Source organism: Trichosurus vulpecula, chromosome 5 (genome assembly GCF_011100635.1).
Source record: "Trichosurus vulpecula isolate mTriVul1 chromosome 5, mTriVul1.pri, whole genome shotgun sequence".
Lineage (NCBI taxonomy): Eukaryota > Metazoa > Chordata > Mammalia > Diprotodontia > Phalangeridae > Trichosurus > Trichosurus vulpecula.
In genome coordinates, this window is record NC_050577.1 from 57,160,795 (window position 1) to 57,369,912 (window position 209,118).

The 209,118-nt window shown below is 37.6% G+C and overlaps 2 protein-coding genes across 2 annotated transcripts; both read left to right on the forward strand.

Moving 5' to 3' along the window:
• Nucleotides 1-3,269: 3,269 nt before the first annotated feature.
• On the forward strand, nt 3,270-46,902 carry TMEM236 (transmembrane protein 236). The gene is made up of 4 exons (XM_036758739.1): nt 3,270-3,526; nt 10,904-10,976; nt 16,430-16,568; nt 46,388-46,902. The coding sequence occupies exons 1-4, from the start codon at nt 3,270-3,272 to the stop codon at nt 46,900-46,902; spliced, it is 984 nt and encodes a 327-aa protein (XP_036614634.1).
• Nucleotides 46,903-65,121: 18,219 nt separating this feature from the next.
• On the forward strand, nt 65,122-192,509 carry MRC1 (mannose receptor C-type 1). Its single transcript, XM_036759851.1, is given in 36 exon segments — nt 65,122-65,301; nt 81,353-81,754; nt 89,855-90,028; nt 102,878-103,042; nt 115,960-116,073; nt 119,949-120,095; nt 123,835-123,869; nt 123,871-123,910; nt 123,913-124,035; nt 129,217-129,374; nt 134,113-134,220; nt 135,614-135,729; nt 137,671-137,711; nt 137,714-137,818; nt 140,823-141,022; nt 142,012-142,136; nt 142,633-142,720; nt 144,354-144,498; nt 145,149-145,190; nt 145,689-145,852; nt 147,283-147,350; nt 153,996-154,096; nt 155,050-155,192; nt 156,188-156,302; nt 160,220-160,386; nt 160,508-160,610; nt 164,839-165,068; nt 171,067-171,232; nt 172,921-173,070; nt 179,381-179,494; nt 190,064-190,111; nt 190,114-190,230; nt 191,085-191,129; nt 191,491-191,514; nt 191,517-191,630; nt 191,633-192,509. Coding segments are annotated over 36 exon segments (4,359 nt in total). The 5' UTR covers nt 65,122-65,240; the 3' UTR covers nt 191,734-192,509.
• The last annotated feature ends 16,609 nt before the right edge of the window (nt 192,510-209,118 follow it).

Genomic DNA, 209,118 nt, shown 5'->3' on the forward strand with positions numbered 1-209,118 from the left:
AACCTAGGAACACAGATGACTTGACTGATCATTTAAGAGACTTTCAATTTTCAAGCTCCTATATACAGGAAGGAAATAGAAGCTGGAAATGAGAAGAAAATTCCCCTTGGACTATACAATGTCTCCACTGGAGGAAAACGGTGATTGCATGATTCGCTTAGTATATAAGTGAATTCTGATCAGATCTGTCAGATTTTTTCACCACAAATTAGATGTGGTTGCTATAAGGAACTGGTGGAACCTAGCATTAAAGGCCATATAGGATTTGGGTGATGAAATCACAATATTTTTCCTCTGATGGAAATGGCTCCCTACTTTTCCTCATAGTCATTAGAACTGTCTACTCAGTTCTACTGTTGTGGGTTTCTCATAAGAGGGATAGCTGCAGGAATAGAACCCTGATATTGAGCCTGGAGTTTGTTGAGGCTCATAGAATCTATTTCCCATTTTTCTGGAAATGTGTTACAAAAATTTGAAAGGGACTCTTATCTCTTCAGTAACGGTATGACAGTGTACTGAAGTTGGCGTCAGCAAGAACTCAGTTTGGATCCTGCCTCAGACACTAGTTGTGGGATCCATGGGCAAATATCCCAGCCTGGAGAAGAGAAGATTTGATGGTTCAGGTGTGATGACAATTTTCAAATTTTTGAAGGATCATCAGGGGGCAGAGGGATTAACAAAAGGAAAAGGAGAAACTATACATACACATACAAATTATAGATAAGATTTACAAACTCTTCCATTTTCAGAGATTTAACTACAGGTATTATTCAAGTGACTCCCAAGTTTACTACTTAAGCCCTGACCCCTCACCTGAATTCCAGATTTATATTTCTATCTGTATGGGGAATATCCCCATGGATGCCCTCTCAACCTGTTCAAATGAGAATTTATCATTTCCTTCCTACCACAACTCTCCTGTACCTATTTCTTCCGATTTCTCTAATGTGTTAATGGTTCCACCATTTCCCAAGTCACTGAAGTTCAAAACTTTAGCATCATCTATGGCTCCTTCTTCTCACCTGTTCTGCACAGCCAGTCAGGTGCTAAACCCTATTAATTCTACCTCCCTGGCACCATTTTTACCCACTTCCTCCATAGGAAGTGCATATTGTCTATTGATTGATATTCATTTCCTTTGCTGCCAAACTATTTTGGGCCATTGTAACAGAAACAGCCTATGTATGTAAAATTCAACAAGTTAACAAAATCCCTTGTGTTCCCTTTGGAACTTTTTATTTCTTTCTGTGAAATTCTTCACCCCTTCTGCTTCAATCAAGTGCCACAGCTCACCATTTACCGAATATACCTTGACTTGTGTCCATTCCATTCATGTGCCCTGCCTGGAATGCCCAATTTCATTCTAACAAAGTCTCACCCATTCTTTAAGGTGCAACTCAAATGCTACTTCTTCTATGAAGATTTCACTGATCACAGTGAGCAAAAATCATTTTTCCCTCTTTGGAACTCCAATAACACTTTATCTGTACTATTCTTGTGGTACTTATCACCTATTGCCTTCTTATGTGGGTCTTTTGTGTATGTCTTATCTTCCCTAGGTCTCTTGGACAGATAACATAGTGTCCAGGACAATAGGTACTCAATACCTTTTAATGAAAAACAAAAAAAAAACCAAAAAGGAAACCTAAGTTATTAATGAAGATTATGGTTTCTCTTTTTAGTTTTATTGATATATTTAGTTTTTATATTACAAACATTTATAGATTATTTTCCCACTCCCACCCCTTCCTGCCTCCACTCTGTGAGAGATCACTTGTAACACAGTACCACTATCAAGATTTGTTTGTCACTGGTCTTCTAGAATCATGAATGGTCATTATATTAGTCATAGTCCTTAGAGCTTTTAAAGGTGTTTGTTTTGACGATGTTATTGTATAAATTGTTCCCCCCTTCTCCTCATTTCATTCTTATCGGTTTATAAAAGTCCTTAAAATGGCTCATTTTCATAATATTGACACATAGTATAATTTATTCTTCTGGTTCTTCTGTTTATTTCATTCTGCATCGGTTCATATGAGTCTTTTCATATCTTTTGGAAATAATCTTTTTTTCTCATTTCTTACGGCACAATAGCACTCCATCACCTTCAGATGCCACTGCTTATTCTGCCCTTCCTCAATTCATGGGCATTTCCTTAGTTTCCAGGAAGAGACAAAAAGAGAAATTGTATTTAAAATTATTGGAAAATGTATAAAATATTTAGGAGCTTACTCTCCAAGGTGCACGAAAGGACTTTATAAATACAACCACAAACAACTGTTCACAGAAATAAAGACAAGATATTTTTTAAAAAGACAAGACTACTTAAATCCATAAACTCATTTAATGTCATATCAATCAAAGTAGCACAGGATTACTTTATGGAATAGAAAAACAATAAGAAATTCATATAGAGGGGGAAAAATTCAAAAAATCTTAAGAGAAATACTGAAATGAAAAGGATGTGAGCCTAGCTGTGCTACATCTCAAGCAATACTACAAAGCAGTAATTATTAAAAACAATTTAATACTCATTTTAAAAATAGTAAGATTAATCAGTGGAACAGGTGAGGTACACAAAATACAGAAGGAAATGTATTTCATAACTTAGTATTCGATAGACAAAAAGACCCCAGTTGTTGGGATAAGGACTCTTGACAAAAACTGCTGGGAAAATTGGACAGCGGTAAGGAAGAAATTAGCTTTAGACCAACATCTCACAACTTAGAGATATTGGCTTCTTTAAAATGCTGGATTTGTTTGTTTATTTTTTGCCCTAGACATAGCGTGTTTATATCAATGGAGTTGACTGTTGAACCGTTGTTAATATGTCTCAGCTTCCTAATGAGTGAAATGGAAATAACAGAATTTACTTGTGTCGAGAGGAATTTGTATGTGGGACAGGTAGTTAGTGCCCTAACAACTTTGTAAATCTAAGGTGGTATGTAAATATTATAGGCACCACGGTGTTTAACAGTAATAACAAATACTTTTGACCAATAAAAAGAAGTATGGTGCAAAAGTCATGACTCAGGTGATCCATATGTAACTAATCTAGGAAATTGCTTTCACAGATACCTTGTACTTATTAGTTAATGAGATTATTGAACCCTTTAATGGTCAATAAAAGAATAAAAAATCAGTGGTTAATGTGTGCGCATGTGTATGCCCATGCAAAGAACTTGAACATAGTTCAGCACAGTATCTTTGCATTTATTACTGATTATGTAGAAGGAAAGCTTTTTCTCCTAAGAGGTGGCTATTTCAGAATGGTCTCTGGAAAATTAATCAAATTCCTGGTTTATGAGATCCTAGAATTTGCTGCTTTTTCTATCCCAACTATTGTGGTGGCAGAACAGTTTGCCTCAGCCTTCCAAGGGACAAAGAACTCCGCCGAGAAGACATTTTATTGGCTCATTGTGTCCATTTCCGTTGCTTATGTAGCATTGGTGACATTGATAGTTTGGATTCCTGTAAAAGTTCTGTTGTACAAAAAGCATCATCTCTGCTCCAAAGTAAGACAATGGTAAGTGTATCCAGGTAAGACATCCAGCCACGGAACTGGAGTGTAGGTTGGGTGGAAAACTGTGGTGCTTCCATCAAGTTGTGAGCCGAGACTTATTATAGGTCTGGTGTTGCCTGGTTCTTTTGCCTTTCCTTGTATCCTCTGGGCTTAGCTCAATGCCTGACACTTAGTAAGTACTTCGTGTTGACTTGATTACTAATCTAAAAGTAAAAAATTAATTCTACTGAAATTTTAGAAAAGGTTTGCTATGTTGGAAAAATAACAAGCTATTTCTTTTACTTTTTTATTATTAACTTAAACATCAACAAATACAGACATTTTGATAAACAAAGAACAGAAAAACTGATATATGAAACTGAATTTTTCTTATGTATGTTTTAAAGGTACATATTAGAAGTTAAAATGATAGCAGTAAAACTACCCCTTTTGTCAGTCTCTTATGAACTTCCTTTTACTCTTTCTGTAAGTTTTTAAATGTTTCAGTGTTCTTTTCTTTGTTTTGTTTTAAAATTTTGCATCACTCTCCTTACCCAATTACATCAATGTTTAGGAAATGGCATATACTACGAGAGTACAGCTTTTCCTAAGGAAGGGCACATTACAGATTGTTGTTGTTGAGGTGTTTCAGTTGTGTCTGACTCTCCATGACCCCGTTTGAGGTTTTCTTGGCAGAGATCCTAGAGTGGTTTTCCATTTCTTTCTCCAGGTCATTTTACAGATGAGGAAACTGAGGCAAACAGGGTCAAGTGCCTTGCCCAGGGTCACACAGCTAGTAAGTGTCTGAGACTGGATCTGAATTCATGAGGATGAGTCTTACTGAAATGAATAAAATTTTTTTCCACTTAATAGTATTTTATTTTTTCCAATTATATGTAAAGATAGTTTTCAACATTCACTTTGACAAGATTCTGAGTTTCAAATTTTCTTCCTCCCTCCCTTCTTTCCTCCCTCCCTTTTCTGTTCCCCAAGACAGCAAGCAAGCTGACATAGATTATACATGTACAGTCATATTAAACATATTTCCACATTAGTGATATTATTGAAAGAAGAATCAGAACAGAAGGGGAAACCCATGAAAAAGAAAAAACAAAAAAAGGTGAAAATGGTATGCTTCAATCTGTATTCAGACTCCATAGTTCTTTCTCTGGATGGATGGCATTTTCCGTCATGAGTCTTTTGGAATTGTCTTTCATTATCATTATAGTGTTGAGAAGAGCTCAGTCAATCATAATTAACCATCACACAATGTTACAGTTACTATGTACAATGTTCTCCTGGTTCTGCTCATTTCACTCAGCATCAGTTCATGTAGGTCTTTTCATGTTTTTCTGAAATCCACCTGCTCATCATTTCTTATAGCACAATACATTACGTTCATATTCCACAACTTGTTCAGCCATCCCCCAATTGATGGGCATCCCTTCACTTTCCAATATTTTGGCACTATGAAAAGGGCTGCTATAAATTTTTGTACATGTGGGTCCTCTTCCCTTTTTCGTGATCTCTTTGGGATATAGACCTACTAGTGGTGTTGCTGGATCAAAGGGTATGTACAATTTTAGCCCTTTAGGCATACTTCCAAATTGCTTTCCAGAATGGTTGGATCAGTTCACAACTCCACCAACAATGTATTATTGTTCCAATTTCTCCATATCTTCTCCGACATTTGTCATTTTTCTTTTCTGCCATATTAGCTGATAGGTGTGAGATAATACCTCATAGATGTTTTAATTTGCATTTCTCTAGTGATTTAGAGCATTTTTTCATATGACTATAGGTAGTTTTAATTTCTTCATCTAAAAACTGCCTGTTCATATCATTTGTCCATTTATCAATTGGAGAATGATGTTCTTATAAATTTGACTCAATTCTCTATATGTTTTAGAAATGAGGCCTTTATCAGAGACATTAGTTGTAAAAATTGTTTCCTGGCTTTCTTATTTCCTTCTAATCTTGGTTGCATTGGCTTTGTTTGTGTAAAACCTTTCTAATTTAATATAATCAAAATCACCCATTTTGTATTTCATAACGTCCTCTATCTCTTGTTTGGTCATAAATCCTTCCCTTCTCCACAGATCTGACAGGTAAACTATTCCTTGCTCTCCTAATTTACTTATGGTATCACCCTTTATGCCTAAATCATGTACCTATTTTGATCTGATTTTGGTATATGGTGTGAGATGTTGGTCTATGCCTAGTTTCTGTCATACTATTTTCCAGTTATCCCAGCAGTTTTTGTCAAATAGTGAGCTCTTATCCCAGAAGCTGGAACCTTTGGGTTTATCAAGTAGTAGATTACTATAGTTATTTACAATTATGTCTTGTTTACCTAACCTATTCCACTGATCTAACACTCTGTTTCTTAGACAGCACTAGATGGTTTTGATGATTGCCACTTTACAATATAGTCTTAAATCTGGTATGGCTAGGCCACTTTCCTTTACATTTTTTTCCCCATTAATTTCCTCGATATTCTTCTTGACCTTTTGTTCTCCCAGAGGAATTTGTTATATCATTTTTCTAGCTCTATGAAATAATTTTTTGGTAGTTTGATTGGCATGGCACTGAATAAACAAATTAATTTAGGTAGAATTGTCATTTTTATTATATTAGCTCACCCTACCCATGAGCAATTGATATTTATTTGTGTGAAAAGTGTTTTGTAATTGTGTTCATATAGTTCCTGGGTTTGTCTTGGTAGGTAAACTCCCAAATATTTTATATTGTCTGCAGTTATTTTAAATGGAATTTCTCTATCTCTTGCTGCTGGGCTTTGTTGGTAATATATAGAAGTGCTACTGATTTATGTGGGTTTATTTTATATCCTACAGCTTTGCTAAAGTTGTTAATTATTTCAAGTAGTGTTTTTAGTTGGTTTTCTAGGATTCTCTAAGTATACCATCGATATGAATAAAATTAACATGAATTCACAATACTCTCAATTGTTATTGGAGTTGAGAATTAATTGAGTAGATTATACTAAACAATAGTATTTAAACGCTGAGAGGCAGCCTTGTACAATGGATAGAAGACTGACTTTGGATTCAGGAAGATCTAGCTTCAAGCCCTCCCTCTCATATTTTGGCTTTGGGATCAAAGACAAAGCACTTTACCTCTGCCCCAGCTGACTCTCTGAGACTAGTAATTGCTGATGAGGTGTCAATCTACACTGGGGAAGGAGTTTCCTCACCAAGCTTTCTCTAAATTGATGACACCACACGTCTAGCCAATAACAAAATTTAAATGCTGCATTAAGAGAGTTGAACATTAGACCTATTTCTCGTACACAAAAAACACTTGTAGGCTTAGATACAGGAAGCTAGAAGTTGAATTTTACTCCTATACAACAGTAAAGTAAAGCCAACTTTGTTATATGACTTTATATTTTAAAGTCTCTTTTGCATTCTGAGAGTCTATCAGTATGTGATTTTTTTAATTGGCCAGTTCTCATAAATTTTGACTCATAACCACTTTGATATATTGATAAAGTCTGTATCACTTGAAAATGATTGCTTTGAATAGCCACATCCTGGATAATACTTTTACCCTTTCATTAAATTTTATAATTTTTAATGAACAAACATTCATTTTCTTTCCATCCCATCTCTCCCCACCAGCCTTTATTATAGAAAAATAACAAATAAGCATAATCAAGCAAAACATTCATGCATTGACTATGCCCCAAAATATGCCTCATTCTTGGATAACATTTTTAAAATAAAAAGGCAAGACTTAATGTAATTAAACACAAATTATGGTTAGTTATACTTATAGAGGTCACATTTATATATCTGTAAGCACACCTGACGCATCAGGGGGCAAAAGCATACAGGAACAAATTTCCCTGTTCTAAATAATTTTGTGCTTTAATGAATGATCCATTCTTTTCTAATGCATTATTTATGTCCTCTGGGAAAAATATATATATTTTCCATTATGATTATCATTTTAATTTTGAAGTTGAGCTATACAGAATGTGTATGAGATCATATATTCAGAAGTTTAATATACATGTGGGTTTGAATGTAAAATAAGAATGATTAGAAATAACAAAAAAAAAGTCCTTCCTAGTGGAGGGAAGGGGATACCAGAACTGAAGTAGAAGGTGAAGTGCTCTATGAACACCACTAGATACTGAATATAATCTCACCACCCACACTTGGCTCCCAATATATTGTTGTGATTGCTGTCATTTTTCCGGAAGCAAAAGCCACAAACTAACCATCTTGTAGTTATCAAATCACTGGACATTTGGGCTTTTGGGTAGTTTGGCTTATTAGATTCTCAAGGATACCTTTCTGTTATTTAGGCACCCACCATTTTCATTACCCTAAGAATTTTCCTCTGAGCAGAAGGGGATGCAGATAACCAGGGTCATTTTGTTACTGCCATATTAAATTTAATATAAACTTTAAAAAGCGTATGTGATAAGAGTTCACAATTTCACATGCAATCTTCTCTGTTCTTTGTAAATTGAAATATTTGTTAAGTTCATAAGGAAAAAAATGAAAAAGTCTTCTCTGAACTCAAGTAGGTAGGCCCCCAAAATCCAGAGAGGCCCTGTTTCAATAAGGAAGTTTTGAAGTCCCTTCTACAGCAATGGTTCCCAATTTAAAGTCCTCCTGGCCTAGGAAGGACCTGATGGGGGAACTCTGAGTTCCCTAGGATTTCCCTGAGCTTGACTCAAATTCTTGGAAAAGACTCAGAATCATGGTGGTTATTAGGCCAACAATGCCCTTTTAGCCAGGAATCAGGTTGGATGCTTCCAGAAGAGTGAGTAAGAAAGAAGGTAATTTATTAAAACATCCCTCTTTTATTTTCCTCTTTTCTGGGCTACAGATCCTATAACCCTTGCTTTTCTCTCATTCCTGGTCAAAGGGCCTCTTCTGGATGAGGTGTGTACCAAAGTTATATAAAAAGCTCTCGTTTCTTCAGACCATCCCAGGAATTGCACTTGGTGCTTTCATGTTTCAGATTGCTCTCTCCAGGTGTGACTGTTGGGCACATTATGCCTGGAAAGATAGTTTCACATTTATAGGCTCAAAAAAGTACCAAATAGTTTCTTTTGACTTCCTGACCACCACTGTCATTCTGTAACCTCCTGGACTCTCTCCTGCTGTGATTAGGAAAGCCAGATATATATCAAGAAAAGGGCCACTGGAAGCATTTGAGTCCTTTTGTACATGATCATGAACCTGGAGCAATAAACAGGAAGGCAGATATCTGAGTCTTGACGTCCTGTTGTATAAATGAGGGTGATGCAGAAATTACAGCTGCCGAAGGACACAACCCATGCTGAAAACAAGAATCACTTTAACAATGCTTTAACTATCCTCATCCCACTGAGAACTATGACTCCCATTCGTAGACTAAAGTCGTAGTTCACAACTAGGTAGTGCCAGTGGAGGGAGCACCTGAATTTGGGGTCAGGAAGACTCAAGTTTAATCTTACCTCAGACACTTACTGTTTGGGTGACCCTAGGCAAGTCACTAAATTTCTCTTGGACTGAGTTCCTCTAACTGAAAAATGGATTGATAATAAAATCCGCCTGCCATGGTTGTTGTGAGGATCAAATTAGATACTAATAAAGAGAGCTTTGCAAAAAAAGCACTAGAAAATATTATTATTAAATTATTACTATTATTAAATTATTACTATATTCAGTTCAACAAGCATTTATTCAGCACCCACTGTAAGCAAGGCAAGGAGTTTATATTCTCCTGGAAAGTGAGGTACGGTATTTACACAAATAAGTAAGAATGAAATCATTTGATGAGATACTAACAATTAGGGACATGGAGAAAGGGGGTGATTCCTATGTTAAATCTTGAAGGAAGTTAGGAATATTTGAGGTGGGGTGAGGAGGGAATGTGTTCCAGATATATGGAACAGCTTGTGCAAACACGTGGAGATCAGAGATAGATTGCCAAGTGTGGGGAACTGAAAATCATAATCAAAACTAAAGGACTTGATACTCTAGTAGTAATAAATATTTGTTGATTTTTGTGCCCTATCAGGGAAAATGTTCTTGTCTAAAATCCAAACAAAGCTGTGTTGCAAAAACAACCAAGAACATTAATAAGAACTCGCACTTACATAGTGTTTTACAGGTTGAGACTTTGTGAGGAAGCATGGTTAGAGGTGCAAAGCACAATTGATTTAGAATCAGAGGAATAAGTTTCCAGTTCTACACTGCTTTGGACCTCCAGTCTCTCCCATAGTAGGTGCTTAATAGATGGTAATAATTGACTTGACTTGGTGACTGTCTATTGCCTGTCTGACCTTGGATCACTTCCTTTCTCTTTAGTGTCTGATCTATAAAACATGGGGAGTTAGATTAGATGGCCTTTCTAACTGTAAATCTCTTGTCTTCATATCCTCAGCACATGCCTGGCACAGTGGCTGGTACAGAGTAGGTTCTTTAATAAATATTTGTTAACAAATGCTTGTTGATTTACAGTTTCCGAAAGTTTTTCCCTCAACAGCCCCATGAGATAGGCAGTATAATTATCATTAAGGGATGCTTATGGGATTATCATGAGGGAGCTAGGCTTAGAGGAATGAAATGACTTTCTCAAGGTAATCTAGCAAAGTAAATAACACAAACCTGGGTCTGAGACTTGAATCCAGATCTTCTGCCACTAAATCCAATGCTCTTTTTTCCCATACCATTAAAAAAATAGTTCCTAAAGGTCTTCTAGTGGCAGCTAGGTGGCACAGAGAATGAGTGCCAGGCCTCATCTTCCTGAGTTCAAATCTGGCCTCAGATACTCACTAGCTGTGTGACCATGGGCAAATCACTTAACCCTGTTGACCTCAGTTTCCTCATCTGTCAAATGAGCTGGAGAAGGAAATGGCAAACCACTCCAGTATCTTTGCCAAGAAAACCCCAAATGGAGTCACAAAGAGTCAGATGACCGAAAGAGACTGAATGATAACAATAAAAGCCTGCTATTTTATTACTGATACGTATTTTCCCCAAAGATCAGTTTGTGAGCCAGAAGCAAATCCTGTGAGCTTATCAGAATCTTCCTTATTTGCGTTGGTCTCACATCCTGAAGTCTTCACCAAGATTCTGGTTAATTAAATATGATGACAGTGAATGTCACTTTACATGCTTTCGTGAGCTAGAAGTTCCAGTGATTGATGTGCATGTATTTTCTTTTGCTCATTATTTCTAAAACTTTCCTTTTTTCTAGAAGAATAATTTGGGGTGCGTGTGTATATGTGTCCCCACTTTGAAACATTTCGGAAATGGGAATAAGGAAGCAGGAACTTCTTAGAAAAAGCTGTCCTTGAATTAGCAAAATATAACAGGAAGTGGTAATCTTGTACATTATTACTTTTGCTTACTTGCTTATTTTCTTCTTTGCTAGGAGACCTCCTCTGATGATGTGTATAGTGTTCACAACACTTCCATGCTTTGGATTTTCTATAGCAGTCACAGAGGTGTGTAAGTATGGTTTTCTGGTCCAGATTAACTTTGGAATTTGAGAATATGGACTTTACTGAGGGGTGCTCCAAGGCTCTGACTGCCCTCCCCCCCATATCTCTCTCACCATATTACCTTTCCTTATCTGACCTAAAATCCACTGAATTATGGTTAGAGATGGAAGAGACCTTACAAATCATCTAGTCCAGTGGTGTCAAACTCAAATAGAAACAAAAGGGCCAGATATTGACTTAGGAATTCCCATCATTTAGTTGTATTTTTATTTATTTTGTTAAACATTTCCTAATTACATTTTAATCTTGTCCCCTTGCATTGGGGACTTTTGTAGCTGTTTGTTACAAAACCATTGGTTTTTTATCAAAGAGAGCTGTGGCCGTAGAGGTTGGGTGATTTGCCAGCAACACCCAGGTAGCACATAGCAGAACTCATATTTGAACCCAGATCCTTTGACTCCAAATTCAGTGCTCTTTCTCACTGTGCCACCTTACTTCTAAATCCCTCTCATAATTCCTACCAATAGAATCATTCTTATGGGACAAGATGATAGAATCATAGAATCTGGGTTTGAAAGCGATGTTAGAGATCATCTTATCCAGGAAATCTTAACTTTTATCGGTCATGAACCTAGATGGCTGTTTGGCGAAGCCTCTGGGTCCCTTCTCAGAATAATGTTTTTTACACAAGGTGTCCCAAAAGTCTTAATATAGTTTTAAGCTGTTAAAGCTTATACATATAGGTATGCATAAAATAAAAAAACTTAGAATTACAAAGCAGCCACTAGGTGGTGCAGTGGATAGAGCACCAGAGCTGGAGTCAGTAAAACCAGAGTTCAGATCCAGCCTTAGATACTTCCTAGCTGTGTGACCTTGGGCAAGCCACTTAACCCTGTTTACCTCAGTTTCCTCTTCTGTAAAATGAACCAGAGAAGGAAATATCAAGTCACTTCAGTATCTTTTCCAAGAAAATCAAAAAAGGAGTCACGAAGAGTTGGACACAACTGAAGTGACATGAACCCCAGATTAAGAACCTCTTGTTTCTAAGATGAATGTCAGAGGGGTTAAGTATCATACTGAAAGCTACACAGAAAATAGTATAGCCAACATTCAAAAGGAGATCCTGATTTTGAATCCAGGCCTCCTCATGCTGCAAGATAAGTGGAATGTTACCAGCAGAGTCAGGGTTATGTTACCACAAACCGTATGTTACTGAGGAAAGGGAAGAAGGGCCTTGGGGATCTCTTCTAATCTGCACCCTCTCTTTATTGACTTTGGGTAAAAATCAGACCCTGAGGGGTTAAAATAAAGGCTTGTGTGCCTTGTTACAGTCAATTTGGGGATAGGGGTGAGAACATGAGAATAATAAGCTCTGAGTGGCAGAGCAGTGGGGATTGGGGCACCCAGTTGCAAAAGGAAAGACCTCTGTGGAATATTTCAATGTGGGACTCAGAGAAATAGAAAATTGAGGAAGACATGTGAGGTGCTCCTCAAAGGGGAACACCAAAAAAGAAGAAAGAGAGAAACCAAAAGGGAAAAATATTCTTCATCAGCCATTGTCCACTTGAATAATTATCTGAAGACCAATCCTCCCGATGGGCACTGCAATTTTCTGATATTTAGACTTATAGGAATAATTTACTGCATAAATTTTAATTCTGAGCTGGAAGGATATGTGATATAAAGGAATATGTGACCTTTACCCATTGGTATTTATTTCTAGAAATTTTTAATATTCAAGGTAAATTCAGGATGAAAAACAACAAACATTCTAAGGCAGAGATCATAACATTTTTTGTGTCATGAACCCCTTTCAAAGTCTTGGGAGACCTATGGGCCCCTTTTCATAATTATGTTTTGAAATTCTAGATATAAGATTACAAAGGTAACCAATAATAATAAAATGCAATTATCAAAAAAAAATTCTAAGTTCAAAAAAGCCCCTGCCCCAAGAGTTCTGTCCATAGTTTTGGGGAGTCTGTGAACTTGGATCAGAAAAAAATTAAATCTTTATTTTCACTGATGTCTAACTGAAATTTACCATTTCCTACAATTATTTACAAACATGATTCTGAGAACACATCCATCCACTTCACTACTGCCAAAGGAGTCCATGCTGCCACAAGTTAAGAACTCTTGCTTTAGGAGCTGTTTCCATCTTTCCTCTGCCAAATCATTCATGTTTGTTAATTCTGATTGACAAATAGGACAGTTATTTTTCATTCTTGTTCCACTTTAATTATGTGCTCCAAATAATAAGACATGAGGCATAGAGCATTGTATGCGGAGTGTTAAGTGGTTTCAATCCAAAGTTATGTTACTTGTCCAGGCTCATGCATTTAGCAAGAGGGTCTGGGGCAGGATTTGAACTTTGCTCTTCCGGGGCCCAAGTCTAATCCTCTCTCCATTCTGCTTGGTGACTTTGCTCAAGTTACCTAACCACTATGTGCTTTAGGAAACTTCCTGGATTTGTCTACTAAGTTAGACGGGTTGCATTCTGCATTGGTGGTTTCTTACATTGATGAAATAATAGAACCTTCTAGTATTCTCTATGTGGACACATCTGAACAAAGAAACAACCAAGTCAACAGCAGACAATGGGAAAGTCACCTCCCTCTCCAAAAAGTAGGCTAGGCAAATTCACAAGATTACTGGAAAGATGTTCTGTGGAAACTAAGCACATTTTCTTTGAACCATGTACAAAAACCAATAAACGTTATTTTATTGAGTGTCTACCATGGGAGTCCTATCGTTTTATCAGAATTCATCATCCCTGAAACTGGAAATCATATCTGGACAGTCACTAAGTAATGTGTGAATTTTCAGAATTCACATAGCATTCACTCAATATATGCTTATTAAGCACCTGCTGAGCATTGAAGATATAAAGATGAGAAATAATACTGCCCTATCCCTCAAGGAACTTGAAATCTAAAAGTGATGAGAAGCTATGGAGATGATATAGAGTAGAATATGATTAGAACTAATGACATATCATCACAAAATGCCATAGGAAATGGGAGGCAAAGAGATTGGTTTTGGTTATGAAAGAAGGCAGATCACAGAAGGCTTTTGGGAAAAGTTGGCATCTGATTTGGGCCTTGAAGGAAGAAAAGTATTTCAATGGGCGGTGATGTGGAGGGTTCATGTTAAAGTTATGGAAGGTGGACTCATATCCATCACTTTCTTTATATTCTCATTGTCACTATATGAAAACTTAGGGCTGGAGAGGGAGTATATAGTAAGGTTGATGGAAATTGTTTCCTATGAGCAGGGAACTATAGAGCCATTGGTCTAAAGCTGGAAGGGAGCTACTGTAAGAAGTTCTGTAGTTGAATTCCTCTCTGACTCCAGTTATTGCTGGTTCCATTGTACCACCACTATCACCACCACCACCACCACTGTTGCTGTTGCCGCCACCACCACCACCGCCACTGCCACCACCATCACCATCACCATCATTGTAGCTAGCATTTCTAAAGTACCTACTATGTGCCAGACACTGTGCTAAGTGCTTTGCAAATATTATCTCATTTAATCCTTGCAACAACTCTGTAAGGGAGGTGCTGTTGTTATCCCCACATCACATTTGAGGAGATTGAGGTGGGAAATAGAGGTTAAGTGACTTGCCCAATTTCACACAACTGGGTAGTATCTGGTGCCAATTTTGAACTTAGCTCTCCCCGTCTTCACGCCTAGTGATTTATCCACTGCACCACCTGTCTGCCCCTAAAAACAAACTAATCATTTCTTTATATTGAATTTGTTCTGGGTATTAAAATGATCAGTATCTAGAACTTTTAGAAGGGCTATCTAGTTCAAGCCCCATACTTTACAGATGAAGAACTAAGACCCAGAGAGATTGTCACTGGCACACAGCTAAATGATGGCAGGGCGGGACTAACATCCAGGCCTCTTACGTCACAGTCCTGTGTGGTCTCCACTATTTGTTGGTATCACCAAGCATGAATTAGTATTTAGATCTGCTTTATAACCTTTGTCACTTGCCTTAGATAGAGATACTTTCATTGGGTGACATTGGGTGGAGAGAGAGTCTTTAGCTTCTCCTCATATTTATTTTTTCCTTCATTTCCTTTTACTTTGAGGCTTTTTCTTTGAAAAAGTTCTCGATGCCTTTTTCGTCTTTCAACCTACAGTTAACATTAGCCTTCCCATTGAAACATCCCTTCTACGAAAGAGAGAACAAGAGGTAAATAAGCTCTTATTAAGTACCTGTTACGTGCCAAGTTGCTAGGTAGCACCATAGTGTATATAGAATGCTGGGCCTACAGTATGGGAGACTCATTTTCCTGAATTCAAATCTGACCTCAGATACTTGCTAGCTATGTGACCCTGAGCAAGTCACTTAACATTGTTTGCCTTGGTTTCCTCATCTGTAAAATGAGCTGGAGGATATGGCAAACCACTCCAGTATGTTTGCCAAGAAAAACCCAAATGGGGTCACAAAGAGTCAGAAATGACTGAGGAAACAATTGAATGACAACCAAAAAATGTGTCAAACACTGTGCTAAAGACTTTACTGATATCTCATTTGATCCTCCCAACAGCCCTGTGAGGAAGGTACTATTATTATCTTTATTTTACAGTTGAGGAAACTGAGGCAGAAATCAAGTGACTTGCCAAGGGTCACACAAGTGGTAGGTCTAAGGCCAGATTCCTTCTCCTAGTATTACTACTTCTCCTATCATGACTCCTCTTTATCCTCCTCTTCCTTTTTTCTTCCTTCTCCTCCTAGTCTTCCTCAGTATTGCTACTTCTCCTCTTCTTCATAACGAGCGAGCCCCCACTGGTGTGTTGTACATTAATAGTCAACTAGTAGATAAAATCTTTGCTTATTGGAGTCCATTTACTCAGATGGCACAGTAAAGACAGTAGCTACAAAACATTCCCTCATGGAAACCTGTGGTGCACTCTCTTAGAAATACATATGGCACTTGTGAGAAGAGTGGATATAAATTTAGTCTATATTGTAAGAGTTATACAAACAAGGAACATGTATAGCCAAAGTAACTTATATATCTGGAACTGCAGGGCTTCAAAGACTTTCTGCTTCTCATGATGTCTTCATACTGCTTGCCACTTGGCATGATATTTCTTAGCCTTCCTGTTAGAACTGCCTTTCAACTGACTGAAATTATCCTTTAAGGATTATTTATGAGTGTAACTATCTTCCATCAGCTAATGGGGTTACTCCCTTCCAATTCACTTAGAGAAAGGTCTTCATACTTTATGGAAGGATCACTGGATATAAACACCTCGTTAATCAATTAATAATTCATCATCTGTGATTAGTTGAGCTGGGGGGGAGGGTGGTGGGAATTAAATCTTCTTTTATGTCAGTAAAACTATTTAGATACACAGCTCCACAGTGGGGAAAGGTATTTTATGAAGAATGACAGTTCTGTAAATGTTTTTCATTGGTTGTCTTAAAACAGGTCCAAAAGAATGCCTCCAACACAGCTACACTACCTGACACCTTACCTGACTTACCAGTATCAGTGGTTCTGGCTTCCTTAATTATTGTTGATATAATTGAAAAACTGCGGAAATATCCTCTTAGAGGAAGACCAATAAGTAAGTAATACTTAAAAAAATGAGTTATTTTTAAGTCTGCAGCATATGATACCATCATACTATTTCAACTTTTCAAAGGTCTGATGATGTATTTTTTAAAATAATAAGGTTTACAGTTATATTTCTGAGAGAAATTATCTAAGTGCTTTTTATTATAATCAGTCAGAAGAAAGAATGGCTTAAGTAGGTCCTTCTAGGTTGCTCCAGATACATCATTTAAATTTACTTCATGCCATGGGTCACAGATTTCTCACTTAGTCAAGACTTCCTGGAAATTTCTTCATTTTCTACCCTGGGATTCTCATCACAAACCATAGTGACTCCTATTTATCTGGAATAGGAGGGAAATGACAAGTTCTGGTTAAGAGGATATTACAAATTATTCTTGAACTTTAATTGTTGATAGGATATTTCTTGGATTTCCCACTAGCTCCAAAATAAAATACATGCAGGAATGAGCTTATAATCTTTTCCCCAAAACATATTCCTCTTGATTTCACTGTTCCTCTATAACACCTTGATTCATTCAACTTCTTGTGTTCAGAGGATTTGTTCTGTGCCAGCACAATGACTGGCACATAGTAGGTGTATAAGAAATGTTCTTGATTATCTTTCAGATATCTTGTTTCTCAAGTCCTGTGATTTAAACTTTGCAACGTTTCTTGCATCCATTTCCTATCTTTCCATTGCTAGCATCTTGGTAGAAGCCTTCATCACAATTCCCTTGCCTACTGCAACAGACTCCTTTTTTCTTATTTAAAAAAATTCAATTTTATTTTATTTTGAGCTCTGAATTCTCTCCCTTTCACCTCCTCCTCACCCCTTAGTTGAGAAAGCAAGAAAAACAAAAGCAAAACCAACAAAAATATGTATAGTCAAGCAAAACAAATTCCCCACATTGACCATGTCCCCCCAAGATTCATGCCTGAATCTACCCCATAAATCCATCATCTCTCTGTTAGGAGGTGGGTAACATGTTTCATCATGAGTCCTCTGGAATTGTGGTTGCTCCTTTCTTTGAGTTCCTAAGCCTTTCAGAGTTGTTCATCTTTTATAATACTGCCACAGACCCATAACAGACCTTTCTGTCCCCATTCTTTTCCCCACTCAAGTCTGTCCTTCTCATACTACTAGACTTATTTTCCTTAAGGTTTGAATGTGATCATGTGACTTCTCTATTCCAAACCATTTAATAGCTCCCCATTTCTACTGAATAAAATTCCTACTCTTTAACCAGGAATTGAAGGCTCCTCACCATCTGCCACCACTCCATCTTTACTTTCTTATCTCGTATCACTCCCCACAACTCAGACTAAATCACAACTAAAATGAACTACTTGCTAATTCCCTGTAGACATACTTTCCTACCTCCACATCTTTGATGAAACTGTTCACTGTGTCTAGAATATCCTCTACCCACTGCCCAAGCTTTGTGTCTTTTACATATTCATTATATATTTTTCTGTATTTCAGTTATTTGTATATGTGTCACATCTCCTATTAGGCTATTGGATTTTTGAATGGGGAAACCATCTAATAAAAAATTTATAAATCTCTCAGTGTCTAGTATAGTGCTTAAATGTCTGCTAAGTAGAAGTGAACAGAGTTCTATACAATATCATGCATCTATTTTATTTTTATTGAAACCTTTTATTTTAAAGTCATATTTATTTCCAAATATGCCTCTCCTGTCCATCCAGAAAGCCATCCCTTATAATGGATTTTAAAAGAAACAGAAAAAAAGCAGTTTCACAAAACCCACCAAATTATTGATGTATCTAATAGTATTTGCATTATATCACACCCACATACCCTTATCTTTCATCCAATGAGAGAGATACATTTTCTTAATTCTTTTATTCAGGCCCAAACTTGATCATAATGTTTACAACCACTTTATTTTGTCTTATTATCTTTCTTATTTTTCTGTTTACATGGTTTAAGTCATTGTTTATGTTGTTTTCCTGATCTAATTGTGCATCAGTTCTTACAAATCTTCCCATGCTTTTTTTGAATTCTCCATATTTGTCATGTCTTATGGTTCAGTAATATTCCATTAACTCATGTATCATAATTTGTTGGACATTACCCAATTGATGTCATGCATAGTCTTCCAGACTTTTTCTTCGGGATCCTCACTTTAGCCACTAGGCCAAAGAGGAGGGATTTTTGACATGGGAAGACCATTTAGGAGGCAGAATCAATAAGACTTGGAGACTAATTGAGTGTGTGGGATGTGGCAAGGTAGAGTGGAGTGACTTCAAGGTTTTGAACTTGGTGATGTAACTTTGCATCTTCCTTAGAGCCTACCACAGCTCTGTGCAAACAGAAGGCACTCAATACATGTTTTTGAATCAAATTGAACTGAATTAACTGCAAACATAGCTTAACTGTCTTTTATGATTCAGAAGCCACCTTGCCTTTGTTCAGTGCCTTAATGCCATTGATCTGAGCATATAGGACTGCAAAAACAGAAGACTTCTTAAAAAGGCGATTTTGAGGAGACTTTTGAAAGAGGGATTCTGTGATTCAGAGATGAGGGGGCAGAGCACTGCAGGCATGGGAGACAGCTGGTGCAAACACGTGGAAACTGAAGACAGTCTGTCAGTCTGGGTGGAACAGCAAAGAGACGCAGAAGGGAGCGGATGACCTAAATTTTGGTGCCCTTGGACAAAGTTCTGATCATCCTACCCTGGAAACTGCATTGTGGGTAGATAACAGACTCTCTTCAGTCCATCAAGTCCTGTAGCATGTACTGGTACAATATTCACGAAGATGAGCTCTGCCTACCTGTTTGGTCTTTCTCAAGTCCTTTGTATCTTTAGGTTGCTTCTAATTCTCTCCTTTCCTCATGGGAGGCCCCTGTACTTCAGCCTTTTTATTTTTGCTGCAAAGGGAGCATGCACACTGTATTCTCTCTCTTCTCCTCACTCTTAAAGCATTCTAGTACTTCACGAGGAAGAGCAGGTTGCGCTCACTTAATGGAAGATGATTCCATCTTGGATTCCCATCTGCTTTCCCCTCCAGTGCCCGACCACTCAGATCTATGGTGTAGCTTGCTTGTAGACAGATTAGGATCCCCTAGTCCCAGGCTCCAGGAATTGTCGCACTTTGATGTTTATTCTAATAGCACAATGGCAGAAGTAGATATGATTTTGAGATGACTTCTGAATCATCTGCCCAAAAATATTGAGGACTAGACATTTTTTCTGATCTTCATAATCTTTCACAACTCCCTGAAATAAGAGTTATGCATAAAAGGCAAAGTAATTGTAGCCTTCTCCACAGATACCAAGGAATTTAAAGAGGTAATAATCTGATGAATTGATAGCATAGAAAGCTACCAATTAATACTTAATGTCAGCACTCACTCCTCCAACAATCCCTATGATCTGGCAGGGCAGCACAGGCTCAGGGACCCACTTAGTTTTCTTTTTGCTGTTGTAGTCTCTGTGAGTGGTTATTCCCTGACCTGACTTCACCCCACTATCCATAAGCAGCAGAGCTCAACTCTGCCTGCTGCTTCCCTCACTTCCTCTCCTTCAACCCCTGCCCTATGAAGGAGAAGGTATTGGAAAGCAGAAGTGTGTTCTGTCTATGGCTTATTATGTTATATTATGTTGTCATGTCAATATCCTGCTATAGCAGAACCCAGCCAGAAGACTAAAGAACAAAGAAAACTAGGGCAAGCACTGGTATGTGTATGGGGCTCCTTTAGGCTTGAAGGAGAAGGGACTGGCATCCAGCTATGGCCAGTTTTACCCTTCCAGAATCACTTGGGTCAGGAACTGAAGTCAGGAAAAAGTGAATTCCCCAGTGTGAGAGAAAGCTTAGACAGCTTTGAGGTCTAACCCCTGAGAGATCAAAGGGGAAAGAGAAAGTTAGTGATAGGTAATTATAAGGATATGACCTTGAGGTATAGGGTACTTACAAAATCGGAAGTTCTTTGAAAAGCAGAGACTCTTTAATTCTATATGTTTATATCCCTAGTGCCTGACACAGCAGACACTTAAATGCTTGTTAATTGATTGCTAGATTACTTTTTTATATCTTTATCATTTTAATAAATATGGTTTTATGTGATGTTGCTGCACTTACAGTTAACAAAGAAAATTTGTTGTGACCAGTCATTTGGTTTTTGAATTATTTCTGTTTTGATGTTTATATCAAAGCATCATTTCTGAACTATTTAGCAATTTTATGTTTGATTAACCACATGTATCCAGTTGTCAGTAATCACCTACTAATGAGTAGTGTATGTCAGAAAGATTGTTCAAAATGTCTTGAATTTTAAAGGTGACCCAAGGGACCATTTTTCATCAGGTCTGACAATTTAATTGAAATGATCTCAAACCTTAGCTAAGTATGATATAAGGAATGTCAGAGGATATAAAGAATTTTGAAAATAGATACTGTATTTCTCTGAGTAGGTATGAATTGCAATTAATATAGAGTTGCTCTTTTCTTTCTCTTTAAGAAAAAAACTTGTTGAACAATTGAAATGAGCATGCAGTATGTGATTTCTGACTTAGGTCTTATGTAACATGTCCCAAAATGCACAGAGGAGCATGAAGAACACTATGTTCAGTAAGCACCCCACTAAGAAGGAGGATGTTTCCTTTCATGTCCTCCCCTTTTAGAAGAAGGAAGTTTGGAGGGAAAGCTCATCACTTCTAGGATTTCTGTCCCAACCCCTGCCCATCCCCACTCTGTATCCCAAGAAATATGCAACGATTTGCAGTAAGTCTAGATTGCTGGGCTGCAGGGAAGCTTTCGTCACTGCTTCTTATGAATCACCCAGCATCAGGATGTATCCAGCTAAGTTTTGACTAGATTTAGTAAGAACAAACAAACAAACAAACTCCAGATTAGATTTTTAATTTAATTAGTTACTTTTCAAATAGACCCCTAAATTCACCAAATCCAGAGTAAGAAATGAACACACAGGCATCTCGTCTAAATTACATCTGGAAAATAATTTCTATATAAATAGTCCAACAAGTGGTCATGAAACCTTTGTTTGAAGTTGCCCATTGATGGGCATCCACTAATTCCTGAAGTAGCTCATTCCATTTTTGGATGTCTCTCACTGTTAGAAAGTTTTTCCTTATATCAAGACTTAATTTTCTTCTTTACAATTCCCAACCACTACCTCTGATTGAGCCTTTGGGAGGCAAGAAAACAAATCTAATTCTTGCAACATACAAGAGCCCTTCACATAATCACTATAATGTCCATTCCTCTCTCTCCTCTCCCTCAGTCTTCTCCAAAATTTCTTACATTTAACTCTCTCCTGCTTCCTTTAGGATCCTACATATCTTGCTGTTCATATGATATGACATTCCATCTCCTGATTGTAACTTTTCACTGACTGTCCCCCATGCCTGGAATGCTCTTCTTTCTTACCTCTACCTTCTGGCTCCCCTGGCTTCTTTTAAGACTCAGTTCAAATCCTATCTATTGTAAGAGACCTTTCTTGTCACCCTCCATGTCCGCTCTCTATGAGATTACTTCCCATTTACACAGTATGTATTTTGTATTTGCATAATTGTTTGCACTTGTCTCCTCTATTAGAACGTACCTTTCTTTGTATCGCTAGCACATAGCACAATGCCTAGAACATAGGTTGTTGTATTTGACCTTCGTTCTCGAAGAGGACCATGCCATCAGGAAAATGATGACATGATTTGAAGTTGACTTTAATTTGACTGAGGGAGGGCTGTGCAAGGTCACCAGCCTCAGTTTCTCTTCCAGAGCCACGGGGGTCCAGTGGCCTGATATTCACCAGGACAACTGGAGATGGCCCAGGATGCACCAGGAGACCTTGGCCGTTTCAGGCTAAGGTTCTCACTTTGAGTGAGGTAATACTCATTTAATGAATAGTCCTCTTTAAGAAGTTAATCAAGGGATGGCCTCTTTAATCAAAACTCAAAAAAAAAAATCAAATTGTAAGGGGAACACCCTCAGGGTTCCTGGCCAAAAGAGAAACAGTTACTATTTGGTATTTACATTCACTCTGTTCTAGGAGGGCAGGGACCTATTGTCCAATCTATGAGCTCCAGAGTGAATTGGTTTTAAAGCTTTGTTTTTGAGAAAGAAATCTAGCCAGTAAACCCGAAGTTAAGGAGGCAGGCTTCAGCCATCAAGTAAGAAGCTGGAGAGGAGAGGACAGAGAAGGAGAGGCAGAGGGAGGAGGGAACATAGGAGACAACTGATGAATGCCAGTGAATGATGCTAATGATGGTGATGGTAGGATTGGTGGGCTTTGGTGTCAGGAATAATGAATGAGAGCTTTAGATAATCGGGTCCAACCCCTTTATTTTACAGATTAAAACAACAACAAAGGCTTAGAAAAGCCAAGTGCCATGCCCAAAGTCATAGAGGTAGTAACATCAGAAGAAGGATTTGAACTTATTTCCTCAGCTCTAAGTCTAACACTCCTTGCATGGCATCAGCATGCTTTTCTCCCTATAAAGGTTAAAACTGATTTTTCATGATCATTGACTTTTTACTACTCAAGTTTCTCCAAAGTCCCCTCTGCTTCCAATAGTCTTTGTCTTTTCTCTTTTCTCGATGGAATTGGGGTTAAGTGACTTGCCCGTGGTCACACAGCTAGTAAATATCTGAGGTCGGATTTGAATTCAGGTTCTCTTGACTCTAGGACCAGTGCTCTATCCACTGTGCCACTTAGCTGCCCCTTTCTTTGCCTTTTCATTGGAAAAACTGGGGTACGTTGTAATGGTCTTATTTTATTAGAGCCAATATCCTTTTTCAATTTGCTTTTTGTCCTTTTGTGTTTATGGTATTCTTTAAAATGAGCTATATTTTGTTAGAAGTTTATTTATATTACTGATTCTGTTCATTAATCTTTTAGCTGAACTTCTGAGATCTTATCCCCCTATTAAGGGGTCAGGAGAGTTCCTGAGGGCAAGAGCATTTGGAGCAACTACACACTACTGATGTTTAAAATCTTGCTTCCTTGACACTTGAAGACAATTCCTTCTCTAACATCCTTAAACCTTTACTCTTCTGAAGTCAACATTACCTGTTTATTTTACTCTTTCTCCTTATTTTTGCTAATTGCATATGTCCCAGATCACTTTCCCAACTTGCTCAATAATAAGAATTTCATCTCTGAAGATCTTTAAGCAAGAAAACATAACAAAAGAACTCTGATTTCTTGATTCTTATAGCTATAAAGTCATGGGTAAGGGCTGAGCCCTTGGTTCTGCTTGACACTGGTTTTGCTCTTCCGTTATCACCTTTTTATTAAGGGAAAATCGGCCATGTTTTGTTATTTTTCCCTAGAATCTACATATATTTCATTTAGATCTGATTATGTTGCCAGTTTCCTATCTAAAAACACATATAGAGTGAATAACAATGGGAGGAAATGCAAATGAATTGCAAATATAAAATTTTATCTTTTATATTTATTTATTTTTTGACAATCAGTAATTATTTATTAAGTACCTACTGTGTGTTAGTCACCATGCTAAGTGCGGGGATATACAAAAGGAGTCAAAAGTCATTCCCTATAGGGGAGTGTGGGAGAGAGGTATTCCAGTGCACTTAGGATTTTCTTAGAGGCAACAGCATGAAGCAGTAGACCTATTGCAGTCAGGAAGGCCTGAGTTTGAGTCCAGCCTCAGACACTTACTAGCTTTGTGACCTTGAGCACATTCAATCCCTCTCAGCCTCAGTTTCTTTATTTGTAAAATAGTTAATAATAGCACCTCCCTCTTGGGGTTGTATCAGCTGAGAGAACACATGTAAAGCACTTTGCAAACCTTAAAGCATTATTGAAGTACTAGCTATAATTATTACAGTACTCATTCTCTTCTTTATTGGCTCTGTAAGACCCACTTAATTTGGAAGATGAAGTTTGATGTAAAATAGCTACTTCCTGAAGGCAGGGCTTCTCTGAATACACATTTATGGTTCCCTCCCCTGCCCCTAGGGGGAAAAACCTTTTTAAAATCTCCTAGTAAGAAGGAGGGACATATTTCCTTTTTCCTTCCTTTACAGCTTGCTTTCCCACGATAGTTAGTTTGTTTGTCAACAGTCTTCCCTGAGATCCATTCAGAAGACCGGGCCAGAGAAGGAGCTCGGAGATTGATGCTTTTCTCTCACCTTTGCCTGCCCCAAGAGGTTTTCATCATTGAACAAAAGGGAGGCCACAGAAAAGAAAAAAAAAATCAGGTCCTGTTCTTGACCAAGAAATGAAGACACTGGGTTCTAGATCCAACTTGGCCACTAATCTTAAACAAGTCAATTCATTATTCAGGATCTTGGTTTCTTTTCAGAAAAGTGAGGTGATTACTATGACATAGCATGGGCACTCTGATCATTTCACCTTTTCAATGGTCAATATCAATTTCTGCAGGGGGCCTTAGTATAGGGCAATCTGCATTGATTGAAGAGCAGACTAAATAACTGAATTCACTGTTTTATTATATATAAAAGCAAGGCCCTTGCTAATATAATACTGCATGGAAGTTAATACATAATGCTTGGATAAGGGGTTTTTGTAAATATTAAGTAGTATTCAGCCTCATGGTCTAGACTGAATTCCACGAAATACTATTTTTAACAGGCTTAATATTATTTTAAAAATACAGGCCCTGGCCTTTGGGTTTTTAAAGAATGAAACTGTTGTGGATGTTAACTTAGTTATCTTAGCTTTAAGCAATGCTCAAAACACCCCAGAGATGTTAGAAAGAGGGTTATTATTAAATGTGTAGCATGAGGCAATAGTTTTATATTTATTTTAAACTAAATTGATCCTATAACTTTATTTCTTTAAGAATCAAGAAATCAGAGCTCTTCCATCATATTTCATTTTTTAAAAAAATTCTTTTTTTATAAAACTATTTATTTATTTTTAGTTTTCAACATTCACTTCCACAAGATTTTAAGTTCCAAATTTTCTCTCCATCTCTCCCCTCCCCCTACCCCATGACAGCAAGCAATCTGCTATAGATTATATCTGTACAATCATATTAAACCTATTTTCACATTAGTCATATTATAAAGAAGAATTAGAACCAATGAGAGAAACCACAAGAAAGGACAAACGAGAGAGAGAGAGAGAGAGAGAGAGAGAGCAAATAATATGCTTTGATCTGCATTCAAACTCCATAGTTCTTTTTCTGGATGTGGACAGTACTTTCCATTATGAGTCTTTTGGAGTTGTCTTAGATCCTTACATTACTAAGAAGAAATAAGTCTATCAAAGTTAGTCATCACACAATATGGCTATTACTGTGTACAGTGTTCTCCTGGTTCTGCTCACTTCACTCAGCATCAGTTCATATAAGTATCTCCAGGTTTTTCTGAAGTCTATCTGCTCATCATTTCTTATAGCACAAGAGTATTCCATTACATTCATGTATCATAACTTGTTTAGCCATTCCCTAACTGATGGGCATCCACTGGATTTCCAATTCTTTGCCACCACAAAAAGAGCTGCTGTAAATATTTTGGTACATGTGGGTCCTTTTCCCATTTTAATGATCTCTTTGGGATACAGACCTAGAAGTGGTGTTGCTGGGTGAAAGGGTTTGCACATTTTTTATAGCCCTTTGGGTATAGTTCCAAATTGTTCTCCATAATGGTTAGATCAGTTCACAACTCCGTCAACAATGGATAGCTTTAATTTCTTCCTCTGAAAACTGCCTATTCATATCCTTTGACCATTTCTCAATTGGGGAATGACTTGTATTCTTATCAATTTGATTCAATTCTCCATATATTTTAGAAATGAGGCCTTTATCAGGAAGTTGTAAGAATTGTAAGAATTCTTTCCCCATTTTTTGCTTCCCTCTTAATCTTGCTTGCATCGGCTTGGTTTATGCAAAAACTTTTCAGTTTAATGTGATCAAAATAATCCATTTTGCATTTTATAGTGTTCTCTATCCCTTTTTTGGTCATAAACTCTTCCACTCTCCATAAATCTGACAGGTAAACCTGAACAGGTAAACCTTGCTCTCCCAGTATGCTGATAGTATCAGCCTTTATATCTAAATTGTGCATCCATTTTGACTTTATTTTTGGTATATAGTGTAAGATGTTGGTCTCATTTCTGCTATTCTATTTTCCAATTTTCCCAGCAGTTTTTGTCAAATACTGAGTTCTTATGCCAGAAGCTGGAGTCCTTGGGTTTATCAAACAGTAGATTACTATAGTCATTTATTACTGTGTCTTGTATACCTAACCTATTTCACTCTATTTCTTAGCCAGTACCAAGTATTTTGATGATTGCTGCTTTATAATACAATTTAAGATTTGGTATGGCTAGGCCACCTTTACTTGCATTTGTTTTCATTAATTCCCTTGATATTCTGGACCTTTTGTTCTTCCAGATGAATTTTGCTATTATTTTTTTCTAGCTCTATAAAATAATTTTTTGGTAGTTTGATTGGTATAGCACTGAATAAGTAAATTAATATAATAGCTCAGTCTACCTGTGAGCAGCTAGTGTTTTTCCAATTATTTAGATCTGATTTTGTTTGTGTGAAGGGTGTTTTGTAGTTGTGTTCACATAGCTTCTGGGTTTGTTTTGGCAGGTAGACCCCCCCAAATGTTTTATAATGTCTACAGTAACTTTAAATGGAATTTCTCTTTCTATCCCTTGCTGTTGGGCTTTGTTAGTAATAGATAAAAATGCCAATGATTTATGTGGGTTTATTTTATATCCTACAACTTTGCTAAAGTTGTTTATTATTTCAAGTAGTTTTCTACTTGATTCTCGAGGCTTCTCTAAGTATATCGTCATGTCATCCATCATATTTTCTTGTTTAAAGGTCTTCAGAAATGAAAGTAAAGTTCTTAGCCTGGGTGTTAGAAAACCTGGATTCCAATATTCTGCCCCTTTGGACAAGTCAATTTTTCTCCCTGGATTTATGGGTAAATCAAGGTTTTGGACTAGATGATATCAGTGTCCCAGTGGAAAGAGTGATGGCATTAGAGTTGGTGGATCTTGGTTCAAGTCCTGCTTATGAGACCTTGAATAGGTCGTTGAGTCACTCAGCCTTGGTTTCCTCATCTGTAAAATAGGGGGCTTGATTTAACGGCATATGATCCTTCCATTTCTAAAATTTTGTAATCAAGTAATTTATGAGATTTATGTAGTACCAGAAAAGGATCTGAAACTGAATTTAGGGCTTTTAGAATGAATGCTAACACCAATTCAGGCAAATATGCCCTTTCTGTAACCTACTTTTGGTAAACATGCATTTGAATTTTTTTCCAGTAATAATGACAGGTTTTGTGGAATCTTCTACCCTCTATTCCCCATCTGATGAATAATAGCATACATTTTCAACATTAGATGTTAGATTAGAGCTACAGTCTATAACTATGGATTGGAATTTTTATTTGTGTGACATGAATTGGAAAATATAGGAATTGGACCCATTTAAAAAAAAACACTTTTGCCTAACCTAGAGGTTCTTAACCTTTTTAGTGTTATGGCATTCTTTGGCAGTCCTATGAAACCTGTGGACCTCTTCTCAGAATAATGTTTTTAAATGCATAATAAAATATGTTGCATTATAAAGGAAGCCAGATATATCTAAATAAAGATGTAATTTTTTTCCCTACCCAAGTTCATGAACCTCCTGAAATCTATCCATGGACTCCAGTTTAGGAACTTCTGATCTAATCTATAGCATCACAAGCATGGCCTTATTATAGGAATTGACAGGATTTCCATTTTTCACTTGGAAGTATATTTTGATTTGTTATTAAATTTTTTATTCTTTGAATTTTGTAAATATATGAATTCTTATCTGGATTGTAAATTTCATTTGAATGGGATTTAATAATCCACCATTAGTATAACTTTTGGGCTATGAGTTATTCCAGACTTCTCTCTATAAAAAATCTCACCAATATTACAATTTTTTAAACATCTTTAGATTCTTTTTCCTTATGTGTAAGTGATATGTTCTATGTGCCTGGAAGTATCCAGTAAATTAAATAAATACTTAACAATTGATATTGCAAACTTAACTCTTACCCAGGCACTATAAAACTTAAATTCTCTTGATTATGTAGTTTGAACTCTATAATCCAATTATTTTGCACCAGAGGTATCCATACTAGTGCAACCGTAGATGTATTGAAACACATAGATTGAGGTGAGAAAACAAAATTGTTTTGGAAACCCATACCAGGAGTAGCAAACCACACAAAATGACTATTTTTGTACTTTACTCAACAGTGTGAATTCTACATAAGTTATTGGACTTTGATGCTTATTTCCTTTTTAGGTCTTAGACAAATGATTATATATTACAGAATCAAAGAATTTCAATTTGGAGAGCTCTCAGAGATTAAAATGGAGTTCTATCCAAAACAGATCTTTTCTCTACTTTTCAAAAAGACTTAGATAGATGAAATTATAGGTAGAAAGAGAAAAACTATAAAAATTTTCAGAGATGAAGGAAGCAAAGTGAAGAAGAGAACTTGAAAATTTACTCTTCCCAGGAATGTAATTAGAATAGTTTTGTATTCTATCTGTAAAATTACAGCATCTCCATGAGGGCCAAGGAATTAGAATAGTTTTGTATTCTATCTTTAAAATTATAGTGTTTCCATTAGGGCTGAAGACCTCTGCTACACCATAGTCTTTCAGAAGAGGACAGAAGTCATGGAATTATGGAATCACAGATGGAAGAAGAGAATGTAAGATTATTGAGGACAGGGAATTTCTTAATTTTATCTTTTTATCACCAACACATAGTAGGTATTTTACAAATGCTTGTTGATTGACTGATCAAAACATGTCCCCTCTCCAACAGCATCCATGGATCCCCTGACCCATTTACATGTTGTGATCTAGTTTCTGTTTGAATACTTCCAGGGAATTCATTGTATCATGAGGCAGAAAGTACTAAATGCTAAATTCTTTCTTATGCTGTGTTCAAATTTGCCTCTGTGTAGTTGTCACCCATTGGTCTTAGCTTTGCCCTCCAGAAGCACAGAGAATAAATCAAAACATTCTTCACCAAGATAACACTTCAACCATCTGAAAGTAGCTAGTCCTTCCCTACTAAGAATTCTGTTCTCCAGGGTATTCATTCCAAAGGCAATAACTTTTCTCAACATGCCAGGATTCTGAATCCTCTCATTATTGTGGTGAGTTCCTCTGGACACTTTCTAGCTTTGTTTGTTATTTAGCCATTCATTGGCATTTATGAAGTGCTACTTTTTGCAAGGCACTATGTGATGTACAAGGAATAGTTAAAATTTTTTTCGATTAAATTTGACAGGTGTTTATAAAGCACCTACTGTTTGCAAAGAGTTTTGCTAAGTACTGAGAACGATACCAAATACAGAGAAGACACAGTCTCCATCCCCCAGGAATTTATTAGTAGTGGTAAAAGACCCATGTACAGATACCACGGAATCTTGGGTATCATATTTAAGTATGTTAGGGATAAAACAAAGTGCTATGTGAAAGTAGCATTCTTTTGTTTAATCTTCCAACCAGTTACTATCCATGTAACCATATCATTATAGAGCCCACTCGACGCTCACAGGACAGACTCTCAAGTACTGTACTTAACTCTATACACACTGTATTTACAGTGTCCCCCAAACTACCAGGTTAGTCACGCCATTAAGAAAGGAATTAATATTCTATTCTATAGGCAATGAGGAGATATAACAGGTTTTATGGGCTGTGGGGAGAAGGGTGATAAGGTCCCAGATGTGCATTAAGATTATTTTGAAAAACTATATAAAAGATGGATAGGGATTGGGGGAGTACATTAGAGGCAGAGAGAAATAGTTCAAGTGAGACGTGATGATGGGCCTGAACTAAATTGATGTCCGTGTCAGTAGGGAGGGGTTTGTATGCAAGAGACAATGAGGAAGTAGAATCAACAGGATCCGGTAACTGACTGTGAAGTATTTGATTTTGGTAGACTGGGAAATGGTGGCATCATTAACAGAAATATGGAAGTTGGGAGGAGGGGCTGGTTTAGTGGGAGAAGGTCATGAATTTAACTTTGGACAGGTTGAGTTTGAGGTGCCAGTGGATCAGTGGCAACGTCCAGCAGGTAGTTAGAAGGTGGGACTAGAGTTTAGGGGAGACACTGAGGATGGATACATTGACATGGCAGTCCTCTGAGTAGAGATGATATTTCTGCCACTGTAAACTATGAGATCACTAAAGGAGAGAATATAGGGACCAAAGGAGGTGACTGAGGACACTACACTGAGGGGCCAAGAGGAGAGAGATGAACCTCTTGGTGAGGCAGTGTGATATAGTGGAAAGAACACTGGCTCTGAAATCAGAGGATCTGGATTCAAATCCTGTCTCTGATACTTCACTTGTCCTCCATGGCCCTCCATTTTCTCCATAATGGAGTAAACTGAAATCTGAAAAGTAAAGGAGTTTGCCTAGATGTCTTCTGAAGCTCCTCATTCTCTAAATCAATAATCCTGTGATCGCCCAGTGGTAGAATCTGTGAAAGAACAGTCAGAGAGGTAGAAGGAAAATGAGAAGACAGCCCAGAGGTGATTATAGGAAGGTCTCCACAGCTTCTGGAAGGACGATGGGTGTGAGAGTAACAGTGGATGATGGAGCTAAACCTAAAGGATACCAAAGGCAGAATTCAAAAAGACGTCCAGAGTCTTAGAAGGTGAAATTAAATGGAGAGAAATATAAAATCCTGTGATAGGTTTAAAAAAAATCAGTGTCACAAGGATGAGATGGCAAGACAGCAGATCACATGAAAAAGACTTGAAGGTTTCACTGTTCTGCAAACTTGATGTGATTCAACACTGTGACTCAGCTGTCTAAAAGTTGGCATAGTCATAGCCTGCACTAAGAGACACGGTGTCCAGAATGACGGAAGTGATAGTTCTTTTGAGTTCTTTTCTGTTCATCTCAGATCTCAAGTATGGAAGGAACAGCATAGGGCAGTTGGAGGAAATCATAAAACTGCACTTCTGGATTATTCCAAATTCATGCTATTTAACCTCTACTAGACACTGCTTTTTGCTAATCTATATGTGTTCATTTCTCAATGATTCTACTTCATAGTTTCCACAGTGGAGATTGCTAATTTTGGCTCTCTCTGAGCCCTCAATTCCTCCTTCACCCCCATGCACCCAACACTCTTTTACAAAATTATATTCTTTCCTTTTTTTAATATCTCACTGTCCATTCCCATCGTTCCTCTCCCCCCTGCCATTTTTACCTTCTTCCTCTTTTTAGTAAGTGTGGTCAAGCAAAACAAATGACTGCTTTGGCCATGTCTCATGGTTTCATTTTTGACTTTGCATCTCTTGTGTCTGAACACATGTCTGGCACACAGCGGGTGCTTGATAAATGCGTGTTAATTGATTCCATACCTCCAGTCCATTGCCTTTCCATTTGGGGGTAGGAGGTGCTTCACCATAGCTTTCTGAAATTATGCATTTATCAGAGTTCCAAAGGTTGAAGTGGACTGTCCCCAGCTGAGGCTGAACCCTCCCTTGTATTTCTAATATCACCCTATCCTCTGTCTTCTAAGACCTTGCTTTATCAATCATGTTCATGTCCTTTCCTTCTTCCTCTCATTTTCAATCTCTCTAGTAACTCCTTTCTTTCAGCCTACAAATATGCTCAGGTCTGATTTACTCTAAAAACACCTCCTTTACATCCCTTAAACTATTTATGCTATATGGGTATTTCTTTTTCCCTTCATTGCTAGACATTAAGAAAGTCTAGTCTACACTTCCACCTACCATTTCTTCACCACCCACACAAACCTCCAACTCCTTGTAGTATGGCTTCTAGTCCCTAATTTACAGAAACTACATTCCCGCAGGTCACAAGACAGTTTAGATTTCCAAATTCAGTAAACTTTTCTAAACTCTTCTCTTTCTTGGATTTCCTTCAGCCTTTGGCATGGTTAACCAGCTTTTCTTCTTCAGACTCTCTCCTACTTTGGTTTATATTTGCAGCCATACAGGCTGGATGGCCCCCATACCTGGAATGCACTTCTTCCCTGATTGTCTCTTTAGTTCTCAGCTTCCTTTAAAGGCCCACCCAGCTAAAGCTGAGTAGGTGGCTTTTATGTGAAGCCTTTCTTGATTCCCTCAGCTTCTATAGCCCCAAGTTATCTTGGCACTACAAGGCCCTGGGGATGAAACAGTAAGAAATGGTCAACAGAGTGATTTATTTTGCTTGACTGTACTTATTACAAGGAAAGATTCTATGGGGGCAGGGAGGGAAGGGAGAAGGTGGGAATGATCAGTGATACACTTTTTTAAAAAAGAAAACATCAATAAATTGTTTTTTAAGGAGAATGTATTTGAGAGGATAGAGGGGGATTGAGAATGGCATTAGGGGCCCAGGGAGACTAGAAATTATCAACATCTACTGTGGAGAGTATGATACAGAATCATTGAGAGATGAACACAGGGATTTGTATGTGTTTTGTATACATTACATTTGTATGTGTTGTCTCTCCTCACTAGACTGTAAGCTCTTTGAGGGAGGAGATGGTTTGAATTTTATCTCTGTTTCTCAGCATTTAGGACATGCTTGCTGGTTGATTGATTTAAGTGGCACTGAATTACAGCATCTCAACATTGGAAAGCACCCAGAGGCAATCTAATTCAACCCATACCAGAATAGGTGGTTGCTTACCTTCTGCTTATAAACTCTTAGGGAGAGGAAACCTGCTAATTCCTAAGGCTCCACCTTCAACTTTTGAAAAGCTCCAAACAGTAGGAAATTTTTACTTATGTTAAGCCTAAATCTGCTTCTCTGAAATTTAGTCTCATATCTCTTCATTTTGACACTAGGGCCCAGAAGAAACAAAATCTAACATCTCTTCCACAAGAAAACCCTTCAAGTGCTTGGAAATACTTATCATGTGCTCCCTAAAGGCTTCTTTTCCTCATTCCCATCCCCACTTCAGTCAGTCAAGAAACATTTATTTATTAAGCCCTTTGCATTTTTCAGGTTCTGTGCTAAAGGCTGGGGATACAAAGAAAGGCAAAAATTTTAGGAAATTCTCATGCCTTTGAGGCATTTTGTTAGGGGTGCATGTCTTTTGATTAGAAGATAGTGGTGGATGGATGAGAAAACAGCAGCAGCTTCAAGAGTTCTCAGCCCAGAGACAATAAGGGGGTCACAGACAATTGATCAGAAAGAGATTGCAGAGGACCCTTTGCGGGCACTGGGTGTAGCTGATTGCCAACTCTATTGCTCATATTCAGGGTCATGGTTCTGGGTATCAGTTCCCAGGAGAAGAGGGGTGCTTCTGGTTGGTCACAAGGATGCAGAGGCCCTGGTCATAGTTCTAAGGCAGAGAGGAGCATTGGCACTTGTGTCATACCTCCAGGGCCAAGGGGAGCACTAGTACTCATCACTTCAGGGGAAGAGGGGCCCTTCCTGGATGCAGACCAGGAGAACAGTGACCACACCTCTCACCAAATCACACCACCTTGGAAGCACCAAAAATGTGTAAACTCCCAGAACTAGCCCGGGAAAAACAGCAGCACAAAAATGCCTGAAACTTGAGAGGGCCTCTCAATCCCAAGTGAGTAGAGCCCAAGTTTAATATAAAGTTCAAAATCAAGAAATAGGCTGGAAAAATAACCAAACAGAACTCGACCATAAAAAGCTGCTTCAGTGGCAGGGAAGAGCAAGACATAAATTCAGAAGATAATGTAAAAATAGCTACAAGCAAAGCCTCGAAGAAAAATGCCAATAAGAATTCCTAGAAGAGTTAAAGAAAGAGATAAGAGTGGTAGAGTAAAAACTGGGAAAAGAAATGAGAATGATGCAAGAAAATTATGGAAAGAAAATTAATAGTTTGGTAAAAGAGGCAGAATAAATATTGAAGAAAATAACACCTTAAAAACAGAATTGGCCTAATGGTTAAAAAAAAGGTGTGAAAATTCACTGAAGAAAAATACTTCAACTGAACAACAACAACAACAAGACAGATCTCAAACAAAGCAAAAATTAACCAAATTAAAGGGATAATCAGAGAAACTATATTTTGCTAAAGAGGCACTATAGATAATGAAGTAATATCAAAACTTTTTACAGGAAGTTTCTCTAATAATGCCCTAATTTCTCAAACATATAGTGAATTGAGTCAAAGTTACAAAAATAAGAGCCATTTCCCAATTGATAAATGGTCAAAGTATATGAAAAGGCAGTTTTCAGAAGAAGAAATCAAAGCTATCTATAGTCATAGGAAAAAAAATGCTCTAAATCATTATTGATTAGAGAAATGTCAATTAAAACAACTCTAAAGTATCACCTCATGCCTGTCAGAAATGATAAATGCTGGAGTGATGGAGGAAAATAGGTACACTAATGCACTGTTGGTACAGTTGTTAACTGGTTATTATGAAGAACAATTTGGAACCTTGTCCAAAGGGCTATCAAACTGTGCAGACCCTTTGATTCAGTAATGCCACTGCTAGATCTATACCCCAAAGAGATCAAAGAAAAAAGAAAAGGACCTATAGGTAAAAAAATATTTGTAGTAACTCTTTTTGAGGTTGCAAAGAATTAGACATCAAGGGGATGCTCATCAAATGGGGAATGGCCGAACAAACTGTAGTATATAGTTGTGATGGAATACTCTTGTGCTATGTGAAATGATGAGGGGGGTGGTTTCGGAAAAACAAGGCAAGACCTATATGAATTGACAAAAAGTAAAGTGAGAAGATCTGGGAGATCATTGCACACAGTAATAGCAATGTTAAAATGACAGTCAACTGTGAAAGACTTGATTACTCTGATCCATACAATGATCCAAGACACTTCCAAAGGGCTCACGAAGAAAAAATTCTATCCACTTCCAAAGAGAGAAATGTTGAATGCTAAGTGCAAATTGAAGTATAATTTTTTCACTTTCCTTATTTTTCTTGCTTTTTTCTTTTTTGCAATACAGCTAATATAGAAATATGATTTCACATGTATAATTGATATTATATTGCTTGCTTTTTCAGAGGAAGGGAATTTGGAACTCAATGTAAAAAGAAAAGAATATTTAAAATGAACATCTTTAAAAAGTAAAAAAAAAAAGAAGATAGTGAACAAATCTTCATTAAAAGAATTTATTGAGGGGACTTTGTCATAAGATATTTAAAATGAAGCACTTATAACTTTAATTATTCAGCCAGCTTCTAGCTGGCCAACGGCCAAAATGGATTTTTGCTTTTCTTCCTTTTGACAAAAATCAGTTGACCACTTCCTGGATTATAAACAAAACTGACTTTTAAGCCAACTTCAAAAGTGTAGGCAAAGAGCTACACTCTTAAAATTGGCTCAAGGTTTCAGATTATCAGCCAAAAACATTATCTACTGGGAGAAATGTAGTCTGTGGAGAAGCTCCTTTAGAAGGAAAAATGATATAAATAAGTCCCCTTACATGTGTATCTTTAAACAGACATAGATTTGTATGTACTGGATCTATATCTAGCTAAATAAATATGTATACTTTCTTTTCTTCTTTCTTTCTTTCTTTCTTTCTTTCTTTCTTTCTTTCTTTCTTTCTTCCCTTCTTCCTTCCTTTCTTTCTTTCTTTCTTTCTTTCTTTCTTTCTTTCTCTCTCTCTCCCTTCCTTCCTTCCTTATTTCTTTTTCTCTTTTTGTTTCTTTGTTTCTTCTTTCTTCCTTTCTTTCTTCCTTCCTTCCTTCTTCCCTCCCTCCCTCCCTCTTTCCTTCCTTCCTTCCTTCCTTCCTTCCTTCCTTTCTTTCTTTCTTTCTTTCTTTCTTTCTTTCTTTGTTTCTTTCTTCCTTGCTTCCTTCCTTCCTTCCTTCCTTCCTTTCTTCCTTCCTTCCTTCCTTCCTTCCTTTTTTCTTTCATTTTCTCTCTCTCTCTCTCTTTCTTCCTTCCTTCCTTTTTTTCTTTCTTTTTCTCTTTCTTCCTTCCTTCCTCCCTTACTTTCTTTGTCTTTTTTCTTCCTTCCTTCCTTCTTTCCTTCCTTCCTTCCTTTCTTCCTTCCTTCCTTCCTTCCTTCCTTCCTTCCTTCCTTCCTTCCTTCCTTCCTTCCTTCCTTCCTTCCTTCCTTCTTTCCTTCCTTCCTTCCTTCCTTCCTTCCTTCCTTCCTTCCATTGGTGATTTTTCCTTAATTTTACTTCTCTTAGTAGACAAGGTCTGTGGCATCTAGAAAGATAGATTTATATAGCTATTTACTATCTCTCTGTATATATTTATGGTGAGGCAGTGTGGTGTGGTGGAGGGAGAGCTGAACTTTGAGCAAGGGAGACCTGGTTTCAAGTGCAAATGTCACTGACATTTACTAGCTGTGTGACTTGGGGCAGTCTTTTAACCTCTCTAGTCCTCAATCGACTCTCAGACTACAGTTACAGAAGGGTTAAGGGGGGAGTTCCCACACTTATATCATCACAAGCCCTTGATATATGTGTATACTTTATGTCCCATAGAGAGACGACTTGCCTTAGTGATTGGAGAGCTGGCTTTAAAGATAGGATGAAGTATTACTTCTGACATACTGGCTATGTGATCCTAAGCATGTCGCTTAATCACTCAGTTTTCTAGCTCGGAGGTGGCAAACTCGAAAGGGCTGCATGGGGTCCACAAACTCCCTAGAGTGGACCCAAACCAGATTAAAACACAATTGGGACATGTTTAACACAATAAAAATACAATAAATCATAGATAATGTTAATTTGTGGTTTTCTAAGTCAATATGTATCTTGAAGGGATCCATTTCTATTTGAGTTTGATACCACTGACCTAAGAAGTAACTCTACATTGCAGGGAAGTTGTCAGCTTACCCTGGTAGAGGTTCCTCATCTGGAAGTTCCTGATATCAGTGAAATTACAGGGCCAAGTTATTACTTATATCATATAAAACCTATACATGTATCTATAATTGTGCATAGCATGTGTATTATGTAGGAATCAAAATTGCCTTCTACTGTTATCATTATTATTGACTTTCTCATCAAAGTATGAGTGATTTGAAGGCAGGTAGTTGGACAAGATGACCTCTTGTGGTCCCTTCTAGCACTATGAGCATTGATTAAATGGAATTTAAATAACAATTAACAGACAATTCTTTATCTTTCTCTCAAATTATAGAATGGAGCCCCCAGTACTATAGTTAAGTTACAAAGTCTTTGGAAGGCCATTGCTACTTAGAAATGCAGAGTCTCTCATTTAAGAAGCAAGTAATGACTTGAGGATTTAGAAGTTAGAAAGGACCTTCATGGTCCATCAGACAATAATCCTTATTTAAAGATGAAAAAGCTGAGCCCTAGAGAAAAACAGAACTGGAATTCCAGCCCAGGTAGTCTGATTCTAAATCTCCAAATTTACTGTAGTTTGGTTCTAATAAGTGCAAGTAATGAATCCCTTCAAGTGGTCACTATATTTGAGTTCATATTCTCCAAAGTTATAATTGTATAAAATAAAGTAATTGGTTCCAGTTCAATGGAAATATATAGTATGAATTCAAGTAACACTCCCATTTCAAAGTGATTCATTATTTTTTATTAATTGAGACCTAGCTGTATATTAAAATGTACAATAATCCATTTTCTTTTATTTTGATTTTTTATTCTGAATTTTAAATACACCAAAAGGGCAACATTTTAATTTATAAAAAAGAATTATATATGAAAATATAAATTTTAATTACAAACAACTTGCTTTTTTAAAAGTATATAATGAACTCAATGTTACTTTAAAAACTGTCCTTGTTGGTGGCATCTGCTTCTGAACTTCTCTGTTTTCTTCTGTACGTTGAAAAAATTTCCATGATTCTCTTTTCTTTCTTTTCCTGTTTTTATTACATTAAGCTGAAAAGTTCTTTTGTAAACATAACCAATGTAGTTAAAATGAGAAGGGAAACAGGTTAACAGGGGAAAGTAATTGCACCAAGCTTCCCTGATAAAGGTCTGCTAGTGCATATGTATGTGTGTGTGTGTGTGTGTGTGTGTGTGTGTGTGTGTGTATTAGGAATTCATTCAATTATATAAGAATGAGAGTCATTCTCTAAAATTGGAGCATATGAGTAGGAAGTTATCAAAGAAAGAAATCTAAGCTATCAAAAGGTATATACAATGCTTCAAATCACTAATGATTATAGAAATGCTAAATAAGGTAACTCTGAGGTCCTGTCTCATACTGGGCGAACATGACATCTAGATCTATTCTCTCATCAGATTGAAGAAAGAAGAAATGGACCCATTTGTACAAAATTATTTTTGGAGCAGCCCTTTTTTTTCTTTGTTACAAAGAACAAGGAACAGAGGATCACCATCAGTTGAGGGGAGACAACCCTATTGCTAGCTCCTCTCTTCCCTCTAAATCCCCTCCCCTCCAAAAAGAAAAGAAAAACATAATCCTTGTAACAAAATGGCAGTCATGTCCAAAAATTCTGTACTTTGAGTCCATCATCCCTCTGTCAAGAGGTGGGTGGCCTGTTTCTTTATCAGTCCTTCTTGAATTGTGGCTACTCATTGAATTGACCAGAGTCAAAAGACCATAAGTCCTTAAAGTTGTTTTTCTTTACATTGTTGTTCCATAAATTGTTCTTCTGGCTCTGCCTACTTCATTTTGCACAGGTTTCTCTGAAACAGTCCCTTTTGTCATATCTTATGGCACAATAATATTTCATTGCATTCATATCCTGTATTTATTCAGCCATTCCTCTGTTGATGGACATCCCTCTTCCCCCCCCCCCCCCAGTTCTTTGCTGCAACTAAAAGAGCTTGTATCAGTACTTTTGAACATATGGGTCCTTTTCCTCTTTCTTTGACCTGATAAGGGCATAAGTGTAATCACAGCATCACTAGGTCACACCACAGTTTGGTGGCCTTTTGCTCAGAGTTCTAGTTGGTTTCTGGAACAGCTTGACTGATTCATTCACTAATTCAGCTCCACCAACAGTGTACCTGTGTGCCTATCTTCCTCTAGTTCTTCCATTTTCCCTTTTTGTCATTTTTTCCAATATGATGGATATAAGGTGGAACCTCAGAGTTGTTTTAATTTGGGTTTCTATAATTATTAGTGATTTGAAACATTTTTATATAGCTCTTTTTAAGTTCAGATTTCTTCCTCTGAGAACTACCTATCCATGTCCTTTAAGCATTTTTTTTGAGAATGGCCATCATTATTATTTAATTGAATCAGTTCCTTATGCATATTAGATTTTAGGTCTTTATCAGAGGATCTTGCTGTGAATTCCCCCCCCCCCCAAATTAAATTGTTTCCCTTCTCTTTTTAAGTGTATGGGTTTTATTTATGAAAGAATTTTTTAAATTTTATGTAATTAACATTTCCCAGTTTATCTTCTATGATCTTCTCTGCCCATGAATTCTTCCTTGATTTCTCCTTTTGGCAACATATTTGCCAATATAGATTATACTTGCCAATATAAGTTTTCTTTGGAAATCAAACATATGAAGAAAAAAATTAAGGTAATGGTTAATATAGGGCTTCTTAACCTGGATACTCCAAGAAGTCTCTGGATGGATTTTAGGGGTTTTATAAAATTGAATGGAAAACAATTTGCATCTTTATTTTCACTAATCTCTGATTGGATTTTGGGGTTTCCTTCAATTTCCAACAATATGAATTTAAAAAAACCCAACAACATTCCTATGAGTCCAGAGTCTTCATTAGATTGCCAAAGGGGTTAACCTGTTTGTCTCTTTCTCTCTGTGTCTGCATCTCTGTCTCTTACACACACACACACACACACACACACACACACACACACACACCAGAAAGGTTAAGAACCCATGGTTAAATTTTTTTTAGAACTAAATTTGTAGTAATAAGTATTTTGTTAGTCATTAGTCATGGAAACAGCTTACTTACAAATAATTGTGTTTGAAATCATTGAGTTTGTCACTGGAGAATTGTGAGGGCTAATGGTACAATCTCAGTTGTATCTCATCACTTAAATACAGCAGCTTGGAATGTGAACTGAATCTGCTTCATTGTGCGCTGATAATTTTATTTTTTTTGCCAAGAGTATTGATGAAACTGAATGCTTACCTGAGTAAATGTTTGAAAACTAAAGTGTTATTCTTTCTATGCACAGATCTCTGCCCTCACCCAATACCTCCAACAGTGCCCTGTGAGAGCACAAGAATTTAGAGGCATCCTTTCCCTTCCCTTCCCATCCATATACCTCATAGCACCATGGATCACACTGGGACCAGCTATCCATATATTCTTCAATTTTTCTGAGATTGTTGGCTTGAATTTGGTTTGTTCTGTGACTTTGGAACAGAGATTTTTTCTGGATGAAGTTAATGGGTACACAAGAATCAAGTTTGTATTTTGGACCTCCTTAAAAAACCATGCTCTAACAAATTGAGCTAATTAAGCTCAGAGGAAAAATCCCTTCCAGCTATCTACAAGGGTATTAGGGCACAAAGGACCTAGCCAGCATAAGAATCTTGCTATCTGTACCTCTTTTCATTCTCCCTTTCCTCTTCCTCTCCCCTTCCAACTCACTCAGAGGACAGTGATCAAATCACTCCAACTGTTGTTATTGGACAGGACGTGACTATCTACTGTCTCTTGGGGCCGCTCACCGTCCTTCTGGATGCCTAGACAAACTCCCTTCCCTGATTCGTCTTAGTAAGATGTAAGGTTCTTAAGAATAGAGATTTTTTCACTTTTGTTTTCATAGTTTCAGTACCAAGCACAACATTTGTCAAATACAGGACTGGGGCTGTGATTTCACTGGTATAGGAAACTCTCAGATAAGAAACGTCCATGATTTATGCAAGCCAGGACCTTCTCAAAATGTAGCCATTTGGCAAAGGACTTTCCCAGGGAGTATGTATCAGATGTTGGTCTTTCTGGCTCCAAATATAAGGTAACAAGGAGAGATAAACAAAGTATGCAAGTATCAGATGTGGGTTTAGAATATTTTATTGCCTAGTCTGTCACTGTGAGAAGAAGGATGCTGGTGGAGTCATGTTATCAAATTCTTAGCTCTGTGGTTTGGATTTGTGGAGGTGGGGGTTGGGTCAGTATATACTTTATTCAAATTATAATGATAACCTTTAGCCTTCGCAAGCAGAGTGGATGGTGAGGTGGTAAATCCTAATGTGAGGAAGTGATTTGATCCACTTAATGTATACTGAGATAGAGGCTGGTTCTAAAATGTTGCTATTTCTGTTAAGAAGAAAAATGAAGGGTCCTTTGCCCTCCAATCCCACAATTAATAGAGAAAGAACAACTTTGGAGTCTTTTTCCTCAAGGTGTTCATCTCCAATACTAACACATGTATATGGTTGCCAAATTCATCTTAATTTAATATTCACTCCCATCCTAGGTCTTTTAAAAAACATTCTAGTGACCCTTTCTTATTTTTACTTCAACTACTTGACTATACTCAAGGTTTTCACCCAAACAACTTCCTTTTAGACTGAAAATGTTCCTTGGCTTTTAATAGTAGTGCAGCAAGACCTCATTCTGGCAATTCCCATTCCTATTCCCTACTAGATCTGGGGTCTACATAAAGAACCATGAAATGGGAATTAGGCAAAGTGGTTCCAGTACAAACTGGTTAGGTAATATTGGGTAAGTGACTTAACTTCTCTCAGTATTAGTTTTCTATATATATTATCTATCTACATAATATGTAATATTATATCATATATGTAATATATTATACACATATGCATATGTGTATTGTGTGTGTGTTTGTGTGTGCATGTATAACAAAATGAGAAAACTGGTCCAAATGAATCCTAGATGAGAACCATCACTAAAACTGTGTGGGGCATATCAATGTTAAGGACTGGCAACATGGTATCTAGAGTTCAAATCTGTTCCAGCAACAATAACCAAAAGGCTTTATTTTGGACCTCATTCCATTCAATTCATCAAGTATTTATTAATTTACTGCATGAAGTTGCTGGAGACACACAGAGAGAAATGAAAATACTGTCTGACCTCAAGCAGCTTATATTCTTCTATCACCTCTCCTCAAATGGAGGGGTTTGACTATATGATTTCTCAGCTTTAAATTCCAGCTCTAAATCATATGATCCATGCACTTTCTGCAAATATCTTTGACCAGTCCCACCCCCCGTAGAGACTTTTCCTTTCTTGGCTTCAGAGATAACAATTCTCATGAATAATTGATTGAATGAATGAAGGAAAGAAAAAAATATTAAATTTTGATTTGGTGATCTTGCTGATTCCCTCTTGATGTGAAATCTCTGACTCCTCTTTCCAGCACTAATTGCATTAGTGTGGGGGTATGAACTCATACCCTTGACTCACGAATGGTGGTGGGAATATTGGAATACTCCTTGTTCCCCATTGCTATGTTTAGGCTCTACTTCCTTGTCCATCACTTAGTAACCTCTTCTCCTTTGAGATTTCCATGTTTATCACCAAATCAAAATTCTGGTAGCTACAGACCTTCAGGACACTCTCCTTCCTTCCTCAATGAATTTGGTACCTGGTTTACAGTCTTTCTCTCCTTTCCAACCCCTGCCCTCATATCAAAGGACTTCAATGTACATGTTGATATTCCCTTAAATGTCCTGGCACCCCAGCTTTTCAACTTAATCATTTCCTATTATCTACTCCTCTTTCCCACTCCAATTACACACAGAAATATCCTTGAATTTCTCATTACCCACAAGTTTTCCACTTACATGTTGATGAATTCTGTAATTCATTTTTTCCTGATCATAATCTTTTGTCATCCTACCTTTCCCTCTTCCATGTGACCCATAATCCTATTCTTTATCTCTACCGTGACTTCTAATCCCTCAACCCTTCAGTTCCCCACACCATCACCACTGCTTTGACTTTGACTGCTTTTGACTTCTCCTGTCTCCATCTTAACCCCTTGTCCCTTCCCTTCTCCATCTTAACCCCTGGATAAACCGGTTCAACTATATGATATCAAGTCCCTTGTCCTATTATCCTATTAAAGATCTTTTTCTGCCTAGACCCAGGCTTTGTTTACTCTCACCATTTGGTACCTTTGTTCCTATTCACACACTGAAAATCATGAAACGATGCCAATTGGGTCCGCTACAAATTTATCTCCAAATCTCCCCTGGATCCTCACTGTAGGAAGGGAATTTTTTATGCTCCCTCAGTAGAGTCAATCTTTCATTCTCCTCAGTGGCTCTTCTAAATCTTTTCATTTTCTCCTCAAACCTTCCATGGTCTCCCTCCTCCTCACCCATTCAGCTGACAACTTTGCCTCACATTTTACTGAAAAATTGATACAATTCACCTTCTCTCTTCCTCCTTGTTTCACCTCACTCATATGCCTTCCCCCTACTTACTCCTTCTTTGCCTCATGTATCACATGAAGAGGTGGCCTTTCCACTTGCCAAGGCAAATCCCTTTACATGCAAAAGTAATCCCATTCCATCCTGTTGTCTCCAGTTGTTTACCCCTTCTTCCACCCCTATGTTCTCACTAATTTTCAGTCTCTCCCTATATACTACCTGCTTCCCTGCTGCCTACAACAATATCTATACCTTCTCCATCCTCAATCCTACCTCACTATTGTCCTATATCTCTCCTCTCTTTCATGACTAACCTCCTTGAGAAGGCTGTCTCCAATTGGTACCTCCATTTTCTTGCCCATCTCTATCTTTTAAACTCTATTCCAACCTCATCATTCAACTGAAACTATTCTCTCCAAAGTTACCAACAATTGTAGAATTTAATGGCTTTTTTCTCAATCCTCATCCTTCTTGACCTCTCTGCAGTCTTTAATACTGTCAATAATCCTCTTTTCCTTGATGCTTTCTTCACTCTAGGTTTTTAAGACATTGTTCTCTCCTGGTTCTCTTCCTACCTGTCTGACTACCCCTTCTGACATAAGTTATATGGATATGGGTATCTTCATTTTCTGAAATAAATATTTACTCCTCAGTTTTCTTTGCTGGATCTTCATCCAGGTCATGGTCGCTGACAGTGGATATTCCCTAAAGCTCTGCATGGGCCCTCATAAAAATGTGAGGTGCTTGAAGACAGGGACAGTGTTTTTGTATTTCTTTGTGTTTAACACTAAGTTCTTGGAAGAAAGTAAACACTTAATTGCTTGTTGACTAGTAACTAGTAAATAGCATTAGTAAATGCTAAGTGATTAGTCAGTTGGCTGTTTCTAGTTTTTTCCAGGTATGTTTTCTACTGGGCATGGTGCACAGCTTCTCTCTGCTCTCTGCCTTTGGATTCAGCGAGAGTCACTAGCTGAGGCACTAACCTCTCCCCCCAAAAAGGGAGAATGTGCTTTTTCATCATTCTTTCAAGTTAGATCCCAAAGATGTAAGCTTCTGTTATTGTAGGGGAAACACGCCCTTCAAATGACCAGTATCTGGATAAGGAAAAGCTCTTAGCTGCTTTTTCTCCCCTTGCTGAGAATCTGTCAGTTCAAAACTTTGACTATTATAGGCTTTTCGTCTTCAAAAGAAGAATGTTGTCTCCATGGAATCAGCTCTTTTGAAACACAGAACAGACAACCAGCTAAGTAGTACCTACAGACCTGAAGTCTGTCTTTTTAATCTCTTCTTTATCACTTAGAACAAAATCTCTGGTCTAAGCCTTTATCTGACTCGGGGTTAGAAAATCCTTGTAATCTTGTGTAATTTCCAATTTCCAAACTAAACCACTTTGGAATTATTTTTAGGGGCTTCCTTTTCAACAAACTGCTAAAGATTTTGGGTCTGAAGTACCCCAGTTTTTTATTAGCCCAAAATTCTTTTTGGTTTCCTATACAAATGAATGGGAAGAGGAAAGCAAAGTATCTTTGAGTAGAGCTGTTGGGGCCTCATATTCCATTTCAATCCTCTGTCCCTAAATACTGTCTTTATATGTTCTGGCAACAAACTTTAAGGCTCTTCATACTCATGCCTACATATGACGTTACTTTTCTGTTCAACCATCTTCAATAGTTCCTACAAAACTTCTTTGCCTGTCCTTCAAAGCCTTCTTCTAGTCTATCTCTAACTAGCTAGACTTTTTATTCTCTTCCATGCACAATAAACATTAAGCTAACTATGCTCTTTCTATTAATTCATCTTTCCTGCTTCTGTGTCTTTGCTCATGGTATCCCCTATATCTAGAATATTTTCCTTCCAGCTCTTTGCCTTTGGGATTCCTAATCCTTCTTTGTATCTCAACCTAAATGCTACCTCTTTCATAAAACCTTCTCTTTCTTCCCCTCCCTTAACTCTCTCCCTTTACCTTGTCAATAACAACTTTTCCCCTTGGTCCCTCCATGACACTTCAATGATGCAATTATTGTATAATCTTGTACATCAGTGGTGCCAAACAAATAAAAATGGTGACCACTGGACTGTACATAAGGATACTTGCAGGCTGCATATTGATTTAGAAAGCCACATATTAACATTATCTATTATATTTTTATTTATTTTGTGAAATATTTCCTACTTGCATTTTAATCTGATTTGAGTAGCGCTCAGGAGTATTGCAGGCCACATGTTGCTCATCAGCCGCATGTCTGTCACCTTTACTGTATGTTATAGCTGTTCTTATTTGAGTTTTAACACCTTGTTGGACTATCTACAGCATCCCCGTTTTAGTAACCTGAGAGTCAAAGTCTATGTCTTATCTTTGTGTCTTATCTGTGTCTTATCTAACTTTTTAATTTCCCCAAGTGCTCTGCACACATTAAGTCCTTAAGAAATGTTTGTTTTATTATTTTGATATTATATTGAAATCATATCATTGATAAGTTAGTAGTCATCTCTAGATCTGTGTCCTACTAGGTCTATAGAGAATATATTAAACTTCCACCTTAAAGTATTATAACTTTTTAATTTACTGTTAAATATTTGACTTTTTTCCCCAGAAAATGAAGATTCGCATATCCATACAACTGATCTACAGCAGGTGAAAACTGTGACTGAGCCGGTGAAGCCAAGTGAGAAAAAGAATGCAGTCCCCCAGCCAGCAAAGAGGTCGCCCATTGGCACTGGAGTCTTGAGAGCCATGTCCCAGCAAGATGAGCGGGCAGAGCTTTTTCTGAATAGTTTCATCATATGGTCTGACACCACTGAGATGCTGCGAGTATCTGGGCACTCTGCAGTGTTTAAGTCAGGGTGGTTATATCCTGTTTACATATTTAGCTATATCTCTCTGCTTCGAATCATAGTCACACCACAAAATAGTCTTGTGAGATCCTTAGGTGTCTTTTTGCAGGATTTCCCTTTTATGTTTGTTCGAATTAGTTTGATTGCTGATTTAGGGACAATCACTCCCGTCCTAGGTCTTTTAAAAAACATTCTGGTGACCCTTTCTTATTTTTACTTCAACTACTTGACTACATTCAGGGTTTTCACCACCAATGAAACAACTTCCTTTTAGACTGAAAATGTTCCTTGGCTTTTAATAGTAGTGCAGCAAGACCTCATTCTGGCAATTCCCATTCCTATTCCCTACTAGATCTGGGGTCTACATAAAGAACCATGAAATAAGAATTTGCTAAGCAAAGTAATAGTAAACAAGGATTTAGATGAAATGTTTAGCCTTCTTGGGGGGGACATTTTTTAAACATGGGAACCTTTCAATTATTTGCAATCTAATGGATGCTATTTATAGAGGGAGCTTTATTTATTCTTTAAAACAATTACCCATAGGACCCCCTGGAAAAGTCTTATTAGCAGTTTAGGGTTAGAGAAATAGAGTTTTATTATTTCCAAACATTCGCTCATTATATTACAGATGTTCATGAGACTTTTCATTAATGTGGACTTATCTTCCCAATAGCTAGTTCTACAATGAAGTTGCATTATATGTAACAAAAAATGACAATCAACTGGAAATTATCTTCGATGAAAAGTAATAGAAGTATTGAGATAATGTGTAGATTACATTTTTATAACCTTGGAAATCTCCATGTTTTATTCACATATCATGCAAGCCAGGTAACCTATGTGGTCATCTCCAATGGCAATTGGCCATTCTTTTATTAAGCTAATGTCAATGTGAAAAGGAAATTTAATTGCACAAGTGTGTTCAAAGCTTAGCTATTTAGAAAATAATTTCTCAATTACTGCTTAAACATCATCAGTTTTAAAAAATATCTTTATACATGTTGTGTTGTCACATAGATCATAAGGTGCTTGAGGGCAGAGACTTTTAAAATTTTGTCTCTGTATCCCCAATATCCAGCATAGTGCCTTTCTGATTAGCATATACTCTGTAGCCTGCAGTCTTAGAAAATTGCCTGGTACCTTGAGAATTTAAGTGACTTACCCAGGGTCACATTAGCCAGGATGTGTCTGAGGTAAGACTTGAACTTGAGTCTTCCTAACTTCTAGGTCAGCTCTTTATCCATGAAACCAGCTGCCTCTCTGCTTTGTACATGGTAAGCACTTAATAAATGTCCTTTGAATGTTGTATAAATGTTGTAGTGATAAGCAAGAATGTGGCTTGTTATCATGAAGGCAAGGCAGAGTTCAATAGCAAGATGCTGAAGAAATTTTTATAACATAGAATTCTGAGAGGCCATGAGAAAGTATGTTGGATTTGGACTCAGAGCCCTGGGACTCAGTGGCCCAGCATTGCCACTTACTATCTGTATGACATCAGGTAACTCCCTTACCATCTTTGGGTCTCAGTTTCCTCCACCAGTAAATGAATGATTATACTAGATGACTTTGAAGGTCCCTTTCATCTCCAAATCTAGGACCTTAAATTCAAGTAGATTTCAAATTAATTAAAGTAATTGTTTTCAAGTTTGTTAACAATCTACCAATTATTTGTGTGTCTATAGAAGGCTTTAAGTCCAGCTCATGAAAATAATACAAATTCCTTATTGTCATATGTGTTGATGTGTGATATGTTTACACCATTACATGATTAGAGGTGTATAGTTAATGCCCGTATTACTGTATATAGGTTGGGATGTTTTCCTGGATTGATTGCTTCTCCTTTTACATGCATTGTGGGAGCAATAGGGACAGCCCTTGTGTATCTTGAACCGTGAATGCACACAGAGCTGCTTCTCAGTCATTTGCAATAACGGATGGCAATGGCATTAAGCAAGATGGTATGTTTCAGTGGAAAGTGTGCTGGATTTAGAGTCAAAAGACCTGGATTTGAATCTCCCCTCTTCCACTTAGTAGCTATATGACATTAAATGTCACCTAACCTCTCTGGGCTTCACTTTCCTAATCTGATGGCCTCTTTAAGCTCTAGATTTATGATCCTAGGTAAAGTTCCAAACCTTATTTTAGTCATAAAATGTAGTACTTTCCCCATGCCTCATTCCAGAAGGAGGAACAAGTCTCCAAATGGCCCAATATTGCTTTCAGTGCTTGGCCTCTTCCTGTCTCAATCTTCCATCTGGTGTTGATTTTAATGGCAACCCAGAGATGGCCAAAACACAAGAAGTAGCCAAAGAGACAAGAGAAAAGTGTTAAGGGGCCTGAACTAGCCCTTTGGTCCAAGAACAAGTGTACACATTATACACACACATATAATTTTATAAAATACATCATATGACATTAAATTATATATGTATATACATATATGTGTGTGTATGTGTGTTATAGGTATAAATATATGTATATATACATATACATACATATGTGTATATACACATACGTACACACACATATATTTTGCTACTTTTCTAAAACCCATTTTCACAAACCATTTCCAACCATGTTCTTCCACTCATCCTTATTCCATTTAATCCAACCTATATTTGCTAAGTGCCTACTGTAGACCAAAGCACTGTGGTAGATCATGCTGATAAAAAGATAAAAAGACCTCGAGGAGCTTACACTCTCTATATAAATAGATACACAAATGCATAAATTAAAACAGATTTAGATGCACTAATCATGGCCATAGTCAATTGGGTATAAAGACACAAAAGTGACACGATATCCAGACATATACTGGTATTTATGGAGATATGCTGAGCAGAAGAAACCAAATAAAAACACAATGACATTGAGACTATCCTTGAAACCTAGACATGTAAATGCAGACACTATACCTGACAGAGTCCCTTTAGAATTCATTTAGTTGTTATTGGGGTTTGAACAAAGGTGGGTCTAATCTAGTCCCTGAAATACCACCTTAGGTGATAATAGCCCATGGGGCAATATTCACATTCTTTCTCTCCTCCCTTCTTATTCACCAGATCTATAAAGGATTCCACTGGATGACAAGAGCCATCTTTTTTTTTTTAACCTTTGTATTCCCAGTACCTGGAGCATAGGAAAAACTTAATAAATGTATGTTGAATTCGAATCAATTTTAAACAGAATTCTATTCTACACAAAGTCAGCTCTAGATCATTTGAACTAATAAGTAGAACAGTAGTTCAGATATAAAAGTATTTTACATTTGCCTTTTGGAATTAATTTTGTTTTATGTTTCAATGTGGGTGTGCTTGATGTTTTGGGAACTTACAACATTTCAAACAAAATAATGAAACCACTCAAGAGGATATGTGAAACTGTTCACTTTCCTCATTTAATTAATAATGGAGTGCTGTATTTAATTTAAACAATAAGACCCTGGAACATAGAAAGAACTTAATAAATTTATGTTGAATTGGAATCAATTTTTAACAAAATCCTATTCTACATAAAGTTAACTGGATCATTTGAGCTAAAACAGAGCAGTAGTTTTTTTTTTAACTCTACAATATTTTACAAATATACAATATTTTACTCTACGGTATTGAAATAATGAAAGAAAGTATAGTAGTGAAGTATTGGGATTTAAACTCAATGAGATTAGAGGAAAAGCTGTGTTATTCTGTTTATATTGCACTTATAGCTTCTGAGTAGATTTTGGTGCCAGTTCCCAAACCAAAGTTAATGTGATAAGGGAGAATGTGAGAATTAGAATGCATGGACATAATTTCAGTACATTTATTATTAGCAATGATCTACTTGGTATGTTTTGGACCCAGTTAAAAGATATATGTCTTGATTAAAGGTCAAACAGCCAATGCTACCATCAAGAAGGATCAATTTACAAATTCATCATCACTTAGATTCCTGCTTATATTTTTAGGGTCAAGTTTAACTAATTGGTTAAATGAAATAGCCTTGATCATCTTCATTAGACATATTAGTGATTGTCAATTAAGAATAATGAGCCTGGATTTCAAGAACAGGTATAAACTTCACTAGTTTTATGTCAGTAGGAATCCAAACTGTTCAATCTTTTCATGGAGTCAAAGTTCCCAAGGTTGAAATTGTTTGCTATGGAAGGAAAGACAGGATTATCTTTCACAATAGAACTAGAAATAAGACCTTACTTCAGGAAAATGTATCAGTTCTTCCTTGTTTGAAGACTTCTTTTCCCCTTGTGTATTATATTTATATGTGACTACAAAACCTAGAAGCACTACTTCAATAATGAGAAATTATTAAGGAAAAATGCGTGTAAACCATGTACTAATAAAGGTGTATCTTAAAATACTTTGCATATTAATTATATATGCATTTTAAGTAAGCATTTGGTGTTGTGTTCTCTTCATGTTTCACTTATTTCATCTTGGATTGATGCTTTTATTATGGTTTCTCTGTCAAGTTGGTTTGTATTAATCATGTAGGAGTTCTGAAGAGAATGGGAGGCCATAGATGTAGTTGGAGTCAGAGAATGGGAAAATGAACAGATATGAAGAGAGAGGTAAAGATCACACATGTACACACATATGTATACACATACATACATACATATATACACCTAAGCTGTGGATAGCTGGTGCAGTAGAGAGAGCTGGGCCTGGAGTCAAGAGGACTTGAATTTGTATCTGGCCTCAGATACTTACTAGCTACATGGCCCTGGAAAAGTCACTTAACCTTGTTGCCTCAGTTTCCTTATTTGTAAAATGAACTCAAAAACCATTCCAATTTCTTTGCCAAGAAAATGATGATAGGGGTCCTGAAGATTCAGACACAACTCAAAACCACTAAACCACAAGACACCTGAGCTGTAACTAACTGTAATTGTACCTGGGAAAAACTCAGTTGAGGTGGGGGGCAGCAATAACAATATCACAGAGGAAAGTACCATCATGGGTGCATTCTTGCCACTAGAAGAGGGTAGCCCATTCCACAGAAAATGAGATCCTGGTCCCCTCAGAGTTTTTGAGGGAGAGAGAACATGGCTTACTGGAAAGGAACACCATGACACCAAGATCCTGGAGATGTAGAACAAGACCAGTTATGCCATTTGTTACCCTAGGGCCACAAGCCAAGGCATAGGGAATGTTCACTGTGGGGAATGAGTGTACCCCTCTTGGTGAGGAAACATTCCCCACTTTAATTTCAGTACTCTGGGGGCAAAGCCCTGTTTACTTCATTTTAGTTATGGATCTGATTCACATAGAAACACATACACACAACCATATACATGTATACTGACAATCATTCCTACTAAAACTGGAAAGGGGTTTAGACCTATACTTAGTCATCTTAGTATGTCTTGGATATCGGGCCCTAAGAGATATATGATGCAAAGGTATTTTTTCCCCAATCCGCACCTATCCTTTTTATCCTTACTGCATTGTTTTTGTTGCTGCTAGAACTTTTCAATTTCATGTAATTGAACTGACCTATTTTATCTTTTGTGACTACTTCTATGTAGCATGCTCAGTGCCTATATCCCTCTAAAACCATCTTAGTAGATGGGCTAAACCAGGTTGAGGGTAACTGACAGGCCTAAAACCTGTTAATGAGTTAAGATGATATCTACCCCAAGCATGTGAAGACATTCCCAGCGGAATGGGCAGATGAGAACAATTTGTTCCAATGGCAATGAAAGCAGCTGAAGCAGATGCTGTGGAATGTTACAGCTTGGTCAGACATTGAAGATACCAAAGTCATCCATTGCATCCCAGACCATCATCAGTCATCTTGACTTTTGTCTTGCCCCTGGACTTTGATGACTCTGGAAGAGAAGGTGAGGCCGATGACTTTGTGCAATTCTGTTTCACTTAAATCCAATTCATGCACAAGTCAAGATAGCACCCATAATGTCACCGATCCTCTTCAAAAATAAAAGATGAACAACAATGCCTAACTAAGAATTCCATCAAGCTCTGCTGTGAAAGGTACATATTCTGATTCCCTTAATTTTTAAAAGTGGTATGATTTTTAGTATTCATGTTACCTATCCATTGTTCAATTTGTTGCATGATGTTGGTCTAAAGCTAATTTCTGCTAAGCTACTTTTCTAGTTTTCCCAGAAGCTGTCAAATAGAGCATTCTTCCATAAGCAATCCATGTTCTCAGATCAATCAATCAATAAACATTTATTAAGTGCCTACTATGTGCCACACACTGTGCTAAGGATTTGTTAAATGTTGTTTGCCTATTCTCCTAGTCTTCTTTTCTACTTTTTTGTTTTCTTTTTGGTAGGTTTTGTTTTGCTGTTTTGGACTGTTCTTGTAGTTTTGATCTTGTAGCTTCTAGGGAGCAGCTTTTCCTTTCAATGCAGATTGGCACCTGCTTTGTACTCTACAGTCTTAGGGAGTTGTTTGGATCACTGAGAGGTTAGGTCACTTCCTCAGGATTGCATAGCCAATATGTGTCAGAGGTGGGATGTGAACCCAACTGTTTATCCATTACCCCATACCTCCTCTCTTTGGTATTTTTTTAAAAACCATTTCCAAATAATTTTTATGGTTGCTTTTTTTTGGAACATAATTTGAAGTCTGTAGGTCTGAGTAAGACTTTCCCCTTCATTTCTACTTTTTTCATCATTCTGAATTCTTTCTCAGACACTAACTAGTCGTGTGCTCCTCAGCAAGTCATTTGCAGCTTCAGTTTCCTTATCTTCCTTCCTTCCTTTCTTTCTCTTTTTCTTTCTTTCTTCCTTTCTTTCTTTCTTTCTTTCTTTCTTTCTTTCTTTCTTTCTTTCTTTCTTTCTTTCTTTCTTTCTTTCTTTCTTTCTTTCTTTCTTTCTCTTTCTTTCTTTCTTTCTTTCTTTCTCTTTCTTTCTTTCTTTCTTTCTTTCTTTCTCTTTCTTTCTTTCTTTCTTTCTTTTTCTTTCTTTCTTTCTTTCTTCCTTTCTTCCTTTCTTTCTTCCTTTCTTCCTTTCTTTCTCTCTTTCCCCAATGCTATAGCTCAGTGCCTGGCCTATAGGAGGTGCTTAGTAAATGTTTGTTGACTGTGAACTATGAACTTCTGTTCTAATAATTTGTTTTTGCAAAGTGTCCTTTAAATTTAAGAAGTTAGTAACAATATTGCCCTGTTTTTGTCCACTTTGAACAAAGAATATTTTAAGCCCAGGGAAGATTTATTATGCCTTTCCAATGACAGAGAAGTGAGATGGATCATCATGCATGGGGAATGGGAAATAGGTGAGTTTGACTGGAATGTGAAGGAGAACCATCTAGAATCATCCTGGAAGAAGAGATTAGAGTCAGATTGGGAAGGGCTTTAGATGCCTAACAGAAAAGTTTGCATTCAATACTAGAGTCAATAGGTAGCCATTGAATGTTCTTGATTGGGGGAATGATGGGGTCAGACCCATGTTTTAGTATTGCTATCAAGGGCTAAGGGTAACTTTCATTCCCAATTTTTCTCCCTTACAGGAGATGCTAATTTTTTTTGGCTTTTGTGCTATGTGCATATGATAGTTACTTAGCTTCTGTTAAGCTGTGATCTCACTACCACCATCAAAACAGGACCACATTGGATGGTCCTAAAATCATATCAATATTTCAAGGAATAACTGTGGAGTACTTTTGATTTTTAAATGATAGGACATTGGAGATTGATTTTTGAAACTAGTTTTCCCTTTCAGTAAATAGCATGTTAACCACAAATATTTGTTCTATATTTCAGTAATTTCTCTTATTATTCTTTAATAATCACCCTATCTAGGTTTAGTATTTCAGTTTCTCAAACAATTCTCACTTGAGGTAGTTTTTTAAAAAATTGCTCCCCCCCAAAAGCTACAAAAATAATCTGGAGTAAAGGTTGTCATCCAGAAAATGCACAATTCCAAAACAGAAAAAGGCTGACAAGTGAGGGGGTAACTGAATAGACAGCATACATACTCCGCTGGTCCCCTCATGATGTCAAGGGAAAATGACAAAGGCATAGTGGATGGATTCTTAGTGGCAAATCTCTGGGAGGATATAAACAAGAATTTCACAGAGTAGAGAGGCATAGGATGGGTTGCATGATCTGTATAAAGGGGTACATTCACATATATGAGATTACAGATCCATTTGAGTATTTATTTGTTAAACTTAAATTCCTATTTAATATTCACTTAAATGACTGGCAATAGTAAGTTGAGCTAATATCTATGATTTTTTTTAGATTTGCTGTTATCATCAGTAGAAAAGCTAAGAGACTAAGACCCTAAGATCAGTTTGGGGAGTACAGTTATGATTTCTCTTAGATGTTTTTTCTAAGTTGAGGAAGATAGGTATAGTTTACTAAAAGAAGCAATGAGGATGTGATAAGAGCTTTCATCATCTGTTAATTTTCCGTTTCCAGGTATTAGAACTGTGGTCACAATGTCTACAGCCATGTATATACACCAGGATTGGCCTGGTTGGGGACATCTGTTAGAAACAGGATGTTGTTGGGTGAGCAGCTGGAGGTTGTCACAGTTCTCTTGTAATTCTGTTTCACATCCAAATCTCAGCATCAGAATGACCACTGGCAAGCTCAAGAACTTTCCTTTTGGAGATGACCAGAGTAGATTCTATATGTACCTTTATTCCTGTTTGCCTATGTTTCAGCATCTCTGGACCATGTTAGCCAAAGAAACTGCATTTTTTTCCTTCACATTTTTGCAAAATAAGGTCAGGTTTTTGTAGATCAGCGGCATAGGATGCCTTAAGGTATAGAATATTATTATTTTTGTTGGTGTGGTTGTTGCCAGTCAGTTAACTAGCATTTATTACACACCTACTGTGTGCCAGGCAGTGTACAAAGCACTGGAATTACAAAGAAAGGCAAAACCAAGACAAAATAAAACAAAAAACCAACTGTCTCTGCCCCAAGGAGACATATATGATAGATATGATAGAGGAGACAGCATGCCAACAATTACATGTAAAAGAGTTATATATGGAAAATTTGGGGATGGTCTCAGAGGGAAGGGACTAAGACTAGAGAGAGGTGGGAAGGGCTCCTTACAGAAGGTAGGGCTTTACCTGAGACTTGAGGGAAGCCACAAGGGAGACATGTGGAGGGAGAGCATGCCAGAGATGGGGTACAGCCCTTGAAAATGCTCAGACTTGGACTTCTGATGCTAAGATGGTGGAGTGAGGAAGGAACCCTCTGAAGCCCTCCCAAATTCCCTTCCAAACAACTAGAAAACCACCTCAGAATTGATCTAGGAGCAGGGAAGTAGCTTACCAGTCCTGCAGGAAAGGTCTGTCTCACTGGGGTGGGAGGGGAGTGAGGTCCAAGAACAGCAGCAGAAGCAGCAGCAGCAGCAGCAGTAGCAGCAGGCCTCACAGCAGGGGGCTATCAACAAGTCTCCAAGCCTGGGGCAATCTACCAGTGAGGCCCTACCCTCCTGCACACCAGCAGCCCCCTAGGCAAGTGAGCAGTCTGTGCAGCACAGCGAGGCCTCAGCCCAGTGACCCCCTCCCCCAGCACAAGCCACCAGGGAGGTCCTGACCTCATTGCTGTCCAGTAGTGAAAGCCCACCTTAGGGCCTGCCCACAGAGACACCCTGTTTCCATAGAAACCCAACAGCTGGGCCCCACCCCTGGGGCAGACCAACAGCTAAACCCCAAACCCGAGGGATGCCAACAGAGAATCCCTCCCCTCCTCCCCAGTACAAGCCAGAAGGGTAACCTACCCTCCAGTGAAAGCAATCAGCTAAACCCTGAAGCTCAGTGAAAGCTGCCAGTAAGATGATGAGCCATAGCACAAAAAGCTTGGAATACTGCAGGACCAGAGCTCAACTCTCATATAAAAACACTCAATCACAAAAGAGGCCAAAAACTGAGCAAAAAACAAAAAAAGAACTTGACTATAGAAAGCTTCTACAGTGACAGGGAAGATCAAGGCATAAATTTAGAAGAGGACAGTAGTGTCAAAATGGCTCCAGATGAAGCCTCAAAGAAAAAGATAATTTGGTCTCAGACCCAAAAAAGAATTCTTGGAAGAGCTTTTAAAAAGGATTTGAAAAAGCAAATTAGAGAAGTAGAAGAGATATTGGGAAAATAAATGAGAATAATACAAGAGAATCATGAAAAAAAGAGTCATAGTATGGGAAAAAATATAAAAAAATTTACCAAAGAAAATGACTTCCTAAAAAATAGAATTGGCCAGATGTAAAAGGAAGTACAAAAACTTAATGAAGAAAATAATTCCTTAAAAATTAGAATTGAGCAAGTAAAGCTAATGACTCTGAGACATCAAGATACGGTAAAATAAAAAAAAAGTAAAAGAAAATTGGAAAAACAACTGACCTAGAAAATAGATCCAGATGAGATAGTATTAGAATTATTGGACTACCTGAACATCATGACAAAAAAAGCCTGGACAACATCTTTCAAGAAATTATCAAAGACAACTGCCCTGATATATTAGAACCAGAGGACAAAATAGAAATTGAAAGAATCTACCCATTACCATCTGAAAGGGATTCCAAAATGAAAACTCCTAGAAACATCATAGCCAAATTTCAGATTTGGCTGGATCAAGGAGAAAGTATTGTAAAAGAAACAATCCAAATATTGTAGAGCTGCAGTCAGGATTACACAGGATTTGGTAGCTAGAGGGCTTGAAATATGATATTAAAGAACTGGAGGGCTAGGGATATGATATACTTCTGGAAGGCAACAAGTTAGGGTTGCAATCAAGAATCACATACCAAGCAAAATTGAATATAATCTTTCAGGGGGGAAAATAGACATTTAATGAACTTTCAAGAATTCCTAATTAAAAGACCAGACCTGAATAAAAATTTTGACCTCCAAATAGGAGATTCAAAGGAAACATAAAAAGGTAAAAAAGAAACAAGAAAGAGAAGATATAAGAAATTCAATAAAGTTAGATTGTTTATACTTCTATATGGCAAGATGATATTTGTAACTCTTAAGAACCTTATTACTATAAGAACAATTACAAGGAGTATATACAGACAGAAGGTGTGGATATAAGGTGACTCTGATGGGATGATACCCCAAAAACAAAATAAGGGGGCAAGAAAGAAAATTATGCTGGAAGAAGGAGGTGGGAGATTGAATGGGGTAACTTATCTCACATGAAAGAGGCAAAGAGATATTATAATGGAGGGGAAGATGAGGGGGTTGGAGGGCAAAGCTTAAACCTCACTCTCATCAAAATTGGCTCAAAGAGGGAATAACATAGGTACTCAGTTGTATATAGAAATCTATTTTACCCTTTAAGGAAGTAAAAAGGGATGGGGATAACAGAAGGGGGAGGGTGGATTGATAAAAGGGAGGGTAGATTGGGGAAGGTGGTGATCAGAAGTAAAACACTTGTGAGAAAGGAAAGGGTGGGAGGTAAGAGAGGGGGAGGATAAATGTGAAAAATAGCATGGAGGGAAATACAATTAGTTATCATAACTATACATGTGAGTGGATGAACTCATCCATAAAACAGAAGCAGATATCAGAATGGATTAAAAACCAGGATCCTACAATATGTTGTTTACAAGAAACACATTTGAAACAGAGAGAGACACACAGGGTAAAGGTAAGAGGCTGGAACAGAATCTATTATACTTCAGCTGAAGCAAAGAAAGCAGGGGTAGCAATCTTGATCTCAGACAAAGCAAAAGCAAAAAATATATCTAATTAAAAGAGATAAAGAAGCTGGTCTAGCTATACCACATCTCAAACTGTATTTTAAAGTGGTAATTATCAAAACAATCTGATACTGGCTAAGAAATAGAGTGATGGATCACTGGAATATATTAGGTACAATTTATATTATAATAAATGACCACAGTAATCTAGTATAAACCAGAAGATCCAAGCTTTTGAAACAAAAACTCATTATTTGAAAAAATGCGCTGGGGAAACTGGACTAGGTATAGTCCAACATCTCACACTGTATTCCAAGATATGGTCAAAATAGGTATATGATTATGGGTGATACCATAAGCAAATTAAGAGAACATGGAATAGTTTATCCATCAGATTTATGGATAAAGAAAGAATTTAGGACCAAAGGGGAGATATGGATAGCATTACAAAGTGTGAAAAAGATAATTTTGATTATATAAATTAAAAAAATTACACAAAACAAATGGAACCAAAATTATAAGGAAAATTCTGAAACTGGGAAAAAAATTTTTTCAATGAGTATCTATATGAATGCCTCATTTCTCAAACATATAGAGAATTGAGTCAAATCGATAAAAATACATGTCATCCCCCAATTGATAAATGATCAAAGGATATGAACAGGCAGTTTTCAGACAGAAATCAAAGCTATCTATAGTCATATGAAAAATATTCTAAATCACTATTGATTAGAGAAATGCAAATGAAAACAACTCTGAGGTTTTACCCCACACCTATCAGATTGGTTAATATGCCAAAAAGGAAAATGTGGAATGTTGAAGGGGATGTGGGAAAACTGGGACACTAATGCACTGTTGGTGGAGTTGTGAACTGATCCAACCATTCTGGAGTACAATTTGGGACTATGTCCAAAGTGCTACAAAAGTATGTCATATTCTTTGATCCAACAGTGCCACTGCTAGGTCTATATCCCAAAGACATCCAAAAAGAAGAGAAAGGACTGATTCGTACCAAAATATTTATAGCATCTCTTTTTGTGGTGGCGAAGAATTGGAAATCAAAGGGATTCCCATCAATTGGGGAATGGCTAAACAAACTGTGGTGTATGATTGTAATGGAATGTCATTGTGCTGCAAGAAATAACAAGCAGGATGATTTCAGAAAAAACCTGGAAAGACTCAGATGAATTGATGCATAGTGAAGAGAATAGAACCAGGAGAACGTTGTACACAATAACAACAATATGGTTCCATGAAGAACCATGAATGACTTAGCTGTTCTCAGCAATAAATACAATGATCCAAGACAGTTCCAAAGGACTAATGATGAAGCTTACTATCTGCCTCCAGAGAAAGAACTGAAACTGTTTGAATACAGACTGAAACATGCTATTTTTCATTTTCTCTTTCATTTGAGTCTTTTTGTACAAAATGACTAATATGGAAATGTTTTAAATAATTACACATGTATAACCTATATCTGATTCCATGCCATCTCAGGGAGGAGGGAGGGGAGGGAGGAAAGGATGGAATTGGGAACTCAAAACTTTAAATAAAAACATTTTAAAAAATAAAAGAATGGGAGAACACAAAAAAATCCCAGAGTTGGGAGATGGATTATCATGTGCGTGCTCAAGGAATATTAAGGATGCCATTGTCAGTGGATTGCACAATTCATGGAGAGGAGTAAGATGCAAAAAGACTGTCTAGGTAGGAGGGTAACAGGGGCTAGGTTATGAAAGGCTTTTGTTTTGGATGCTCCTTGTCTTTAGATCATCATCATGACTTGGGGTGGAGTGTGGAATCATCTCCTAAACAGATTGAAGCCTCCTTTAAGATAAAGACAATTGGGCAGATCAGATACAGTGTCCTCATCTGATACAACATTCTGCACTAGTAGTGTGCCCTGCTTCTCCTGCCCCGAGGAATGAGGTCTATTTCATTCTTTATTTTTTGGCATTTTCATTGGCAAATGACTGGTTTTTTCAGAAGATTAACATCCTAATGGCTCCCTTCTCTCCTGTGGATCTGGATGTATTATCTTGTGTTCCCTTGGATGTAGGAAAAGAAAATATCCTTCATGAAAGTGATTGAGGTGTTGGTACCTTTGATAACTAGCAGGGTGTAGCAGTGGATTCTGCCTGCCTTGAGAACAGGATCATCCCTCTCCTTGATGCAGCTTATCAGTTTGTAGGGCTAGTGACTGGTGGGTAGTTGCAGCTGTATCACCAAAAGCAATCAGTGAACTTCAGACAGCTGAGCAAGAAACCTGAAGAGGAGATTGAATTTAGCTGTATACAAGAGGGATCCTCCCAGGATATACCAGATGATAAGGGGCATATCAATCTAAATTTAACAAATTAGCAAGGGACTAGTGCCTACATTTGTTATCTCTAAACCATGAGTTCTTAATCTGACACCTTTGAATTTCAGTACTCTATACATTATATCCTCTCCAATATAGTCTGAATTAGGGTTAAACTGTGGAGCTCTTCTATGGAATTACATCATATTGGGTGAATTTCAAAAAATGTGAATGTTATGAGGTGTGTCTAGTTAATAAAAAGGGGCAGCTAGGTGGTACAGTGGAGTCAGGAAGAATCATCTCCCTGAGTTCAAATCTGGCCTCAGATACTTACTTAGCTGCGTGACACTGGACAAGCCACTTAACCCCATTTGCCTCAGTTTCTTCATCTGTAAAATGAGCTAGAGAAGGAAATGGGAAATCACTCCAGTATTTTTTGTCAACAAAACCTCAAATGGGTCACAAAGAGTCAGACACAATTGAAATGACTGAACAACAACAAAAGTTAATGTAAAATATTAATCACATTTGAATTCTTAAAGGGATTGGATTTTAAGAAATTGTGTGCTAAACAAAACAACCAGCCCTTCAAATGGGTTGAGAGCTATTGAGAAAAGCATTGACCTGATTTGTCCTCAATTTCTTGGATGTAGGGTGAAGTTGGAAATGTAGTAGTTATAACTGCTCTCAGGTTTTAATTATACTTTCAAAATTATTCTTAAAGTTTATTGAAAATCCTAAGTTTATAAAAAACCATTTTATAAAATTGGCTTGTAATATATGTAGCATATGCTCAAAGATAAAAAGGAAATGCTTTTTATATGGGACTGGAGTTCAGGTTGGAGATGAGAACTGGGGATATAGATCTGGGCATCATCTGCATAAAGATGGTGATTGAATACAGGGAAATTGATGAGGTCACTATGAGAGAGAAGAAAGCTCAGATCAGAACCTCAGATCAGATCCTGATTCAGTCAAAGGACCATCAGACAGGTAGGAGAAAAATCAACCAGGTCACAGAAAGCCAGAGAGGAGAGGAAGAGGGGTCAACAACATCTAATGCTGTGGGTTGAAGCACAGAGTTCTAAATATACTCTGTGTTTCTCATTGGAAGCTGGGCCAAGATCCACTTGAACTGGCTTCACTGGGCGGCTACAGTCTCCACCACTTCCAGCTTCACGTTTAGCTACAATCCTTGGTTAGGAGTCCTGTTATACTCTTTCAGAAAGACCAAGGACCCTTCCCCTAGGCCTCCCTAGATCTGCTTCAGATCTTTGCTTTTCACCTTTCACCTTTGTTCAGGCTTCCCATCTTCTAGGAAGGAGATAGGAGAAAAGGACCAGCCTCATACGATAACTTTTTTCTTAGTCTTGCCTTTCAATAACTTCCTGGTACAGAACTAGGTGAAAACCTCACCTTCACTTATGACAAATATCTAATGTATTTTCCAAATCTTTATCTTTGCAAGTTAGGCCATAAGTAAGCAGTGTTGCTCATTATTTTAAACTTCCTGTTGATACATGCACATAGGGAAACCTTACAGAGGCAGACCTTAAGAGGCAAGTTCTTACATGCTTCCTCCATTTGCCTATTCAGTTGTTTTCTTGGGCTTGTCTTATACAAGCCAACTACTCAAAGCTTCAAATCCTTTACAAGGTAAAGAATGATCCATTTAAATATAAAAGGAGCTCACCCTTTACTTGGTAGAAATTCTCTATGGATGGGATACATCCTTACATCTCATTGTTTTGTTATTTGCTTTTTATATTTGGAAAATTTGATGAAGTCTGAACAGGGTATATTGGTTACAAGAGAATGGGGAGAGAGCTAGGCTTGTTTAGCTGCCATTTTCCCAGAATAGAATGCAAACCCCCACAAACATTTATTAAGCTCCTACTGCGTGTCAGATACTGCGTTAAATGCCGGAGTTACAAAAAAGAGGCAAAAGACAGTCCCTGCCCCAAGGAGCTTACAATCTAATGGCAGAGACAATATTTAAACAAATATGTGCAAACTGGATAAGTACAAAACAACTAACATTGGGAAGGTACTAAAATTAAGAGGGGCTTCCTGTATGTAGGAGTTGGGATTTTAGTTGGATGCTTTATAAATGCTGCTTGGATTAGACTGTTGAATTGTTAGGTCAACATTTTCAACTTAGCATAGGAAAGACAGAGTCTATATTGTTATTTTTAAGAATTTAGGTATATTTATTATTTGAAAATCCATTCTACCATTTAATAAAAAAAGGAAATAGAGGTTCTTGAGTACAGATGGAGAGTAATTCATCTAAAAGTTCTTTGTTTCTTCAAAGGTTAAAAGTACCCAGAAAGTTGCATATTGCAGAGAACTATTACTGGAACAGATCATGTAATCCAATCCCTTAATTTTGCAGAAAAGGAAACTGAGGCCCATAGAGGTCAAATAACCCAGCCATGCTCACCCAGTGACAGAGCTGATTCCTAAAGTCAGGTCTCCTGACAAACCAGCCCATCAATTTTCCCACTGTATAATAGGCGAAATTTTTTCAACATCCATTTTTTAAAGAGAATAATTTTGCTAATATGTCTAAAAATCTTAAAATGCCTAATTAGAACTTGATAAATGTGAAGTTAGTGAAACAGTGGTCTCTATAGGAAGGAACATTTTTGTTCTGCCCTAGTTCATCCCAGACTTTTTCTTCAGTCAAGCCTTGACTCTCTAAGAGAGAAACATATAGTTCTGGTCTATCTTTTAAGCCATTTCTTTTTGATGTTTAGTACAAACTTCATTTCATAATGTTCAAAAATCTACAAACAAGTCAGTTTGTAGAAGTAGCTTTTATTTTGGGGAAGCAGGAAAGTTTCAAACCATTACAGCAAAGAAAAGAGTGGAGCTGATAATCCCACATGCACCACAGCTAAAATATTCATCCCCGAAAGTGGACAAGATGGCACCAGATCTGATCAGCTTTTTCTTCTTAACTCTATTTCTAACATTTGTAGTGTCAGCCGATTTTCATTATCTGCTTTGGAAAAAATTGGATAATTCAGTTTTTACTTTTATTTTTAGAGATGGTACAACAAAGTTTTGGGATTCTTATTGTGTTTTATGAAATAATTTTTTTAAAACAAAAATATTCTGGCCTCCCATCAGTAGGAGCAGGATGGAATGAATACACTTTTCGTTATCAGAGAGGGTTTTTTCTCTCCCCCACGACAGAGAGTGCCTACTTATTTTAAAAGTGAAAGGGATTCCTATGGTCCTACGTGAATCATCTTTTTTCATTTTTGGTTTTTCATCTCAGCCTGTTTCCTTGTACTTAAGCTTCCTCTTCTCCCTCTTACCCCTTCTCAAGCCCTATCATATTCAAACCCACTCATTGTACTGCCAGAGAAAAGCACAAATGCTTCCCAGTCCTTCCAACAGAAAAAAGACAGTAATAGAAGACAGGGAAGAAGAAAAGAGAGGGAAAAGAGGGAAGAGGGCAGAATGGGTTACTTTGTTTCATACACTTAGAAAATTGTGAGACAAGCATGGAACATGGAAAACATTCAGAACACTTTTGGGTTGAATCCCAAGGTATTTCATAGTTGAAGTTCCTCATTGCCCCCAACTCTCTACCTCCTTTTGAATAAATGTTATTTCTAACATTTCTAATACAGCAGGAGTACTTTAGTCAGACTTGATGGCTTGACCCTAGTTTCTCTCCAGAGCACACCTGAGCTTGACACCTCAAGAAACAGTCTCTTTCCTATGCCAACACTTCAGCTACACAAGAATGGGGGTTTTGAAACTATGATGCCTCTGTCTGCCTATCTATGTCTCTTGATTTTTCCCCTTCTTCATTTTACTTTTTTCCCTGCCTTATCTCTTTCTTCCCAATTTCTTTTTTGCTGTTGATCTCTCTTACATTCTTTCTTTTTCACTTTTTCACCACTCTTCTCTTTCTTGAAACTGTCCCATTAGCTTCTCTCTTTGTCTCTGTCTGTCTCTCTGTCTCTGTCTGTCTCTCTGTCTCTGTCTCTCTGTCTCTCTGTCTCTCTCCCTCCTTCTCCCTTCCTCATGCTGGTCACATCTTTTCCCTTCTCCTGTTCTCTCCTCTCCTGTCCGCCCCACCTCCTCTCCCTAATCTCTTCTTATTCGATTCTTTCCCCCTCTCTCCTTTCCTTCTTTCTTCTCCTCTTTTACCTCTACTTACCTTTTCTCTTTCTATTTCTACCTCATCATCTCTCTTATCTTTTCCACCTTCCTCTTATTCTCTTTTCTCTCTATAACTTTTCTTTCTCAAACCTTCATGTTCTTCTACCAACTCTCTCTTTATCTCTCCCCTTATCTTTTCCCCTATGCCTTCCTAATCCTCCTTCTGCATCTTTCTCTCAGTTTCTCCCTTCTCTTCCTTTGTATCTGTGTTTCTCAGAAGTTAGCTTACAAAGCAAAGTTGTAACTGAATTCCTGTTTTTCCAAACACCCTCATGTGACAGGATATCTCCTTATTGGAGGTTTCCCCTCAATTCACTAGCTCTTTAAAAGTCAGAGCTAACCCCGCAGTTTTTTCTCTGACAGGCTGTTCTGAGAAGGGAAGAAGGTGGGGGAAGCGTTTGTCACCATCCATCCCATTTAGGTGACTTTTTGTATCTTTTTCTTTCTTTTCCCTACTTCCTCAGAAGAAAAGAATGAACTATTGACCATGGAGATCTCACTGTTCTTGGTCTTCCTCTCTCTCACTTATGGTGCTTCTCAGCTTCTAGGTAAGTATTAAACGGGGAGAGGGGGTCATCAGAGTGCGTGTGTCCCAAGGACATCTGTTCTTAGGACATCTTTGAGGGATGAGCTCACAGACTTTTACAATGTCACAGTCACAAAGGGCTCATTGCTGACTGGCAGCCAGGTGGAGCAGGAAGACGCCCATTGAGAGAGAAGGACTGGATTCCAGTCTTGACCCTGACACTGGCTGGGGGGCCCGAGGCGAATCATTTAACCTTTTGGAGCTCAGTTTTCTCATCTATAAAATGTGATGGTTCTAGATGAATTCTAAGATCTTTTCTATTTCTAAACCGGACATTCATACTATTTTACAACATTGTTTTAAAGAAAATGGTTTATAGACTTATAAAGTCTATAAACCATTTTCTTTAAAACAATGTTGTAACCATGTAACTAAGGACCATGTAAATGCAGGATATTATTATTTAATTATAAGATTTCAAAATAAGGAAGGCAAGGATAAGTAATAGATAATGAAACTGATACACAGAGAAGTGAATTAACTCTCCACAGTTCACACTACTATTGAGTAGCAGAATCAAGATTAGATCCCACATCCTCTGTTTTTCTCGTTTTACACATGCGGAAACTGAGACTTAGAGAGATTATGACTTACCCAAGATCACAAAGCTCACACATCTCCCTCTCCCCCACCATCTGACTGTTTCTTTTGATTAGAACTAGGAGAAAGGGGGAGGGGGAGGGGGAAACAGAACTCCAAAGGGTTCAAAGAGCTGGTGGAGCTGAGAAGTGAGCTGGGAGAGAGGAACGATCAGTGGTGAAAGGAGACAGCAGAGCCTGTGTTTTGCCTCACATGGGTGGTGCCCCTGAAATGAAGTTTCCCAAAGCAGCCTGGCAGTTGAAGGGCATGACAGTATCAGTGATCCTTGGCTAAGAGGAACAGCCAGGCAAAGGGATGGATTGGGCATTGGGTCTGGAGTCAGGAAGACCTGATGGGAAAAGTAGGACTTCTGGACCAAAATAAAAAGAAGTAGAGGGAGGAGAAGAGCTATTGCCATCAGGGATGTAGTCCAATCCCCTTCTTTTATATGAAGTAATAATGACAGTGATGATGGAAGACATTTCTCAAGCACTTTCACATTTTATATAGCTCTACAGCACATTATACACATCTCTTTGGTGCCTCACCACAAACCAGGGAGGGAGCCATTAGCATCCCCACTGAAGTAGAGAGGTTCAATGACTTACTGAACCTGGCCATACAGATAGTAAGTGCCAATGGTAGTATCTGAACCCAGATCTTCCTGTCTCTTAGTTAGTACCCTAACCACCGATGAAGAAACAGACCTAGAGAGGGAAAGCTACTTTCATCAAAGCCACATTGAAAGTCAACAGAGAAAGGATTCAAAACCACATCCTCAGTCGTTCAATAGTCCAATCAGTCAACAAGCTTTGATCAAGCACTTACTATATGCTAGACTGGGGCAGCTTAGTAGCACAGTGGTTAGAGTGACAGGCCTGGATTCAAGAAGATGCATCTTCCTCAGTTCAAAGCCACCTTTGGACACTTACTAGCTGTTTGACCCTGGGCAAGCATATACAAAAAGGTTAAAAAAAACACCAGCAACCCCAAACCAGTCTCTGCCCTCAAGGAGTTTAAAATCCAAGGTGGGAGATAAAGGAAACAACTAGGTACATGCAAGATATGTACAGTGTATATTGGATATAAAACGAAAGGTACTAGCAGGGGGCGGATGATGAAAGGTGGTTTTTAGAAAGTGGGTTTTGAGCTGTCTTGAGAAGATAGAAGTAAAGAGACAGCACATTGAGGGCAGGAGGTACAGTCAGTGTAAAAGAACAGGGAGATGAGTGTAGTAGGTGAGGAAGAACAAGGCCAGTGTTGCTGGATTGTAGAGTATGGAGAAGGTTAAGCTGGAAGAGGACAGGAAGGGGAGGTGGAGGCTTAATGGGGTTTTCATCTTTGATCCTGGAGGTAATAGGGAGCCAAAGGGGCTTATTAAGGGGAGAGAGATGGTCAGACCTGCCCTGGAGGACGATCATTTTGGCAGCAGAGTGAAGGATGGACTGGAATGGGGAGACTCCAAATCCAGTGCTCTTTCCGTACTGGAACTTTTCTAGAAAGAATATTAAAGACCAACTTAACCTTCTAAAAGCATATTAAGTGGTTCTTAAGGAACCTTTCTACAAGGTTTCCTTTCTACAAGGAAAATGCTGACTAACTGTTTTCCATTTCCCAGAAGGACATAAATAGAGGAAATGAGCTAAAATTTCATGAGAGAGGTGTGTGTTTCATGGAAACTTCACTTCTCAATGAAAGGAGTAGTGAAAAAAAGGGACTACCAATTCAGTATTGCAGTTTAGAAGAGAAGTCACAGCAGGCTCATTCTTCTTACTTTCCTGAAGTCAAATGCATGGAGTTGATTTTGGGAAGGGCAGGGAGATCGTGACTGGTCCTGGGGTTGGGTTGTCCTCGGCCAGCGACTTCCTTGTTCTCCAAAATTTGTGCGGATGTGGCTTCAGAAACAGCAACTTTTCTTAAGGGAAGAAAGAGGCATGGCTGACTTTCTCTTCTGACCAAAACATGGGACCAGTTTTCTCCTTGCCATCAACCGCACCCCCTCTGGCATGGTATCTGCCACCTTACCAAGCATATTCCCTGTTTGATTATCCGAGCTGTCTGCTCCAATATTAAGTACCTAACAAGTTAAATTCCTATCGGACTTCATTTGCTATCATTTGTGGGAGGCTTTCCTAGAAGTGCTTGAGTTTGGGTGGGTGAATGACTGGCCACAAGAGAATTTAATTCAACATTTGTTTCCAAGTACAGTTTGAAGGCAATTCAGTGCAATGTTATCATTCTATGATTCAGGGTTGCCTAGTGCAAAAACTACCCGCTGGACAGGGATTCAGGAGACTCATATCCCACCTAGGCTATTTACAGCATGATACCATCGAAAAGGGGACTAGACTTGGAGGTAAAGGATTTGGGTTCAAATTCTGACTTTGCCACTTAATAGCTATGTGACCTTTGGTAGCAGTTTGCAATCTCTCTAGGCTTCAGTTCCTCTTCTGTAAAGGGAAGAGGTTACCCATAGCCTATAAAGTGCCTTTGAGCTCTAAATCTCTGATCTTATGATCATACCTAGTGACCTTGGCAAAATATTTTAACCTGTTTGGGCTGTGTCCCTGATTTATCAAAGGAGATCAGTTTCAACTAGATGACCTCTAGCTTAGACCTTCCAGCTCTAAATTCTATAGTCCTAGTTTTCAAGATGACAAATCACCAGGTCTCCCTGCTTTGAAAGATGAACTGCTTCCACGCCACTTAAAAAATAGTATTAATTTGTGATAAGGAAGGGCACAGAGACCTGAGAGCAAATCCTGCCTAAGACACTTAGTAGCTGTGTGACTGTGGTCAAGTCACTTAATCTCTGTCTACCTCAGTTTTCTCATCTATAAAATAAGGATGATAATAGCACCCACCTCCTAGGGTTGTTGTGAGGATCAAATGAGATATTTAGAAAGTGCTTTGCAAATCTTAAAGTGCTTTTATAAATGCTTTTACTACTCCTACCACCTCTACCACCATCACCACCACTATCGCCATTACTCTTACTACTACTACTACTACTACTACTACTACTACTACTACTACTACTACTACTACTACTACTACTATAGAAGCATGATGTGATGTGGTGTGCTGTGGTGAAAAGAGATCTGGCCTTGGAGTTAGAAGATCTGAGTCTGAATCCTGACAATAACATTAGTTCTATGGGCTGTCATGGGCTAGTCATTTATATCCTCTGAGTTTTAGTTTTCTCACCTGGAAAATAGAGATTATAACCCTTGTCTTTCACAAGGGAAGTGTTGTGAAAAAATTGCTTTTTAAACCTTTAAGTGGTATATGAATGAGTTGTCATTAGTTATTTTTTAGTAGGAATCTGTATCCTTTTATACCCATATTCCTCTCCTTGTTAGTGATCTTCTAGAAGGCAGGGACTATTGTGTTTTAACATGCTTTGTATTTTTTTTAAAACTGCACCTGTGATTTCATCAGTGTCAGGAGCTCCCCAGTCAGAAACTTCCTCTACCTAAGCAGATGGGCCTCCCCTTTTTCAAATTATAGTCTGAGACACTTGCCTGGGGAGCCTGAGAATTTAAATGGTATTTATCAGAGTCAGGTCTTGAGCTGGAGCCTTTCTGACTCTGAGGCCAGCTTTTTATCTACTACTCCATGATGTTCCCCCTTCCATTCTCTATATACTTATTATTAATACCCTGCTGATAAAATGATGCAAATTTTCATAATTTAAAAACCAAGACACTAAGAATAGCTGACATTTTTATAGCATTTTTATGACCTCATTTGACCATCATAGTAAGCCTTGGTAGTTGGTGTTGTAGTTGAGGCTCAGAGAGGTTAGTTCACATGACTGTATAGATAGAAAGGATCAAATCCAGGTCCCTTCAGAGTCCACTCTTTTCTCAATTATGCCATGTCACTTGTTTCCTTATTTTTTTCCAAGAAATTCAGACCATTGTTAACAACTGGAAATGGAAGGGGTGACCACAAAGAGTCAATAGGGCTTCATCAAGAACGGGTCATGCCAGACTAAGCTGATATCCTTTATTGACAAAGTTATTACACTAATAGTTTGTGTTCTCACTAAGCCACTTATCTGCTTATCTGTGTAGGACAAAAACCAAAACAAAATAAAAAACCTAAGCACATTTCATACACGCATGAACAGGACTGACCTTAGTATAATTGTGAAGTTGGCAGTATTTTTCTTGGTATCCCCATTCTCTTCCTTCCATGTAGTTTTCCCTCCTCCATGATGACCCTCTTCACCCACCCACCCCCTACTTTCATGTATCCCTGTCATCCTACTCTCAACCCCTCAGCAAAACATCTGTGCATGCTGATTGACTGAAAGATGCTTAGTATGAATGAACTTCAGGCAATGTATTAATCACTTCATCTAGGCTTCTGCATTTTAAGCCTTTTCTGTCTTTCCTGTCTAATTTGGGTTCTCCTAACCTTAGTCATTTCCTTTGCTTCAAGACTTCCAGATACTTATTTTTTTGCTTCGTAATTATTTTAGCTAGTAGTTAATCATACTTACATTCTGTAGCCTCCCCCTTTTGGATATGCTAAGACAATGGTTCTCAAACTTTTTTCTCTGAACCCCTTTATATACTTAAAATCAGTGATCATCTTCCTCCAAAGGATTTTTGTTTATAGGGGTTATGTCTATAAATATTTGTGGTACTATATTAATAGTTAAAACATCTTAGTATTATGATGAAAATAGTTTTGCCATTATGGACCTCCTGAAAGAATCTCGTGGACCCCTATGTGGCTCTAGACCACATTGACAACTTGTGTTTTAGAACATATTTCTTGTACCTCCTATGTTATTTCTGTCTCTATAGGTAACTCAAACTTCTAGCAATAAAACATGTTTTGTAATGGAGCTTCTCCATGAATAGAAGTATTGACATAGTATATACAATAAATTATACAAGTCCCCCTCCTCATAAACGTTCCATGGCTTACCATTGAGTAAAAAACCAAATTGCATAGCCTAGCAGTCAAAACCCTTTATAATTTGACCTTTATGTTTCCAAGATAAATCACTTCTTTATATGTGAGAGGTACTCCCTCACCTTAACTCATAGATTTTATAGTTTTGTATAATTAGGGCACTGTGTGATGTAGTGAAAAGAATATAGGACTTGGAGTTAGTTGGTTTAAAGCCCACCTTCAATGCTCAAATTCAGCTATATGAATGTAGACAAATCATTTAACTTCCCTTGGCCTTGGTTTCTTTGTCTGCAAAATGAAATTAGCAATACTTCTAAACTACAGCTTTCTGTTCATTCATCTTCATGCTTCTAAAGCTTTCCCTGATGCCATTCAGCTTTTCTTCTCTCTTCTAGTCCATAAATTCCTCCCAAAATTCTATTGCAAAGCATCCCTCTTCTTTATACTCCCTTTCTTGGACAGCTGACTCTTGCAAGGGTCTGTGGCTCCTATTTAGCCTAAGCCACCCCATTCCAGTATTTTTATGTCTTTCTAATTACGTGCCACAAATGAGTCAGCTTTTTTCATTTCTTGAAGCTTCCTCTGATTTTTTTTTCCTTCTTAAGTGGCAGAGGATTCTTCATGAAGTAGATTCCAGGAAAGCTCTCATAATTAAAAAGCAGAGGGTGGCTGCCTGTTGCATTTCATAACATTGCCATGGTCTATACCCTTAGAGGAGTCCCATGAGACCCTGCATATAGATTTCTATATCCTAGGCAAGGTTTGAAAATTGCCATTTTTCTTGGATAACTAGGCATAAGAAGTCTTGAACCCATAATGATGCAAATACTTCCATAATGTGGAAAGCAGATTTTTCTGGCATTTGCGGAATTACCATATGTTACAATTGGATCATAGATTAAGAGCTAGGGGAGTCTTCAGAGGGCATCTTGTCTGACATGCTCATTTAACAGATGGGAAAACAGCCTTAGAGAAGGGAAATGCCTTGTCTAAGGTCACAGTGAGTTAGTGGCAGTCAGACTCAGAATCAGGTCTTCTGGGCTCCAAGTCTAATATTCTTCCTCCTACTCTATGCTTTCATGTTTAAAATAGCCACATATTCAGAGGGAAACTTGCTGTGATCTCCCAGTCTACATCCACTCTGCACAGATTATACTATATGGACCTTACTTTCTTCTCCCAGCAATGGATTACACAGTCATTGTATGAATTCTAAAGAGACAGTATTAATTAAGCCCCACGATTTCCCAAATACTATGCTTGAGATGGTGATACAAATGCAGAAGAAAGAGAGGTCCTGGCTTTAAGGAGTTTGTACCAATTATGTTATTATACCAGTGTTAAACATTTGCTTCTTGACTTCCAAAGTGGACCAAGAGATCCTATGATGCCCTTTTTCATCAAATTCCTGGGCCATCTCCAGTCATCCTGATGAATGTTTGGCCACTGGACCCAGATGGCTCTGGAGGAGAAAGTGAGGCTGGTGACCTTGCACAGCCCTCCCTCGCTCAAATCAAAGTCAACTACAAGTCATGTCATCATTTCCCTGATGTCATGCTCCTCTTTGAAAATGAAGGACAAACACAATCTATGAGATTATCCTCCAAAGTCCCCACCCCCAAGTTGCATAGGTTCAAACAGGAACCAACCTGAGGGATGTGATCTGGAGGGAATCAATGGAAACTGGTGGGCAGGCAGAACAGTGCTGGGATTGCTATGATTGTCTGGTTCAGGGTTTTATTATCTGGTGATAATGGGGAAAAATAGGGAATGAGTTGGTGCAGTGGATAGAATGTTGGGCCCAAAGTCAGGAAGACTCATCTTCCTGAGTTCAAATATGACCTCAGACTAGCTGTCTGACCCTGGGCAAGTCACTTATCCCTGTTTGCCTCAGTTTCCTCATCTGTAAAATGAGCTGTAGAAGGAAATGGTGAACCACTCCAGTATTTTTACCAAGAAAATACCAAATGGGGTCACAAAGAGTCAGACAAGACTGAACAATAGCAAGAAAGGGAACATGTTAATTAGACAATTGTGGGTCATATCCCTTAAGTGTTCTAACTCATGACTTTATATTCTTCTCTTCAGCTATTTAAGAAAATGTTATCTGCTTAATACTAGGACAGTAAACAGATGGCTGATCTCAAAGTCTTGAAGGCCTGTGTTCAAGTCTTCCCTCTGACACATACTGGCTATGTATCCTTGGGCAAGTCATTCACCCCTTTCAGTGCCTTAGACAACTCTAAGACTTTAAATTAAAGGGAACATGAAGATTTGCACTGATAGAAGAAATTCTTCACCAGACATTCCTTAGGCTGATGAAATCATAGATCTGGGACGAGAGAGAGAGAGAGAGAGAGAGAGAGAGAGAGAGAGAGAGAGAGAGAGAGAGAATTAATTATTAGGTTCTTAAAATTCTGCTTAAGAGACTCCTCAGGAGGCAGCTAGGTGGTACAGTGAGTAGAGCACTGGCCCTGGAGTCAGGAGGACCTGAGTTCAAATTCGGCTTCAGACACTTGGCACATTTACTAGCTGCGTGACCTTAGGCAAATCACTTAACCCCAGTTGCCTTGCCTTCCCCCCTCCAAAAAAAAGGAGACTCCTCGGTTACATCTCTAACCCCTGAAAAATTAAATGCATCTCTTTGATTTTCTCTTTTGCACATAGCAAAGAGTTATTAATGTCATGATTACTTTGCAATTAGTACAGGTGGTGTCTTAGAAGCAGCTATGGTGTCTTAGAAAGATTTTGGAGCCAAAGGACCTGGGTTCAAATCTTGGTCATGCAACTTACTGGCTCTGTCATCTTGAATCTGTGACCTTGACTTTTCTTCTCTTGGCCTCAGATTTCTCCTCAGTAAAATGAAGGGGCTTGGTGACCCCTCCATCATACCAGCTCTGAATCTGTGATCCAAACACAAATATGGACTGTTATTTTCAAAGAACAATTAGGTCAAGCCTGTGTTCCTTAATAGTTGTAACAACAGCAAATATTGTCTTTTTTTTTAACGCCTAAGAAAGTTAAATCCATTTTTCAGGAAAAAGAGATGTTAAATTGTAAGCATTACTTGTTGAAATTTACAAAAGTAGAGCTGCTTTGATTGACAGTAGGAGTACACTATGTGAATTTCCCACCATTTGTGATAACTACACATTTATTATGAATAAGAATTTAATGGGCTGGCAAAGGATTACAGATCGCGTCTTCCATAAATATGGGATTTGCCATGCTAGAAGCCCAAAAGGTGAATGAACGATATAAATATAGATGAGGTAAGTGTGGAACCAAATTTGCATTCAAAGTAATCATTTCCAGATCATCCTTTTATAGGGATAGGGACTGATCCTGTGATTGCCTTGGTATAGGGGACTTCCAGGTTAGAAAATCCCCTCCACCAATGTCAGTTGTCACCTATAGTTACTTATAAATTGTTATTCTACGTGTTTTAAATTAGAAAAAAATTTGTTTGTAAAGTGCTATGTCTGTAATGACTAAATTGCGTAATAACTGTGTGTCCTTAAGTTAGTTCTCTGGGTGTCAGCTTCCTCATGGAGAAGGTAAGGGGGTTGTACCAAATTATATTCAAAATCCCACCTGCCTGGCACATAATAGACACTTAACCTTCACTTTAGCCTTCCTGATAATGTTCATGTCACCATCTGATTTTCTAGCTCCATTTTATGACCCTGCCCCCCCACTCACTTTATATTACTTTATATACTCGACCTTTTTCAAATCTAAGGCACCAGAGAACCACTTGCTTATCCCATTGGCCTTTTAAGACACTTTCCCCTTTTCTTCCCTATTGGGACCATTCACAATTATGCCTCTCTTCTTTTCTGAGCTGTCTTTATTTTAGAGTTTTTGATTTTTCTTTAGAATAGCTAAAATTTTGTTTTTCTAAATTTTAGGGAATGTGCCTGGCATTCACAAGCCTATTTTGTTTTTTTGTATTTTTTTGTCTGGCCCAGGGAGAACTTGTCTTTCTCCTTGTCCCAAGGAGATTCCCTTGGAGTGCCCCTGTAGGGCACCCATTCATCTGTATCTATATGAGGCTTAAGAGATATAGAGGCAAGTCCTGAGCTGGTCAGACTAATGGAGGAGGTGGTGGTCACTAATAAGAGCTGACCTTGGGCTCACCTGATATTGAGGCAGATAAGTGGCATAAAGGATAGAGCCCTAGACTTGGAGTTGAGTTCAAATCTGGCCTCAGTTGCTTACTAGCTGTGTGATTCTCTCTCTGCCTTAGTTTCCACATCTGTAAAATATGGATACTAATGACACCTACCTCCTGAGGTTGTTGTAAAGATAAAATGAAATAATATTTGTGAAATTCTTTGTAAATCTTAAACTACGGAAATAATAACTATGATTATTTTGTTTTGGAGTGTGCTTTTGAAGCCCCACATTTATCTAGCAATAAAATTCAAATCTAGATAACAGACAGAAAACTTACACACACCTCCAAAGTAGCCATGACTGGCCAGCTCTTTCTCTCAGCAGGGAGTCATTTGTCACCACAATGATTATTTCATTCAAAGTGCCAATAGCATGTTCCCTCTCCCCTGCTGGTGCTTGTGAAATTGTTGTATTCTTCTATGAAGACCTACTTCCTCCTCCTCATACCCTGATAAGTCAAGGTATGACCCAAACTGCCTTTCATTTAGTTACTTTGTGTTTATTCTCCTTATATTTATTGTGTATACATGCACTTCCATACGTTTTTGTCTCTCTCATTAGGATGCGCATGGCTGGAGAGGAGCTTTGCTTCACTCTTTGCATTTTTATCATTGGGGAGAATTCCTTCTGTTGCCTTAATAACAGTAATAACACTTTATGTTTCATTTGAGCTTCACAGCAATGGGGCGTAGGCTTTAGAGAAATGCTAGTTGCTTCTCCTCGATGGAAAGAACCTCATACCTGCTGAATAACACTAATGGTTCCAAGCTCCTCCTTGTCCCTTCTCTTCTATGTGTTAAATTTTTCTGCTTGCTAACCTCCTAAACCAGATTTTAATTCCCTTCTCTAGGAAATTTTTATTTCCTTTTTTCCCCCTGAAATAATTTCTTCCATCCTACATAAGATCTTTTGATCTCTCCTAATGAACTGGAACACGGAAAGACATCCCTCAAAAGCTCCTCATCCAGTGAGGCCAGCTTGCTTTTAACCCAAACATGGTGGCCTATTTCTTGCAGTAAGAATACAAGTGGCACAATCCCTTCTGGCCACTGGGGAGAATTCCTTCTATTTACCTAATAACAATAACACTTTAATATTTGCAAAGGAATTGACATATATTATCCCATTTGTGCCTTCCAACAACTCCGAGAAGTAGATACAACTGGTATCCGTGTTTGTACAGTTAGCAAGTATTAGATCTGAATCTGTTATCTTCCAAACTCTGGTCCAACCCTATCAATGCTGCCATTGCTTGGACCCCCTGATAAAGTTCTTAGTGTTATCACCTGATAACTTCTGCTGCTAATTCCTTTGTTACACTACCTGGTCACCGTGTGTGTTCACTGTTATTATAAAGGCCCCAGTCCATTCCCTTTACACATGGTCTGATTTTACTGTGGTGTGGACAAACAATAATTCACAGCTATCTGTTCAGGCTGCCCCAAACCTCTGACTCTTAAGTAAACAGCAGACAGGTGCAAGTGTGAATTGAGCAATCACGTCCTGTTCTCTGGGCCAGCTCTAATCAAAATTGTGAAGAGGACAAAGTGTCCTTAACTTCCTCTTTTTTCTCTCTTTCTGCCCTTCCTGAGGAGCTCACTCCTCCCATTTTAGGCACTAGGTAATCCTTCCTGTGTCTTTCCATCCCTTTGTCTGTTGAGCTGGTCTTGGGGGCTGAGCCAGGTAAGGTGCAAGCGAGGGAGAGGGCACTCATGTGAGGAAGTCCAGAATTCAATCTGGAAAACCAGGGAGGAGCAGGAAATTACTGTGGGTTTAAGCTGGCAAGAGGTTCAGAGTCCATCGAGCACTGTAGGAATCTATTGAGCAAGTAAGTAGGAATCTGACTGAGGGTCAGGCATCCATGCTACCAAGTAGGGCAAGAAGTCAGGGTCTGTAAAAGAGCATAGGGCAGTAGCAGCAAGGATGGAATTTGACATGGGAAAAAAATTTCCTTCTGTGGCCAAAGCTCTTTATGTATTTTCTGTCTAAGGCCAGAGCTAGTGTCAGAATGTGTAAAGCAGATGTGTCTAGTTGGATTAAAGGAGCAAAGGGCAAACAGCCAAGTTTCTCATAATTTTTCCTTTAAAGTGTGCTTTGGAAAGAGTTGCTGCCCTTCTTGGTGTGATTTTAATATATTAATGGATCAAAACGTTTTTTTAGTAGATGGAGTTTCTAGTTTTGGAAGAGAAAAAAAATAGGAGAAAATAGAATTTCACAGCAGAAATACATAATATGGTTAACTTAGCTACAATTCTTCTGTTCTGCTAAACGAAGGATGCCTATTTCTGTGTGATCATTTCTCCCTTAAATGAGTTACCCTACAAGTGTTTACTTTTATCTGTTTTTATTTATTCAATTGTCCAAGGTCATTTGGGGTCACTTAAACCCTGCCTCAATTTCCCTGTTTATAAAATGGGAATAATAATGATATCACTTACCTTTCAAGGTAGTTATGAGGATAAAACAAGATAATTTTTGTAAAGCATTTTGTAAGCCTCAAAGCGCTATATAAAATGCTAGCTATTATTATAAGCACTGTATTAAGCACTTAGGCCATAAAGGGAGGGCAGCTAGGTAAAGAACACTGGCCCTGGAGCCAGGAAGTCTCATCTTACTAAAGTTCAAATCTGACACATCCTAGCTGTGTGACCCTGGGCAAGTCACTTAACCCTGTTTTGCCTCGGTTTCTTTATCTGTAAAATGAACGGCAGAAGGAAATGGCAAACCGCTCCAGTATCTTTGCCAAGAAATCCCCATATGGGAGCATGAAGAGATGGACATGATTGAAAGGACTGAACAAAAGCAACAAAAACCTAACGCGGTGCTTTACGCCCAGTAGATGTTTAATCGATGTGTGCTGTCAAAGTGATCTTCCTTAAGTGTCAATCTAACTATGTGACTCTCCTACTCAATTAACTCCCTGATAAAATATATACTTTTCCATTCGGCTTGAAAGTCCTTCACAGCTGGCCTTCTCATTGTTTCTCACACGCGGGACTTTCTCTCCTGTGTCTGCGCATTTGGATTGGCCGTCAGTCATGCCTGGAAAGCCGGTCCTCCGACCTGCAGCCCCAACAATCCCTCACTTCCTTCAAGACACGGCTCAAAACCTACATCCTTTCCTGATCCCCACAGCTGCTAGTGCCCTATGTCCCAAATTACTTCGGATTTGTTTCGTGTTATTTTCTACACGCTTGTATCCAGAGGCGGCCAGGTAGTGTAGTGCAAAGAATGTTAGACCCGAGTCCAAAATCCACCTCAGACACTTACTAGTTCTATGATACTGAACAAATTCTCTCAGTCTCCGTTTCCTCCTCTGCAAAATGGGTATAGTGTCCACCTCCCAAGGTGGAGGTAGTATTTAAAATCTGAAAGGGGCTCACACTTTATAAGGTACAAATTCAGTCTAAATAGGACACACCGTAAGATCTCATTGTTTCTGTTACTTTCTCCTTACATCTGGAAAACTTGAAAGGGGCACACCCCAAAGATGGAGGAGACCTAGGTATGGGAGTTATTATTATTATTAGTGCTATAGTGGTACTACTACTACTGTTACTACTGCTACCACCACTACCACTTATAATAATAAATATTATTAAATCATTAATATTTAATGTAATAAGTCATTACTATATAAGTGTACCAACTATATATAACCTACTATTAGTAACATAGGAGCAATGATTATATTATCAGTAACTCAAAAAATAGATGATGTTAAAATAATAATTAATATTAATTATATAATAATATAATTGATTTCTCCTCCTCCTCCTCCTTTTCCTCCTTCTTCTTGGTGGTGGTGGTGGCGATAGTAGTAGTTGTGGTTGTAACCTCTTACCTCCCTGATAGAATGTAAGCTCCTAGGGAGTGGGGACTTTTTTGTCTTTATATCTCAAGCATTTAGCACAGTATCTGGCACGTGGGAGATGCTTGAATGCATTCTTATTAATAATAATAGCTCCCAACTACCTCTATGATATTATTAATTTTATAAATATGTATAGTGCTTCAAGGTTTGCAAAACTCTTTATAAATGTTAGCTAACTTCATCCTCACAGTCCTGGGAAGTAGTTACTGTTATCACCCCCAGTTTACAGATGAGGAAACTGAGTCAGGTAACTTAAGTGACTCGGTGAGGATTCCCTAATTAGTATCTGAGGCCAGACTTGAACTTAGGTCTTCCTGACTCCAGGCCCAGCACTCTGTGCACTGTGGTGCTACCTAGCTGCAGTTGATTGATTGATTAATTAATCACCTCTGCCAATGCCCTACTTTACTACCCTCTCTGGGCATGAATAAGAGTGTGACCCTGGGTTTTCAAAAGCCAGGCCAGTAGCTCTGGCAGGCTCTACTAAGCTGCAAAGTTTCTATTTCCTGATGACCGGCTTAGCTAGGTTGGGAGATGATCATGGCCAGGCAGGCTGCTGGGTGATGAATTGTGGGGCTCTACCTGACTTTTGAAGACATAAGTTACAAAGGAGTTATGAGCTGATTTAGTGAGGAAAGTTGATACTCCAGTGGAATCACAGTTTGTGGGGATGTGAGGGTAAGGGTTGAAGTCATCACCTGACTGAGAGTTGAGTCTGGGAGAGAGGAAGAGCAGAAAAGAGAAGAAGCGTAAAATTATATTCTGCCAGTCCATAAGTATTTGTTATGTATCAGGCACAGTGCCAAGCACCAAGGATACAAAGAAAGGCAAAAACACAAACAATGGAGTGAAATACAACCAGAAATCTTAAAAAAATAAAACAACCAAATTAAGATCTGTGATCACATGAATCAAAATTAAAATATGGATGACTCAATCGACAGCTTTTCCGGGAACACATCTATTATATCTGAGAAGGGTTAGCATCTTCTCAAAGTTTTCTCAAGGCTTTTAAATGAAGGAAAGGCAACAGTTTAATAAATGATTAATTATTTAACAGAGATACTTCATTTATATCCTTTTGATAAAAGATGAAAAAAGGGCTTCCTTACAGTTCTCTTGGACTTTGATGAAACAAAGCAATAATTTACTATTCAACTAGCATTTGTTAGGTGATTAATATTTGCAAGGCCCTTTACTCAGTGGCAAAGCATTTTATTACATCTATTATTTCATTTGAGCTATGCACAACAACTCTGTGGGCTAAGTATTATAGGGATAACTATCTCTAATTTGTAGATGAGGAATCTAGGCTCAGAGAAGGTAACTGATTTTTCCCAGGGTCACACAGAAAGAAGAACCGCAGTTAACACCAAGTCCAGTACTTTTTCCACTAATGATAACAGTACCTAGCATTTACATAGCACATTAAGGTTTGCAAAGCACTTTACAAATATTCCTCAAAACAACCCCGGGAAATAGATTTTGTTGTTACTGTGCCCATTTTACAGTTGAGGAAACTCAGGCAGACAGATTAAATGACTTATCTTGAATCATGCAGCTGATAAGATTCGAGATGGGATTTGACCTTGGGTCTTTCTAAGTCCAATCTGATGCTCTATTCACTGTGGTGCCTAGCTACTTATGCTATACTGTGTCTTAATGACTTAAAAGAATGCAACTGCCCAACAGGCCTGACCAACTCTTGTACAATCCTTTATTTCTCGGTGACTTAGTTCAAACAACAACATATCTGTTGCTAAGGATTTCAGAAACATTCTGCTGTCCCAATAGCTGGTATTGTAACAACTTTGTCAATCTAGGTGGCTTGACCAATTCTTGATAAGTGTCTGATCTGTGATCACCCATCTTTGAGAGTGGGCAGAACTATTTTGTTCTGAGAACTTGTCCAACGTGGGGAGGGTTCTGTGCTTTATTAGGCCATTTAAGACCACACAGCCAAGAGGACGAACTGATAGAGTGCTGGTCCTAAGTTTAAATCCTGACTCAGATACTTGATAGTTGTGTGACTCTGGGAGAGTCACTGACTGTGTCAGTTTCAACTGTAAAATGGTATAATGATCGCACTTTCCTCCTAGGGTTGTTGTGGGGATAAAATGAGATGATATTTGTAAGGTGTTTTGCAAATCTTCAGGCACTACATAAATGTGATGATGACAATGATGATTATTATCTGAATTGGTCCCTTCCAATTCTGAATTTGTTGGTGGGAGACCAGCAGACAAACTGCCTTCTCTACTCCACTCAGTGATTTCATTGTCAACTCATTAGTACCTTCCTTCCTTTCTTTTTCCCTAATGATGATAAGACTTCCAGAAAATTGAAAGAGATCACTTCTTCTGGGAAGGGTTGAGAACCTCCAGCTTAACATATTTTTCTTGTCAACTTTACCAAACTAAGTGCAAGTTTTGATTGTTTTGTTTTCCAGACACCAAACAATTTTTAATCTACAATGACGATCACAAGCGTTGTGTGAATGTAGTGAGTGCCAGTGCTGTTCAAACAGCCCCGTGCAACCAGGAGAGTGAGTCACAAAAATTTCGATGGGTGTCCAAAACCCAGGTGATGAGCGTTGCACTTAAATTATGCTTGGGAGTGTCCTCCAAGAACGATTGGGTTCCAGTCACTCTTTTCCCCTGTGACTCGAAAAATGACCTTCAGAAATGGGAATGCAAAAATGACACCCTTTTTGGAATCATGGGAGAAGATTTATATTTTAACTATGGAAATAAGCAAGAAAAGAATATTATGCTTTACAAGGGATCGGGGCTGTGGAGCAGATGGAAAGTCCATGGAACTGGTGATGACTTATGCTCTCGAGGGTATGAAGGTAAGGTGCTGAATTTATTTCAATTTGCCTGCTTACTTATAGAGCAGAAAAAGTGCTGTCCCTGGAATCACAAGTCCTGGGTTCAAATTCTTGCTCTGCAACTTACTACCTATGGGCATCGAACTTGGCTGTCCTGGGCATCAGCTCCTTTGTCTATAAAATAAGGGGCTGAACTAGAAAGTCTATGAGGCCCCTCCCAATTCTAGAGTTGTGATACAGTATGAACCTGTGATTTTTTTTAATTTGTTCAATCAAAAGCTAGTTTCTCATCATTAATTGAAACAAAAAACATTTGGCTTTCTTGGAGCATGTGTTCATTCTTTTAAATACAGTACTACATTATAAGGACATCATGGAGTAATTGAGAGAAATCCAGCCTCAGAGTCTGGAAGACTTGAAATTGAGTCCTGTCTCTCATACAACTTTACTGGGAGACCCTGGACAGGTGACTTACTCTGTCAATGTCCTGCCCTCCCAGTAATTCTCAACATGCATAAGTTGCAAAACAGTTGTTCACCTTCATCGATAGAGTGAGTTTGCACATTGGGAGTTCCCTATATTAATGAAATTACAGATCTAGACAAAAAAATTTATAGGATGAATTATTAAGATTTGTACTTACTTAATCAATCATTACTACTATACAAAGCAACACTAATGAGGCTGTGGAACTCTAATTGCCCCACACAGGAAAGAAGAATACTCTGTCTATCAGTCACCAATAGAGATTTGAGAGTCTATACTTCCTCATCCAGACAATGATGGAATTGGAGAGAGTCTTTTGACTGCTGAACTGAAAGTCTCAGTGGCTTATTTTGAAATCCCCCTCACTGTTTTTTTAAGAAAATTTGTTCTGTTTCTGAAAGTAGAAGTTATTTATAAAATTACCTGACCTTAACAAGTTTTGGGGAGTCTTCAATTGACTTCCATTTACAGCATTGTCTTGGGTATCTTTGTTCATTTTTGTTTGATTGACTTTTGGCCTTTTGGTGGTGGTATACACAGATAGGATTTGGTCCTTGCCCACAAGGAGATTGCAATCAAGTGGAAGAGGTGAGGCAAGTAACTCTAGCACAAGAGAGGTTAAGCTTAAGTGTTATAAGGATTCAGGAGAGAGGGAGAGGGAGATGGAAAAAAGAGAGATATAGGCATAGAAAGAGAGGTGGGGATAATCTCTTGTTATGAAGATAAATGAAGTTTTCGTTTGAGTTGGGTTCTGAAGGAAATAGGATTTTTGATAGATGGAAATAGAACAAATTAATAAGACAATAAGAAAATTCCCTATATCAATGCAGATCAGCACCTTTATAGACTTGGAGAATTGCCTAGATTCCTAAGAGTTTAAGTGACTTGCCTAGGGTCACATGGGCAGTTTATATCACAGGCAACGCTTCAAACCAGGTTTTTCTGGCTCCCTAAAGAGTTCTCTATCCATTAGGCAATGTCTGGCTCATATTATTCTTCCTCCTCCTCCTCCTTCTGCTCCTCCTCCTCCTCCTACCACCACTACTACTCCTGCTGCTGCTGCTGCTCCTACATTCTAATACGACTACTGCTACTGCTGCTACTTTCCACCACCACAACTGCTGCTGCTGCTATTTTCTACTACTACTACTACTACTACTACTACTACTACTGCTGCTGCTGCTGCTGCTGCTGCTACTTTCTACTACTACTACTGCTGCTGCTGCTGCTGCTGCTACTTTCTACTACTACTACTACTACTGCTGCTGCTGCTACTTTCTACTACTACTACTACTACTACTACTGCTGCTGCTGCTGCTGCTACTTTCTACTACTACTACTGCTGCTGCTGCTGCTGCTACTTTCTACTACTACTACTACTACTACTACTGCTGCTGCTGCTGCTGCTTCTACTTTCTGCTACTACTACTGCTACTTTCCACTACTACTACTGCTATTTTATACTGCTGCTGCTACTTTCTACTACTGCTGTTGCTGTTAATTTCCACTACTGCTTCCACTACCGCTGCTGCTTTCTACTACTACTACTGCTGCTGTTTTCTACTACTGTTACTACCCTCTATTACCATTGCTGCTACTGCTGCTGCTACTGATTCTATTCTCTACTGCTACTGCTGCTGCTACTTTCTACAGCTGCTACTCATCTTCCTCTCTACTTCTACTACTTCTACTGCTACTGCTGCTGCTGTTGCTGCTGCTACTTCTACTACTACGCCTTCTACTACTAGTATTACTTCTACTGCTACTCTGTATTACTACTCCTACTGCTACTACTACTCTCTACTATTGCTGCTGCCACTGCTACTACTACCACTATGATAATAACTTACATTTATACAGAACTTTAAGATTTGCAAAGCACTGCATATATGTTATCTGATTTGATCCTCATAATAACCCTGTGAGTTAGAGAAGGGAACTAAGACTGGCAGAATAACTTACTCTCACAAGCTATTATGTGTCCAAAGCAAGCTTCAAATATAGATCTTCCTGATTCCAAGTCCATTGCTTTATTCCCTATGCCCAAATATAGATCTTCCTGATTCCAAGTCCATTGCTTTATTCCCTATGCCCAAATATAGATCTTCCTGATTCCAAGTCCATTGCTTTATTCCCTATGCCATGTAGGTGCTTCATTATAAGCAGAGGAAATAGTTTGAACAAAAGCATTGAGATGGGAAAATGGTTCATTCAGGTATACTTAAAAGCTACTGAATAGTCCAGTTTGGCTAGCACATAGAGTACATGAAGAAAATAGTGAGAAGTAAGACTGGAAGGAAGGAATGAGAGGAATGTGCTCTTATTGTATGGATAATGTAGCCCAGAGATTAGCCTTGGGTTCACCTTAGCCAAAGTTATTTTGTTGGGTGGCTGGATGGAAATGGCAGGACCTGAAACAATGAATGTAGAAAAGTTAATTTTCTAGCATTTCTGTCTCTTCTAGGCAGACAATATTAAATTCCCACAGGAAAGTTAGGAGATCATGATCTTTGTCTTTGCTTTCTTATCCCATTATACATTTCAATACAGGATATTTATCCATTGCAGGGTGTGCTTGAGAACAACTTTAGGGTCAGAGAAGTTAGACTCATTTATCTTTGGCAGTTTGATATTTCATGACTCTTTGGTACAAAGAATGACTGATTAAAAATTTTGGGTGGTGTGAATATAAATTCCTTGAAGGCAGGGGCTGGTTTTCATTTTGACCATCCTAAACTGAATGCTTAATTGGATAGAGGTGAACAACTAGGTGAGATTTCATGAGAGGAGAATCAGAGTTAGGACTGAAACATTGAAGAGTTTGTTTTCTCCTACTTATTTTCAGTGAAGGATACGCAAAGGATCGCATAAGATACAAAACTGGAAACTACCTCACTAGTAATTGTAACAGTTCTTGTGTTTTATATATGTAGGAACTAAGGCCCTGACAGGTTGAGTGAATTGCCTAAAATCACACACATAAAGTGAGTGGTAAAGTTGAGTTTGGAATCTGGGTTCTCGAATTCCAAAGGAGAAAGTATTTATTTTGCTAAAAGGATCATAAACAATGAAGTAATTTCAATACCAAATGTATATGCAAAAAATTCCATATCATCCAAATTCATAAAGGAAAAATTAAATGAGTTACAGGGGGAAGTAGACTATAAAACTATACTAATGGGGCACCTCAATTTATTCTTCTCAGAACTAGATAAACACAATGACAAAATAAATAAGAAAGAAATTAAGTAGATAAATAGAATTTTAGAAACGTTAGATATACTAAGCCTCTGAAGATAAACAAGTGGGAATAGAAATGGTTAAAGGAAGTATACAATTTTTTAGCTGCTCATAGCACCATCACAAAATTGTCTATGTCTTAGGGCACAAACACCTCACAAACAGATGCAGAAAAACAGAAATATAACATGTACCCGTTTCAGACCATAATGCAATAAAAGTTGCATTCAGTAAAGGGCCTTGAAAGCATAGATTAAAAATTAATTGGAAATGAAATAATCTAATCCTAAAGACTGAATGGGTCAAAGAACACACCATATAAACAATAACTAATTTCATTAAAGATAATGACAATTATGAGCTAACGTACCAAACTTTGTGGGATGCAGTCAAAGCAGCACTTAGGTGAAAATGTATATCTCTAAATACTTGCATCAGTAAAAGAGGAAAGAAGCAGATTAATTCATTGGGTGTGCAACTTAAAAAAACCCAACAAGTTAAAAATCCCTGATTACTCACTAAAAAAGAAATCCTAAAAATCAAGAGAGACACTAATCAAATTGAATTTAAAAAACAAAAAAAACATTGAACCAAGAAAACCAGGAGCTGCTTTTATGAAAAAAACATATTAAATAGATAAACTATTGGTTAGTTAGATTTTAAAAAAGAAAGAAGAAAACCAAATTAACAGTATCAATGAAATGAATGAAGATGAAATTAAACCAATTATTAGGAAATAATAATAAAACTGAAATGGATGAATACTTATAAAATATGAATTACTCAGGTTAGCAGAAAAGGAAATAGAATACTTAGATAATCCTATCTTTGAAAAAGAAATTGGACAAGCCATAAATAATCTCTCCAAGAAAAAATCCCCAAGATCAGATAGATTTACAAGTGAATTCTACCAAATATTTAAAGAACAATTAATTCTAATACTATGTGTTATTTTTAAAAATAGGCAAAGGAGTGCTACCAAATTTCTTCTATGATACAAATATAGTTTTGACACCTAAATCAGAGAGAGAAAAAACAGAAAAAGAAAACTATAGACCAATTTCCCTAATGCATATTGATGCAAAAATTTTAAATAAAATACTATTAAGGAGACTACCACAATATATCACGAATATCATCTATCACCAAATAAGATTTACACCAGGAATGCAGGATTGTTTCAATTTTAGGAAAATGATAAGCCTACTTGACTATCAATAACAAAAACAACAAAAATCATATGATTATATCAATAGAAGAAGAAAAAGCTTTGGACAAAATAGAATACTCATTCCTATTAAAAATCCTGGAAAGCATAGGAATAAATGAAGCTTTTCTTAAAATACATAGTGTCTATCTAAAACCAAGAGCAAACATTATCTGTAATGGAGGTAAACTGATAGCCTTCATGAAAGATCAGAGGTAAAGCAAGAATGTCCATGATCATGTTAACTGGACCAAACCAGCGTCTAATCTGTAGGTGGCCGGAGCTGAACAGAGTAGGCTAGAGACAGGAGAGTCAGGAATCAAACAGAAGTTGAATTTCAAAGTGAAGGAAACAGCTTGCAAGCAAGCAGACTGATCAGACACATGTGCCAGGGACCCACCCCTAGTGGGGAAACCCACTTTACTGGGGCTGAACATTGATTTATATATTTGTGGCTAGACAAAGAGTCAAATAGTGTAGTGTAGCAACGGTGGTGACACACAACAGCACCAGTGAGGCAAGGTTGTCTAGTGACAAGCAGTCTTTTCACAGCCAGACTTCCTGTCTGGGCCTGTTGGTGCTTGCCTGAGCTCAGGGACCATCAGTTCTGTGATCTATTTGCAGCAATGTTCATGCAGAGGACAGGACTGTTGTTATGCCAAGCTCAGGACACAGCTTGCTTGTTGGGCCTTAGCTCAGAAAAACTATATCTCCCAGTATCTTGGCAATCACCATTATTATTCAGTATTGTGCTAGAAATGTTACCTATGAGACAAGAAAGGATAAGTGTAATAGGGAAGTTAGGAAGAGGGGAGGGTTTAGAGGAAAAAATAGTGAATTCTGATTTGGACGTGTTGAATTTAACATGTCTTCAGCACATCCAGTTAGAGACTTCCAAAAGACAATTGGAGGTGTGAGTCTGGAGCTCTGCAGAGAAGATAAGTAGATTTGAGAATCATCAGCATAGAGGTACTAATTGAGTCCACAGGAGCTGAGGAGATAACCAAGAAAAATAACTACTAAACCCTGGGTTTGCAATGTGAAAAATGAAAACTTTCCCTGATCTCAAGGAGCTCACCTCTGGGAGAATGCAACTTCTTTTCTTTTGTGGCAAATAAAAGGAATAGGGAGAGCTAATCAGAAAAAGACTACCCTTAAAACCCTGCCTACTGACAAAAATATTACACAATGATCTGACCAGTTCTACTCAGTTATAAGTGAGAAGTTAGAAGAGAGATATTAGTGCAAACTGCCCCAGACTAGGTTGTTTCAACAATTACCAAACCCTTGTAGTTCCTTTTGCCTCAAACACTTGCTAGCTTGTGTGACTCTGGGCAAGTCATTTGCCCTCTCCAGGCCTCAGTTTCCATGTCTCTAAAATGATGGGATTTGAATCAACGGCCTCAGTCTATGATCCTATGATTCTTTTCATTGAAATATATGGCCATTTTATGTAAGGGACAGGTATATGGCTATAAAATTCTGCATTAAAAATCAGCCTGATCAATTAGTTAATTAATCAATCCATAAGCAACTATTAAAGACCTTTTATGTGCAAGGGAATGGGGAAGAAGATGGAAAAAATGAACCTTCCTGTCTTTAATGAGCTTACACTGTTTCAGGCTCTGTCTAGGGTCTTTGTTCTTCCTTTTACTAGCAAACTGAAAGAAAACAGTATAAATCCATTCTTAGGCTTATTCACTTTGCTCAGGTGATGTCACATTCAATTCTTAGTGTTGAAGTCATGGTGATAGGGACAACATGGATATTTAAAAGCCACAGATAATTTTCAGATATTGTGTTAGCCATTAGTTTAACATTGTGACAATTCTTTTTTAAATTTTTAATTTTTTTTTACCTAAAGCCTTTAAAGTTTAAACCAAAGCCTAATTTATAAGTTTTTGGTGAACCATGAAACGGCAAACTTGATTATCAGACCCTGAATAATTCAGTTGGTTCTATAAAAAACATTTTGTGGTCTAATTAAAAATGATTTTTTCATACTACTATATATATCCTTCAGTTCTAAGATATAGAAAGAAGTGCAAAGGAGTTGAGAGATAAAGTTAAGGTAAAAGATTGAGAGGGAATTCAGCTCCTCCTTCTGAGTATTATTGATATTACACACAAGTACATAATATATATGTAATATGCATACATACATGCAGATGCCTATCTACATAAACCTTTTTTTAGAGACAAGTTATTTGTAAAAAAAAGAACTGTATTGGGGCAGCTAGGTGGCGCAGTCAGTAGAGCACCGGCCCTGGAGTCAGGAGGACCTGGGTTCAAATCCGGCCTCAGACACTTGACACATGTACTAGCTGTGTGACCTTGGGCAAGTCACTTAACCCCAATTGCCCTGCCAAAAAGAAAAAAAAAAAAAAAAAAAAAAAAAAAAAAAGAACTGTACTTAAATGTCTTAAATGATGTACTTAAATGATGATGTTGTCTAGATAGCTTTGTAGTATAGTAGAATAAGCATTAGCTTTGGAGTCAGGGGAACTGAATTCAAATCTCTTCACTGACATTTACTACTACAATCTTAGGCAATTTACTTAACCTCCTTGAGCCTCAGTTTCTTCATCTGCAAAATGAGGTGGTTGAACATAATACCTGGGAATACTCTTTTTCCTCATCTGTACCTTCTGGTTTCTTTTTATTCCTTCTAGTCTGAGCTAATGTCCCACTTTCTGCATGAAACCTTTCCCACCCTCCCTAACCTTAGTGCCTTTTCTCTCCCCTCTCCTTCCCCCCTCCCTCTCCCTCTCCCTCCACCTCTCCCTTTCCCTCTCTCTCTCTCTCTTTCTCTCTCTCTCTCTCTCTCTCTCTCTCTCTCTCTCTCTCTCTCTCTCTCTCTCTCTCTCCCTGTTTTTGTATTCCAATGCTTAGAGCAATGTTGGCACATATTAGGGACTTACTTTAGTACTTGTAACTTAATATCCCTTGAGGTACCTTTCAGCACTATGTTGATGATCCTGGACAAAAGTCACAATAGAAAAGATACACATTTTGGAGGGGTGGAGGGGGAAGGGGAGGTTCATCAGAATGAACAAGGATTCTAAGAGCTTTCTTCATGAGAATCAAGAATGTTTATTGCATGAATGTTTGTTTTAAAGTAAGAATTCTCTCACATTCTCGTTATAAGAACTCTATATCTATATATCCTTCTTAATCTGTTTCCTTAGAAATGTATACGTTGCTGGGGAATTCCAATGGAGCACCATGTGTATTCCCTTTCAAATTTGAAGACAAGTGGTATGCCGACTGTACTTCTGCTGGCAGATCCGACGGCTGGCTCTGGTGTGCGACTACAGATGATTATCAGACAAACAGACTCTATGGGTTCTGTCCACTGAAATGTGAGTATCTGGGTGTGATTATTGAGTCATAATATTTTGAGACATGAGGAAAACAACAATACCTTACATCTGTCTAGTGCTTTTTTGCTTTTCCAAAGTGCATAAATAGCTCTTGTCTCCCCTTATTCCCATAACAACCTTGTGGAAGCATCATTGTTCTCTTTATACAAATGGGAAAACCAAGGCAGCCAGAGGTTAAATGTCTTGCCCAAGGCTATATGAATTGGGTAGAGAAGGAAATGGTAAACCACTCCAGTATCTTTGCCAAGGAAACCCCAAATGGGGTTATGACTGAAATGACCAAACAACATGTGAGTCAGGGGCAAAATTTGCAGTGGAAGCTAGGCTTTCTGATTTCTAGTTCAGCCTTCTTTCTGGAAGATCATGGTGGTATCACCATTATTACAGTATTTTTTCCCCTAAGAGTAGGGGATTCATACATATTCATATATACATACAGCGATGTGTTTGTGTGCGTATATATTTTTCACTCTCCCATTAATTAGAGCCCCTTCTTTAAATGACACTTATTTTGTTTATATTTTGCATTTATTTATTTCTATACATGTTGTATCCTACTAGTGGAAAATAATTTCCTTGAGGACAAGAACCATCTCTCTCTTTGTCTCTCTGTCTCTTTTTGGTCTTTAGATTCCCGCAGCCTAGCACAGTGCCTGTAACATAGAAGGCATTTAATAAATGCTTTTTAACTGATTGAAATTTTTGATATGTGGAGTGGCTTGGTGGGACATTGTGCCACAGTCTCTGTGCAACATCTACGCATAGCTCCTACACATTTCTGCCTTCTGGGGCCAAGTAGAACATTTTTAATTCAACGATGGCTCTTCAGATATCTTAATATTATATATGCCTCCCATGTCTTCCCTTCTCTAGGGTGAACATCGACAATTCCTTCATTTGATTTTCTGGTAGCACAATCTTTAGTCAGCTCACTGTCCCTATTATCCTCTTCTGGGCATGCTCCATTTTGTCTATTTCTCTTATAAAATGTCATGGCTATATTTCGAACATAGCTTAAGTAGATCAGGGTGTGATGACATTATTATGATAGGATTATAGTGATTAGCAAAGAGGACATTAGCCCTCACATGGAACAAAGCACAATGGGGATTTTTCCATACCTAACCTTCGTATATTCCCTGTCAGTCTACGATTTAACTCACTCTCCTGATTTATTTTTATTCTCAAGCATTTTAGAGTAGGGGTGTCAAACACCTGCTGTAACTCCAGAGTTGGGCCAGAGCCAGAATAAAACACAACTGAAAAAATTTAACAAAATAAACAAAAATACACTAGAAGATAAATAATATTAATAGGTGCTTTTTAATAATAATAAACCTGTAGTTTCTATTTGAATTTGACAACACTGATCTTGAGTGATCCAGGGATATATTTGGATAAATTAGATCTCATTAATAAACTTACAATCACTTTCTCATTAATTATCTTGAGCTGTCATTCTAGCTCACCAAATATTAGTTATTTTAATAAAGTGGAGAAAATTCCTTTGCCATTCAGTAATTATTCTTGTTTCTCTATAGTTTAATCAGCATTAAAGTGACTAAATATAGAATTTATTATCAAATGAAGGCAATAATAAAACAAATACATATGCAACTATTTGCAATATTCTGATCGTGCTAAAGTTTATAGCTAGAGTTACATCAAAGTCTCAATATGAACAGTAGGTAATTGTTTTTCATCTGTCTGCAAACTCAGTCTCACACCATTTAATTCATTTAAGATACTGATTATAGTGTCTCAGGAACCTTATTCATGTTTGTTTTCTAGCTATGAGTCAAATTCAATCTCTTTGGAAATTAGCTAGATTCATCCTCTCTCTTTGTCCTCTCTTCAGAAACCATAAGAAGCCATCTTTCCAAAATACATTGTACTTACCAATTACTCAGAAATTCTTCATTTATTATTCAAACTCTCTTTATAATTCTCTTCAATGTATAAATATATTGTTTATGACAGTTCTGATGAAGAAGACATTTCCCATCATCTTCCTCCTCTCTGTATTCTTCAGAGACTCCTCACAGATCCTCAGAAGTTACAGATAAAACCCATACCTTCTCCCTGACTCCATAGGGAGAAACGCTTTATCATAGATATTTTTCTCAGCTGACCTGAAAATTGCCAGCACAAACTGCTTTTCTCAACATTACATTTGGTTTCGGTGCTCTTAAAGAGACAATTGCATTCTCCAAAGTCTCTGTGAGAAAAACGTTAGAAGATGTAAAGCTAGTCTCTACAGACCTTAAGAGATCACAGAGTCTTCATTTACTGTTTAAAAAAATTAAGAGAAATGCAAGTGACTAGTTCAGAGTCACATAGATAGCAAACATCCAAGTCAGAATTTGAATCACTAGACTTCTTATTCTAAAACTTGCTTTTTTCTATTCAACCTATTACTACTGTCACCACTTTTTTTTCTGAACACTGGGCCTCTCTTCATGTAGCCTGGAGACTGCATTAGCTTTTATGGCCACTATTGACATGCTGCATTTTCATTCAAATAGCATGCATAACTCTGGTTTTTTTTTTTACAAGAACTGTCATGCTATCTCTTCTCCAGCTCTTCTGATCTTGTGAAAGTGATTTTTGAACCCAAGTATATAACATTACATCCATCCCTGTCGAATTTCATCTTCTTCAATTCATCCCACTTCTCTCCTTTTTTATTAATCTCATCAGAATCTTTTTGGATCTTGATTCAGTTATTCATCATATTAATTACACTTCACAGTTTTATGTCATCTGTAATAAATCAAGTTTGCCTTCTATAGCTTTGTTTAAGTCATTGGGCTTTACAGCCTCAAAGTCCCTCCCAACTCTTAATCTATGATCCAATATGATTCAAGATGATACAAATGTTCAACAAAACAGGGTCAAGGTCAAGGCGCCTTAGAAGATCCACAAAAGACCTCATCCTATTCCACTAACTTTTCCAGATCATGAATTCTGTAAGTCTACTAAAAAGTTGTCATTGAGAAAGGATTCAGGAAACATTAAAACTGGAGAATGAGAAAAAGGAACTATGATGGTTCCCTTTTTACTCTGTCCCTGTCCTCCAAGCCACCCTTCTTTTGCCACCAAATGTCATCTTCCCCTTCTGTCATCCAAAGTTCTTCTCTCACTTCATACTAACCTGCTGCCTGGACTTTTTATGAGTGGGACAGTTGGTTTCCCACTTTTTGTCCACCCTTCCCAACTTAACCACTTGACTAATTTTCATTTTCCATTTCTTATATTTAATTTCCAATCCTGGAGAATCATTCCTCCATGCTCCCCTACACCTCAAACATTGAGTCAGTTCGTTATCTTTAATTTCATTTTCTATATGACTAAAACCAAACTTTAATAAAAGACTGTGTCTCCCATGCCTGAAATGCATACCTTTCTCATAAAGATCTTTCTTCTTCTAGGCTAAGCATGGAAGACACATTCCCAGAGAAGTCTTCTCTGTCCGACCCCCAAGTTGTGCCCAACCATTAATCTTCCTAGAGAAGACTTTTCTCTGAATCTCTGCTTTCCTTCCACCACACTGTAACTCCAATTTTATTTCTTTATTTCTTTTTATCTCCCACCTCTAACTTGCTTAGAGATCAATTAGTAAATTGCCCTTAGAAAGTATGGTCCAGTACAGTGTAGAAGCAAGAAGTCAAATCAACAAACATTTATTAAGTGCCTACTATATGCATAGGTCATAGTAATGAGAATATACTCAGTATCAGGGCCAAACAAGAAGCATGAAACTGGCTGCATTTGTAGATGCATAATGTGGTGACTTTATGCTTGGATATTTTGTATGATTGCATGTGTATAAAGAAGAATAAATGTGAGAAGCACTTTTATATGAACCAGTTGTTAGAAATGTGCAACAGCTATGTGGCATAGTGGAAAAAAGGAATTTATATGGAGTCAAGGGGCCTAGATTTGAATACTGGTTTTGAATCTTGATATTGCCTTGGGGAAGTCACTAGATCTCTCTCTGGGCCTCATATTTCTCATCTTCAAAATCAAGGGGTTAGATTTTGATTTCTACGGTCCTTTATGGTTCTAAATTATTACCTATGTACATGTTACTTGCTTCTGACTGACAAAGTTCCTGGAAGGCAGGAACTATGTAATATTTCATCTTTGTCTCACAAGTGCCTTACACACAGTAGGCACTTAATCACTATTTGTTGATTCTATTGATTAAACTATCTCTTTTTTTAAATGCATAATTTTTATTACATCAAATTTTAAAAGGTTTTTTTTATACACGCACACAACAAACAAACAAAAAAGAAAAGCAATAAACTGGGGAAACATTACAGCAAACTTCCCTTATTCCTTAAATATGTAGGGAACTGAGCCTCATTTATAAAAATAAGAGCTACTTCCCAATTGAAATTAGAGAAAAAGGAAAAGAACCCTATAATGGTAATCAGGGCAGGATTTTTTTTGCTGTTCTTCTCTTTTGGGATGCTAAGACTATGAAATGCCTTCGATGAGTCTGGCCTTTGTTTGAATAGGGCAGGTAAAGTGGAATCTTTTGTCTTGGAGTGCTTCTCACCACTGGGGCAGTGGAGAGTCATTGATTTATATATGATGTGCTACTGGTGGTTGAGGAGCTTTCCTATACCATGGTTTCCCATACTCTAAATGCTAAGTTGGCCCCAGCCCTCAGGGTCCTGAACAGGGTATATGTGTTGGAAGGTAAGCATTTCACTTTTGAGGGTACACTCATTGAAAGGGTGACAAGACTCTGGGAAAACCATTGAAATAGCTCCCCCAAGCTTTGATAACCCAGATGCTGGTGCTTCTCTGGTAAGTATGTGTTGCTATGGTTAGACTGGTTTATATTATTTGATCTGTTTATAATGTATATTTGTAATTTCTGTTTGTATTTGCCTTGAAGTTCAGGAGGTTGATCTTTTCCCTCTGAACTAAGTGAATGATATATGTATGTTTGATTAAACTGGGATTGTTAACCCCTTAAAGTTACTTTCCTTAGAAAAGCAGATCAAAGAATCTGTGCTGGCAGCCCTTCCTGTGTCCTGTTGTTGTTGGTCTTTCACCCCCAAGACAGCTGCTAGAAACATTGTTGTTACAAACCCATATGCAAAAATATATTTTAGTAGCTTTTGGGGGTGGTGAGGAAATGAAAATTCAGTTGATATCCATCAGTTGGGGGATGGATGAATAAATTGTAGTATATGCTTGGGATGGAATATAATTGTGCTATAAGAAATCATGAAAGATGTGGTTTTAGAAAAAAACCTGGGAAGACATACATGAGAAATGGGGAGAAAATTTATAACTCAAAATCTTGTGGAAATCAATGTTGAAAACTAAAATTGTGCTTTAAAAAAAAAGAATTGTGGGCAAAGAATAAGTTATTTTTTCAACCAGAGGCAAGAAGTTGATGGAAATTCATTTATCCATTAACTCTAGTTAGCTATTAGTGCCTGAGAAACTACCATACGCCATACAGTAAATTGTAATCTACAACAGGCTTTGATTATAAATAACCTGGAAGAGTCAAAAAAGAACCCCATGCTGTAAACCTACTTGAAAAAAGCCTTGACTTCCCCTCCACCAGTTTTTATCACTTTGTATAAAATCTTACCCACAATTAGCTTATCTAGTAAAATTCTGAGTTGAAACTTCAAAAAAATGTTGCTGCTACTATATCCAATGATCTCCTAATTTGACTTTGTTCACTTTGATTAAAATATCTCAAAGGTCTTTTGCCCTGGGCATTTTTTCTGGCAGTTCCTCATGCCTGGAATGTTCACCCTCTTCATCTCAGTCTACTGCCTTCCCTGACATCATTTAAGTCCCAACTAAAATCTAATCTTTTATAGGAAGCATTTCCTAACCACTCTTAATTGCGGTGCCTTCCTTCTCTTAATTATTCCCGATTTCTCTTATACATATTTGCTTGTTTATTGTCTCTCCCATTAGATTCTGAGCTCCTTGTGGGCAGGTGGGCAGGGACTATCTTTTTGCCTCTCTCTCTCTCCATATATATATATATGTATGTATGTATGTATATATATATATATATGTATATATATATATATGTATATATATCCCCGGTGCCTAGTACATAGTAGGTACTTTAAAAATGTTTTTTGACTGACTAAAATTTCTCCAGTGCTACATCTTTGTTTCTCCATATGTAGAATTTCTACTGTCCCTTTTGGTCAGACCAACTTTCTGTGCACCCAGATGTCTGTGATCTACAGAGATGGCCTATGATGGTTCTCTTATGCCAGGTGTATATGGATACTCATTGTAGTCTTTCATTCATTCAGGGAACAATTATGTAGTTCCTTCTATGGGCCAGGGACCATGCTAGGTGCTGGAGTTATAAATACAGAAATAAATCAGATCTTGTCCTCAAAGAGCTTATATTCTAAAGAGGAATTTAGAAAATACATTTTACCAACTGATACAAATTTCCAACATATGTAGATACTCCATATCTGCAGATACTTTCCCTCTATTATTCCTATGTATTCTGTGTGTACCTTGATTTGTATATATTTGTTTGTATGTTGTCTCTACCATTAGATTGTAATAAACTCCTTAAGGGCAGGGATTGTCTTTTTCCTCTTTTAGAATCTCCAGCACTTAGCACTGTGCATAGCACGTAGTGGGTACTTAATAAATGTTTATTGATTGATTGATTATGGATATATTTCTTGTCAAAATTCAACATACCCCCCCCCATCTTGTGCTATATGTCACTTTAATTGATTTTTGAACTTTGCAAAAATTTCATCAGCTCAATGATAGAAAGGATTGCATTTATAATCCTAACCTTAAAATTGTCCAAAGAATAAAATTTTGATGCATGTGTGACAATTTTTTGTGACCCCACAAGAAGTCTAATAGAGACAGATCAGGTGGCCAAGCAAGATCTCTTCCACCTGTCTGAGAAACTGTTATCTAGAAAATCAAATTAAAATAAAAATGTATTATCCAAAATTTACAAAATTGAGCTTTAAAAACATTTAAATAATTAAGCTTTCAAGTGACTTTTTGGGGTAAGTTTGTAGCTTTTCTGCTTCTGAAGTTATTAATGCTCAAAAATGCACTAAGATTTTTGGGTAAGTCTGTATATAAACACACATACACACCTATATATGTGTGTATATATACACACACACACACAGAGACAGAGAGACAGAGACAGAGAGAGAGACAGAGACAGAGAGACAGACAGAGAGAGAATCTTCCTCATTTGTGTAAATCTCTAGAAAACCTTGCTCTGAAGATTTATTTCAACCTAATTTCTAAAGGCACCATAAATCTTTTTGTCCAAATAAATAAGACTCTTTCCCTTTTCCCTAGGATGAAGGAATTTCCATTTTTATGTTAAATTTCAGCATACTGAGAAGTCCTGCATAAATGATGTATTAGTTTTAACTAGTGGCATCTTGAGTATATTTGACATAAGAGTAATTTTGTTGCCTAGATCTATATCATGCATCCTCAACAAACCACATATTTTCCCTTCTCTATAACATCTAACTGTGACAACTAACTGAAGGGGAAATAAAAATATTAATTACTTTTATCATGCATCAAGGTCTTCAAATGCATTTTACTAACTGATACCTCTGCTACTGTTATTTTTAAAGAAAAGACCTTGCTGTTTTAAAATTCTATGAAGTGTGAATCTATTTGCACAAGCTGAAATCAAGAGACCATATTATCTTACCTTAAACCATAAATCATCAGGCAGGTTCAATACAGGAAAAAGAGGAACTGGTAATTGACCTGATGACATCTAATGTATATGTTTCTTTGTTTTCAGTATTGTTTATTGTAATGTTTTCCTCCTATTTAAACAATTATTTTTCTCTCTAACTAGATCATGAAAACAGGAAAAGGAAAAGACCCCTTTCTCCCAAATTCTCTTTAGCTTGCAACTTCTGGGCATCTGGTTTAGAGAAGGCTGAGTTGCACATCTGTGGGCCACTTTCCCTTTTGCTCTAGTCAGCAAATGCATGACTTGTCTCTTTCTTTTATTTAATTCCTCTCTCTAGAATGCAAGGTCAGGATTCCCATTTTTTAAATTAAATCAGGAGAAGGGACATACCCTCAGTTGTTATTTTGGTCAGATGACCACTGTGGGGTTTTTGGATTGCTGAGCTTTCCTTGTCTAACTGCAGGAGGAACAAGGAGCTCCTTGTTTGGTGGGTGAAATTATGTACAGCACCATTTAGTGACTTCCTTTTTAGCACCTCAGACCCTCATTGTGGTCTATTTCTTTCTCTATAATCCAATCAAAGCTGCTATACTTTCACTGGAATGATGCCACTTTAATAGAGAGTGGAATCCTTTCAGAATTCTCACTAAATCTGGCTCATCCCATAGTTTACCATATTTCAGTTTATGCTCTCTGTATCTTGAATACACTTTATGAGGAATACATTCCTGAGATTTTGTAACCACTAGGACTCTTCACTCCCTGTAATTATCTTATATTTATTTGTATGTTTACATTTTGGAAGAGGCAGTTAGATGGCTCAGTAGACAGAGCACTGGGCCCAGAATCAGGAGAACTGAGTTCAAATCTGACCTTAGACACTTACTAGCTATGTGACCCTGGGCAAGTCACTTAACCCTGTTTGCTTCAGTTTCTCATCTGTAAAATGAACTGGAGAAGGAAATAGCAAACCACTCTAGTATCTTGTCAAGAAAACTGAAAATGGGGTCACAAAGAGTCTGAAAAGACTAAACAACAACAATCCTTCTCTATTCCCACCCCTCCCCCAATACTCCCCTCCCCCTAATCCCCATCAAAGTTCTTAGAGAGAGGAAATGATTTTTATTTTGTACTTTCGTATCCTCCAGCACCTAGCTAATACCTTGGACACTTAATGGATACTTAGTAAATGCTTGTTGTATCTAATTGAACAACTTTTCTAGGTGTAATGCTTTTATATTTCAAGCGTCTTGCAGACATGTTATATTCTTTCTAGGCCCTGTACTTAGCTTCATATTTTCTGCTAGTTCCTTGCCCATAGTAAGCACTCAATAAGAACTCTTTTGTTAAATGGAGTCCTGGGCATTCACATTGCATTTTCTTCCCTTTGGTGTGCCATGGGACTTTTCTCTAAATTTCAGGTCACTGAATGTGGTATATGCATTTGATAGAGAGGCCCATGGTCACTTCCCTATTAGAGGTACACAACAAACTTAGGGACAGAATGTAGGTCGGGTCAGGGAGAGCCATGTGACCAAGAGACACTGGCTAATTTCTCTGAAATTTTCAGGATATGAATCAACATTTGGAAAGAGATGCAAAATGATATGTTTTAAATGTGAACATTACAGATACTGACAAAGATTGAACATTCTTATAAAGAATTAAAAATGAATGACAACAATAATTTGAGAGAGTCCAAAACAAAACTGAGTGAAAAGGCTTACTTTTAAGTAAAGAAAATAAGTTTCATAGGTAAGATGTATCATCATTAAGCAATGATTAAAATATAACTTTTTGCATCCAAAGAACATATTAAAAACATATTTAGCATATTCACAGTTAAAAATCATTGAAGGAAGCCATGTGGAAATGTACATGGTGAAAAATGGAATGAGAAGTGGAATTTTATTTAAATTGTGGGGAAAATGGCCCTAGGAATATTGTGACCATTGTGGGAAACATCTCTTGGTTGAGGAAAGAATAGTTTAAATTATCATTGAAATCATCAAACACTTCATATATTTTATATATTACTATATTTTCCTTCTTTAGGTAAGGATCTTTGGGGCATACACACACATGTATATTTTTAAAGTCTATACTATGGTAATTTGATAACTGTGCATCAATTTGTTGGGGGATTAATGGAATAATGAGTAATTGTATGTAGGTCATATTCAGATATATCTCCATATGGTGCTATTCTGATATCACTATGATGTTCATGGAATTTTTAGGGCAATGCTAGCAGGGTAAAAAGCTCTGGCAAATTTCACCAAGCTGGAAAGACTTCTATTTGCAGCCCACAGGAGTGGCCTGCTGTGTGAGGACCAGCTTTGCTAAGTGCAGAGAGACTCATCATCAGAAGGCTGGTCACCATAAATACCTACCTATGTATTTTAACCATAACATTGACTTTCTCTTAAGGCAAGGAGAGTTTGCAATCTGCTTCTGTGGTGGGGAGTAATAACTTGGGCAAAATCAAACAAGTTTTAAATTAATAAATAAACATTTATTAAATACCTACTATGTACTAGACAGGGCAGCTAGGTGGTGCAGTGGATAGAGCACCAAACCTGGAGTCAGGAAGATGCCTGACTTGAAAACTGGCCTCATACACTTACTAGCTGTGTGACCCTGGGCAAGTCACTTAATTCTGTTTGCTTCAGTTTCCTCATTTGTAAAATGAGCTGGAGAAGAAAATGGCAAACTACTCCAGTATCTTCGTCAAGAAAACATCATGGACAAGTCAAGTCCATGAGGTCAGGAAGAGTCAGGCATGACTGAACAACAGCAATATGTTCTTAGGCACTGCGCTAAGCATTGGGAAAACAAAATGAGGCCCAAAACAGTCTCTGCCCTTAAGGAGCTTACAATCTAATGGTGCTGAAGGTCTGAATGAAGTTATTATTCAGCCAGCTACTCTTAGCTTATGTGTGAGAAACTCTGAGGGTCTTCCCTTCCCAGACTGATTTATTTTTGACTGAGTAAAAGAGGCCATTCTTTGCCTCATTTCTTGCTTAGTCTTAATCATTGCATCCAGGGCCATCTCCATTCTCCCTGGTGTATATCTGGTAACTGGACCCAGATGGTTCTGGAGGAGAAAGTGAGGCTGGTGACTTTGCACAGTTCTCTATCACTTAAACCCAATTCACTTGCATGTCATGGCATCACCTCCCTGATGTCATGGTCCTCTAGTTGAGAATGAAGGACAACAACTTAGCATGTGTCCTACGAAGTATTACTACTGAGTATGATAAATGTATCCTGTCAGTTAGTAAACCAACACTTCACTAACTTAAGTAATTCCCTGTTCATCTCAAAAGAGTACTTTCACTTTCAGAGATACCTAATAAATAATTGGCAAATAATTTCTGCATTGACTTAATATGAAGTAGGTAAAATTTACATTTGACTTATTCATTTTCAAGTTTACAAATCGAAATCTAGGAAATAGATATTTAAGTGATACACCATGGCACTAAATAGCACTTTGTTAATCAAGCTTCTGGGCAGCTAGGTGGCTCAACGGATAGAGCATCAGGCCACAAAGTCAGGAAGACCCATCTTCATGAGTTCAAATTTGGCCTTGGACACTTACTGGCTTTGCAACCCTGGGCAAGTCACTTAACCCTGTTTGCCTCAGTTTCCTCATCTGTAAAATGAGCTGGAGAAGGAACTGACAAACCAGTCAAGTATCTCTTCCGAGAAAACCCCAAATGGGGTCACGAAAAATTGGAACTGCCTGAACAATACAAAACCAATATCAAGCTTCTAGAATTAATGTAGTTTTCAAAGCCATTTGCTTAAAATCTTAGAGATTCTGGCTTCAAGTATACAAGTTAACTGTGTTTAATAACTACCCATTGAATTGATTTGAAGCACTGTTCCAAGACTAATGCTTTGATATTTAAATCAGTAGACACTAAAACCAATTCTAGAGATTCCTCCAGAGTTGGTTTTGTGATTGCTCATCAATAGGAGTCTTGTAAACCACTATGGGTCTACACATGTGTAAGTTTTGGTGTTGGTGATGGAGTGGTGGATAATTAAATGTAAGAAACCATATGGGATTGGTAAGGTACAACTGTTTTCCATTCCCATCCTACAGTTCGGTATGTTTATAGTTTCCTTACTTTCCATCCCACGTGATCATAAGTGTCCAGTGGATAAAGGAGAGAAAATTGGTTACTTTTTTATTCATTCCTGATGGGTCCCAGGGAGAGTTGAGTGGTAGATGATGCCTTGTCTACCTCCTTTATCTTTTTGATATTAAGTTCAATTTAATTCAGCAATCATTTGTTAGCACCTACTGTGTGCCAGGCACTATGAAATCAGTCCCTGCCCTTGCATAGGAAAAAATTATAAGAGCTCTGTCCATTTTCACAGATTGTCCCTCATGCCTGGAACATCCTATCTTCTCTGGGTTCTTTCAATTCTCAGCTAAAGTCCCACTTTGTACAAAAAGCCTTTCTCTGTCCTACTTAATCTTAGTATCTTCTGTCAGAGATGATCTCAAATGTACCCTGTATATTTTTTATTTGTACATAATTTTTCACATGTTGTCTCCCTCATTAAATCCTAAGGTCCTTCAGAGCAAAGACTGTTAATTTTGCCTTTCTTTGTTATCCCCACTGCTTAGCACAGTGACTGGAACTTAACAAAAGTTTATTGGCTTGACTCTTAAAATTTACATAATGCTTTCTTCACAAAAACCATGTGAGATTGGTATTACAAGTTTTATTATCACTCTTATTTTACTCATGAGAAGAGTGAGACTCTGAAATGTTATGTGATTTGTATGTGATCATTCAGTTAATAAGTGTGTGAGATAATTTAAACCTCGGTTTCCTGACCACAAGTCAAGAACTCTATCCACTAAGGGAGAAAATCCGTCAAATGCTTTAAAAATAATAAGAAAAAACATCCTTAACTGCCTCAGGCAATATTCCTTGTAAATGGATATGTCCTTCCATGTTAAATTTAAATTTTAAAATCTAGTTATGTTATTTTAAAAATTTCATTTACAAGTTGGTTTAATTTGTTATGCATCAATTATATGTACATTCTAGTTATAATTCACAATTTTATTTGTTTTCTTTTTGTAGTTGCTGGCAGTGAAAATTTATGGACCAAAGATCCATTAACTGGTGTCTCCTACCAGATAAACTCTAAATCGGCTTTGACTTGGCATCAAGCAAGAAAGAGCTGCCAACAGCAGCAATCAGAGCTAGTGAGCATCACAGAAATACATGAGCAAACATACCTGACAGGTAAGTAATAAAAAGTCAATGATGACTGGAAGCAGGCTATTTGATTTTTTTCTTCATTTTTTAAACTTGTAAAGTAAGCCAGGAAAGAGATTATTACAAAGTCAGCCTAGAGCCATGGAGCAGAGAAGATTGAGCAATCATGTCCAATGTGTCCTGGGAAGACTTCTTATGAAATGTACTATTTTTGATTAACAACATAGAGCTAAAAGCTATCAGAATGAGTTCTGCTACAGTAGCAGATGTAGTTTACAGAAACATTGATATACAAAAGAAAATCAATTCAGAAAGTCAGCATAATCTTTAAGCAGTATGGCAGACAGCATGGCTCTGGGTTGGATTAATCTTTGGACCAACTTAAAAAAATCATTTCAGGCCTTTTTTTTTAAGTTTGTGAGAAATTTCTTTCACAAGCGTCGATTGGTGGAATATCTTCATCAGCATTATCTACTAACCTTATTTAACATTAATTGGTAAGACAAAGTTACCAGAAATGAGTTCCTAGCACAGAGCTATTCAATCAACAGTGAATTGGTGCCTACTTCCCCAAGAATGGACCTGATAAATCACAGTCATTGTCAATAAATATAATAAATGTTTTGAGAACCTGCCATGCAGAAAACACTGCTCTTAAACAATAGAGATAGTTATAGGGATTGGACCTATGACTTCAATGGGAATTTCCAGATTGAAAAACTCTATCAATGCAGGTTGGCACTTTCTATGCAACTTACAATCTCAGAGAATCATCTAGTGTACCCAGAGGTTAAATGACTTGTTCTAGGCCATATGACCAGTATATGTGAGAGGTGGGACTTAAATCTAGGCCTTCCTGGCTTTGAGGCTAGCTGACTAGCCACTATGCTTTTCTGTCTCTCTAAATAATGGAGATATATTAAAGTGCATATCAAAACATACCCTCCAGGGCCTCTCAATCTAGTTGTAGAGACAGGACATATTTCTGAGAAGATACAGAGCAATGCAAGGGTGTATACACTGTACTGATGTGGTCAGTAAAGGGAATAAGATTTCTGGAGGAGTAATCACACAGGACCTGCATCGGCTAGGGAAAGCATCATGAAAAGTTGGATCTTAACCTAGATCTTCAGTAGACAGGAACTGGGAGGGCTGTTGAGTCACAGGAGATACCATGAGTGAATAAATGTCCTTTAGTAGAACTGCCCGAGGTACAGCTAGGTGGCACCATGGATAGAGCGGAAGACCTAAGTTCAAATCCAGCCTCTGACACTAACTATGTGCTCTGGGCAAGTCACTTAACCCTATTAGCCTCAGTTTCCTCATCTGTAAAATGAGCTGGAGAAGGAAATGGCAAACCACTCTAGTATCTTTGCCAAGAAAACTCCAAATGGGGTCATGAAGAAAAAGAAACAACTGAATGACAACAAGAAATACCCAGAACTTATTCAAGCGATAGCAAATAGATGTTTGTTGTTATAAGGGATCTATCAGGAAGTAAATTTGAAAAGTAAGGTAATAATGATAATTAGTATTTATGTAGTGCTTTATGACTTACGAAGTGCTTCCATGACCTCCTAGAATATCAGTAAACCTGAAAATATTAAGAAATAATATTTTTCTCTAAAACCCTTTCCAGCCTCCTGGGTGTCTCACCCTTTGGGAAGGCGGGTGAGAGTTCAAAGAAAAAATTTGTCTTTTTTAGGGAACCAAATTAAAGGTGAAAAACCACCTTTTAACAGAGTAATTCTTGTCTTGTTTATGTCATTGCTTTCCCCAACTCTGAAGCGATTGACCCATTTAAGGGGTCAATCTCTTTGCTCATCCATAGCAATTGACTATGACTCACCCTTCTCCATTGAGAAAAGAAGGAAGGAGGTCCCTCTGTTTAACTCTAGAAGTCTCACTGATTTGAGAAGTGATTTTCAAGGGAGTGGGATGGTGACGTGGTTACTCAAGCATTTTGAAACATTAATATCAAACTATATTTTAACCCATCTTTTTCTTGTTCAAGATTCTGATAAATATTATCTCAAATTTCCTTGGATAAAGTAGAGTCAAGTCCATGGCTTAGCCATTAGATTACCATTAACTTAAATAAATACTGTTTCTGGTAGATTTGTGGGTGAAACACAGAGTACAATATTAACATTTTTTCTTGAACATTCATATTTCCTTATTTGATACTCACAGCAGCCTTGTAAATTGTGTTAGCTCCACTTCACAGATGAGAAAAGTGATAGTGACATGTTAAGTGATTTGCTGAAACAGCTGGGAAGTATCTGACAAAAGATTCAAACTTAGATCTTCCAGGTCTTAGTAGGAACCTTCCCAGCTTGTTGCTTTCGCTAAAAATATTCACCAACGATGGGCAACCTTCTGTTGGCAAATAGTTGGTCCTATCCTCTGGCAGTAGGCCCCAGTTTGGAATATTTCCAGTCCAGGAAGAGCCGCTTTACAACCGTTAGTAACCCAAGGTCACTTCTACCTAGCAAGGCCAAGGAGCAGGACTGTAGTGGAGGGCAAACAGTTGTTGTCCCTGAAAAGGAAAGTTATTTTTGTAAACCAAAGTTTATTTTTCATATCTGCACTGCAGGAAAAAAAAAAACAAAACAGAGTTCACTTCAGACTTATTTATTTATATAAATAACATTATTTTTTTTCTTTTATTTTTTTAAACTTCTGTATATATTTTATTTAATATTTTGGTTTTCAACATTGATTTCCACAAGAATTTCTTACAAATTTTCTCCCCATTTCTACCCTCTCCCCCATTCCAAGATGGCATATATTGCCTCGTTCCCCAGTCAGCCCTCCCCTCTTTCACCCCATCCCCGCCCCACACCATCCTCTTTCCGCTTACTTTCTTGTAGGGCAGGATAGATTTCTATGTCCCATTCCCTACATATCTTTTTGCCAGCTGCATGAAAAAAAATTTTTTTAAGCATCTGCTTTTAAAACTTTGAGTTCAAAATTCTCTCCTCTCTTTCCTTCCCACCCACTCTCCCTGGGAAGGCAAGCAATTCAACATAGATCACACATGTACCATTATACAAAACACTTCCACAATGCTCATGTTGTGAAAAGTGAACTATATTTCCTTCCATTTTATCCTGTCCCCCTTTATTGAATTTTCTCCCTTGACCTTGTCCCTTTTCAAAAGTGTTTGCTTTTGATTACCTTCTCCCCCTATCTGCCCTCCCTTCTCCCAATCCCACTTTTTTATCTCCTTCCCCTTACTTTCCTGTGGAGTAAGATGCCCAATTGAGTATGTATGTTATTCCCTCCTCAAGTTGAATCTGATGAGAGTAAGATTCACTCATTCCCCGTCACCTGCCCCCTCTTCACTTCCAATGAACTGCTTTTTCTTGCCACTTTTCTGTGAGATGTTACCACATTCTATCTCTCCCTGTCTCCCCCTCTCAATATATTCTTCTCTCACCCCTTAAATTTATTTCATTTTTTTAAAGATATCATCCCTTCATATTCAACTCATCCTGTGCCCTCTGTCTATATTCCCTTCAACTCTCCTAATACTGAGAAGGTGTCCTGAATTACACACATCATCTTTCCATGTAGGAATGTAAACAAAACACTTCAACTTTAGTAAGTCCCATATGAATTCTCTTTCTTGTTTACCTTTTCATGCTTCTATTGATTCTTGTGTTTGAAAGTCAAATTTTCTCTTCAGCTCTGGTCTTTTCTTGAAAGTCCTCTATTCTGCTGAAAGTTTATATTTTGCCTTGAAGCATTATACTCAGTTTTGCTGGGTAGGTGATTCTTGGTTTTAATCCTAGCTCCTTTGACCTCTGTAACACCATATTCTAAGCCCTTTGATCCCTTAATGTAGAAGCTGTTAGATCTTGTGTTATTCTGCTTGTGTTTCCACAATATTCAAATTGTTTCTTTCTGGCTGCTTGCAGTATTTTCTCCTTGACCTGGAAACTCTGGAATTTGGTGACAATATTCCTAGGAGTTTTCTTTTTGGGATCTTTTTTCAAGAGGTGATCAGTGGATTCTTTTAATTTCTATTTTACCCTCTGGCTCTAGAATATCAGGGCAGTTTTCCTTGATAGTTTCTTGAAAGATGATGTCTAGGCTCTTCTTTTGATCATGGCTTTCAGGTAGTCCAATAATTTTTAAATTATCTCTCCTGGATCTATTTTCCAGGTCAGTGGTTTTTCCAATGAGATAGTTCACATTGTCTTCCACTTTTTCATTCCTTTGGTTCTGTTTTATAATATCTTGATTTCTCATAAAGTCACTAGCTTCCACTTGCTCCAATCTAATTTTTAAGGTGGTATTTTCTTCAGTGGCCTTTTGGACCTCCTTTTCCTTTTGGCTAATTCTGCCTTTCAAGGCATTCTTCTCCTCATTGGCTTTTTGGAGCTCTTTTGCCATTTGGGTTAGTCTATTCTTTAAGGTGTTATTTTCTTCAGTATTTTTTGGGTCTCCTTTAGCAAGTTATTGACTTCTTTTTCATGGTTTTTTTGCATCACTCTCATTTCTCTTCCCAATTTTTCCTCTACTTCTCTTACTTGCTTTTCCAAATCCTTTTCAAGCTCTTCCATGGCCTGAGCTCAATTCGTATCTTTCTTAGAGGCTTTTGATGTAGGCTCTTTGACTTTGTTGACTTCTTCTGGCTGTATGATTTGATCTTTGTCACCAAAAAAGGAATCTAGAGGTTGAGTTTGAATCTGAGTTTGAGTCTGAGTTCGTTTTTGCTGCCTGTTCATGTTCCCAGCCAACCAATTGACCCTTGAACTTTTTGTCAGGATATGACTGCTTGTAGAGTAGAGAGTACTTTGTCTCAAGCTTTAGGGTCCAAGCACTGCTGTTTTCGGACACCGTCACCCCAGGCTCTGTCACAGCAGTGCTCCTCCTCCCCAAAGAGCCGCCAACCAGGACCGCAATTCAGATCCAAGCAGGGCACAGTAAGAGAATCTGCCTTTGTGCCCCCCAAAGTGCTCCTTGCATTCCTGCTCTAATCTGCTGCTAGATTCCTCCCACAGTGTGAGCCAGGGACTTGGGAAGCTGCTGACACTGGCACTTTGGAGGCAGCCTCAGGAGCTTCCTGCTGCTGCTACTGCCACTGCTGCATGACCTCCTCCACCCCCAGAGCTGTGATTGAACCACTCTGAACTCGATCCCGCAGTTTCCCCCAACCTGCTCTTTGGTGTTTGTGGGTTGAGAAGTCTGGCAACTGCCACAACTCACTATTTCATGGCCCCAAGGCCTCTTCTGGCTGGCTGACTCTGGGTCTGGTCTGTCCCCGTGTGGCCCATGCTGGGCTGCCCTCCGCTCTCGGCACTGTGTGATAGACCCTTCCCAGTGACCATCCAGGCTCTCTGGGGTTGGAGATCTGTTTTCCTCTGCTATTTCATGGGTTCTGCAGCTCTAGAATTTGTTCAGAGCCATTTTTACAGGTGTTTGGAGGGATTTGGGGGGGGAGCTTAAGCAAGTTCCTGCTTTCCTGCTGCCATCTTGGCTCTGTCCCCTACTTTTTTTTTTTCAAATAAAAATAATAATAACATTATTATAAAGAGTTGGTGTTGCATAAGGGATAGAGAGATCACTTCTGAGCCAGTAGATCTAGGTTCCCATCCTACCTCTCATATGTACCAGGCAAGTCACCAAGCCTCTCCGGCCTGATTGGCAACTCTCTTATACTAGAAGGTACAGAGTAGATCCCTGTTTGCACTGCTCAAAGGAGTTTATTTACTGAGAGTTCCCCTCAGGATGACATCCCGTCCATTGGCCAAAAGCAGTTCACGTTAATACCTTGTCTTAAGATTTGCAAGGCATTTTTCTCACAACCATTCCTGAGGGAGCCATTGGTTGGAGATCACTCATCACCTTTTGAGGCCTTAACAGCAGGTTAGAGGTTTAGAAATTGGGAGAAAAAGTAGATTTAGAATTTTTATTTTATTAATATTAAATTTTACTTGCAAAAGAAGAAATAATAAATCTTGAAAATTGCTTTACTAGTGAATATGAAATGTAAAAACGTTGAACTGCAGATTCAAAGTGAAGGGATAAAAGCCCCAGTGGTGTCTTTTATGTAACTCTATTAGTTGGGAAGGGAGGGGTAAGGAGACTGTGTCCTACTTTAAAAAGCATGACCCATCATTATAATTGGGTTGAAATGGAGGTTTTACTTTTGCCTTCAGATGGAAACATGAGCAAATGTTGCATATTTATGACTTCTCTCTAGAAATTTAAGAGTGGAGGCAGTGTTTGAACATCCACCCTTCAGTATGTTTTTTGTCAGTGTGTCAATTTTTAATAATTTAATAATAACAATTCATAGAATCATAGATGTAGAAAGGGTCCTCTAGTGCATCCCCCTCATTTTACTGATGAGGAAACCAAGTTTCAGAGAGGTTAAATGACTTCCCTCAGGTTACAGTTGCAGGGAATGAATTGCCGAACCACAATTCAAGGGTAGCCCTCTTTGCTTTGGGTCTGGTAGTCTGTCCACTATACAGCCCCACTCTGCCTCTCCTGTATAGACTGCTTTCTGCTTTCATTTGTATTCCTAGTACTTAGTACAGTACATGGCTCATAGTGAGCTCTTAATGGATGCTTGTTGACTGACTAGTAGCTGTCCTATCAACCTCAAATAATAACCCACTTCATAGTACGGTTTGCTGCCTATTCATTGATGGTACCAAGTCCCTGGATTAGTAGAACACTGACAACACATTGAAGAGGCAGTGGAATGGAGCCCAATGTTGCAGATTTCCTTTGAAGTGAAATGAATCTAGAGTTACTTTTACTTATCTCAATAAAGCTTAGATGACTTTTATTTTGTGCAATATTTTTCTTCTTTCCCTTGCAGACATTTACATTGCTTTTATAGAACCTTGTACTATAGTTAACACGCTATCAGGGACAAGGATTTTTAAGACCAAATAGGAGGAAGAATGGGAAATACAGAGAACAGTCATAAATCATGTACACAGAGAGATGAAAATGGGGAAAATGGCTTGAGACACTCTCAGTGCTAGGGTTATTTAGAGCTGGGTAAGAAATACATAGACATATTTCTGTGCATGTGTATATACACATATAGTTTTGTGGTTATTCAGTTGTTTCAGTTGTGTCTGACTCTTTGTGACTCCATTTAGAATTTTCTTGGCAAAGATACTGAAGTGGTTGCCATTTCCTTCTCTAGCTCATTTTACAGATGAGGAAACTGAGGCAAACAGGATTAAGTGACTTGCCCAAAGTCACACAGCTAGTGAGTGTCTGAGGCCAGATTTGAACTCAGGCCTTCCTGAATCTAGGCCTGCTCTCTACCCACTGAGTCATCTAGATGCCCATATATATACATACATACATACATACATATATACATGCACATACATACGTATGTATATATAAAGAATGTTACAATATCTCTACATACATATATACCCATATGTGCATGTATATATCTTATTGAAATATACACAAAGTTGAAATTGATTTCTTGGCATTTTTTTTTAGCAAACTGTTTACTGTACTGACTTATCTTTTCTGTTCTTTCTTTTTCCTTTCTTATTGGCTCATTGAAGGAAAAAGAGGCATAGACTAGAGATTACTTTTCCTCTCTTCACAGAGTATGTGGGAGAAGAGATAGATATTGCAAGGAACGTGAATTGTTCCCACACTAAGAATGGATTCATTTCCTCCATTACTTGCTAGGCTAACTTGGATATCAGTTGAGCTAGCAGGAAATGCTCCCTAATCAGGAAAAAAAGGAATTGTTCTAGCAGCAAGTAGCTAACAAGGCATAATCCAGCTTGCAACTGAGTTCACCTCAGCTGTTTCTTTGAATCTTATCCAAACCTTCCAGAATTTGAGTCTGCAAAATCTAACTGGAATTTGAACAAGAATGGATTCTTTTGCAGAACTTATGGCACTTCCTGTTACAGGTCAGGCCAAATATAGCATGCCAGTTATCTTTCTTCTACTTATTTTCAAAAAAAGTTTTGCCATTAACAGGAATATGAAAAATGATATGAGACAAATTGCAGTAGGGAGAAATCTTGCAGGATTCTTTAGGGTAATTATCTTTTAAAAATATGATTATCGCCATTTCTGTAAATATCCTACTTCCCAATTCCTACACCTCCCACCTTAAAACTCAGTCGTTCCTTCATTCTCATTTTAGTGAACATAGGAAAAAAAACTCTGGAGAATATTCACTTAAGTTTGGAATAGAAATCCATACTTTTCATTATTGTTCTCCTCAAAGGTCCTTTTTTTAAAGCTTTGTTGTGGGTTATTGGGATCGAGGCCAACAGAACACAAGCCTAGCAAGTTCTATTAGAACGAAATTTAACTTTAGCCTGGCCCAAATGGAAGAGGCTCATCTCCAGAAGGGTGACCACTAATGGCAAAAACAAATGTTCTTTCCAACAAAGAACTCATGAAATAATTTACTGAGGCAAGGAGAGGTTGCGATCTCTATTAGCTGAAGGAGTACTCTTATTCAGCCATCAAAATAACAGGTGCAAATTCAGAACTTAGAAAAAAGATGTCATGAGTCATTGTACTTTTTTTTTTTTGGAATTTGAGAAGGGGGAAAATATCAGGAAGTTGATTTTATGCTTCTAGGGCCAAAAATTAGAAAGATCCCTATAACTTCACAAGCTCTAATATGGGATTAGAACTCTTTAAAAATAGGATGACCACAGATAGGATCATGGATTTAGAACTGGGAGGGACCTTAGATGCTATTGAATCTAACCCTTCCTTTTACAGATGAGGAATTTGTAGATGACAGAACTTAAGTGACTTACCTAGGGTCACATAGCTAGTAAGAGTCTGACCAGAATTTTGTCTCAAGTTCTTCCTGACTTCATATTTGACACTCTATACCCACGACCATCTAACCATTTCCAGTAAGCTGGCATACATTTCTCCTAGATTAGGAGGTGATGTGGTATAGTTAAAAAATATATTATTTGGAACTGAAGGGTCAGAATTCAAATCACAGCTGTGGTACTGGGTAATTCATAAAACTTCTCTCAGACTTGGTTCCTCATCTGTGAAATGAGGGGGTTGGACTAGCTGGCCTAAACAACAACTTTATTTTGAAATCTATGATCCAATTCAATTGATTTCATCTTGGTCAATGATTAAATGTTCATTAAGGTCTGTTCTATCCTTCAGTCCATTCCAAACTATCCATGATTTGGGAGTGGAGTGGAGGGGCTTTACAGTGAATCTTCAGTTCCTCAGCGAGAATCCTCACTAGAGAGTCCTGTGGCATAAAATGATGCAAGATGTGGAATTGCAGAACTGAAATTCAATATGGGAAGTGAAATTTGGTGTGTCTCCTGATTGCTTTTTGCTAGTTCCTTTAGACATTTTTTTCAGTAGAGGAAAAAAAACCAAAGAGAACTCAATGCAGAAAAAAATGCCAATGTAATACTGCCCACAAGTTAATCATATATAAGTATGAATATTATTCATATTTTACATACATACATGTAATATTTTCAAAGAGAATTATTTTTGATTTGATGTACCAACGAAGTGAAGGGTACATTTCATTTTTTAAAACAAATATAATCAATTTTTTTAGCTTTCCATACCCAAAGTGAATAAAACAATTTACTTATTTAAAGACCAGTCACAGCAAACCGTGGTATGGAAGGATTTGGTTGAAGTTCTTCATCTGTTTCAGTTGGTCCGACATGAAAAGTGGGTCTGATCACTAATGGCCACCATGGTGTAACGATCACTGTCACACTTGAAAAAGAATTAACAGCTGCAGCAGCATATGAAGAATGCCGAGGATCTCCCCTCCCCACACACACCTTTTAATGAACTGTCCTGCCCTACATTGCCAAACTGTATTTTGTCTGGGGCAGATTGAATCCAAAGGAGTATTGTAGGACAACCACTTTAAGCTTCCATGTTCATTTTTAAGTTTCCCCTAGGTGGCATAGTGAACAGTGTTGAATTTTAATCAGGGCAGTTCTAAATTCAAATCCAGGACAGCTAGGTACACAGTTGATATAGCATTGGGCTTGGAATCAGGAAGACTCATCATCTTGAGTTCAAATCTGGCCTCAGACACTTACTAGCTACATGACCCTGCACAAGTCACTTAACCCTATTTGCCTCAGTTTCCTCATCTATAAAATGAGCCAAGAAAACATCAAATCTGGCCTCAGATACTTACTAGCTGTGTGACTCTGGGCAAGTCGTCTAACCCTGTTTGCCTCAGTTTCCCTCATCTGTGAAATAAGCTGGAGAAAGAAATGGCAAATCACTCCAGTATCTCTGCCATGAAAAGCCCAAATGGAGTCACGAAGGGTCGGACACGGCTGAACAACAATGTAGTTCATACATGCCAATTGCTATGATGAAACTACTTGATCAAAAGGTGACCAATGAACCACTTTGGACAAATACAATGGACTTCTTGATTCTCATTCTCTTTGACTTTGTGCAACACAAAACACTGTTAGTCTACTACTACCCTAATTCTCTGTTTATTGATCACTGTCATTTTGGTTCTTTCTTCTCTCTCACCGATTCTTTTCAGTCTTCTTCATTCATTCATTTTTGACTTTCCATCTTATTATCCCGTATTTCCCAAATCTGAAATTATCCAAGGTCCTGCCCTCCACCATCTCTTTTCCTTTCTTTTACCCTCTCCTTTGCAGAATACTTTTGAAGCTTTAACTCACACTTACATGTGAATGTCTTTTGACTGTATTTTCCTCAACCTGAGGAATATTTTCGCCAATTCTCACCAGTTTTCAATGCCCAGTTTCCAATTACCTGTTGGACTAAGCTGTACCACTGGCAACACAAAGGAAAAACAGATAAGGAAAACTGAGGCTTATGACTCACACAGTTCTAGAAACTATTTGATGCTAAGAGTAGTAGCAGGTATTCTGGACTGTGACTATCAGTTGATCAATGAATAAGCAAACTATGTGCCAGGCACTGTGCTGAGCCCTGAGAATACAAAGAAAGGGACAATACAATAGTTTCTGTCCTTAAGGAGCTCGCATTCTAATGGGCCAAGTCAAGAAAACAGCTTAATCAAGTAAAATGGGAAACATACTGAACTCAATATAGGTATCAGAATGGGAGAATGTCCTTAACAGATATATTTATTGATAAATATCAGCAATGAATAGTTAATGATCCATCTACATGGGAAGGTGAAGGAAGGAAAGGGAATAAGCATTTATACAGTGCTTACTGCATACTGAGCACTGTGCTAATTTTTTTTGTTTTTACAAATATTATCTCATTAGATCCTATGAGATACATGCTATTATTATCCCCATTCCACACATGAGGTAACTGAAGCTAAAGAGGTTAAGTGACTTTCCCGGGTCATACAGTTTGTAAATGCTTCAGGCTGGATCCAAGCTCATTTCTTCCTGATTCTAGGTTCAGTATTCTTTCTACTAAGTCATCAGCCATGTCATGAAGTTTGAGCTGCTTTACTAGTTATCACTTTTTGCCTATTTTAAAATAATTCACAAATAACAATGTTGAAAGCAATCGTGTAGTCCTCTAGAATTATTAATAAACAAGGGGAAATTTTTCCATGACTTGAGTAGCTTTAAGGTTGGTCTACAGCAGGAATCAATTTTGATCAATTTATTGGAACCCATAAAATCAAAGTGGGAAGTCACACTCAATGACACTTATTCTAAATACATAAAAGTAAGAAAAAGCATAGTTAGAGATTGTGAAGATTTCCCTTTTCTAATGTTATTTCCTTGTCATAACTGTAAAATAAGCATTTTTATTTTAGTCATTTCTAAGCTGGGTAGAAACCAGATGCTGAGCCTTCTGAAGTCATGGAAACAAGATCTAGGTCTATGGAGGATTTAGAATATGCTGAATCTCTTGGGTAGGGGGGAAAGTGGTATTTTTATTTGAAGTTCATTTCTCTTCACTCTAGAAAATCTGTCCCATCTTCTTACACTACTACTTTATAATATTGTAGTGGGGGCCTACAGGGCAAAATGAATTCAAGGACGGATCAAATACTTCTTGGTTGAGGCATCTAGGTGATAGGCAGATAGATGCCTCTAGATAAACTAAAATAAAATTTCAAGAAAATTAAAAAAAAAGTTTTAGATTGTGCTGTCTTTCAGGTATATCTGTGGTTATTCTATCTCTTTGATTTCTTAAAAAAATCACAATTAGTATGAAAACATGCCCAAGCAAGTTTTTTGGGTCATTATGTTAAGTTTCTATTGTTTTACAGAAGGGATTCCCAGTTTCTTGGAAAAGGAGACTTTATTTTTGTGTTTTTGGTTTTATAATATCAATTGACTATTCCACAAAATGTTATGTGGTATATGCAGGTGCTGGTCTTGTGGTTTCAATGATGCGGGGAATTCCCAGAGAAAAGGCTTCTTCTAGCAAAGTCACAACAGCACCTGTTCTCCAACTATATATTCTTAGAGAGTCTCTTAGGGTGCTGAGAGTTTAATGATAATTATAGCTAATGATAGCTACCATTTATAGAGCGCTTATTATGTGCCAGGCAAAGCGCTAACTGCTTTATAATAATTATCCCATTTTGTGCTCAAAATAGCCCTGGGAAGTAGATACTATTATTATCTCTATTTTACAAATGAGGAAACTGAGGTAAACAGAGGTTAAGTAACTTAAGTGCAAATGAGGAAATTGAGTCTCAGAGGGAAAATGTAGTAAGTAGCCAAGACAAGATTTGAACTCAGATCCTCTGATTCTAAATCCAGTACTTTGTCTGCTATACCATAACAGAGGCTCTGGTGAGCTAAAAATAAATAACATTTTAATATATCAAAATGATAATTTTCTGTTCTCATATTAAAAAAGAAATACCTATAAAATAATCCCAATTAACTATGTAATTCAAGAAATTAACATTTGAACATGAGTACATTGGTTTCCTCTTCTGAATGCCAGTTATTTTTGTTTTATAGGTTTGACGAATTCATTTACCACAGGACTCTGGATCGGACTTAACAGTTTGAATTTCAACAGTGGGTGGCAATGGGCTGGCTTCAGTCCTTTCAGATACCTAAACTGGCTTCCAGGTAGGTGGCATTCCATTGGTGATTGATGGGGTTAAAAATCTGCAATCATAAAACCCAAAAGATTAAGGTCTTCTAGACTCATACTTAATTTTCTCAGGGGAAATAAACAAAAATGGAAGAAAAAGTCTTATTTCCCTTAAGGAGTGTGGCTACTGGTCTAAGTTTATAACATAGTAGGAACTTTAACTTTGTTCAGTTCCCTGGGGTCAATAAGTAAAAAATACGATAATGAACTTGATCGAATAGATTTTCAGTCAAATTGCTCTGTGATTGAATGTTTTCTATCCTATTTAGGATGCAGATTTCTCAGGGACATAGATTTTTGCTTTTCTAACATCTATATGACTTGATATGTCCTATAATGTCATATGTAACGAGTACATTTAAATAATAGTTCTTATTATTTGTACTCGATGTACACCACCTACCAACCACTATACCGTAATCATACTCAAAGCATTGATCCAGAGGTGGCATTCTACCGAGTCTTGTATGAAGTACTTTTAGAAAAGAGAATTAGAGGATTTTTGAGTTAGAAGGGATTTTAGAAATGTCTATTATTTTACCAGTAAGGAAACTGGGGCTCAACAGTGTTAGATGTCTTTTCTCTACTGTATTGTCCAAAATCGCCTTGTTAATGCATGGCAGCACTGGAGTCAGTGTCCCCTACTTCCAGATTCAGGCTTCTATATCTCAAGATATAGCATCTCAAGACCAGAATGCTTTTGTAGTTGCAACCATTTGTCATTGTTGAAGTTTATGATATTTTGCCATAGGAAAATGCTTTATGACATATGTATATACAGATAGTCTGTGAGAACCAACCAACCAATCGACAAGCATTTACTAAGCGCCTCCTGTTTACCAGGCATTGGGCTAGGTAATGAGAACACACAAAAAAATAATTGAATAAAAAAACCTATTTCCAAGGAATTTAGTTACCTGATAATTTATGGGAGATACTGAATTTGGGAAAGGGGCAGGTATTTCATGTACACAAATTGTTTTAAAAAATATTATATTCTCCCCCCCATTACATGTTAAAATAATTTTTAAAAAAGTTTTGAATTCCAAATTCTACTCTTCCCTCTCTCCCCTCCCCCTTCCAGGAGACAGTAAGCATTTTGATATAGATTATACATGTGCAATCATGTAAAACATTTCCATATTAGTCATTTTGTATAAGAAGACTTGAACAAAAAAGAAAGAAAAAGAGAAAAAAAAGAAGAGAATAGTAGTATACTTTACTCTGCATTTAGATAGTATCAGTTCTTTCTCTGGAGCCAGATAGCATGTTTCATCACAGGTACTTTAGGATCGTCTTGGATCATTGTATTGCTGAGAATAGCTAAGTCATTCACAATTCTTCATTATACAATATTGCTGTTACTGTGGACAATGTTCTCTTAGTTCTGCTTACTTCACGGATTGCTTTTTGAAGTCAGAGGATCCTCTAGCATGTCTGTCTTTAAAAGTTCTAAAGCAGCTCACGTAGATTTCTTTTGATTCTTGGCTAAAAAAAGATAAATATCACAAATTCCCTCCTTTAGGAAGAAGCATTTCAAATAGGAGAAGAAATGTGACAGGACATTCTTTCTAAATGTGTTTTGCTAAATTCTATTAAATTTTATTAAGAAATTCCATTTTCTAATTTTCTGTCTTCTAATTAAATTGGTTTTCTTTGGCATGAGATATACCATTTTCTCTCATTTCCACAAGTTAATTATAAACCTAATGCCTCTCTTACTAATTCCCTTACAATTGTTTCTCTAATCTATAACCTATTTTAAACTTGTATACAAAGAATAAGCAGCTACATGTCTGTGTATGCAGATAGGCCCTATAGGTAAATATTAATGTTGACTATGGGAAGGAAACAACCTTAATGTGAAAGGACATCGGTTTTCATTTTAAACAGCATCATTTATTTAAGATTTTCAGTTCTATTTTTGATGCCTAAGAATTCACTTCACAATATACATCATGTGGCTTTTCATTGGGTATCAGCAACAAGGTAGAAAACTATATGGAACATAATTAGTTCTTCAACACTATTAATTTTAATTGTTGAAATATGAAAATTAATGTCAGCTTAGTAACAGTAGTCAGGAGAATAGAACAGAAGAAAACAGAAGGGTTTGGAAAGTATATAGAATGCCTTTATAATTGGAGAAGGTTGTTCTTCTGCCCCCGCCATCCACAAGTGATCCAATATCAGCTACATTTAACTAGAATTTTAAAAATTAGTTGAGGCCCAGTTTTGCATCTAAGGACAATTTGTGTTGTTTTGCTCTTTATTAAATCAGAGGTTCTAGAATCTCATCTATTTTATTTGCTTCTACTATCACACAAATTAGCTAATTACTTTGTCCTGGGCCTCCATTTTATTATAAATAATAAAATGAATACAGTGCCTCCTACTTGCCTTTCAAGGGTTATTGAAAAAAAATGAGAGTAACATCTTCAGTGAACAGTGACAGGAATCCTTAGTATTTTAAAAAGAAATTATGCCCTCTGTTGGACCAAGTTTTTTACGGGATGCTGGAAAACTAATTCAATTTATGCTTGGGGAAGTAATCATTGTTGCAAGGTTATGATTGGGTAACCTAATTTAGGGAGTTTTCTTTCCCAGATTTTTATTCTATCAATTGCTAAATTGGGGTTTCCATAATTTCATTTGCATGAAGCCTAATTCAGTCTAACAGGCATTTACTAATGTTCTACTATGTGTAAGGCATTGTGGCAGGACACTGTGGATACAAAAAATTTTTTCCTGCCTTCAAGGTGCTTATATTCTAGGCTTACCTTACACAATTACCAACTCTAGATATTCAAATACTATTATGACAATGGTAAGCATTTAAAAGGGGCCCTAAGTGCTATCTCTACAAGAGGTTGTGAATACATATTGATAACTAAGCATATGGAATGATTTTTACTTTCTAGAGTATAATTAATAAACCATGACTAATAGATTATTGTACTATACTCCTCAGTATTGCTTGTAAGTTCTTACCACTTCTCTCCATTATCTCTTAGTCCAGTATATCCTGTTATGTTTAACCAGACAGTGGGGTCCCACATTTTTACATATCCTTATACTTATCTTGAAGTAGCTCTGTGAGATTTCTATGTATTAATCAAATAACCTTCCCAAATCTCTGGAAAATTTTTATATAGCAGGCATTTTTGTTGCAGTATAGAAGGGAAAGAGAGCCTAGTCACAACAGAATTGTCTTTAAGTATCAGTGACACAAAAATAAAAGAATGTACTGCTTTACAGAATGGATGCCTTCCAGCAGATTGTAAGTGAATCCATTTCCCACTAAAATCCAGAATGAGAGAGAAGATATGTTCTAATGGGGAGCAGAGGGATATACAGTTAATAGAGTGAGTTGAAAATTTGTTTAGGAAAGGACAATATTCAAAAAAGATTTTGCAGTACTTAAAAAAAATCAAGTTCCTGACTCCTGTGCAACTTCCATCATCCTTTTTCTTGCCTCTCCTTTTCCCCTCCTTTTCTTCCACAGTCTTCCAGACAAAGAGACTTTTTCTCTTGCTTGAAGATGTCACCTAACTTCATCCTCATGGCTGCTCTTGGTGTTAAGATAATTAAGCCCATAGCCCTCCCTCACTCAAATCAAAGTCTACTGCAAGTCATATCATTCCCTGTCATGGTCCTCTTCAAGAACAAAGGACAAAACACAATTAAAGCCCACCTCAACAGCCCTCCTCCATGTTTCCTACTCCCTTTTAACTGTTCCCGCTTGGTACCAATCTTCTCTCTGGACTTCATATACACTTCATTTTGGAACTCTGGTTTGGAATTCTCACCAATTTTCTCATACCTAAATTCTCTTTTTATCTCCTTAAAGGAAGTCCAGCACTTGAACCTGGAAAAAGCTGTGTGTTCTTGAATCCTGCAAAAAATGCCAAATGGGAAAATGTGGAATGCCTAACGAAACTTGGATATATTTGTAAAAAGGGGAACAGCTCATTAAATCAATTCCGCATTCCCCCAGGTAGGCAATTATTTAACCTAAAGTGACTGAGAAAGGCCTACGTTTCATTTGTGATTAAATTAAAACACTGTACATTCTGTGCTAATAACTTGGAATACAGAACTAGAAAGTTTGTAATTGACCTAAAGGTATCTTTGCCATTATCCACAAGTTTTCTACTTAATTAATTAATTAAATTATTTATATATTTATATTTATTTTAAATATATTTAATATATTTTAATTTAAATATATTTGTGCATTATTGATATATTTTATCATATTATTTATTGATTTTATTATTCTAATTTAGATTAATTCTATTAGATTAATACATATAAAGCTTCTACTTCAGAATTCCTCCATCTGATCAATTTTTCTTGTCAATTGTCATTATGTCTTATAACCCCTAACCTTACTTTTCATCTTCACTATGATCTATATTCCCTACAATTCCTTCCCAGGCCATCACCCTGTACTATTAATGCTCTCCCCACTTTCTTATTTCCACTCAATGGTGAACCAAATTCAACTCTATACTAGCCTCTGTTCTTGAATCCCTGAACCCTTGAGCTATTGCCAACCACACCTTGCTAAATCTCAACCTTTGTTGTTATTGTTCAGTTGTTTAGTTATCCTACTCTTCATGACTCCATTGACCATAGCACACCAAGTTCTTCTATTCTCCACTGTCTCTCAAAGTCTGTCCAAATTCATGTTCTTTGTTTCCATGACACTATCTCATCCTCTGCCATCCCTTTTTTGTTTTGCCTTCAGTCTGTCCCACATCAGGGTCTTTTCTAATGAGTTTCATCTTCTTATTACGTGGCCAAAGTATTTAAGCTTCAGCTTCAGTATTTGACCTTCCTGTGAAGTCTGAATTAATTTCTTTTAAGTATTGTTGATTTGATCTCTTTGCTGTCCAAGGAACACTCAAAAGTCTCCTCTAGCATCACAGTTTGAAAGCACCAACTCTCAACCTTGAATTACTTCTGTTCCGTGCTTCCAAAGCTCCTATTCACATGCTACTGAACAGAATTGGAGGAAGTGACAAAACTGTGCTGATTGAGTCCATTACACATGTGCATTATTTAATCTCAGTTGCACCTTCAATGCAGCAAGGCGATGATTCTATTCCTCTGTAAGCAATTTGCTACCCACCTCTCCTCAGTAGCTTTTTCAAATTCCCATTTCCCTTGACATCTCCTTTTCCACCTTTTCAACTGATGACCTCCTTGCTTAATTCACTAAAAAACTGAGGCCATTCAACAAGAGCTCCATCATCTCTCTTTCTTTTCAGCTTGTATCACTCAGACATATTCACCCACCATCTCCCTCACTGTAGCCTCAGAAGAAGAGATAGCCTTTGCCAAGCCCATCTATGAGCACTGCTGATCCAGTCCCATCTTTTTTGTGCATATCACCCCCATTATCATAGCCCATTCTCTCATTAATTCAAAACCTTTAGCTCTCTTGGTTGTTTCCATGATGCCTAAAAACATGCCCCCTCCCCATCCAAACATTCTCCTTCACCATTCTAAAAGAGCTCTCCCTTGATCTAGCCTTCTCTACCAGCTCTTGACCTATATCTCTCTTTTCCTTCTTGGCTAAACTCCTTGAGAAAGCTCTCAATAATTGGTTCTTCTGCTTCTGCTCCTCTTCTAAGCATCTGCAATTTGGCTTCTTATCTCATTCAACTGAAACTTTTCTTTGTAAAAACACCAATCTTGACAACTGGCTTTGATGACTCATCTGCTTCCTGAGAATATTTTTCTTTGTGGAATCACTTCCTCTTTCTTTCCTTTAATACTGATCTTGAAGACAGGAAGAACTGAGTTCAAATCCTGACTCGGACACATACTAGATTTCTGACCAAGACAAGTTACTTAACCTCTCTGCATCTTAGTTTACTCATGTATAAAATATGTGAACTAGATTCAGCCTCTAAGATGCCTTTGAAATCTCTATCTATAATCCAAGGATATTCAACAGTGTGTTCTATGCATAGTGAACAAACAGTTTGGACTTAGAATCAGGAAGACCTGAGTTGAATCCTGCTTCAAGTCACTGTTAGCTATGTGACTGAACAAGCATCTTAACTTTCTGAGCAACGCTTTCTCATTTGTAAGAGATATCATAATTACAGAACTGTGGTGATGATGGAATGAAATAACATATTTAAAGTATATAAGCTGGGGCACGGAGAGGCAGGTGTTCCACAGGACTGTCAAAGAGCCACTAGCTTGCATTTGTAGCATACAGAATTGTGGACCAAATCAGCTAGGAAGAGAAAAACACAAGTCATATTGTCACTGTAAACATCCCAGGTCCACACTTCATGGGTGTAAGATGAACTCGCAGTCAGTTTTGACTCCCTCTAAAAACCCTCAATAGTATAAAATCAGGGCTTTCTTTCAATCTTTTTTTCACCCTGAAGATGTGGATTCCTTTTCTTTCTCAATGATACTTTTAAGGTTTCTGACAGACATGTCCTTTTCCATTTGAGTTTTAAGCAACAAAGTTAACGTTTTTCCACAAGAGGGCTCAAAGTGCATTAAATTTCTTTCAAATATAGCTATGAGAAGTGTTTGATAAGAAGAAAACGTTGTGTTTTAGTAGTGACTATGTTACCTACTCCATCATACCATTATCAACATTTAATCTGGACCTGCTGTATGCAGAGGACACTGCCAGGTGTTGGGAATACAGAGAATCTTAAGCAAGCTCCCTGGGCTGGATATTCTGGTTGGAGAAAACAGGACCAAATAAATTAAAGATGAATGTAATACAAGGTAGCATTTTATTCTTTCATTCATTCACTCATCACTCATCAATTCTACAAACTTGTCTACGTGTGAAGAAAAGGCCAGGGGCTCATGGAGATACAAACTTTAGTGAGATTGGGTCTTTGCATTGCTTTCCTCCCCATCCTCTTCTCCTTATGCTTTTCCTACTCCCTCCCACATTTCCACCCACCCCCATTCCTTTTTTCTTGTTAAAAACCTAACATGTGTTCACCACCTTAGCTCAAACCCCACTTAAAGTTAGGGTAATCCCTTTGTTGAACTCAAGTCCTATAACATTTAATTTGTTGTCTTCAAATAGTTAGCACTTAGAATGAGATATGTTGTATTGTTATTTATTTCTTTTCTTTGTCCTAGATTTTCAGCTAGTGATAATCAACTTGAGAACAAGTAAAGTGTCTCTGGTTCCCAGTGGGCATTACTGAATAAGAGCTCTGAAAATGGTTTATTGTCCTCTGTTTAGCAAAAGGGCAGCTAGGTAGCAATTAGATAGAGGGCTGGGCCTGGAGTCAAGAAGACCAAATTCAAATCTGGTTTCAGACACTTTCCAGCTGTATGACCCTAGACAAGTCGCTTTACTCCCATTTGCCTCAGTTTCCGTATCCTGTAAAATAAACTGGAGAAGGAAATGGCAACCACTCCGTATCTTTGCCAAGGAAAAACCCCAAGAGTGGATTCTATTCAACTCTAACAACAACACCAATTTAGTAAACAGATTTTTATGATTTCAAATTAAACGTTGTTGAATGTAAAGGATAGAGTTGCTTTTTTTACTCCAAAAACCCCACCTGTTTTGCATACAAGCCACAAAATCTAAAGGATTTTTATTTCTGATAATCATTTTGATTTGCTTCCACAAAGCTAGGTGAAAATGCACAAATATCTCAAATGTACTTGTGGTTTCACTTAAATCTTTCTCTTGTTTGCTCTCAAACCGATTTTTTTTAATTTTCTAGAAAGTGATGTTCCTGTCTCCTGCCCAAGCCAGTGGGTGGCCATACAGTTCACTGTTACAAATCAATAGAGAACTCAAATACAAAGAGATGCTACGGTCTGCCTGCAAAAGGAAGGAGGAGATCTGGCGAGGATCCATACTATAGAGAATTTGACTTCATTTTTTTCCCAGTTTGGGATACGGTAGAATTCCGACAAGTACAGTACACTCTGCTCTTCTACTTCCTGCTCCTTGAGGATGCAATTATAGAAATTGTATACAATTATGAAATACTAAGACATTTAGTATAAGTAGAGGTAGGTAGTGTGCATAATAAATAGGGTTGGGTTCAGAATCAGGGAATATGTGGGGTCAAATCTCCTTTTTGGCTTTTTAATAGCTGGGTGACCATCTGTAAGTTACAGAACTTAAATGGGCCTGAAGCAAGTCCTTAGGGTTTAGGTGGCTCAGTAGATAGAGCGCTGGGCCTGGAGTTACCTGCCTGAGTTTCGAATCTGGCATCAGACACTTACTAGTTGTGTGACTCTGGGCAAGTCACTTAACCCTGTTAGCCTCAGTTTCCCTCCATCTGTCAATGCAAGGACCAGTTAAAGGAACTGGGAATGTTTAGTCTGAAGGCAGAAGACTCAGTAGGAAACACAATCGCTTTCTTTAAGTATTTGAAAGGCTTCCATGTGTAAGAAGGGTTTAGACTAGTTTTTGTTTGGTGCCAGACAGTAAAAGTAGGAGCAGTGGATGGCATGTTTGCTGAGAGGTAAATTTAGACTTGATTACATGACGAACTTTCAAAAATTGAGCCAATGTTAAGTGAATAGGGGCTATCTTTGGCAGGTTGTAGGTTATCCTCATTGGAGATGTTCAAGCAAATGATTGGAGGGCCATATTGAAATAGGAATTCCTTAGGGGGTATGGATTGGTATAAATGGTTTCTGAGGTCCCTTCCAACTCTAGTGTCCTATGATCCTGAATATAAATGAGTCCAGAAACTCATTAAGTACCTACTACTCATAGCCCCCAAACTATGAATGATGAGTCTTCTGAACCATTAGCTGGTTAGGCCATCTGTTTCCATCAAGCAGAAGAAGAGGAAATGAGTCATGATCATGGTGGAGGCCAGCCCCTTCCCGATGCATAACTATGGAACAAGTTAGGAGATTAGAAAAAGTAACAGGAGTTAATGAGATGGCAGTTAAAGTTGAGATAGGTGGAGAGAGACATAAAAGGAGGAAAAGGAGAAATAGGGGGTGCAACTGTCAGTTATTTCAAAATTCATCTTAAGAATTAGCTGATCTTCTCTAGAAGATGCTCCACACTTTTTACTTCATTGATGCGCATTTATTTAAAGTGATTAATTAGAGTTTTAAGAGATATCTGAGAGAAATAGTTATAGCAGATAAAACAATATATCTTTTACATTTCAAATTCTTAGAATTTTTTAGACTGTTGATTTAATCATTTTTACATTAACCACAGAATATGTGATTAAAGTGCATAATTAGAGAGGGAAATACAGAGATATTAATGATAACGATGCTCTAATCATTCTATAGATATTCATTGTCTACTTTTGATAAAATTAAGAAAGGTAAGTATCAGTGACATGGGAAAGGACACTTTTGTGAGGACATTTTATAACAAAGTCCTCAGTTCCATTACTGCTGAGGGACCAAGGCTCGTGATCAATTATAATAGGCAGCCCTTCTAAAGATATTTAAAACACTTTGTGTGTTATTTCATTTTTACCTCATCTCAACCTTGTGAGATACGTGCTATTGACCGCTTTAACATATGAGGCTAAGAGAAATATTTTTTTACCCTTTTCTTAGAGGGGGGAAGGCAGGGCAATTGGGGTTAAGTGGCTTGCCCAAGGTCACATAGCTAGTAAGTATGTCAAGTGTCTGAGGTCAGATTTGAACTCAGGGCTTCCTGACTCCAGGGCCGGTGCTCTACTCACTGTGCCATCTAGCTGCCCCCAATAGAAACCTATCCTAATTTGCCCAGTGTCATCCAGCTTGTAAGCAACTGAAGGAGGATTTGACCTTAGATCTTCCTGCCTCCAAATCCAGGGTTCTATCCACTGCACAGCCGAGCTGTCAGTGGCAGCATCTACTGGAAAAATCTGGCACCCAAAATGCTTAGCAGCGGGCTTGGAGTCTTATAGTTTACAATCCTTTTCAGATGAACTATGCACCCCTCTTGCAAATGACATTCTCTCATTCATGATTCAGAACACTGGAAACACCTGCTGCTATTGGCCTTGGGCCAATAAATGGGCTTCTCCAAAAATGAATTTCAGCGGCATTTAGCGGAAGGGCCAAAACCACTGAAGGAAAGCCTGAAATGGAGAAGTCTTTCAAAATTTTCAGAATCTAACCAATTTTTTCTCACTCTCCATAACAATATTTTTGCATTCTTCTGGCAGGTACTTTCATTGCCAAGACGAAAATGATCAAATTAAATCGACACATGGCTATTTTGACATAAGCGTAGCTCACGACAGACGCTCTAGAAAATTAAACATACTTTTCAGGGTCTACTGTTATTTTCCTTTTGGGAAATGCCTAAACTGAATGTAGAGTTAGATAACATTGTCATAGGACTTAGAGGGACCTAGATCCCTACAAACACCCTAGACAAACTCTAAAAATACACCTGAAGAAACATTGACAAAGAAATCCAAAGAAAAATAGCTATGAGCTCTTTCAGCTCATCCAGGGCATCATCAGAATGAGATGTGCTTAAATTTTGAGTCATTCATTTTTGCTGCTTTTAAAAATTGTCTCCTTTATTTCTAAATACTAACTACCTTTCCCCTTCCCCATATGTATATATGTATGTATGTGTCTGGATTCGTTTCTACCCTTAGTATTATTTCATACGTGTCTTCCCAAGCTTTAGGCTATACTTTATATAGGTGTAGAAATTTTTCAAGATGTAGAAATATTCATATATCACAACTTGTTTAGCTAGTCCTCCATGAGTGAGATGCATCTTTTTTTTCTAGTTCTTTGCTCCCACAAAAAAGTACTGCTATAAATATTTTGGTGTATATTGGACCTTTCTGGCTTGGACCTCCTTAGGGTATGTGCTTAGTAGTAGGAAGTCTGGGTCAAAGGGTGTGGATGCTATAATAATATCCTTAGCATAATTCCACATGACTTTCTGGGTGTTTGGACACATTTTCAGCTTCATTTTTTGTTAATTTAAGGGAAACTATTTCACTTTCTTGAAATAATATATTGTTCTTGTGATCTAAAAACAAAACCGAAAACTTTCCACCAAATGCCCTGCAGGACTACTTGCAGGTAGGAAATCAGCAATCAGACTTTCTGTTGATTTCACTAACAGTTCAATGACAATAGTCAAGGTATAACCTACCTCTTCACATTATATGTCTCATACGTTAATCAATTTTATTATAAAGATTAAAGTGTCTTGAATACAACACTATTAATGAAATAATAAAGTTTTTTTTGATCATTTAAACTCTACATCTATTTGATGACATTGGTGTTACCACTCCATGTCATAAATGCTACTCTTCTGGAGGGAAAGGTGAAGGGATGTGGCCAAAATAATAATCCAGTTAAGTGGATTGGAAACAGGTTGAATGTTGAGACCCAAAGGGTCGTCATTAATGGTTCAATGTCCTCTTGGCAAGAAGTCTACAGTGGTATGCCTCAGGGAATCTGGGCTTGGTCCTGAGCTGTTAAACATTTTGATCAAGGACTTGGAATGAGGCATGATTGGCCCACTTCTCAAATATGCACATGAGTCAAAGCTGGAAGGGATATTTAATGAACTGGGTGATGGATTTAGAATTCTGAAAGATTTTGATAAGCAGGAATATTGAGTCAAATCTAATACTCCATAGGGATAAGTATAAAGTCTTCAATAGGCGAAATCCTTTTCACAAATAGAATTATAGGGAGATATTTTTGTGAAAAAGATCTGGTGATTTTAGTGAACTGCTAGTATAGTATGAGTAATATAGGGATTGTTGTTATTCAGCTGTTTGGTTGTGTCTGATTCTTTGTGACCTCATGGACCATAGCATGCCAGGCTTGTCTATCCTCCACTTCCACATCTCCCAAAGGGGGATATAGGTGGAATTAAGGATATGTTAGCCAAAAAAATCTAGTAGAGTCATATTGGATTGAGTGTCCATGACTGAGGAAATCATAGTCTGTCTGTACTCCACAATGACAAAACCATATCTGGCACGTGTTATGAGCATTCATTTTAGAAAGTGCATTGGTAAATTACAAGGAAAGGACATTGACAAACTGGCTAGAAGAGGGCAACCAAGATGGCGGATGACCTCAAGTTCTTGCCATATTAGGATCAGTTGAAGGAAATGGAAACCCATAGCCCAAAGAAGAGAAGACATGGGGGTGGAAGGTTGGAGATGGGACTCTTCAAGTATGGGCAGGGCTATTTGGCCCCAGAAGGCAAGAACCAGTAGCAATGGAAGTTGCAAAGGAGCAAATTTGGACTTCATGTAAGGAAAAACTTCTGAGCAATTATAGCTATCCAAAAATGGAATGAGCTTCCTTGTGAGGTAATGGGAATATAATACAATATAACATCATATATAATATATCATAGCATATGTCATAGCATAGCATAGCACATAGCATAGTGTATATACATATATGTATGTGTGTATATGTCTATATATACATACACGTGTATGTGTATATGTGTGTGTTTGTGTGTGTATACACACAAGCCAGAAAAATATGAGACCTTCACTTGAAGTCTCCAAGCAAAGCCTGGATGACCATTTAGAGGATACTTTTTAAAGGAGATCCTCTTTTAGGTATAGGCTAGACTAAATAGACCCTGGGGACCCTTCCAACTCTGAGATTTGGTGACTTTGTAGAAATGGTTGGTCATGTAGAGTATAGCTAACAGTCCTGAGAGTGGGGAACTGATCGTGTTTCATAAATAGAAAGGTTTCCATAAATTATTTGTACCCCAAAATAATGACCTAAGGTGGAAGGATGACTTAATTCAACTTATTTACCAAGAACATGTTTGTTTAGTTATTTCTATCCATATAAAAAAGGATTTGTAATTGCTTGACTAAACCTGACTGGTAAGTCTCACCATTGTAATTCAATGTGGATAGATTGACAACACGAATTGTAGAGGAAGTTTGAGTCCTCTCTATAGCATCTATACTAGATTAATTCTAACACTCAGGTCAATGATCCTTTATGATATCAGTAGGGCCCATGAAAAGGGTAAGCCTGATGCCAATAGAGCAGAAAGTCACAATTGCCTAATGCCCTTCTTACCTTACAGGAAGCATTTTTTCTCCTCTCACTTAAGCTTGTATGAAAATGTGTCTCTGTGTATTTTTTTCCTCTCTGTTTAGTGGACACAGATACGCTGTGGATTGGGTTAAATGATCTCAGGATTCAAATGTATTTTGAATGGAGCGATGAGACCCCTGTAACCTTCACCAAATGGCTGCCTGGAGAGCCAAGCCATGCAAACAACAGGCAGGAAGATTGCGTTGTGATGAAGGGAAAAGTAAGAGGACACTCATTAATCTCTGTCTTGTAGTAGCCAGAGCTTGCCTCAAACCAAGCCATGCAAAATGTTCTCTCCTCTTTCTGCTTAGTCCCTTGTGAATGGTTATTTAGGTTGGGTGGGCATGGGTCAAATTTTCACTCCGGTCAAATGTCAGCCCCCCACCCTAGCTAGCTCTTAAAGAGTAATGTGCAGCAGCTTATGAAAGGATACTAACAGAAATAGGAGATTTACATCGAAAATAACAAGAAATAGCTGGTCACATTGTCCATCTCTGACTGGATCCTATCCATGAGGACTCTGCACACAAGGAGAATTTGGTTCTCATTCTAGCTAGTTCTCCATGTAGCAGATACAGCCTTTCTTGTTATGATCAATTCTCTGGGACAGGCCACATAATATTTTGTGAGTTACTTGGAGTGACTGCCACTTAACAAATCATGGCACATGTAGTTTAAAGAGTACCTGAATGAATCAAAATAATCAAATGATTATCATTAAAAAAAATCTAATAGTAGACAGTAAAGAAACAAATTTAGTACTTCAAAGTACTCATACTCATAGGTTGGATGCTTTCAGCTTGCCCAGAATCCTAGGTCCTCACCCGCTACAAATCATCAGTGTGAATCTGGGCATAAGATGGTGTGGTACAGTGGAAGGAGTGCTGGATCCACTGTTACAAGACCTGAATTCTCACCAGGGGAGTGCTGGTAAACATAATGACCAACTCTCTGGAAAAATTGTGACAATCAGCTCTCTGGGGGAAAGAAAGTACCAACAACACAATTTTAACCCCAACCTGTATTAACATTTTCTCTATCACTTTCTTAATCTAGACAGTCAATAAAACAAACAAACAAACAAGCAAACCAACCCCTGATTTGTCCTATTTGCTGATTTTGGGGGAGCAAATGCTAACACTGAAATTTTAACAATGGACTCTGGGAGCTGGTATGAGCTGGCTCCAGCACACCTCTGGTTCACATCCTAATTCAGCTACTTACTACCCTGGACAAGTCACCTAGCCTCTCTGTGTCCCTAGGATAACTCTAAAGTGGAGCGACTAGACTAGATTACTACTGGGATCTCTTCTAGCTATAAATTGATAAACCTGTGAGTCTGTGACCTAGTTCTGAGGTTCTTATATTTTGTTGCATAATTTGAAGAGAATCACTTCAGCTCCCTGAATCTCTGTTTCCTCATCTGTAAAAGGGGATCTCCCTCACAGGATTATGATGCTCTTGCTACATACTTAGGTGTCCCAAAAGTCTCTGTCTGGTTTTAAGACAGCCTAATACAGACAAAGACTTTTGGTACATACTATATAGGAGCACTGTTTAGCCCTAAATTTTTTAAGTCTTACTGAGATTTAGCCACGTAATTGTTTTCTGGACTTCCTACCTAACAATCATATCTGACACTTTATATAGCACTTTAATTTTAAGATTTATAAAGTGCTTCATATAAAGTTTATTATTTAAATCACGCATAAACCCTGAGAGACAGGCACTACAGGAAATAATTTCTTCATTTTACTGATGAAGAAATCAAGGCTCAAGTTAGTGACTTGTCAGGGGTCATGCAGCTAGTTAAGTCAATAAGCATTTTTTACGTAAGTACTTAGCATATGCCAGGCACTGTGCTATGTGCTGGGCATAAAAATAAAAGCAGAAAGTCAGTCTGTCCTCAAGGATCTTATATTCTGTAGGGAGAAGATAATTCATAAAAAAATTTGATAAACAGGTGGTGGGGAGTATCTGTGTGTTTGTATCATCCCACTTCAAATATAATGATGGGCACTGTACCATAAATAATGAAGGTACCCTATGAGGGACTATGGGAGAGAAAGTCCTGAGAGTCAAGGTGGCAGCCTGGAGAGAAAGGAAGACATGACTGGTCTGAGGGTCCTCTTTAACATAAAGGTTCTGGGAGGAATCAGCCAATCGGAGGGAGAGGCCAAAAGTGTGATGGGTACTTCTAGTGTGTGAAATCCAGTGATAGAAGGAGCTTCAAGGGTGGAGAAAGTCCAGTCAGGAATGTAGCTAGTAAGGCTTAGAGAAGGGATCTGCATCCAGGTCTTCTCGTCGCCTGAATATACAGCTAGTCCATTTTCACAATTAAAAGTATTTTTGTCTTTATTTTAGATTTTTTTTTCTGTCATTTGGTTGACTTAAATATGTCTAATATTTTTAGTTTCTATTAAAAATGTTGAACACAAGGTAGGTATTCAGTATTCCTTTAAACAATTTCTCTGGACATTAAAAGCAAATAAAAATGTCCTTTCGATTTTCCCAATCTGTATGTGGTGATTTCCACCAGGTGTTGTGATTCTAGTAACTTTCAGGTATAGGATTTGGGACAATGAAAACATAGATAATAGAACCCCTTAAAGTTAAAGATGTTTCAACTGTGGTTGCCAGTGAGCGTAGGGTGGTCAAACGTGAAACAGACATGTTCAGTCTCTGACTCCAATGTTGACCTGCCAGGCAATGTTTGAAACCTGTTCCTTCCTTTGGATAAGTTTGCCTTCCCTGGTGCACCTTGCAGAAAATACCCAGGGCGTTCAAGAGATCACATTTAGGATTGATTTAGATCTGGAAGGTAACTTAGAAGATCTAGAAGATCCCACATCTATCTAATCTCATTTTATAGATGAAGAAAGTGAAGCTTACAGCATGGCCCAAAACACTCTGGTAGTGAGAGGCAGAGATGAGATTTGAACCTATCATCGCACTTCAAATATAGTATGGTGGGCACTATATCATGAATAATTGAAGATAAAGACAAAGAATTTTCTTTAAGAGGGATTCTCTAATTTTCTAGATATTTCTTCTTTTCTAATGCCTGATTCCCTTCCCTTCAGTTTTGTTCTGGTTTTGTATTGTTGTTTTTATAGTCTTTCACTGCATTACAGCAGGGGAACTCTGTCTCTCTCTGTCTCTCTCTTTGTCTCTGTCTCTGTCTCTCTGTCTCTGTCTGTCTCTCTGTCTCTCTCTCTGTCTCTGTCTGTCTCTCTGTCTCTCTCTCTGTCTCTCTCTCTCTCTCTCTCTCTCTCTGAATCTCTCTGTCTTCCTCTGTTTCTGTCTCTTTCTTTAGGCAGACATCTTGTCAGCTTCTAGACTCTTTACACTTGCAGGCCTATTGTGCATCATCACAGCCCTTCATACCCTGTTTGATCTAGTCAAACTGAACCACTCTCTTTCCCATAAACAACATTTTATCTCCCACCTCCTTGCTTTTGCACAGATTGATCCTATACCAGGAATGCCTTCTCTTTTCATTTCTGCCTCTTAGTCTCTAAAAGCTCATCAAATGCTACCCTTTATATAAAGCCTATCTCAGTCTTCAAATTAGCTAGTGGTCTCCCAGATTACTTTGTGTATATTTTGCATTTATTATTCTGTATACATGTTTTCATTCTGCATAAAAATGAATACCTCGAGGGCATGGGTTGTTTATTTTTTGTCTTTATATCCCCCAATACTCAGAGCTGGGATAGGCACATAGTAGGTACTTAACAAATGTTTGTTGAATGAATGAAACAATGAATGAACAGAGACCATAGCTTTGGGGTTGTATTCATGAATAGTGTGTGTACGGCACCAGACTAATAGCCTCTGGATAGAATACTGGGTCTGGAGTCAGGAAAATCTGAGTTCAAATTCGTCTTCAGATGTTCTCTAGCTGTGTGATTTGGGTATATAACCTCTTAACCTCAGTCTGCCTTAGTTTCCTGAACTGTAAAGTGGAGATAATAACAGGTTGTTGTGAGGGTCAAATGAGATATTTGTAAAGCACTTAGCGCAGTGCCTGGCACATAGTAGGCACTATGTAAATGCTTATTCCCTTCCTCTTCCCATTTTATTAATGAGGAATTAACTGATGTTTTGACTGGGAAGAGTGGTGTGTCAGGGTTTAATTAGGGGAGGTAGGGTGATGCAGTGATATATATTTGGGGGCAGCCAGGGGCAGCATTAAAGCACCAGCTGTTGGGTGGGGATACCATGAAGCCTAGAAGAAGTCATTTTGCCTAGTACCCTAGTTTCTTTACCAGAGAAGGGTCTCATGCCTGGAATGGTACTGTGAGAAGAATGGTCCCAGAGTGACACCTAGTGGCCTTGTCAAGTATATACTTGAAGTTAGTCAACAGACAAGGCAGAACAAAGCAACAAGCATTTATTGAGTGCCAAAGCCTTTACAAATGTTAGCTCGCTTGTGAGGTAGGTGCTGTGATCATCCTTATTTACAGTTCAGGAAACTGAGGCAGATAGCAGCTGGTGACTTGCCCAGGGTCACACAGGTAATACATGTCTGAGGTCACATTTGAACTCAAGTTTTCCTGACTCCAGGCCCAGCTCTCTATCCATCTAGCTCTGGCCATCTCACTTCCTCAGGCAAACAGCACTCTTAAGCAGTTTATATTCTAGTTGGGGAAGACTACACACAAAAGTGAGCTGAAAAACCGGGGATGTGTGTGAAGGTACACATCATACTGCAGTTTGGAAAGTCAGGGGCTCATTCAGAAGGTGACTGAAAATTGGCCATCCTGGACCCCACGTCAAAAATGGAGGAATTAACAAGTCTGCTGCATGCTTTGTGCCAACCGCTATGCCAGGCACTAGAAATAAGAATTCTTTACTCTCAAGGAACCTTCCTTAGATCTTGCTTTTCCCTCTCCTAGGCATAGTTGCAAAAAGATGGAGGAGCCTGCTCAGCATTCTTTTCTTTGTTTCTGCAGGATGCGTACTGGGCTGATCACCCCTGTGAGAATCATTTTGGTTACGTCTGCAAGTCAAAACCACTCTCCAAACCACCTGTAGTGGAAGTAGAACAAGGCTGCCAGAAGGTGCGTGTCAAGTGTGTTAACACGTGCCAGGATTACATGCTTCATTGGTTTTCACGATCCATCCAACTGGTCCATGTTCCACAACAAAGTCTATAACACTCAGATATAGCTGTCTTTCCCAGTGACCCTCCATGGCTGCTACAGGGTCAGAAGATGTGTCCGGAAGGGAATTAGAAGAGGAACAGAGTTAAGGAAAATGAGTGGGGCAGGTTGGACGATGGCAGCAGCCAGATAATAGGAGAGTAGTGTACCCAGTCAAGTCTAATGTGAATAAAAGGAAAAGAATAAACATTTATTAAGCACCTAATTGTGCCAGGAACTGTGCTAAGGGCTTTATAAATATTATCTTATTTGATTAAGGAGCAAGGGCTACTTTTAATTTCTTGGGGGCATCAGAGATGAAGATATTGTGAAAATATTCTACCCTCAGGATTCAAAAGGGAGGTGAGGTGAGTAGTTGGAGTATAGATTGGAGCCAATTGCTCACTTGTGTAGGGCTGGACTTGGAGCTAGGAAAGCATGAGCTCACATACCCTCTCAGTCACTTTCTAGCTGTCTGATCACAGACAAATTACTTAAAATTGCCCAACCTCAGTTCCTTCATTTGTAAGATGGGAAGTCCCATCCTTCGAAAAAGTATAAAGTTTAATTGAGATGGGGGAGAAAATGACTCTTTGGAGATGATTGTGTTCCATGTCCATCCTATGATGCAACACTGTAAAATGTTATTATAAAAAAGTTGTGCCTTTGTTTCATGGGAGACTTGGGATCATTAACAGAGCTTTACAATTTCTCAAAGGCCAACTAATCTGCTCTCCGCCCCCTGTTTAATTCAGGGCTTAACTCATTGTCCATCTGTATGGTCTGATCCAGATTATATATATACACATACACACATATGCATATATACATCTATCTATCTATCTATCTATCTATCTATCTATCTATCTATCTATCCATCCATCCATCCACACACATATATTCTAAGCCATCAAAACATTATTTAGGTTTGGATGGCTTAGATCTCTGGTAGAATTTATTGAGTATATACTTTTAAGTTTAATCTGCATTGCTAATCTTTATCACTTTAAGTCTAGACAATCAATAAAATAATAAATCAAGTCCTGATTTATAGCATTTGCTGATTGCCAAGATGTAAATGATTGCACTGAAATGTTAGCAATCCCTTCTTGCCAACAGGTCAAACTGGTTCTAATATACACCTATGCGTATTTTCAGTTCTATCTCACATTGTTCATGTTCTTTAAAAAATTTTAGAAATTTCTCCCCCATTTAAATATGTTGGTCTTCAAAGCTTTTCTTTTAAAAGTACATAATAAAGGAATTTGAAAGTCTGCAAATATTTTATACCATTGTATGATTGTATTAACAGGGATGGAAAAGACATGGCCTTTACTGTTATTTGATTGGGCAAACACTTTCAACATTTGCAGTAGCAAACCAGACCTGCATAAACCAGAAGGCTTATCTTGCTACTGTGGAAGACAGGTATGTAATGGTTTTTATTTTTTTTTGTTAAATTTGTGAAGGAAGGAATGGATAGCAGAAAGTTTTAGGCTCTAAAGTGTTTTACATATTTCCCTATTTAAAAAAGCCTAGAGAGGAAGTTATAAATCATCTAAATTTGGTTCATACATCCAACTCCATTCTTCATTTTGGTAACATAAAACAATACTCAGAAGTAACCTGGGTATTTTTTGCTTTGTTTTGTTTTAAACTGACCCTTGATTTCACTGGTAGGCTGCACAGAGTGCTAGAATTGAAACAGGAAGACATAAGTCCAAATCTAGCCATAGATGCGTTAGCTGTGTGATCCTGGGCAAGTCACTTAACCTCTGTATCTCAATTTACTCATTTGTAAAATGAGGATAATAATAGCACCTACCTTCTAGAGTGGTTACAGCAATAAAATATCTGTAAAGCTTCTCACAAACCTTAAATGCACAATAATAATCATTAATAATAATAAGAAAAACTCCTGCTACCAATGCGGGTCAGTACCTGCTCTCCAATTTATAATCTTAGAGATCTGCATAGGGCGTAGGGAGGTTAAGTGATCTGCCAAGGGACACATAGCCAACACGTGTCAGAGGTGAGAGAGCTTTCAATCCTTGGTCTTGCCCTGCCACTCTTTGTAATATAGTTTTGTATATACTTACTCAAATAACTTTGTAGATAGATCAGCTCTTTTATTAAACATTGTGACTTTGGACTCATCAATGCAGCTCTGCAAGAAAAAAGAATCTTAAGGGAAGCTTTGTCAATTCAGAACCCAAGGAGTGGCTTGGTTGGGTGATCATGGTTGTAACTCAAATTCATATAGTACTTTCAGATCTAAGAAGTGCTTCCCGCAAAACAACCCATGAGCTAGGGAACACATTTCCTCCTTGTATATATGAGGAAACTAAAGGTCAGAGAGATTATCTCCATTGCTCTTCCACATTCATTCCCCCAAAGATTTTATTGTTTGTTCTTCAGTCATTTCTGACTCTGTGATCTCATTTGGATTTTTTTGGCAAAGATATTGGAGGAGTGGTTTGTTATTTCCTTCTCCAGCTCATTTTACAGATGAGGAAACTGAGGCAAACAGGGTTAAGTGACTTGCCTAGGGTCACACAGTGAGTAAGTATCTGAGGCCAGATTTGAACTCAGGAAGATGAATCTTCTTGACTTGCACTCTGTCCACTGTGGCGCTGGGATTCATTAAATTTTCATAGCTTTTCATCCCTGGTTCTTCCCGGAAATTGCCTTTCAAAGTTTCTGTATCAGTTAATATTTGGTACCTTGTCTTACAGATTCAAATGCAGCTAAGGTTGTATGGTCCCAAATGATTTTTAATATTTTGCCATTGTTCATCCTGTGTTTATAAAATTCTGCTTAGATGGAAAAGTAGCTTTCTCTGTTCTTTATAAATTTTCGTCTTCCCATGTATTGAACTCAGCACATTGGCTCAATGAATATTTAGTCAGTGAGTTCTATCTATAATATTTCCCCCCAAGATTTATAGATTTCCTTAAAGGACATATTGTATACATAAAATCCATATACAGAATATTATCTAGTAGCTGGGTGGCACAGTGCATATAGCACTAGATCTGGGATCAGGAAAACCTGAGTTCAAATCCTACCTCAGATACTTATCAGCTATGTGACTCTGAGCAAACTTAACCATTGTCTGTCTCAGTTTCCTCATCTGTAAAATAAGGATAATAATAGCACCTACTTGCCAGGGGTTTTGTGAGGATAGAAGGAGATATTATATTTATCCTTAAAGTGCTATATAAATGGTAAGTGTTCTTTTCTTTTTTTTTTATTAGGCAGTACTCAAATGTACAAAAACATAATTGATACATCTTTTCCAACTTCTTTCTTAACAATAATTTCTGAGAAATTCCATAATATAATTGTTGTTTCTGATTCTCTTTTTAGATATGAACAAGCCTTTTTGACCAGTCTTATCGGATTGAGGCCTGAAAATATTTTTGGATTGGACTTTCAGATGTAGAAAACAAAGGGACATTTAAGTGGACCATCAATGAAAATGTTGAATTTACCCACTGGAATTCATTTATGCCCGGTAATTGTATTGCTTTAAATTCATGCCCTACTTCACATTCTAGTCCTTCTGGTCTGCAGTTTCTCAATTAACATAGTCCGGGGCAAAATATAAATTCATTCAATTTTTTCAGCAATGATATTTGTCATTTTGTTTATATCTTTTTTGGGTAACATTTTCAGTCCTGAAACAATTAAAAAATAAAGGATTTTATTTGCCAAGTTGGCAGATACTTTTACATTTATAAAACACTTTTTTTGCATTTTGTGGCAATGTACATTTCCAGCAGGCTCCCAAAAAGAGTTTTTAAGCTTGAAAACTTAAAAAGTCAAATAAGAAGTTTGAGATATTTCAATGGTTTTTTTTTTTTGAGGGGTGAGGGAGAAATGTGCACAGTATTGGAAAGAGGAGAGAGAGATGACACTGAGATGAAGAATCCTATTGGCACCTTTTATGCTGTGATTTGGATTCCAGATTTAAAGCTGTAATTAACCTTTAAAATCATCTATTTCAAATCCCTTCTTTTACAGACTAGTTAACTGGAGGCTATAGGGCTTAAATATCGTGCCTTAGGGCATATAGGTAGTAAATTCAGCATCCTCTCTGCCATGCCATTCCTGGTAAAATACTGAATGAAACACATTCTGGAGAACATGTTGCTTCCTTTCTACACCAATGTGGTAATATGGGCTTGAGCTGTGTGTTAAAAGAAATGAAGATTTCTGTAAGGGGGATAGACTGTGGAAACATATTCCATGCATGGGGGGACCACCAGGTGTAAAGGCAAGGGGGAAAGGAGATGGAGAATAGTGTGTGAAGAAGTCAGTAGACCATTATGGTTGGATTGTAGAGACCATGGTGTAATGAAATGGAATGGAAATAGAAGGATCCAGATTAGGAAGGATGTTAAATACCAACAAGTTTATATTTCATGCCTGTGCTTATAGGATTCCTTGACCATATCATTTCATTCCCTTTCCTCTTTGTGGATTTGTAACTATAAGTATTTTGATTCTTCTTTTTCACTCTGCATTATTTCATATCCCCAGGTCTTTATGTCATTCATATGTTGTCAGCCTAACTAGCATTATTAGTATGTCATTACAATAATGTATCATTATTCAGATACTCTCCTCTTGTTAGACTTTGGTTGTTTTCAGGTTAAAAAAATGTATGATGAAATAATTGGGTAAAAAAGGGCGATCATTTTCACAGCTTTTACATTGTACTGCCAGATCACTACTCCCCCAGAAGTGGATGAAAGTCCCCCATTTCTCCACAACTTAGCCAGCATCGATTTTAATGATTTTATTATTTTGGTCATTTGATGTGTGAGATGGTATTTCAAGTTGTTTTGATTTTCAATCTCTTTGATTATTAGGCAAGCTGAGAATTTTCACGGGATTAGTACAAGTTCCTTTCCTCTTTTGAAAACTTTAATGTCCTTTCACAATTTGTCCATTGTAGACTAGAAATGACCACTGTGACTTTAAAACAATTTCGTATGTGTTCCAGAAACCAAAATTTTTCTGTCATATTTGCTTCAACATTTTTCCAAATGTTTCTCTTTCAGCTCTACTGGTTTTCATTGTATAGGGTTTTAAAAAAAACAATCATGTAGTCAAACATGAGAAATAACATGACATGTTAGTTGGAGTACCAACCTTAGAGTCAGCATTCCTGATCTCTGTTGTGTGACCATAGGCATGTTACCTACACTCTCAGTGTCCCAGTCAATCTTCTGAGTAAGAGTTACAGATAAAATGAGATCAGACTCGATAAAGGGGGTTTCCATAGTGAAGAATTCCCACCACAGATGAAACCAGTGGTCTAGACACATATATTCCAATACATTAACAAAATATCAGTTACTATACAATATAATCTATTTGAATATATTTCAGAATGCCAAATATTAATCTTTAAATTGTTTGACATTTAGGGGTTTCAAATTCTTTCCTATTACAAATAGAGTAGCTATGTTTTTTGGGGGTCAAAATGGCTCTTTTTTTCCTCAATTTACTAGATCAAAGGTTTTGATCAGAATAATTTTTTAAATGAGAAAAAAGAATGTAAATTTTAAAAAACTGAGACAAAGTAATGTCCTTGGAGCCTGCCCTAAAATACAAGGACAGAGACATAACTGCTTGTTAATTACTAAACTGAAATATTAATTAACCTCCATTTACATTAGAAAACTGGTGTTTTACTATTGTGTTATTATTTAGGATTCTAAGACGAACTTTGAAATATATTTTAATATTTTGACCCTCTTATGTGTCCATGTAAGTTTCATTGTGATTTTTTTTCTAGTTCTATAAAGAAGCTGTTGGTGTATTGTTATTGCTTAAATGGATATATTAATACAGGGGTCTAAGCTTTTTTCTCCACCATTCCCCAAAATACATCTCATGATTCCTCAAACATGCCATCTATTTCTAACTCTGTCCCTCCTTCAAGTTTCTCCTTTGCTTAGAGTGACTTTCCAGTGGTTTCTAAATCCTATTCCTTTCTCAAGGACCAACTCCACTTCCACCCCCTCCATGGTTCCTGCCTGGATACTTCATCCCACAGAATATCCTCTGAATGTCTGGAGCACTTAGAGTTTGTCCTTTACAGTTTAGTACTTCATTAAGTCCTTTCTTCATGGTCTATATTATTTAATGTTTACTTGTTTTGTTTCTTAAACTAAGCAATAAGCTCTGCCAGGACAGGGACCATGGTCTATACTTCCATATCCCTCTTCAAGAATTATGTATCATCCATCAACCAAAGTACAAGTATTCGCAGAATTCCTGTGTATCGACCTGAGCATGCAATAGGAACCCCACAATTCTTGTACCTCGACTTACCATTTATGCACATTCCATAGAATTTTAGGACTGAATAATGTGAATTTAGAATTTAGAAATGCTAAGAAAGTATGATCAGTTATATGCTTTTTAACCTATGTATATGAAAATAATTTCCATCATGATAGAACTCATAGAAGAGTTGTGATTACCTCACTCTATTTTGTGTCTAGGACGAAAGACAGGGTGTGTTGCCATGAAAACTGGGATTGCAGGTGGCTTATGGGATGTTCTGAAATGTGAAGAGAAAGCAAAATTTGTCTGTAAACACTGGGCAGAGGGAGCAACTCCTCCACCAGTACCCACAACCACCCCTGCTCCAAAATGTCCAGATGGATGGATTTCCAGTAATAGAAAAAATTTGTGTTTCAAGGTAAAGATTAATCATCAAGCTGAAAAAGAATTTAGAATAGTTAAGAATGAAAAATATCCTGGGAGTTCCTTTCATAGTCCTGCGCTTCATCACCTCTTTATTTTTCTCTCTCTCTTTCTTTTTTCCTGAAATCTTCTTGTCACACTCCTTAACTTGCTCATCCTTTTCCTATATGAGAATTTCCCATTCTTTGTTATACTACTGTATTTTCTCCTACCCCTATCTGCCTGCTCTCAAGGTCCAACATGTCAACCAGCTAAATGATAAACTAATCAATATTAGTGGAATTTTAAGTAAGGTCTCCAGAGATAACTTCCCAATTTTTGTTGTCTAACTCATTGGTAACTATGACAATAATGGCAGGTCAGTAGGGGAGATACTTGGGAAATGGCCCATTGCTTACCTTCAAATCATAACCTATAAATAATTATTTATTCTCTATATAGAGAAGGATGACTTTGAATTTGCATGTTGTGTCATCATAATTGTATTAGATTTTCTGGTTGGGATTTAAGCATTCCTTGTGGAAGGCAAATTATACTTTCTGATGAAATAAATGTATTGGTGGATACCTGTATATTCATGCTACATACACAATATGTATGTGTGAATATATGTATATGCATGAATATATATATGCCTATATACACACATATACATATATGTATATATTACAGGGGGCCATATAGAGACTATGGAAAATCTGCACCCATATCTGCAGATGGTGGAAAACCTAAACAACTTCTCCTACCCTGCACATTGGAAAGTATTTCTCGGGTTTGTGCTATGGGCATCTTTTAGGGATCTATCTGCAGTGCCAATAGTTGTGGGCAGTTAAGCTAAAACCCTCAACATGGCATTAGTTTACTTAGTTATACTTCCTTGCTGTCCCATGTCAAATGAAATCCCACCAAATGAAAGAAATTCGTTTTCTTAATTTGATGAGGTGTATTGTAAAAATAATTTTTGGAAACATATTTTACTTCTAGGTTTTTGACAAAAGCAAATACAGTAAGAAAACATGGTTTGACGCTCGTGACTTTTGTAGAGCAATAGGTGGGGATCTTGCCAGCATCACCAGTAAAGAAGACCAAGTTACAATATGGCAGAACATGTAGGTGTTATTTCCTCTACACAGCCCTTCTTCTTTTAATTGGTTGCTGATAGTCACATCAATAATACACTTGGATTATTTCTGAAGTTATTGGAACATGCTAATCCTGAAGAAATATCTATATAAGTTACAATTCTCTATATCAGTCTCTAACTTATGTCCCATAGTTATACCTTCTCCCTCCCATATATGCACCCAAGGACAGATTTAAATGATAGATTCTTTCCAGATATGTGCTTAAATGAGTTGTGAATAGTATTACAGTCTATAAATTCTGAGTATACTATACATTTTCTGCTGTTTTGAGTATGTCTCTGTATACTAACACAACTGTAATTTATGAAGGCCTGAGCACAGGCCTTGGTGTTGTGTCAATTTATTTTGTATGCTCACCACTTTAATTTTTAGAACCAACTTTTAACTTTGGTTCTTGCAGATTGTCAGAATTATTTCATATAACATCATGTGTTGTTTTTATGTTTAATATCTTTTTTAGAGGTACTTCAAATTACCATGATGTCTTCTGGCTGGGGTTGACAATCGCAAATACCGATGAGGGATTTACTTGGTCTGATGGTTCCCCAGTGAGTAATTCCCTTAGTCATTCTGATACATGAGGGGCTTGTCTGATTTTATTATTTATTTTATGATGCTAATCATTTGGTTTGTACTAGCTTGGGAATGTATGGTTTTCATGACTACTTGGATCAATTTTGTCCATTATTCAGGACTTAACTCCTTAGGCACCCAGTTAGTTCTCTCTTCTCAGATAATTGTAACATGTTTTCTGAGAATGGTTGGAGTAAAGTGGAGGGAGCTTTGGCATTGTCAAGAAATTGATGATTGTGAGATGAAATAGTTTTCTGCAATTTTTTCTGCTTCTTTGACTCATCCTTCCAGTGACTTTTTTCTTTTGCATTTATTTTCTTTTTATTAATTTTATATATACCTTTTGTTTTTACAACACCTTCATTCACAAATCTATCTCTCCTCCTTCTCCTCCCCAGCAAGCTATTACTTGTAACAAAAAATACGAAGAAAGATGAAAAAGCAATTCAGCAAACTGACAAATAAATCAGTTGTGTTCGCATACCCATAAGGCAGAATTCAAAGCAAATCTTGATTCCAGATCCACACTCTACCTACTGTTCCATCTAGCTATCTTTGAGAGACTTAGAGTAAATGGTTTTCTTGGAACTCAAGGTCATGAAAATAGGGAGTATTTTGGTACTACAAGTCTGGCTATGTTTTTTTTTTAATCCTCTTATGTAGGATTAAAATTCAGCTGATTTTTACTGAAAGGAGGTAGGGCAAACCCTAGAATCAATATCAGCATACTTGATTAAAGTAAAAAATTTGGGGACAGGATGAAACATCCAGAAACTTTTTCTTTCCTACTAATTTGAGACTTGCTTCTTCTGAACCAAGGCCATTTTTAAAAATAATACGTTATTTTTTCCCCATTGCATGTAAAAACAATTTTTAACATTCTTTTTGTTTTAAATTTTGGATCCCTAATTCTCTCCCTCCCTTTCTACCCTGCTCCCTTAGACAGTAAGCAACTTCATATAGGTTATACCTGTGCAGCCATCCAAAACACTTTTCCATATTAGTCATGTTGCAAAAGAAGAAACAGACCAAAAGAAAAAAAAACACACACAAAATAAAGTGAAAAAATAGTAGGCTTTGATCTGCCTTCAGGCTCCATTAGTTCCTTCTTTGGAAGAAGACAGCATTTTTATCATGTCCTTCAGAATTGTCTTATTGTATTGCTGAGAATACCAAGTCATTCACAGTTGATCATTGCATAATATTACTATTACTATGGACAATGTTCTTCTGTGAATCAAGGCCGTTCTGAGAAAGAATAGACACAAAAATAATTTAAACTTGTGTCTTCCCTTTTCTAGTTGGACAAAACATATAGGAACTGGACCTATAGTATAGAAAATACAGAACATTCCTGGCGGAGGAAACTTCCTCTGCTAATGCAGATCAGTCCCTTCTTTGAAAACTTAAAGTTTTGGAAAGTTGTTTAGAGTCTTGAGTGGTTCTTGACTTTCTCACGAGATTTGGTCAGTATTTGTCAGGGGCAGGATTTGAACTCTAGTCTCCCAGGCTCTCAGACTAGCTTTCAATCGACTCTGCCACCCTGCCTCTAAAGCACATGTACCAGGTGCAAATTATAACTAACTAGAGTTGGTGCATTCAATCTAGGTGACATATGAAAACTGGTCCTATGGAGAACCAAATAATTATGGCAACATTGAATTTTGTGGTGAGCTGAAGGCTGATCCTAGCATGCGCTGGAATGACATTAACTGTGAACTTCTCCGCAACTGGATTTGCCATATCAAAAAAGGTAGGATTGCATTCTCTCTGTAGGGGATGTATGCTTTACTCCCGTCCATAGTTTGGACAACTGAACAAACAAAATTCCCCTTTTAAAAGTTTTAAGATGGAATAACAAGAAGGATGCAGGATAGAAGGGAAAGGTCATTCTTTTGTTAGATAAGAAAGAAGTGGTAGAATGAAGTTGAGATGAGGCAGGTACTATTATTATCCCTATTTTACAGATGGGGAAATTGAGGCTTATCAAGGTTAAGTGACTTGTCCAGGCTAATATACTTAGTAAATATTTGAGGCAGGACAAGCCTAGAGGCTTGTCAATTTTTTAAAATTTAATTTATTATGAATGGTTGAGAAAATAACATAATGCAAGGAATTGCACCTGATGTTTCATAAATAAATAAACCATCCCTACTTTTCAGAGTACTGGGTATCAGGAAAAAATATAGATAATTTCATGAGAAATTCTCAAGTATTAGAGCTCTATTTACTTATTGCAAATGTTGTCTTCCCCTCTTTGTGGATTGCTGGGTGCTCTGTTTAACTCATAAAAGTGTACAAAAAGTCAAGAGAGGAAAAGAAAAATGCTTAATTATTCATCAATGTTGCTCTAGCCAATGAAGCTTAAGTTAATCTTCTATTTTAATTTTCTTTGTCTTCTAGGAGATGATCTGAAACCAGAGCCAACACCTTCCCCTGAAAGCAGTATGTGTTCACTTATTGTTCAAATATTCAGTTCAGTTATGCTTCTTTTCTTCTGTTTGTTCTTCAATTTTTAAAAAGGCACAGAGGTACAGATGAGTTCCCAGCCCCCTCTTCCCTTTGCCTTGACTCAGCATGAATGTAACCACTGATCACACTTAGCAGGAGAAGGCCTAGGTTCATCCCAATAGGGCCCAAACCAATAAGGCCCTAATATGCTAGCATTACGTTCTTGGTATTGTGGAGAGCAAGGAGGCAGCAAAGTTTCTGGAGGCTTGGAAGAAGTGGATTCTTGGTGCTGAATGATCCTGTCCATTTAACCAAATCCCTCCCTCATCCTCCTCTACATGTCCATACTCCTGTTCTGGGGTCTTAGCGTAGAAATGGAGCTATTCCCAGTTTAGTTATGCTGCTACTCTTTCTTTGTGACTTTTGAGCCCAGTGGCTGCTCCCTGAGGTCCTGTGGATCACATCCCTGACATTTGCTACTTTATCTTTCAGACCCCACAGTCACTGAAGATGGATGGGTGGTCTATAAAGATTACCAGTACTATTTTAGCAAAGAGAAAACCACTATGGAAAATGCACGTGCATTCTGCAAGAGGAGTTTTGGAGACATCGTTACCATAACGGGTGAAAGTGAAAAAAAGTTTCTGTGGAGATATGTAAGAAAGACATTTATCAATTCCAGAATGAGGGAAATAGGCTGAGCAACAATATGACCTTAATTTCATTCAGAAGGCACAGGAGCCAGTGGCATTATCTTCAAGTAATATGCCAACCTTTAAGGGTGGGTCCATACCTGCCACTTTCTAAGATGGCAAGAGAAGGAAGTTGGGTGGGGCAAGATTGGTGGTGCTGAAAGGGACCTACTGGGTACTGTTGGCATGGGGATGACTATGTACAGACTCCGGAAGCAGGTTCCATATCTGCCTATATAAATGCATGCACACTCAGAGCCCATTAATGTGTTCTGTGCCAACTCTGTACTGATCCTTCAGAACCTTATGTGATGATAGTGTCACCACTTAGATGACCCTCCATTACCATCTCACCTCTATGTCCACTTGCAGGTTGTTGGATAATAGTTAACAGTACAGAACCACACCTAGAACCGAGCCACTGGGGCTCTGCATCTGGGCCTAGGGGGAACATTTCCTAATGGGGCATACTTTCTCCTCGTTGTGTGCTTATCCCAGATCCTCACTGGCCCCTGTAGACCTTTGTCATATAGCACAGTTCTGCTTCCTTATCTGGCCCCATTCCCAGGTTCTTGTCCCCATGGGGCCCCTCTTCACACTGTGTCCTCTGCACACCGACTCTAGCCCCTTTCCTTATCTTCCATACACACACCATCTTCCCTGCCCTTCTTCCTCTCAGGGTAAGAGTCTCTAGTTATAACTCTAGGTGGGAACAGAGTTCTTCACAAAAAACATTTGGTCATTTCCTTTTCCCTCTACACATCATCATGGACTGCTTAATCTTTATGCACCTTCTCTGCAATGAGCCCCCCAAAGTTTAACATGAAAAATTGATGCTTTTGTGAAAGTTAAGTAATAGCAGAACTTCCGGAAGAGAGTTGTTTCCTCTCCAAGAAGAAGACTGAGTGAAGTCTAACATCTTATATTTTGACTTTTTACCTCCTCCATTTCTATGGAGACTCGAATTCAAGAGCAGATTTCTGGTATAAGATGGTGGAAGGAGAATTTGGTTCCTGATGGTTAATGATGGGAGAATGCCTTCATTAAAATGATAGTAAAGATGTTTTGTTGATACGGGCAGTGGAGAGGGTAGAAAGTAGATCACATAGGATATTTAGAATGGGTTATTTGCTTTGATTGAAAAGGTATTAGAAGTGTTATGTAGTATTTTTATTCCTCTTTCTTATAAAGCATTATTTACATATATATAATATATAAAGGTATAAAGAAAGATTACTTAACTTTGTTTCTGACCAGATCTTGAAATAAGCAGAAAACTACCCTATAGTGGTCAAGTGTGATGTCTGATTAATCAAAGAGAACAGAAATGTTGGTTAAATTCACTTGATTCTTACATAATTAAATTAAACCAAATACTCATTTCTATATTTTAGGTTTCCACGCTTGACTTGGAGCCCACATATTTCATTGGCTTACTCATCAGCCTGGATAAGAAGTTTTCGTAAGTGAAGCTAATATTAATGATAGCTGAAGTTACATGGTGACTTATGGTCACAAAGAACTTTTTTTGTCTTTTTGTTTTTCAAAACAATTATTTTATTTAATATTTTTAGTTTTCAGCATTGATTTCCACAAGATTTTGAATTGCACGTTTTCTCCGCATTTCTACCCTTCCCCCCACTCCCAGATGGCATATATTCTGATTGCCCCATTCCCCAGTCAGACCTCCCTTCTGTCACCCAACTCCCCTCCATCCCCTTTTCCCTTACTTTCTTGTAGGGCAAGATAGATTTCTATGCCCTATTGCATGTATATCTTATTTCCCAGTTGCATGCAAAAACACCTTTTTTTTTTTGAATATCTGCTTTTAAAACTTTGAGTTCCAAATCCTCTCCCCTCTTCCCTCCCCACCCACCCTCCCTAAGAAGGCAAGCAATTCAACATAGGACACATGTGTATCATTATGCAAAATCCTCCCACAATTCTCATGTTGTGAAAGACTAACTATATTTTGCTCCCTCTTATTCTGTCCCCCTTTATTAAATTTTCTCTCTTGACCCTGTCCCTTTTCGAAAGTGTTTGTTTTTGATTACCTCATCCCCCTATCTGCCCTCCCTTCTATCATCCCCTCTTTTGTATCTCCTTCCTCCTTCTTTCCTGTGGGGTAAGATACCCATTTCAGTGTGTATGTTATTCCCTCCTCAAGTCAAATCTGATGAGAGCAAGATTCACTCATTCCCCCTCACCTGCCCCCTCTTCCCTTCCTACAGAACTGTTTTTTCTTGCCACTTTCATGCGCAATAATTTACCCCATTCTATCTCTCCCTTTCTCTCTCTCTCCATATATTCCTCTCTCATCCCTTAATTTGATTTTTTTTTAGATATCATTCCTTCATATTCAACTCACCCTGTGCCCTCTGTCTACATATGTATATTCCCTTCGGCTACCCTAGTACTGAAGTCTCATGAATTATACACATCATCTTTCCATGTAGGAATGTAAACAAAACAGTTCAACTTTAGTAAGTCCCTTATGATTTCTCTTTCTTGTTTACTTTTTCATGCTTCTCTTGATTCTTGTGTTTGAAAGTCAAATTTTCTATTCAGCTCGGTCTTTTCACTGAGAAAGCTTGAAAGTCCTCTATTTTATTGACAATCCATATTTTGCCTTGGAGCATGATACTCAGTTTTGCTGGGTTTTAATCCTAGCTTCATTGACCTCTGGAATATCATATTCCAAGCCCTTCGATCCCTTAATGTAGAAGCTGCTAGATCTTGTATTATTCTGATTGTGTTTCCACAGTACCAAATTGTTTCCTTCTGGCTGCTTGCAGTATTTTCTCCTTGATCTGGGAGCTCTGGAATTTGGCAACAATATTCCTAGGTGTTTTCTTTTTGGGATCTTTTTCAGGAGGTGATCAGTGGATTCTTTCAATTTTTATTTTACCATCTGGCTCTAGAATATCAGGGCAGTTTTCCTTGATAATTTCTTGAAAGATGATATCTAGGCTCTTTTTTGATCATGGCTTTCAGGTAGTCCAATAATTTTTAAATTATCTCTCCTGGATCTATTTTCCAGGTCAGTGGTTTTTCCAATTGAAATTTCCAATTTCCATTGCCTTCCATTTTTCCATTCCTTTGGTTCTGTTTTATAATATCTTGATTTCTCATCAAGTCACTAGCTTCCACTTGCTCCAATCTAATTTTTAAGGTAGTATTTTCTTCAGTGGTCTTTTGGACCTCCTTTTCCATTAGACTAATTCTGCCTTTCAAGGCATCCTTCTCCTCATTGGCTTTCTGGAGCTCTTTTGCCATTTGAGTTAGTCTATTTTTTAAGGTGTTGTTTTCTTCAGTATTTTTTGGGTCTCCTTTAGCCAGTCATTGACTTGTTTTTCATGGTTTTATTGTATCACTCTCATTTCTCTTCCCAATTTTTCCTCTGCTTCTCTAACTTGCTTTTCCAAATCCTTTTTGAGCTCTTCCATGGCCTGAGACCAATTCATGTTTTTCTTGGAGGCTTTTGATGTAGGCTCTTTGACTTTGTTGACCTCTTCTGGCTGTATGTTTTGGTTTTCTTTGTCACCAAAGAAAGATTCCAAAGTCTGAGTCTGAATCTGAGTTCATTTTTGCTGCCTGTTCATGTTCCCAGTCAACTACCATACCATTGGTATGACTGTTTGTAGAGTAGAGAATACTTTGTCCCAAGCTTGAGGGGCTGTGCTGTTGTTTTCAGAGCTATTTCTACACAGCAAGCTCTGCCACACCAGTGCTCCTCCTCCCCCAAGAGCCACCAACCCAGACTGGACTCAAATCTAAGCAGGTTCTGCACTCCTGCTCTGATCCACCACTTTATTCCTTCCACCAGGCAGGCTTGGGGCCAGAAGCAAATACAGCTGTAGCTCTGTAAGCAGTCTCAGAGCTATACCACCTCCACTGCCCCCGACCGTGAACTCCTTTCACTCTATCCCCTGCAGCTTTTCCCACTAACCTTCTCTGTTGTCTTTGGCATTTGTGGGTTGAGAAGTCTGGTAACTGCCACAGCTCAATGATTCAGGGACCTATGGTCTGTTCCACCTGGCTCCAGGTCTGGTTGGTCCTGGTGTGGCTCACGCTGGGCTCTGCTCTGCTCCTCTCCCAGCTCTGTGCGATAGACCCTTCCCACTGACCATCCAGGCTGTCCTGGACTGAAGCCCTGCTTCCCTCTGCTATTTCATGGGTTCTGCAGTTCTAGAATTTGTTCAGAGCCATTTTTATAGGTGTTTGGAGGGATCTGGGGGAGAGCTTTAGGCAAGTCCCTGCTTTCCAGCCACCATCTTGACTCCCCACAAAGCACTTTTGTATCATTTTCTTGCTTGGCTTTTGCAGTGACTCTGTGAAGCAAGCAAGAAAAGTATTATTATGACTTTTTCTAGATAACTGGAGGCTGAAAAGGGTTAAGTGATTTGCCTAGAGCAGACAGCTAGCAAGTGACAGAGCCAGGATTTGATTCAGATCTTTCTAGTTTTGAGTTCAATATCCTCTCTTCTAGCATGATGGTTCCTTTGATTAGATCCAATGAACATTGGTTGCTCTGGGCAGAGTTAGGCTAAATCAGCTGTTTAAAGCAATGTGTCTCAAAAACAAATGAATGAAATTATAATTTTTTATTTTTTTTCCTCCAGCTTGATAAATCTTCCATAAGTAGGGAAGAATGTTTCTTTCTGTAGTACTATGTTTCTTTACATTTTTTCAGTTGTGTCCAACTCTTTGTGACTCCATTTTGGAGTTCTCTTGGCAAAGACACTGCAGTGCTTTGCCATTTTCTTCTCCAGTCCATTTTACAGATGAGGACACTGAGGCAAACATGGTTAAGTAACTTGCCAAGTGTCACATAGCTAGTAAGTGTCTGAGGCCGTATTTGAACTCAAGAAGATGAGTCTTCCAGACTCCGGGCCCAGCGCTAGTGAATACTATGCCACCTATCTGCCTTATAACAAAAAACAGCAAAATTTTATTTTTTTCCTCCAGCTTGATATATCTTCCTTAGGGCATAGAGAAGAATATTGTTTCTTTCTGTGGTACTACATTTCCTTCTTTATTCTAAGATAGTAGTGCCCATCTCTGAAGGATGCACTATAGCAGACATAGCAAATTTCTTAGAAATCTCACATCATTTTTATTTGTATTTTCCTGGGCAAATAAAACAAAACATCTCTTGTGTTTTCCTACTAGTCACTGGAGCAGCATAATTTTGAAGTTAAATCTCCACAAATGAAATCCTCATCTTTAAGAGGCTTATCTGAGATGCTTTCCATTTAGCCATCATAGAAGAAAGGAAGGAAATAAATGTTTGTTAAGTGCCTAATACATGCCAGGCACTGTGCTAAGCATTTTACAAATATTTTCTCATTTGATCCTTACAACACCTCTGAGATGTAGGTGCTGTTATTGGCCTCATTTTACAGCTGAGAAAACTGAGGCAAACAGAGGTGAAATGAATTGTCCAATATCACACAGTTAGTAATTGTCTGAGACTCGACTTGAAGTCAGATTGAGCTATCTTTTATCTCTTCTTTGTTGATCTGTCTTTTTATATCTTCTTCTTTGATAAGCTATCATTCATCCCTTATTTCTTCAAGTGTGAGCATCCTCCAATGTTCTGTCCTGGGCTCTTCCTTTGCTATATTATCTTTCTTAGTGATTTAATCTGCTCCCATGGGTCTAGTTATCCCCTCTAGATAAATGACCACAAATCTTTTTTTCCAGCCCTAATCTTTTTATTCACTCTGTTCCTGCATCAACAGTTGCTTGCCAGATATCTTCATCTAAAGGTCCTATTGTTATTTCATATGCAACATATCCAGAATTTCATTCATCATCTTTCCTCCCAAACCTGTTCTTCCTCCATACTTCTCGGTTCTTATTGATGACATCACCTCTCTCCTATTCACCAAGCTTTGAGGCATTGGAGGCACCTTGGGTTCTTTTTTCCCCCCTCCCAAATCTAGTCAGTTTCTAAGTCCCATTGATTCTATTTTCACAACATATCTTTCATTAATATCTCGATTTTCTTCCCAATATCTCCTCTTCACTCATAATGCTACCCCTCCAGGTCAAGCTCCCATCCCTTCTCCCCTGGACCATTTTAAGAGCCTTCCAAGTCATCTCCTCACTTTCAATCTCCTGCTTTTCTAACCTGTCCTTCATTTAAATGTCAGGATAACCTTCCTGAGGCACAGCTAAGACCATGTCCCTCCCCTGCCTGCTCAAAAACCTTTAGTGATCCTTAATATAAAATTCAAACTCATTAGCCTGCCATTGAAGACCTCCCAAAGCTGGCTTCTATATATCTTTTCACAAATTCTCTGTTCCCACCAAACCTGCCTACTCAACACCCATCTCCTGTCTCCATCCATGCCTTGGAACTGCTCCTTCCTCATCCCGTCCTCTCAAAATCCTTATCATCTTTCAAGGCTCTGATAAAGTACCAACTCATATAAAGCCTTTTTTGATCCCCTTACCGTTGCTTTTTCCTTCCTAAAATTACCTTCCATTTAACATATGTCTGTGTGTATGTGTGTGTGTGTGTGTGTGTGTGTGTGTGTGTATTAGTGTGTGTATGTCTTATTACCTCTAGTAAAATGTAAGCTCTCAACAGGAGAAATTATTTTATTTTAATCTTTATATCCTAAGCATTGAGCACAGTGACTTAGTACCATGTCTGGCACATAGTAGGTGATAAATTTTTTATAAATAATAAAATAAATAAATAAATTAAATAAAAACAATAAACAAATCAGTTTATTGACTGGTACAAAATCTACAATTAACAAATGTTTGATGAATTACTGCATATAGGTAGGTTTAATGTAATGATGTTTTTTTTTTACCATTAATGGTGTTAGCCTTCCTTTATACTTATTACTTTTCTCTTTTAAAAATATATATAGCCTGTATGTAATTGCTTATCTGTTTTAACATGTAATTGGGGGCAAAATAAAATATATTAAAATACATTTTATTGATGCCCTGCCTCTTTACATCTCAGTCATTTCACACTACCCTTCTACTTTGAACTCTTCCTTGGGACAAAGAAAAACAATTAAGCCAAAATATCCTACACCATGACCATATGATAATTTATACTATATTCTGCTCTAGTATTCACCCAGCTCTTTGCCATAATGCTTATTACTTTTCAAATAATAAATGATTGATGTTCCTTTTCACAAGCTATGAATATTATTAGCCTTAGTCAGGCTGAGAAGAGATTAGAACAAACTTATGTAGATCAGCCCATGACATATTCTGACTCCTGGTTAGTTTTGATTGTGGGAAAATGTGTCAGTGGGGAGGATTTTAATTTGTTTTTGCTGTTTTCCATTTGTATTTGTAGAAGACTGGAGTTTTTTCCCACCACCAGCCCCCTCCCTCATTGTTTCAGTAGAATATAAGTCTCTCAAGAAGGAAGTTAAATGATGTAGTGGATAGAGCACTAGGCTTGGAATCAGGAAGACTCATCTTCCTGAGTCAAAATCTGGCCTCAGACACTTATTAGCTGACCCTGGGCTAGTCCCTTAGCCCTGTTTGTCTTGATTTTCTTATGTATAAAATGAGCTAGAGAAGGAAAAGGCAAACTACTCTAATATCTTTGCCAAGAAAACCCCAAATGGGGTCACAAAGTGTCAGACATGACTGAACAACAACAACAAGAAGCATCTTAATGATGGAAGCAACGTCTTGTTTTCATCTTTGGATCCCTAATGTCTAGCACAGTGTCTTACACATAACAGTAATTTTATAAAAGTTTATGAAATTAAATGGAAATTAATTGAATAGAACTGAATGTTATCTCACTAAATGACATTGCTCCTCAAAAAAATGCCAAAATTCCCACACCTGTTAGCAAGACAACATGGTTGTGTAAGGCAAAAGATGCTGGCAAACGGTAAATGTGGATGAGATCAAAGCACATTTTGTAGTATAAATCAAATTTTTTCATCTAATGATATTTGATAATTTTCATAGATATCACAGGGTTTTAAAAATCATCTTTCAAACTTCCTACTATAGAGTTTTTATAATATTAAAATAAACTGGTCCCTCATACATATATTTGTGATAGAGACAGTTTTCTAATTATCCCCTCGTGTGTTTACTTTTGCAGATGGATGGATGGCACTAAAGTGAACTATGTGTCTTGGGCTCCAGGTGAACCCAACTTTGCCAATGATGATGAAAACTGTGTGGTCTTATATACCTCTTCTGGTGAGCTAAATTAGAACATTATGGAATTTATATGTTACTATAATAGGGTCTAGAATTATTATTAATGTCCATAACTTCTTCTTCCCCTTTTCTTTCTTTTTAATTTGCCCTTACCGCTTAAGTCTAACCAACTTCGAACACCATACAGTCTGTTTTGATCATGTAAGAAACAAAATAATCATCCCCACAACTGCCAAAGTGATAATCCTAAAGAACAGATCTATGTCTTTTCCATTCTCAAGAAACTTCAGAGTTAAAATAAAATACAAACTCCGTATTGGAGCATCTAAAACCCTCCACTACTTGGCTCCAACCTGTCTTTCTGGATGGATTTCCCATGACTCCCCATCATGAGACCTACATTCCATTCCTTACTCTTGACATTTCCACTCCAGCCTCCTTCATGCCCACTGTCTCCCATGCTTGCCATCAACTCTCTCTTCACCTTTGCCTCTTTGAATCCCTTGTTTCTCTCAAGGATCAGCTTAAGTGACACCACCTAGAACCACCAGGTCATTCCTCCTCATCCCTCAAGTCACAGGCCGTGCCCTCCTCCCCTGATTTCTTAGAATGTATTTTCTGTGACTTCTCTGTTTGAATGTTGTCTCTCACTGCATCCCTACCCTCCAGTAGATTATATGCTCCCTGAGGATCAGGACTGCTTTGTTTTTGTGTTGCTGTCTCTAGCACCTAACAATGTTGGGTACCTGGAAGAAGCTAAAAATATATTTATTAAATTAATACCATAGGTATTTCAGAGAAGGAAAAGAGAAGTGTCTTTAATACATTTTTCCTAGGAACTTAAGTAAAATTGAATTTTATTAGTAGTCTTCTACTTTTAAATATCCCTATGGGATCAAAAAAGCACTTAAAAGCATAAAATAGTGTTTTTCTCTATTATGAATGCCTGTTTAACATGGCAAATTTACCTTTTACAATTATTTTCTTGACAGGGCTTTGGAATGACATAAACTGTGGTTATCCCAATGCCTTTATCTGCCAGCGACATAACAGTAGCATCAATACCACTGCCTCTCCCACACCAGCTCCACTCCCTGGAGGATGTCGGGGCGGTTGGAAGTTATTCCAAAACAAGGTATTACCAGCAGTCTTCGTATCAATCAGCGTGGACAGGCTCAATGAAACTTGGGTAGAACAAAGAAAATGTTTACAGAAGTAATGAATATAGAAAAGTTCTTGTGGGGTTTGAGTGGAACTGCCTATGAAAAATTCTCATTGGTGAATGAGAGATCACTAGGTGTGGTGGGCAGACCTTTGATCTCATCCACCACGAAGGCTGAGGCCATTGAATCTCCTGAGCTCAGGAGCTCTGAGGTATGATGGATTACATTTCTTGGGTGTCTTCAGTAAGTTTGATATTAATAGGGTGAGCTCCCCCAGGCCCCTGCCCTGAGCAGAAGGCCATGGGGTTGCCTAAGGAGGGGAAAATCAGCCCAGGTGAGAAACAGAGACGATCGAAGCTCTTGGGGATGATCAGCAGTGGAACTGGGCCTGTGAGTAATCTTTGCTCTTCTGGTTTGGTGAGTCGAGGAGACTTAAAGAGTCTTAAGGAAAGAAAAGGAGAGGAGAAGGGAGGAGAGGAAGAAGAAGGAAGGAAGGGAGGGAGAAAAGAAGCGCGGAAGGAAAGAAGGAAGGGAGGGAGGAAGGAAGGAAGGAAGAAAGGAAATAGATATTTAAAGAGTGTATGCATTATTTGTCCTAAGAAAGAATACAGCCATGAAGTTTTATAAGAATAGCTTGAGCTTTAGGGGTGAAAACAACCTCAGAGAGCAGCTTATCCGGCCCTCTTATTTTACAAATGTGGAAACTAAGTTGCAGCAAAAGGACCTAAATCACACATGTAATAAATAACAGCGGCAGGATTCAAATTCAGGCCTTTTTATTCCCAAACAAGGATTATTTCAAGAGTACTATTGCCTCTGGAATAGAGCTAACTCTATTATATTATTATTGAATTATAATTCAATTCAGTCATGAGAAAATATACCTTTTGTAACATTCCTATAATTAGATTATTTTTTTTTACCATTGGCTAACCTGAATAAATATTGTTCTCCCCTTCCATTTCAGTGCTACAGATTCTTTGGATTTAAAGTAGAAGAGAGGAAAAGTTGGCAAAATGCACGTAAAGATTGTCAGAGTTCTGGAGGAAATCTGGTTTCCATACACAGTGCAAAAGAACAAGGTACTAGTACAAGGGTTGATGACACTTAATAATTAATGATAGCAATTCTTTCCAAACAACTGTGGTACTTGTCTAGCATGTTGCAGGTGATAAATATTGGATAATAATAATCCAGTTCTTACAGATTAATGAGTTCCATCTTGAGTATAAGGAATTTAATTTTTTAGGCTACTAGGGTCTTTGGCAAAGTAATAATTTATAATGTAATAAGCTTATCTAACAGGATCTAGTCCAATATTGACAAAATCTTTCTCCTAGGACCTTAGAGTATTTTGCCAGCACATAATTCATAGAAGCATCTGTATCATCATAAATTGATACTTCTCGATCACATCTGGATACAGGAGATCATCCAAGATTCCATGATAAATACTGTTGTGATTTTTATCCTGTTGTGAATTGTTGACCCAGGAGCGGGTCACAGAGTTCCTACTTTAAAGCTGCAAATATTGCAGACTAGAAATAGTAAATAAACTAGTCAAAGTAACCTAATTTATTTATTGATGGGCCATCTAAAGCATATTTGTAGGCATTTTGGAAATGTTCAGATTCTATCAATAAACTAGTTAATTAACAAACCTTTATTAAGCATCAACTACATGCCAGACATTGTGTTGGGTGCTGGGGGTACAAAGGCAAAACCAAACAATTTCTTCCCTCAAGGAGCTTATGTTTTATATGGAGAGAAAAAATATACATAAATAAGTACATATATAGAAAATAAATCAAAATTTTGGGAGAGAGGGCCTAGGAACTGAATCACAAAAGTCTTCCTGTAGAAGGTGATACTTAAACTGAGTTGGGGAGGGAAGAAACAAGGGATTTATAAAGGAAGGAGTGCATTTCAGCCATGGTATGAAGATGGGAGAGGGGATGTCATGTGTGTGGAACAGCAAAAAGATCAGCTTGGGGAAGGAATTAATGTATAGGAAAGTGATATAAAGGGAAGTGAATAAAGACTGAAGAACTTAACAGGCCAAATAGGGCAATTTATGTTTGGTTCTAGTGGCAATACGGAATCACTAGAGTTTATTGAGTGGGTGAGTGAGATGGTCAGATCAAAGCTTTAGGAAAATCCATTTAGCTACTCTGTGGAATTGGAAAAAGAAGAGGCTCAAGAGAAGGAGGACAAACAGGAGGCCATTGTGGTAGTGCAGGTGATAGATGATAAGGGCCAGAAGTAGAGTGGTGGCCATGTGAGTAGAGAGATGTGCAGGTAAAAATGAAAACATCTAGCAACTGAATGACTATGTGGAATGAGGAGGAGTGAGGTGTCAGAGATAACATTAGATAACATGGAGGCTGTGAACCTAGCAGACTAGAAGCATGATGGGGTCCATAATGAAAATATTGAAATTCAGGGGTAGATTTTTGGGGAAAAGATGAATTCTATTTGGGGGATGCTGAATTTGAGATGCATATGAAACATTCACCTTAAAATATCCAATGTGCATTTATACCAATCATGGTAGACTAGATTTTAATCATGACAGTGTAGCTTCTATGTAAAACCTACACTACTTTAGAGAGTTTTGTTTATTTGCTTGTTTCATTGCAAGTAATGTAGTTGAATTTGTTAGTGTGGGAAAAGCAAAACAAAAACAAAAAAAATGCTTTGAGGAATTTTCCTGGGGTAAGGAAGGCATCCCTCAGAAAGGCTAGCAGGTGACCCCATAGCATTTAGGAGTGTGGCACACTCCAAATCTTTGATCCTATGAAGTTAATTGCTGGGTTACTTAAGAATGGGTATCAAACAGCAGCCTCTTCCATAGTGAATTCAGTTCCCTACAGACCTTGAACTAACAGTTCAAATACCCATACGTTGCTTAAGACCCAAGATTCCTGGTTCTTGGGAGCATGGCAAGCTCTCTCAAAATATAATTGGGAATGTGTAGGGGTGGTTAGGACAACAGTACCATGAACTGAACAACTCAACCCTTTCTTCCTCACACAATTCTCACAAAATTTAAATAAAAATCTTGCCGGGACTAGAAAAGTAATGGCACAGCTGAGTTTGTCCATAGGGTAAACGGGTACAACAAAATGAAATTCTTCCCAGGTTGATCTTGCACTGGGGAATCTACACAAGGTGGGAGGGAAGAAACAGCTTTGGGAAGTTGATTTTTAGGAAACAGAAACATAAGCAGGAAATGAAATTCTAAGATAAGTTATCACTTGGAGGAGGCAAGGGAGAGAAGCTAGTGAAATAGGTGCCTAGGATGAATGAACCTGCTGCAATGATGTCAGCTTGTGGCCTCTCCAACCCATTTATGGTCTAGTAATTCTACTATTGGCCTCCACAGCAGCCCAATAGATAAGCCAAATCATTGATTTCTTATTTTGGCTAGAAATTAGTGTTTCTGGGTAGAACAAAGTTTGAATCAAGGTAATAGAGATTTTCACAAGGAAGCCCTTTAAGATTAAATAATATTTACTAACTAGGCAGGAAGAAACGTTTTTATTTGGGGCATTGGCAGAAGAGATTTAAGGCTGAAATGTTTGCAAGTAATTTCAGGTTTTGTTCCTATTTCTGGAACAGATTATGTTCTTACTTAAGGAATAAATCCAAGACCAACAATTAAAAAAAAACCAAATTGTTGAATACACTCAAAAGCAAAGTAAATATTGTTTCCCTGGGTGGGAGTGGGGGTGGGGAATAACTTAAAGATGACCATACCCTTTCTGAATTTCTTAATGGGAAGGGAAGAGAAGATGAATTTTTGTTGACTGAAAAAAATAATTAAAAATAAGTCAATATCTGCCTGCATGAGTACTTATTTCTGCCTAGGACTCAAAGACAAGTTTCCCTCTTTCATTGGAAAGAAGAGTCGGAAGAAGCTCTAAGATGTAAAAGTAGTCACTATCCATGAACACTTGTGATCTCAGTTCAGTGGTTCCCTCTAGAGGGTCAACCATGCCTGCCCAGCATGTGCTGCTCTTGTCCTCTTCCAAGTTGGTCATAGCAGACCTTCCCATGAAGCAAAGATGTGATAATAACCCTGACTCATCTTTATAAACTATTTAAAGTTTACAAAGGAACTTATCTACAACAACTCTAAGGCACATGGCAAAAATATTGTTACCCTCATTTTACAAATGAGGAAACTGAGGTTAAAATACCTTGCCCACAATCAGCCAGAGCCAGATCATGTCCCATGGAGTCTAAGTCTCCTTCCATAATTGCCCCTCTATTTTCATAGTGCATTTCATCGCTTATCCTTGAATCAACAGAAAACACAGATGCTTGAAACTCTTGATTTTCCCCTTGTCCCAATCCCTCCCAATTACTAGCATCCTTTTCCTCTTGAAATTACTTTCTGTGATTGTTTACTTTATTGTGTACATGCTCATATCCCCTCAGTGGAACTTCAGTATAGGGTTTGCTTTATTTTTTATCATTGTAATCCCAAGTGCCCAGCAGATAGTAGGCACTTGACAAATGTTGAATTCAGGGGAATTGGGCTTTGTCTCTTGGAGTTCCTTTCAACCCTAAATCCTCAAGTCCCCTTATGGTGTCTTCCTGGTGTTGCCCCACTTCAGTCATCTGATTCTAATGGTTTCCAGGGTTTGATTCCAGTGGGTTTTTCACTATTGAACAACTCTGGGTTTCAGGGACCCCTAATTGGACCTGTACCATTGCCAAATCCTCCTATTACCAGTTTCTTTGTCTATTGTAACCACTCTGAGGATCTTACCAACAATACCCAAAAAGTACATTTTGAGAAAGTTCCCTTAAAAGGCTTGAGTAGGTTTATATTGCCTGGGTGGTAGGAATACTCTACTAGTTTATTTTTGTGATAGAATAAACATCTCCAAATGATCCTTGAAGATAACAATATGAGCTAAGCATTTTGATATTATTTGGAGTTATTTTTCATAATGAGACAATGACTAAAGTCATCACATGAAACTTCCAGCATTCCTCACCACTCAGCTGAAGGCTTCTAAGCATGACAGCTGGATTGGAATGAACGACATCAATGCAGAGAACAGATTCCTTTGGACAGATGGCCGAGGAGTCCAGTATACAAATTGGGCAAAAGGTTTTCCTGCTGGACGAAGAAGCCTCCTTTCCTATGAAGATGTAAGTGTTCCTTGCAGTTTCTCTTGCCTTGTTCTGCCTTGGCTCCTCTCTCCTCCCCTTGAATCAGCTGTGATGGGTGTTTATCTCCTTTTTCCTCCGTCTCCTACCTGCCCATATTCAGGTTGATTGTGTGGTTATTGTTGGAGGTGCATCGCTGGAGGCAGGAAAATGGATTGATGAAATCTGTGAAAATGAAAAGGGCTACATATGCCAGACCGATTCTGGTGAGTCAAACCATAATTTCCTTTGCATTTCTCATTTTTCTGTTGACTCCATATATTTTTCTCTCCATTGTTCATCATCTCCAACCTAGAGGGAAATGTGTACTCATAATAAACATTTAAACAAACAGATTTTAAAAAGCCTCATCAGCGGGATTAGTTTTCTATAAACAGAAATTGGCAATGAGTTATAACTCCTTACCGAACTAATTGAATGATGTTTCCAGGTCTTTGTCACCAAGAAGCTTTATGCTTATTTAACTTGAAGTTAATGACTTTTCCATTTTTAATGGCTTCTATTTGATGCTTTCTTTTCAGAGAATTTTTATGATGTGAGGAAATTAGTTTATCAATTTCCCTATTTCTATTACCTTTCATTGTTGTTAAGTCATTTTCAGCCTTGTCCGACTCTTCATGACCTCATTTGGTATTTTCTTGGCAAAGATACTGTTGTGGTTTGCCATTTCTTTCTCCAGCATACTTTACAAATGAGGAAACTGAGGCAAACAGGGTTAAGTGACTTGCCCAGGGTCACACAGCTAGTAAGTGTCTGAGGCCAGAGTTGAACTCAGAAGATGAGCCTTCCTGATTCCAAGCCCTCTGCTCTGTGTACTATGGCATCACCCAGCTGCCCTCTTGAATAAAGAGGGGGTGGGCTAGTTCACTTAGCAATTTTTTCTCAAGTTGCAGACCCAGAGTAGCATGGTGAATTAAGTGTTAGGCTTGGAATCAGGAAGAGCTGAGTTCAAGTCTCACAGCTGACCCATATTCTGAACACATTGGGTAATTCACTTAACCCCTCAATATCCCAGGCACCTCTTTAAAACTACAAGTTGTAAAGCAATTGTTTATCTGCCCAAGTACAATCCCTTCATCTCTTCCCTACTCTAATGAAATCAGAGATCTGACAAAAAAAGCAAAATGCTGTTAATATTTTTGTAGCCCAATGGAGTTTTGATGTAATGGACATGACATTACTCTTTACATCAGTGCTCCCATGCCTAGTATCATAGAAACTTGATCCATTGCTATCATGATGGTCCAAGTGCTTGATAATCATAGGCATGACTCAGTGTGGGCCACGTGTGCCCAAGATGTGCTCTAGGCATATCTATGTTGACAATCCTTAGTTCTCTGGCATTTAGATGCGTAACACTGGTAGTATAGGTATCTAGTTACCCCGTCTAGAGAGAATTCCTTTATAACAAAGGTATCTACAAGAATAATACTAGAGAATGTAACTAGAACATTGGCTATCACTTTGGAGCAGCCCTTATGATGGGAGGTACATGGAAGAAGCTCTTCCACCTCTCACATACCTCCAGAACACTCTCTGGGAAACCAGGAAATGTTAACATTGATATCAAGTTAAGGACATAAAGGATTTTGCCACATGATTTCATAAATATGTTAGTGCTTCTTACTCCTTCTCCGTTGTGAGGGTTCAGACTAGAGACCATTCTGTAGCTATCTCTACATTAGGTGCAAGATTCTCAAGAGCACAAAAAGGCACCACATGTGCCTCTGCTGTTTGCCCTTGGGTGGACCTCTCTTAGTAACCTGTCATGTCTCTTCAGATTTTGTATCTAATTGCAAAATTCAAAATGGAGCAGACTAAGTTTCCTTTCATAATAATAGCCATCCATGGGTATTTTCCTCTGGCTGTTTCTCAAATTATTAGCAATGGTAATTTTTGCCTATCCTCATATTTTTGAATGGTCTGCCAATTTTCCGACTGTATTAAGATAACCATTTGTTATTCAGTCATTCGGTCATGTCTGATTTTTCATGACCCCATTGTTGTGTTTTCTTGATAAAGGGGTTTGCCATTTCCTTTTCTGAAGATAACCATAGAGCTCCCCAAAATAAGAAATCCTTGGACAACTCCATGCTATATTGACTGTGGCCTTAGCATTTATAAACAACAGCAAAAAGAAACAAACAAAAAGGAGATAGCCCAAGTTACTTCTCTCCATAATATCCCATTGACACAAGGTGGCAGCAACAGCAGAGAAAAGGAAAACATGGATTTTAATTCACTCAGTGATTTCATTGGATATCAGTTAACCCTGAATCACTCTCCTTGTTATCTTTCACATTCCTGTTTTGTAACTTGGGCTTACAAAACAGGTCTTGGTTGATTATAGTTGAGAGTGGGCCAGAGGAAGGCCAGAAAGTAATTTCAGCTAGGCAGAAAGGGAATAAGCAGCTGGTAGTTGTAGAGAAGCACATTTCAACTAATTAAAGGAAAAGCTTCCAACAATTAGAGAAATCCCATAGTTTGCCTTGGAATATAGTGGCTCCTTCTCATTAGGGGGCTTCAAATAAAAGCAGAGTGATTACTTTCTAAGTATGTTATAGGAAGGATTCTTGTTCAGAGAGGAGAAGAATTTAATCTTTAAGATTCATTTCAATGATAATGAAAATCTACGGTTCTATGCTGGAAATCTGCCAGGCTAGAAGCTTTCTGAGATAGAGGCTATAAAAGCTAGGAAGAAGTAAACAGATGTATTTGATCTAAAAAGTGAGGAGGTCCAGAATTCAGGGAAAATAGGCCAAACAAACACCTCCTGAAGTCTAAATCAGAAGAACAGAAAATGGTATTTAGGGAAAACCATTCAGCTGTCTCCATGCTGCTTTACCTGCATCATTCTCTTGTCTTTATCTAACCATTGTGTTTTGCTTGTGTTTAGCTCTAGGCGAAGCCTGACTTCTCAATGGGCAAAATAGGGTGCCCAAATTCTCACATTCTTTGGCTCATCATAATAATAGAGCTCAAAGCCTAGGAGATTGCAAAATAAGAAAAGGAAGAGAACCCAATGTAGAAACATGTATCAGGTGTGGGGTAGGTCATTTATCCCTACACAGCAAAAGGAATCTTAAGCAAAAAAGAATCATAGTATGTATTACAGAGTAATTAGACCAGAATTTAGTAACTTATAATTACTGTTGCAATTTGCTAAGAGGCCATTAGTTAAGTCTAATTAAGGCATAATGTAGTTTTGCAGCTCTGCTAATTAGACAATTCACATTTCACTTTTACGCTGGGCACAGTCCAATCAGAGTTAAACTTCAGCTCTTGGTGGTGGTCAAATTGCCTGATGCAAATGCTTCCCTTTGCTGTCAATCACTACTACTCCAAAGGACACTATTGCTTCCACATTTCCGGTGAGGGACCCCACCAGTGTGACCATGGACCAATAGACCTTTGGAGTTATAATAATAATGGAGTTATAATAATAAAGAGTTATTTATATAGCGCCATGTGCCAGGCACACAAGGCCCTATAACAAAGAAGACACCAAAGGGAGGGGACCCCATGGTTTACAGCAGGGTAGGAGATATGTAGTAAGCTACTATATAGATGTAGATAAATAAAGACACAGATATAGATCCACAAAACTCCAAATTAGCAATCAAACATGATGCATTCTATATATGCCAAAGAGGCATACACGGCCAGGAACCAGTTTCCTAAACTCCCTCGTAGTCAATTGTAATGGAAGATGTGCATACTCTTGGGAAGTGGAAGCAAGGAAAAGGGCACTGCGGCAATCAGATTAGACAGCCAGGTAGTGTTTATTGATCTGGGGTTGGGTGCCAAGACAATGGACAACAAGAGATCAGAATCAAAGCCAGGGGCGTAAGCAATGGATAATGGGCACCAGTGAGAAGAAGGGACTGTCTCATTGAGCCTATATGCATCTAGTACCCGGATCATGCTAATTCCTAACACAGGAACTCAACTAAAATGGGGAAAGAAAACTGAAAGGGAAAGGTTCAAAATTACAACTAGATAGTAGATTCCTCCTTTCTAGTGAGATTAATCCATCCCCTGCCATTGTATATTTCATATTCTTAGTTCTCTGACTGCTTTAAAATTTGCAAGAAGTCTTTCTATTTGTCACTTGGGAAAATATATTTCTCCATCAGATAAACCTGGTCTTAACACATAGTTGTTTTTTAACCAATTTGGAAATGACTCCCTTTGAAGAACCAGTAATGAAGATCAAAATATCTCTATTTATTGTAGGAAAGTGGTCATAGAATACATTGTACATTTCAATGCTGTGCATTGAATAGATATGTACTGTTCTGTATCTGTTGGGGTGCATCTTTAGCTCTAATAATTCCATGCCAATTCTATGCCAAGAGCCTTGTACCCTGTCAGGCCTCAGTTCAATCAATTTTATTCACCAAGATAATTAAAACATCTTTAAAAAAATTTTAGACCCTGCCCTGCCTCATTCTGTGACGCCAGCAACTGAGGACTTCATCAAGTTTGGTGACAGTAGCTATTCAGTCATGGCGATGAAAATGAAATGGAAAGATGCAGCAGATTACTGTGAAAGTATCTCCTCTCAAATTGCCAGCATCCTAGATCCCTATATCAATGCATTCGTATGGCTGGAAATGCAGAAGCACAATGAACCTATCTGGATTGGTCTGAATAGCAACTTGGTAAGATATAAGGATTACTTTCATAGTGTCTAAGAACCTGCAGTATTTCTCTAAAGTCTTACCTGAAAATTTCTTATATTGTATCCTGTTTGAGAACTTCTCAGATCATATCCTGATTCTAATTAGCTTTAATTATTTACCTTTTTTTGAGTAGCACCATTACATTTTTTCTTCTGGTTATTGTCATATATATTTTATTGTTTATTGTCAATGTTCAGTCTTAAATACCCTTGGGGAGATTTGCTTAAGGTTGGGTCTCTTGCTGAGCTTTCTTTAAACTGGGTTTACTGTCCAATCCTTCCTTTTTTTGTGAGGTAATATGGTCCATAATCTTCAATCACTCTTTTCCACTCAATTTTATCAACAAATATATTCTAAGACAGTATTTTTCTTGGTGGCCATATATCTTTGATCAATAACTTAAATGAAGCATTGGCTAATTAAGGTGGTTTTTAGGCTTTTGTTTTTGTCATTGTTTCTTCATTAATGTCAATTGATTTACCTCAGTGAAACTTATCCGTGTAAAATTGTTAAAATCTCATTCCTTTCTTCTTTCCATCTACCATTGCTTATCCTCAATAAGTGCTTTCCTTAGGTCAGATGGAGTTGCTTTAATAAGCAGCATCCATTTTCTCATTTTTACTTTTCTAGCTTTGTGTTGATTTTGGCCTTTGTTCTAGGACAGGGCTGTCCAACCTTAGGTTTTTATTGAAACAATAGACAATATATTTTGATTTGCCATTTTAGTGAGAGCTCTGTGGTAGCTGGACTTCGTTTACTAAAGCATTTATGTAAATTTCTATGCTTGTAGGCTGGTTACATAAATCACACTGCAGGCTGCATTTTGGACAGCCCTGTTCTAGGGAATCAGTAGTCTGGCCGCACACAGACACCTGAATCAATGGTGACTCCCGTAACAAATATGGATCTCTTTTCTGTCTGCTAAAATACAGCAGTTCTTTTACTTTGTGATGTTATTTGATGTTCTCCATGTCCAGGACTTAATGATTCCTTTCTTCGAGAAAGTATTCATGGTATGTAACCATGAGGTTTCTGAGTAGTCTACGAATCTTTGACCTTTCTCATTCTTTATCCCTGATGATGATTTTCCAATACATCTTGTCTTCCTTACAGATTCTATCTTTGTGTTAAAGTAAGTGTCAGAGTTATTTTTCTTTTAATCCAAAATTATAATATTATAAGGGTACAGAACTCCTCATGAAGTAATTCTCTCTCTTGATGCAAAGTGGCCACCTGTTCTGCAACTTTTTTTTTGTAGAGAGTTTCCTGCAATGTGAAGAGATTCAATTATTTGCCCTAGATCACATATATGGCAGGATGTATCAGAGACAGGGCTTGAACATAGGTCTTCCTCATTTTGAGGCTGGTTCTCCATACAATTCCATAATGACCCTCAGAGTGTCCGTTGATATAATTTGGGAACTCACATCAAGTTTTGTTTTGTTTTGTTTTGTTTTGTTTTGTTGTTTGTTGACTTTCCCTACCTCTCCCTACTGATAACAGAGGGTGGTGTGTTATGCTGCAATATTTTTTTCATAGCAGTTCTTTTGCAAATGCTTATCATGAGCCCTGTAATAAGGGAAGACCAAATGCCACATGAAATGTTCTTTTTTGTCTTTAGTTATGCGATAAAACTACGTATCAAATCTTTTATTTTCCTTTTCAAAGAAAAATTGTGAGCCAGCCTTCCATTTGGCTGCAACTTTCTTCTGGTTTTATTTATATTGAGAAGGTCAAGACTTATATGATTCATTTTCTCCAGTAATATAGTCTTACTTTGGTCACTAAACAAGTGCTAAGTTCTTAAAATTTTCTTGTAAAATATCTCTTTATATCTAAGTCATGTATCCATTTTGATCTTATTGTGGTAAATGATGTAAGAGATTGGTCTGGGCCAAATTTCTGCCAGACTGTTTTCCAGTTTTCTCAACAATTTTTTTTATCAGATAATGGATTCTTATACCAAAAACTTAAGTCTTTATACTTGTTGAATTTTTGGTAATTTAATTGGGATGGCATTAAATATATCAATTTAGGTAAAATTGTCATTTTTGTCATATTGGTCCTGCCTACTCATGAACAATTAATATTTCTCCAATTATTTAAATCTGATTTTATTTGTATAAATGGTTTTAAAAAATTTTGTTCATGTAGTTCCTGGGTTTGTTTTGGTAGGTGTACTCCCAGATATTTTATACTGTCTAGAGTTATTTTAAGTAGGATATCTCTTACTCTTTCTTCTTGCAGGGTTTTTTTGTGATATATAATAACGCTGATGATTTATGTGGATTTACATTGTATCCTGCTACTTTGCTAAAATTATTGATTGTTTCAACTAACTTTTTTAGTTGAGCCTTTGGGATTTTCCAAGTACATCATCATATCATCTGCAAAAAAGATCATTTTCTTACCTCTTATTCCAATTTCTTCTTTTTTTTCTTTTCTTATTGCTATTTTCTTATTGCTAGGATTTCCAATACAATATTTAATAATTTTGGTGACAGTGGGCATCCTTGTTTCACACCTGATCTTACTGGGAAAGCTTCTAGCTTATCCCCAATACAAATAATGTTTGCTGATGATTTTAGTTAAATACTTTCTATCGTTAAGGAAAAAATCCATTTGTATTATACTTTAAAGTATTTTTAATAGAAATTAATGTTGTACTTCATCAAAAGTTTTTTTTCTGTATTTATTGATATGATCGTATGATTATTTGGCTCTCATTATTGATTTAACCAATTATGTTCACAGTTTTCCTTATGTTAAAACCTCCCTGCTTTCCTGGTATAAATCCTGATTGGTCATAATGTATAATCTATGTAATATATTTTTGTAATCGTTTAGCTAGCATTTTATTTAGGATTTTTGCATTCATATTCAATAATGAAAGTGGTCTATAATTTTCTTTCTCTGTTTTGACTCTTCCTGGTTTAGGTGTCAGTATGTTTCATAAAAAGAGTTTGGTAGGATCCCTTCTTTGCTTATTATTCCAAATAATTTATTTAATATTGGAATTAGTTGATCTTTAAATGTTTGACAAAATTCACTTGTAAATAGTAGGTGCTTAATAAATGCTTCTTGACTAGACAAGGATCATGCATTTAGAGTACCAATAGCTAGATTAAATTTTCTAAATAAAAGAAAAATGGAGCAGGTTTGCAAAGATTTTTGCAACAGATTTTTTTTTCACTATCCAGGACAATAGAGCCACCATTTTTGGACTCCCAGGCACTACATTTAGACCATACAGTCCTGGAATGTGATTACTCAAAAAGTAGAAATGCCATTAAAGAGAACAATGATAGGATTAGACCAGGTGTGCATAGAGATCTGATCTGGAGGTGACAGAGTTGTGAGGGTGTTGAGGGATTGAGTGACAAGATATGTGAAGGAAGTCAAGCTCTCAAAGGCATGGCAAAAATCTTGAAACATATTAATAGCAAAAATAAGCAACTAATAGGTTATCTATAACTACCTATCTATATGGCTATTTTCCCATCTATATAAAATTTATATGAAAATAATATACTATGTATCATGTATCGAGCATATTCTCCAAGAGGATATTCTTGGCTATACGTAGACTTTTGAAAGTAATATGCTTGCTATTAGGAGTTGGCCACTGTCATGATAGGGATCCAGCATAGACTCCAAATTGAAGTAACATTCTCTGTGGATGATGTGGTTTTTTACATGCCCTTGCTTTGTGTTACGTAGTGCCTGGCACACATTTTGTTGTTGTTGAGTCCTTTCAGTCCTGTCTGACTTTTCATGACCTCATTTGAGGTTTTCTTGGCAAAGATACTGGAGTGGTTTGCCACTTCCTTCTCTAGCTCATTTAACAGATGAGGAAACTGAGGCAAACAGGACTAAGTGACCTGTCTAAGATTACACAGCTAGTATGTATCAGAGGCTGGATTTGAATTCATCAAGTTGAGTCTTCCTGGTTCCATGCCCAGCGCTCTACCCACTATACCACTTACCTACCCTTAATAGGCCCTTAATAAATGTTGTCAATTGATTGCTGGTTGTATCAAGCATTGAAACATTGCACAAAATCCTGGAAGAAATCCATAGCCATTCAAAAGAGTTCACACGAGAAAAGAAGTGGGAAAAGCATAGATGGATAAGTTATTGATCAGTATATACATCTTGGACAAATAGAACAAATAGACAATAAGTGGGACCCAGGATAAAACATGGGGAAGAAGACAGACTAGATTGCCTTGGAAAGTTGCATAGCTTCTTTCTTAAGGAGAAGCAATGTGACATAATACATAGGGAACTGAGCTTGGAGGCAGGAAGATCTGCTTTCACATCCTACTTCAGACACTAGCTGTGTGACCCTGGGGAAGTCACTTAGACTCTTTGTGTCTATTTCTTCATCTGTAAAATGAGAGGATTTGATTGATGGTCTCTTAGCTCCCTTCAGGCTATAAATCTCTGATCCTATCAAACTTCTCTTGGGGAAAAAGGCTCATTTTTAAAAACCAATATTCTACGCAAGTTTTTCTATGCCTGCAGGTAAAAAAAAACTATAGTTATAAAAGAATTAAAAATAAGTACTATCCAGAGGCCCAAAGGGCAAGTGGGTGGTGTCATTGAATAGAATGCAACATAAAACAAATAAAGAACTTTGAAGAAAAACCAAAGCACAGGGGGATGTATGATAGAAGAAGAGATGAGAGATGACCCTATGCAGCTTGTGTGCTGTGCTAGGCATGGCAGGAGAAAGTTAGGAAAGCCTATAGCTCATTGGATAAATTCCCTGTGGTGAACTTGAGGGAAGATATAGGCAGGAGTCCCACAAGCTGGTCAAAGGATGGCCATCTGCATTATTGCCATGGATATTTCCAGCCTTGAGATCATAGATCCATTTGAGCACTGAGTGCAATTAAAACTGCCTGCAGAATTTTGGGTGGGGGAAAGGTTAAGGCAGCGTGGTAGGTGCATTTTCAGTGAGCACTCTACCAGTCAGTTATTATAGGTTTCTAAAGCTATAGTGCTTCCATATGAGTATAGACTATTCCCTGAATGAGTCCATCTCTCACATGCCCCTGGAGGAGGAGGGGAGGAGCTGTTGTTATCTGTCTGGGGAGTCAGTGGTGAGCAGTGACCCTGCCAGATGACAAAAGAACCTTGAACTAGAGGCTTCTCTTGTAAACAAGACCATAACTAAGTCTTCTCATTACTATTGCATAAAAAGGAATTGGCTGTGAATTAATTTTATACAGACATTTTATCCTGTGGTTTTAAAAAAATTTTTGTCTTAAACTTTTAAATTAATTTTTGCCAAGCATGGATACGTTTCTTAATAAATATTGTCATAATTCTTTCATGAGCTTAAACATATTTTTCTTTTACTCTTAATTATCCATAATAAATAATGTACATTTATATAAGATTATTTTACTTTATCCTACGCCATTATTTTCAACCAAATTAGTATGATTACTATTTAATTATATAATTATTTCTATGGAATCAATGAGAACTAAAACATTGATTGATTTATATGCTGTAACCTTACAAAATATTTCCTTCAAGAATGGAATAGCTCTGCCTCTGTTGGAATTAGCCTGCTAATGAACATTGCCTGCTACAGATATCCTTTCAATGGAAAAAATCACAATAATTCAATTAGTAAATTATGACAGAAAAAACTGAGTAAAACAATGAAAATATATCCTGAAACATCATGTGCCGGTGCTAGATTAGGAATCAGGAAACCTGGGATCTTGATCCTATTCTGCTTATTAATTATGTGAATTTGGAATAGTCACTAACTTCCTTGTGCCTCACTTTCCCTCTCCATAAAATTAGAGAACTTAGATGACTGTAATGTGACCTCCAACTCAAACTATTCATGGATCTGTGGGGAAAAAAGTTTTGACTTAATTAAAATGGTTTTTTTTTCAGCTGGTTAACTTGGCGTTATATATAGAGTAACATAAGTCCATATTTTCCCTTATAGACTCAAGGTGAATATGCATGGGTTGATAGATGGAGAATGAGATACACAAAATGGGCTGCTGGGGAGCCTCAAATGAAATCAGGTTGTGTCTATATGGATCTGGAAGGATTCTGGAAGACAGCACCTTGTAATGAAACTTATCAATTTCTCTGCAAAAAATCAGATGGTAATTACACATTACAATACTATTTGGGGGGATTTTGATTTTCAATGCAAGCAAGTACCTACCCTGATCATCGTGCTACTGGAAGCAGTAATCATTGTCTCAGAACTTGCGAGCCTGCAAAAATCTGTATCTAACAGGAAGATGTCAGACCAACCATTCTTTATCCACTTACCTGTTCTTTCCTCCAGCCACAAACAGTACTGAAATTGGGGTGAAGCATTGCCTATTCCAACATAGCAAGTAGAGAACCAACCCTGGAGCCAGGGAAACCTGTTTAAATCCTACCTCTAATACCACAACCGTGGGCAAGGCACTTAAGCTGCCCAGGCAACTCTCTGAGAATATGAGTTGCAGAGAAGGTCCCATGTCAACCTGCATTGCTAGCAGTAATTCTTCTATCTGGGAGTTCCCTATACCAATGAAATCACAGGCCCATTTCTACTTCTCATATTGCCAATGTTTATTTGTCACTGTTATATTCCAAGTGCTACTTAGTGAATTCTTCTGACTTTACGTCACCTTATTCCCAAAGCACGTCTCCTTATTTTTTTCAGGGATAGATAGCAATTCTAACATAAAATAATGGAACACACCCCATTCTTAGATTTCTTAGAATTATGGAAACTACACTCAAACTTAAAATGAAATCTTTGGTTTTTGTCTGTAACATCAGAGGTGCAATTGGATAGTAAGCATAATAAATGCTAACTTTGTACTAACCAGGTAGGACTTAAGCATTAGGGGCCCACAAGTCCCGAGGGCTCATGGGGTATATGGTGAGCATATAACTTAGAACAGTGGCTGAGAGCAGTAATACCTTTGCAAAATTTCACCTGGGAACTCAAGAATTATATATATATATATCGCTGTGCACGTGTGTGATTATGTTATTTCTGAATTATGAACAACTACCATAGACTATAGTAGAAATATTACTGGATTAAGAGATAGCATTGTCAAAAGGACCACTGGATTGGAGTTAGGGTTCGAGAAAGCCTTTAAGACCATTGATTGTACTAGTGCTAAACTCAGAGAGAAACTGAGGCCATTAAACTGTACAAAAGGATCCCTGTGGGCCACATGTTGACTTAGTTTTAAAATGTAACACGATCTATCTTTAACCATATTTTTATTTTGTTAAATATTTACATTTTAATCTGGCTGGCACTTTACAAGGGAGCATTGTGGGTCTTACGTGCCTCATTTCTACATAGGGAAAGTGAGACCCAGAGTGAGAAAGTAATCCACCCAGCTTCACACAATTAGTATTTTCCAGAGCTGGAATTCAGACCCAGATCCCCTGACTCCCCATTTAAGTGTTCTTTCTGCTAAACCACGCTAGAGGCCTGCTTCAGGAACTAAGGAACAGTATGATCTTGGCCAAGTTGCAGATACCAGGTTTCTCATCTGGAAAATGAGGAGATTGGGTTAAAAGGTCCTTTTCAGCTATAAGGTTCTGGGATCCTCCTGATGTCATGGCTATATTTTTGTGGTTATGTAAAATCAATAGAACTGATAAAATCATAAAAATTCAAAACATAATAATGATTAATTCAAATGATGGATGATTGGTGGTTTCTTCACATGACCAGCAATAGATTTTCCTTCTCCTTAAGCTGATCCTGGAATGTCTTTTGTTTCATGCATTTGAGATTTTTTTTGTGTTTAATTGTCTTCTTAACTTGCAGTAAAGCCCTCCACGGAGCCTCCACAATTGCCTGGCAGATGTCCAGATTCAGAACAAACCTCTTGGATCCCTTTCCATGGTCATTGCTACTATATCGAATCTTCCACTACAAGAAGCTGGGGCCAAGCTTTGCTGGAATGTAGCCGAATGGGTAAGTATGAGTTTTACTGAGAGCTGGCTCACAGATGGTACATATTGGAGCAAGAGGCTGCAAGTGTCCCTTAAATTCTTCAAACAATGAATGCCAAGTTTTAAATTTTCTACTTTTTCTCTATTTGCTTCCTTATAATGAATTTCTTTTAGCATAGAAAGCCATATTACCTCCTCCAAAGTATGTTTGCCAGTTTTTGTACAAACTCTAGATCTGTGAGAAAGAATTGGGCTTCCCATAGCTGCAGAGCCACTTTTTAACATGATCCCCACAGTTGCAGAGATGAACTCAGCAGATATACCAAAGAATGCTTGGCCTCTTCTCCCATTTTATCTGTCTTAAGGTTCCCAACGAGGGCTACTCAATGGATTACCGTACTTCAGCCAAATTAAGAGATATTTTTTCTTCTCACTGGTCACAGTATTTTCAAATCCAGTGGCTTTTATATCCTGAGATGACCCTTGTCAGTGACTTTGTCCTTAAGAGTCATCTCACCGATACCAGAAAACCATTTGCATCAGATCCCCATGAGTAGGGGTAGATGTTGTAGAGAAGAGAGTGAGAAAATTTAAAGGAGCAAAACAGAGCTGAATTGCTTCTCAAATACTTTAAAATAGAGTTTTGACTCTTCTTCAGCTGAGCTCAACATTCAGTCTAGGTCTTTCCCTTTTTTAAAATTCCTCCCTTCTTTCTTCTTTTACTCTTCCTTTTCCAGAAGACCTGCTGCAGAATTATTTTAAAATATAAACCACCACCTAGAACTTAATCTCTGAAATATTTTTCATGCTGCTTCCAAGTCACAGTTTCTCTGTGGGGCCTCATCTGTAAAATGAGGCAGTTGGATTAGATGACCTCTACAATCTGTTTAAACTCCAAATCTGTAATCTTATTAATGTGTATTCAGCATTTAACATATTAGTTTAGTCATCAACTGACCCAACAACTACTGGCCTTCTATTCAGATTTCTGTCCAGACCATCATTGGATCCTCTGACTTTGAATTAGAGGGAAACTTGGAGACTGTCAAATCCAAACATGTCATTTCATTTTATAGATGAGGAAATTGTGGCCCAGAGAGGAAAAATGACTTGCCGAAGGCCTAGAGATAGGTAGTATGTGTCAGAGACAGGTTTTAAAAGTTGTCCGTTTTTGTTAAAAATTCGAATTCAGGTAAAGTTGAATTACCTTATTTAGATTTTATGAAATAAAAAAAGTTTATTTCTCACTGCTAAGGCATTTAATCCACTTATTAGTGTTGTGCTGTGTTGAGTCTCGATGGATTTTCTTTGCTTTGTTTAGTTTTTTTTTCAAAAGTGGAGTAGTTGGTTAATTAAAGGGAAAAAAGTTTTTCTTTTCAATAATAGTGGCTATTCATCAGAACAGTAATACATTTTCAGAGTTGGATCTGATCTTAGAGGTACCAGCCAAAAATGGGTTAGCAGAACATTAACAAAAACTTGTCACCAGGAGAAACAGGATAAAATCTATTTTTATCTAAATATGTAAAGCCACTCAAATCTGGCTTGAGTGACCATTTTTATTGTCGAACTAAAGCATTAATAACAAGGGATACTTTTCTTTTGACTTCTATTTAGTTTTACGTAATGCCTTATTTGCTCTTTAATTGCTTAAAGTCTATATTTCACCCTAAGTGACCGATTGACTGGTGATGAGCCTCTCCATGTGTACCTAAGCAGGTGGTAATCAGGAAACAGACTGATTATGGTGCTGCGACTATAGTAAAAGCCTTTCCAATAGGGTGGAAAGATATCATTAGAGAAATGTATGTCCTGGAAAAAATTAGGGCCAGTTCTGTAGCAAGAGCCGAAGATAACTAGTGTACAGCTCGCATTCTCCATTGATCACCCAATTTCAAAAGAAATGCTCTTACCTTCAACCCCAGAATAGTGTATGTCCAGAAAGTCTTTGAGGAACCCTTTCTGGTGGATTCATGGTAGGATATGAACAAGAGTCACACAGAATGGATCGTCATGAATGGATGCTGAATGGCATTTTTAGTGGGAATGTGGGAATTGATGAGATTATAGCTCCTTTCAAATATATAGGGTGGTACCAATGGAGACTGATTCTAGTGTCAAGTGCTGGCAGGAGGATATAAGCTAGGCAAGGGTGTATGGGAAGAGGATAGCAGCAGTATTTTACTGATTTCTGACTTCAGTTGATCAGAGTTGGAAAGAGAAGTGGAGACATCGCCTCTGTCATTTTAACATATCTCTTCCCCCACCCCGTCCCTTTTTTTTCCTCGGAATGAGTGCTTCATACAAGTTCTATAAATTTCTCTCTGTCTCTCACTCTCTCTCTCTCTCTCTCTCTCTCTCTCTCTCTCTCTCTCTCTCCCTCTCCCTCTCTCTCCCTTCCTCCTCCTCCTCCTCCTCTTCCTCCTCCTCCTCCTCTTCCTCCTCCTCCTCCTCCTTCTTCTTCTTCTTCTTCTTCTTCTTCTTCTTCTTCTTCTTCTTCTTCTTCTTCTTCTTCTTCTTCTTCTTCTTCTTCTTCTTCTTCTTCTTCTTCTTCTTCTTCTTCTTCTTCTTCTTCTTCTCCTCCTCCTCCTCCTCCTCCTCCTCCTTCTTCTTCTCCTTCTTCTCCTCTTCCTCCTCCTTCTTCTCCTTCTTCTCCTCTTCCTCCTCCTCCTCCTTCTCTCTCTCTCTCTGTCTCTCTCTGTCTCTCTCTGTCTCTCTCTCTGTCTCTCTCTCTCTGTGTCTCTCTGTCTCTCTCTCTCTCTCTGTCTCTCTCTCTCTCTCTCTCTCTCTCCTTCCCTCTCTTTCTTTTCTTTATCTGTCTCTGTTTCTCTTACTTTCCTCTCTTCCCCCACTCACCATGGGACTGAAAGGGAAATTAATTTGGAGAAATGGAAAGGGAGTCCTTGGCCTTGGGCCCTAGAGTTTGTGTTGATTAAATAAATAGGTCTTTTTCAGGAGAAGATGACAGGTAAAAGTAGTGTGGCATGAATTTCCAGTGCCTGATTAACTTCAGTTGAGCAAAAATAGAGCAAAGCAAAGGGCCAAGAAGGGATGGGGGTAGGCAGTGGACATTAACACCTAGCTTTGTACTTAATAGACGCTTAAGAAATGTTTGGTTAAATCACTACAGATAAATGCATGTAAACACACACATACATGTATGGGCATATATGTACAAACACATGTGTGTATGTATATATATCACATAGGTCTCTGCATCTCTGAACTCATAGAAAATTCACATTTATTTTTAAATTGTAGAACTATTTCATTTGCTGAATGTTCACCTTTAATAGGTTCTCTGGCTAGTAATATCAAACATCCAAAAATTTATTATATACCTGCTTTGGGCAAAGCTCTGCATTATGCATTGTAAATACAAAGAGAAGTAAGACATATTCTTAAACTTTAATTACAGAGTCAGGCTGTATAGAGATATACATATATATGATATAGACATAGACATAGATATAGATACAGATATAGGTATAGGTATATGTAGTCAGGACATGTGGCTTCACGGGTGTGGGGAACTCCCAGTGTGCAAATTCTAGTGATGAAGTTCAGCAACTCATCTGTAACTCAAAGTCTTAGAGAGTTGCTTGGGGTACCCAGAGATTATGTAACTTGCCCATGATCATTCAGATAGTATATATTAGAGGTGGGACCTAGATATCCCTATTCCCAAGGTCTATCCTCTAGCCATTATGCTCAGGGGCCTCATCCATCCGTTCGTGCATCTATCTCTAATAAATAAATAAAATTTAGTACATGCTAATTGATAGATTAGTACAGTCAGTAAGAGTTAGAGACATTCAGAGGAGGAGATGTTTGCTGAGGGCTGGCCAAGGCAATGAGGGAAGGACAGGATACAATTTGAGATGGATGTTGGAGGAAGGATAAGATTTAGCTAAGTGGTAGAGAGGAAAGAAGGCTGCTATATCACAATGACCTCTCTGGGTCACCAGTTTTCTTCACTATAAAATGAAGGTATTAGCCTGTGTATGGTTTGATCTCTCTCTCATTAATTAAAGTGTTCACTTCTTGAGAGTAGGGATTGTGTCGTTCTTTGTATTTATATCCTAGGGCCTACCATGATGCCCAGCACACAGTATATATTTAATAAGTAATAAATATTTGTTGACTGATTAATTGATTTTAAGTTTGTATATATACTCTATGGAAGTCGGAATGCAATTCTTACATGTTTGAGTCACAGTGAGTATTAGAACAATTTGGCTGGAACTGAAGACTCACACGGTGGTTTGTTAAGAGATTAGTTTTAGGGGGCATTAATAGAGGTTAGACTGAGGAGGGTTTTGAACACTAATCTAAGGAGTTTGGGAGGGGTGTGTGGAGTATTCAGGGAGGATTAGCACCTCTGGTGTGAGGGCTTGCTGAGCCCTTTTCTGGGCTGCTCACCCACCTTTGGTGTCCACCTTTCACCCACTTCTCACCTGTGACTCCAAGAAGCTGTAGCATGTACAATGGCCAAACCCTTGTAAAACTGTCTTGGCAGATAGACTAAACAAGGTTGAGGGTAACCAACAGGCCGCAGACCTGTCAGTGAACCCAACCATGTGAATACTCCCTCTCCTCTGCCTCCCAATCCCACTGTCAGAATGGGTGGATGAGAACAATTTGTTCCAATGGTCATAAAGGCAACTGAAGCAGGCATCGTGGAACACTTAGAGCTTTGTCAGGCATCGAAGATGCCATCCACTGCATCCTGAGCCATTGCCAGTCATCCTGACTGTCTTGCCACTTGATTTTGATGACTCTGGAAGAGTGAGTGAGGTTGATCTTTGTGCAACTCTGCCTTACGTAAGTCTAATTCATGCACAAATCAAGTCATCACCCTGTGGTGTTATTCGTCCTCTTCGAAAGGAAGGAGTAACAGTAATAAGTTTGGATTTTATCTTATTGATGGGAGAATCATTGAAGGCTTTTGATCTACAGGTCAATACAATACAAATTGTATATTGGGAAGATTCCTTAATTCATAGTGTGCAGGATAGATTGGAGAGAGGAAAGACTGGAAATAGGCAACATTCTATGTTTTCTTTTAGCTCTTTCAAACTAGATTTTCTTTTCATATCACCACCACCACATAGCCTCCTTCATCAAATTTTGGCTTCTCAATTCTTAATGCAATGTTATTTAATTTCAGTTACTCCATCACAACATTCTATACTATCGGGCAGAATGTAAATCTTCATTTTACAGTTATTCATGAAATAGTTCTGGCACTCATAGCAACAACTTTCTGTGACTCTTGTGTAAAGTTGTTTGTGGTTGATGATGAGCCCTAGAAATTAGAAATAACATCTTATAGGATCATAGAGGTAGATGGAAGAGGCCTTGGAAGTCATCAAGTCTAATCCTCTCCATTTACAGATGAGGAAACTGAGACCTAGGAGATAAAGGGACTTTGCCCAAGGTCACATAGCTAGTAAATGTCTAGGATAGGATATGGACTTATGTCTTCTTCTGGCTACAAACTCATGACTTTTTCCACAGTACCATGTAGCTTCCAATTACTTTTGTGCCAGTGTGTGAATATAAAATACATCAGTTTAATAATAATTATGGAGCACTTCACCTCCTCCCCCCACCCCATACCACATTTTGCAATAAATGAATGCTGGTGTTCACCTTAGAAATGAGCTAATATCATTATGGAGATCAAACCTAAAAATCTGAATTTATCTAGAGCATTTCTTGAATTGAGTCTCTGACTTACTTTTTCTAAATATTTTGAAAACTATTTCAATATACTTTATTTCCCTTGTAATCCTATGTATTTCATTTTATGCATTTTGAGAAAGGTCCCTGGAGGACCAACTTTCATTCCCTTCCTGACTTTGCTTTTGACTTCTAGATGTTGATACCATGTCCCCCTTTTTCAGCTTCCTTTTGTGTAATGTATTCTGTCATTAGAATGTTAGCTCTTTGAGGGCAGGGACTGTCATTCTTTCTGCTTGTATCTCCAGAGCTTAGGAAATTATAAATATTTAAGATAAGCTTGTCTTGCCTAAAAATATTATACTGAGAAAGGTTCCATAGGCTTCACTGGACTGCCAAATAGGTCCAGGACAAAAGAAAGATAAAGAGCCCCTGATTTAGATGGATCTAATGAATAGCCACCGAGTGGCTAGGAAGGAGGTACCCAGTCATTAGGTACTGTGGCATTCAAGGGAATAGTCAGTCCCTTATTGAAGAGCAGGTCAAGATGTAGGACCACTTTTTAATCACCTTGGCCATTAGGTAGTTGGCACAAAGAATAAGCCATTCCTATCAATATCATATTTGTTCCTTTGTCCATTTTGCAGGTGCAAGTTTGGTTTCCATTGAGTCAACTGTGGAATCGACCTTTCTGACAGACAGGGTTGAGCCACTTAAAAGCAAAACCAATTTTTGGATAGGAATGTTTAGAAATGTAGAAGGTAAGTAGTGTTATACCTTTATTTAACGTAAGCATTTTTCTGCCCCCTTCCTCCTCATTTATACTTATTAAAATCCATCTCTTCTTTCAAGGCCAATCTCCACTGTCACCTCCTCCACTGTGTCTCCATGGAAATGTCCTGTTACTTCTCCAATTTTCCTTGAACACTTTGAATTTCCTCTTTTCCCCTTTCACATATTTCACATTATATTCTCTTATCAGTATTTGTGTATCTACTTGTCCCCTATCACATTCTACTCTTTTTTGTACCCACTATTCTCTCTGTTGCCCCCAGGAGATGATGGAGTCCTTCAGGGTAAGGATTTTCTCATCTTTCTTTCTGTGTAGTGACTTTGATGTCAAAAGCACTTAATGTTTTTTTAAACTGAAGTTGAATTGAATGGAACATCTGGAACCTTCTGTTCCAAGGGAAAACAACAATTTCAGTGGTTTTGTGATTGATTCATGGTTTTCTCATCATATTTTCATTGTAAAAGATGAAGAGTGGATAAACTTAGTGCACAGAATGTTGTGGTCTTTTAAAAATATTTATTTTTATTCTGAACTGAACCACCAAATAAAATGGGTATTCATACATACATACATATGTCATAAATGTTTGTATATATGTATATTTATGTGTGTATCATACCTAACATTAGGTATCATATTTATTTATCTACCAATCTGAGCAGAAAAAGGATTGTGACATGGTGATTTCTATTACATGCTGATTACTTTTCATTTTAAATAGATAATAAATTCAAACTTTGGCTTTCAGTTCTGTCCTGCTGATGTGATTTTTTTGGCCCCTCTGTTCTCTTTTGTGAGTTTTAAAAACATATTTCAATGACCTCTTTTTTTCTTTTCTGTTTTTTTTGGACAACCTTATTGTTAGCCACCTTCACCCCCATCTCACTGTGCTCCCTACCTGACCAACTGAAAAAAGTAAAAGAAAGAAAGAAAAACAAAACTCTTGTGACAAAGAGCATATTGTGGTCAATAAGAATAGTTAGAGGCTATCCTTTCCTCCCATACTTATTTAATGTTCTTGATGGAATATTTTTATACAGTAAAAGATTAAAAGTGAATAGGAAAAGAGTAAAAAGGAGAGATTCCTCACATTTCACTTATTTGCACAAACATGATGAGCTGTGATTAGTTCAACACTAGTATTCCTATGTGCCTTTGAAACTCTGAGTCCCCTTTTATAGTTGCCTAGTCAGTCAACTTGCATTTATTAAGTTCCTACCATGTGCCAAGCACTATGCTAAGCACTGGGGATACAAACAAAGGCAAAAAAACCATCCCTCTCCTCAAGGAGTTCACAGTCTAATTGGGGAGATAATGGGCAAACAACTATGTACAAACAAAATATAGACAAGAGGTAGTGCCAGTGGAAAGGCACTAAGTTTAAGGAAAATTGGGAAAGGCATCTTGTTGAAGGTGGGTCTTTAATTGAGATTGGAAGGAAGCCAGAGAAGCCAGGCAATAGAGATGAGGAAGGAGAATTTTCCAAGCATGGGGGTTAGCAATCTTTTCCGGTGCCAAAATCTCTACATTGCCATGATCAAATTAATTTTCTTTGATCCAAAACATATTCTTTCTCCTCCTGGTTACTAACCTGAATAGTAACACAAATTACTATTTGTCTTTATTGTTTCACCATATTCCTTGTCATTCACTTTATAATCTTGGACTCACCATGGATTCCCTTCACTATATATGTAATTACTTTCCAAGTCCTATCCTTTTATTTCCATAATAGCTCCTGAATTTTTCTCTTCCTTTCCATTACTACAATTAAGAACTCTTGATTTCTTTCCTGGCCAGTTTGCTAGTCTCATAAATACACTTTTAATCTTTCTCTAACTCCTTCCTCAAATTCATTCTTTGAATTTGCCAGATACATCTTTCTAATGTGCCATTGTGATTGTGCTGATCAAAAATCCTAAAGTTTCTCATTTCCTACCAAACATAGTCCAAACTCCTTAGTTTGTTGGTCAAAACCCTTAAAAGTCATTCAGACTTCAAGTCATCATTCCCTACATTAATCCATTCACCTTTGGAACTCTCAGTCTGGATTGAATTGTCCTTCTTGCGAATAAGTGCAAACTCAGGAACTCCATTAGGCATTCTCAGACTCAGACCAACCAACTCTTGCTTCACATCCTATCTAGCCATTTATCCTGGCTGTCATTTTGCTATCCTCTCTAGTATGGCAGGAATGCCTACCCCTTCTCTATCTTTGGTATCTGTATTTTGCTCCAGAAACAATAATCGAGTCAATACTTCAAACACAATTACTAATGGAAAGTTGTATCATGGGAGCCAAGATGGTAGAGTAAGCAGTAAATCACCATAGCCCTCCCATATTCACCTCAAAACAATGATAAAATAGCACCCTATAACAAATCCTGGAACAGCAGAACCTGTAAAAAGATGGGGTTAAACACTTTTTTAGCCCAAGAAACTTGGAAGATCAGCAAGAAAGCTCTGTCTCACTTGGGTTAAAGGCAAATGCAGTCTAGGACAGGAAGTATTCCAGCAAGCCAGAAGCAAGCCCCACCTCAGCAAACCAGTGGGAGATCCTGAGCCCCATCGTGGTGGAACAAGTAAATGCCAACACCAGCCCCACCCCCTCCCCAAGTATGCCTCAGCATAACCAGGGGAATGGACAGATTCCAGGTCCAGGAAGTACCACATGCTTCAGCATAGCCCTGGGCAAAGAGGCAGCTGCCAGCAGCCAGACTGATGTGTGCTCCAGTGTAGTCCCCGAGAAATGCAGAAACACCCCACTGGCCTCAGAAGCTGCCTACAGCTCCTACAGCCTCCAGCAGCACCTGCCATCCCTACTCCACCCCCTCAGCACAGCACCAGACACAAAGGTGTTGCCCTATGGCCCTCAGGGCAACACCAGTGTAGCACCAGGTAAACAGCCAGGGCCTGCAGCCCCTGGCAAAAGAAGCCTGAGAGAGTGCCCTTTCCACCCTGGGAGCAGAGATCAAATTTTTTAAAAAAAGGAAAAATGCCAAAAAAGATGAGCAAAAAACAACAAAAAAATCTGACAATGGAACGTTATTGTGATGACAGGGAAGATCAAGACGCAAACTCAGAAAAGGACAACAATGTCAAAACATCTATGGGAAAAACCCCAAAGAAAAATGGGAAGTGGTCTCAAGCTCAGAAAGTATTCATGAAACAGCTCATATGAGAGAGGTAGAAGAAAAATTGGGAAAAGAAATGAGAGTGATGCAAAAGAATTATGTAAAAAAAGAGTCGACAGCTTGGAAAAAGAGACAACTGCTTAAAAAGTAGACTTGGCCAAGTGGAAAAAGTGATATAAAAATCCACTGAAGAAAACAACTCCTTAAAAATTACAATTGGCTAAATGGAAAAGGAGGCACAATAGCTAACTGAGGAAAACAACTCCTTAAAAGCTAGAATCAGGCAAGTGGAAGCTAGAGACTCTATGAGACATCAAGAATCAATCAAACAAATTAAAAAGAATGAAAAAATAGAAGCAAATGTAAAATATCTCATTGGGATAAAAAATAACTGACATGGAAAATAGATCCAGGAGAGACAATGTCAGAATCACTGGACTACTTGAAAGCCATAATCAAAAAGAGGACCTGGACAACATCTTTCAAGAAATTATCAGGGAAAACTGCCTTGAAATCCTGGAACCAGAGGGCAAAATAGGCATTGACAGAATCTACTGATAACCTCAGAAAAGAATTCTAAAATAAAACCTCTGAGGAATACTGTAGCCAAATTATAGAACTATCAGGTCAAGGAAAAAAGTACTGCCAGTGGCCAGAAACAAACAATTCAAATATCAGGGAGCCACAATCAAGATTACACAAGACTTAGCAGCTGCCACATTAAAGAGGCAGAGGTCATGCAACATGATATTTCAGAAGGCAAAGGAGCTAGGACTATAAGTAAGAATCACCTACCTGGCAAAATTAAGCATAAAACTTCAAGGGAAAAAATGGTCATTCAACAAAATAGAAGGATTTCAAGCTTTCATAAGCAGAAGATCAAATTTGAACAAAAAATTTATCTCCAATATCAAGACCCAAGAGAAGCCCCAAAAAGTAAAAAGGGAAAAGAAACCATAAGGGATTCAATGGAGCTGAACTGTTTGCATCCCTACATGAGAAGATGATACTTGTAATTCTTAAAAATTGTACCACTAACAGTACAGCTAGAAGGAAAATACATAGACAGAGGGTATGGGTATAAGGTTAATTGGAGGGGATGACATAAAAAATAATTAAGGGATGAGAAAGAGGAGTACACTGGGTGCAGAAGGAAAAGAGAGACAGAATGTGGTAATTCATGTGGTATTTCACATGAAGAGGCATGAAAGACCTATTACAATGCAGAGAAAGATGGGAGGGTGGGTGATGGGCATTGCTTGAATCTTATTTTCATCAGCATTGATTCAAAGAGGGAATAACATACACAATCAGTTGAATCTAGAAATCTATCCTACCCAATAGGAAAATAGGAGGAAAGGAGATTAAGTAAAGGGTAGGGGGGACTGAGAGAAGAGAGGGCAGACAGGGAGAGTCTGTAGACAGGAGCAAAACACTAGTGAGAATAGACAGGGTGAAAGGAGAGAGAGGGAGGGAGAAGTATAAATGGGGGGAAATAAGATGAAGGGAAATACACAATTGGTAATCATGAATCTAAATGGGATGAACTCTCCCATAAAACAGAAGCAGATAGCAGAGTGGATCAAAACCCAGAATCCTGCAATATGTTGTTTATAAGAAACATATTTGAAGTAGAGAGACACACACAGAGTAAAGGTAAGGGACTGGAGCAGAATCTATTATATTTCAGCTGAAGTGAAAAAGCAGGGGTAGCAATCTTGATCTCAGACAAAGCAAAAATAGACCAAATTAAAAGAGGTAAGGAAGGAAACTATATCTTGCTAAAAAGTATCATAGGCAATGAGGTAATATCAATACTAAATATATATGCACCATGGTATAGCATCCTAATTCTTAAAGAAATTAAATGAGTTACAGGTTTATAACCAAGAAAGAGATAGCATTACAAAATATAAAATATATAATTTTGATTTTATTAAGTTAAAAAGCTTTAGCACAAACAAAATCAATGCAACCAAAATTAGAAGGAAAGCAGAAAGCTAGGAAACAATATTTACAGCAAGTGACTCTGATAAAGTCTCATTTCTCAAATATATAGAGTCAAATTTATAAGACTACAAGCCATTCCCCAATTGATCAATGATGAAAAGATATGACAAAGCAGTTTTCAGATGAAGAAATCAAAGCTATCTATAGGCATATGAAGAAGTACTCTAAATCACTTTTGATTAGAGAAATGCAAATTAAAACTATTCTGAGGTACTACCACACACCTATCAGATTGATTAATATGACAAAAATGAAAATGATAAATAATGGAGAGCATGAGACTAACACACTGCTGGCAGAGCTGTGAACTCATCCAACCACTCTGGAGAGCAATTTGGAACTATCCCCAAAGGACTATCAAACTGTGCATACCCTTTGATCCAGCAATACCACTACCTGTTCTGTATCCCAAAGAGATCATAAAAAGGAAAAAGGTCTTTCATGTGCAAAAATATTTATAGCAGCCCTTTTCATAGTGGCAAAATATTGGAAATTGAGGGGATTCCTATCAATTGGGGAATGGCTGAACAAGGTGTGGTAAATGAATGTAATGGAATACTATTTTGCAATAAGAAATGATGAACAGGAAGATTTCAGAAAACTTGGAAAGACTTGTACAAACTGATGAAAAGTAAAATGAGCAGAACCAGGAAAACCATACCAACAACATTGAGTGATGATCAACTATGAATGACTCAGCTCTTCTCAGGGACACAATTATCCAAGACAAGTACAAAGAACCTATGAGGGAAAATATTAGCCACATCCAGAAAAAGAACTATGGAGTCTGAATGCAGATCGAAGCATGCTTTTTCACTTTATTCTTTTCATGTTTTTTTTCTTTTGATCTGTTTCTTCTTTCACAATTGTGACTAATATGGAAATATGTTTTACATGACAGCACATGTAAAACCTATATCAAATTGCCTACCATTTTAGTAAGAGGGGAGGAGAGGGAAGAAGGAAGAGAGGGAGAAAAATTGGGAACTCAAAATCTTGTGAAAATGAATGCTAAAAATTGTCTTGACATGTAATTGGGGAAAAATAAAATTCTATTTAAGAAAAAGAAAGTTATATCACTGGATAACTCCATGGCTAAATTCATTAATTCCTATTAACTATCTGGACCAAAACATATTTTCTTTTTTTTTTAGTCTTCTAGCATTTTTTAATTTAGTTTTCAGCATTGATTTTCACAAGAGTTTGAATTACAAATTTTCTCCCCATTTCTACCCTCCCCCCCACTCCAAGATGGCATATATTCTGGTTGCCCTGTTCCCCAGTCAGCCCTCCCTTCTGTCACCCCACTCCTCTCCCATCCCCTTTTTCCTTCCTTTCTTGCAGGGCAAGATAAATTTCTATGCCCCATTGCCTGTGTATCTTATTTTCTAGTTGCATGCAAAAACTTTTTTTTGTTTTTGAACATCTGTTTTTAAAACTTTGAGTTCCAAATTCTCTCCCCTCTTCCCTTCCCACCCACCCTCCCTAAGAAGTCAAGCAATTCAATATAGGCCACATGTGTATCATTATGTATAACCCTTCCACAATACTCGTGTTGTGAAAGACTAACTATATTTTGCTCCTTCCTAACCTATCCCCCTTTATTGAATTTTCTCCCTTGGCCCTGTCCCCTTTTGAAAGTTTTTGTTTTTGATTACCTCCACCCCCATCTGCCCTCCCTTCTATCACCCCCCTTTTTTATCTTCTTCCTCCTTTTTTCCTGTGGGGTAAGATACCCAAATGAGTATGTATGGTATTCCCTCCTCAGGTCAAATTTGATGAGAGCCAGATTCACTCATTCCCCTCACCTGCCTTCTCTTCTCTTCCTACAGAACTGCTTTTTCTTGCCACTTTTATGCAAGATAATTTGACCCATTCTATCTCTCCCTATCTCCCTCTGTCAATATATACCTCTCTCATCCCTTAATTTTATTTTATTTCTTTCAGATATCTTCCCTTCATCTTCAACTCACCCTGTGTCCGCTCTCTCTCTCTCTCCCTCTCTCTCTCTATATATATATACACATACATATATACATACATACACATGCACTTATATATATACATAAACGCACATATATATACACACATACACACATACACATATATACATATATACATATATATATATATACACACACACACTCACACACATATATGCATATTCCCTTCAGCTACCCTAATACTGAGGTCTCATGAATCATACACATCGTCTTTTCCATGTAGAATGTAAACAAAACAGTTCAATTTTAGTAAGTCCCTTGCAATTTCTTTTTCTTGTTCTTTTTCTTGATTTTCTTTTCATGCTTCTCTTGATTCTTGTGTTTGAAAGTCAAATTTTCTATTCATCTCTGGTCTTTTCACTGAGAAAGCTTGAAAGTCCTCTATTTTATTAAAAGTCTGTATTTTGCCTTGGAGCATGATACTCAGTTTTGCTGGGTAGGTGATTCTTGGTTTTAATCCTAGCTCCATTGACCTAAGCTGCTAGATCTGGGGTTATTCTGATTGTGTTTCCACAATACTCAAATTGTTTCTTTCTGGCTGCTTGCAGTATTTTCTCCTTGATCTGGGAGCTCTGGAATTTGGCGACAATATTCCTGGGAGATTTCTTTTTGGGATCTATTTGAGGAGGCGATCGGTGGATTCTTTCAATTTCTATTTTGCCCTGTGGCTCTAGAATATCAGGGCAGTTCTCCTTGATAATTTCTTGAAAGATGATATCTAGGCTCTTTTTTTGATCATGGCTTTCAGGTAGTCCAAGAATTTTTAAATTATCTCTCCTGGATCTGTTTTCCAGGTCAGTGGTTTTTCCAATGAGATATTTCACATTGTCCTTCCATTTTTTCATTCCTTTGGTTCTGTTTTATAATATCTTGATTTCTCATCAAGTCACTAGCTTCCACTTGCTCCAGTCTAATTTTTAAGGTAGTATTTTCTTCAGTGGTCTTCTGGACCTGCTTTTTCCTTTTGGCTAATTCTGCCTTTCAAGGCATTCTTCTCCTCATTGGCTTTTTGGAGCTCTTTTGCCATTGAGTTAGTCTATTTTTTAAGGTGTTGTTTTCTTCAGTATATTTTTCAGTATTTTTTGGGTCTCCTTTAGCAAGTCATTGACTTGTTTTTCATGGTTTTCTCGCATCCTTCTCATTTCTCTTCCCAATTTTTCCTCTACTTCTCTAACTTGCTTTTCTAATCCTTTTGAGCTATTTCATGGCCTGAGACCAGTTCATGTTTTCTTGGAGGCTTTTGTTGTAGGCTCTTTGACTTTGTTGACTTCTTCTGGCTGTACGTTTGGTCTTCTTTGTCACCAAAGAAAGATTCCAGAGTCTGAGACTGAATCTGGGCGTGTTTTCGCTGCTGGCCATATTCCCCACCAACTTACTTGACCCTTGAGTTTTTCAGTGGGGTTTGACTGCTTGTAGAGTTAAGAGAACTATGTTCCACACCTGGGAGGATGCGCCAGCTCTGACACACCAGCACTTCCTCCTTCCCAAGAACCCCCAACCTGGACTGGACTTAGATCTTCAGCAGGCTCTTCACTCCTGCTCTGATCCGCCACTTAAATTCCTCCCACCAGGTGGGCCTGGGGCTGGAAGTAACTACAGCTGTAGTTCTGTAGCTGCCCCACTTCCGCTGCCCTGGGGCAGTGGCCGAACCGCGAACATCCTTCTACTCCTGCAGCTTTTCCCACTAACCTTCTCTGTTGTCTTGGTGTTTGTGGGTTAGAAGTCTGGTCACTGCTGCAGATCACTGATTCAGGGTGCTAGGGCACGCTCTGCCCGCTCCTGGTCTGGTTGGTCCCGCAGAGCCCACGCTGGGCTCTGTCTGCTCTGCTCTGCTCCCCTCCGCTCCAGCTCCATGCAGGATAGACCTCACTCAGAGACCATCCAGGCTGTCCTGGGCTGGATCCCTGCTTCCCTCTGCTATTTTCTGGGTTCTGCAGTTCTAGAATTGGTTCAGAGTCATTTTTTATAGGTTTTGGAGGTCTCGGTGGGGAGCTCATGCTAGTCCCTGCGTTCCAGCCGCCAGCTTGGCTCCGCCCCCTACTTTCCAAAACATGTTTTTCTGGTCATTACTTAGAGTTAGAGTCAATAGAGTCAATAGGCATTTTAAAAGTACCTTCTATGTGCCAGGCACAGTTCTAATTTCTGGGGATACAAAAGAAGGCATAAGATATCTAAGCCCTCAAGGAATTCACTATCTAAAATCTAAAAAGAAGCTAAAAAGTGGGGATAGAGGGGAAAGGTTAGCTGGTACAAGGGCACAATGGAGTCACACAGCCAAGAAGGGAAATGGTCTGAGAAAGTATGTGTTTCCAAGTTGACATCATTCTTGCAGAGTGATGAGTTTCTGGAGATGATAAGTTCAAGAGAGTGTCTGGGGTGAGGAATGAAAGAATTCCCTGAGTGCCATGCTTAAGTGAAAGAGTGTCAGACAGGAGTTCTCCTCTCTCTAACCCTTTCCATTAGAGGGAAGAGAGGGCTCCAGAGGCCCGAGTATTGAGGAGGGGTGAGTTTCTGAGTTGAATTCATCTTGAAGAATATCAAGAAATTCTGGAAATGGTGAAGTTTACCTATCCAGAGATAAATGAAGTCCCTTTGTGTGCTGTCTCTCCTATTAAAATATAAAAGCTCCTTGAGGGCAGGGACTATTTCACTTTTGGTTTTGTGTGCCCCATCACGTAGCACAGTGCATGGAATGTGGTAAATATCTCATCTTTTTTTGTCATTCATTCGACAATCTGATTCTAACCTACTCTTCCAAAGCTTACCAAATACACCGCTTCTTTCCAATTTCTATTAACCCACAAAACTTTACTCCTTATGAATTCTAAAGCATAACTCCTTGTCCCTATATATTTGCTGATGTTATTTCTTATGCATGGAATAAAACTTTTTTAATACATCTGTCTGTTAAAATTCTATCTGTTCTTCTAAGTCCAGTTTCAAATACTACATCTTCTATGAAGCCTTCCTGGAAGCTGGAAGTAAGCTTTCCTTTTCTGAGCTTAAATACATCCATTATGCAACTATCAAATTTAATTTGTATTGTAGCTATCTGTGGTGGATTTCTTAGCTCTCCTTCTTGATTCTAAGATTTGTGATGGCAGGATAGATGTCATGTACATTTAACTTCCCTCAGCACCAGCTATGGTGCCTTGTGAGTGGAAGATGCTTGTTAAAACTCTTTAAAATTTATTGTTGTTGGATTAGTTTCTGCTTATCTTTAATAATTAGACACTGTAGCCTTTTGGTGAAAAATCTAGTTTGGAATCTATTATGAATTATTTTTCAAATGCATGTATATAAGGTCAATGTATCTGCCTACTTAAAAGAGTTGAGGTTTTTCCGAGTGATTATTACTGAGTGACTTTTGGCTCTCCCCCTAACAATCAGGCAACTGGCTTTGGATAAAAACACATCCAGTATCTTTTGTGAACTGGAAAACGGAGAGCCCTCTAGTGATCGTAATGAAGACTGCGTGGAACTCTATTCTTCAAGTGGACTATGGAACAACCTTTACTGCTCTTCCTACAAAGGGTATATTTGTAAAAGAGAAAAAAGTAAGTAATTTTTTTCCTGTAATTTTGAAATGTTCGTCACACCATTTCCACTACTCACATAGTCAGACATAAATGAGGGTCCAGTAGGAAGAAGCAAAGAGCAATTGTTAGGTATCCCATAGAGTTTGAGCCACATTGGAGCTGCATTGGGACATTATAAATGGAGAATGGCCTTGGGAGTTTAAGGATAAGTTGAACATAACCGTGATTAAAGAGTCTGTTGCTCTCCTGGAACAAACAAAGCCCTTTATCTTTATGTTCATATAATTTAGGCTTATTCTTTTATTTTAAAGATATATTCTTATATTGCAAAAATCACGAATGGTTGGAAAGACCCATTCTGGGGATATTTATAGCCCATGCAAGCTCATCAATACCTCGTATATCTAGGATCTGATGCTGATAATAGCTTGGAACATGATGTAATGGACAGGGAATCAGGAGACTTTTGTGTCTGATCTTTGCCACTTAATGGCAATAGCATGACCATGGACAAGCTTTTAACCTCCCCTTCCTCCTTTATAGAATAGGAATAATGATGCTTCCAATATCTATCACATAGGACTCCTGTTAGAAAAGCACTTTGTAAACTGCAAAGCGCTAAAAAATGTGAACTATTATCGTTATTATAGAAGAGTTCCATCAATAGATGGATGCTACATTCAGTGAGTACAGATATAGGATGGGCAGGGGATAAAATGAAGCCATGGAAAAGGCTGAGTAAATACAGGCAGAGCAAAGTATAGTAGAGCATGAATCATTAGCACATATTTGAGAATTAAATAACATAAATTACACAAGTGCCATTTAATTATGAGCTCATGTAAACTTCAAACAAATGTCTTTTTTTTAAGTTGTTGATCCTAAACCTACTACTCAGCCATCGCTAAAACCAAACGGTAAGGACACCACAGAAATTTCCGTGCTAAAATGATTAATTTGCTGTATAAGTTTTTAAATTTTTTATATTTTCAAGTTCTAACCTTATATTAGTTTAAAAATGATAATGAAATAGCTAATCTGTGCCTATGGAGTTAAATAACCCTACAACGAGATAACATTATTAACATTTGCATGTTACTTTGTGTCCTGTGGACTGTTACTTACTCACCTTTCGTTTCTGTTTGACAAATGTGGGGTGGGACAATAGCCAAAATTCCCCTGCTCTGATAAAATCATATTGTCCTCTTCTCCTTAAGTCAGATTCTTTGCTGCTTTGCTTGTGTCCTTTTTCTAATGGTGACTCTTGGTTCTTTATAGATGGACCAGAGACTAGAAAAGCCCCTCTCATAATTCAGCTGGGATCATCGTCGTGGTGGTACTCCTAATTCTGACAGGAGCTGGTGGTGCTGCATATTTCTTTTACAGGAAAAGACAAGTCCGAGTACCACAAGAAGCGAACTTGACAACACCCTTTATTTTAACACGGGATCCACTCCAGGAACTAGTGACACAAGGATCTCATGGGCCAATATTGAACAGAATGAACACGCTCTCATTTAGTGAAATAACATGAGGACATTGATCATTATTGTGTTTGATAAATTACCCTTTGGGATAAAACTTCCCCCCAGCCTTGAGCGCAAGTGATTGTTTCCATGTGAAATTTTATTATTCAGTTGTGTGCCTGTCTGTTCCCAGCCCTTTGCACCACTGGTGGAATGGTTGTTCCTTTTCTAGGTCGGGCAAGATTTTTTCTCAAGAGAGTAAGTATAAAATACTTAGAAATTAGGCTTAATACATCGGCCCTGTTTAATTGTTGTTGGTCTCTATCTAAAATATGACTGTAAGAGAGTCCGTCAGATTCATGTAAATCTCACAAACACACACATACACATACACACACAAAAGCCTCATAATCTTAAGGAACTCTTAGAAAAAGCACATGCCTAATTCTGCCGAAATTCTGCAAACAATCTTCCAGGAGAAAAGGGTGATTGGGTCATATTTCATGTCCATGTTCCATAATGATAAGACTTGAAGGAATTGAGATTCAGACAATTTCAGGTGATGTAAAAAATTCAGGCATGCTCCTTTGGGGCAGTTTTCATTATTAACAGTCATTTCATTTGTATTATATAATTTTGAATTGTAGTTTCATCTGAGAAAACATGGTTTTACAATGTGAGTGTTGCAAATTTTATAACTTTTGTCCTGAGTAATTTTAAAAACATTTCCCTCAGGGAACAGTGGGGTATGAAACAAACATTTAAAGTTTGCTTCATCCATCTCTTTAAGTGATGTGAAATAAAGAGCTCAAATAAGGTCTATTTTTAAAACTGTGCTATTGGTGTTAATTTCTGTGATTGCAACTTCGTGCGTGTGCGTGTGCATGCGTGTGTGTGTGTGTGGTGTATTTTTTGCTCATCCAACTAACACTACTGATAACAGTAGTTATTTTCCATTGAAAGGGATGTATTGATCTGGGAACTTGTTAAATGAAAAGAGATATGTTCATTACTTTAGGCAATAGATATGTCCTTGAAAAATTGCACAAAAGCAAAAATTTATGCCTTATTTATTTGCATTTGTCTTCTGTTTTCCCTGGATCAGAGTAATTGTTGCAGAATTATATAAACAGAGGCAAAGCTCATTAGACAATAGATTATCATAAGATCATAGACTTAAGAGTTATATAAGATCTTAGAGACTATCTAGTCTTCATTCGAGAGATTAAGGACCAGAGAGGGTTGTTGACTTACCCAAGTCAAAAAGGGTCTAAGGAACATACCTGGGATCAGACTCAGAAACTTTCTGACTCAAATATCCCATGCTCCGGCTACTTCGTCTTGCTGCCTTAGAGTTGAACAGAGTCTTAGAAGTCACTTACTGGACCGTCCTCATTTTCCACACGAGGAAACTGAAATGTTAAGTAATGAGGAGGCACTACTAGCTAGTGACAAAAACAGACTGCCTGGATCAGATATTAAGATCTGCCCCTCAGATCCTATTACTGCTTTAAAATGTAGCTAAATGCCTGTACTCTTGACTTATTTTAGAAAAGAATTGACCAAACTATTTCATATGGAGTCTATATGTATTCCAAAGTTGAACAACTTTTGACTTCCAGCCAGGAAATGAGCAAATAGGTGTTGTTGATTATTTAGTTCAAATCTAAAAAGGACTTTAGAAATTATCTAATGGAACCCAATCATTTTACAGCAGAAGGAAGTAAGACCCAGATAGGTGAAGCAACCTGACCAAGATCAATGAGTAGGAGAGCTGGCATTTGATCCAAGTGGTCCAATGCACTTCCAACTATCCCATGATGGATACTCAGTCCCATATTATTGGATTGGGCCTATTTTTGATGGTAGGGCAGGGATGTTGATCCTGAAAATTGCAATACTGACTTCCGGGTCTTCAACTTCAGCCTACTGAAATTTATATGAAATTCCTAGATCAGAGTTTTAGCTCACTACTAATACTCCTTGTAACAGTAAGGAAATCACTTGACCCCCTTGAGTCTAGAAATCTATATTTCATCTTTTTCACAGCTTACAAATGCCATAAATTCAAAGTGTGCTAAATGTTTGGTGAGGAAAGCTGTTCTAAATTGTGAAATGAAACCTAAAGATGGTGATGGGGACATGTTAATATTTATGTTTAAGAGCCATTCAAATAAAAAGGCCATTAAAACATTAGGGTAAGATTGTTTAGGTGTTTGGGTTTTTTGGGGGACCACATCTACAATTTCATCAGTGTATGGGACTTCTTGCGTGAAAATGTTCTTTACTGATGAAATCAGTAACTGTTTGTAATTTGTAGTCCTTAAAGAGCTGGATAAGAATTTAGAGGTTAATTCAACTGAACAGAGTCAAATAAGCAGCATGGCAGAGACAGGATCTGCAACTAGGTCCACCTAACTCTAGGTCAGCTCTTAATTTGCTATGCCTTTGGTGGTCTGATATTACTTGTCAATAGTTTCACTAAATTAAAAATAGACACTACTGTATTTCATAAGAATAGAAGCTCACAAATCCCTACAAAGTAGACCTCATTACTACCTACATAATTTACTGATTATTCCATTCCATGATTTCATATTCACTTAAAAAATGATGCCACTTGGTTAAAGCTACAGACCAAGCTGCCCCAGTAACATGACCCATATCCATTTCTTTCATAGGATATAAATATGTTCTAAAGAAGGCATGAATGTCAGCCATAAAACCACAATAATAACAATTCACATATTGTACTTGAAAGTTTTCAAGGCACTTTATGAAAGGGCTTGCTTTTATGATTACTTTAGCAAGGGGAAGAATTCTAAGAAGAAAAAGCTTTAGTGAGCATATTCTCCCTGTTTTAAAATCTCATTCGATATTAAAAATCAGAAGATCATCAAACACAGTTATTTCTTCCGTAATTGCTTCTATTTGAATTCTAATAAATTTAAAAAATTTAATTATATTTAAATTTTTATATTTATGCCTTTTGTTTTTACAGCATATTTATTTCCAATTAATTTTTTCTCCCTTCAGTTTTACCCAGAGAGCCCATTCCTTGTGACAAATGTTAAAAAGAAAGGGAAAAATGTTTGGCAAAATCAATGAACAAATCTACTTTCTATGTCAGTGTAGGCAATATCCCACACTTACAATTGGCCATCTCTTTGATGAAGAAGGAGATATCCATTTTCTCTACTTTTTCCAAGTTTGATTTGGATAGTCCATAATTTTAAATTTTACTGCATTGTTCTTTCCTTTTAAATATTGTAGTCCTGTAAATTGTTTTCCAGCTTCTATTTACTTCACTGAATATGCATATATATTTCTCCAAATTCTTCATTTTTTATGTTTTCAGATGACACAGCAATATTCCATATATTCATGTTCCACAATTGGTTTAGTCATTCACCAATCAATGAGCACCTACTTTGCTTCCATTTCTTGTTACCACAAAAAAGTGCTGCTATAAATATTTTGTTGTATATGAGATATTTCTGTCTTTGATCTACTTGAGGTATATTCCTAGCAGTGAGATCTGGGTCACTGATCAATGTGTTAAAGTTTTTAAAATTTGGGTCACTTTTTTTTAGCATTCATATGATCTTAACATATCATTGAAAGGGGACTTTCAAGATTGCATTTTACCCAGATGCATTTTATACACACAAAAAAGGACAGTGCGAAGTCCGTACCTTTCAGTCAGTTGGATGTTAAAGAAGTCATAGCAGAATGTAATTTGGCAAAAGTCTGGCTATTCCTTCTCTTAGATTCATCAAAGATGCACTCTGGACAGTACAGTATAAATTGTGCTTATTTAACCCTTGTCCCCAAGCTCATTGGTACAGGATTCTCCTTATTGGTGGAGGGTACAAGCTCTCCCCAACATGAAATTAGGATAGAATTCGAGAGAGAGGCAAGAGGCCAAGTTTTCACCAGACCCCTGTGAACCCCCTTTTGGGGACTTGCCAAGTGACAGTCTTCTTTGAGCATAACACTGAGAGAGAAGAGGAAGACAGCAACCCTACTTAAGGTTGCTGAAGGAAAAGCTTCTGGGAAGAGTCTTCAAGAGGAATGGGTAGTCTCCATCATGTCTCTATTCCAAGCTTATTACTGCAGAGACTTTGAAGAGTTTCCCCTTGTGTAAAATCTGAGAGCCTCTCTCGTGGTTGAAAAGGAGTTATCTCACTCCTAATGGAGAGCTCCTTCTCTCTGCATTGTCTGATGTATCTTCTATGCATACCTTCTCTGATTTCTGCTTTGCTATGATTTGGACAAATGGGTTTTGTGTTCAATGGGTAGCTAGGGGGTACAATGGATAGGCACTGGTTTGGAATCAGGAAAACTCATCTTTATGATTTCAAATCTGGTTTCAGATTGTTACTAGCTGTGTGACCCTGGGCAAGTCACTTAACTCTTGCCTCAATTTCCTTCATCTGCAAAATGAGCTGGAGAAGGAAATGGTAAACCACTCAGTATCTTTGCCTAGAAACCCCAAATGGAGTCACAAAGAGTTGGACACAACTGAAAAATGACTGAACTAAATGTTGTTCGTTGTGAACTGGCATTAGGTCAGGAAGCATCAAGCCTTGGATATAGAGCTTTGGGTCCTCTTCTCCCCAAAGTAATCAAAAGTTAACTTGAACCTGACCATATGCTCTAGACTAGTAATATTTTAAGGAGGAGATAAATATAATCCTAGCCTGGTTATTCCCAAGCCTCCCACCAGAGTAGTAGGCTTCTGGCCCCAACCTCCTGCTTCCCCTCCTAGCAGTAATGGAAAGTCTCCTTTAGAGAAAGGTAAGGGGAGAAGATGCTAGAGATGTCTATTCTGCCTTCCTTGAACCACATAAGGATAGCTCCCTTGCCATATGTGGAGCCCTCACTACACATGTGGGGATTCTTCTGCCTTACACAAAAATATTTTGTGAAAATGAAAAGTAGGCATATAGGTCAATAGTTATTGATTTCTACCACTGCAATTTTCTGTATTAGTGATAGCTCTACTTCTTTAAAAATTATTTAGTATCTTTCCTTCTTTCAGATATCTTGAGAACTGATCCTCATTGCTTTAACACAGATCTCTCCATATATGCTTGGTATAGTTTGATCCTTTTTCCATCTTTTTTTCTTCCCTTAGTGCACTTCAACTTCCTTATAGTTTGTTAGGTGTAAGAGTACAAGTGGGGTGGCTTCGAGTGCCATTAATGGAAAAAATAGCTTTTGATAGAAACCATGTCTTTGGTCTTACCCTTAAATGTTGTCAGGATGATGTGACTTAAATTGGATCTTATGCCAAGCTTTCCATAAAAATTGATTTTTCCTCTACAATTTACTAATTTTTTTTAATGAATCAGTTGATCTGGCCTTGTGGTTTTGTGAGTGTGGGGACCTACTGATGGGGAAAGTCCCCTCCACCAGTGCGTAAACAAGTAACCTGTTGTGAGACTTATATAAAGTATTATGAGCATATATTGCTCATCCTCTTCCATGCTCCGAGTGCCTACAATTTTACAACTGAGATTTTATTCTAAATCAATGTTGTTGACTGTCATAACACTTCATTTGGCAAAGAAATCAAGTGTTTGCTGACCGATGCAGTTTCTGGGCTCTTTTGTTCTCTTTATTGTAATGGTTGCTTTACCCTCATTAAAGTCTTATAGGATGTCTGTTCTTTTATCCATTAGTGATTTTTTACACCCACAGATTGCTTAAATAGGTTAAATTGGAATTCTTTGATTAAGTAATATATCTGCTGAAGTTTTTCTTTCTTCTGATTTTGGTATTAATTTTGATCTTTTCTTTAATAAGCTCATTGTCCATTTGGATCTACTACATAGACAGCTGAGTTTGAAATGACTCTCACTTTGGTAATCAATCCTTTCTTGTCTATAAAGGCATAATCAGGTTTTTTGTGTGATATTATTTGGTGTTTGCCATATTCATCACAACTCCTTAAACAAATGGTGATTATGATTTAAAAAAAAACCTTTCTGAAATGACTTATAATTTATAAAGTGATTACAAGGTTCAATAATAGAATATGAGCAGAGTTGGAGAATTGCATCATGACTTCAAGCTTTGTATGCCTTACTTCCCAGAGTACTAATCAGCTATGAATAGTGAATAAGAAAATTTACAAAAATCCATCATTTCTCAGAATTCCTAACCTTATCATTTTAATTTTGTCAAGTTTTTTAGTTCCAAAGTATTTTATTTTAAAGAAATTTAAAAAGAATTAAAATCGATTTTATTGGCTGAAGATCAGAAAGATATATAAGTGAAGATTCTGCCTCTGACAGATAGAAGGAAATATAAGACTTGGGGATCCATGGTACTTCACTTGAAGATATGGGAAATGATATTTTTTTCTATGGGATATTTAAATTCTATTTTGGACAAAATTGTGGGCAAAATTGGATTACTGACTTCTAGTAAAGGGAAGGTTGGTTAGAAGTTCAGAAACATTTAATTTTCTTAATTTAAGATGTTTTTTTTAATTTTTTAAAATATTAAAATGTATTTTTATGTAGATATCTTATTCAGAAATTTAAGAAATGATGACATCTATGGCTTGGAACTATCTCTGCCACCCAATTGGAAGGCTAGCCCCATGAGCTCCAAAGTTTTGCTGGAGACAAGCAGATTGATTCATTACTGCCTAATTTCTAGCATTTTCTTTAAAAGATGTGATTTATTCTATACAGCTCCTGAAAGTAGCCCTTAAAACAAAGGAGTAATGACATTGGTAAGACTCCCTGACTGGGTTAATGATTCAAGATGTCTTACAGAGATTTTTAAGCATCAACCTCGTTCTTCACAACTTCCTGGGACTAGATTTTTTGTCAAAAGTTCAATTTTATTGAACTACCAACTTACTCTGTGTGACGAGTGAAAACCTTTCTTAGTACTTTGCATTCTCCTTATGGGTTAATTATAGCATTTGGCCTCACAGTTCTCTAGTAGCATTGAGAAATCTCATATGGCCACAAGGTCCTCTTTTTTCCTTTCTTTATTTTACTTTAGTGCCAAGTGGGGTCCAGAGTTCCCTCTGAAATCACAGGCCATGTTTTATACAGTCACACTGCATTGAAATGGCGTTTTCCCAACAAAACCCAAAGTCTAACTTGTTTTATACACTGGAAGGAACAATAGCCAAATACTGACCAAGAAAACAAATGTCAGGGCCTCTTTGGTCTTGTGCCTCAGCCTCCATTCCCTCCTCTCTCCAACAGCAGCCAAGAACAGATCTGACCATGTCACTCCCACCTCAAGAAGTTTTGGGGGCTCCATCTTTCCTCTCAGATAAAATCTGAACTCTTCTGTTTGGTTTTAAAAGCCCTTTACAATCTTGCTTCAGCTTGCCTTTCCAGATTTATTTTATGCCACTCCCCTTCCTGTACTCTAAACTCCAGCCAAGCTGGCTTATTGGCTGTCTACTACACAACATTCTATTTCTCATCTCTATGCCTTTGCAGTTCATCCCCCATGGCTGGAATGCTTTCCTTTTCCACTTCTGCCTCTTGGAATCCCTTTGTTGTTGTTCAGTTGTATCTGACTTCTCATGACCCCATTTGGGGTTTTCTTGGCAAAGATAGTGTAGTGGTTTGCCATTTCCTTCTTCAGCTCATTTGGCAGATGAGGAAACTGAGGCAAACAGGTTAAGTGACTTGCCGAGCATCATGTAGCTAGTAAGTGTCTAAGGCCAGATTTGAACTCAGGAAGATGAGTTTAAGGAATTTGAGCTGAGTCTTGAACAAGGATTCTGGTGAGTCATTATGGAAGGTGTACAACCAGATGACTTCTTTGCTAACCTCAAGATATCAGGAGAAAGTGAGGATGGCCTCCAGCACGTTGGGTGGACTCTTTGTGATGAATTTGTAGGAAGTCATGTACAAGGGTTGCATGGCCATGGCTAGCCTATAATCCATCTCATTGGAGAAAAGCTTCAAAATCAATGATATCATATATAGATCCATCTGAATATTTGAGTAAGCCTAAATATGCTTCTCTGAAGCTTCCACTTTTGCTCCTGATTTTTGCTCCCCAAGCAGAACAAGGGTCATATTCCTTTCATATGTTAGTCCTTAAAGACAATTATTCCCAGCTTTCTGACCCCTCCCCCCTCCCCAGTCTTCCTTCATCAGGCCAAATGTGGTCAGTTCCTTCATCAGTTTTCACACCACATGACCTTTAGGTTGCTTCCCAGCTTGTTGCCCTCCTCTGGAAGTAAAGGAGCTTGTCAATATCCTTTCTAAAATATGGTGCCTATAGCTGAGCACAATACTCCATATGTGGTCTGACCTACTCTAGGGACCAGTGACTCTAGTCACAGAGTCTAAGCCTCCATTCTCTGCTTGGTATCCAACGTTTCTTAAAGCAGGCAGCTAGGCTAAATAAGGATTTTGATGGGTTTTATAAATCTTTTAGAAGATGGTAAAGTATTTCTTATTGCAATTAAAAAAAAAATGAATACCATTGTTTTGAAATTTGGCTATTTGGAATTAAAAGCTTGATTGTTGTGTACTTTATATAATCCCCTTTAGCCCCAAATTGTGATGGCATAAAGGATTAGTTCTTAACTTCAGGATCAAGCAAAATTGAAACGAAATTGAGTAGGAAAAAAATTCTCAGTATTTCCTAAACTAATAAATTATCTTCAAAGCAGCACCCCCATCCCTCAAACATTTGACTAAATAATTTTTTGATGTATGTAGCTAAATATTAAGGTCTAGTTCTGAAATCTTTCTATTTTAATTCAATTACTATTACTATATTACTTACTATTTAATTCAATTAAACTAAACAGGAATCTATTAAGTGCCCAGTATTTTCCAGGCACTGTGCCCTAGCACATCTGGAGGGAAAAAACTCAACAAAGTAGTCTCTACCCTCAAGGGTCTTACATTTTATAGCAAAATATCTCAGGGGTTGGAAGATATTGCACATCTCTAATGTGAAGGACAGTTTGTTGACAATAGACCGGAGATTCCAGAGGATACCATAGGTGAGTAGGATGCGGGCGATGGGAGAGGTAGCACCAACACAGGTGGGTATGAGGGAGTGGGAAGTGTTGGTTAGGGGAGGGAGCTTTGGCCTACTTAGCCAATAGCTTAAAACCAAAGGGAAAATGAGTGAAACCTTAGAGAGGAAGATTTTTCAGCCTTATAAAGCAGTCAAGATAAAAATGTTATAATTAGTCCTTGAGGAAAAAGGTATTTCTGAGCCAGATTGGTTATAGAGTAGTAAAGCAAATTGGAGGTAACTATCCTTATCAGGAACCATTACTACTTTGAGTAGATAATATTCCTGATAGTGTGAGAGGGTATAGGAGTGTCTTTGTTCTTAGAATTGTGGCCAGTCTAAATTGGAAAGGACGGTGGAATAAACAGCCAGTCTCTATTCCTTCCTCATGGATAAGGCGATTGTTCATGGAGTCCTTGGGTCAGACTGAAAATAGTCAGTCAACAAGCATTTATTAAGCACCTACTATGTTCTAGGCATTGCGCTAAAAGTGAGGCACTTACCCTCATCCAGGATAGTGTTAGCCATACAGCAAGGAGTTGGACTCTAGTAGTTTGAGAGTGAACTCAGTGCTCAAGGCACAGGTTCAATCAAACATTTATTAGGGACTTTCTTTGTGCCAGGCACTGATTTGGAGTCATCTGTAAAGAAGTGAGTTATAGGACTGATAAATACCAAAGAAACTGTAGAGAGATGATAGGGCTAAGGACAAAGCCTTAGGGAATGGTTGCATTTAAGTACAAGGAACTCTGGGTGGCATATTGAGCAGAGGGTTAGAGTCAAGAAGACCTGAGTTCAAATCTTGCCCCAGTCATTTCCTGGTTATAATTTTTTTTTCTGGGCAAGTCACTTAACCTCTCAGCCTCAGTTTCCTCATCAATAAAATGAAAGTGTTGCGTTCAATGCCTCCAAAGTCTGTTTCAGCTTTAAATCTGTGATCCTGTGATCTCACAAAAGAAGAATCAGTAAGCAAGGCAGAAGAATGGTAAACAAAGGTTACTTCTCTCTGAGTAAAATACAAATGAGGTCAGAGACTCTTTTGTTTTTATCTTTTTATTCCTTGCACCTGGCTCAGTGCCTAGAACAGTGGTAGGCACTTCATAAATGCTTGTGATTTGAATTGAGTTGAATTGAAATGAAATGGGAAGAAAACCAGGAAATGGCAGGCATACAAGCCAGGGGAAAAGAGAGTTTCAAGTTATATCAAAGGCATCCAAAGCAACAAAGAAATGAAAGAGGCAGAGGGCTAATTAGGAAAGCCAGCCATTTAACTAGCATTTAATAATACTACTATGTGCCTACTATGTGCCAGGCTCCATGCTAAGTGATAGGAATACAAAGAAAGGAAGAAAAAGCAAACAGTTCCTTCTCCCAGGGAGCTACAGACTAATGGGAGAGACAACAGGCAAACAGCTATGTGAAAAGAAGAAGACATATACAAGCTAAATTGGGAAGTATCACAGAAGAAGACATAACATAAAGAGGCCTAGAAAAGACTTCTTGTAGAAGATGGACTTTCAGCTGAGACTTGAAGAAAGCAAGGCATTACCATTACTAGTTAAATACTGTGGTAATAGTAGAGATGAGGAGGGACAGCATGACCCTGAGCATGGGGTCATCAGTGGAACATCTTGCAGTCATCAGACGCAATGGGTCATACTAGGAAGCCTGTGTTAACTAGATGATAGAGTATGAGGAGGGTACTAAAGTGTAAGAAGACTGGAAAGGTAGGAAAGGGTGAGGTTATGAGGGACTCTGAACACATATAGAGGATTTTGAATTTCATTTCGTAGGTAATATAATGGAGTTAATGCATAGGGGAGTGATATGGTCAGACATCCATTTAAAAGAAAAATAAAGCATTTTTAAATTGCCTACTGTGTCACAGGCTTGGAAAAACCAAAGCCAAAACATGAAATCTCCCCGATGTCCAGGACTTTACTTCTACCAAGGGTAAGTAGAATTATTCATCATGCAAACAGATAAGTAAATGCAAAATAATTTAGGAAGGAAGAAAGACCTAACACTGAGCAGGTCAGGAAAGGCTTCCCAGCAGAAGAGGTGGTGCTTGCACTGAGGTTTGAAGGTTGCATTAACAATGTAGTAGTCTGTTATGTAGTGATTAAGCACCAGTGTCACACGTACATACATGCATGGCACTTGGCTGTCTCTCAGTGCCACAGCCAAGTGTTTAAGATGATGTTACTGGTTTGCATCTATTGGAAAAGCTCCACATATACTAATTAAATCACTGGTCTGAAACAGTAATTTAATTAGTAATGGTAAACTGAGTTAGTAAAATACCCATCGTTCTCCTTGAAGAGGCTTAAATATATGCTATACTTATAACAGCGGACTAGGGAGTTGTAGATTCTTTCTTTTTTACACAGCAAATCACAAACATCCATAATTCATCAAATCTGACTTTGTTAAATCTGACTTTGTTAAATCTGAAGATAAAAATAAGCTCAGGAAGGGTTTGTTTCAGAAACAGGTAGTTAGAACTAACTGATGTCAAGCAGGTTAGGTCATCCTTAACCCTCTTAGCCATATGTCGCCCTTTTCACCATTTCTTGTTCCAATCTATAAACCCAAACCTGGTGATTCACTTATGCATCCTGACTTTGACCTATCTGTGATATTGGACTGAAAGCACAGTGCTGCCCTCCTTTGTCCTTGACCTTGCCTTAACCTTGCCTAGTTCTCTCCAGATCCAGACCACTGCTTTCTAATTACTGGCTGCTCACCTAACCCCAATGCCTGATTGGTCCTTTTCCCTTTGTTCAGTGAGTCTTAGCCCAAGATTGTATCCAGTATTTGACCCTCCTGTAGTGGCTCACCAGAACCCATCCCTTTAAAGATTCAGCTCATGTGCTACCTTCTGAAACATGAGGTCTTGATTCCCTAAGCTGCTAGTGCCTCCCTCATAAAATTACTTTGCCTGTATCTAGCATATACAGCTAGGTCCCAATTAGTGTAAACAATGAATCTCCTGAAACGGTCAGATGTATTCAGATAGCACTATTTGAAGTTATAACTATACAAAATATAGTAAATGGTTGTGGTCCATTTGTAAATATACAGCACAAAATGGAATAATGCAGCCATTTCAGGGGAATTTATTATTCATATTAAGATCTAGACATTCATATATATACATATACATATGCATGTATATAATTATGCATATGATTATATTTGTTCATATACATAAACATACACAACTATAAATATGTACATTATGTACAATTAGGTACTAAATATAAATATATATCCTATCTATAATTATATGATTATATTTATATATATGCATAAATATATACTTACATGTATAAACATAACCACATGCACATATACACACATACATTGCCTCAAATAGAATATTAACTCTTTGAGGGCAGGATCATTTTGCTTTTGTCATTGTCTTTATTTTTTAAACACATTTTTATTGATTCATTTTTACATCATTGGAATTGTTCCACATATACTTCCTTCCCCTTTCTGACCCAAAGAGCCATCTTCATGTAACAAATAATTTTTTAAGAGAAAAAAAATTTTAAAAGAGGGAAGAAGAGAAGTCTTCCTCTTTGGATCCTTCGAATCTAACACAGTAACTGACACATGGTAGCATAGTTGGCATAGTAGGGCACTTAATCAAGTTAGAAATATTTAGACATGATTTCATACCCAATTACCCTCTGGCTTCTCCTGTGAGGTTAAATTTGTGCTTGTGGCTATATAGAGGAATATTTCTTGTTCATTTTTGTAATTGTACTTTATTTTAATATATATTTTTTTAATCTTGAAGTCTCAATTTTCTTCCTCCCTCCGGGCACTCCCATATCCATTGAGGAAGCAAGCAATATGATATAAATTATACATGTAAAATCATTGAAGTTATGTAAAACATATTTCTGTATTAGTCCTGTTGCCAAAACACAAAAAAACAAAAACAAGAAAAATAAAGTGAAAAAAATCTATGCTTCAATCTGTACTCAGAATTCCAGTTTTCTCTCTGGAGGTAGATAGCATTTTCATCATGACTCTTTTGGAATTGTCCTTTGACTATTGCATTGATACAAGTAGCTAAGTCTTTCATTGTTATAATATTGTTATAATCATTGTTATAATATTGCTGTAATTGTGTACAATGTTCTCCTGGTTCTGTTCACTTCACTTGCACATATAGATCTTCCCAGGTTTTTTCCTGAAAGCATCCTGCTCATCATTTCTTATAGCACAATTGTATTCTATCACAATCACATACTATAACTTGTTTAGTCATTCCTCAAATGGTGGGCATCTCCTCAATTTCTAATTCTTTGCCACCACAAAAGAGCTGCTATAAATATTTTTGTACATGTAGATCCTTTTCCATTTCCAAAAATAATCTCTTGATATACATACCTAGTAGTGGTATTGCTGGGCCAATGGGCATGCCCAGTTTGATAGCCCTTTGGGCATAGTTCCAAATTGCTCTCCAGAATGGTTGATCAGTCACAACTCCACTAACAATGCATTAGTGTCCCAATTTTCCACATCCCTTCCAATATTTGTCATTTCCCTTTCTTCTGCCATATCAGCCAATCTGATCGGTATGAAGGGTATCTCAGAGTTGTTTTAATCTGCATTCCTCTAACAGTGATTCGGAACATTTTTCAAAATGACTATAGTTGGCTTTGAATTTCTTGTTCTGAAACTACCTGTTCATATCTTTTAAACCATTTATTAATTGAGGAATGGCTCTATTTTAAAGTTTTGACCCAGTGCTCTATGTATTTGTGGAGAATGAAGCTTTTATCAGAAAAACTTGCTGTAAAAATTTCACCCCCAATTTTCTACTTTCCTTGTAATTTTGGCTCCATTGGTTTTGTTTGTGCAATTGAGGTAATCAAAATTATCCATTATGTTTCCCATGATCCTCTCCATCTATTGTTTGATTATAAACTCTTCCCTTTTCCATAAACCTGATAAGTAAAATTTCCCATGCTCCCCTAATTTGCTTATATCACCCTTTATGCCTAAATCATGTACCCATTTTGACCTTATCTTAGTATATGGCATGAGATGTTGGTCTATGCCTACTTCTTGCTAAACTTCTTTCCAGTTTTCCCAGAAATTTTTGTGAAATAGTGAATTCTTGTCCCCAAATCTTGGATCTTTGGATTTATCAAACACTAGATTACTATTATCATTTACTACAGTATATTGTCTACCTAATCTATTCCCCTGATCCACCATTCTATTTCTTAGCCAGAACCAGATTAGTTTAAGAATTACGATTTTGTAAAATAATTTGAAATTTGGTGTTGCTAGATTGCCTTCTTGTACATTTTTTCATTGATTCCCTGATATTCTTGACCTTTTGCTCTAGCAGATAAATTTGTTATTATTTTTCTAAATCCATAAGATGATTCTTTGGTAGTTTGATAAATATGACACTAAATAAGTCAATTAATTTAGGTAGAAATGTCATTTTTGTTATATTGGCTTAGGCCACCCATGAGTAATTAACATCTCTCCAGTCATTTAGATCCGTCTTTACTTGTATGAAAAATGTTCTATAATTTTGTTCATATAGTTTCTGGTTTTGTGTTGTCAAGTAGACGGTAGACTCCCAAGTATTTTATATTGTCTGCTATTACTTTCAATGGAATTTCTTTTTCTATCTCTTTCTGCTATATCTTATTCATAATATATAGAAATGTTGATAATTTATGTGGATTATTATTATATTCTGTGACTGCTAAAGTTATTGTTTCAACCAGTTTTTAGTTGATTCTCTAAGTATACCATCATATCGTCTGCAACAAGTGATAGTGTTGTTCGCTCATTACTTATTCTTATTCCTTTAATTCCTTTTCTTGGTCTCATTGCTATAGGTGTCATTCTAGTACAATATTGAACAATAGTGATGATAATGGACATCTTTGCATCACCCTCCTGATCTTATTGGGAAGGCTTCTAGTTTATCCCCTTTACAGATAATGTTTGTTCCTGAGTTTAGATAGATATCACTTATCATTTTAAGAAAAGTTCCATTTATTCTGATGGTTTCAGATTTTTTTAAAAATAGGAATAGGTATTATATTTACCAAAGCTATTTCTGCATCTATTGAGGTAATCAATGATTTTTTTTGTTTTTGTTATTGATATGGTCAATTATACTGATAAAATTCCTAATAATCCAGTCTTTCATTCCTAGTATAAATTCCACATCATAATGTATGATTTTTGTGATACAATACTGTGATCTTCTTGCTAGTATTTCATTTAAATTTTTTGCATCAATCCTCAGGAAGATTGCTCTATATTTTTCTTTCTCTGTTTTTCCTCTCCCTGGTTTAGGTCTCAAAATCATATTTGTGTCATAAGAGCATTTGGTAGGATTCCTTCTTTACCTATTTTTTCGAATAGATTTTACAATATTGGAATTATTGTTCTTTAAAACATTTGGTTTACTTCACTTGTGAATCTATTGCATCCTGGGATTTTTTTTTCTTAGGGAGCTCATTGATGGCTTGTACAATTTCTTTTTCTTAAAGTTATTTATATATAATATTTCATCTTTGTTCAATTTGGCAATTTATATGCTTATAAAGATTAATCAATTTGATTTAGTGTCAATTTTATTAGCATATAATTTGGCAACATAGCTTTAATAATTGCTTTAGTTTAATCTTCATTGTTAATGAACTCACCCTTTTTATTTTTGATACTAGTAATTTGTTTTTTTTAATCAAATTAACCAAAAGTTATCTATTTTATTGTTTTCCCCCATAAAACCAGCTCCCACTTTCATTTATTGGTTTAATGTTTTTTTCTACTTTGCATTTTATTAAGGTCACCTTTGATTTTTAGGATGTCTGTTTTTGTGTTGAATTGGAGACTTTTAATTTATTCTTTTTCTAGCGTTTTAAATTAAATGGTCATTATTTGATCTACTTTTAACTTTTTTAAGTGTTTAGAAATATAAAATTTCCCCCTAAGTCTAGCTTTGGCTGCATCCCACAAAATTTAGTATGTTGTCTCATTGTTGTCATTAATCTTTAATGAAATTATTGATTGTTTCTGTGATTTGTTCTTTGACCCATTCATTCTTTACGATTAGATTATTTTAAAATACATTTTAAATCTATATTTCCATGGCTTTTTATTGAATGTAATTTTTATTGTATTATGGTCTGGAAAAGGTGCATTAACATTTCTCCTTTTCTGCATTTTGTGGTGAGGTTTTTATGCCCTAATACATAGTCAATTTTTTTGAAAGTGCCCTGTACAGCTGAGAAAAAAAGGTATACTTTCTATTCTCTTTAATTTTTCTCCAGAGGTTCATCATATCTAACTTTTCTAAAATTCTATTCATCTCCTTAATTTCTTTCTTACATATTCTATGGTTACATTTATCTAGTTCTGAGAGGAGGAAGTTGAGGTCCTCCACCAGTATGGCTTTACTGTCTATTTCTTCCTGTAACTCATTTGACTCTTCCCTTAAGAAACTGAATCCTCTGACATTTGGAGCATATATATTTAGTATTGATATTACTTCATTGTCTATAGTACCTTTTAGAAAAATGTAGTTTTCCTATTTATCTTTAATTAGGTCTATTTTTGCTTTTGCTTTTTCTCAAATTATGATTGCTACCCCTGCCTTTAAAAAAAACCCAGCTAAAGGATAATAGATTCTGCTCCAGTCTTATTTTAACTCAGTATGTATCTTTCTGTTTCAAGTACGTTTCTTATAAACAACATATTGTTAGATTCTGGTTTCTAATCCATTCTGCTATCTGCTTCTGTTTTATAGGTGAATTCTTCCCATTCACATTGACAGTTATGATTATTGTGTATTTTCCTCTGTCCTATTTTCTTCTGTTTATCCTTCTCTCTAACCCCCTTCTCACTCCTTCCCTTCTTTCCCACCTCTCTCTCCCTCTCCCAGGTCCCTCCTCAAAGGCCTGTATTGCTTCTAACCACTTTCTCTTTTAATCTGTCTTCCCTCTTATCACCCCTCTTCTGTCTCTTATCACCTTCCCTTCTCTCTCTCTCTCTCTCTCTCTCTCTCTCTCTCTCTTTCTCTCTCTCTCTCTCTTCCTCCCTCTCTACCTCCCTCCATCCCTCCTTCTCTCTCCTCTTCCCTCTTTGAACAAATTTGATGAGAGCAAGGCTCAAGTGTTGCCTGCTACCCCATCACCCGTGTTTCCCTTGAAGTGTAAAAGCTTTTCCTTGCGTGCCCCATTTTTTTGGTGAGATAATCTTTCCTATTCTTTCTCTCCCTCCTCTCTTCTCCTCGTGCATCTCCTTTCTCAGACCTCCATTTTTTTGGAGATTATTCCAACATAATTGACCCATACCTGTATGTCTCTTTGTAGAATCCTTCTAACTGCCTTAATAATGGCAGGCTCTTGAGAGTTATAGG

Bases quoted from the DNA above. Each gene is read 5' to 3' on its own strand.
- TMEM236 (XM_036758739.1), top strand. From the start codon at position 3,270: ATGGTCTCTGGAAAATTAATCAAATTCCTGGTTTATGAGATCCTAGAA. The intron at 3,527-10,903 runs GTAAGTGTATCC...CTTCTTTGCTAG, and splicing joins TGCTCCAAAGTAAGACAATG to GAGACCTCCTCTGATGATGT. The intron at 16,569-46,387 runs GTAAGTAATACT...TTTTTTCCCCAG, and splicing joins TCTTAGAGGAAGACCAATAA to AAAATGAAGATTCGCATATC.